We start from the raw sequence: 249,354 nt of genomic DNA on the forward strand, positions 1-249,354 counted from the left end.
AGTTTTCAATAACTTGATTATCTTCTACAAGAAGAGCAACAGGAACCACATGGGCTTTGCTGGTAATGATGGTCTATATATCTCTCCTCCGAAAGCAGCTCTGCTGCCTTTGAAAGTAATTTGCAGTTTCTTATCAACATAGAGTTAAAAAGTAATATTGTCTAATTTGTTATGTTCGGTGGCACAGAGTACTGTAGAATTCTATCACATACAAATAGCTTTGAAACCTATGTGACCACAATCAAGAGTACATAAATGAATTTCCAAATTTATGAAAGTGTTTATTATTAGCCAAGAAAAATCTCAAAGGATGAACTTGTCAATAGGTTTAATAATCGCTTAGCAAGATGTGTTATTTTGCACACTCAAACCTCAGTGCAGTTTACAAAATAGTAGTTTGTACTTTATAGCTGTATTGCAAATAACTGATCTGGACATTTCAGAGCAGGACAGGGCACAATTGTGTAAGTCTCAGAGTAAACCTGTACATTCAACATGATGAACTCCTTGCTTGCAGAAGTTATCTTCTACCTCCAAAAGGAACAAAAACTGATTACTGTTGATCACTTAGACATAACTGCTTGTAACAGTCAACAAGCCATCACAGTAAGGTAAAAAGACAGCCCTTAGGAGAAATGCTGCCTATCTGATGACATTTAAAGCTTTAAAGAATTCCTTCCAGATACTGCAGGAAACCATCACGAGCCAGCGCAGGCTGCCAACGTCACTGAGCGAGAACCAAGCGATTACCTAATGTATACTGGTAACACTGCCATCCAAACCATTAAATTAATTTATGGAGCTGGTCTTGCAAACAGTTCATCATGTCAACAATGCCAAGGTCTGCGGTAGGAGCTACCAGGGTGAGAAAAGCCTACCCACATGGGTACATGTGCATGATGCTGCCTTGCAAATGGATCAACCATCCTTTTTGTGTTGATTTTAGCAGTTCTAAGAAATAAAACACAGTTTAAATTATATCCTACTGCCTCTTGTCCCTCTACAATGTTTTGATAGGATATATAAGGCATGAAGTTCCTGTAGCTTTTTGATCTGACATTATCAGGTATGTATAAACAGATACTGATGTTTTAGCAGAGCAAATAAATTGTATGTCATTTTTTTATTAAACAAAGATTCTAATAACTGGACTATATTATCACAATGGAAGCATAGAAGACCACAGACTGCACAGCTGAAACCCTGTAGCAAAATTTGTTCCTCATAAAGAAATGTATCTTTATCAAGCTTTCACAATGGCTGCATCTTGCTAATGTAAAGAATCTTCACTCTTGTTAAGGCTAGATGATTATAATTAAAAGATAAGTGTACTGTTAGAAGGTTCTACGCCACACTCTATGAGAATTTAACTGAAAGACATACATTATACCTGTATGTGAATTATAATGGCTTCTCAGCAGGGAACGCAGAATCACTTACAGTACGTAAACATTTAAAGAGGAAAATGCTAACACACTGAAAGAGTTTAACATCAGTAGCGATTTATCAAATGAAGAAGTTTCATAAAGTCCACTCTGGGAGAACATTCACCATCAGACAAAAGCCTGGCATCCTTGATAGTCTGAAGTTCAATCAGTTTGAAAACCGAAACCATTCAATGAGATAAACAAGATTTTAAGAAAACCGTCATCTTCTTTCTCAGGTAAAAGCCAGAATTAAAGTAATGATTATTAAAATAATCCCACCAGGTTGCTTTACAGGCAAATTTACACACTGTCTCTTTAAAACACTGCATGCCCAAAAGCCTTTTGGGTTTGGAATGTAGCACTGCACCAAGTATTTCACAAAGCCTCTAAATATCACAAGAAGCTTTTTTTTTAGAGAGAGAGGAAAAAAAATAAAATTCCAGCTGACTGAGACTGTTCTAGCAGGAGTGCCTCAGCTTAGCTCCCAGACCTGGAATTCCAGATAAACAACAGAGGACAGCAAACAGATTTTTTTTTTTTTTCTAGATTTTTTTTTTTTTTTTTTAACACGTCCTTTTGTAATGCGGCTACAAGACGACTGATGAGCTCAGGGACAGAGAGAGTGAGAGTGCAAGTGCCATCAGGGTGAGCTGTGTGCTTAGATAGAAGCTGGCAGGAAGAGCCAGGGAATTCTCCGTGGATATGTGACTGGTGGAGACTCCCGCTGTGTTGTCCTTCCCGAGAGCGTTCTGCAAGACACAACACCTTCCTTGGTCACCACCACAACGTTTGCATTGCAAAGCATTTAAGCACACATTGTGAAATTCAGCTTTTGTTCGTCCATGCCCCGCCCTCCACTGATACCTATACATCCAATCTCATCAACAGAATGATTAAAAGGACATTAAAACAGACATCACAATGACAATATTTTCAAATTAGTTAACACCAGCACTGCGCACTTCAAAAAAGAGAAAAGTAATAAAAAATTCTTACTCTAGAAATGCTCATCTGTGTAAAAGTATGGTGCTTTTTTCTAGGGATCTGCGTTTCTTATGCCAGTTTATTTTATAACAGCAGAAGCACGACCCCCAGAGAAACTGCACCTTTTGGACAGCCAACACAACAAGTTTGTTTGACAAGTTATTTCTGGATAACAATAAATAAATTTTAATCCATGGGGACATATTATTAAATTGGTATCCTTGCTAGGTGCAATGGTGTTTACTATGAGATCTGCCTAAACATGTACCATACAGGGACTGAAATATAAAATCAGCAGAGGACACCTTGAGCCCAGCTCTGAACTTCTAAGTGAGCTCATTCTTTAATGCATTGTGATATCCAAACATAACAAAACTGGTAAGACAAATGTGAGGTATCCCATGATAATCTTGACCGACTTAGAAAAGCCTTGTCTTATGGGGAAGCACCTGTGCTGTGAAATATCCGATATCCACACTCACCTCATTAAGACAGAGCTCTGAATCTACAGATTCATTGGATTTTCGCTTCTTCTGTGCCTACGAACAAATACAAATTTTATTCCCTGCACAATTTATACTTCCAGCAGCACAAAGCACTTAGATAAATTTGCATCGGTGTTGTAATCCTGTAATTTTGACAGCGATTTGCACATGATTACCAAATAAACTCCAAATGTAACGCATGTTTTCCAATAACATTCACATTCTCATTTGAATTTACAGCAAAATTTCAAACAGCCAACTAAGGGTACTTAGTAATTACAATGATGAGTGCCATCAGCTGCAGAGAACATGTTATCTTCTATGGCCCCTTAAAAATGGTGCTGGATGTTCACGAGAAGAAATGAAATATGACAGTTAATAATTACCGCAATACCACTGCACATTAACAAATAATCTATTATTTACCCCAGTTTTAGGAAAATACACAACACAGGAGTATTTTATCCTTAATGATTCTTGCAATTTTCCCAAGTATTGTGATAAAAATATAAATACTATTTTAATATATTTCATGGCTGTCAGAGAATCTCTTCTACAAAGCTGGAAAAAGAACACTGACTCAAGCAAAAAGCACTTCACGTGACATCAACCAAAATGGAAGCAGCAGCCTGCACTCTGTCCAGCAGCAGGAGGTGCTTAGTATCTCCATTCCTTAAGTGAACAAGTCTGGGCTGGGTGTTTTCTGCTTTTCTACAAGAGCAGAATGGATTCTACTAATCCCCACGGTGTGGAGGGTGCTCTCAATAAAGAGTGCTGTGGCTGACTTGAGCACTTCAGTGATTCTCACTATCAGTTCTTTGTACATTCCAGAACGACACCAAGCACCCTTTTATAGGAGGGAACTGTGCTAAAGTAAATCAGTCCTCATAAGAGAAGACTCGGGTTTACAAAACTACAGACTGCACTGGGCACACCTGGGGCTTCCACCTGGGAGTTCTGCTGGACCCGCAACTTGTTTCCTGCAAAACCCAAAGAACTGAATCTCAGAGCGCTGTGTTTTACACTGCAGAATCTCACTGGTTTAGGCAGTGATGGCCTGGACTAAAGCTGATGTGAGCAAGTGCTGAGCAGTCTGATTTTATACCCTCAAAAATTTTTATACCCTCAGCTATTTTATTTCACATCTGAGAGCCACTGTTTCTGTCAACGGACACACAACAGTCTTTGACCTAATTACCGATTTTAGAATTCAAATGAAGGAACTGAACTTCTTATTAGGAAACACATTGTCTGCTTTTGATGATACATGAACACTTTACAGACAGCTGAAAAAGTGAAATAGATGGGATTTAATAGAAAGCTGTAGTAAGAATACACACTGAATACATGTTGATAGTTTTCATATATATGACAAAACAATAACTCAGCTTATTAATAAACGCCCCCAAAATTTCCTTCTTACATACCCTTTCTACTAATTAGTACCATTAAAGTTGTCATGGTAAGCATAAATTTAACTGTCTGAATGGAAAAAGAAATGCCTAGAAGTAAATCTGGAGCAAAAAAAAAGCATCACAGTGAAGCCTTCCTGCTGTGTTTGTAGTGGATGGGAAACTTCTTTCAAAGGCAACTAGGTAGCTTTCAACTCCTGAATGGCTGGCTCCAAGGAGACAGGTAAAGAAGGAAAAACTAATTTAAATCTCGATTTTTTTATGTCCGTAACACCCCTACTACCTTGAACTGGAATGTGAGGCTTTAGACAAAGCCTCTGGATCAGAGGTTCAGATCCTGACAGTGTAGGCTGTACTGTACAAGCCTCGTATTTCTTAGCCTGTCACCTGTTGCCAACTTTCCTATTCCCACAAGTGTTTGCTTAATTTGAAACACTGTGTTTTGCTGCTTACACCTGCTGTGGATTCACAGCACTGTGCTAACTACAGGTCTACACCTGCTAGTTGGTCTCAACACCAAAGTCAGGATTTTTATGCCTTTTGTACTGTGTTTATCAAATGAGTGAAGAGAAAATGTCATTATTTTGCCTCTATGCAGTAAAGTCTTCCTTTACTTCATTCAGCCTGAAAACAATGGAGTGCAGCAGCTCAAACATACTTACCTTTGAGAACACTATTTTAAGGGTAAAATTCACAGCTAGGAAAAAAATCACCATTAAAAAACCCCTTTTCAATCATTTTTATAAACGTTCTCTGGTTTTCATTCGGAAGGCGATACTTCTCTGCATCCATATACTTATTGTAGACATTCTAACATCAACAACACTTATTCACATGCATCCCCTATTATAATGTCCTCCTCTCTTAGCGCTGAAAAGCAATTTTAATAATCAGGCAGGCTTTTCCCTTATCAAAACAGAAAGGACAGTATCTTCTATTTAAAAATACAACAAAACTGAAACCTTTTATTGGGAGGAAGGCAAAGGGAAAGCAAAAACTGTCATTTTGAGGATGAGATGAGACATTATATGCCAAGTTTCAAATTGGAAGAGTAGGTTTTTAGTGTTGAGTTATAAACCTGTGAGAATGGGTTATGATGGAAACACTGGCATAGGCTGCACTACCGGAATACAACAGCACATCACTAAATCACAAATAATGGGATACAAACCCCAAACCTACATGTTGAAGAGAGAGCTTTAGTGAATGCCCTTTACTTAAAACTGAAGGGGAAAATTCTTCCTGCCCTGTTTTGGGCAGAAACAGCTCTATACCTAGCAGAACTCTTTGTTTGTGCTACAGTGAGTGAACATGTTATCAGAGATTTAAAAAAAAAAAAAAAAAAAAAAAATATATATATATATATATCAGGGTTTGAAGGTTCTTTTGATAATCCTGGTGGAAATAGACCCAGACTGGGAGACATGCATTTGAATGAAACAGGATACCCTCTGCTCTCAGATGTTTACTTTCTAGTATCTTCCATTATCCTAAAAATTTAAACAAGAGAAATGAGTGTCCATCACGTACAGCTGCAGACAATTCTGGAATAACTGCACCATCAGTTAATTTGGGAACTGAGAGCTGTTCATTATGCAAGATGCCAAAGATTCACTGCCAATCCTATCTCAGGTATCTGGCTCGCCTACCAAGCAGGCAAGAAGGTGTTTTCAAATGTTCTAGAAGTACCTGACTCCAGAGGAGTAAAAGAGCACACACAAATGGCTAAATTGTCTGTATTCAAATTTGTATTCTTTTAAAATTTTAATATAAAGCCTTTTATCTGGTGACAAAAAGATCTATGGGGAATCCACCATTAAATAAAAATAATAATAACAACAACAAACAAACAAACACTCAAAACCAAACAAAACCGACAAAACCCCAACAAAAACCACAAACAAACAAACAAACAAAACCAAAAAACCCACCAAACCCCAAGCAGGGCTGGGCTGATTAAAAAAATAATTTTAAAAAGCAGTGAAGAAAAATCTACTTAAATTAAGTGGCTAACAAAGACGTATGAGCTCTTTTCTACCGAGGAAAGATAGCATTTGCTAATGACTTAATGACAGTGACATATCTCTGTAAAACAAAGTTACATAAGATGGGCTGACACTTACTCCAGCTTCACAGGGAAATGTAATTCATTAACGAAGCTGCGTCCACACAGCCAACAGGCTTGACCTCACTTAAGCTTTTGTGTTTTCTAAAAGTGAATACCTCCTTTCCCAGAGAATCTTGTCACTGTAGCAGCACAAGCAATAGATGATATTTAGAGATAACTGTATTTAGGCACCTCCTGTGTCTGTTAGTCACATACAAGCCTTGTTCTGGTCTCAAAACCCTTAGCTTTCAATAATAGAACTAAAATACTGGACTTGATCAGGGGCTGGTGGAGAAACCAACAGCATTTACAGAAAAAAAAAAAAAACAACCAACCAAACAACAATCTCTTTATGAGAAGTAAAATTTTACTACTTTCTTTCCTAGAAAGAGAGTTAAGTCAGGACCAGCGGATGAGCGAGTGGTTTTCTGAAAAGAGAAAGGAATATTGCTTATAGAGATGTTTCTCCTTCAGAAGACTCTGTGGATGTCTATGTTTTCTGATCCCAATGCATCCTAGGTGAGTTAAACTGTATGCCCCTAATTAGTCTTCTCTTGCCCTGCACCTAATAATTATCATAAGATCCTCCTAAAATAACTTCCTGCTTTCCGTCCCCTAAATCCCTGTGGATCCATCCTCTGCAGACACTACAGCCCTGAATTTATGCCCAGAAATGCAATCTTGCAATCATGCATCCAGCTTTTGCAAATCACAGCGCTGCATGGTTAATAAATGCATTAAACACTGCAGCAGTGTCTCACCAGGAGTCAGTGCACAACTTTTGGCTTGTCACCAAGCAGTATTTTCATATGCTCACTACAGCATCAATTTCTGTTACTCAGAGCAAGGAAAAATTCTGACTGGGGCTGTCTCCAAATGCAGGTGAGCTTCACTGTGAGGGAGGGAAGGAGAAGGGTGCAAAGGGAGCTGAATGCACTGGTTCTGAATGCAAACAGGCACGGAGTGAGCACCCAAATTCAGAACCCAACCCCTTGCTTCAGCTGCACACTTTGGGCTTTATGAGCTTTATGGAGTGTATTGCTTGGACAGGGAGAGGCAACAGAAGCATCATTAGGACAGATATCAGCTAGGTAGGCTGTTTATACAGCTGATTTTAATGAGAGAGAGCCCTTGTCCTCTCCTGAGATCCTGGTTAGTTATGTCCATATTAACAAGCCTTTCTGAAGAAGAGGGACAAGTCTCCCAGAAAGCATCCTTCAAATGACCACACTTCTAAAGTAGCTGTAACAAATGAAGGTGTTTGTTCTTTTTGTTCTTCTCCTGTGTTGATTAGAGAGATTTACTATGCAACTAACCTGCTTTCCCCAACAGCAGGACACAAATATTAAGCAGAGAAATACACAGACTGTAAAAATGCAATCAGTTTAACTCTTCTGTGCTCACTAAGTGGATGGTGCATCTATCACAACTGACAATGATGTTTTCTTATTAGCACAGGAGTACTATGCCACACTGGAGTATAATTACTTTCAACAGGGAAGATAAGAAAAGTGTGGATCAGAGACACAGGCCCCTGAAACAAGGATCCAGTTCAGCAAGGGGTAATTCTGAAACCTGTACCATCCAGCCAGAGTGCAGAGCTATTTAAGCTCTAAAAACAATCAGCTCTGCACTGTCCTATAACAAAGCAGCCAGATCTTTTTTCTGCTTTGTTTGTTGTTGTTTATTTTTTCCCCTCTCTGCTGAACCAACCCTCAAGATACAAGCTCGGGGCATGAAATTATCAGTTGTCATTCTGCATAAAAGCACTACAGTTCTATCATGACACTTTGTGGAGAGAAGAAAGTATCTTCTAGAAACAAGTAGCATGAAGGCATTACTGGCACTGTGCTCCAGAGCTACACAGATAACACCCAGCACACAAGGAAGCAAATCACAAGAATTTCAGCTGAGAGACATTAAATAAAGTGAACCAAGCATTCCCTTGTGCCCAGATATGTACTGGGAAAACACACACTGAGGGGTTTTTAAACAGCAGTCCCCTTACCCCTCAACATTATTAAATTCTTGCTGGATTTGAGGACTTAAACATGAGAAACAAGACACAGAGAGCAACCTTAAAGCAGGGAATTTTGTTTTCTGGCCAGGAAAGACGAGATCTATAGGAATCCTCAGGAAGAGGGGCTGGAACAAAGGTAGGTCCTTGTGCCAGCTTTCCAGTTCTGCAGTCACCAAGGAAGGAGCACCTCCCAGTCCTTCTGGACCGGACCAGGTGGGCTGGGAACAGCATCTCCTTCCCAGAATCCAATCAGCTCCAGTCTCACAGACATTGCAGACACTTGAGGCTACTTACAGATGCAGATGGAAACACACACAGCAGCAGTCACCACTTCAGAAATCTAAGAAATGGGCAGAAAGTTGATAGTCTGATATGGATGGAAGAAAACCTCCCTTCAACTTCTTCGATTAGCAAATTGTTAGAAAATTTGATTGAAGGGGTAAGAACTGGAAGCAATCCTCCCAAAAGGAGCGGAAAAGAGTGTGGAAGGAAGGAGAGATGACCTATATGATATTAATTATTGCCGGACCATTCCCAGGTCCTTATGTTAATAAACATGAGACCTCATTAAGCTCCATCTCTCACTGCACTTATATGGCTGGGATAACATGGCACAAAAACTGCCTAAGAGCAATCTTAAAGGTTTTATAAAAAACAGATCCTATCAGAAACACCAAATCGATCAAATGGCTTACAAGGACCAGACATAGAGATCTTCAAATATTTATTTCAAGCAATTAGTTTCCCAGTGAGCACAGCACAAAATATGACACCCAGCCAAGACAACGGAGCTGACTTACCTTTCATGGCAGTACAGTAACTTGCTAACAATTTTGTTTTCGTGTTCAGTCATTCATTTAGCTGAGTAAAATGAATTTCTATAGTCCCAGATTCTTCCTTCCTATTTTTAGGGGACATTATGCAATTCTCCTAATACGGTCTTTTTATGGATTTGCCGCAAGCAAATATTTTTGCATTAAGAAGGGCAGAGGAGAAAACAGAATACTAAAAAGCAGAGACTGAATAAGTTTTATTAGGTTAATATCTCCACATCTTGGGCCGCCCAGGTCGTTGGGTTTTTTCTCTAGTTATAAAACTAAACATCCATGTAATCCAAGGCTGAGTTGTTTCGGATTTTATTAGTAAAATGCATTTCCCAAGTGATTCACCACAGAGATCAACCCAGAGCCACGGACAGCAGGTACAGGTAGCACCTGGCTGCTGCACCCGAAGAAAAACAGCAGGAACACAAAGCCATTGCAGTCCCAGCTAAAAGACATACTCAGCTTTTAATTTTGAGGAAAGGTAAGTAATTGAAGCACTAGAGATCCCACAACACCTCTCCAGGCTGGAGCGTGTGGCCTCCCGTGTCCGAACACACCGACAGAGCTGCTCAGCTTGGCGGCAGGTGAAGCTGCTGCCTCCTGGATCAGGCTGGGCTGGGATGCACTGGAGCGTGGTGGGAACGGCCCTGAGCAGCTGCCAGCCACGGCTACTGCGGGACCACGGCAGCTGAGCCACAACAGCACCGGCCTGCCCTGCGAAATCAGCCCTGGGAAGAGACACCGCACCCGCCGGGCTGCGGGGCTTCTCCAGGGCAGCAACACCTCCAGGGCAGGCAGAATTCCCTGTGTCCGCTCCTGGCTGGAGAGCATCCTCCCCTGCAGTCACACACCAGGACAGTGTGCAGCCAGGAGCCTGCAAAGGGAGCCAAAGCAGAGCTGCAGGAGCGCAGCTCGGCGAGGATGCTCGGCACATGGCTCGCCCTCCTGAGACTCCCGGTTCGGAGCCCTGGGAGGTGGAAGGGATGGAGCAAACAAGGTCAGACGCTGTGCTCCGGCAGCAGGGCCAGGGCTGCTGCTCTGTGGTTCTGCAGCTGGAAGGGAAGATCAGGCAAGCTTGCTTGAACACCAGTCTGCACAGGGCCCTGAGCCCCCAGCACGACAGGAAGCCTTCCGTCGTGCCATGCCAACCTTGAGCCATCGGTATTACTGCCGGTTCTCTGAGCGCTGCTCTCACTCATCCATTTTAAAAGGGAAGGCAAAGAAATGACCAGGAACATCTGCTTTTTGTTAGGTGCCTAAAAAGGTTCAGGACTTTCTAATAACAGTACGTGTATGCACGCATGCACTGTGAGTACAGGCATGGTTAAACAGAGGAAAAAAAACACAGAAAGCCTTAAAAGGGTGAAAGCACTTCAGGTAAGAAGTGACTCCTCCTGCAATTACAGAGAGGCAAAAGCAAAGGCTACAGTAAATTAACAATGAAATAACCTTACACAGAAAGGTAAAAGAAACCAGCTACCTTAGCACCCACCCCACAGCCATGCCCTTCCTGCCTCTGTTCAGTTTGCACATTTCAAGCCCAACATACTAATTTCCACAGTTATGTGGTGGTGTACCCAAGTCCCACTAAATCATGGCATGATGCAGAGGGCAGTGCTTTTCTTTTGAAATAATCCACTCTCGAACAGCTGTGATTTGGATTAATTAGTGAATTTTGCATTTTTGGCGCAATCTGCTCTCCAGAAGCGCCACCGAGATAAAAAAGTAAAGCATTCACCCCCCTCTCTAATCTTGTAGCTGAATTTTGCAGGTGCAGAGACGTATCCTCAGAACTGGCAGGGCTGCAATCATAGTGAAGTTGCTGCAGTACTTGTCTCAGTTCCTTTCTAGCACTGTCAGTGCCATTTAGAATAAAAATACAGAAAAAAAATTGATAGTGGAATCAAATCTAGCAATGTGAGTACTTAGAAAGAACACCCCATGTTATGGTGTATTGTGGCTTTGATAGGCAGCTATTCCTCAAGAATTCAGCTAGAACCACACACATAACGTGAAAATTTTCACCCTAATAATTAATGTTTTGTACCTTTTTTAATACAAAATCTAAGACAACTTCAACTCTAAGCATAGCTGCTAGCAACGTCTATGACAACCTATTTTTATTTTCATTAGAATAAAAGCCTTTAGAAGTCTGCAGAAAGGTGATCAAATTCACTACTAGCATTCCTGTTTAATAATTTCTAGTGGCATCTTAGTTTCTAAAAAAAAGTAAATTAGTATCATACAGTTTGGATTACTGGCATTTTATTTTCTAAGACAAGCATATTTTTCAATAGATTTAAGTCATGACTGAAAAAAAAAATCCAGTTGGTCTCATCTACAGATCTCCATCTGCTAAGCTAGACCTTGGTTTGTCCTGTCAGCTTCCTAAATGTTATTAAAAGGCCCCTGCAAAACGGATCTTAAAATTCAATACTTGTGAGAGACTTTGATGTAGCATCCAACTTTCATTCTCCCCCTGCTCAAGTGAGTGAAGGAAAGAAAAATCACCCCTTCTGAGAAATACTATCAGTGAAACCCTGACAGTAATTCTCTTTAATGGGCTATCCTACAGTGGACCATGCTTTAATGGATGGTGTTAGAGTGGCCTTCCTCATATCCCTGATTTACACATGAATGATGCTCTCACAAACAGCCACACTATAATTAATGAAGCTACTCAAGAAAGCACAGAAACTCGTCTAAGAGATCTCTGCAGAATCATGACATTATCTGAAAGGTGCCTTATTTTAACTGCCCTGATCCCACCACACCAACAGGAATTTCTCCACTTGCCAGGCAGTACCAACTGGAAATCAAAAGCAACTTCCTCATATCATCTGCATATGTGGCCTGAAATTTCAGAATTAACAAGTATGGAGGATTTTTTTCCCCACCACTGAAACAACTTCTTAGACACAAAAAACTACCGTGAATGTTAGATGTTTAACAATTATAACCCTACTAGAAGAAAACTGTGCCTATAATGACCGGATTATGAAAATAATTACCAGATTACGCAAAATTGTATTCACAGGATATAATCCTTCTTTGTTTCATCCCACAAGATCTTCACAGAAGGACAGAAGGCTCAAGTTTATGTTTACATTTAATAAGCCCGAAAATAAAAACAGATGAATGCTAATAATGTCAGTAATGCAGATCAACATCACTTTGGGTTTATTCTGAAATGTTTCCATACGAAACTGGAAGTAGCTTTAGAAGCTTAGCTGTGACTAGTTTGCCTACTTTTGGAAGAATTATATTGTGGTAGACTGGGTAGTTCAGGGGATTATTAATGGGACATACAGACTTAAATTCCAAGGTAGCCTGTTTAATCTAGCTGCGGTCAATACTGACAACTATTCTGTAGAGGTTTTGAAATGAGGAGGTGGTTCTGAAGCACTTCTTCTCTCAAGAGGACAGGTTCAATGTACAAAAGTGGCACTAATTTGCACCTCAGGCAGTGCACTTCATCAGAGACTGAGGAATTAATGGGGTATAGGTTTATAACATCAGAAAGCAGGCAGGTTTTCTTATGCCCTTCCCCTTCTGTGAGATGAGCTGCTGTGTTAAAAAGGGATACTCCTACTCTAGCCTCAGATTTTTCTAAATCTACTGCAAACCCTACAAGAAAAATCTTGAAGGTGCCCTGTACTACCAAATTTTAATATCCTTTGGTGGAACTCAAGAGAGAGAATGTAACGTTTCACCTAGAAAAACATCTTATGAGAGCTATCTGAAGAGAATCTTGATTGATGATGGTTGGCAGCTAATATTTCCCTGAGTGCATAATGGTTTTATTAGTAGTTCTGAAGCAAATAGAAAACAGACAAAGTGAGGGGTGTCTGTTTGTGATCTACCTACTCAGATGCATCTAATCCTTCACTAGCATTAGCATTGTCTTCCTAGCAAGTTTCAGTGTCAATACATTGCCATCAAGTATCTAGAGAGGAAGCATTAAAAAAAAAATAAAAAATACAGCTCTGTGTGTGCCAACCATAGCTGCAATTTGGCTTCTCGTCTTACTCCTGCCCACAGATCAGAAGGTGGAAAGTCACATGGATGACAGCAGTGCCAGAAATGAGGGATGGGTGTGAGGCAGACGGTCCCTACTGTACATTAACATATGCTATTGTATCTGGACACCAGTGCTGACACTGCTCTATTCAGTCAGAAGTGAATTAAATGGGCTTAAGAGATGCCTTGTTCAGTGGCCAACACAGGCTAAGCCTCTCTAGTGTTTGAGAGCAGCATCCTTAGAAGGGATCTGGGCTATCACTGTGCCGCTCCCATTCAGTGACTGCCCGAGACATCCCACTGCTGAGATGCTGTGCACAGCTGAATGGAACTGCACCCCAGCAGGCTCTGCACAGAACAAAGGGCAGCAGATGATGAACGAGGGCTTGCAGAGCACGTATGAGCAGATGTGTCTCGCTGGTCTGGAGATTATGTGGAGCTGAAGCTTTGCCAGTTGCTCTCTTTAAATGCCCGTGGAACACCAGAGTCCAGTCCCCTGCTGCAGGGACAGAAGCCAGCACAACTGGTATTTTAGGGGCTGTCCCTGTGACATGGACCCAGTTCATCCCCCAGAGATCTCTTACTGAGGGCACTTACCAAAGAGCTGCACGGATACTAAATATAACACCAGCCACCAGCCTGAAGGTGAAAAGCCTCTGCCTAATTAATTATCCCTAAGTATTCTCATTAAGCTGTTCTCTGGGAATAGACTGTGTTTTTTATCTAAACCTGTTTAGTTGTGCCTACAACAATCTGAATTTCCTCTCTGTATATCCCCATCACTGAGTCCTTAGGAATAATCAGGAAATCTTAATCAAAATTAACAGGGGCTGGGTGAACTCTTGATGAGAGCAGGATTCTGCTTGTAGTTACGAGAATTTCTCAGCGTTCAAAACCACTATGAAAAAAAGAGATAATTATTTTCTGCTGAATTTGCATTTGGATTCTGAAATCTGAAGTCTGCCCTGAGACCCAGACAATTGCAGTGCATATGTGCCTGAGGTGTGCAGAATGGAACTCCAACACAGAAATCATTACAGACCACTCAAGATACACGCAATTCTTAATGCACTCCTTTTCCTACAGAAGGTAAGCCCTTGTAAAAACCACACTGGACACTGTTCACCAGACCAGTTCTGATCAAAACCTCTTTTTTCACATTTGTGCAGGCACAAGTTTAGGAACGGGTTTTCACAGATTCTTGTAACCGCTTTGCTTTAGTCTGTTCACACCGGATTTATACCCATTTATCCAACTCTCTGCACAAATTAGGTGCTTAGGGCTGCATGCAGCTTTTTAGAGCCTGCCTATTACATGTCTTACCTGCCATGCACATAACAAATTCAAATGCACGCACTTCAAACTGGAGGATAAATGCAGAACATCCAAATGTTTAGGGTCATGTGGAAATGTGTAACTTGCCTTGAATCAGAGGTTTCTTGAGGCTTCTGAAAATGTCAATCTGGAAAACTGTAACACCATGTAATGCAGTATTTAATAAATTACTGCCTCAATACCTAATTCTGTTTTAAGAAAGACATGAGGGAGGATAAGCCTGTAATTCTTTAGGAAACATGCTGAGTGAACCTATGACAAATATTCTACGTTACGCACATCAGTCTGTTTACCCGTGACTCATAAAAAGAGCTAAACATGCAGGAGGGCTTAACCTGAGGTGGGATTATTAGGCCAGGTTCACTGATTTGGAACAGGATTTGGTGTGAAACAGTCAGGCTCTCCTCCAAAATACTGACTAAAACAAACATTTTGAACTCCTATTGATTTTGACGGCAAGGAACTGAAATGGGTGACACTGTCTCATGTTCTGGAACTCAACAGCAAATTGAAAAATGCTGTAGAGTAGATGGTTTGAGGCAACAAAGATCTATTATTCAGGTAAGACAGCTGATTAGGAGTCAGGGAGATAATAAGTAGGGATGTGATTTATTCCCAGTATTTGATAACTAATGTACAGTGAAGACTCTAAGTAAAATGGACAGGGTAGAAGTAGAACAAAAATTTTTCTTCAGCTGTTTTGTTATCATTAATTTTTTTATTAAGAGTATAGATTAGCCAATTTGGTTAAAAGATTGTGTTTCATTTTCTGTCCTATAAACTTGGTTTGATCACTTGAAAAATTAATGAATGCTATGGAAAAGGTTCCAGATTATAGCTCTCCAACATTGTACTATTTGTGCAGCTATGCTGCCTCGTCAGCAATGCATGGGTTAGAATGATTACTTATTATTGCATTCTAATTTCCACCGGGCTTTTCTATATTTCATTTGCTGGTGGTAACACAGAATACATTATTACTAAAAAGTGTTCTTTATTATTCCTGAAATGATCTTGATCATAGCTGCCACATGGCAACCAAGAGTCAGTAGTTTATTTTTTAAGAATGTTACGTCTCTGGGTTACACAGAAATATCCAAGAATGGTGTGCACACATATAAGGGGTAATGGATAATTACAATGTACAGTTAAGGATCATTCCAATACACACAACTGTGGAGTTATTCCCTTTTTGCAAGTGTATAAACAAAAGCAGAATTTGATTAGGTGGTGTGATTGCCTCTTTAAAATCAAATGACTTTATAGGCATAAACATACTTCAGGTACTTGGGTTTGCTGTTGGCAGAGGAAGGCACTGTATCCTCCTTAATCAAGGGTAAGGAAGCAGGGTTGATTCAGACATTTTACCCAAATCAAAATGCAGACTTACTCCAATCTCAGCTGCACCCAGTACAGCCACAACCCCCCTCTGCCCTTCCTCACTGTGCCTTTAAGGGCAGCCCAGCCAGTGATGGCACAGAGACTACTCCAGAACCATATGGGCTCAACATCCTTCCAGCTCAGTCTGGTAAGTTTTTGGTAGCTTTTTCCCCTGAATCTGCATTTAGCCATTAAATCATGAGACGAAATACAGAAAAATAACATAAGTAAGTTTCACAGCAGATTAAGTCCATGAAGCAGTTGAGTGTCCAAACATTACAGAATGGATCTGCAAGAAGAAAGGACAAAACCACCCAAACCAAAAGGAAGGAAAACAAGCCAAAACCACACAAAAAGGAAAAACAACGAAACAAGCAAACAAGCCAACCAAAAAAAACAGACAGGGAAAGGTTCTAATGAAGACTAATGGCTAACTGGAAGTGAGGTTTCAGATGTTTCAGGTGTAAATATGCCAGTGAGTATTAATACCATGAACTCTAATCAACACTTTTCTGTAGGATTAGACAAAGTATGATCAACCACTTGCCCCAAAAAAGAGCACAAGTTTGCTGTGCTCTAGGGAATAGATAGCTCATCCATGGAAATAACGTGCTGATCATTAAGATAGTGTCCAGTAGTGTCTGTGGGACTTCAAAAGCCAAGAGTGACAGTAAATGAGAAAATTATAGCACAATACGAATATAGTTCCCATCTGAGATCTCTTCTCTGCCCACTCATACACCAAAGGATTCACAGAAATCTCAGGGAACAACACTAGTGGGAAAAGACTCTGGGGCAGGCAGCCCCATACCCCTACTCCAGGATTTAATCCCATTTCAGGGAACATAACCAGAGACAAGGAAAACCCCTTGACCCTGCACCAGGACTGTGCACAACTCATCACTCTGTCAGTGAGCCCTCCCCTCCAGGGAATGAGGAGGTTGTGCAACAAATTGCTGCCCTGCTCCCCTAAACCCTCACCCCTTCTGTACCATCTCCCTCCAAGACACAGAAGGCAGGTAATTCATAAAACTCCATGAATCTGAGACTAAAATGCTCCACTATCAAGAATTATTCAGCCTCCACACTGTCAGTTGTCCTAAGCCATCATACTACAAAACAAAATTGTCGATACCACTTCAATATAAGTGTTTAAAAGTACGTTTCAATTATAGGAGTCTTGTGAAATCCTTCAGCTTACCTAGGAAAGAGCAATTCTTCGCAAAAATAGCAGAACTGATAAAGATTTTATTTGTTAAATTTTGATCTATTCTGGCAACTGCTGAGCTATTTTTATACCTTAGCAAGAAAAATCTCTTTATTGACAACTGTATTCATTATCTGATATAGCACCAGTCTTTTACTTTGGTATTCCTCATGAATCTCTGTGGATGTATTTTTTTGGAGGATAACCTAGTGCATTAACACAGTTTATAACAGTAAAGTATTTATTGTTTCTGAATCGCTCAAGTACATTATGTGGTTTTCTGAACAAATAGAGGCTATAAGGTGATAGCTGCACCCAAGTTAACAGCAATTAATTGGGTTTTTAAGGCCAAGAGTACCTTTTCATTATGAGATTCTGGAATAACTAGTATGATAGGATTTTGATGCATAATAAGGACTCCTTGAAAGCTATTCCTGCTTTTAAAAAAAAAAAAAAAAATCAAGATTTCAAGGCTTCTACTCTTGATTTCTTTTCCATTAGAAACCTGGTGGCACAGGTTTGTACTGCCTACAGGTGACTACTCTTGCTTGGTAACAGGGCCAGCCTGCTGGCATAACCAGAGCTTCTTTCACTGCAGCAAGTACAGATGGGAGCAGAGCCATGACTAAAACCTAATAATTGCTAATAGCAAACAATATGTCTTAAACAAAGCACTCTGTCAGGCCCCATAAAGGCACAATATATTCTGAGCCCTACTTCCAAAGACAATATGATTAAACATGTACCATCGCTATGCAATGACCTAGAATTTTTATTGGTAGTAGTTATGCCTTAAAATTAATTTATAATACTGTAGTCCTTTTTATAGGTGTTTTTTTGCAGACTATAGTCTATCTGTTTTAAAAGGGAAATACATGATGGACTAGGTATTTGAGAACTAAAGTTGGCTGACATTAGGAATACCTTCAATATGATGAAGAACCACATAAAGTAATAGCAAGGGCTATGAATAGTTTGATTTGGCTTATCTCATGTGATCCAATTTTCTGATTCTGGTTTATTCTAGCACTTTGTATTTCTGTGATACTCTTGTAAGAGGATACTCATGTGAAACATAGAAACAACTGTGGCTTAGGGGAACACTGCAAATGCAAATCTGCTTTTAGTAGCAATAATTTGCAAAATTCTTTCTGAGGATAGAAACTATAATCTGTCCATAGAAATTTCAATTTTCTGTAAAAGTGTGTAGTGCATTTTCATAAAGCTGTATTTTTGTAAGTCATTAAATTGGTTTTTAGTAACCTCATACTCATTTTCAATTGAACAATTATTAAACTATAAAACAAAATTGCACAATTCCTAAAACTGTAGTCTGGAGTTTTACAGTCTGCTATAAAGTGCAGTGTTATTATAATACACTAAAGATGCCCAGACTATTAAAACTTTTTTTTTTTTTTTTAAATGAACCATAAAATATTTTATCATTGATGAAATAATTCCTGAAGTGTTATGCTCTTCAGCAGTACCCATGCCCAGTATTTTGGTCTCATGAAAAGCACAGTAATCAAAAAACCCACAATTTGAACTGTGATTCTAATACACAACATAAACCATGTCACTGTCTTGCAGGAACAGGAGTTTCACCCAACTTCAAGCATTAAAAATCAGAGTATTGATCATTAAATATATAAGGTCCAGTCTTACAGAGAGATCTCCATGCCAAAGAGACTGAGTGTTAAGCACTGGTGATAATAACAGAGACGTGATCATTTTCCCTTTGTAAACTTTTCAGCCTGTATTTCACTCCACAAATCATGACAGATCTTGCGAGGGGGCCTGACGTTCAACTCAGAAGTTCAACTAACCCTGGTAAATGAGAACAATTTTTTTTTCCTGACTACTGATGGCTGATGTCTCATAGCAACACTGACAGTGACATGATGTGTCTGAGCTACTGGGTTTGATCCTTGGCTACATCCTCACACAGTTCCTCTACGTTCAAAAGAGAGGCAAAGGACTCCCTGTACTTAGAACAACCAGCTGTATGAATCACATCTTTAACTTCAGCAGGATTTCAACAAACTTGAAAACAACCTATCTTGTGTGGTCCTGAAATTCTTTGGCAAAGATGGTGAAAAGCTGTGAGTGTGAGCACCTCCACGACCACACACACGAGTACGTGTGTGCTCCCTGCAAAGCAGCCTGTGGCACCGGGATCCACTCCTGCACAACAGGACAGGTGGGCTGGGGCTGCTTTCCTGCCTGAGAACCCCAGGATTTCCACAAAGACTGAAAGACCCAACATGTCTCCATTACGGTCCCCTCACCCCCTCTGGATCTTGCAGGAGTCATGCAGTAAATGACCACAGTCTCAGGGAATTGTATATCCACCCTTTTTGAGGACCCACTCCAGCATGGTGCTGAAGAAAACAAGAATTAACCTCGTTGAAACCAGTGTCAATGAAATCAGTGGACAAAGCGAAGTATCTGTCGTGGCAGAACAGAATTTCATTTTGTGCTCCCCAAATTAGAAGTATAAGAATAAAGGTGAAACTTTTAAGTTAGCTCTGGCCATCAGATCTTAATCTGTATACACAAAGCACTCAAGACTTCTTTAGGTACAAGGGAATTGCCACTAAAGCAAATTAAAGACATTGCTTTTTTAGCAGAAAAGCTGCCAATAGGTGTTCTCTAAATCACTTTTACCAGCACGCTGACCCCATTATGTCAGCTAATCCTGGAAATACAGGAGGTAGATTTAAATCTTTTCATAGAAAACATAAAGTATTTTTTTCTTTTTTTTTTTTTTTTCCCCTTCACTTTTGGTTCTGGCACAGCATTGAGAGTTTTATATTGTTGTCCATCTTTTGCCCCAGAATGTAGCTTTCTGTGTAGTTGCAATGCCCAAAGGAAGAGGTCCAAGCAGGAATTTTCCAAGGGATGGAGCAGGCAGGGCATCTGAAAAATCAGTGCTTGTCTATCACAAAAAGTTCAAAGGCTGTGTGAAGGGATGGGGGAAAGAGGGTGCCAGGAGTATGGGTGAGTTATTACTGGTGCTCAGGGGATAAAACAAGCTTTGTCTCTACCCCAGTGCTCCATCTCAGCAGTTGTGCCATTCCCTCACCTACACACTGCCTGTGCTTCCTGCTCATGTTCACACACCACCCGATTTCCAGCCCATGGAAACCCTCACCTGCTGTGTCCTGATCCTCAGAATGCTACACTGGAGCTCTTAACCCTCTCCAAACATCTACAGAACGCTTTTGAATAATGGTATTTAGCACCTGGGAAGCAACATTAAGCAATTACAGAGGGTACTTAAGCCACCAGATTAGCAGCTCCCTGCACAGTGCTGAAGGTCTGCACAGACAGATCTACATAGGAAAAGTAGAATCATTTTCAGTCTGAGTCACGTTTAAGTCCTGCTCTTCTCAGAGTAATGTGAGCCCTCCCTCCTGTTTTTGTCCTAGGATTCACCAGTATAAATATTTTTTTATATCACAAGTATTACACGAATTTGTGGAAGAGCAGCTTGCATTACGATCCACACCTAAAAACACTCACTAATCTTACATCCAAATAGAAAGAATTGACATATTCTTTCGCATATTCATCCAGATTTCTCTTTTCCCTACAAAATGTTTGATATTTTCATTTTCTATCCCATTGTTTTTAAATTTTGCTGCTGAGCGCACAACAACATCTAGATACTGGACTTGTCTTCAGTCCAAAGGACCAGGACCAAATACCTGTCCATTGCTACATTCTTCAAAAGCACAAAAACCTTAATTTCTCTTTGCATGCTGAACATCCAAATCAAGAGGAAGATGTAATAAATATGGGAAAACAAAATATAGGGCTAGCTAGCAAGACTGACGCATATATCTACTTAAATGTCTTTAACCATCTTGACTTCTACAATTTTTGTCTTTTGCAAAACATCCTTTAAAATATTACAGAAAACCCAGTGAGAAAGTCTTAGTTTTTTTATTTATCTCTGCAATGACCCAGGAACAACTAGTCTATCACTTGAGATTCATTTCATTATCATCTTTCAGGTCTATCCATCCCTCCTAAATGCAAAGGCAGCCTTTTTTTGAAGAATACATGGTGTGAGTACACATCCAAACTCATTCTTTTGTGCCTTTCAAATAATCCACCACGACGGTTCAGACAGTGGGGGAAGAACATGAGACTGGAAGACCAGAATAATTTTTTGACTGGAATACTGAACGCAAGTTATGACTGAAAATGAAAGATTAACATGTATGTCAGTTAAACACAAAACATTAGAGTGAAGCTACCAAAAAAAAAAAAAAAAAAAAAGAAAAAAAAAGATATGGTTGGCAATTACTTAATAAAATCTGCCTGTATAAGGAACATGCTGTTGGGATTCATCTTCCTTTTCGTTCACAATATTTTATGTTATTTTTATGTGGTGCTCCTTTGCAAGATGTCAAGCACTTCAAATATACTTAATTTAGCATTGTGTATAAACCTAACTAGTATTTACTGTGTTAGAAATCAAGTCCGTAAAAAGAGTTTAGAGGATTCTTGACAAAAATTAAGCATCTCCCTGGCAAAGACAGAACACTGATTTAATACAGGGACAGAAAAAAAGAGTATCTTACACAATCCATGCCTATGTAAACATAAAGTTAGCAGATATCAGAAATAAACATTTTGCTGTATCAATTTGAAATAAGAAAACAACCCATGACAATAGGATTGTCATAGCAATATAAGTTCAAATGAAGAACAACTTCTGAACAGCATCACTAAAATAAACATTATTTAGAGTCCAAATCTTCAACAGGTTTTTGAAATAAATATCGAGTACAGGCGAACAAAGAGCATCTCCTATTTCCTTTAAACATTCACCACCTTCCCAATTCCCAGGCTTCCTTGTGCAGTAGAACATGGCACAGCCACAAAACCATCGATGCTCTCCTGCTCTTCATGTGACCATTCTGAACAAGTCAGAAAGAAAAGTATCAAAAATTGCTCAGCCAGTGGTGCTCTTTGGCAGATTGGCTTAGTGCCATGTATTTTACAGTCCTGGGAGGTTGGTATTTGCTAATTTCTGTGGCACATTATACTAATCAATCACTTCCTGCTCTCTCTTCCCTTGCTGTATTTACTTCAATGGCAATTTATATTAATCAATCACTTCCTGCTCTTTCTTCCTTCGCTGTAGTTTTTAGAATATGCAGCCTTGTTGCATCTCAATGACCACTTCCATAGCCCCTCTCTACCATTGTCTTTTTGTGCTGAGACTGATGCTTGTAATTTGACTTTTCACAGCGTTCAGGCTATATTGCCCTCTAGAAACCTTCCAGCTCAGCTGCTAGGCATAAAAAAATGCTTTTGGCTGCACTAGTTCATGTTTTGAAAATACTGCAAAGGCATATTTTCATGGGAGGAGAGGCTTGGAATGAATACCCTTCTCCAAGTGCACTATGAATACCAGTTCTTTTATAAAATTTGTATTAAGGTTTAAGTCTCACATGCAAAGTGGCACCATGCTGTCCAAAAAATATAGGTTTCTTTTTAAAAAACCGTGGGCTTGTTTTGGCTCTGTTCGTAAGTTTCTTTTTGAAAAATGCATTAAAATATTAGAGCTTTGTTCTTTGTGTTTCAGTTCTGACAGAAGGAAGTGGCATAGAATATTGTGCTTCACAGGAATAAAACCTGCTTGGTTCACATAACTTCAGCGACCCGTTAGTGCAGACTTTATCTACATTTTCTACCAAATAGCAGAGATCATTTATGTAAAGGAACCTATTTTCCCTACAAACCTTCTTTTCTTCTTGTGCCAAGGACATTGTGGGGTACACTTGAAGTTGTAGCAGAGCTTTAAACCAGAGCTGATAAACTCATGTGGGATGTGACTTCACAGTGCCAGAGTAACAGGAGGAAGGACGGGGAAGAATTCAAGTCATTTTCAAAACAAAGGAACATCTATTCAGGCTTAAGGAGCATTTGCAAACTGAAGAGAATCCAACGGGATTTGTGATCACTTGCCATTTCTTCAGCTCTTTATTTATTCTGTGTACTTTGGTAGCATCTGGAGGCCTTACTCTACAGGGGGCTGTACAAACACTGAAGGAAAATGTGATCTCTCCCATAGCACAACTTTTTAATATAGCATCTAGTGACTCAGTAATATCCCATCAAGGTCTTGCTCTAAGTGCAAGATATTCCAAGTTTAGGGTTTAAAAGGCTGAATTTCTTTCAGCATATTCTATTTGGTTAAATGACTATTGAAAATAGCAATATCTGCTTCCAACAATCCCTCTTATCAATAACTTACAAAGCTTAAATAATAATGAATGCACAGATGTGAAAAACAGAATTAAAACAGAAGGGCCTGAACTCAGCACCATCTATCATTAATCCCCTATATCTTGTGACCCTGTAATGTCCCTTATGTTGATGCAGACACAATTCTCCAATGCAAAATAAATGCAGGGACTGGAAAAGGATGAAGAGAGAACGGTGCAGGAAAAATTAAAGAAGCAAAACATATTTTTTAGAAATAAGCTATTTCTGGTTCAGTGCACACGGAACCATTTAATATTTAGAAAATAAAATAAAAATTTTTATAGAGAAGTGAAAAATCAATACTTTAAAAGTGAAATCTAGAAATTCAGAAAAATTCTTAATATCAGCTGAGATCTTAAAGCTTGGACACTTACATTTGTGTCATATAGCAATTTTCCTTCTGTAAAGACAAAAATAAATAGGGCGAGCTGATCTATCCCTGCCCGATCTAATTTTGCATTTAAACCACCAGAAATTTTTATAGCCCAATTCTAATCTGGCCTAAAGATGTTTTCATTTTACATTTCTTGCTAACTTTTTCTTGCCTCGATCGTGCTGTTGTCTCCTGCCCAAGTCCTTCAATCTATCAAAGAGCTGGAGAAACAGTCTTCAGCAAGTGGTGAGCCTCTAAATCCAGAATCACTATCAACAGCCTAATTTAAGTGTCAAAGAAAATCATTACAGCCATTGGCCAAAATCACATCATGACCTCGACCTCAGTTCAGGAGATTCAAAATAGTTTTATCTTTGTCCAGCTTCTTCAACATGCAGCTTGTAGCACCACACGTTCTCTAATCTTCCAGACCTACTCAGCCACAAAACCTTGAGTTTAATGCCAGTAACTTAAGAAAGAAGGCAGCAGCACATGTTAGCTCACATTAAGGGTTCCCTCTGAATTAGGAGTACTCAAGGGATTAATTTAATCTGACATATCCTGGCAGGATTCGGAGAGTGCCACATTTGTATTCAAACCTGTGATAAGAAATTAAATACCATCCCCTGTTTCTGAGTCAGCGAGGCAATAAAGTCCACTTGGAGATATGCAAGTTTCTGATTTAGAATAAGAGTGTCTGATAGCTCACAAAATATGCAGCTACACCATGGGAATAAACAGATATTCCAATTTAGGCAGGCATCTAGTTAGGCAGTGGGAGACTACTCGACTGGTATCTATGAAAAACTGCCATTTATGCACAACAACAACTACAAAACTCTCTTACCTGCAGGTTTGCACATGCTGGTGAATCATTGTGGGAGGGTATTTCGTTGTTGGTGGTCTCTGACCCTGTGTTTTTAAGTCTGGAAGCTGTCGTAGTTGTGGCTGTAGTGGTCTGTACTGGTACGATTGGCTGCCAGACGTTCACGTCAGTGCCATTGCCGAAGGCCTGAATTGCATTTTCTGTGAAAATAAATTACAGGCAATTTTCTATTTCTAAAAAAAAAAAAAAAAGGCAAAAAGCAGAACTGAGTTGTTTTTCCTTGCTATTATTATTATTAATATTATTACATTCAAAATGTGTATTTATAGAAACTCAATTTTATGCTGAAAAATGTGTCTTATTTTTGAACCTATCAGAAATATAAACTGAAAATCTGGGGCCATAAATAATTATTTGGTGCAGCCTCTTCTTTGTAATGTTTCCAGTAATTCTTGACAGAAGCTTTAGGACTTACCATAATCGTATTTGTTACCATCCAAAAGATTCAAAAATTTACTTTCAAGATTTAAAATACAGTTTGAATGTCATGTCCTAACGCAGACAGGTGAAGTTATAGAGCAAACTAAAAACAGAGAACAGGATAAATATTTATTTCTACAGCTTATTGTAGTAAAATGACTATGCCTATAACTACAAAATAGTTTAACTAAGGCAATCTTTTCCTTACCATTTTCAATCAAAATCTGCATAATTGGGTGAGGGAAACATGGTTAAACTAAAACTTCAGAATATAAAAGTTAAAAAGCTTATCACAGTTTCACAGGATTAAAGAGTGTGTTTATAGCAAGAGTAAATTGGTTGGAGTTTTTATAAACAAATAGAAAAACAGTTCTTAATCAGGTCTTTGGGGATTCAACAAGGATTTGGGGATTTCTTATTTCAAATTCTTTGTACAAGAAATCAAACAATTTCACTGGGGACTAATATGTGGAAGTTATTAACACTTCTTCTCAGTGGCACTCCTTGCCTTATAAAATAATTTACATGTAATTTTCTTTTGAAAAAGATGTATTTTATTCTGATATTAGTTCTCAGAACTTCAACAAGCAAAGAGAAGAACTTGTAAAAAGCACCAGAATGAGATGCATTAATGGAAACAAAGTGGGAAGAGGGGTGAGTTTTCTTGTGTTTCCCTGAATGGGGCAATATAAAAAGCAGTATTTCCCAAAATCACAGTAACTCTTTGTTTCCACTGTTGCAAGGATGGTCACAGAAATACCTTCAATCCTTCCAGTTTTCAAAGTAACAAGTGGCCTTTACAATTAGTCTTCTTCAATTGTTTTATACAATCATATTTGATCCTTATGAGTGTCTTCCAACTTGAGATATTCTATGATTCTATGACAGAATCACAGAATTGTTTGGGTTGAAGGAACCTTTCAAGGTCTTCTAGTCCAACACCCCTGCAATGGGCAACTTCAACTAGATCATTGTTGTGAATGCCCCAAATAACAGATTTATTTTCCATTTGGAAGGGGAAATATACAAAAAAAAAAAGAAAAAAGAAAAAAAAGTAAGAAATTCCTAGTTTCTTCCTACTGTGGAAAAGGAAGTTTTTTTTGTTGTATAAAATAAGTTGGATTTTAGCAACATTTTCTCCAGGCAGTGGAAGGCCCACTAATGAAAATAAACATTTTTAAAAATTCCTATTCTGAAAGACAAAACTTTGTAAAAAATCCAGAAACCCCTTTAATTTATTCCTGAAGAAGACATTATTTTGCAGCTAGGATGACATAATTTGTCTCACAGTAACCTCCAATGTCTTTGACTTATCTTCATTAATGCTTTTGTACTGATGGCAAAAGAAAGGACAAGGAATCCCTCTGTCTTTATGTTCTAAAAGAAACCTGCAACACTCTAGAAATTAATACATTCACAACTGAATAAAATCTGAGGTATTGCAATAGATATAAATGGCAACTGCCATTAGCCTTGAAGAAGGTCTGATGGCACATTGTTAAATTTTACCCTTCATAAAGTTTAAGCTCTTTTCTCTTTTTCTTTTGTTAAATGATCTTGAGTAATTGATTTGGTCTTCCAAAACTTAATAAATAGTACAATACAGAGCAACTCAGGTTTTTGTGCACAGAACTCCCTGTGCCTTCACTGCAATGTTGCCTCTTGAGAAGATACCAATGGAGATTTTCAGACCCTCTCCTTAAATACTGAACCCTGCACAAGCATCAGCTCGGGTCTGTAGGGCTGGACAGGCCATTCTGGATCAATGAGTTCATTTACTGTTTTTGAGAAAAGCAATGACGTCTGCTTCTTTGAATAAGCTGATGAAATATGACTGTGCATCCATGTTTACTCTCAAAACCTCTGCTGGAAGCCTGTTTCTTAACTTTAGTCTGGTGGTTTGAAATTTTCCAGTTTCAAGCCTAAATATGTATGGCCAATATCTGCCTTTTTGATCTTAGGCCAACATTGTCCTGCAGGTCAAGCAATCCCTTCCCCTCCCCGGGACTGCCCTGCTAATGCAATTTCAGAGGACAATCACGTAGCCTTTCAACTTCTGTTCTGCAAGACTAGGGAAGCCAAGCTCTTTTGGTCTCCTCATTTATCTGAAATTAAAACTCTGATGCACACTCCATATCATCCAATTATGCTGCTCCAGGCAGACAGGAAATTTGAAAAGAGAACCTGCCAAAATCGACTCCACTGAGCCATTCTGAAATTTAAAATAGTCCCTAATTTGGAACTGAGTCTGACAGGGGGGAAAAAAAAAAAAATCAATAATTTAACAAAATCTTTACAATAGTTACTACCCAGGCTTCTGTTAAAACCAGGCATCTGAGATCAGATATCCTTAAAAAAAATGAAGTTGGCTGTAAATTGCAAGCACAATCCAATTTATACTTATGGCAAATCCTTCATATCCTAAACTACATGTCTTTTTTTATATGAAGTTCTTAAATTATACAGAAACCCCTCAGGTGTTGCAATTTCATGGTAAAGATGCTGCCTGACTGTTAGGCTCCAAATATGACCTGTGATGTAAACATATTTCAATACCATAGAACTTTGGGTTTTGATTTTTTTTTTTTTTTCCCCCAACAGCTTCTCATGTTTGCAATCTTGGCCATAAACCACAGTTTTCGGGGGTATTTTCTCATTCTTTCAATTTTTACGCCTACAACAGAACCACGCACAACAAAGTGCAAAGCGACGGCCTCGATGCGTCATAACGCGCTTGAGCAGCAGAGAAATTCCAGGGAAAAAAAACCCTACAACACATTAAAAGACACCTAATTTTGTACTCACTAAGGCATATGTTGTCCTGGAAGAAATTCAGAAATTTCAGGCATTCATCTATGTCGTTGCCACTGTTGCTGCAGTCGCACCACGGGGCCACGCTGAGGCTGCTGGAGTCGATGTAGTTTGGCGTCATCACGGTGCCTGTCACCAGAGTGAAGCACAGCACTTTGGGCAACCTTTGAACTGAAACATTCCTTCCATCCCAAGATGGCAAACAGCCCGCGGGAAGTCGTGCACTGGGGGCTGGATTCCCAGCACAGCCCCACAGCAGGGCTCTGACCTGGAGACTGAACAGTTCCTGGCTCCTCTCAGCCTCTGACGCCCAGCCCTGCGCCGTATTTCACACCCTCTAGGTTTGAATGCAATCACTTTAGGGACTGTAACACCACTCGCACGTTGAAGACACGTTTCTTCCCTCCAAAAAGGATTCCCACAAAGAGCTGCATCAGCAGAATTGACAGATAGAAAACCATGGCAGAGAGAGGGATGGGTTGGGAAAAGTGAGCACCTCTTTGAAGGCCTCTGCTGCCAAATCAAACACATGTGGACTGTGCCCTTAGAGCTGCACTTAAAAATCTGGTTTTCTTTCCTCCCTTGTGTTTTTTTCTCATTTTAACCCTTGCTGCAAATAAATGGCTCAAACCAGGTGTGAGATGTGTGGTTCCTCCCCGAGTCTGCAGCCAGGCTGAAAAAACATTTCTGAAATGCACGAGCAAGGAGAATGCTGGTCCTGCTGAGGGGAGCCCTACTACATCCTGGAGCAGTGTTAACCCCAGGGTGCTCAGGAGGACCCTGCCAGCAGAGCGGGTTACGGTGATGAACACAGCAAAAACCAGCCTGCATGAAAAGGTACAACAGAATTCTTCGCAGGTAATAAATTATTATCAATCCTGCTGTCTCACTACTTCTTCAGCACAGTGATTATTTCCCAAACATTGTCAACAACTTTCCAAGCACAGGGTCATTCTGAGCTCTGCCACAAACTCTTGGGTAAATATGCTCCCATTTATATGCCAGCTCAAGGCAACCAAGAATGAAATGAGACCAAAGCAGGCGTTTTGTGTCCTAAAAGATGTACAGCAACTGTTCATCACTCATCTGGATCAGAAAACTGCCGTACGATGCGCACTTGCTCGAGCCAGTAGTCTCACTGAATGCATTACCCCAGCAGGCCAGGTATTTCAAACCTTCCTAAGGATTGAGAAGTTTGAATCTTTATTTTATTTGTCTGACCAAAAGGGAAAAATTAAATAGAAAGGGGAAGATATTCCAGACCTGAACAGCCGCCAGCTGCTTCAGGGAACATGTTCCTCACTTGATAATTTGCAATTCTAGGACAGGTCATATATCGTGAGGAAATGTGATCACATCTCCTCAAAACTGACATCAAAGCAGTCATTAAGAAGATGGAATAGATGAAGGACAAATGTTAGAGACCCAAAGTGTACACTAGGAGAGAAAATTTGGTCCATAGGTCCAGGGTCCAACAGTCTGCAATTAGAGACGGGAAAGGGCTATCAAACATCAAGCTAAAAAAAGGAACATTAGAAATAACACAAATCACAGAGTGATGGCTAATAGCCTTTCAGTCACCAGGCAGTGCTGGGAAATGAACAAATCAACATGCAAACTGCCTCATCTGTGACGTGAAAGACAAAGGACAGCAGGCACTGGGGCTGGCCTGAGAAAGACAGTAATGGATGTGAAAATGAACGTGGTCCCATCGTGAAATTCACAAAAAGCCTCTTTTATCTTGTTTTGGGATGTTCTTTAATTCGACTATAATCCCATACCTTTGGCTTCCTGCAGCTTTTAACAGATAGTTGCACTACTAATTGCTCAAATTCTACATGAGATTAGTAGATGAGTAAACAGCATGGTTCAAAATTCATTAAATGGAGATAGAGAATTTAGTAAAATAGGCAAATATAATTTGCATTGTTAATGAAAACTGGACAGTAGATAAATAATAAGAAGAATGATGTTAAATTAAAATAAAACACATTAAAATGTCTCTCCCTCATCCATGTGATGGTTCAGAACACTATTTCAGCCTTGCAACATGATCTGAAAAGAAGTGTGAGAAAGTGAAAATCAAGAGGATTTTGCAAATGGAAAGAAAATAGTAGGCTAAAAAAATCTAATTAGCAACAGCTTAGTGAAGGGTTAAAAAAACAGAAAGGTACTGAGGAAATTAAAAAGGTCACTGAGGTAAGACTTTCTTATCACAAAGAGGTAATAAGGTAATTAAAATGGGTTGAAACAGGTTAAAAGTGTAACAGATACCAAGGTACAATTAGGGTTGATGAATACAGGAAAGACAGGACAAGGAAAGTGTGTACACAGCACACAAACTGTGCATCCAGCAAAAACAGAGTGGCTGAAAGAGCAGCAAGTAGAAAATCAGTCTGTCATTTATACCTGGGGGCAGATGTGAACCCAAGCGGATTATATGCTCAGTTTCCTGGGGTGGATTCTCCTTTTTTCCCTGCCTTTCCCTTCTTCCCGCTCTCTTCTAGCTGGCATCTTGGAAATTCTGCTGATGGACACTAAAGGATCAGAGAAACCATGGCAGCTAGCAGTAAAGTAGGACATGCTTGGTTTTCTGAGCCCTGGGTATCAAACCGCTCTGAGATGGCCTCAAACGTCAGCAGCCAGACCTTCACATCGTAGACAAAAGCAGAGCTGGCCTGAACACAGCCAAGAGGTTTCTCAAATTAGGGTGAATTAATAAGGAGATGGATGGTGAGTCTAGGAGAAGGAACAGAAGTTTCTTTGGGCCAAGACAACTCCAGCTTATTCACACAAACCCTCATGGAATTCCCAGGAATACCAGGGAACTTGGATGGATTTTCCTCAAGACAGGGGAAAATGTGTCAGAAAGCGAATGCTAAAGCAGATCTTGAAGGCAGCACCTAGAGCAAAACTTAATTCACATGGGAGTGCAGAAGGTCCAGAGGGCTTAGCCAGGCTGTAACCAAAGCACTGACTCAAACGTGGCTATCCACAGTCTCCTTTTACATTAAATATTTTTTGTATTTTTCTGTTATTTAAAGAAAGTATTAATTTATCCCTATACCGCAACAAGGAGCCTAAAGGAATTGAAGTTTTCCAACTTCCTGTAAAGCGTACATATCTTTAAAATTATATACAGAACACCCCGATGCAAACATTAAAGCAGCCTCTACACACTGTTCTCCATTTTACTGATAAAGCACCTCATACAAAAACTGTGACTGGCTCTATTTCCATTGAAAGACATTAATTTTAGGTGGGATTCCACTAATTTCAGTGAAGTTAACTCTCATCTACATCCGTTTATTTGAGGACAGACTCACATCCACTGTACAATTTTTGCTACAAAAGAATAGTTTATTTTAATGAACAGTATTTTATCCTAAATAAATGGAGATCCCGAAGCTCTGATGAACATAAGGATCTATAGCAACTTCTTACCCACAGTCTAACTCTTCTTCTTGTGTTTTGTATCTATTAAGCAGAGATTTGAAAGATTATACTGCTGATTTCTGCCTTACTTCCCTTTCATATCAGATTGGTATCAGAAGCAGGAATTTACTGCTTCAGCACAAAAAGCGTTTTGGTAATTTCTTGATTTAACAGAATTACTACTAAGAAGAAAGAAGTCTTGTAACACCAGTCAGTTCTTCTTTTGCACATCTCTAGGGGTAGCAGGAAGGGAGAAAAATGTGTAGTTTTCCCTTTGAGAACTAGATCTTTTGATTTGAACTCCTTAGGCACCCATTCCTCATTTCTGATGTGTGACAGCGTTTTGCTGCATGGTCATCCTCAGTAACACAAGAACACCTCACAAGAGGAACTGGGTCATCTTTGGGGTTAAACTGAAAAATGAAACCAGCAAAACTGCCAATAAAATTCTCCAGGTCCAGCAAGAACTTGGCAGCTCTTACCCAGAAGTATCTATTAGTAACAGTTACTCCTTGCCAGCAGCCAGACTTCTTAATCTCATTGACAGGATCAGATTTCAAGGCTATTCCATTCTCTGTTTCAGAGTCAAATGACAGTCTGTCATAACTGCTCAGATGTTATACCCTTTGCATACTGTCCTAATCTCTTCAGTGGTAGAAGAATATCCTTTGAAGCCACCACATCTCATTTCACCCATTGCCACATGGACTTACCTCACTCGTTAGCTGCCAGAGTAGTAAGAATGGTAACAATGAGCCACTGAGTATAGGTCTTGGTCATTTTTCAGCAAACCCAACCTATTTTAGAAGTATTTTTCATTTCAATCTTATCTCCAGAGACATTTATTTAAAAGCAGGATCAGCTTCAGGGTCTCAGCTGGCACCTTCATGCCCAACAGAAGGGGATATTACTGCACTGCAGCAGGTGCAGGCTGTAAGCTCAAAAACATCTCATCTGGTGGCCTTTCAAATCTGTTTGTTTCAGAGTTTTGACATTCACTCATTATTTACTGCCCAACTATGATATTTCTACAACACATTCAGCTTCTTGACATGACCTCTCTCAGGAATCAAATACTGAGTGTGGCATGTGGAATCGGGCTTCCATAAAGGCATCCTTGTGCCTGCTGACACTCAGGAAGGTGACAACAAACAAAAATAACTACGCTGGGGAGGGAAGAGGATTTCAGATTTGGTCTCAGCTCATCTCACTGACAGGCATCTCTGAAAACATTGAGAGTGGACAGAAGGATATCATGGAAAGAATAGCAGCTGGAATTGATAAAAGGCTGGAGTGATCTATTGTATCATACCTCAGGTTCAGGTACCTTTCTCTGAAGGTGTTTACCCAAACTTGTGATGACAGCTGCAATATCAAGCAAGCTGCACTTCCACTTAAATTCCTACTCCTTGGTCCTGTCTACATTCACCCCTCTTAGTAAACTTTACTTTTTAAGCTTGCATTTATTTCAAATTCAAGCACCTTTCCCTCCTTATCTTCCATCCTTAATTTTCTTGTAATGTACAAGCCTACCCCAAGAATCCCTCTGAGACAAAGCAAGGCCATCACGTGTGGGTGGAGAAACTAGTATCGTATCATACAGTATTATATTCCACTTCTTCTTTCACACAGGCCTTCAAAATGCAGTCTGGGTTCTTTTCTCTCATGAGCAAGCCCGCACCCTTGCCTGCCCTCTTACCAATGAGCCCCGAGTAAGCGAGCAGGCAGTCAGCGTAGTTCTCCTTCAGACAGCTACTAACAGAGCGTGACTCAGGCTGGCAGTTTGTGAAGAAATCTGCAAGGCGAGATCTGCAACAGGAAGAAAAATGCGTACCTTTAAAAATCAAGCCTGAAGGCATTCTTACCTCTTACACTCTCTACTGCTGGACAAGGCTTAATATTCTTCAACTTAAATGCATATTGGACGCATTTCAGCCATTGAGAGTCTCTTTCTGAGACGCGCCTCTTTCCAGAATCTGTTTTTGAAGTCAGAACAAGAAAGTGTAAGAAAACAGTAAAAAGGAACAGAACAACAGGGAAATGCCTGCCTTTTACTAAAAGAAATGCCTGCATTTTCATGCCAAGAAAAAAAGACAAAGACTGATTTTATCATGAGAGGAGTCATTTTGCCTGGATCTGAACTCTAACTGGAGTCTTTTATTCAGAACACAGTTTCTGCTGTTTTACTGATTACACAGAACTGTACGTCTGTGCTCACAGAGCAAGCAAGGCTCCTACTGCAAGACTTGAAGCAGGACCTGCTTTGGTGGTGTCCCAGGTTTCAGAGAGGGAGCTCAGCCCTGCTCTGGCCGGCAGCAGCAGCTGGGGCAGCAGGCAGGACCAGCTGGCACAGCCTCCTTGCCCCACAGAGCCATGGCACTGAGAATCTGTTCTTGTAAAATGTGCATTTATCCAAACTCTGGAGTACTGAGTCCAGGGCTGAGATGAAAGCAAAGTGTGCTCTGCATCGAGTTCTGCTGCTGAGGGGCCACATTATCTTCACCTACCTCAGTCCAGCCCATGACCAAGGAGGGGAGAGCACTGATTACATGCAGGAGGTGCTTTGAGACCAGCAGTGATCAACCATGTTGGAAATCAAAAAGGACTAACAGACAGGATCTCTTCTGATTATCTTTGATTTAAAGGCCACATAATGCTCCCATTCAGGTCTGTAAAATTTGCAAGGCATTGATGAGGTCACACATCCTACAGTCATCCCCTTGCCCATCTTATAATCTTGGAGTAGTGACTTCTGTTTATTTAAAAAGTGTTATTTAGACCTTCATCTGTGGGGGGGAAAGAAAAAAAAAAAAATCACCTTCCAACTTCAATCTTCTCTTCTGTGAAATAGGTATAAAAATATTCTTTTGCCTCTGACAACCCACAGTAACATCTCAGGATCAGATGTTTAATCTTTGCAAAGCTCTCTCAAAATCAGAATAGTATAATCTATGAATTTTCATTACTGCTCCAGCATTATGCAGATTTACAATATAAATGCTCTTTTTCAGTTCTGCAACAACCTCACAAAACTTAGCAGAAACAAGTGATTTGCAAGTGATTTACTTTATTTGTTTACATGCTCCAGAGACTAATTATCTTTGTTTGCTTTATTGTTTTACCTTCCCCAGAATGGGACTAGATACACATCATTAACTGGCCTGAAAGTAACGATGGGCAAACATCAAAAGGTTCAGAGGCTTAGTTTGAGAAAGCATCCTATAAATAAACTCCATGCAGCCTATAGCTGAATTTATGAGAGCTGTTCTCAATCCCTTACTTTAGTTCCATCTCTCGCTGACTGTACTGGCACCAGCAAACCCATGGTTGCCTTCAAGCCACAGTCAACCCTAAGCTTTTCACTCCCTCTCTTGCCTTATTTAGCCACCTAACCTTGAGATGGAAATCTGTAGCCAGTTGCCTTTAACAGCTTTAAAAAGTCAACCTCTAACAATCCTTCATACATATATATACCTACACACACACACACACACACATATATATATATGTATACATGTATATCCAGATTTTCATAAAATCCCTACTTAGCTGGTGAATACATATTGTACCTACCAGGAGATAGGCTGAGAAGAATTGGGTCTCAAGGTATGGAAAGAGATAAATAGCAGCACCACAAAGAAAATCTGGGAAAGGAAACCCTCTGTCACTGCAGTGATTCCTCTCCCAGTCAGTAATTAAGACAGTGGCTCAAATCCAGCTTTTGGATCAACTGGGAACAAAGAGAGTTGACAGTTTGCAAGGATTTTTCTAATTCTACTAATACCTGGATGAAGTCAGGTTTAGAAGAGAATAGAGCCTATTACATCTATGTAGTATGAAAAAACCTCTGCCACAGTAGCAAGGGCAAGCCTTCTGCAGATACGTTATTCTTGTATTTCCAAAACAAAGTAGCTCTTCAGATCTAGATTGCGTTATCTATGTGACCACAAATAAATCTTTTCAGCAATGGATTATACAATCAGCACCTTGATAATCCTGAAAATACTTCTTGTAATCATTTCATCATTCTTAAATGTCCAGCTCTCCCTTAGGTTATTAGGTGCATCGGTCCAGAGATCATTTAATACATTCCTCTTCTCTAAATGTTTTTAAGGACTGATAACTATGGAATAAAACCAGTCATTTACTACACAGCCTGCTTAAAGAACTTACTTGTTGTAAACCCTAAAGGAGGCTAAAAATAGCTCAGCTGATCTCTTTTCCACACACCTCGATTTCCATGTGAATTTCTGAAGAATTTTTGTGCTCATAAAAAGTAATGATGTGACAACACTGCACATTTAAGTCTTCATAAGTCAAATACAGCTCAGATAGCTCTGGCCTGAGCATTGCTGGACATTCTCACACAACCTTTCCCTAGCCAGTCATCCAAACTTCACACAATCCAAGCTCCCACCCTCTCCTGAGCTGTTAACTACACCTGATGCTTAGGTGGATTCATTCGCACTGGAGGTAAAATCAAGGCAAGAAAATAAAAACAGAGACCTCCATCTGCCACAAAATACTCCAATACTGTCAGTGAGGATCTGCTGATTAACACTCACTGAAGATCTACCCCCAAACATTTCCAGTAGACTGGCAGTGATGAAAGCGTGCTCATCAGTGAGCAACAGAACAGTGGTACTGCTGTTTATCTAGAGAGAGAGACAAATTAGCCTAATGAGAACCATTAATCCAAAAGTGTTGCGCATGAATATTAAGAACTGTTTGGCTAAAAGAGACAATCCTTTTAGGGATGCAGAATCAGAGCAATCTGACAACAGCCGTCCTATCAAAAAATATGCACTGTGTTAACTTAGTGCTCCTTCAGCAGGAGACAACTTGTGGGTGGAAACTCGAGGGTTTCTGACCCATGGGTGAACAGTTTTGTTATCCAGAGAACAAACAGAGCCTGCCACCTGTACCTTCAAGTGCGCACAGTTTTACATGTGCAGTGTACCCAGATGTATCTCACTGCTGGAGACAGACAGACAGTTTTATATTGTTCATACCACGCAGCAGAACCATTTAGAAGGAACTGTTAGTTTGTTTTTCTGTCACAAAAGCGTCACTGTGCACAGCTACATTAAGATTTGTTCCTTTTTCCTTGCATAAATAAGGGGTACTATCCAGAAATCTTCTTCCCAGGAAGAGGAAAAAAGGGGAAAAAAAATCATCTCTTTGTAGGGCAAAGACCCCACAAATTAAATTAGCCCTGTCTTAGCTCTGGAAAACTTGTGTGTGCTCTGGAAAGCTAACTTTAAATATTTTGTATACCACTAGCTGGAAAAGTAAGAATAATCCATCAGCAAATTCAAAGAAAATCTGCTCAAACAACAAACAGCCTTTCTGAAAAGGAGAGAAAAAATAAATCCCAAACCTGCTATTCTCTAATGCTTTCTATCAGTACCAGTAAAATAATTTGTAACAGTTAAAAATACAAAGGAAGCAAAGTTAATTTGCTCTCCTTATGATAGTGGCTCTTCAAATACTCAGTTGAACAATTCAAAACTTTCACATTTTGCTTACAAATAAGCTTTTATAATAGCAGTATTGTATTGAATCTGCATATAATTTTTGAAGCAATTTAATTTTATATTAGCACAGCCCATCGCATAGGCAACACTGATTAGGTTTTCACTACTTTTTGTTCTCAAGGTTCTGTGAAAGTTCTTTGATGTCCTGAAGTTATCTTTGATATTTATCAGTTCTCTCTCTCTAAGGTTGGTCAATTCAACTTTAGCATTGGTGCAATATTTAAAAGTATGATAAAAACTGTGAAGCTGTCGAACATTTCTACAATTTTTAGTTTGGATCTGGTGCAAATCATGAGCTATCAGAAAGCAACACTCTGAACCAGATTCCTCCTCAAGAAGCACCCACATCACTGGGATGGCGGGGGTTGATTTATCTTTTTTTTCCTCTCTTGACTGTATTGTTGGTACACAAGGGCTGAGCCCTCGAGGAGAGAAACGTCTCTCATCCTTGCCTTGGCACTGGTGATGTTCACACCGAGCGAGACACTGACCTCAGGTCTCCTGCTGGCTGCCCACACATGGGCCGTGATGTCCAAGTGAGTGGTTGCAACCTGTTCGGAATGCAGGGAGCGACTGCTCCTGTGCCACACCTCAGGGATGTCAGGTGAGGTCTGGACGTGCTCACTGCCATCTCTCCCTGCATTGCTGCTTGTGTTTAGGCACCTATTTATAGCAGTAACATAAAGAGTACGTAAATGCCAGAGCTGAGAGACCGAGGTGACTACACTAATTAGTCAGAGCTGCTCCAGCGTCTAGACACCATTTGGCAGTGCAGTCACGTAAGGGAAGCGCCGCATCAATATTCAAAACAGAGAAGAGGTATAAATCCGACACTGAAAAAAGCCAGACTAAGTCAATGAATGTGTGTCATAGTGATAGATGGCACCATTACAGAAAAAAAACAAGTCAAAATACTTGTTCTTCTTTTGTGGGGGTCAACTGCAGCGTCCCGCTCTGGCTACGAACAGCTCCCGTACAGCTGGAGTGAGGCTGCTTCTGCTGGGGTGCAAGAGCTGGTTGCAAGGGTGGGTATGTGGCCAAACTAATGGCTTCATCGTTGGAGGAGCATTTCATTTTCTCTTTTCTTTCATGAACAGCGAGAAAACGAGGCAAAGGCCACATAAGCAACTCTATCAACCAGTGGGATGAAAAAAGCCTCAGAAGAACTCCGTAATGAGAGATGACTCCCTGCACGTAGTAAAGTAGCTTTGACCCGTCTTTTTTCATTAAAGGACACTAGAGCTGTGTAATATTACTAAATCTTACACTTCCTTGCCTATCTACACACACTGCTGAGCACCTGTGAGCAACTACAAACTTTGACACTTTTATTTAGGGGGTCACTTTCCCACGGATTTATTAAACAGCAACCCCACTAATTTTTTCCATTGAAAAGGCTGGATTGTGCTTGGTTGCTACTCTCCTTCTCAAACAATGGCGGTGTCCAGGCCCTGAGGTCACTGGTGTTCCTGCTCACCCCTGCCCTGCCCAGCCTTGGGCCCCAGCTCAGCCCAGGGGCTGATGTCCCATCCTGTTCCCAAGGAGATGCCCCATGCCCAGGACTGCCCTGCTCCCGAGCTGGGCTGGTGGGATGAGCCCAGCCTGGAAGGTTCTGTGCTGCCTGGAGCCCCAGGAAGCCCCCATCCCATGCTGCATCCTGACAGACAGATCAGCATTTGCACCTTTTGGCCAGTGGGAAGGGTTAAAAAGTAAATTTCTGATGACAAACCATTTGCCTCCCAACACCTAAATACTGAAGGCAGTTTCTCTCACGTGAGCTGATCCAAATCTTTTCCAACACTGGGAGAAACACTCACAGGATTTTAGACCCCAAATACCAGCTACTAACTGAAAGAAGCTGGTTTTTATCAGGTTTTGCTGCTGTTCTGTTATTTTAAATGTCTGGCTGCCTAAACCCAAGCAAATACTTGGTTCTGGATTCAACATGCCTCTCAAAACTGTGTTGTTATCTAGAAGCAAAATATGGACAATGCCCAATCACACAGAGGCAGCCTACTTGGACTGTGGGATAACTAGACACAGGAACAAACACCAGGGACCACAGAGGGTTCACTGAGATGCCTTCTAGCAGCAGGGGTGCTTGCTCAGAGCATCAGGCACAAAGCCCACCACGGCTGGTCCCTCCAGAGGAGCACCCACACTCGACCCAGCTCGCTGTCTGTACCACGTCCTCACCACATTTGCCAGTACTTATGTTACTACTCAGGCTTTTTTGTTTAGCAGGAGCCTCCTGGACATTTAATACCGCAGAAAATGGAGAGCTAAGTCTTTGAAATTCAGTTATGCAAAATGAAAAGCATTTCCACCTATGCACATCTCTATTTTAAAATTAAAAGTACAAACATTGTATTCCTTCTATTCTTCTATTAACAAATTAATACCCTACAGCCATGCTCTTTTACTGCACTTTGTGGAAAGCAAAGTAAGTTCTATAGCATTTTCTGTTAATATTATCCTTTCCCTTTGCTCATGTCATCTGCTGGAGACCAGTTAGATCTTCTTACACAGTATCTGCCACAGAAAATCAAAAGAACTTAACAAAACACTAATGTCATAGTTTACCAATGTTAATTAAATCCTCTAAGCGACTCGAGATCATGCATGAGAGTAATTTTAATTTAATATATTAGGTCTCCTTTGGGTTTAAGGGAAACTACTAGGCTCAAATGTGATTCTAAACAAGTATGATTTATCTGAAATTGGGTTATATAAATATTTATATACTACTGACCTTTTGTGTAATAAAACCAATTTTGAAAAATACAGTGAAAATTCTGAGTACAAGGTAATGCAGTAAAGAATTAGAATAGTGATTCTCAGATGCTGTGACACAAACCAGAATTTTTTGTTTAAAAAAAAAAAAAAAATTACCTCACATCATTTTTTAGAGGCCTGTTTGAGAGAACATCTGGAAAACATTCCACAGGAAATCAAACCTATATTAAATATGTTTTGCAGGGCTCTGTTTCCTTGCATCGACCTTAAGCATTCATAATGTGTTTCTGTCTTCTCAGCTGCAAAGAAAACACTTCTGTCAGAGTTCTCTACAAAATGACAGACTGAATTGTCAGCCTGTGATTTTATCAGGGGATGCTGCTAAGATTTCTATTTAGTCTACCTGTCTCTGTACCAAAGCTCTCCAATAACATGAACAAATCCACCAGCTGCTTTCCAACTATCATGAATTTGTGTAATTTTTTGTTTAATATCCTTTATGCCATTTAATCTGAAGCTTCTAATTAAATTGACCAGCATTTTTAAAGAATCCCAACTCTCCGTGTCTCCTGACAGGATGTTATTCAGGAAAGAACTACTGCATTATGGGGAGAGTTGTTCTCACTTCATTAGCTGGGCAAGCAGAACAGTCTTTGAATTACAGGCTGGTAACCTAAGAAAATCACTGTCACTCTCAAAAAGCAAGCCAAGGAAAAGCAGCGCCGCTGCAAATCCTTGAGCGTGCCACTGGACGCTTCAGTGTTTATTAATAACTACATTGTGCGTGCACACTGAAAGGATGCGGTTCCAAGTACCTGAGAAAGACATCCATGGCAATAACATTCCCTGGAACCACTTGAATAAACTATAATAGACTATTACTAGCTCAAGCATGAAACTGATGGGAGTTTGGAGATGGAAAAATAATCTAAAAAGTCCAATACAAGTTCTCTCTTTACCAGAAAAGTTTGTGTTGGTAGGTGTACTGGAACACCAAGTGTCCTGAGGTTATTCAGGGATGCTCTTTGCGTAAGAAAATCTCTCAGTGGTACGTGTGGTGACATTCCTGAAGGAAACAGCTCCGTGTCCTCTTGTCAGAGGGGTGGCTCAAGGGAAGGAAGCGTGTCCAGTGTGTCCTTGCACTCAACTAAGCAGGGTGTGTGGGCAACCAGCATGGCTGAAACCCATCCTGGAGCTACTCTAAATACTGCTCTGACCTTGGAACTAAACAACAAATATAAAAAAATCAGAAACACAGAAGATAAAAGCAGAGTAGAGTCTCTTTTATGTGAACCCATTTTTTCTATGCACAAGACAGCCCTACCAAACAGCAAGTTGAGAAGTTCCGGCAGCAGCAAGCCAAGAGAGCATTGATCTTATTCAGCATGTTTTACTTGCTTTTAGAAGTAATATGGATATATAATGATAGTACAGAAAGCACTCATTTGTAGTGTAAGATTGGAAAACAAAGCATTTTTACCAGTTAAGGATGATGTGCTGTCTGAAGAGCTTTTTTTTTCTGACTCCAGTCTCAGAAAAAACATGAACACGAAAAAAATGTGAGGCTGAGAGTTGACAGCCTGTGGCACACCCAGACATTTACAGAGGTGGTTCTGAAATGAACTGTCCATCCTGAAAAAATATTTTGCAATGCTGCATGATGGCCAGTTACTGAGATGCACCTCCAGCATTTCATCATGACTAACTGGCAAAGGGAGCATCGTACTGAGAGGACAACCACTGTGATTTATGCCTGAACTGGCACAATAGAAAGTGAACTAAACATTCAAATAATACAGCTTGAACTTAACAAAGTTCTTAGTCGTATGTGCTTTACAATAGAAAAGCTTTAATGGTTTACAGAACGTGCTTGACAAAATATAATGTAAGCACACACATTATAATTTGATCTAAGGTCATCTATTAATAATCTTAGGCAAGGGTGACACAGTCATCTCACACAGAAAATCTATCATCAACAGTAAACACACACCAGAAAACCCCTTGTTTTAAAGCCAGCAGATCATTAAAGCATGGGAAACAACCAACACCTCTGCTGAGAAGTTTTTGCAGACACTGCTACATTTACATCTGGCTTCCAATTAACAGGAGTTACTCCAGTAACATGGGAGTGTTTATTAACATAATTGAAGCAATGTGATTTCTATTCCACAAACATGAGAATGCTAAAATTTGAAAATATGCATGTGGCTGTCACTTGCTCTGTTGAGAAACAAAGTTTTATTTTTAGCTCCAGTGTTTACACTTTCTCGCAGCTATTTTAATAGATGAACTGCCACCAGAAATATTCTCTCACTGGGCCCTGATGTAGAATGATATAAATAACCTTTACAAAGTCCAGCATAATGGAATGGTAAAATCAGTTGACATTCTCCTAATCAGCACTGCCTGAAGATTTACCTACAGAGAACAGGAAGAGCCAAATTCACCCCTGGAATAAATCCACTGAAGTCACCGATGTCAGAGGGAGAACGCTGGGAATGGACTTGACAGAATAGATCTGTTATTTACATTAAACACAGAGCAGCCTCTTGCCTGTAGCAAATGCATGGCTTGAGGTAAACGAAAAAACCATTTTGATTTATTAAAGAAAATGCTATTGTGTGATATATACACCCTTTCTTTGTCCCAGAAAGAGCAAGTTAGCCAAATGTGACTGGGTGTACAGAACAGATCTTCTCTTCACTACACCTAATAGATCAGGGGTTGGAAACTACTCATCAAACCAGTGGATGCTAAACTCCTTTCTACAGAAATCTCTCAGCTAACAATTCGGTAAATCAGCAATAGCAGTACTCCTAGTGGAACCCCATCCAGCAAAGCAATTAAGTGCTTGCTTAACTCTAACGACATGAGTAGCTTCAAATTTAGATCTCTGTTAAAGTTTAATGCCAAATTCAACTGTCCCGGATTTCAATATTTTTGACTAAACATGTGTGAAACTGCTTAATTAACATATGGAAATGTTAACCTCTCTCCCTGCCCGCCCCCCCCCCCCCCCAAATAAATCAACAAAACAAAATGGGTCACATTAGCCCTGCTGTTACTCCCTCCTTGGCTCATGCTCCTAATCTGTAGTCTTCTTATTTCTTAAATTACACAGGCAGCTTTTCTTTTCCAATTAAATTAACAAAAAAAGGCTTCTCAGACAAAGTGAACACTCAGGGGAGACCTTATCACCCTCTACAGCTACTTGAGATGAGGTTCTGGCAAAGTCTTCTTCCAAGTAAGTGACAGGGTGAGAGGAAATGGCCTCAAGTTGTGCCAGAGAAGGTTTAGATTGGGTATTGGGAAAATTTTCTTCATGGAACGAGTTTTCAAGCACTGGAACAGCTGCCCAGGGAAGTGGTGGAGTCACCACGTCTGGAAGCAGCTAATGGTTCTGTAGATGTGGCACCTGGGGACATGGCTTAGTGGTGGGCTTGGCAGTGTTAGGTTTGCACTGGACTTGATGTTGTTAATGGTTTCCCCCAACCTAAAGGACTCTCAGAAAGATCACATTTAGACACAAGTGCCCCGAGTTTTCAGAGCTGGAATGTAGTGGTCACAAGTATCTCACTCAGCTAGCTGAGTCATTTTCCTAGAAAGAGACTTACATGGGAGCAGGGTATTTAAATACAACCTAGAAAACCTGAATCACTGGCATCCAAGTTTAGTTTGTGATTGCTGCATGCTCACAGATGCACTCTTTATTCCTGTTTCACTTCTTCAGCCCTGTAGACAGGTAATACAGAATATTCAGGGCCATAGGTTATTTTTAACCTGATCAGCAGAGGATCCACCTGACTGCAGGGATACTGCCTGGGGAGTTGGAGCTTGCCTGACAAGGGACCTCAGCGTGAAATCCTGTCTAGTCACTGCTTCTTGGAGCACAGACTCTCTTCACTGGTACAGCACAAAGCCATGGGAAAGTTGGGTGCAGGACTAAAGCTGAGCCACTTTTCTAATTCTTGTATCCTTGTGTCTCTCCTGCTTTCAGAGAAATGACAATCACGCAGCAAGCTTTCAATCTTCAAGCCCCTCCTTGGTTGATCAGAGAGTACAAATGAGTGCCAGCCAAGCAGATCTGGGCACCACAGAATGAGATCCATCCACACTTCAGGAGGGACAATGCAGTCCTGTTTTGCTGGATGTTTGGATTTTTTTGATTCCAAAGGGATTTATGGATATTGTATGAGGAGTAACTGATTCATTTTGAGTTTTATTCAGATGGAAGAAATTTAAAATTACCTTTGTTTCTGAGGGGAAGAGGAGAGCAATATTGTGTCTATTTACTCTGCTAACAGAAGACATCAAAGTAATGAATCATGCAAAGGACTGAAAGGGAAGAATATAATATTGCTGCATTTTCTATCTTTACTTTGCCTTTCTTGAAAGGTTTTTGCTTATTTTGCAGAGACTGCACTGATACTTTTTTCCAGGCTACCAGTTCCCCACACACATACTCCACTACACCATCAAGTTTCCTCTGCAGAGTACACCAGCTTCTTTCCCACCCACCCCCCAGACCCCATTTTTAAAATTTTCTCAGTTTTCACCATGCCTCACTATTATTTCATTAAAATGAATTAAAAACTGGTGGGGTGGGTTTTTTTTGTTTGTGGTTTTTTTTTGTTTTTTTTGTTTGTTTGTTTCCCCTTCACTTAAATAAATAAGCCTCTAGCAATATAGACATATATGCATACATCTACATGCTGGTATACACATGTATGTATAAAAATCACTCTTCAAATTCAGGCTGTGTGGGGTGAGCTTGTGGGCATGGGCTAAAAAGCAGACTTCCAATGTTTTCTGCCCCACTTGGTATTCTAGAGACACAGGAGCTCTCCTGAGTGCAGGCGCAGAGAGCTCAGGCTCACCCTACTACACTGCAAGCATCCTACACCGAGTGCAGGGTGAGAGGTTTTGCATTCACTCCCTCACTCGGTCTCCAAACACACAATGCAGGCACACACCCTGAATTTCTCCAGAAATCAAGAGTGTCCTTTTCTTCATGTCCTTAACAGCATCACAAAAACCACGCTGTTGTCCTGGCTCTGCATAACCACAGCAAACCCATCACCTCAGCTGCTCCAAGTGCCACATTGATACAAATGCCCTGGAGGGACTCAAACCCAGCTCTGTTATCCAGAATTATGAAATGTTCCTGTGTCCTTCACAGAAATACCCACCAAGTGCCCTTTTAACATGCAAAACTAGAGTCAGGCTGAGAGCAGCTCTCAGGCTTTTATCTGACCAACTGAATTGTCACCAATATCAGCTACAAGGCTCAGAAAGGGAGGCAGCACCTCTGTTTTCCCTCTCATGTGCTGAATTACAGATGATCACTGGACCGTGGCGGGATATCGAGGGAGGAAAAGCACAACATGCAGACAAGCAGGTGAGGAGGCACCGTAAGTGGCTGTAATAGAATTCAAAGTGTCAGAGAGGCGGTGAAAGTAATGTAATTGCAGGAAGATCTGGAAAGAGGAGATGAAAGGAGACTAAGCGAGGGGAAGAGGTAGAAGGGGAAAAAAAAAGTGAGAAAAATGAAAGAGAAGTCTAAGGAATAGAAAATGTGAAGAAAAGGGCAAATTTCTTTTCCCCTCTTCCATCTCCTCCAGCACATCCCTCCAGGGCACTGCTCCCTGTTAGTTCTGTACCTGAGGATTGCTTCCTCCTAGAAAATAGCTGGTGGGCTCCCCCCATCCTGGAGAAGGACAAAAACAGTTGCCTGCACATTTAGAGCATCTCACCAGACCTATCTCCAGGCTGAAGCACGAGGGTGCAGGGTTTGCAGGCAGCAGGGGCCTTTGCTGCAGGAACAGCCCACAAGACTCACACAGAGAAGCTGCTTTCACCAGCAGGTTCCAGGAGTAAAGCACCTGCAGATTTCCACATGCCTTACAGCAAAGGAGCGCAGACACACTGACTCCCTTCCCAAGGTAAACTGTCATTCAAAGTGTTCAACAGAGTACCAGGAAGGAAAGCTATTTCCTTGGCAAGTTTCTGATGCGTTCAGGAAATGCAGCAAGCGGCTGAGCTTCTGTTCCAACATTTCCAGGGGATGAATTCTTCTCTGCACTGAGAACAACGTTTGCATATCTTCACAGAGCGTTCCGATACCGGCAGAAGCAGACATCCTTCATGCAGAGCTGAATGGGCGGCTGCAACTAAATTAAGTTTGGATAGGACAGGTGACCAAAAACTGCTCAAGAGGTAAGAACACGCCAGTGAAAGCACATTTATAAAGATCTGGCTCTCTGAATACACAGTGCTGAAAACATTTTTCACTGTATTTTCAAGGAGATGACCCATGTACTGGAACCTAATGGGGTATTTCATTATTATCCTTCCGATATCCCACAAGAAGTTATTTAAATATGTTAAGCCTATTTTTGTAATTTTTTTCACTGTCAAACAGCTGTGTATCTTTTCCAGGTCTTAAGGAAAAAAATTAGGAAGACAACTGTCTTCTGAAATTAGTTAAGGACTACTTTCTGGCTATTTAAGCTTCAAAAATGAACGTCAATGATCTGACCAGTCATTTTGAGTATCATTATGGTGAAGGACAAGAAAGATGCTCCTACCAGTTTCTTTTATTAGCAAAAATGCTGCCGTTCTTTTTTGATCTTTGCAGCACATGAATGGATTGATAGCATTATTTCAATAACTAATGTGTCCGTATCATCATCATTCCGGTCCCTGTCTTCTGAACACATCCAGGAAAAAAGTCCAAGTATGCAAATCCAAGACACAGATTATTAAAAAGACCAAACTAATGACTCACACTTTCATTACTCAAGCAAAACAGTATTTGCAGTACTGTCAAATGTGACAGTGGCAAACATGAAGCACCCTGCCCTGCATTTACAGCAGGATGATATTCTTAAAACATGCCAGACAACTTTCTGAAGATTAAATGCTAGCTGAAGTGATCAGATCAAGAAGTTCTTTAGAGATTTGTGTTATTATTCCAGGACATCACTGGTGAAAGTTTTCAATGGTACACGGACTTTTCTTAGATTTGTTTATGCCCACAACAGAATCTTTTCTTTTCTTTTCTTTTCTTTTCTTTTCTTTTCTTTCTTTTCTTTCTTTTCTTTCTTTCTTCGTTCTTTTCTTTTCTTTTCTTTTCTTTTCTTTTCTCTTTTCGATTTTCTTTTTTTCGTTTCTTGTCTTTTCTTTCTTTTCTTTCTTTGCGTTTCTTTTCTTTTCTTTTCTTTTCTTTCTTTTCTTTTCTTTTCTTTTCTTTTCTTTTCTTTTCTTTCTGTTTTCTTTCTCTTTTTTTCTTTTTTTTCTTTTCTTTTATTTTTCTTTTCCACTTTCTTTCTTTTTTTCTTTTCTTTTCACTGAGCATTGACAGACATGCCTGGAAGACTACAATTGTTTCAAAGCTGGATATGGACTGGGATACAAGCAGAGGCAGCAGACAAATGATAATGAAAGCAAACCATGCAGCATTCTGGTGAAGTTCAAAATTAGGACTGTTTACATAAGTCAGAACTTATTTGCATTTCCTGACATTTCAGGTCTCTTTATCCTTCGATTGAGGATTTCTTATGTAACAGAGAGATTAATGAATTGAATTAAAAAAAGAAAAGGAAAAAAAAAAAAAAGAGGCAAAGCATCCTGCCATGTCTGTCAGTGGTACCTGAAGTCTGGCCAGATTGCTTGACTGTTCGTAACTCTCCTTCAGGAACAGATTTGGCGATCTATACACCAGGATAAAGTTTTTAAAGAGTGTCCAAAACTGAATGTTTAAAAACTTTACACAGGTCCAGCTGATACTTTACACAGAGTACACAGGCAGAGTCAAATCTTGCATTTCTGAAAATATGCTGCTTACTCAGCATTCATAAACCATTTTCTGAACATATTTTCAGAAAACCTTTAGAACCTGTACCCCTTGTCTAAACAAGCATTATGAAAAGGCTTTAATAGGTGCAATAGGCATGCAAATAGCAGTTTCTAAATTACCTGGTTTCACAGTAGGCAGACCCTATTTTCAAATTATTCTGCCATTTACTCTTTCTGATTTCAAAATGAAATAGAAGTTATCAGAGTTAGAATTACACACCTACTGACTACTGCTTTTAATTATTCTAAACATATCTGGAATTACTGTAAGGACTGATATTTATCAGTGCCAGTAGTTAAAACAGCAAGGAAATCTCCCATTTCTTTTCCTGCTCTGCCCAAGTCCCTGCAAGTTTTCCTGCAGGACCAGGGGAACAAATCTCACCAATATCCTTTATGTGCACAAGTCACAGAGACAAAATGTCTTTCACTATCGTATAGGCTGGGGTAGCTTTGGTGCCAATTCCTCCTCTCCATGACAGCAGTCTGGAGTGCCCAGGAGGGTGTAACACCAGTGAGAAGTGACTCTCAGCAACACACCAAGCTTGCTTTACCTCCACGGGACCTAAGTGCTGCTCACACTGAGTCTGCCCCAGACCCTGCAGGGGAATTTGCCCACCCATTCCAGTGTTGCCCCTCATAGCCAGGTCTCACTGAGCCTTGGAAGAGCCAAAAATTTCTCGTTTTTTCTAAAGCAAAAGAAGCCACTGTTCATTTACAAATAAATCCATTTTCATCTCAGTGCTGGCTGCAACTTCAGGCAGAGGTTTTACCGAGTTTTCAGCTCAAACACTGCGATGAAGAAAGCGCAACACCAGACTCATGAAGTTAAACTTAAAAACTGCCATTAAAAACTTAACTGCTGAGACAACATTAGATCAAAGCTGACCAAAGAAAAACAGAAATAATGGCGCTAATTTAGCAAGTTAATTCCAGAATACTACAACCCAAATCACAGGGAGAAGTCTCTCTATAAAATCCTCTCTCCAATTGCACTGACACTGTAACACACTGACAGTTTGACAAAAAGCACAGTAAAGATATTGTAACTCTACTAATTAACAGGATCTGAGATTAGGGAAGGCAATACATGGGAACAAAAATACTAATGGAACAACATGGAAGTAGAAAATGGATTGTCCTGAGGCTACACATACCCATCTTTCGTAAACTGCAACAGCATCAGCAATCACGGTGCTGAATGCAAGTCAGACTGCTCTGATTTAAATCTGCTCCTGTTGTGGCCAGCAGGAAATGTGTCTCCAGATTCCTCCAAAGCCATGGAGGGCAGGGCACTGCTCATCTCCTCACCTCTGAACAACACTCAGGCACAACTGAAGAGCGGCTGAAAAAAGCTTAAGACCAGCAGTGGAAATCTCATAAACAAACTTCAAAGTAAATATTTTACCAGGCGTAAGTAAGTACTTATTAAGATTTAGATCGTATCTTCAGTGTCCTTGACATTTTACAATAGTGTTTATCTCCCTTGTTTGCTAATTTGCAGAATTGGATAATCTACAAGAAATTTACACATTAGAAACGAGCAGGATTCTCAGGCACGACTTCATAAATATGACATTAGCACAACAATGCTCTAATATAAACATACACAGTGCTAAGTAGGAGCAAAGCATTTCCTGAGGGCAGAGGATGTTTGCCACCGAATAAGCTCTGTGTGACAACCTGCAGGGACCCCAGGAGGGGAAGGGATCCAGTTTGTCCCATGGAGCAGAGCCCTGCTCTGCCAGAACACTCAGGGAACGAGGCTGGGAAATAGGTCAGGGAATCAGGTCAGTGAATCAATGACCCCCCAGTAGCATCAGCCCAGCACTCCTCTCAGGGGAGGGAAGATGAGACAATTTCAAGGCTAAACCAGCTCTATGAAGATAGTGGGATTCTGTCTACAATGTGGACTCCTTTTCTTCCAATAAATTAAAAACACATGAGCTGTGCATACTTATGAAGTCCAACATGAAGCTTGTAGTCCCATTATTAATACTCACATATACAATGAAAACAAATCCCATTATAATGCAAAACTCTGTTTTTACCTGGTCACTAATGGGACATAAAAATCAGACTTGAGACATCATTTCATAAAGACACACAATGTTTCCAACAAAAATCTGCAAAAATTAAACTGGGGGTTTAAAGACTCCTCCGTAATGCGAGGGAGTAGCTGAGAACAGTTTTGGAGAAGACACACACTGTAAGCAAATGAAGGCTTTTGTTACTCTGTTAAGGATGTCAGAGGCATTTGCTTTTTTTCCCCTGACTCATCCTTTTCCTCAGCGAGCATTCTGACCCTTAGACCTGGCAAATCCATCAGCACCAAAAAGTTCTCTCTGGTACCTCATTAATCACTCCCCTGCCGTGTGCTATCTTACCTGCAGATGTAATTCTTCTTGCAGGACTCTTGTAAATTCAGGCAGTTTGGTTTCTCCCTGTCCTCATATGAGCACACAGGAACAATAGTCTGCCGCCTCCTCTCTGTACAGGCTACGTCTCGACAGGAGCAGAAGAGCATCCCGTAGCTGTGCTTTGGGGGGACCTTGTCAAAAAATAGCCGGAGGGCCTTATGACACTTCCGCTTGTTACAGATCTCATTAGACGTGCTGCTGGTGCAGGGGGTTATGTAAGCAGATCTGAACCTCTTGCAGGTATCATTTAGGTTACAAGCTTTGGCTGCATCCAAGCAATTGTTCCCCTTTGAAAGCACTGGCTCCACTAGAAAAAACAACACAACAGCAGTGAGAAACGCGTCACATTTACACTTCGCGCGTTGCGGTTATTTCACCGTTAACGAGATTCCTGGACACACACATTTGTTACACACAAAGCTTTCGGTGGCAGAAACTGGGAGCAGCCCTTCTGTTTCTGGGGGTAATGGTTTAACAAGTGAACGAGAGCACGGGCGTGAGGTGAGGGCAGAGGGCCGGCCAACAAATGGCACCCTGGGCAGGCTGTGCTTCATCTTCTCGGGAGCAGGGTGAGTGCTGGGAAAGACCTGGGCTCACTAAGCAGCTCTTTAAACCCCTGGTAAATTGGAAAGGATACATCTGGCATAAGAACACAGTGAGAACACGGGCTTCTAACTCTGGTGTTGCGAAGCTCTGACGTTTACCCCCCCTCCCTTTTTTTTTTTTTTTCCTTGAGCAAGTTAAATGACACGCCATGTCTACTCCAGGTGACAACATTTAAAAGTAATCTGTGTACTGTGTAGAAAGTAAAATAGACATGCCTATTACTACATTTTTTGAGGTCTGAGGACAGCCCACCCAGAGAGGAAGGAAATCAGGTGCAGGGAGCTCTCTAAGGCCACCTACAAATTCCATGCTTAGGTAAAAACACTGTTTGCCATCCAAAACCCTGGAAATTTTATGAACTTTACAAGCTTTGAAGAAGCTGATATAAAATTAAAAAGTGACTGCGAAAGAAACATTTTAAAACAAGGACGTCCCTTTCTCACACACACACACTACAAGGAATTATGGAAAAAATTAAACTCAGATATAAGTTAAGGCTATAATTACACATTTAATTTCTCAATACATTATCCAGATATTAAAGCTCAATAGATGCTTTGCTTGAGAACTAAGGCAACTGGCATTAGACTGCAAAATTCAATTAAGAATAATTGTAATGCTGCTTTGGATATTAGGAACGCCAACATTACAGATCCAAGAAAATACATTAATTTCCCACTGCTACAGAATTTGCAAGCTGAACAAAACATTTTGCAAATAACTAAAATCTGTTGCAACCTCTTGGGGGGGGCTGGCCAAAGATAAAACATTTAAAATGATCCAAAGCTCTAAATTACTCTTACAAAAAGCTTTTTTTCCCTAGATCTTGTCTTTAACCAGAGACTCAGTCCAAGGTCCCTCTACAACTCACTGCCACTCACCTCCATTCTCCTACCACACTGCCTGCCGTTCCCAGATCAGGACATCAACCTTTTCTCTTTCTCCACAGCAGGGAAACACGAAGCAGCTCGACTGAGATGCTGCCCTGAGGTGCTGCTTTTGCTGGAACACACTGTGCCCAAGATGGGCCTTGGCTGCTCACACACACTTCCCATTATTCAAACAGATCACCTGCAACTGTCCCATGCATCTTACCCACCCCAAAATAACACAAAGCCGAGGAGCATTCCATCTGTGTTTCGCTCTAGCAGAGGGCTGTAACTATGGTCAGCGCATTTGTGCATTTAACCTTTGTGATTTAATGATCACACTCAAAAGTCCTCCCCAGTCTCAGCTGCCTGCACAATAAAATGGCAACTTTCTGCATCTCATCTTCATAAACCACAAAACTGTAAACGTGCAACATTTGACTATAAATTAAGAGCCCAGCATTTCTTACAATAGCAGCCTACAACAGATTAAGCAACACCAGATGCAGAAGAGATGCCCAAAATACAACCCTCTCATAAAATAGTAACATTTTTAATATAAAATGTTATACTACATTAGCATACAAGTATATTATCAACTATGAACTCTCAAAGTTTTTTTTTTTTTATACAGTATATAGAATTATATGTTTAGTACAAATATAATTACTATGTAATCTGCAGGGCATATAATTATGCAATATATGAATAGTATATGCTAATTACTATGTGATTGCAGAGTAATTACATGGTTATTTGTGCCTGGGAGTCAAATGCTGAATTCCACTCTTTAAAACAAAATTCTGTGGAACAGCTCCGAATGGGGTATTGCAATATGAACAGACTTCAGCTTTCTGTATTGATATATGCTGCTACAGAATTAAAAAGCACTGTGAATACATGCACCTCAAAAATCAAAAGGGACAGGCTAATCAATCTTTCTTAAAAGCAGAACATAAGCCAAGTCACTGACAGTGCAAACAGGAGTGAAAGTTATCTTGGGTGGAAGTTGAGTTAGGTGCAAAGTGTTCACAAACGATAGTTATGCATATTCATACCTGTCATTCAATTCATATCTGCCCAACACTCACATTCCTCTGCATGTCAACCCTGAATACAGACTGTTTCTGGGGGGTTTTGTTTTTCAAACCAGCCCTGGCTGTAACGTGCCCCTTGCCCCTTCTGTTTCGATACATATGTCTCTAGCTGTTGCTTCTGGCTTGTCATAATATTATACAAATTATTTTCACCTTTTAAAAACCAAGACTAAATGTAGAAGAGGCGCATCAGCTGCACCTGAATTAAACCAGACTGTCTAAACCAACTCTTCTCATTAATACCAACTTCTCTTAAGCTTTTAAATCTTACTTAATGCAAAATTGACAATCTGCAACACATTTAATGCTTTATTTTTATTGCAAGAGTGCAGAATTATCCCTGAGCCCTGTGGTAACTACAAACAGTTAACAATACTGGGAGTGTTCCTGAGGATTACTTATGCAGCAGTAATTTATAAGGTCAAAATTTCACCCAGCTTCTGTTCCGCAAAGCTTAAATTATTAAGACAGGCAGGGGTTGGGCTCTTACCAGGTACCGACTACTTTAAAAGCAAATGGATCTTATCCAGAGCTACTTTTCATGCCAGAATCCTTTGGGGAAGGTTTGTGTAAGGTGATCCTTTTTCAGTTTTCTCCTCTCTCGGGGCATTAGGAGATGGACTGGGGGCAGTCAGGGCAGGAGCCTGGGACAAGTAGGGATTTCTTTGCACCACCATTTCCCAACCCAGAGCTTCTTCTCTCTCAAATCCTCTTTGCCTGGGCCCATTCTGGAAGTCTCTGCCGAACCACACAGCCCTCCCCTCTTGCCAAACCACCACAGAACCCGTGGGAAGGCACTTCCAGGCAGGTGCTAAGTGATGGCTGCGGGCGAGGCGCTGGGTCCTGTCTGCTGCACGGGGCCCAGGAGAGCTGAGCTGGAACCACCAGGATGCTGCTGCCTCCCAGCAGGAGCCTCTATCCAGCACCTGGGGATGCTGCCCTGATGGGGGGCAGGCAGAGGGATGGCAGAGCCCAGGCAGAGCCAGGAGCTGTGCCTTGGTGGGAAAGCAGCAGCATTGGGATGCCTAAATCCGCCCTCCCACCAGGCAGCTGCTGCACACCACACACAAAAACCCTGGGGCAAGACCGCTGGGTACTGACACTGACCTGCCTTTGCTTGCACCCCCAGCTCTTCTGCTGCACATGTAACACATGTGACATGTTTTCTGACCAATTTTATGGATGGAAATGCAGTCTCTGTAGTACAGTGCAACCACTTTGATGTCTGTTACCTCCTGCATCCCTCCACCCTGGCCCAGCACAGCTACAGCCACAGCAGTCCTGGACTCAATCTCCCACAGATCACAGAAAGAAGACAGCCAAAAGCTCCTGTTTTTTATCCAGAGGTGCTCCAAAAGTCTTAACAGGGCTTCCTCTACCCTGTTTGATCTTCCTCATGCTTCACCCTCTTTCACAGTCTCTCCACCTTAATCTTTCATTTTCCTTGCACCTCTCTTCGTATTTCATTTCTGTACCTACTGTGTCTCCTCAACTCCTGTTAACCCACCACATGGAACTCAAAAAAGGATTCTGAGTGGGTACTGGGAGCTTCTTATTTGTGAATAAATATCTGCTTTATTCTCTAGCTCTGTTCAGTCTCTGTTCCAGGTCAGCCTTCCCAAGGCATCTCTCCCACTAGACAGAAGGAGCACAAGGAATATGAGTTGTTCTCTAAGTTTCTTATTAAGCAGCAAAATGGACATTTAGTTTTCAATTTTCTTACAGCATATAAAAAGCAATTTACTGAGGTTGTCATTAAAATTACCATTACTATTTGCAAGTAATTAGCATTAGTAGGTTTTCTAGTGGATATAGTGAAGGGAATGCTGTAAAGAGAGCAATAAATGTTAATGTGATGGAAGGCAAAATTACAAAGTGATAGAGGTGACCACATGGGTATGGGCCTACTCCAACACAGGTGCAGAATATGGCATATAGGAACAAAAACTGACCAAAATTAAGGAGAGAGCCATGATCCCACTTAAACAAAAGTGCTGCTGTGGGGTTCACCAAAGTACTTTTCCTTCGTAAGAAGAGCAGATTAAAAAATAAGGAAAGCATGTCAAATATTGTCATCTTCACTTTAATGGATTAAAATAAACTACCATTTTCCTGGGCAAATTACTTCTAATCTCAAATGGCAGAGGAAAAAAATGATTCATCTCCAAAAATATCCTGAGACCGGTAGCGTTATTCTGAAGTTCTCTTCTGCTCAGCATTTACAGAACAGCTGGCATATTTCAAACCTCTTCCACAATCTTAATAAGCAGCTGACTTAGTTTTTAAATTAAAGCTAATATATTATCAGCTGCGACCAGAGCTTTCAGAATTCTACCACATACAACAAGATGCACGTTGAAATTACAGTTGATGGCACCAGGTGACAAAGATGATGCCTGTGAAAGGTACAGCCAAAGCTACAGCAACAAAAAGATCTAAACAAACATAACTGCCTAAAATGAGGCTTCAGCTTCCTAAAACAAAAGCTGGAACATTTTACATTCTAGGTTAGTCATTAAGTCTTTAATCACACAAATTGCCTAGGTCTCTAGAATTCTTTTCTGAATACCCCCACTGAATTCTGAAATTTAACTGAGGAGGTAAATACTGTCTCCTGTCCAAGCCATTTAGAGACTGGGAACAATCGCATTGCTTAGCATGAACCAACAAGCAAGATTTGGGAGTGTTCATCGACCATGTTATGTTTGGAAGTGTTCAGCTACTGTGTTATGCACAACTGCTGTGTCTCAAGTCTTTCCCAACACACCCTGGCCTTTGATTTTATGAGACTCTGCTGGTGAATCATCAGCTGGGATCTTGCAGACTTTGGTTCAATGCCTTCTGTGACATGAGAGACTCAGAAACACTGCTCTCATTTCCCAGAAGGGCTCTCAAACTATCTCACTGCAGAGTGTTCTCAACAAGGAAATGGTGCATATTGCAAAACAAAGAGGGAGCAAGATGCTTCAGAACAAGAATGAGAGCTCTCAGTGGGAGGCAGATTGCTGTGTCCTGGCCTGCACCCAGGAAAGAGTTACTTCTCTTACAAGAGCAACGACTGTAAACCTTCCCTGAAGAAGACTGTAAGCCTGCAGAGGCATGATCCTGCTTGTACTCCCTACTTCTAATCCCTTCCAAAAATACATAACCCTCTCTATTCCGCATCTCCTTCCCTTCCTTCCAGACCAAGGTACTGCCAAACCCACAGAGTACCCTCCCAGGTTTTCTGAAATCTCACAGAGACAAGCAGAGAGCAAAGACATCCCAGCTCCTCAAGGACTGCTCTGATCACTGCCTTAGTGACCGCAGCACCACGACCCCTTGTGCTGGGTGCCCGTGGAATTACTGGCTGTCTGCTCCCAGGAGCACACACTGACTGCACCTGCCTGAGGCTGGGAGCTGGCTCCTCAGGTCCAAAGTCATCCAACAAAGCTCAGCTTCTGTATTTCCAGACACCTTTCACTAGAGCAGGTTGCTCAAAATTCATCCAACCTGGCCTTGAACATTTCCAGGGATGGGGCACCCACAACCTGTTCCAGAGCCTCACCACCCTTGCAGTAAAGAGTTTCTTGTTCCTTTTTTGTTTGCTTGCTCTTAAAACTGTTTTCTCTGTGTTCTTTATAAAGATTCTGAGATTCTTGCTAAGGATTTTAGATATCACCTCGAAGCAGAGGCTTCTGAATCACAGGTGGATAGATTTATCTCTTGGTCTGTTCCTGGAAGTTTAATCCTACTAATGGGGTCACATTCTCTAAATGCTGCATTTTTTACTGCCCAAGTTCACCACTAGATCTGGGCTCTAATACTCGACAGGGCTCTTGTCTGTATTTACACTTGGATCCCGCTTTAGTTGACCATTACCTGGTGCATTTCACAGACACTGCAAATAAAGGTTAGAGTGAAATTGCAACTCCCGTGCTGCATATATGTATTGATTAAAAAGGGGGGGAATTGTATCTTACCATTTCCTTTAACACTTTAGTTCTTTACTGGGGAGGAATGGGGAAAAGCTGAGCAAAGAACTCCAAGAGGGCTGAGCCCTGTGGGTTGGCTAGGGACATCTGCTCAGCTTACAGGTTATGTAAGAGGAAACTCTCATAAACCTACAGTGATCTGGTTTAAATTTTAGTTCCACAAGGGCAGAGAGGGAGAGGAAACCCTGCTCCCCAGCGCTAACAACACCGCGGCATACACTGCTGAAATTCTGTCTTCATTCACAGACATCCTGATCTATCACCTTTCATTTCTATTACAAATCAAATGTCAGCTTATGCCAGGGTCCCTAATTTTCCACAGGTCACTGAGGACTGCAGTTGTACATTACATTCATGCCAGCACAGTTAAATCTATTTTGTTCACTGAAGCTATTCTGAATTTTTAATAATTTAAGTTATGAATTTGGCTCTTTAAAGCTACTGTTACTTCTGCCCAAAGTATCTCACTAAAGAGGAAGAAAGGCATTAATAAAGTCAGAGACCTGCTAAACAAAGAAACTACAGTTGTTGCAAACGGATCCAGTCGCTGTTTCTCACGTACCGCAATGATTTCAATTCTACCCTAAAGAGTTTTAGGGTGTAAAGATCATTTTAACCTATCTACACTACTCTGACACCAGGGATGCATTTTGCCTGACTGGGGCCATGTAGGGCATACAGTTTTTTCGTGAGGGATTCAGTCATTCCACACACAATTCATGCTCTGTACTGAGTGAGAGGCTGGGTTTGTGATGTGGAAGGCTATCACCGCAGTTTCAGCTGAGTTCTTCTAATTAATTTCCCCTTAAAAATAGAGTGCAAACGTGTTACTGCATATGCTCTCATATTCAGTATTTTATTATTAGCTAAATACTAAGTCAACAGAATTAGGAAAGGACCAGCAGACACGGAAATAGAGAATAAACCTGTGAAAACATTCGAACCTACACGGTTGCCATGAGAAGTGATTTACTGCACGCAAGTTCTCAAGACACAGTGAGGGACTGTTTTGCCAAAGTCACGCCAATTTACAGGGCAACTTTCAGCATTTCTTTTTATTACTGCAGAATTGAATTCACAACTTGTTTCCTCTTTTCCTCAGACTTGATTAATTACCATGTTAACATAACTACTATTCTTCTGCTTATAATGGGCTCCCTCTAAAGTGCTGCCCCAGCAAAATAAACCAGGGGAAAGCTTCTATCTCTTTGCTCTAGCACTGCAATCCTTTCTAATCTCACTATTTTTCAAATTTATGTTCCATTCCAATAACGCTTGTGTGAATATTACAGCAAATCAGATAATACAAGGTTATGACCCTTGTAATTGATCCTTCAAGGTTCTTTTTTTCTTTTTTTTCCAGTTGACCTGGTAAAAAATCACATTTAGCTGCGCTTGTTGACACTTGAGAATTCACTTTGTTGGTCATATACACTGTTTCAGAGATATCACATTACTTAATGATGTATTTCTAGTGCTTCATTTCTTCTATACCTACAAGCCCATTAAGCTGTAAGCAAACCTCCCGTGGGGCTGTAAGACTGCAAGTATCAAGGGGGCAATGCTCCCATCCTGTTCAGAAGGAGCATGGCTGGAGCAGTGTATTATGTGAGGACACAATGTTAAACATTAGCTACTACTTAAATAATTTCAAATAGATAAAAGCAGCTTAAAATAAAAAGTCAGATTTCCATTTGTGGAAAAATGCACATCTAAATGAACACGGGCCACGAATCCCAGCACTAGGAATCAGTTTTCTGGAGCAATGGTTTCTGTATCACATGACCACTGGAATAAAGTGATTAATTGAACTGTCTCAGTAAATGCGATCATTACACTTTTAATTAACCTTTTCAACCTCTTACACCTTTTCGTTTTGTTATGCATTAGATTTTTACAGTTTTCCAGTTATTATGCTTGACTACACTTAAAACAATGTGGAGCTCTGTTAGAAAGATAAGAAAAACAATTGAAACAGCTCTGACTGTTCTTAACAGGAAAATACCACTGACACTGTCATCCTCAGGGTAGTTATAAATCAGGTGCAGGACAGACATTCTGAACTCTGTGGCTGTGTTCCCACCTAATTTTTGTTTTGGCAGCACACTGATATTTAATGACTCTGGCTACCAGGAAACTAGCTTTTGGAAATTCTTTCTCAACCTAGTTATAATTACTCCCTATAAATCATACAATGATCAATTATAATAATCTTAGCTTCATCCATTATTTAAACTTAGAGTTTGAATCTACACAGCAGGAGTGCAGGAAATTCCAAAGTCCTTTCTCTGCTCGCTCACAACTGCTTTATTCCTGAAGCCATGCCAGCTACAGAAAAGAAGGGGCCATATATGCTCTTATCTATGACATCGAAACCTGAAATAACTACGGATTTCGGACAAGCAATGGTTTCTTGGCTTGGATTTTGGCTTGGATTTTTCTAACCACACTATCTTACAGTGGGTGAAACGAAATGCAACATGAGATTTTGCTTTCTTTACACTGGTGGACCAGAATCAGAGGAGTTCTGCAATTACATACACTGACAGCACGAAATATTCTTACTTTAAAATGGCCTAGGTTTTCCTCACATAGATGCACACAGACACACATACATATGTGTTTCAGTACTATTTGGCTTCAAGTGTCATTTGACAAGACCTTGAGAAAAAAAATACAAATGTTTTTGTCTAATTTAAGGCTGATGCTAAGATACTTGAGCTCTGTGTGATATGAACACTATGCCTGATGGAAAGAGGGGAAAAATAAGAAACAAACTTCCATGAAGGCTCAAGCAAAACATCCAAATCTTTTTCAAAAAACTTCAGAACTTTAACTGGATTTAGATATTATAACAAGGGCTTTTAGAACTATTTAATAAACCGACTGTATGTTTTCATGCAAAATATTAAGCTAATTGTTACTACTTTTCTGCATCTTGTCTTAGTTCTATCTCAGCCGCAATATTTGCTGTCTAATATAAAGACAGTGTCTGTTTTGAGGCTTAATATTTTTTAATTTCTAGCATGTTTTAATGTTTCAACTACATGCCAAGGATTGCTTTGTCAATAGAGCTATATTTTTTCTGTGCCTCTCAGCTAAATCTGCCCAAAGCCCCCCAAACTTTGCAGCATTCAGGCTGAAGCGGAGAAAAGAGATGACAAGGACGGAGACCTTGTCAGGGCAGGAAGGAAATTCTAGAAATACAAGGTCTTATATGTGATAAAGCAAGTGTTCATATCTGACACGAGAAGCACAAGGTTTTTCAGTAACTGCACAGCCTCTCCGAACAGTTATTCAATATTCCCAATGCATTCCATTAAAATTTTTTCATGGTATGTTATCTAGCAATTTCTATAACATAATCCCCTTTTCTTCCTAAATCTGCTCCTTTCCTCTCAACAATGGCTTTTTAATTTCTTGAGGACACTCCTTCTCCCATTTCTCTATTTGTCTTTTAAGTTATTCCCCCTCATATTCTTTCCTCACAACCTAAATCACGTTTTCTGGATATCTAAACTGGTGCTATTTATTCTCAGATTTGGGGAAAGAAAAAACAAAACAAGAAGTTACAAAAAAATCCCCAAATCACTGACCAAGAGTTTCTCTTTGAGTTGTACTCAGGAGATTGCCACAGTCAGACAAAACCTGTTAATTCAAGAGTTGCTGAAGCATAGCTTACTCCAGCCTCAAGCAATACCAGTGTAGGTGGGGATGGTTTACACGCACTGACTGCCTGCTGCAGGAGTATATATTAGCTTATCTTTGACAGCAGCTTGCTCTTGATGGCTATAAAAAAAAGTCAAAGTATATAAAACCTTAGAAGAAAAATTATCCTGCTTATTTTGCGGTATTGGTCTTTCAGAAGGAAACCGAGAGAGGACAGGGGGCCAGAGAAGTGATTGCGAATCCAGTCTGACAAGAGCAGCTGATGGGGTAACTCAGGGAACAGTTAAAAGCAGAGACAGGGAAAGATCCTCTCTCCAGAGTTAACAAGAGGAAAGCTCCACCACTTCTCAATGGGAGAATCACAGATGTCTCTGGTCATGACAAAAGTCCAGCAGCACAAGTGAGAGAAGAGGCTGGAACCACAGCGAACGCAGCAGCGACAGACACAGGGCAGATGCTCAATTAGTGACAGCAGCAGCAGGGGTGGGGCAGAGGGTGCCATCATGGCACTGGAGAGAGCAATAAAGACAGAGAACAGCAAAACCCACAGCAGCTGGGGAGGCACCAACTCGGCCCCCCTTTCCCTGCTGCCAGTGAAAACCATTCGGGGCAATTATCTGGCCTATCGACCAAACAGTATGAGCCTCATTCCATTAATCCACCACCAGCTGCTCTTCTTTTCCCCATCACTTGGTCCCAATGAAATCCTGTTGAATACAAATAAATTCACCACAATGTGAAGAGGGCAGCAGTGGGAACCCTTTGTCTGTTCATGGATTTGGTTATGTGAGCTTCAGGCACTGTGTTGCTGCTGACTCCACCTGAAGTCTCATTGCCAAGCCCCAGTGACCAAGGAGATGTGAGCACTGAGGCAGGTGGACTTAATGGATCAAAGGAAACAAGATACTTTGGAAATAAGTAACTTCAGTGATACTGCCCTGGAGAGTTAATAATGATTATGATGCTCTCCATCCTACTGTGTGCCCAGAAGATAAAGCAGTACAAAATGAACGAGTATGACATATGTCACTTACCCACAGTGCAACTGTAGGGGTTTGTTAACTTGAGATCATGATGATACTTAATAGATGACACCACACTAACAATTAGACTATTGCCTACTGTCTAATCTAAATTACCTGCTACTTTTATTTATGGCACATAGAATATGTGTCAATAGACAAAAATCTTCTTTCTGTTTTGTCTTCTGTGTTCTTGGCTTTCCCCTGTTCTCCACAGATCCCTCTCCTCAGCTAGTCTGGTTACCTTTCCTTAGCTCTTATAAATGGCAAATAATTCCCCCCCCCCGCCAATGTAAAAATGTGGCTCTTTGTGAAAAAAGACAAAGAGGAAATAAAAATATTTTGACTTGTTAGCAACATTTAACAGCATTTGTGCCTCTTTTTCTAGGTGCTGCCCCAATGCTTCTGCTGTGCTTCTGGGCACTACATGTGCCCAGTTTGAAGCTCACTGAAGACTGACTTCCATTTACTTGAAAAACTCTGAATCCAGGTTTTGTGCCCAAATTTATCTTGTCTTTGAAACCTATTTAAATCAACTAAGCATTTGATTAAGTGCTATAGTGAACAGGGCATCAGCTTACACTCTCCTTGGCTCCATTTTTGACTCTAAAATACATACAGAATATACTGGTTTTTATTTGGCATACATGTTTGCAAATATGGGAATGCACAGGTACACAGGAGAAAAGTAAACACAGTTGGAAGAGAAAAGCAGCGTTATAACAAAATTGATTATTTGGTGTTCAAATACTTAAGTCAAATGAATGTCTTCCTAATTAATGAGGAGTGAGGCTCACTAAGAAAAATGACAACACTATTTACATTTAAATAGTCTATTTTATTCAGAGTCACTTCACACACATGCACACTACTGAACTGCAGCCAATTCTGCAGTGGAGAATAATAATAACTATACAGCACCAGCAGCACTGTCCAAGAGGCATTGGAGGGACATGGATAAAAGATGAATCAAGAGTGTATAATGCTTCTGTAATTAAAACTATAACACTGACCCAAAGAATTTTTTTTCTTTTTTTTTCCCCCCTTTTTTTTCAACACTCATACTCCTGTCTGATCAGGTTAAAAAGTGTTAGTGCTGCCAGGAATTCAGATCTGGAGACTAACATCCCAACTCACATCCTGCTAGGATGCTTGTGCAGTATTGACTAAAATGGATGGGTTTGAAGTACTAATTGACTAGTGATGTATGGCTTCCAAACAGGCAAATTATGTTTAACACGTCACAGTAAGTGAAGAACCCATTCCAAGACAGCATTAGTATTAACACTATTAATGCATTAACACGTTCCCTTCCTGAGGGAAGTCAGTGCAGTGCTGCAGAGGCAGCAGCAGTGCAGCTCGCAGGAGTTGAACAGCGTCATTCCTCTGGCACGTGACACTGCCACTGGTCACTCTGTGATGGGGGGACACAGAGACTGCAGCTCCTGCCCCTCCTGCACAAACACAGCTCTGGTTCATGACTGTAGCTCTGACTGAGTCACTGAGGCCATGGGTGCAGAACCTCTGTATTGCTAACTTCGCCCTGCAAAGCTTGACGCTTAGCAAACCAAGCAGAAAAGTTTGGTAGCCTTCAGCTTCCCAGTCTTGTCCTACTCTTTCTCTTGAAGAATTGATTCAGTAACACTGCTAGGAAAATAATAAGAGGTGGCTGAAGTACTTAGAGTCAGTGTCCCCCACAAACAAGCTGATGAGGAATTTCTTAACCCTGCTGGAGACAGGAGATCAACATGATTCCACATATATTTCCTCTTTGTTTTTATTTATTTGTTTCTTCATCCCTCTCTAAAACATAAAAAGTTTGTTTATATACCTGATAAGTGTCAACAGCATTAATTTACTTTTGAATACACTCACAAATGCATATATTCAGTTAAAAACAGTATTCATGTTAAAGCCTGAGAGCTAAACTAAACCTGCATCTTGAAGCTAGTGATGTTCTAAGACTGTTGCCTTGTGTTAGAGAGACATAAAATAATAAGAGCCCCAATCCCAGAAAAGGCACTACATATGGAAGCACTGAGAACAGAATCTCAAAATTCGCTGCACACATTTCTCAATCAGCAGCTGCTGCCGCTCTCCAAGGCCCTCCTACCACTGGGAAAACTTTCACACGTCCAACACAATAACACAGTTCCCTCTGTAATTCAAGAGCATAAGAAAGAATGATTAAGAATGCTATTGAAATCAACACCGAAACTTCAAATAAAATGAATCATGATCAGCTGTTGAAACTAGAATGATGTAGAAAAGCGAGATACCCACAATACAGCAGCGCACCAGTAAATAAATAAAGCACAAAAGTCCCACATATTTGACATTTGAAGAACAAAACTATCCATCAATGTCTTGGCACAGATCGATCAAACAGAATGCTGCTGACGAAAATCTAATAGTATGATGGTAATAATGTAGCCATAAAGCCTCTACTCTGTAATTGACTGCTTCCACTTCAAGCTAACATGTCTAAAAGAGTGACTAATGTTCACCTAAAGATTTCACTTGCGTTGAATGACAATCAGCTACAACTCGTGCTATTCTCCATAGGTTGCTTGTGCTGGGTAATTGCTGAGGGAGAGGAGCCAGAGGGGAAATAGTCTTCTTAACTAAGGAAATGTATGTGAAGAATGGTACGATAATCTCAAAGGAAAATAGTTTCCCATCTGATTTTAAAACACAACACAATACTCCAGCCATAACATTCCTTTCCTAAAGCAGAAGTACCAGTAGTGACTCCATTATCAGGGCACAGTAGGGTTTTTTTTTTAATTTAAAATGGGTATTTAAACTTTCAACAAGATATAAAAAAAATAAATTTTTGTTTCCCAAAATTACAGCTGAAATTCTTTGAATAAAGAAAAATTTTCTGAGAGGCTACAGATAGATAGCATGCTTTGGTCAGAATTTCCATTTCACTGAAAGTCAATTAAGTTAATTAGCATTACAAACCTAACAGAACCATACCCTTGAATGACATGTCTTTATAACTTACTTTTATGATCTTACAGAGCAGACTGTTTTACAAATAATATGAATTAATACACAGATTATGTTGTTTTAATTCCGGAGACTAAGATGAACTTAACTATATTTTTGTACTTTCCTAAACAAAACCTGAAAAACTAAAGAAAGAGTTTGGTGGGTTTTTCTGATTTTTTTATGGCCAGAATGAGAAATTTAATTTTTTTTTTCTAAATATCACTGAAGATAAAAATATATTTATTATTAAAATGTTTGGAACTCTTTAATGGACCATGATTGTTACTCAGCTCTGTCGCCTTTGATATATACTTAAGGGTAATTGGCTAGTCTTAGTGATGTATTTTTAAAGAGCCACCTATTGATTAATAATGTTTCAGTATTAATATAGCCACTTTGTGTGGATCAAGAAACATCAATAGTAGAAACCCATATTTATCCACAAATTAACTGAATATAGATCTATTGCTTTAAGCAAAATGGGGTGCATTCACTCATTATTTTGCAAGAGTAATGAGATAACTGCAAGAGTGAAGATTAAAGCAAAAATTGGGTTTATATTTCAGCTGCATACAATAGATAAAGTTCATTTTTTTCTGCTCTTGCAGAATGAATGAAAAAAGGACATAAAAGCAGAACTCACAACTGCAGGAATTGGTGACACTGTAGTTTTGTACTTCTGGGCCTTCAGGTCAAATGCTGGACAAAATGAAATATGCAGTACTAACAGAGGTGGCTTTTTTTTGTTTGTTTGTTTTCTCCCCAATCCAGTTAAAAATGGATTAAACCAGTAAATGATCTTGTAATTGATCCCTATAACCAGGCCTCTTACAGTCCCACTCATCTCACTGTCACCCAACAGGTTCCGTAAGGACTCAGAGGTTTCCTGATTTATAGAGATTATTTGAAAAGGATGTCCTGGCCTGTGATGAAGACCCATCACAGAACTATAAAAAACTGTGTCAATTGATTTGCGTAAGAAATGGCAGAAAAAGAGAGCGCTGTGTACCACAAACAAGAATAAATAAATTAAGGACCGCCTCATTGTCAAGTATCTTACCAGGCAGTTCAAAACTTGCACATTGAAATTTTAGGAAGATCAGACAAATTCAAGCCTGATAGCTGTAATGGCTATCCAGTTCACCCTACTGTGGCAAGCCAAAATCAGTCCAACCTTTGCAAATCACCTCTTCCAGTCTCCCAGTGGATGCGATGCTACAGCCACCACAGTATTCCATACAGTGTCTAATTATCTTTAAAGTTAATTTCTTTTCCCTAATATCTAACCCAAACACCACATACTACAATTCAGAACAAATGACAATTACCCTGTCACAAAGGATATTACACAGCTTTGACATTTGTTCTTAATGAATCCACACTGACCCACCTTATCACCTCACATCCCCTAGATACTTTTAAATCAATTTTTTTTAATACCCCATTCTATCATGCTTCCAAAGCACTGTGTTTGGGAACTGGATCATAATTCCCTGGGATCATAATTCCTTGGGCTTTTTTTCAAGGTCTGTTTTATGGATGGGAGGGTGTGTGTGTGTACACACACACACACACACACACACATATATATATATATATATATATATATATTATTTTTTTTTTTTTTAAATCAAGTAGGTTCTGTGTTAGTTTTCCAGCAGCCCCCTTGGGCCTCTTTTTCCTTTCATGAATTCTCAAATTGCTAATGGCATAGTGACAGCTTCAGTTTATTAACTACAGTAAAAATACTTTAATCAGGCCATAAGAAGGAAAAACTCTTAACATTTCTTGAATATTTTTCTTCCTTTCTATTGAAGACACAATTTAACTAGAAATTAAAAAGTTGTTCTTTTTTTTTTTTTAATGCCACACTGTGTGATGACATACCACATGTTATAGGTCAAATAGCTTAAAACTACCTTCCTAAATTCCTTGCTGAGCTACGTTGAAGAGTTTTAGATGGTCTTTTATCAATACAGGAAGCAGTTCTCATAGTCAAAAATCTGTCTTTTTACCCCCAATACGCACAGGTCACCAAGGGAAGCACAGAGATGGGAGTGAGACCTAGAGGGGTTGGCAGACTCTGTCTGGGGTGGTTTTGTTACTCTGGAGAAGGAAAAAAACTTTCACCCCAACCACGAAGTTAGACCAGATTTCTGATAGCTTTGTCTCACTATGATGGCCCGGACAAGTAGAAGCATTCCGTTAAACCAGGCCTTTATTATCATAAAGTTGGTCAAAGCTTCATTACTGTTGTTTCCTTTATGAACAAACACATAAACGGAGAGCTTCTCTACTGATGCTAACAAAACCCCTTCGTGGCAAAACCAGGATCTTCAAACGAGCACTCGAAAGCCCCAAGCTCTGAGCAAAGTGTCCTTATTGAAAAGAGATCACAAAGGCACCATTTTAGGACAATCCATCCACCGCCAGTGTCCTGATCGCCCTCTTAAATGTGTACACGACCACCAGGAGCAGATCTTGAATCTCAAATGCATGAAACCGCTTGCTTTCTTCCCCATTTTCCTGAGCAGGAATCTCTCTTTATCTCCCTCCTGGTCTGAGCTGTGGCAGCCGTGGCTGAGGCCCCTGCTGTAGAGAACACAACACAGCCAAAGAAACGGCAAATCCAGGTGGAGACAAAACAATGGGAAGCAAAACAGCACAAAGCAGAGCCCTCACTGCCCACAGCAAAGAGGGTGCCTGGGTCAGGATGCCCAGAGATACCATGGCCCCATCCCAGCAAGGCAAAGACTTCTGAAATGCACATTTGAGAGTCAGATCAGAGAGGGGCTTTTTCACAGCATCTGTCCTCAGCAGTGACAGTTTGTCGAGCCCTACAAATAGGGGCTGTTTTATCTGTTCAGGAAAGCAGTGAAAACTGGACTAGAAGAGCTGGTCAGCTCCCCAAGCCCTTACCCCCACAGAGCTGTCAGTCAGCCAGAGCCTGGGGAGCTCCAAACCCACTCTCCTACCATTTCCCATTCATCCATAAAATTGCAAGAGGACAGTGAAGGGACAGTGCCAGGAGCATCAGCTTCCATTTCTGAAGGGCTCCTGGAAGAAATGTCAGTCTGCTCAGCCTTCACTCCCTGAGTTGTAGGGAGCTGAAAAGAGATGGAGCCAGGGAATACTGCACGAAATGTAATCCATGGCCTTCAGATGAGGGCCACAGCCACTAAATGATCCCCTGAGTGTGAAACTCTACAAAGCCTGGCTACAAACACAGCAGATCTAGTTCCTGGATGAAGCACTTTGTCCACCCCTAATCAGTAATTCTTTCCAAGGCAAATTAATGTAGAATAGAGCCAGTATGATAGGCTGGCTATTAGAAGAGTTTGCAGAGGCTTAGAATAAGCTCAGGACCAGGCTATCCACTCCACACCTGCCAGTCCCACTTCACAGCTGGATCCCTCAGGCTTCTGGAGCAGCAGGAGTAGGAATGGGAGAGTAAAGGAAGCACAGTTTATCACAAGCAACAATTTACCGAGAGTTTGAATGTCCTAAAGTTGCAGAGATTGCAGTAACGACACAAGAATTAGCTGCTTCAACAAACATACAAGTTGCATAAATATTCCTATTATTATTAGTTTCCTAAGAATAGTTCTATGGTAATTTTTTTTTTTTCTTTTCTTAGAAAAAATTAAATAATCAACTTTTCTAGTTTGTCTTTATCCAAAACTCATTAATGACTGGACTGCTTCTGAAAAAGTTCAATTTGTATGTAAAACTTGCTGCAAAGTAAGTTGTGAAGAAGTGATACAGCATTAAAACAAAGTTCAACATTTTTCTACCTTCTTTTCATCAGTCTCACATGGTGCTTTACATTTTGTTATGCATGGTGCTTTACATTTTGTTATGATGTGTTCATGCAGTGCTGAATCCCAAGTAACAACAATCCACCCAAATTCCCAACGAGTTAGGCAGATGCATAAGAAGCAATTGAGAAACAAGCAGCAACGCTAAGAAAAAAAGCCATTAAACTTGAAGAGAAAGCTTTTACTGGGGCATAGGAATAGGTCAAGTTGTGCAGAAAGGAAATATAAGGAGCACTTTAATGGCCTCAAATGCATCAGTAATTTTACAGCACTTGCTTTTTTTCCCTTTTTTTTTTTTTTTTTTTTTTTTTTTTTAAATAGGGAAAAGATGTACTCAGTTCCTAAAAGCTACTATATTTAACTGGAAAAATGAGTGACCACTGTTTACTACTACAAAATCCATCTATTGGCCCATGACAAAAAACCCCTAGTATTTACTTCTACTCAGTCAGACAAAAGGCTTTCCTATAATTCAAACAGATATTTTTCTGAAATTTCATCCAAGATTCCTCACTGTCATTTTTGAGAAATTACAGCAAATTACCAAGGATCTCTATCCATGGTTGAAAATATTTTTTGTATAACAATGAAGTCATTACTCTTTTTATTCCTGTAAATTCCATGAGAGCAAGAAACAGAAGCACAATAAAAAATCTCTTTCATAACAGTTGATTAGAAAATATGGCCTGCAGAAGTCTAGCTCTCTTTGCACTTTGCACATTAAGAATCCAAATACGTTACCAAAGCTGGGATTTTAACCCCCCACAGCTTTAGCACAAAGAAGCACATTAATAAGATACAATTCAGATTTGCATTTTTTAATAAGCAAGGGGATCAAAGAAAATATGAATGCTGAAGGGATGTTAAATCATGTGCAAATTCAAACATCAAGGTAGACTACAGAATGAAGACCCATTTGCGCTAAAGCGAATGTAGTAAGGCTTTCCAAAAGTTGTGGTGAACAAAATGAACTCCTTTTGAACTGTTTGCAGGCACTCAGTGAGACTAGGAAAGGAGATACATAGGAGGTGCACCAAATATTTTGTGTATTTGATTCTGAATACGTTAATGGTTAATGGCAAATTGGCTGGGACGGAGGAGGACCAGCAATGAAAGGATTCATCTAATACCCAGGACTGTTCTCATTAAAGACTCTGAGCTGTTTCTACATGAAGATGTGAGAATTTTAGCAGACATGTATTATCATTCAGACAGCACGATCTCCCCTCTCACTGAGGCGGCCACACTGCTGTAGTTTACTGAGTGTAGCCATCAGTCCGGGCAGCCTGAGCACCATGGACTGGTACAAAACTTTGCTGAGGCCCTGCCATGAAAAAGGGCTCTGTCTGCACCTCTTCACAGCCCAGCCAGCAGAATGCAAACCAGCACCAACATTTCAGCTGTTCCTACGCACCCAGGGCAGCTGACAGGTACATAAAGGGACACAGAGTTGTTGAAAAGGGCACCAAGGAAACAAGGGGGAAATAGCCTTGAGAGGCTAATGACAAACACTCTTTTCTGTAAAACTGTTTTACATTTTTTGAAGAATTGGGTTCATAAGCTGAAGCTGCCTCCAGGCATGACCAGCATTTACTCATCAGATCTCCACAGGCCTCAATGACCTTGGCTGTCTTACAAGGATCATATTTTTACACGGATGAGCTGTTCCTGAACAATTTCTCCAAACAGCATTTCTATCAAAGCCAGGCACACTTCTCTTTTCATTCTTCCCTTTCCTTGATTAAACATATTTATGGTGGACATTAAAGAGAAGAAAACAAGTGTTCACCAACATGCAGATTCAGTAAAATTAGATCAGTCAATCACAGAACTAAACCGGTGTCTGCAGTTATCACACCCTTCACTGCAGCTATCACACTCCTCACTGCTGCACACTTTGTCTCTGCCTATCCGAGTGATTTACTTTGGAAGTTCATCGGGACAGGGTTTACCTTGCAGCAGTGTCTGAGTACAGCCTGGCAGAATGGAGCCTTGCTCCCAAACAGCTCCTGGCATTATGTAATAAACATGATTCATACGTGGATCATCTCCATCGCTCTCACAGAGAGTGACACAAGATAATAACTTCTGAAGGAATCACTTTCAACACTTTAGTGTCAGCATGCAGCAATGGTCTTTGCTTATTTTAAGCTTCCAGCCTAGGAGTTTCCCGTGAATTTTGAGGGAAAAATGCTTGCTGTAACTGGTGTATGCAATGAACTATATTCTCTGCTTGCAATCAGACTCAAAAATTCAGAGTAACTCTGTTGTTCTAAGAGATGTCAAATTCTGTCTCATTTCATAGACTTTTCCTATCTTGAGAAAAGACCAATGCAGAACAAGGAATGTAATTTACAGCTCCTTAAGCATCACACTGAGAAAATGTGGATGGTGTTTACTGTCAGTATAAGCAATTCATAACAGAAATATATATATTAACTAGATAAAGAAGTCTGTTCTAGTGCCCGTGGAGAAGCCTCTACTCAAACAAAAATACTGAATTTATAAGCAGAATTCAAGATTTAGTTCTTAGTTAGCATTGTCTACACCTGTACTAACAGCAGATTAATTTGATCCCATGTCACATACACACTCATCTTGCTCCACTGAGTTCAATGGAGAGGAAGAAGTTAAAAAATGTCCTGGAAAGCAGCTTTTATTGGTTGTCAGACAAGGAGAGACAGCTGCTCTGATTCATTGAAGAAATCTTTCTGTTCTTAAGTTCCTAACACATGCATAAATCATAGGAGGCTGAACACAGCGATTACTCTTTATCTGAACATTTTTTTTTTCCTTTTCAGTGGAAAATAAACTTGGACAAAACCATCACCAGAAAAACTTGTAAAAACTTGCCCTAATGATTTCCAATAATGTATTTATTAGGTCATATTTTCAGTCATAAAAATCCACTAACAAATGGACAAATTTTCCACTTTGAAAGCGATAAATGAGTTAAATTTTTTAACTCAACAGTAAGTCAACTGGTGCCCTGTGAAAATTTTAAAGCTTGGCTGCCTGACTGTAAACTGTCACGGGTATCTCATCTCTGGTATCTCACAGAGCACAGCAATCATCTGGGTACAAACTTGTCTCACTCACTGGGACAGACCTATCAAGCTTTATGGACTTGGTAAAAACAAATGGCTATAATAATCAACTTGGGTTTATGAACTTGGCCCACAGAAAGTAAGAAATAAACATTTATGCAAATCAGTTTCCAGAACAATAGCTGAAAACAAGCAACAGACGATCAAAAAAATGGTGCTTGACCTAGTAGTATTCGATATATTTTAAGTATTTCGTAGTATGTACTGTTGTACGTCTAATTCAAGAATTGCTCCATTTAGCTGTTGAAACAATACTGTATATTAATGTCAAATCTTAACAGACGCTGGTTCAGCTCAGCCAAAGGGGAAAACAAAAAAATGCCATAAAATTCTAATTTTTTTTTTGTAAAGTACTATCACTAGATATAGAGCAGGAATACTGAATTGTAAACTAACTAGAATAACAGAAGCATCCTTTTAATGAATGTTAATTCATCATGACAATGTCAATGCGATTCATGTAATGGGGCCACATGTCAGAAAAAAGGAAATTACAGGTCATTAGGGTAAGTTAAAATTATGTAATGGATTTGAGTGATTTCCCTCATTTTGCTAAGAATTTCTCAGATTTTTCTTTTAATATCTTAAGTTGTCCTTTAAAATCTCACACCACTCGTCTAGACTCCAACCAGTTTTATCTTGGAAAGTGGCAAGCATGAGTTGTAAGGCTTTGTCTGATTATATAACATCTGTACCAATTAGAAAAGGAATGAAAACCCCTCACAAATCTACTATGAAAAACCCCTTCTTTTTGTTAATGTAACTATACAGACAAGTCCCTTTTTTTACCATACATTTTTAGTAAACATACAACTGGGTAAATTTTTTGCCTTGGAGATACAAACAAAAAATGACAAGCAAGACAAGGCACAAGAATTTAGAGGACAAAAAAATGAAGATTTTGTAGGCAGAGGAGGGAGCTTAGGGACAGTACAATATAAAAGAACAAAATCAGAACACCATACAAAAATGTGATTTATCCTAAGGTCTTTGTTAACATTGCAAATAAACAGACCTAGGAATTTTCCCAAGCTTTAAAACAATGTCCCAAATATTAGAAGAAATGTTTTTTTTTTTTTGTGGATCCCCAAATCCAAATGCTAATAAAGCTTTTAATGTAACTAACTTTACGCGTTCTTAAGAAAATGCTTTCATGCATTGTAGAGGAGCAATTCCAAATAGTCTTGAATGATGTCAGAATTAAGTTTGAAACATATTTTCATCCAGTTAGTAATCCATCAGTCAAAGCCATGCCCTGAGTCTGACAGAGCTCCCAGTAACATTTACAGAGGAAGCCATGGTTAATTTTTTTTCAAATGTGGACAGTTCAAACTCTTACCCCGTTTAAGTCTTTTCTTCTTAAAATGGCCGTGACAGTTTTTTGAGGAAAGAAACCAGAAAAAGCTGAACACTTCACGTACCTTGTGTGAAACAATGATCCACAAACCATAAACTAATACACAGCTTTATACAGCATGACAAAGACTACGTTTAAGTCTACTTTGCTGTAAGAGCTAAAATTCTAAATGGGTATAAATCAATGACCACTGTACAGTTTCTTTTTTTTAAATACATAAACTGTCTTAAAGCCACCGTACCTTTGGAAATTTCAGAGTGGTATGGACCACAAGGCATTTACTGATACACAGATTTATGCTACTCTTATGCCTACTGTTTTTAATTAGGTACTATTTTAACGTGTTCTCTTTGAAAGCAGAAAGGCGTAAGTCAGTAACAACTATGAATGATTAATTCTGTTACAGTATCCTAATTTACTAAGCAGGTAACACGGATTTGTCTAAGTTGAGTCCTAAAGATAATATGAATGTTAACAGACGGCCAGGTCACTGTCCGCTTTAATCTGATAAACATGGTGATGTTTTTCATTATTAAAATGTGCTTCCCTGAAGTATAGGTTTAAAAAGATGAAAGAATAAAGCGAACAGAGATTGATGAGATTCAGCTTTGCGCTGCACCGCATAGAAATAACCTCAATGGCACGTAATCCAGGACTGCTTCAGAGGAAGCAGATGAAATATTTGTGTAGAATAGGCTTCGGTAAGGTGACGTCCTTCCAGGTGTGCATTGTCGCGAGAGAACTCCAGGGAGCAAGGACTCGGGCGCAGGACATTTGCAGGCAAGGGCTGTGAAGCCAAACTGCAGCAACAGGTTAATCACAGAGACAGGCAGAGACCTGCCAAGAGGTCTGGAGGCATCAGGACTGCTCTGTGGGTCTTTAATTATTAGCTCCAGCACCTAGGGAACAACCAGGGCCCCAATCAACCAGAGACAGAGGGCGCATGCTAAGTGAAACACGGCCTCAATAGAACAAAGATATGTAAAATTCATTAGCATCTGGGAAAATTATTTCAGTCTTTGGATCCTGTAACCATTCATAAGGAGCTAATCAGATTCCTAGTTGCCATTAATATTCTTCTAGGGCAATACTATTTAAAAACTCTCTTTGTATGCTCTTCAGTATTCCAGCTTGGAATGACACGTTACTTTCAAGAATAGTCTTTCAAACAAACCTACTCTGAGAGCTAAGGCAAACTACTTTGTGGCTGAGATATGATGTAAGAGTTAAGCTATCCTTGTACTTGGAATGAAAAAACAAACAAACAAACAAACAAACAAACAAACAACCCCCAAAACTTTACTGGCCAAAATGGCACATTTTTACCAAAATGACATTTAACAGATCATGCTCTTGTGCATAAATGCATCAACATATGGAGACATCCACACAAACACACACAGGGTATCCAGTGGAATGTGAAACTCAACACACTGCAGTCCAGTAACATTTTGTAACCAGGATTAAGTGCGGCGAGACTTTACACTGTTCAGCTGCTACAGCACAAGTGAGCTGATAACTGTTCCTCCACTCCCTCATGAGAATGTAAGTACCAATGCACACAGTCTCTGCTGTAATGTGGAGTACAGAGGGAGACTGAGAGACAACTGGAGGGAGAGCATGAAAAATGGTAGAGGGCATTTAGTAATGAATAAAGGAAAAAAAAAAAAAAAAGGCAAAAACCCAACAAAAAAACCGCTGCTAATTTCCCAAGGGTTGAGTATATTTAACCGTCACATCTGGAACCCATGTTTAAGTGTCATTAAGGGAGCTGGTTTTCAAAGAAGGTTATAAACTGAAGTGTTCTGAAATCACTCTGCAGCACTGTTTACACAGCAGAGTGGCTGCAGGTTTTACAGCTGTGAGCTGGATACCGACAGCCACAGGAACCAGTGACCCCACAGGGATGCTCACACTGAGCTCTCCCGGCCACAAAAAGGGGATGCTCGCAAAAACAAAGCAGCTTAACACCAGCCAAGGAGTTTGAAAGTCTCAGGCACAGCTCTAGAGCTATTAGTACAACAGCCTCTCCGGGGCCAAAAAACCCCACCTCAAAGTACTGCTTTTCAGATTCTCATCATGCTAACTGCACTTCAGGCAAGGGAGGGGCTGAAAGAGCCGCAAAGGACAACAGGAGGAGTTTTAGCGATGTGACATTTCAAACACACTTCACATACAAAACAGTCTTTGTTTTCAGAGGTCTACCAAAATGTAGGTCTCAATTTATCTAAGAAAAATTTTACTCCAAAAAACATCTTCCAAAGGCATTCAAGGTTACTGGGAACTCTGAATTGGCAGAAGGCTTCAAGATTCAAACTTCATTCATCTGCGACTACGTGCACCTCACACTGAATTCAAAAGCCCCAAAAACAAACAAGCAAACCTCAGTAGGGTTTTTTTTGTTTTGTTTTGTCTTTTTGGAAAGGTCAAAAGCTCTTTGAAGACACACAGCATTGGTGAAGTGCTTTGGACTGATAGTGTAAACATCGTTAGCATTATCGTAAAGATGAAAAGATGGAGAGCGGCAGACAAGGTACAAACAAAGACACTGAATTTCTTTCGCAAATGCATATGTGAATTCTGCATGTGCTAGTTTGCTCTGAGCTATGTTAGGTCATGCTGTGTGACACACATTTGATTTGGGATTTAGAAGGACACACCTATCAAAGTATGTTTATAAACTGCATGCAGAATTAGTCAACTGAAATTTTGCCTACATTTGAAGTAGATGTGGGATGTTTATGTGTAGACCCAAAGGCTAACCTAAGTCAATGAATGTTGCTGGATTCATTTTTTTTCTAGGAGAAGCAACCAGTGCTCATTGTATTGCCATCATATTTATCACTATTTTGTCTCAAAATGGAACCCGGATATTAAGACTATTAGCATAATACAATGTGACGTATTTGCTTAATTACTGCTTTTAAGTTGTAACATGTTAGTGAAAACAAGATGAATAAAACCCCCAAATGAACTGATCTGTTTACATGTGTACGCAGGAATACTGGAACGAACGACATTGCCATTATAAAACAACATTTACGCTTGAGTAAATGAGGTGTTGCACTCTGTTGGAAGAATAACTTTGTCTTGGAGAGAGCACTGTTTAAAACAGCAGCACACACTGTTTTTGTTTACAGAAATTCATACGTTCATTTCCATCTAGTAGCGCACGGATCTCTACCAGCCAATTTTTACCTTTTACCTGAAAAGGTGTTCCCAATACCACCTAAGGGCTTTCATCTGCTTAGAGATTTCTTCTGTGTCAGTGTCTTCAGAAAGGGGACAAACAAACAAACAAAAAACAACAGTATAAGGATTTGAAGGGATTACTCCTGTATCAGGGCAGTTTAACACATACTCCCATCTTCCTTAGGTGTGCTATCCTAGTCTGGATTGTGTCCACGCACCCAAGGATCCACAAGCTCCTTTGCCTCTGGTATTTCTAGAATGAGATACCACACATGGCCGCGTTGGAGCTGAACTTCTTGGGCTGCAAGAAGAAAACATTCTCTGCAGGTGATGTCTGGTGGGTGAGGGTAATCTGTCCAGTTTTAATTTAGTTGACATATCAGGTTAGATTTTTAATTCTGTGTTTATCTGCAGACAAAAGACTACATTCTTAAAAACAAGCCTGAACTGCTCAAGTGAAACAGAGATCGAAATGCTAATTGAGTCTTCTCCCAGAAAGGTTTTGCTTAGATCTGTGAGAATACAAAAGGCCAGTTAATCGAAATATATGCAGTAAATTTTGTTTATTCAGTTCAAATCATATAGACAGGTTAATTAAAAATTCACAAAGGATTTGTTTTCTCTGTATCAAGCCTAAGGGTTCTTAGTGTTGTGTTTAAACAGGTGCATATAAGAGCAATGAATATGATATGTATCCTGAAACAGGAATTTTAAAAGAAAATCAATATCTCAGGCAAGAGAATAAATGGAATTTATCACTTGTGCATGCAAATGAGAGGGTAGCTGGGGTAAGAGCTAATGCAAATTTACTATTCTTTTTGTAGTGGAGTCCATTCTGAGGTTTCAGATTTCAGCAGCTCTAATGAGCTGATAAAGATCTGGATCATGATGTGCTGGGTTTGGCTCCAGAACACAGCCTGTGGGAGGTGGTGCACCCCTCCCAGAGTGCAGAGGCCACCTCGCCAGGGGGCAGGAGGCCAAGGGCCAAGCAGAGGTAGATTCCATCCTTCTCGAGCCCAGAGAACAAATAAGGCACTGCCAAGGAACAGGTAATTCTGGGCAAATTCCTCTTGTAATTCATCTGGGGTAACAGAACAGCCCAATTTGGAAGTGACCTTGAAGGACCACCTGGTCTAACCCTAAGCATTCAGGGGACTGGAGTGAGTGTCACAAAGGGACTGTATCTTCCAGAGGCACTGCAGGTCTGACACTGAGACCAGCTCCAGGGGAACCTGCTCTTTTCACACCCTGGAAATATCTTTGAAATGCAGGTAAGCATTCCTCTTATCTGAGATGCGTAGCTATCAGTAATTTCCTTTTCTTATGTCCAGATTCAAGGCATGCTGGCTCCCAAGAGGATGAAAGAGTGGGGCTGGAACTCAACTTGCAGGTACTTTGTTTGACTGAGGCCCTGGAGTTTAAGCTGACTCTCACCCAAGCCAAGAATATTACAGATTTTATCAGTAAAAACACTGATGTGCCATTGACTTGTATTTTCTATTTTCCCACAGCCGTAAAAAGCCATTTAATACTCAAATTGTTTAATCTAAGATGGGAAACTCTTCTAGCTGGCAAACTTGAAAGAACCAGCTCTGTCTTCCAGAGAGGAGAGAAAGATCAGCTTTAGCCAGCAGAAAGGCTGATGGTCAAAATAATTTTTTGGCTGAGAGATGACACGAAGTATTTCATTTCCATGAGGGGGAAATTTCCACTCCTGACAAGGGCCTCTGCAGAGGCAAATGCAGACAACAGGGCACAGCTCACCAAGAGAACATCGAGGAATTTTCTCCAGAGGTAACCACCCTAATCAAGGGGCACAACGTTAATATCCAACTGACCCTGTTAAAATAACACTTCCTGCATCCACGCTCTGGGATTCCGGATTCCTGACAAAGTAACTTTCGAGGATGGAAAAGGATGGCCTTAAATGCATTTACCAAGGAGATGAACTTTGAAGAACAAAGTTTTTTGGGATGGAGTACCAGAGGAGAGGTGATGAAAGCAGTAAATGTGTAAATATATGCTGACCTAGCATAGAAACAAATGGAAATGAATAGGTGACGAATCACACAATGTAATTTAGAAAAGTATTCATATAATGTGCAGAAGCACTGCCTAGAAGATATCTAAGAATATTACATGATGATTTTGTTCACATAGCATCCTGAGTATGAAAATAAGGTTATGAAAGATGTAAGAAGTTTTCAAATCATATCATTTTTTCCTCCCCTTTTTTTACAAGCACAAAAGTTTACTATATAGCACCCACTTTTTACCATTTCCCTGGACACCATAACAATATTAAAAAAACAAGCAAGAACAATTAATATGTCAGCAAGCACAGACAATTCTGCTCCTACAGGCTGAGCTGGAAGCTGTCTTTTGCAAGAGGGGAATTGCAACCATTAATTTTTTCACAACATAAACTTTAATGAAAATAAAAAGCACACTGAGAGCAAAATGGGATACCAGGTTACCTCATGTCATACTTCTCAGTAAAAGCAATGATTTTTCTAGAGATATTCAACAAACTAAACTCCTCTTGAGTTAGTGGTAGCTGGGGAAATATGACAACCCTGAAAACCACTTTGTTCTGAGTACCTCGAGGGGAACTGAAATGCGTATCTTCACAAACACAGGCTTGACAAACTTGTCCACTCTTTCCCAGCCCTTATAGTTACAACAGTAACCACCCAAAAGCAAAGTGCAGGTACTGCAAATCCAGAATTGCCTTGCTGAAGCAGCTGGGGTGGAGGTGTTTGACCCAAATCAGAACACCAACCCAAAATATAATTGAGGAAAGCACACAATCACCTCTCAGCTGCTGCTTACAGCTTTTAACATGGAAAAAAACCCTAAAATTGACACTACTCCTGCCACAACAGAGATGCTATTAAGAAGTAAGCAGGGCTGCTGCAAAGCTTTCAGAAGTCATGCCATTTTCATGCTGCTGTAAACTAGGGAATCTCAGAACTGAAGCACAGGTTAGCACCAGCTTCACTTTTTAAAGGAAAAAACCACTGCAGAATTGGAGCCAGAGGTGTCTGCAGTGGCTGGGACCCCTCCTTTCCAACCCCACAAAATAAAGCAAGATTGAATATTAAACAGTAGAGGGGTTGTGATCTTTACCCAGTCCAGAAGGGCTGAGGAAAAGGCAAAAGTGTGAAGGCAGAGAAATAACGCGAGGAGCACACTTCAGCTTCCATTTCAGGAGTGAATATACAAATCTGAGAACACAGAAGAAAGTGCAAAGAAGCAAAAGAGGTGCCGAAAGAGGTGTAATCTTTTAGAGATTAACACTTTAAAGTTTGTGTCAAATCTAGGCTTAGAAGGAGCTCATAAACAAAAGCTGCATAAGTTACAAACACAAAAAAAAAGGAAAATGACATCCCCTCTGAGGTGCTGTCAGGTCAAACTTTTGGCCCCTGGTTTCTTTTTCAATTTTAAATGCAGCTCTGTCCTAGCAGATACCTAGAACCAGCTTTCCAGCAATCTTTCAAATATATCTGTGCTGGCTTTTAACTGGAAACTAAGCACTTAATCCGGAATTACCAAATTCCAGACCCCTGCTCAGCGGCTACTAAAGAGAGCCATGAAGTCCATCAGCACTTTATTTACAGCTCCAAAGTTTTCCAGGGTTTGTGGTTAGATCGTGAGCTCTCGGTCATGGCCAGACTGCCTCTCTCGTTCCATTCCAAGTTCAGTCTCTGCACTCATCCATAACCTCACTGCTAATGAGCAAAGCAGCTTTCCATTTAGTTGATAACAATGTCCCTCAAGATCCACAAAGGAAATGTTCTCTCTCTCTCTCAGACCTAAGAAGCTTAAAGTCTACTGGAATTTATTTGAACTTGCTTAGTAAACTGTGCGCTGTTAAAATGTGGTCACCTTAACACGGCGCCGGGACAGGAAATGGGATAGTGACAATCATCCGATTCAATTATTTCTGTTAAATGCAAAAGCAGTTCCTGGAGCAGAACTGGAGCTGTATTCCACTTCCCCAGGAGAAGGCTGACCGCTACATTAGAGAACCATTATCACTCTTACATCCTCTCATCTTTTTTTTTGTCACAGGGTGTAAGTCCTTGCGTGGATGTAAGGCTTAATTAATTTTGCTGCCCTGACATGATGTAGGTGTCCAAATACATTTATGCAGTTTCCAAGTAGGGGGATAAAAAAAAAAAAAAAAAAAAAAAAAAAAAAAAAAAAAAAAAAAAAAAAAAAAAAAGAGGATACTTGAACCTAGCAAAACTACCTCCCCCCTCAAGTTCTTGAAATGTATCCATCACAGCACTGTCTCAACACTTGAGGGCACAAGAAAATCCTGATTTAATGGACAGGCTTGGAAGAAATCCCAAAAATCAAACCCCCAGCTTAGTTAAAAAGTACCTACTATTGTGTAGGACTTATTCTCAGTGCTATGCAGATCTTAAACTGAAATAAAGACAGAATTGTACACTGCTTGTTCAAAAGAAAAGACCTTATTTTTTGAGTACAAATTGTATGTGACTTTAATAGTATGAATTCTGTCAAGTTGTCCATAGAATAAATTTGCACACAGTTCAACATAACATGTGCACATTAAATAGGATTTGGCATTAAAAGACCCAACATTGAATGGAAATCGAAAATAAATGCCCACATTCTCCCCAGAAGACTATTCACCCCAAGGCCTTAGGCATTAATTTAAGTGAATGAGGAAGCCACTAGGGCAGCTGTCGGTAGCTTATTTGATTTGTGAATAAACAATGGCTTCATTTTAAATGCTATTTACTCCTACTACATACTAATGTCAGAATCGAAAACACAAAAAAGAACAGACTATTCAAAATCACACATTTTTAAGAAGTCTTTTATACTGCAAAGTTCTTCATTTCAACATGGCAGGAAAATAAAATTATAAGAACTTCTGCTGCATTACTGATTTTAACTGCTGCTAATGTTAAGAAGGCCCGAGATTGTATCTAATACTTAATTGATATTGTGCATTTGGCTGTATATTAATGAGAACTTAGGGTATCATAGGTCATTCCAATAAAATCTTTGGGCTTGTCAGCTTGAATTATGTATCTTTACATCTGCAGAAAACAGTGGCAACATGATAATTACAGTAGTTGATACATGTTGTTATAACTTGTTAGTACAATCAGGTACATCATGTCCAAAGTGCAGATGCCAATCCAGTCTGGCACTAATAATCCATCAAACAGATTATTAATTAAGAACAGTTTCTATGCAAAGAGGAGCATTTAGCTGCACAATGAATTTTCAGACTGGATCACAGCAATTTCTTCCTGATATTATGAAGACTTAATTACAACACAAAACCATCTCCCTGGCACTCCAAGATGAAATGAAGACCTTTACCCCATACATCCATATAAACAATGCTGAACGTTTTGTGTAGGTGTGCCTGTGGGTTTTCAGATAATTACACACAGAACCTCATTCAACTAGTTAGGTTTCATCTGAAACATCCTCATATTACCAGGATTCTTATTTATAAGTAGATTTTGCCCTGGGCAGGGTTCAGAAAGAAACTGCCTATAAAGATGCAGTTCTGTACAGCCCTTCTCGAGCAGAACATCCATGCTAAACACTGGTTTCCATCTAACTTTGTAATTTAAAAGACAACAAATCACAGCTGCCCCTTTCTACACTCAATTTCTATTTCACATATAGACATCTTGTCCAGTGATCAAACTCTTGCTTGACACGTAATAGAGGTATGGGAGTCTAAGAAAACATAAGGAATTTACATAAAAGGAAAGGAAGTGTTTCAAACAACAAGCAAATTGTTTCTGCTCATGAATGCAAAATCTGACTATAAAGCAAACTGAGTGCACAAGTTAAATATGCCTTGTGCACCTGGCACTTACCACAGCTGATAACCCAGGATGAAACTGTCATTGAAAGCATTGCACAGACAATCTATGGATAAACTGTTCTCCAACAATTTCTCCAATATACATTAAGCACTAAAAGGCTCATTTTTAACACACACACAACATTCAAGTTCAGCCTTCTTGGTTTTCTCGGTAAATATGAATATTCAGGCTAGCGGAGAAAAAGGAAGAAGTCCCATTGAGCAGTTCCCATGCTGATCTCTGCTTCTAAGATGCAAACTGAGAAAAACTGTACTGAGATCCAAAAGGTGCTCTGAATTTACAATCTGTAATAGCAGAAAAAAAGGTGATTGCCTCCAAAGGCCTGAGCCCCCAGATACTACACAGGAACAAATATTTTTTACATTATTCATTTAAATTCACCCAGGCTGTCCAGCACAAAATATCAGGGTCTAGAGAAAGAAAAAAAAACCCACAAAGATAAATTGCAGGTACTGGTGTCCATGTGCAATGAACCAGCCCAGCAGCTCAGGGTATTTCCATGCACAAGTCAGCTGTGCAGCACATGTGGAGGGAGGGAATCCAGCCCTTCCCAGGGTCTGCTGTGCGTGGCTATAGCAGACCTCATGTGCACACCAGTTCCAGCTGGGCTGCCAGGTGTCTGAGATTTATGGACATATGGCAGTCCACACGGTAGCATCTAAACTTTGAGGACTTCCACAAACCCCAGACTCATCTTTTAAACCCTTGAAATCTATATGAACAATACCTCTGTGTGCAAAACAGGGTATGTCCAGGAGCATGCAGATGACTGGTGCCTGACATGGATTAATGGCCCAAACTATCTGCAATCTTATATTCACTGAGAAGTCATGAACCCCACTGTTTTTTCTCTCTGAGTTATGAAGCAGAGCTCACCAGGCTGTAAAACGTTGTACTTGATATATTAATAGTGTATTTGGCTGTAAGCATGTTTTTTTCCTTAGGTATTGCTCCAGTGGTTCCACGTTACCTCCTACGTGGGCTGATCATTAGCAAAGGAGGTGCAAAGGAGCCCTATCTGAGCAGAGCTGGCGTATTATGGGCAGTAAGTTGTTGCATCTACAACAGAGGATGAAAACAAGGAAAAAAGGTGGAGTGAGCTGCTTGTTAAAATGTCTCTCATCTATGCCTCAGGCTTACCCTTGTGTTCACACTACACAACGTTTCAGCACGCTGCTGGTGAGCCCCAGTCGCTGTCTGGGGGCACCCTCTGGGGAGCAGCATCAGGGCAGGGCAAATTACATCTGTCCTTAACTTTTGAACCGCAGCTTTCTGCGCCAGGCTGCAGAGAAACACAGATCACAGCGGGGGGAGGAGTTTCTGGCCACTAATAGGACTTACCAGAATGATGCTTCTAAAGCATCTGTGTTTTCACTTCCTATTTTGGTTCGAGTGTGTACGAAAAAGAATTCTGCTTCTGGGTTCTTGGATTCCAAACATTAAGCACTGAGTCTGTATTTGAGTACCTAAACAGAGCTGGCCTGTTTCTCCGTATCATCAAAGCTGTACACTTTCAACCAGCGCTTTTCAAGTTCAACTCTTCTTTCCCAGTCTTCAAAAATTATTCATCATTTTCCTTGCATAAAGAATGCTCAGATTAATAAGACAAGGAAGAAATGCCCTTGTAAAAGAAAAAAGAGGGATGAACATACAGACACCACACTCACTCAGACCCTAACAACAGACCTTTTCATTAATTATCTTCCTAATGATGCATTCTCGAACAATACTGCAAAATTTCCTTCGAAAATTGAGCTACTCGCTGGGGAAAGAGTATATTTTATCTTGTTCCCTCAAGAACTCTGAAGCCATCTTCCTCATATTTATATTCTAATCTTTCTATGCTCACTTGTAAAAGCTGATAATTAGGAAAGCCTCTTTGATGGCCAGAAGCTGCACACTATTTCTGTGTGCATGGTAACAGCATGAATCACTGGCTGCGCTAATCCTGTAAGAGTGTTAAAGGTCCCATGTGACACTTACCCTGAATGCTAAACCTGTCCTATATTATGCTATTTCACACTAATCCTGAGAAAATTAATGTTAATTTATCATGAAAAAGGTTAATTATACATTTACTTCTGATTTAGCCACGTTACACCAGACTGACAAATAATACTGGGGGCTTTTTTTTTTTTTTTTTTTTTTTTAATGGAAGTTTTCTCTTTCAGCCTGCAATCAGGGACTATATCCCAAAATCATACCAGGCTGGGAGGTAGTGTTGCAGAGGCAGGACAATGTCAAGACACACTGGTAATTCTAATGATCCCTCTGATTCAGCTTGTAGAAACTTTAGCTTTTGTTCTTTAAGCAAAACTTGCAAACAGTATCTGATTCACTGTTTCTGCTCGTGGTTTTCAAGTATACATTGAATGCCAACTCTGATTCAGAAAACTGATTCAAGTTATTTAATTGCCTATTCATTGCTTATTAAAGTAATAACTTATAGAATAATTTGCTCCTTTAAGAAATACTTCACTGTAATTAAACCACAGCATTTACTTGAAAATCAAAAAAACCCAACAACGACATCCTACTTTTTGAATGATTTATTAATACGAGTAGACTCAATCCCTAAGTACAATCCTGGCATTTTACCCGAAGTTCTGCAAGAGCTGCATCACACAGTATGCAAACCAACTTTGAGAGATTGCCAGGAGACACTACCAGCGGCTACCCCATGGCTTCCAGACAGAAACCCACAAGAAAAGCAGTAATGTACATCACTAACATTTCTGTTACAGAAGTTAAAAATTAATTGCTCATAAATGGGAGAAGTCAAACAGACATAAAGTATGTAATTTACATATATCTCAGTGTTTTCTGTGAGAAACCTGAACTTCTCCTACATCACTATTTATAATTAAATGCATACTTTTACCAACAGGATGTGGATGGGGTCAAACCAATATTACTAAAACAGCATTTACATTTTTCCTTATTTTTATGTTAGACATGCCATCATAATGGGTGGTGAAAAACCATTCAGATTCAGCTGCTTTTCAGAAAATTTATAACAACCAATTAAAGACAGGGTCTATCCTATTTCCTGGATCTTCCAATAGCCTTTTGAAACCACTTCTCTGCTTAATATCCTATAAATTTTTCTTAGAAACATTATTCAGTGTCTGTGATAGAAAAATCGTGCTGAAAATCAATAGTTCTCCATACTTCTTTGCCTGCAATACGTTATATATCAAAATCCTGTTTTATAAAAGTCTAAAATGAGCTAAAACAGATTCAATTTTAAGATTCAGAATTCAAACTAATGGGTTTTAATTTAAGAAAATATCTGACACTGTGAATAGGCAAACAAATGGATTAGATTCTCTGGTTTTATTCCTTAGGCTGTGAGTGTTAATCTCTCAGCAGAACCAACATAACACACCACCATAGATTATCAAAAGTGACTACTTGCTGCCGTGAATTATTCATTTGAAAAGTTACGCACCAGTGATAATATGAATTATATTTGAAAAATATTCACATAACATTTTAATAAGCTTTAAAAATTATTTCTTTCCCAGTGTTTAAACTAAAAATAGTATTTAGTATCTCAAAAAGAATTATGGATTTACTAGATGTGTTCAGTAGTCCTCCCACAAGGTATCTAAGACTTAGGGGGAAATGATCATGTAAATGCTCTTTAAGATGTACTTGCTCCATAAATTAAATGTAATTTCTCTCATTGCGTATTTCTCTCAAAATTGTGTATTTCTTTCTCAAATGCCTTTATGCATGTAAATAGCTGGTCTTGTTGAAATGTATTCAGAAGACATTCTAAAATTGAAATCAGTAAGGTTTCCATTTCTGTATTTGACTTGTGGCTGAGCAATGCAACACGTCCTCTGTCCTACCTTAGATGTCCACTGTAGCAGTTGAAATGTCCAAATTTTCTTTTTCTTCCTTTTGCTTCCATTGATCTCCAGTGGAAAATCTCAGCCACTCCTCCTCCTCCCTACTCCTCTCTCAGCAGGTTCACCTGCCCTCAGCTTCCAGCACCATTCTGACACTGATGAATCACCAATCTTCGCTTGCATCTTTCATTTCCCCTACGTTGCAGGCTATCTCCCTTCTCTGCCTGCTTCTCAAACACACAATTTTGATGTCAAAGTCACCCTCTTGAAAATTGAACCTCTTATCTTTCCTTCCAATTCTCCTCCTCTTGCCACTGCCGCTGACAACATCACTATCTTTCTCGATTTTCAAGATTTCAAATTTCATGGCCCATTCAACTCTTTTCTCCATCCCCTGATCACAGCTCAAACTGCCACTGCACTTCTCTATGGTATCTCCAATATGCACCCTGTCCTCTCCAATCCTTCCTCTAAAATACTTGTCCAAGGTTTCGCATCACTCGCATCACTTACAGCAAATGCCTGTTTAAGGTCTTATTCCCAACACTTCAATACATCTAAAACACAGCTGCTAAAATAACGACCCTCTTTGCCTGTACTGACCATTGTAATTGGCTATTGACCATTGTAAGTGGCCATTGACCACGACTTTTAATGGTCACCCATTAAAAGAAAAGTTATATAAAGTTAACCATTACCTTCTTCATTAAGCCCAAGGTTCTGACTCTTCTAAGGTTTACTTCATCTCCACTCTTAATTAATTTTTCTACACTTTCTTTTTCTGCTCCTGTTTCCTGCACTTACTCTTCCTTCTTGTTTTTCCCAATGCCTCATGCACTCCACCACAACACTGAACATACAAAATATCTTTGTTTCTTCCCTTCCAAAACACAAGTCTTGTTATGTTTTCTCAGGTATCTCTTCTAAAAATGCTTCCTTCAACCTGAAGTTAGCCAGTGGAACATAATCCTTGCCTTTATTTGGAGAAAGGAAGTAGGCCAATTCTTATTCTGCCCAGAACAGTTTTTCCTTTACAATCATTCCACGAGAGCCACACCTTTTAAGATTTTTAAAAAATCCCACAACCAAACACAAAAAACTCAAGACCTGCCCCGCCTAAACAGAAATAATCAGTTTAATTCACTGTGTATCTCATTGAAAAATCAATGCTTACTAACAACTAGAAATCAATATTTCTTTAGATAAATCATGAGATGGCAACATGCAAAGCAAAATTTAAATCAATTATTCAAATAGAGGCTACTTTAAAGTAAAATGATTTAAATCAAGATTGAATAATTAAATTAATCCACTCCATCCCAGTATATTACCATAGCAGGTTACTTCACCTACATAGCACTGTACACATTCAAAGTCCTTTTCATGAACTTGCACATGCAGTTTATCCTGGAGGGAAGCTGAGTTTATTTTATTCCTGTCAAACAGACTGAAAAACTGAGACAGAGAGATCAGTCAGTGAATCAGTGGCACATCTAAAGCTTTGAACTCAGGTCTGCTGATCAGCCAGCTCTGCCTTCCCTGAAGAACAAGGCTGATGGTCACCAGTTGAGCCCCCTCAACGATTGTGTCTTTGGTCTGCACTTCTGGACATTGCTACTGAGCCAAAAATCAATGCTGTGACACCTGAACAAAGACTACAGGAACAGGCCAACTTCCCTATCATTTCAGTTCAGTTATTTGAGCATGGATATACAATAATTACAGAAACAGAGGTCCATGCAAAAAAGTCTCAAAATGAGATGCTTCTCTCCCCCAAAAAATTCAACTCAAGGATTTTGCAAGATGATAGAAAAAAAACATGAAAAGATAAATTTCAGTACACTGGTCAAAATCTCTTTTTACACCACAAATCAAGTAAGGCAATAAAACCTAAAGTGTATTGCCCTGCAATTAAGTCTTTTACTAGTTCATTATTTCATAGGTACAACCCGAAATTTTAATACTACAAACATTTAATTCAAAGGTTTTTCTGGCTATGAGGACTGTATTGGGCACTAAAGCAAGAAGAAAAACAGATCTAAACTAAAAGTGCAATGAAGTGATTATGATGGTTATGAATCAGCCTTCCATTATTGAGCCACTTTAGCAGCATGTAATAGATTCTGATTAAGCTCTTTAAGCTGAATTACATTGTACTATTAGAAGACTACTCAATTAGTATTTTTCAAGGCCCAGAAGCTAATTTTGCCAGCATCACTAATTTTTACCGAGGTCTGATCAGACCTTACCACAGTGCTCTCAGCAGGAGCAATGAGCCAGCTCCAGCTTTGCCAGACCTGCTATTAAAAACCTCAGGCTGACGTCAAAGCTCAGAGCTCTGGCACTGTGGGGAAGCTTCACCCCATGTCACAGGCAGGAATTCCAAGGTTCTCCATGGGGATACAGACATCACGTGCTTGTAAGAGACAATTCATGGCCATTTCAGAAGTCCTGTACTACTGTAAGGCTGTTAGATGCCACTACAAACATTTAATAGCTGAAACAAGAACAACTCAAGTTTTCTAAACAGTTTATAGGTGCTCCTGGCAATGCGAGGTGTAATCACAGCAAACTGTTGCTCCTTGACTGAACAATAGATTTTGAAACACAGCAATCATTCATGTTCCTGTTTTAAGACACAGCAGAACCTCCAGTTTTCACCACAAGAGTAGGACTACTCACATCTACTAAAAATGGCAAGTGCTGCAAAAAAGAAAAGGGGGGAAAAAAGAGAAAAACTAAACAAAAACACAATCACCACCCCCCCCCAAAAAAAAACAACAACAAAAAACCAAGACAAACCAACCAACCAACCAACAAAAAACAAACAAAAAAACCTCAAATAGCACTGCAAGCAGCTCCATCTAGAGAAATCCTGGGTAGGAAATGACTCTGCCTACCTCAGAGACAGCAAACAGCTCCCTCTGACCTATGGGTCCCGGGAGGAAAAGAGGTTCCTTTTATGAAACTCCTGAGGAAGATATCTTACTATAACATTGCAGCTTAATTTAAAACCCAACGATTTTCATCCTAGTAAACACTATGAATTCCTAGTGTAGGCATTTCATTAATAAAAACAAGCACATTTTCTCTGGAATGCTTCAAAAAGCTACTTTTTGTACTGAGAATCATGTAGTGGAAACAGCACAAGTTTAGCATTCAAAAAAGGTTTTGCTCCAAGTTCCCAGATGTACTTTTGCAGGCTGGAGTATTTTACATGCCAGTGAGGCTCCATGGCTCCAAATTCCAAATTTAATTCAAGTGTTTGCACACTGAATGCAGTGTAAACACAGGCAATCTAAACCAAGAGGTCTCTCAGACAAATGTATGAAGCAGTGCACAGTCGTATGCCAATTCATGTGAGACAGATCATAAAATCCCTTAGCCTTGTGATAAATGGGGCTCCTCAAGGAGGTCTCTCTACACAAATTACCCAGAATCATCTCTGCAAATGTACTGAGAAGAGTTTACTTTTCCAATCTACTTAATCATCACCTATTTCAGATAGTATTGTAGTTATTGTTTAGGAATTCTTCTAAGTAGACCCTTTGGAGCCAGGTTCTTCAGTTGGACGGTTTAACTTTGCTGCTATATTTTTTTTTCATCTTGTCTCTGAAAAAGTTCATTTTAGCTTCCAGTGCTTAATTGATAAAATATGTTTCAGCATCTCCTTTGGTTTATAGCATTTTCTTTCCTGGGCTTTTGTTTCCCATGGAGCAATAAGTAGCAGGTGCATTTTCTCACAGTTCATAAATATTTATGGATTGTGAATAACAAAGTGCACTGGTTTTAAAAAAATCCTCCATCACATTTTACATACAACAGGCGGAAAAGGAAATTTCCCCTCCAGAGCCCACACGTGGGAGTGAATGTCTTGGCACTGTGTGTGGAGGAACCACCTGAGACCAAGGGTTATGTCCATATTCTTACAGCCATCCAATTATTCATTTATATATGCATGCATGTAAGTCCATGACATCATGCACCTTTAATACATTTCCTATTAATTCAGGCAGCTGGTCTTTGAATCAAGTTAAGAAATCCCACCAGCCTGGAGACAGTAGGGATCTGGAGCAGAAGAGAATGCTGTCCTGGGAATTTCTGAAGTCCTACGCTATGATTTCAATATTTCGTATTTCCATTAAAAAAGAATTGGAATGAGTTAGTTTACATAATAAACCCCAATTTCAGTGTTGGTTTAGCACCAGATAAAATTTATAGAGTCCCCAGATATTCACAGCTAAACAGTGGCTGGGATACACCGCAGGTGATCTGCACTTCTGTAGCACTGAGGCTGCCTCTCTCTCTCTCAACCAGAGCTTTTTAAATGTGTATCATCAACTGTGGGGCAAACCAGGGAAAAGGGGGCCAGAGCTGCCTTTGGGAAGTAATGCAACCTACTCCCTGAAGGTGTTACCAGTAAGTAACCTGAAGTTAGCACTAAGCAATGTGCACACCTGCACTAAGGACTATCTGTGAGCATCCAAACAGCCCCTGGAGTTACCTCAGTACACCTTGGTGCACTGCAATATCCAAATGTGGGGTTCACGTGGGTATAAATCATCTGCTTCACAGAGAAATGGATACAGTGAGCACAATGAAAAAGGAGAGTCAACGAGATTTTTTTAAAGGCTGTTGTTTACAAATCTGATGTAAATATCCTCAATCAGCTCAGCATTGTCCTCTCCTCAGCATGGACAGTTTTATGTGCCTCCCAGAAACATGGGGTTATATTCATTTGCCAGAGTTATTGAATTGTCACTTGGTTTTTTGTCTTGTCTATACTTCACACAAGGAGAAGATCTGCACCACCACCACTTTTAGTGTAAAGAGCGGGCTCAGAGTCACCCACAAAATACTCAGCACTGTCTGCTTACAGATCTCTCTGAAGGGAAAAAGAAATTCTCCCACCTACTCCAACTGAAGACCACAGCTGGGTCACTAAAACCAGGATATCACTTTCACAGACTGCCGGAATGTTTATAATAGCTTTGATTTAAATGTGGCTATTTTAGTAATAATTTAGTCAAGATTCTGTTCTTTATATAAAAACTATTACAAGGAACAGGATAAGTTTCTAAGCACGATATAAAAATAGTCTCATGCAATGTGCCTGACCCTAAATCTGTCCATATGGATGTGCTGTCCTTCCTTTGACGCTCAGTGGAAATTCAACAACAGAGCCAGCAATGAGGGCCATGCACAAAGTGCTGCTGCACATAAAACACATCCTGCACAACAGAGGAGCTGTGTCCTCAGGAAAGGTGGTCTGCAACAGCACAGGTCTGCACAGACACTCTTTTGATCTGTGAAATAAAGGACACTAAAACACTGTCATCTCTCAGGATTGTCCACCTTGCCTGCAGTCCAGGCTTACAGTGCTTTAATGACTCCTGGTGACTGACAGACACAACTTCCCTTCGCTCATTCTGCCTAATGGATGAACAGCTACGAGCTTAGAGAAGCCTCTCTGTCAAAAAGTCACCAGAAAATGGCTTTCTACTGACCTTCTAAGCGGGTTTAAGTACAAACATTCCTTTCAAACAAGAAAATTTTTGTTTCTAAAATGCATGCTACCAAACTCTTTCAATACCAATTATAATAAACACTTAGAGGAGGCTGCTTTGCAAATGCATTATCTCAAGAGCAACCCCTCCTATCTCCCTACTGGATAAAAATGCATGTTTGCAATTTTAAGTATAAAAACCACCTCATTTGGCAATATTTTGGTAAATGGTAATATTTTAAAAATTCTACACAGACATCTTGAAGTGTCCAGCTATGTTTGTACTCCAGGACAGATGAAATGTGGTAGGTGATGATTCTCCCCCCCAATATCAAAATAGCAAGAGGGAGAAAAAGTGTTACTCATATACAGACAGTGACAGTTTCTAATTATCGATGCATCACTAAGCAAAGTTTTGCTAACAGCTAAATGAGCTATTGCACTTACAAAATGAGGGCACGTGGCATATCTGATTAATTTTACTTATGTCTGTGATATTATGTAATTCTAGAAGGTTGGGATGTCTTTATCTTTTGGAAAAATGTGCCACTTAAATGCATTAAATACCATATTGTTTTCAACCCAATTACCTTTTGTTTTCAACATGCAAATGGAAAAATGCTGAGTGGTCATTTTAAGTCCTATCTATCATCATAATTAATTGAGAGGTAGCTTCTGCTAGTGCTTGTCATACACAGAGCATAAAAGAAATTAAAAATTCTTGGCAAAAGAAGGTAGGGTATTCCAAGAAATCTGCTTTTTGCAAACCGATGAAACAATTTTTAACAATTTTTATTACAAGCATCTGTGCGCTCCCACCAGGCAGGAGCACCAGAATTGTTTCTGCTTATATTGCTCAGTTCCAAGCTAATGTCCCCTAAAGCTGTTAGGCTGAAAGCCAGGAGAAGATATATCCACAGAGAGACCTGACCCTTACCCCTGCAACTAATAATGTCTCCTGGAAGTTTTAACTTAATAGTCTGTCTGAGATTCTTAGTAGTGAAACTTTGCCTTTTTTCCCACCCATATTTAGTGAATTATACTCTCCAGGCAGTAGAAATCATAGAATCATTTAGGCAGGAGAAAACCTCTAAGATTGAGTCCAACCACTAAACCAGCACTGCCAAGTCCACCACTAAACCACATCCCCAAATGCCACATCCACATGGCTTTCAAATCCTTCCAGTGCTTACAACCCAGCAGGTGAAGAAATTTTCTCTAATATCTGAGCTAAACCTCCCCTAGTGCAACTTGATGCTGTTTCCTCTTGTCCTGTCACTGGTTTTTGGGAGAAGAGGCTGAACCCCACCTGGCCACAACCTCCTGCCAGGCAGTTGTGCAGAGGGACAAGGTTCTCCTGAGCCTCCTCTTCTCCAGGATAAACACCCCCAGCTCCCTCAGCCACTCCTCATCAGACTCACTGTGTGCAGGAACCAAACCCTGGCATGAAAGAGACAGACTGATGGAAAATTCTCTAACTACAGAACACCTGAAGTCTCTTATATAAAGGACATCAATATCCACATTTCTCTTTTCATTTCAGTTCTTACTAAGCACGCTTCCACTTCTCTGTTTACCAAATCTCAGGTCATCTCTTGAGTATCTGTGTGCCTGTGAACACTGCTCTTAATTTTTTTCCTCCCGCACTTCAGATACATGACAGAATCTTTCTGGAAACTGTTAGATAACATAAGGTCTCAGTCACTGGAATACCCTAGTTTTTCACGTGTTGTGATTTTGGTTGGGTTGTTTTGTGGGTTTTTTTGTTGTTTGTTTGTTTGTTTTGGTTTTTTACCTGATTGCTTGAAAGATTCTAGCTTCAGAGGCCAGTGCTTCGACCCTTGTAAATGCCCCTTTTCTTGAGACAATTTTGTATTTCCACTACTCCAATCACAAAAAATGCTGGACAAAACGGCATCTGTACCTTTAGTAAGTGAACCAAATGACTGAAAATATTTGACTTTCCAGTGGGTAACTCACGTGCAGTTGAGTCTCCGAAAGCTGGAAACTAAAGAGGAAATGAAGCCAAAGAAACCACAGAGGTCAAGACTTCTAGAGAAATCCATATTTAAACACTTAAGCAAATAGTTGGTTCTTCTACAACAACTCTGACCTATACTTAAAATGAAGGTAATTACAAGTTTCTGGTTGCCCAGTTAAGAGATGAATTCAGAACAGAATCTAGACTGGTGACTGAGGCCAACATCCCATCTGTGGAAAAGCACTTCCTAACCAGGAATCATTTAATGCTGGACTGACAGTTCGTCTCACAGAAAGAGAGAGGTTTCAAAAGAAAAAAGAAAAGGTAAAAAAAACCCAGTAGGAAAAGGAGCTGAAAGTATCACCTGCCTGAGCCAATGTGATATGACAACAATTTCAAGGAGTGGATCATTTTCTAACATAAAGCATTATTTGTAGGCAAGATTCTCCCTCTGAATACTGACTCCAAGAAGGTCTGCAAGAAAAAACTCCTTGTCCCAGTTTGCAATGAAAGGATGGAGCAGCACAGCCCTCTCTAAAGCTCTCTTTGTACCATGCTGTAGTGCAGAATACCTTGCACAGGACAAGGATATTTGTCAAGAGTTTGAAATGATGGTTTTCAGAGCTGGGGGATAACTCAAAACTGCATATTCAGTACATGAAAATTAGTGCAAAGTCAATCACTGCAGATTTCATATGTATGGGATAATATCATGTTGTGCAAATACCTGCTCGCCTCCACCTCTAAGTCATTACTGTGCTTATTGATAGAGAAATGCAGATCACATGGGAAGATATAATTGATGGGATTTTAGGAATTTAATGCAAAACATATCTTCCAACTAGTTAAACAGGGCAAGAATACTTCTAGAGATTAAATAAAATGTGCACCTGCAGCTCTAAATTAATTTGTTGGCTGGAATTTTAGGTGTGCAAGGTCTAGGAAAGAGGGTATAGACAATCTGTGAGGCTCTACGCTGCCAGAGCTGAACAGCAGCTTATTCATGACTTGATCCTGAATAAAATCTAAATTCAGGCTTAATTTAAGGGATTGTTTATGTTCTGTGTTTCTTTTTGAAGAAAAGCTCTTAGCCCACACTAAAAGATTAACAGATATGCATAAAATAACTACAAAAATGGTTTTACAGAAGGCAGTAACATTACCACCTGAGTCTCTGCACAAGGCTGCATATGAGTTTTAAAACAAACCAAACTACTAAAGAGGAAACAGCTTGGATATAATAAAGTAAAATTTATTTCTGTAATGATCTGATTCCAACACCTAAGTCATCTGTGAGTTTTCAAATTCTCACTCCCATAATTAAACTGAGATCATCCCAAGAAAACAAAGGAAGACATGGCTTTTTCACTTTTGGTACATCCTCATGAACACAGATGATAAAGATCTGATAGAACAATGGGAATATTAAGATTTAAAGTTTGTTCTCTTCCCATACTTTGCTCTCTCTGTAAGAGAGCAAGTGCTCTGTGCAGAACAGCTTGGCATAAATGAAATAATTTCTGGATAGTCGCCAATGCTATGGTTAAAATGCAGGATTACAACCTACAGGGAGACATTTGTTGAAAATTGCTTTACCTATCATTCAGTCAGTGGAAAGAAGGGGAAAAAAAAAAAAAAAAGCTTTGCAGTACTAGTTACATTAGGGGTATATTGAGTCTTTATCTATAAATGATAGAAATTGTAAGCTTATAAAGCCCCCATACAGGTGCAATCAACATAAAAGCCTAGCATTTCTCCTGGTTTCTTTTGTATCACGAAGCTCTATGTATTTTCACCATATGCAGTTCCATTAAGTGTGTGTAATTATAAAGGAAGCATGACCTAAGATTTAGATTCGAGTTTCAAAAATTAAATTGATTTTTTTTTTTTTTTGACAACAGGCAATAAAGTTTTCACCAGTTACAGTGAGAACAAGCAGAAGTCTTAAATCTTGCAGCATCATGTAGAACAACATGCTTTAACCATACTCTTTTACTCTGCAGGAAATGACAACTTAGGCAGTGCAATACTACTAAATTGTAGTATTTTAACTGCACTATACATGTCTACCTTTGAAAGTCCACTGAATACATGAAAGTCTTCTACAATAGTTTGAAAGAAATAAGAATAAAGAACTAACTCTCAGATTTTCAAAGAGGTCCATACAGACTGTCATTTGGCTCTCATTTAAATTAATAGGATTCAGTCAGCTGCTTCCTAGAATACTGCTTCAAAAACACAGGCCTATGTATTCAGAAGGTTTTTTCCCAATATGGTTAAAAAATTAACATTCATATTCTACAACAGCTTTTATCTTTATGTTATCTGCTACCGACAAAGAGAAATTAGAATTCTCATCTGTGTTTGAGTATCACTAAGTGATTCAAGAAAATATCATTTGTAGTTTCCGTTTTTAAGAATCAGCCAGATTTGCAAGTGAAACTAGATTTAAAGTGATTCTAACCTGTTATCAATGGGCAAAAGTTTATGCATATGCTGCATCAAAATATGGTTCATTTCGCAACTTTTCATATTCTGCTGGACCAATTCTAAGGCAAAATCATGTGATTCTGCAACAATTTCCAACTGTCCAATAATCCAGTTGTTTACTTGTATCCATAACTTGCAGAAAGCCTCTGCAGTTGAGTCTTATCACTGGGGACGATAGTGTGTGTCGATTTTTTTGTTTTCTTTTTTTTTTTAAATTTACTCCCTACCTCCTTCTCAAGAAATTACTATTTTTCCTAGAAAAATGAGTGTAGACAGTCTAATGACGAATTCCCAAGTCCACAGAGAATTCATAGCTCTGTCACCAGCTCCCCTCTCTCGAAGGAGTACTTAGAAAGATTCTCTCCAAGACTTGACTACAGTAAAGCAGTAAAAAGTGTTATTTGGTATGAATAAAGGATTACTTTATATTAGATGGATTCATCCTTGTGACAACTGGTTAAGTGTTCAGTGTAACTCATAAAAAGCCAACAGAAAAACTATTTAGCGCTTCAAGCATAAATTGGTCTCTTAAGCCAAATTATACTTGTGCATGTCATATTTCAAATAAAGGGAAAGACAAAAATGGTTGTCTGATGCTGGTCTCAAGTTAATATCTGCTCACATGGTGTAAGAGAGAGTCTGGCTCTGCGGTAGCACACAATATAAATTTCCCTGTAAGAAACAGCAATCTCTAATATTCTTGGGGTTTTTTTACACCACTGATACAAACAACACTTGGATGGTAAAGCAGTGAGTTTTCTTATTACATACGTATGAAAAACAAATGGCAAGGAACTTGGTAGAATTATTGCAATTTGAAAGTAATTCTTTTTCACAAGACTTTTGGGTCCTAAGGGGACCTCCCATCGTTATGAATCCATATTTTCTGCACTTATAATTATGAAAAAAAAAAAACCCCAAAATCCTGCTTCTGCAATTCAAAAAATATTGGTATGGGTTATATTTGAGTTCAATTAATAATCTTTATCAAGTGTTTCTATCCCTAATTAATTTGTATACTTAAGTCCAAATTCAGCATACAATAAATAGATAAAAATATAGTGGTGTTTTATTTACATTTACACAAAGTGATGTTGATCCTAAATTTGACCTCTCCTTTCATCCCAATCAGCCAGTGACTGTCAACCTTTTTTACATCCCTAAAAGCCATGAAAAAACCCCAAATGTCAAATCAGTGCCACCATCCACAAACTGACTAGAAATGGATACAGAGATAGAGGCAGAAATGCTGCATGATACTGACAAATTAAATCAAAGGGAATAAAACAGCCCTAACATTTTATGTAGAAGAGAAAAGTCTAAAATTAGTTTTTTACAAATAAACCCTGACTTGACAAGACGTAAGGCAAATCTAGCTATAGTGGGTGACATGCACTCATGACGAAATTCCAGCAAAGAAGTTTATTTAAATGAGAAGTGAAGACATTTCCTTTTTTTATCTTTTTTATTTTTTTTTTTTTTTTTTTTTTTCAGTTGAGCATCATACAAATACAAGTGAGAACAACATTTTGGGCCTTTGGGAGAATCATTCCTACTGCTCTGTATGGCTGTTAACTCCTTTGCGTGGAAATCATCATCTCCTTCCACTCAGAAATGTCTTTTTCCTTAATGTATTTTCCAGTTGGCTAACCTGATTTGGATAACACCACTAATACAAAAACCCAAAGAAAGTTGTCATATGTCCAGCTTTTCAGTTAGTTTGGGTATGTAAGCTTTTATTTTAGAAGGAGTGCTGGGAAAGAAAAATGTTATGCAAGGAGGAAGGTAAGTAATGGGCAAAAACAGGACTGTGGTGTCAGGGAGGCGCACAAACAAAGGAGGAAAACAACTGGTGTCACTCAGCTTTTAGTACAGAGTGGCAGAATTATCAAATGTGACATCAGGCTATTGTTGATATTAACCAAGAAATTTTATATAGAGAGGCTGTTAGGTCACAGTCCAGTGCTCCTTCCCTGAGGAAGCAAAGCACAGTGCAGGGATTGAGTGGGCTTCACTCAGGATATGTAATGTCACAGAGGGGCTGGAACAGCTGGGGAGCCATGACATAGCTATGCCTGCTATGTAGAGGCTGTGCTGGGCCCCTGGCCAGGGATCTGTAATGTTTGTGGGCTCCCCCAGTGCTACTGCCAACCTTCTCAGCATCTTCAGTCCACCACGGGGAGAAGAGCTCCCGTGGAAATTACCAGCTCTCTACTGCTTGCACCTGTCCCCTGCACCCAAACGCTGCAGCTGTGATGTTTTCCATACTTTCAACACTTGCACTCCAAGGGGAAGAGGGACTGGATTTGGTCCAAAGGATGTTACATCTGTATGCTTTTAGAAGGATGAAGTACACATCAGTTTCCCTCTGACCCCCAATGTCGTAAAAGCTGTCAACAAAAGACATTAAAACCAGCTACACATAGGGCAACTGGAAATGAAAAAACTGAAAATGAAAAACCCCAAATCCACTGATTACTGCACACATATTTAATCCTTTTCTTGATTTTCTGTGGTTGTCGTGCTGCTGTAGTGCAGAAAGCACCTCTGGATGGATACAAGCTTTGCTCATGAAATATATGTACAGGGCCGAGCAGCCTCCTAATCTAGACTATTACATACCTATTATTAGAATTCAGAAAACACACCTTGAATATAGTATTTCACACTGGTCTAAAACCAGAGAAGGGTAACAGGGAATGGTGTCAAAACCCAACACCCGTACCTCAGTGAATGCAAAATGGCATCTCTAATAAATGCAACTCTAAAACTTACGGTCCACTGGCCCCAGCATTTAAAATCCAATCGTGGGCAGTTTGAGAAGGATATGGATCATGAAAGGATCTCTGTGACAGCCTGGCAGAATTTCTAAACTGAAGAGACACGGGGATGTTATTTATATTCAAGAGTAAAACACACACAAACACACAATTACAAGCAAATAGTCTACAGGCACCACACTTATTATAAAAATGAAGGCAAATCACTGGTAGGATAAAAATAGGCAGCAGGAAAAAAAGGGAATTCACTACAGTTTACTACTAAAATAAATACCCATCAAATAAAGTGGGTTGAGTGAAAAAAAGAAGACTACTTTTTCCAGATCCTTCAGGCCTCGTCTCAGCAAGTGTTTCCACCTCTTTTACAGGGCACTGAGCATACACAGGCTCCACTCTCATAATGGCAGTAGTAGTATGAGACAACCCCAAGCTTGGGGTCTCCCAGGGAGAAAATGAGGGATCAGCTGTATTGAAAAAAAAAGAAAAAAAACCCAAAGTAATCACTGATATTTTCCACGCAGGCTAAGAGATACAGCTACAGCTGTAATAAGCAGAATTTCAGCGAAGAAAGAACAACAAATACCATTCAACATCTTGCTTCTCCAGCAGCGCGAAGCACGGACCCGCCAAACCCGTCCTTTTCCAGGGCAGCGCGGCAGAGGCTGCTCCGGGGACGCTTTTGGCGCAGGCAGGGTTTCTTTGCAGAGCGCTCAGCACCGAGCCCAGCAGCAGAGTCTGGAGCAGAGGGTACCAGGTGGTACCAGGCTGCCCGACAGCGAGGGGAGCGCAGATGCCAAGCGTGCGTCCTGCCTAGCGGCCGACGGAGAGGCATTAGCAGCAGCCTCGCAGCCTGCTCAGCCCAAACGCTGGCCAGAGGGCGAGGGCTGCTTACGGCAGCTGCGAAGGAGTGTGTGGAAAGGGGAAATAAAAATGGGGAAACGTGCAAGGCCTCGCCAGCCAAAAGAGATAAACGCACACACGCGCGACACACAAATAATCGCTGCGGCTTCACAGCCCGCTGGAAAGAGGCACCAGGGCTGGGATTTCTGGATCTTTCTGTCATATTTGTAATGCTCAGAAACGGGCATAATGGAAAAGATTAATTTCAGAGGATTTCTTAAGTTTGCAATATTAACTGGGGCGAGAAGAACGAAAAAGCCCTCACAAAGGACTACTGTAGGACTTATGCAAATATTTCCATCTGGGTTTAGAATAAAAATCAAAGCCCTGAACCAACCAGCAGACAGTTTCATGCACTGCTAATGAAGAGAGAATTCAATTCTCCTGTTTGCTGAAATGAATATTGAACTTGTATCTTAATGTTTTACGAGAATACGGTATGTGTGTCAAAACAGGAGTTTCACAGACAATTGCAGGAGCACTGGCAGCTTCTTTCAACATTTAAGAGCTGGATCACAGCTTCAGACTGAGATAAGGAGTAAAGGACATTGAGCAGCCATGCCTTTACCTTGTAATATTTGAAATTCATGCAGTAGCAGATGAGCTGTTTGGGTCCTAGTCTGTCCTTGGCAGGGTCCCCTTCCCTACTAAATGGATGATGCACACACACACAGAATGGGATACATTTCACAGCAGCACAAGTTAACCTAGATGCTAACACATGCTCTGGCACCTGAACCTGCCAGTTATTTTCCTCAGAAAAAGGATGGGGAAGAAGCTGAGCTGCATGGAGCCCATCCAGCACCTAGGGAGAGTGAAAAAGGGCCAAGTTCCCATCATTGGATGGCAATGGATGAGCGGGAACATGTTGCTCCTATAGCAGCCTGGAAGCAGACAGCAAGGGCAGGGTTAGAAAAGGAGGGGAAAAATCTGTTGTTCCATAATGGTTATAGAACAACCGGGAAAGAAAAAAAGGTGGGATGATAGATGACTCACGGAAGTGTTAGACTGGTGCCAAAAGCAGCAGATTTGGCAGCGATGCAGGACACGCTGCCTCAGGAGAGTTGAGCTCCAGTCCTTCCTGCAGCGGGGGGCGAGATGCATGAGCTCCCATCCAGGGCAGGCTCCTTCCCCTGCCACGGGCTCTGCCCCACCACCAGGCCCGCTCCCTGCAGCACCAGAGGGATGTCACCAGCCTGCCTTCCCCCCCCTGCTCCCAGTGCTGAGGCAACACTTCCAGTAACAACCTGACAGTAAATTAATAAATGTATTCCTACCCCCGCTAAGCCTGAAATGGTTTATAAATTCCATTTTTTACCCCCCTTGTCAGATAATTAAAACTCTGCTTTCCTTCCACCCTCCTTCACTAAAATCTTTTGTCATAAATTTTGTCATTTGCGGCATGTGGAATTGGGAATATTCCCCCCCCCCCCCCAAAACTGTTCAATATAAATCAGAAGGCAGACAGACATTTGGGAAATAAAGGAGATCTGAAAAATGAGGGGAGTCAAACTCTTGGAGATATGCCAAAAAAAGCCCCTCAAGACAAAATTAAGGCCGTAAATACGTATTGATTACTCAAGGGAAACTTTTTACGATGTTTTATCAAAGGTTACCTGCTCCCAGTCCTTTCTGTTCTAGACTCTGATACTGCCAAACCACAAAGTGCCTCAGCATCTGTCCTCTCTTTAAATAAAAGGCTACAAACTGACTCACCCACCACAGGCAGGCAAGCAACTCAAGATATTGCTTTGCTTCAGATGCACATATGTTAACTGCAAGAGTCACTCACAACTTTCTCAAGCCTTCCTTCACCAATACATGCAGGTTACTGAAGCAGTGATACATTAGGAGACCCTGGAATATCAGATCCCGTATCTGTTAGGTGTTTGGAACAGGCTAATAACAAAAATGTTCATTCATATCAAAACACATTTACTATCTTTTCGTAACAGGCACTGCTTTGGCTACAGAGCTGCAGAAAACACAGCAAAAGTAATATTTCCTGCTGGCATTTGAGAGCATAACTTTCATCAAAGAGCCTCTTGGAACACAGAAAGCAAATGGTGTCCTCCTGGTATTTTGAAGAGTGTTTTAAGGTAAAAATAGGCACCCAAGTGGGTTGGTTCTTCTGTACGGGTCTAGGGGTATGAGGAAGAGACCTCCAGACAAGAGAAGCTTCACACAGCTTCCAGATTCAGGGAAAGCACAAGCCCACTTGGACTCCTTCATCCACTTGATGGCTGATGTATAAAAGGATATTAACAAAAAGTTGAGTTTACAGATGTGTTTATGGGATGTTCCACAGCCTTCTGGCAACAGTGTCTAACTGAATATTCCTTACTGGCATTAGGAACAGCCTCCTCTTTAGATGGATTCCTGTTTCACACTCACATTAAAGCAGAAACCAAGTCACCAGCCCAGCGAGTTTCGACTTTGGCAGCTGCAGTTATGAAGGCTCAGCCACTACCTTGCCTCTGAAGTAAGAATGAAGCAGCTATTGCAGCTGAAAGTGGCAAATGTTCACTTTTAGGCAACATGAACAATTAATATTGCTATTCTGCAGGCTAAAGTCACCTTTTGTGTTGTTTAATTTTTGGTACTTCCATTTTAAGTCAAAGAAAACTCTTCAAAGTGTCCTTCAAGCTCTGGGCTTTCTAGCTCTGAAAAGCTCCAGTGCAGGCGATGCAGCAAAACAAACACCCTACAGGCCCAAGTAAAGCAATACATAGCTTCAGCAATTATGCACATGTTGACAAATACAGGCAATTTTTCAAGTTTTCAAAGAGCAGTATTCAGGGGCCTGGCTATGGCCCTTCCATTAAAACACAACCCCACTGCTCTTTCTTGCTGATATTTCTTCCCAGAATTAGGCTCTCACTACATAAAAAATTTAGATTTTATGTGATACTGCCAAACATCCGTCACACAACTGTGCAATGTGTCATTCAGAAAGCAATTGTATTTATAACTTTTCAATTACACTTGCTGAACCTGACACCAACTTTATTTGGGTTGTTTTTTCAATGTTCTAAGCAAAGATTGAATTAATATAGTGAGAGCAATAAACCGTATATCAAGCCCAACAACTCTAACTGCCTTGCATCCAAAACAGAAGAAAACCATGACAGAATTTCTATGCTTTTATATAGCACTGCCTTGCACAGAGTAAAAATTTTTAGAATGTTTTTCTTAGTTTAGTATTTGTAATGTTCCTTCCAATAGGAAAACTGCTGTCAGACAATCATGTGAGAAAGTAACAGTATAACAACAACTGTTCCAGTGCTTAAAAAAAATGATACTGACTTTCCAATTATGAAAAATTTTCAGAAGATTATGCTTAGCAGCATATCATGTTACTGACTGGCAAATCCGACCAACAGAATGGCTAATTTTACAAAGTATGGCAAACTATTTAGTAATAAACCTAAATTTATTCTTTGCACTTCAATGGTGCTCACAAATTATGCACTTAAGATTTTATCATCCCAAGTGATAAATCTGTCTTGTGTTCTGCACACAGAAAGACTTTCACAGTACAAATAGATACTGTGATAGCATAAAAAGTACAGACTACTCTCCTGGTTGTGGTTATTTTTAATTTATGAAACATATAATAACCAAAGGTGTCTAGGTGGCTCAAGCCAATTAGAAATAATCCCAATAGATATGCATTTCCACAACAGATATTTCATTAAAAACAAGCCTCATCCCCTTTTCAGTTTTGTTTGTTCACTCTCAACCAACCATAACCTCTAATACAATTCACAGGATGCTGGGTTATATACATCACACAGAAAGTCTCTTTTGGTAAAAAAAGAGACTTGTGGTCTACTACACAGCCTCTGGAAATAGAGAATGTACAGCCTACAAACAGTAAGCACCTTCTTTCCCATGCCATATGCCCCCAGTAATCATTGATACATCCTGACTTTCAAGAGACAGACAGACAACTGTGCAAATAAACAGACTCTTACAGACTGCATTTTGATAGCCACATAAATGAAGAGTGCATTCACTGTTTAATTAATCTAATTAATGTACCAGCTTCCCAAATCTTTGGGAAAACATCAAACATGCCTACAGCTATCCAGTCCCAAAATCTGGTATTTCATTTATTAAACTTAAAAGGATGTCAGAAGGGGATGTGATGGATCTGCAATCTTCACCGCTTGCTTGGTGGATCAGTCCTTGCCACCACAGCACACCCCCTTCTTTGAGGGGTCTCTAAATGCAACAAATCAGCAGGAAGAGGAGAACCATGAGCCACCCTTCTCTGTGCCTCTTGCCTGCAACGTCCTTGGAAGGCACAATGAAAAACACCCAGGCCCGATCTGATTTGATAAAATGTTTTCTGCCCATTGTGCACAGGGACAGTGACTCCATAAAGCAGAAGGCAGCAGAGACTATGACTCATAAATTGTGAATGAGAATTCTGAACCTCCCCTCTGCGGATGGCAGGACTTGCAGTGACTTTGAGCCATGAAGATCTGGCCTTCTATTACAATCTGTTATTCATACACGGAGTGAAGCCATATTACAGCATAATGAGATCTGTATATTACACCCAGATTCCATTTAGGAAAAGCAGTTTTGCCTTATTTAACAAATGCAGCATACACATATTCTCAAATGTTGTTGATTGTTTGTTCATAAAAATCCTAGAGTAACTCAGCTTGGAAGGACTCTTGAGGTCTGGATACAAAACACTGCAAAAAGCAGGATCAGCTGCAGCATCAAACAAAGCGGCCCAGGGCTTATCCAAATGTTTCGAAACTTCCAAGGATGGAGTGTGGACTTCAATGTGTACATTTTATAATCAGTTTGCAGGGATATAAATCAATGCAGATTAGTTTATATCCCTGCATCTGGCTGTTTATGTATTTATACCTACACACCTGGCTTAGCAAACACTCTGCCAGAGGGCAGCCAGGAGGTGACACTGGGGAGGACAGCCAAGGAGACAAATTCAGTCCTTTGTCCATAGGGCCTGTTTCCTTCTTAATGGCCAAGTGCACCTTCCATCTCTGGGAGATGCTGCCTCGCCTGCTCTGTGAGCACCAAAGGTTGTCTCAATCTTCTGTGTAAAGCAAGGTGACAACTGCTATAAATTGACATGGCCCACTCCTGAGAACCCAAAAATGCCTTTAAAAACATCAGAGGAACCATTCATGCTAGAAAAGCACATTTCTCTTTTTACAAAAATATCCCCCCGTTTACAAGAATATCCCAAAATGTTAACTGTGACCAAATAAGAGGAGTATTGGACAAGAATAATCCAGAGCAGTTTTTCTCTCAGGATCTCCCTTTAAATGGACACTGAAATAACTCCAATCCATAAAACTTTCTACTATGTTCTCATGCAATAATAATATCAATGGAACTAATAAATCAGGATTCATTTGTCCAAAGATCCATTACTGTATCAATAAAGCTACTGGTCCCAAACAAAGAAGACGGTATGAAAGCATGAGCACAAGCTTTTTGCATGTTGAATAAAGCTTCTGAAAATGGTTTTCTCTAAAACAAATGCTAGCAATGTGAAATTTGATGACCTTAGAGGCAAGCAATCATAGGTAACTCTATATGGAACATGAACTCTAGGCCTAGGGATATGCGTCTTTTGAAGACAAAATATCCATTCTTTTCCAAGTTACTGCAGAGAAATTGTTTCAAGAATTCTATCTTTATATATGTCCAGTGAACCACAGACAGCTGTACAAAACACAGGTAAAGGATTTTTTAGGTTTTGTGGCACTTTTCTGTTTTGTTTTGTTTTGTTTTTTTAAATATCTGTTTTCTTTTAAATTTACTTTGTCTGTTTCAGACACGCTTTGTCTGCATAAGTTTACAAGTTCTTCTTATCACGCGTCTCTTCTTTTCAGGAAGTTCACCCTTGCACCTAGTAATTAATTTTCACTCCCACCCAAGATCTATTAATTTCTGCAATGACCAAGAGTATATCCAAACACTGCAAACTGCTTTATCTAAGAAAATTGAGATTTACCATGACAAAATCTCAGAGGTCATTCATGTTTGGGAACAGAGATGCAGCTCTCAATGAATTACACTTCCTCTGTCCAACTACAATGTTTAAAAGGCCAGCCTAGATCTGGTTTTCTCTGTCCTATATATGAATCCTCTCAGTGCAGCTCAGAAGAGAGGGCACACATGATTTCAACCATTTTGATCAAAGAGAAAAGGCTCCTCTCCAATTTTAAAAATATTCCAGTAAATTAAGTTGTACATTTTGATACTAAACTCTCTGTCTTAAGCCACATGAGCCAAGAAGCTGGAGTAGCAAGGCAAGGAGTTCTGCTGGACAGGAACACAAAGCCAGTTCATTTTACCAGATGATCAGTCTTTTTAGGAGACTTCCTTGCTGAAGGACTATCTCCTCCTTCCATACTGCAACCAAGCAAAGCTTCAACTTCTACCCTGTAAAGAGGTGTATATAAAACAAACCAGGGGAAGAACACTTCACTTTTTCCAAACTAATGTTAATCCCAGGCCAAGCTTCCCCCTTGCCCTTAATCATTTCCAAGAACTGCCCTATTTTGAGTTTGCACAGATTACACAGTTCTACATGCTCTTTTACAGGATCTGCATGCTTCATACCATGCCTTGTTGCCTCTACCACACAATAATTCTCATTCTCCTTTTATCTAAATCAGAGTTTAATCACATTTGCCAAGTAAGCAAGCATTAAGCTGTATCCCTGGGTGAGTTTCTAATGCTAACAGCAAGCAACAAAAGGAGAATCCTATCACTTTATTGATTGTCTCCACACAAAAGCCAAAACCTGATTTAGCGTGAGTGGAACCATTCCTTATGTTTAAAGGCTATATCAGAATGAATGCTTGTACTGCTTCTGTACAGGATCTGGAGAAAAGAAGATCACATTGTTCAAATAATAAAGTTAAACACAATACATGTCAAACCTATTTCAGAAGTTCCCCAAACCTGGCTAATTATTTGACTGCAATGTCCGAAATCAAGTAAAAAGATACAAAATGGGATGACAATCCATCTTCCAAAGTCAACTACCCTCATTAGAATGTTAATTTGGTTAGTCCACTTATGTTGTATCATAGAGTGCAGAGCTATAAAAGCTGTAACTTCAGATAAAAAAGCCCAGGTAAACCACTTTTCTTAGAATAAACCAAAAGGTATTTCTAAAATAATAACATAAGAGCATCAGCCTCATGCTTATTTTACACTTGGATGCTTTCTAATATCCAGACAACCTCAGTACACAAATTGGTATAGTTTGCAAAACTAATTAAGAAGATGGGATAGAAAATCTAGACATTATAGACATTTTAGGCAACTGATCAAGCTCCTTCATCTTTTCTTAATAGGTCTCTTCAACTATTTTTCCACCCACACAATCATTCTGAAGAAAGATTATGGAACAGGATGCATTTAGAAACAAAATAAAATAAAAATATGAACCCCAAAAGACAACCACATTTTCAGCTCATTTTAGAAAACAAGATTCAGAGGGAAATAATACAAGTTGACACAACAGAGGAAAGATCACCCTTTTGCTGATCATTACACTATGATTTTGTGGGGATCCTGACAGAAATTAGTTGTATTAAATGGAATTCATCAGTGATGTAATTTAGGAATAAGAGATAAGGGGCTGTGAACAAGGGGGAGAAATTGTTTCACACAGGGGCATGGGTGATTACAACACTTAACACTATCTCACAAAAAGTGATCAACACACATTATCTGTGATGCAGACACCTGATTCCTGCCTGTCCTGACCCCTCCTACTGCCGCGAGAAGCAGCAAACCAGGCAGCGTGGCTGCAGAGGTGCTCAGCTCACACAGATGTGCTCAGGCAGGGCTGGGCAGTGTGGCTGCAGAGATGCTCAGCTCAGACAGATGTGCTCAGGCAGGGCTGGGCAGTGTGGCTGTAGAGGCGCTCAGCTCAGACAGATGTGCTCAGCTCAGACAGATGTGCTCAGGCAGGGCTGGGCAGTGTGGCTGTAGAGGCGCTCAGCTCAGACAGATGTGCTCAGCTCAGACAGATGTGCTCAGGCAGTGCTGGGCAGTGTGGCTGCAGAGGTGCTCAGCTCAGACAGATGTGCTCAGGCAGTGCTGGGCAGTGTGGCTGCAGAGGTGCTCAGCTCAGACAGATGTGCTCTAAGAGCCTTGCCTGTCACACCCCCTGCCTGCACCCTGCTCCGCTGGCGAGGCGCCGTTGCCCGTGGCAGCTGTTTATAGATCTGCAGACGGATATAGATGAGGTGTATGTACAAATATACACACACACACAACGGGGGGGAAGGAGGGACAGAGAGACTGAGAAGCTCTGTGTGCTGCATTACTGAAAACAGCACTCCACAGAGTCAGAACAAGCTCTTCCCATACACACAGAGCGTGCTGTAAAACACATCCCAGCTTCGCTGCAACTGGCAGCGAGGAGAAGAATCTCTTGTGCCCACTGTATCCTACAGTGGGGAGACAAAACTCTGCGAGCCTTCAAAGAAGGCCTAAGTGCACTTTAAAATATTGCTCAGGACATGTCATCTGTACAAAAAGAAATCATTAAGTAAGCTTATTCCTTTTCATATTTCATTTGGGGGAAATCACAGAAATTTTTATGTGCTGTTCTTTTTACACAAGATCTGTCTGAATGAAGAAAGGACGAAGCTGGATGCAAAAGAAAAGAGCATCAGCGCTCAGTATCACCTTACAGCCCAACTACTGTCCCTCTGCACAGCATTTAAAGCCCTGACTGAGGGCTTTTCCTGTGGGTATTCAACCACTGGAGCAGTGTGATTTCCTCACAAGGACACAAAGAAGCAAATTAGGACTTTTTACAAGGCCGTGTAGTGATAGCACAAAAGGGAATGGCTTCAAACTGACAGAGGGCAGGTTCAGATGGGATATTAGGAAGAAATTCTTTACTGTGAGGAGGGGGAGGCCCTGACACAGGTGAAGCTGTGCCTGCCCCACCCCTGGAACTGTTCAAGGCAAGGCTGGATGGGGCTTTGAGGTTGGAGCAAGATGAGCTTTAAGGTCCAACCATTCTGTGATTCTTCCTCTGGGTATTCATGTCTCCCTTTGTTCTGCCTCATGGAAACCAATTACAACGGACAGCACTGTTCTATTTTTTCCCTGCTGAGTTATCATGTGTTTTGATACATGTTGTTAACACATTTATCTTTTTTGTTACTTTTGAACTCCTTTCATTTTTTATGATTAGGAACAAGCCTCTACCTGCCATTTGCTTTGCTTTGGCACCTATTCTGTCTCCAAGTATCCTGTACAACTGAAGATGTTTTCCAGTATCTCAGCCCAGTGCTGTCAAGACTCATTTTCTAGACATTTTGCTAGCATTCCTTGCAATTCACAAGTTTCAGAATATCAGACCCAGATCACTTCCCATTTTCAATATGATGCAATATACAATACATACATAGTTTCATCTTTTTCCTTCCTCAAATCTTTAAAGTATGATTCGCTATTGCAAGAGCTATAAAAGCTAGTTGTGCTCTCAAAGAATCATGGAGAAAATGTATGACCAAAAAGACATTCCACATACACTTGCTTTTTGTGGAAATGCTTTATAGCTTTGGTCTTTTAACAGATTATATATATGTAAAAAACAGAGTAATAAAAATAGCAGTGAACTAGTAACACATTTACAAACTTTTATGGAAGGCTTTCATTGTTATGGATCATACAAAATTTACAAGACAGACCTATTTAGTGCTGGTACTTTTAAATGAATACATTCAAGTGCAATGCTCTTTTCTGTTCATAAACTATAAGCCAAATTCAGAACTAGGCATATGATTATTAGAAGTATGAGTATACCACAATTTATATCTATTTAGAATTTCTGAAATTGAATTACTTTTTAATTACAATACATGCAATTCAGGCATAAGGAATTCAAGTATTATTAAACTCTCTGGGCTATAAAAATATATTAAATTCCATCCCTCTAGCAGCTACTGATGACTTATCTGAGTCTAGAAAAGCAATATAGATTACTTTTCTTCCCAAATACCTTGGCAAGGTCACTTGTTTGAGAGTTGAAATGTAAATTACTTGTATTACAGCAGTATCCTCAAAATTTTTTCATTTTGTGCATTAGCTCTCCCTCATTCCATCTGTGCTATTTTAGGACTGTGAAGTCTGAACTGGTTGTTTTCATAAAAAGACATGTTAGGGCAGCACTGAGACAACAATCAGGGAAGTGAGTTTCCCTTAGTACTACCAATACTAATCCTCCCTCACCGTTCCTCACCCTTGCCCTTGAAAACTCTGTATTTATGAAGTTAATCTTCCTTTGCTCCCCATGGCCTCTGTTCCTCTAATTTCTCAAGGTCATTACATTTCAGGCTTGGCCACATGTCCATTCTTGACCCTTCTGGTTTTGTGCCACCAACAAATTTGATCATGGTTGAAACCGCATCAAAGGAATACCCAACAAAGAAGATGTGAAGCAGCTGCAGATCAGACAGAAAGGCAATAGTTTGCAGTTTCCTTCCTGAAAAGAGTTTCTGTAAATGCAGCTCTCCAGAAAGAGCCAAACACTCTTGAGAACCAGTACAAATTTCACATGTATAACAGATGCAGCACACCAGCATGGCCTGTCATGAAATTTGTCTCCAAAAAGGCATGTATTGTGAGGGAGATCTTTCCCAAAGTCACGTCACCAAACAAGAAACCGAGTGTTTCATTAAATGATAAACAATGTGAAATCCCCCATGAAGATAAAAACACGTGCAAAAAAGGCCAAACCAATACAAATATGCATTTATAATAAGACCATCTTCTTTAAGCACTTTGTTCTTTAAGACAAACACTCCATTTATTTCTCCAAAACCACAGACCAGAGGCAAATACTTCTGCAGCACAACTGATATGTCCCAAACCAACAATGGATTCAAGTTGCTAAACTTCACAGATGCTTTTTTCCTAATTCTCTTTCAGCTATATTTACAAGACAGCTGGTAATTAAATCACATCTAAATATTCCCTATGGAGAATACCTGAGTTCTTTCACAGGTCCTGGTTGGTGTTTGCAGCAAGTTAGCTCTAAAATCAAATGGGATGGCGATGGAAACTGCAGGAACTGTCTAACCCAGTATTTACCTCAACACACTATTTTAAAAATAAATCTAGAAGACAGCAATCATTATCATACCAAATTGGCATCAAAATATTGCATAATCAGAATCTCTGGATGTGAAATGCAATAAATCCTTAGATAGTGATTCAGTTCCTACTACTGAGTCCTTACTGTCACGCTCCGGCCCTGATCAATATCCGGGAAATTTTACTGGTGTAAATGGCAACAGTGTTGATAATGATTTTATACTTAGCATATTTCCTTCAGAAAAATTCTCAGCATTTTAAAACACACACACATTTAATGGGAGAATCAGTTTATACATCAGATACCCAAGCATTATTTAAGCGGATGCAGGTGGTATAGTCCTGCTACACAGCAACAGGCTAAAAATTCAGACAGCTGCATGAAATAGAGGTGGAAGATTCCAAAAGACAGAATAAAACCCACAAAACTTAATCTGGAGGAGACACCACATCAAAGATTTCAGAGAGTAGGGAAATACAAACTGATGGTCACTTTAGGAAGTTTAGCAGAACCAGTAAATAGTTTATTTTTTTTTTTTTTTTCTGTTGAATAAATCCTCTTCCCAATCCTACTACAAGATGCAGATGGTTTCAGCAAGTCAGTGGGAAGATGATCCCCACAACGTTTAATGAGATCAGGTTTGTTTTTCACACATACACTATTACAGCCCTTCCTGAGCAAGCAAATACCAAAGACAGCAGTAGCCGCTAAACCTAAATACTAAAAAATAACCCCTTTGTCCCTCATCTGTCCCAACCACTGGCACATAAGCCAATAGTTAGGATTCAGTTCGTTTTCCTTGCCTCTTTCCCATTCTTACATGTTTACATCTCAGAACAGACTCTCTTTCTAAAAATGGAAACTTAAGGATTTGTTAGTAACAGTAATAATAGCATTAAACTCATAATATGGCCAGTCAAGTCCCTTGGGCATTTTAATGCAATTCTCATAAGCCTCCAAACACAAACACCAAAATGTGCTGGCCCTGGAAACAAAACAGAAGGAAAGAAAAGGAATGCATATTATCCATGTATCCTTCCTTTGTTTCATCTGTTTTCCAGTCTATGCAAAAGAAATACTTTTTGTGTTAAAGTCTTTCAAAAATAACACAGAGAAATTTTTTTAAACTCGAAAACATTTTTATGTTTGTCTAGCCCAGTCAGAAGTAAATACTAAACGCTGCCATTTTGCACATCTTTAAAAGCTGCTCTTTATTCCTGAAAGCAGTATGTTTTCCAAATCTTAGTCACTATAACATGCTCAATTTGTCCACATCAGTTACATTTCATGGCTTTATGTGGCAAGGCGTGAGACAATGTGCTCAACTACACAGCAAGCAAAATAAATGCTTGAGAGAAATGGAACTTCCCCAAAAAGTAGAGATGAGAAAGTAAAAGCCTACAAAATTATTTCTATAGATTTTTTGGTTATAAGCCAAGAGAACTCTGAAAGTCACCAGACAATGACTGAGGAGATCTGGGACTTGGAAAGGAGAAGGGTTGGTGAGTATCATAAATCTGATACAGTCTATAGCAGTGATTGCACACAGTAATGAGAGCATTGAGCACACGATTGACGAGTTTTATTTAGCTTAATGTGGAAGCAAACCTCCCTTGAAACAATGCAAAATACTTGAAAGCTCAACAGTACTGGCAAAAATATAATAATAATTAAAAGTCAACGGAGGAAGGAAATGCAATTGCCAGGTGCCTCAGAGAAAAAAACACTGTGGTCCTTCTGCTTGGGGAGTTTCATCTGTGTCAAGCCCAGGCACAACCAGAGGTGTTGGGGACTGTGCAGTGACAGGCAGAGGTTCACTGCAGTCTGTGAACTACAGACTACAGAGGGAACACTGACAGCACTGCTCAGACCAGGGCTTCATGAAGAATCCTTATTCTACCTGCGGCACCTTCTCTTGGCCAATGGGCTGATCACTGCAACCAGGTGCCCACTGCTCGAGGGGAATTCCTACACTCTGCACACACAACACGCTGTGGCATACACAGCAAATACACACACTGGAGCAGTGCTGTACACACTGGAGCAGTGCTGTACACACTGGAGCAGCGCTGTGCACACTGCTCACTGCCCTGCTTCAAACAATTCTTAAACAGCCATGGCTCTTCTTTTCAATTAGATCCTGTAAGTGGCTACATTTAATTGCTCTCAGCCCCTTTATCAAGTGTAAGGCCTTGGCATCATAGGGTGTGTCTATACACTTCAAATATACATTGAATAACTCATGTTTCAGCTAGCTGCATTAGCTCTTTGTTCTACTCAAACTAACTAGCCCTACTGAGAAGATGCATTTTTTTCCCCACAGCTTGTGATTCAAGTGTGACTTCTGACTACAATTTCAGTTAGAGTTGAATAAACAATAATAGGATGCTGTAGGCCTGTAAACTTTTTTCTAACCGAGAATTATTTTATTTAGACTCTAAATGGTAATTAACTTAGGAGTACACACAGCAGGTGTAAATTTCATGCTGTTCTGCACTTGTAGAGGTACAAAAGGTCCCTTGTTTGCAGTTCTATGCTGGTCAATTCCTGTGGTAGAGCTGTTGGTTCTCTGCATGAGTTTTCTCAGATAATACATAGCCTTTTAAATACTGGTGCACAGGGTGTTTATACAGCATGTATTTTCCAACGCTGGGCAAAGAAAGCTTATTGACTTTGATAATTTTCAATGTTTGATTTAAACTTTGTAATTTAAATCAAACGTTGAAAAAATAATCAAAGTTTTACACAATGTATTTTTCAATTTTGAAGGTGGTTTTTATAATTACAAGAATGAGCACTATCAGAGAGAAATATATTACAAATTGCATTTATAAACCAGAAATTTGAGGTACTTAAAAAAGCATATTTGGGATAAATACACTCAGATTTGCTTTAGCACATGAAAAATAATATTGTACTTCAGCTGACTAAAGCATCTTGAACTGAAGCAGTCATAGGAGAGCTGTCTTAATTTTCCTTTGGGTGTGTGCCAGCATAAAGCCAGGCAAGAGTGACTTCTAAGCCGCAGCGTTTTCAGAGCGGTGGCATGAAAAGTGCCAACACTATCAATTAAACAAAGATGGGAATTCTGCTCTCCCAGAGCATCAGCTCTGGATCCAGCAGCTGCTTACTTTACAAATATGAGCAGCTTGTTCTGTTTCAGAGCCTTCTAACTTTCATAAACTAGATGGTTTTACAAACAGGACAAGATGTTTCTGAGGTTCTGGTAATGAAGGAAAATACATCTGCTATCTGACTGCTGAGCTATAAAGTGAGTTTTCCACATAAATAATCCTCTCCATCTGTAGCATGAAGTGTAGGTGAAAACCATAAGGCTACCAATTCTGCTCTGTAAAATTCAGGCATCACCTTCATGAATGAATTTCATACCAGGACTCAGTTCTATTTGTTCCTGACAGAGCAAGGCATACAGCATTTATAGCAGAACTGTCTAAAGCTTTCTTGCTGTCCTGAAATAAATACCAGTTTTAAGAGTCAGACAATGATCACAGCAGCGCTTAAAATACACACAAGATGCATGACGAGCATCACAAACAGGGCACCAAAGAGCTCCATAAAAACCTGCCTTGTGTCTAAAATGGTCTTTGAGATTTGACCAATGAGAGACAGATCATGAAGTGAAGTATTGAGCAGCAGCACACACGTGTTACTATCAGATGAACTTTTATCAGAGTAGGAGAGAGCACGGAGCATCCTACGCATTTTAAATAACTACAGAGCTTTCGAGTTCAAGAGCTGCCCACATAGAAAATCTCCTCTACTTGGAAGGAATTTGCTTGCCTCTTCATGATATAGTCTCCTTATCAGGTTGCTCAAAGCAAAGAAGCAGTAGTCATAATGATGAGAATAATTATCAAGAACAAGTCCTGTTTTGTGGAAGAGACCTCCAAAGATTATCTGTCAGAGACATCAGACTACTGCATAAAAGCCTACGTGAGAGCTTTTAATCCGTATTTTTCATGACTGCTGAAAAATAACATTTGGAATTAAACCAAAGGCTGAAAAAGTATGTATTTTTAAATGTTACAGGGCTTATATATAGATCATAGAAGGCAAACACAACCCTCTTTCCTCACATCACTTAAGGGAAGGTAGTAGCTGTGCCCCTTTTATGTGTGAATAAAGCCGGAACAGCACACAGAATTCCAAAAGATGCAATTAATCAAAACATCTCAAGGTCACACAGACAAGGCATATTTGCAACCCAGAGTACACAAAGCTACATCATTCTTGAGAGTGGTTATATCCTGCAGCCTGCTTGGGAAAGCTCCATGTGATCTTAGCAAAAAATTTTGCCCAAGGAGGGACTAAAAATCTGATCCAGTGAAGCTGATTTTGGTTCAACTCTGATGGAAAACAACTGGAGACTCAATGGTAGCAGAGGGCCTACAGTACTCATAATGAGACCCTGATAATAGAATGTAAATGGTATCCTGTGACTAAAAGCAAGAGAAAACACTGCTGCAGTTAACTATAAAACATCATTGTCATAATTCAATGCTATGAATATGGGTTCTCCAGCTTAAAACAAATTCTTTCCAGATGAAGCGGCAAAATAATACAAAATGTATTTTGCTCCAGTGTTCCACCATACATGAACAGAAAAACAATGAGAAGCCAATTTCACAGTGGCTGATACTATCCTCACAAATAAAATATAATCTGTAATTAAAAGGAGCAATTGGCACACTACTTAATTACTGCAAAATACATTCTTCAAATAACAGTGTGACCTGATGAAATAAACAGGTTTTAACGTGCAAACATCACTATTCTCCCTCTGCCAAGCGTCTTTAAGAACTACAATTTGACTGGTGTTGGTAGAACCTGATTTCTCCATAATGCAACTCCAAGTTTCCCATTAGCAGCCAACTGACAACAAGTGAAAGCAACAAAGAGAAAACCATTTATATTCCATTACTATCAGAAGTGATTGCATAAGAATATAGCATGATACCAGAGTCTGTGGAATTCTGCCACGTGGGAAAGCAAACTGGTCATTTCCTTCTCTCCAACACCCAAGAGAGGCACTGCACATCCTCCTCCAGGAACACATTGCCTGCTTTCAAGTTTTGGTACTCAGTGGAATAGCTTTTTGATACACATGAAAGGAGAGTGAAAACAGAGGATTTTCTGTTTAAAGACGTATTTTACACTACCTGGAGCTCTCCAGTTTAGAGTTTGACACATTATAGTTTTATTCACATGCAAGATGTTGTCTTCCTCCCTTCGACTTGTCTGCCTTATTCCAGATGCTACATCTCTAAAATTATATTTCAATTGATTATTCAACATTTAGTTGTCACCAGCGCAGAGAAGAAACTGCCAAAAATGCAGGTATTTAAATTCTAAGTACAGCATAAAAATTAATGCTGTATGACAGTCATCACAGGATACATTCTCTAAACAACAAAAGACAGATTTTCCTTATGAAGCAAATCCAACTTGGTTCTTCCATGTTTGTTTTATTAAATAAAACTGTACCACGGTTGTCTGTCTGAAGTACAATTCACTTTGTTAACTCTAATAAAAAAAATGGCCTCTTGAATGCCAGATGTGAGACGGAACTTGCGCATCCTTGTTTCTTACCAGTTCATGTCCTTGAGCCGATTTTACTGTGAGGCAACAGATACAGACAGAAGAACTGGTAGCAGGAAATAAACTGTGATACGGGTTAAAAGAGCAACACTCCGCTTTGAGAATATTTCGCCTCATGATGGTAGTGCCTTTAGCCATGTGCTGACCTAAAATCCTACGGTTTAAGGGTACCACGTTGTATTACAAACAGAAAGGTTTGGCTCCTCACAAACTGCGCACTGCTGGCCAGCTCTGGGAACAGAAATGTTCACACATCTCCTGTACAGTATAAATTGCCACCAGTGAAGGTTTTGAAAACTCCTAACAGGAATTAAAACACAGTCTCACAGAAAAGCTAACCCAGAGTACACTCAGCAAATTAGGATAACTGCATTTTTTCCAATGGAAAAGAGCTATTTCTGGGGAAATGTCTGGAAGTTTACACAAATGAGCCTCCTAACCTTTCTTTCAGTAAACCTGCTGTTGAATGATTTGTGAGAAGAAACTTTCCAGTCAGCGAGGCCCAGAATTAGAGATGTGTTTCTACCTTAACTTTCCCTGTCATGCACATTTTAGTCAGATTTTAACTACATCAGTAAAGGTGATCTTAGTCACTGGCACAGCATTTCACAGAATATTCTGAGCTGGAAGGGACCCAAGAGCATCAAGTGTGATTCTTAAGTGAATGGCCCATACAGAGATCAAACCCACACCACCTTAGGTGTTGTTAACACCATGCTCTGACCAGCTGAGCTAATCTCAGGGTCACTGGTTCATGGGAATGGCCTGAAGTTGTGTCATGGGAGGTTAAGTTGGGTATTAGAAAAAGGTTCTTGCCCCAGAGGGTGGCTGGGCACTGGAACAGGCTCGCCAGGGCAATGGTCACAGCACCAAGCCTGACAGAGCAAGAATTATCTGGACAGCTCTCTTGGGCACATGGTGGATTCTTGGGCTTGTCCTGTGCAGGGTCAGGAGTTGGACTCAATGATCCCTTTGGGTCCCTTCCAACTCAGCAGGTTCTGTGATACCACATCCTGGAAAAGGAATGTTTGAATTCAATTTCAAGCCAGTGTCAGAAAGGACCTGTTCAGGAGAGAAAAAGCTGAAGTCTTAAGCTTCCTGACCTCTAAGTTCTTGTGTCTGCCAAATACACATTAGCTCTGCTTTTACATTTAATATGAAAAAAGCTGGAGTCCTGTCAGCACCTATTCACTCAAGTCTTAAAACAACTAAAGATAAAAGAGTCAAGAGAGTGAACTCAGCTGCATCCTTTGCAAACCTCACAGCTCCTCATGCTGGTGCTGGATGCAAAGAGAAACAAACCTGGGTGTTGCAATGGGAAACAGATAAAACACTCCAACTGACAATGAAAATGAACGTGATCTTCCACAGCAAATACCAGCACATCCCCCATCTTTGAGGTGAACTCAGTCATTTCAAACAAATCGGGGATGCTTCAAACCACACAGAAGAAATGTTAACAGCAGGAGTCCCCCAGTGGTAAAAATACCTCAAAGAAGCTTTTTCTTCCTCTCAAATATCCACTGTACAGCACTTCAGGCAGCTAGCCAAAACCTTGCCTCTAAGTAGCTGTAGAGTGATTTAGAGATGTATTTTAATACTTTTACCACTCTTTAAAAATCAACAAAATAACACATTTATTGCACCTTAATAATACACATCTGAGAAGTTAACACCATTTAAAAAAACCTTTCTAGCTTTCCTGTTGTAGCATAATAAATCACTCCAAATATGCACTGTAATTTCTAGAATTTTATTAAAATACTTTGCTGCTATTGGATCATTTCACACAACAGAAAGTCATTACCCAGAATTAGACCACTGCACTCAGCTACAATCTGAGGGAAAGCTGCTTTGTAAAGTAATACTCTGAAATACCAAGGTTTTCTGAGTCTGAACATTTTTCAAATATCAGAAATACCTTCAAAATTCTGAAAGTCACGAGGAAGGGTAAGTGCTAAACCTTAATTCTCTCTGACACACTCCTTGACAGTGAGATCTTGTTCAACATGGAGCATTTGCGCTTAGGAACATTAAGAATTGTCACACTAATCTATTGGCAGCACTGCCACAGAAGACCAGCCTGCTCAGGAGACACAGGAGCCATCTATCTGTTACGAGCACTTTGCACATCTCCCACTCTGACAGCTGCAGCGGGCAGCAGCTCTTCCTACCACGCTCCAGGTCCAGAATTATTTATTGTACTTCTCAGGCTGGCTAAAGACAGGAACTAGTCACTTTGAGTACTCTACAAGGCTGAATATTGACTCTTACAATGCAGTCCTTCAATCAGCAGTCACCACCGCTCAAGGGGAGCTAACTATTGGCTCTATTTTATTCTTTTTACAACAGAATAATTCATCCTGTAACTTGTAAATCACACTTCTCCTCACAGCCTACACTAGATATTGCATACTGCCTGCATTACAGAAATCTGTGATTTTTTTTTCTGAAGATCTTAATAGAAACAGCTCTATAGAAAACACTGCCATTTGAGATAAATGACTTCTGCCTCCTGTTAGTGTCCTAGCTACAGTCACTTATTGACTATCTTTAAAGTATGATTTTAATTTTATTATGCCTGTGTAGGATTAAATACATATTTAAAACACTGAGTTAACCAAATATAATTCTTAGAATCAGTATCTACAGTTGCAATGCTACTTTGAAAGGCAAAATAGGTTAAGGTTTTCTGCTTTCTTAGCCTGACGAAGTGTTGATATTGAGAAGATCCTTACGGTGACATTTTCCTCTTTAAGGTAGAACCAAAAGTTTGCAACATCCCTGACTTAACGCAACAGGAAGGAGTTAACTCTCTTTTTTAATAATCTTAGGGGTTTATAAGCTTACTTGCAATTAGCATAAATGAAAGCCGCTATCAGACTGTGTAATTATTGCCCAGCAATGCAGTACCTAAGCCCAAAAAATGACAGCTCCAGAAGTGCACCCATTTCTCTGCCCTGTTAAGTGAGTGATTTAAAGCAGGTAAGAGCAGGGCAGAGTGGCTGCCTGCAGTGGTGTCACAGACTTTCAGAAATATCCCTGTGATATCTGGGATACCCAAATACCAACTCATTTTTAACAAATAAATAAAAACATAAAGCTCAAGCACCACGGTTATTCACTGTTTGTGGTTATGGCATTAAGGATGTCTTTAATGTATCGACAACGTCACCTTTGAGTCAGCAGTTCAGACACAGCCCAAGGGGGTAATGACAGAGTACTTCCACAGCTGCATGGGGAACTACAAACAGGCAGCTGGGGAGAAAGGGAAAGGCTCAGGGATAGGGAACTGAGCTACAGGAATCGCTTTTCTAGCTGACACCTTTGTTGGCACCTCCTGCAAGGAGGGTAAGGACTGAGCAGGGAACGAAAAAGGCACCACTTTCCCTTTTCCATGGCTACCTGAGCCTGTCTCCAGCAGCAGGGTTCCCTGCTCTGCTCTGCCAGAAGGACTGACAACTCCAGTTTGCAGAGAGCTAAGGCATGTGGTACTGCTTTTCCTCAAACAGGGTAATTCTAAATTTATTCTCATTTATGCTTTTGAATCTTCCCACAGCTCTTAGAGAAAGGTCAAGGGCATGCAGATAAGGTATTTTTAGCTATACAGCAGAAACTTATTAAAACTAAATGCAGCCCCAAGTCAGATTCAAATAGTTCTTTGTTTACCAAGTTCGAAAACACTCTACGTCTTTCTCACTAAACATTAACACAGCTAGAGTTTAATAAATTTACTTTCTAACCAACCCAAAAAGAGCTGTCTATGTATTTTTAAAATGTGCAAAATAAATTTAAAAAAACAAACAAACAAACAAAAAACCACCCAAACACATCACCAAACCCCATGTTCAACAATTCTCACAGCAATTTATAGGCAGGATTTATACACTTACACACCACATTTGTTTGCAAGTCTTCTTTAATTTTCTGTTGCAAAGGTGGGATGTTTGGCAAGGGGAAGAGACATCTCACACATCAGCAGCCGTGGGGAATGTTAGCTTAGAAACACACACAGTTTGACCTCTCAGAGGATCAAATCAGTTTACTTGGTCAGGTCATGAGTGTTATCAACCACTGCAAGTTTGTGTCTCTATTTCACTGTTTAGGAGACTAAAATTAAGTAACAGATTACAAGAGGGAGAACTGACACCATTTCTCAGTCTACACGGGTTGGTTTTAAAGCTGTAATTTTCACGACATTTTTTTACGAGAACACTATAGGCAGTTCTTACCCATGCAAACCTTTAAAGAAATCTGACAAGCAAATTCATCAATTTCTAATAGAATTTCAAATACAGCCGACACCTCGCTGTCTTCAATCATGTCTTGTTTCAGAACTGTGTATGTGGAGAAAAGACACGTCTGTCTGTGGCCCAATGGATAACATGACGTACATTCCCGTAGCAATAGAAAATGAGCAACAATAAAAATCATAATTTACTTTGCTGTCAGGTGCTGATCCTGTAGGTGTGAAGGAAAGCAAGTAAAGCTGCAGGGACTGGGTTTTGATCTGGTATTGTATTTAAATATTCTGTAGTTGAGATTTAATTGCACCTAATCTGCTCAATAAAATCATCTTCACTGTTATTAATATCCCAGACTTGTGTTATTATATAATCCTAACCTATTTTTTTATACAGACATTTTAATCTGCTGCTTAAACTTTGATTAATGCAAAGCCACTGCTGTGGAGAATACATTCCACTCTATTTGCAAGAGGCAAGAATTCTCTGGAACTACTACCAAATGCTAATTACTTAACTTTGTTTACGGTCTTATGACAAAAAACATCAGCAAAACTTAACCATTAATCCTAAAAATGTTCCATCTGGAAAAGAAGGTGACTCTACGAAGTGCAGTGTCATTTGTAAACACAACGTGTTATCATCCACACAGTCAAATGCAATATGTGTGTTCATATATAACAGCTTTTGGATGGCTCCTTTCTTTCCTGTTTCATTTCTGAATCTGAATAAATAATCTGCATGTCAACTAACCTAAACGATGAGTTATTTCCCATTTCGAGGATCCTGAGGTGCTCAATTATCTCACACAACTGCTAGCCATCAACTGCACTTAACTGCCTGTACGTTTCAAGTCCACTGCATGTTTATTTACATAACTTGCATGACACACTAGATGTTTTATGAGACCAGAATGAGATATGTCACAGTCTAAAGCTTAGGGATATGACAGGAACTGCATTTGCTTTTTTTAATCATAATTTTTCAAGGAAATCTAAGTAAATTAAATACTAATCTCTATCTTCTCCACACCCTGCAGCTCCCAGTGATTTCTTTGGACACACTTGAACAAATCCGGCAGAGGAATGAATATGAAGACGTTCCTACAAATCCTATGAAAAAACACAGTTTTAGACCTGAGGAGACCTGACAAGGCAGGTGTGCCTCTGGCTCTGAGCCATTCCAAGAGGGAGTGGGGACCCCCAGTCCTTCAGCACAGGGGTCACACCCCGTCACCTGCAGCACCCGCTGCCCTGCAAGCAGAGATGTGGGACTAAGGACCAGGGAAAGGACAGAGGAACACGTGGAGAGGGCACTGCACAGGGAGAGGAAACAGGAACTCTACACAAAGAGTGGGGGCATCCACGGGATGGAGGACTCTGCTAGGAAATCAGGCTTTGTCAGTTCCATCACTCAGGAACAACTCCTTTTATCAAACAAACCACGTCTCAAACTCCTTACAGGGAGGGCAAGAGAACCATTCGGAGAATCGGAGAAAAGCTGAGTTTAATGTAAGTCTGCAGCAACAGAGAAGGTGTTGCTTCACCAGCAGTCCTGGATGAGGGAGGACAGGGAGGCATTGGGGGAATGAAGAACGGAGAGCAGGGAGCAAAGCAAAGACATCAGAGAGGAGAGCGGAGACAAGCAAGTCACAAAAGGAACGGGAAGAAGTGCAGCCAGATTTCTGAGAAGCAGCAGAGATGGAAAGCAGAGCCACTCCATGCTGCAGTAACAGAGAAAAGAAACCCCTGGAACCCCTGCAGCTGGAGGGGATTTGGTGTGGGAGTTGCACAAAGAGAGAGGAAAGTCAACAACCAAAGAAGGGAAGGCAGTATATGGACAAGGTACTTCAGGGCAGGAATGAGCCGGGATTCTCAGCTCAGGGGAGCAGCAGTGCTTAACATGAGCCTAACTGCCAGGGCTAAACCCAAGAAACACCAGCAGTGGGACTGGGGAACAGGAAGAATCCTTGTGCTGCCTCCAGTGGAGGAGGAAAAAGGAGACAGCCATTTCTGGGTGCACTGAACTGAGCTTTAGTAATGAATTTAGGGTGCAGAATTTAAAAGGAAGAGCATGGAAGTTTTTAACACTTCTGAACCTCATCAGCTGCATGACAAAACATTAATGGGAAGATGCATTTTATGGACATCAGAAAGTGATAAAATCATCTAACCACTGAATGCAGAAATTCATCTTTATTTATGGGTTTCTACTCAAATTGTTTGATACATTCAAGTCTCTTTACAACCTATCATTTCTGCAAATTTCTATGCAGCAAGAGCTATCTCTATGCCATTACACTTTGTGTCATGCCTCTCTCATGTTAAGTTTCAAGCTGAGTGCAGATTGTACAGGACAATAGCCTGACACTTAGAAAAACTGTCAAAGCATCATGGTAGCTAAAGAACTGCTCCAAAAATAACTTAATTGTGGTAATGCTCTAACTATACTGACAGCATTATTGCTGCATTAGTTTCATCCATGGAAATTGCGAGAATATAAAAATACTACCAAAAATAATATAAATTACAGAATTACACTTCATGAAAAAAACCAGTCACATTTCTAAAAATCAAAGCTGTAAACAGATTCTTTTCTAAGGTTAAAACAATATAATGTGCATCTTAAAATAAAAAATGTTAGATACTTATCATAAATAAGCATCTGCCTTGCAATCCAGAAATCATTATTTCATCACACAGAAGCATTTTACTCTTAGCATTTTTAACATACTGTCAACTTCTGGCAGAGCACTGGCTTCTCCAAGACTGTCAAAGATATCCCTGAGAGTCAAATACAAATATGGTTATTAAAAAAAAAAAAGTTTAAAAATATCTTAAAATGTAAAGAGCCAGCATGCAGAACACCTGCCATAAACTGCCCCTTGCTGTGCCATCAAGAGACAGAAAGCTGCAGGATGCTGTTCTTTTGGTTTCACCAGGGAAAACTGCTTTCACACGAGGCATTTTGGAAGCTCTGCAAGGAAGGCTGCCATAGAAATCTGCCTACTCAAGGCAGTCCTCTCTGCCAGCCTCACACCACCTTCACCACTGAACCAGTGACAACACCGTGGTCGCCACATGAACCAAGCAGCTTTTGCTCGCTGTCACCAGGACACACCTGCAGCTGCTCCATCAGCAGGCTCAGCGTGTCCCACCACTCACCCCTGAGACACAGCAGTGTCTGTAGACACCTGACGAAACAGGTAATCCTGACAAAGCCAGTTCTGTGTGTCTGAGGTCCCCAGCAGCCCATGCCTGCTCCTGCTCACCACACGCCTGGAATGGTGCTGCCTCTCCCAAGAGATAACCTCATTCTGCTCCCCGCCTCAGTGACCTGATCTCTCCTCATAATCCCACCAACACCACTGGCAGTTCCCCTGTCCCCTGCTCCTCTTTCAGAGAAACTCAGGTGCCACTTAAGCAAACCATAAAGCCGGCCTGTAATGGGAAGCAAGAATACACATTTTGCTGCCCAAAAATGTCTATACATATTTGTTCATTTAATATCTGACCCACCATAACTGAGGCTTTCCTACAAAGACACAGATTAGGGGATGGCAGTTCCATCCTCCAAGGATGTTACTCTAGAAAAGATGCGGTTCACTGCATATATTATATTTGGTAACAAAGTACCTGGTCATGCTTGTTCAACCAGCAGCATCCCAACACTTTGAGGCTTCAGGAAAATACTGCCCAACACTGAGTTTCCTTCAAGACTCCTAATTGTTGTCTCTTACTACTCTTGGCATTAAAGGAGAGGCTGAATATTCTTGCAGAAATGCTTTGTGCTGCATCATCAGGTGCTTGCTTCTTCCACGGAATGGATTTCATCTTGTGTCCCACGCTGAAACAGGTTGACAAAGCCTGTCTACACTACCAGGACAAGCAGAAACACTCCATTTGCACAAAGCCGTGCATTTTAAATACCAGAGGAACAAAGAGCTTATCTTCGGTTTTACAGCTCTTCAAAGAAATTAGCGAAGAGGTTCCAGTAATCTTACCAAGGAAAGCAACATGGACTAAACAGAGTATTTACATATTCCCGTTTTCAAGGCCTGCTGAAGGTAAAGAGCATAGGCACTGCCTTTATAGGCCAGTCAATCAGCTACTTCAGCAAGGTACTTAAATCCCCTCTCATAATCAGATCTAGCTTCAAGAAATGCAGAAAACAGGATATTCAAAGAGCTCCTGCAAGTCAACAGTCACCAAAGTGATCTTCCTTTGTGCGAAGTCCAATCTGATTATAAAAATGCAGAAGTGGAAATCAGGAACTGGTATCTATGCACCCTCGATAACTTGTTATCTGCCTGGAACCCAGCCTAGTTGTCTCTGCAAAGAAAATCTGCACTCAGAAATGTCAAAGAACACAAACGTTGTACATGCTTTGATTTATTTTTGTGAAACTATTTTCGTTTAGTTAAATGCAGCTAAAACAGGCGACCAGTTTGTGTTTGTCTTCTTGAAACAGGACACAAATTCTCATTGGGGAAAGATAGAGTTAGCCTGGATTTGTGTAAAACCAGTACTAAATTCTGGTTCAAGGGCTATTATTTTAATGTATCACCTTATAAAGAAAAATACAGTTGTGTGTGTGACAATCTAACGTAGACTAAATACAAAAAGTTTTTACTTTTCTCTTATCAAGAGGCTCGACCTCACATCAGAAAACCAGAACTAAGGAAAAAAAAAAAAAAAAATTACAACAGGAAACAGAATACATTATAATGAAATAAGAAAATTTTGATATATTATGCTTACTTCAGTGGGAACAGAATCAGATTGCAAGACTCCTATTAACCTAATAAGATCTGGTTTATTGTTTTGGGTGTATGTACAAGGTAACATGTATCTTTTTCAACTAAGAAGCAATGATATGAGGGTATCAGCTAATAAAAGCATTGCAGGGAGCTGACAGAAATCAACATTTAAAATATTTTTTTTTTATTTCAGATATTTAAAAACTGCCTTTGTAGAAAAGTGGCATCCCAAATAATCTTACAGAAATTTCATAAAAAGACATAGTGTTGAATTAGAAAAATATGTGGCATTTGAAATGCATGCAGATTTAGGAACAGAAATAGGATTAAAGGCCTCAGGCAATAGGAATTGGAGATGTCACACAGTATTAATTCATGGGAGAAACCACTAATTCACATGCCACAAACTCCAAAAGGAAAAAAGCAGTGAATCCCTTGGCCAGAAGAGAGATTCTAACTCATCTTTTTGATAAACAATCTAAAAAAGCCCATACATGGACTCTACAAAAGAAAAGTCATTAACCAGGTGGGGAAAAAAATAAGTAAATAATAAAATGTCAGGGACTTGTTACCGAGAACACAGCTCTTACATCAGATCAAGAATTACAAAAATGATTAGGGGAACACTTCATTCTTGATTAAAGGAATTTTGGGGATAATGAAAGCTTTGGGGAAATCAATTCACTATGACACAGCTTCCTAATTCCACAGAATAGCAGGAAGAGAAGGTACGAGTAGAAGCACACAGACAAGGAAGGTCTGCATCTCTGAATCCTGGGAATTTGGACTGAAAAGCCTAAACCTTCCTCCCCCATCTTTGCTAATGGCAACTTTTCCAAGGAAACGCCAGCTGTTCATTCTCAGTGATGTCTCTATCCTACCCCTGAGAAGAAAAATGTAACAGGTAGGGTGCAAATAGATGCCATCAATACTCAGAGCAGGTTTTATCCTGGGGAGAGGGAATTCCTCCCTTATAAAAGTCTGTCCCATCATCAAGAAAGTGTTTTGCATGCTGGAATCATTCTTTCCCCACAACTGACTTAGTGATTTGTGAATAAATTATACAAGATGCCTACAAAATTTTTAAAAACTCAAAGGAAGTTTGGAAAACTATTGATCAACCTACTCTCTTTCTGAGCAAGGCAGAGATCCTAGAGGGAGACCCAGAGCCATCCTCATACACCCGACAGAAAGAGTGCAATAGCCACCAGCACAGAGACTCTCACTCCTGGGACTCCAGCACTGCCAAGTTCTTAGTCTCAACTTTTTACATACAATAAAAAGCCACCTTACTGACCATAACTGTTCCTGTTTGCACTTACAGCTTATTCAGTGGGCAAATCAAACTTGATGACTTCAGGTGCTGTGTTCTAACATGGGATGATAAACTCCAGTAAGAACCCCGACGCCCTGTCTACTGAATTCTTGGGTTTAATTTAGAAGTTTACTACAATGAATATAAAATACACCCTTTTCTAAATGTAATCTTCCAGATACCCTCTACAACAAAAGATTCCCAGAGGTTTTAGATCAGGCAGCCTCTCATGAGAACAGCGGAATAGGGAACACTCCATTTGACACAATCATATGGGCCATTTTCTTTCTCTGATTTGTTAATGATGCAAAAGGCACTTTGCAAACAAACAAACAAACAGTTTACTACACTAACAAGAAATACTGGCAAAACAATTTCTACCAGTCCTGTGCTTTAGCAGCTAGAAATAAGGCCTAACTAGCAGCATGCAACCAACCAATTATCCACAGATTAACAGCAAACCCTCTACGTTTTAACAAATGTTCTGATTTATGTAGCCTGCTCTTTTAAGATTATTTCTGAACACAATGAATGTGAAAGAAAGAAGATTCACAAAGCTGAACAATGGGATAATAAGCCTATGAACAACTAGGCAACTTAGAAATGAATCCATGGGAGGAAAGCATTTTGTCACCCTAAATGCATTGATCTAAATAGCCAACTCTTTTTAACACTGAATATTCTATTTACACTGCTTCACAGACATGGCTTAAGGCATTCTATTCAGATGTAGTGGCTCACCCTTTTCTGTTGAAATGAATGAGACATTTCAGAAATATTATTTTGTTAAGTATTTCTACAGGTATGTAGCTGTAGAAATGCAGCTACATCTTTCTATGCAGGTATTTTCTTACAGTGCCCGAGATGACCACTACACTGTATCACCCAATACCAAAATAATAACATATCTTCCAGTTGCAAAGCTCAATGTCAACTACAATACAAATTTAAGAGGCAAAACGTTCTCCAGGTAGTAAAAAGCCACAGATAGCTTTAAGAAGTTACTAATTCGAGCGTCTTTCCTTAATGTAGTGTGAAACTCGTTCTGAAATCAAATCAACAGATTTTGCATTTACTGTAGTTGTGACAGAAGCCAATGACCTTGTATGTTTTCACCTCTCAAAAGTTGTAAAGGTTCAAGCAAAAATGTCTGTTTAAGCAAAATCTTTACATCATAATAACTAACCCAAATCTGTTACCCTCCAAAACAAACACACAAGTCTTCACCAATTTGAAGAGCTGCCTAACAGGAAGAAATTCACACCCTTGAGGCAGAAGCACCACATCTGACACAGTAGTTATAAAACCAAATTCAAACCTAGATATGCCCAAAACAAAAAACAAGACAGCCCAGTCTTTCAACTGGGAAGACTCAAACTTAGTAATAGGTTTAGCCATATATTCCTGATTTTTGTTCTAAATCAACGTATTGATGCTTGAATTAAAGAGAACGTGGCATCCTGTCTCCATAGGGGAAGCAATTTTGAACATCTATCAGAAGAGAATTACATCAACTTTAACTGGTTTTAAAAACTGTCCTTCATTTGTCAGGCTTATGTGCACTACAAAAGACTAATCTGACACAAAACAGTCATCCCAGCCAATGATCTCCCCTTTTACATACCACAGAAAAAAAACTACTGTGATTTTCTGTACTACCACAAAAATAAATACAAACGGGGCAAAAGCAGTAACCTTGATACATACCAAGTTACACAGTACCACCGAATGGGCACTGTGATATGAAAGAGTTAATTGCTGTTTTTAATTACAAACAACTAACTTTAATGGGAGTGAACACTGCAGCAACATCTATAAACTCAAGGTCCACATTAGCAGAACACCAGTTATGAAACCCCTGCCAACACCTTGTACTACTTGTACAGGGATTGTTTTGTTTTTGTTTGTTTGAATCAAATTTTACCAAGTTCTGTTATATTTGCAGAGCTCTGCAAAAACTCTGTAAGACTGAGGAGCTTTAAAGAATATAACATGCAATAGTAACCATGACAATAAGAAAAATGCTTTTGCTAATCTTTTTCTTTCAGCTGACAATACTTTCAAATACTGGTGTTTTTCCACTGGATTACTTTTGTCAAACTTTTGTTTGTTGTTGCTCACTATGAATTCTAGGCCTCCCATTCTTGTGAATCTGAAACTTACTGACCAAGGGAGCAGCAGTTTGGGGTGTATTGATAACACATGGGATGAGTCCAAACTGCTGTAGGGTGGGCATCACCTGTTGGCAACTGTCTTACTTCATTGCTGCACTGAATATATGCATGAAAATTACATTTTAAGGTGATTATTCTGCAAGTAAATGGGGAATAAAAAGAAGAAAATATATATATGTATATATATATATATATATAAAGGCAGCATGCAGATGGGGTATTCCTCTGGAGATCACAAAACTGCTGAGGTAAGTTAGAATTTGGCCCCAGGCAGGCTGATCATTAAACTTTATCAAAAAAGCCTGGAACTCCTCTGCACTGATTTTGTCTTGGTTTCATATTAAGTTGGAGTTTTACCCAATAAGAATGAAAAGAAATGATTCTTCAGAGGTTTATCTTTGCTCTCTACTATTTCTCCAACAGGCTTGCTCACCAAATAGGACAATGCTTTCAAAAGATGTATGGGGTAAGGATCTGAAGTCACATATTGAAAAGTGACTAAAGGGACGATTTTCAAAGGCATTAAGATACCTAAAGATGCATTAAGCACTTAAAATTTTCAAGAACTGCCTGGGCATCTAACGCCTATTTAAATCACTTAGTCCTTTTTGAAAATCCCAATGGACAGTTATCTACATTTTATGTGTCTATATACCTTTGAAAATCTGTGCCATTAAATACTTAACAACCTAAGTCCCCCTGGCTTTTAATGGGACTTTGAGTCCTAAAAAGTTTAAGTACGTCTGAAAATTGGTCAAGCCACTCTCTCTGGTCTTTTTTTCCTTCCTTTCTAAAGAGGCCTCTCCTAATGCTTATCCATAGCATGTCAGTTATGTAGAACTTCAGCACTGTCCAACTTACACACTGTACTGTGCACATTTGATTTGTTTTATGGAGCTAACCAAATAAAAATCCAGAGTACAGACGACATCCTCAAAAAAGACTTTCTGGAGCTCCCCCCAAAAAATGAAATTCCAATCTTTAACCCCAGTGAATGCCCCACCCCCCCAAAACCCGTGTTTTCAATAAAAATGACCCTAAATGAATATCACTTAGGCTGATAAAGAACCAATATAATTGTCAAATACCCACACAACGCATTCAAAATACACAAAAAGTTCTGAAAGACAGCCACACAGCAACAAGGGAAAAAAAAAAAACAGAAAAATGAGGAAGTTGTGAAGAGGCTTTTTAAAAAAGCAGCAATTCCAGAAAAGAAGACAAACATTACTTCTGAATTTTCTCTTCTAAAAAACTGTATGAATCTATAAAGCATTCCCTTATGCAAACATTTGAAAGATGTATCTTCTGATCTTCCATAATGCCAATAGGAGGCAACTTGCACTGACCAAATTCCCAAAAAGGAACTGATTTGTAAATTGGGAACGCAGGGAATCAGATTGCCACCTACAGGAAAATTTAGCATTTATTGTCAAGAATGACTCAAGAAGAATACAAATCGCCATCCTGCCAAGCATTCTTTCTTTTCAAAACCAATTAGTCTTTTCTTTTGTGCAACTATATCATGAGCTTCCTAAATCCAGGAAGCCATTATCATTTCTTTTTATTTATGAGTACTGCTTGAAAGTTCCATAATTCAATTACAAAACCATGTGTCAGTTCAAGAATTTTAAGTCTGCTTACCTGATACAATTGGTGCTAGCCTGAATATGTCTGATAGTCTGCTGTTAACTGGCTCATAAGGGGAATCTTCGAGCAAGTCATTTCCTAAGGACAAAAAACATTTGGATTGGTTTCTTACACAAGAAATCAGGGTAAGATTCTTTTTTGTTTGTTTACTTTTACTCCATAACAGTGAAATGCACTCCCCTTTAATCCCTTTAAAAAGTTTATATGGCTACTTCTCAAAAAATTACCTATAAAAACACCTGAAAAAAGCTAATCGTTTATCCCTGTCACTAGATCTCTCCTTCCTCCTTGGGTAAGGTCACAATTCGCAGAGACAGCCTGTGACATCACAGGAACTGCCCCATCTCCTGCCAGCAGGAGAGAAGCTGCAGCAAGGATGCTCCTCTTCACTCACCGTAACAGTGGAGCTCTTCCAGAGAAGCTCAGCTAACAGCCACAAACCAGCATCTTTGGTATGAAACACTCCTACCAAGGTGCTGTTGGGAAGAGAAACTTTTCATGATGCAGAAAATGTCCCTTATTACAGCTACCAAAAAACCACGTATGGACTCGTTAAAACACAAGGCTAAATGAACAAAAAGGGGTTATTTCCCTTTTTGAAGCAACTTAAGGAAAAAAAACGTTAAATGGGGAGCACAGAGAAGCGAAAGATTGCACCTTCAACTCCAGGGCCACAGTAAAACAGGACTGAAAATGATGTCTCTCATATGAGGGCCTGACTGTTCTCAATAGACTAAGAGAAATTTGCCTTATGAATATGAATAACAGAGGAGTCCTGAGTCAATCACTGCCACAGCTCTTCTAACTAGCACATCTACATGCTGCCAAGAACCATAAACTTTAGGGTCTTTTTCCTGCCTTAGCGTGCCCAGGGAATACCGCTAGTAAATGCCGGAAGGGTAAAAATAAAATTTTACTTAAAACAATCTCGTCTTCATGTTATATTTAACTTTCAGCAAAAAGGCTTTAAGAAACTAGCCTCCAGTGTCCTGCGGTCTTGTTAGGTGAGTCCTAATGACGGAGTTTTAATATTATCAGGAGAACGTCTCCCGCTGAGTGTTTCAGGGGCTCCTGCACATGCCCGTCTCTCTGGAGGGTGCCGTGTAAAGCCAGCGCGTTCCGCGGAGGGAGCTCCGGCTGCGGCAGCGAGAGCCCGCCCGGCCCCAGGGGCACCGCCCGGCCCCAGGGGCACCGCGCACCCGCACCCTGCGCTGGGGCTCTGCGCTCCGCCACGTACCCTGCAAGCTCTGGTACATGCTCCAGTAAATGCGCAGGCAGTTCTTCTCCTTCTTCATGCCCCTCCTGCAGCGGCAGTTGTACAGGGATTTCTGCTTGAGAGCTTCCATGGCGCTTCTGCATTCGTCCTTCGCCTCCAGGCCCGTGGCCCGGCTGAAGTTGCTCTCTTTGCCGGCTACACACTGCCTCAGTGTCCTGAATTTAGTACTACAGCTCTGCTCCTTCAGACACTGATCGCTGGCTTTCACGCAGTCCAGGCGGTCCCCTCCAGGCAGCCCGCTCACTTCTGCAGACAAAAGTACATCTATGGAGAGGAGACACAAAAAACCAACACGCGCCCTTTGAGGGAGGAGGGTGGCTTTAACCCCGGCTCCAGAGAAGCAGCTGGGGAGCACGGGGCACCTCCCCACGCCGCACATGCAGCCAACCCCAGGGGCAGCACCTTGCAAACCTCCCGGCCTCATGCTGCGCCTTAGGAAAAAGCACGCAGGGTTTCCGTGGGCTTAGATCCGCTTTCGGGGGAGTCCAAGGAAACAGTATTTTTTAACCCTGATGGCTGATTTATGATTAAACACAAAAAGGAAAGACAACCCAGAGGGGTTAATGTGCCTGATAAAACAAGCATTTGTTATTCCATAGATCCACTCTGGTGAAACAAATCAGCTTTCCATTCCAGGGCATAACTGAGGGGTTAAATATTCAGCCTCACTTTCCACAAGAGCTTTGCTGTAATTTCACTTACATCCCGCTCAGAGAGATAAGTATCCTCGCTGATTGATATTAGCCTGTCTTTGCGTCAGTCACTTTTTTAAAGGCTGTACACATTTTTGCTTATGCTGTATGTATGAAGGTAGAATTTGTTACTTGCCCCCCCCCCCTCCCCCCCACGTATGATGCTTTTGGAGGAGAACAAAGCAAATTTCATTAACTCTCTCCTCTCCATCGTGCCCCCGTCGTGCTCCCTCAGACACATGCGGGTGGAAACGCAAACCTCTCCCGTGGAAAGGAAACCAGGGCTGCAAACCACTACCAGTCGGGCACGCTGCCAGGTTCAGGTGAAGATGTAATCCTTCAGCTGGTCTTGTCATCCCCCACCCTCCCCAGGCAGCCTTATTTTATTTAAATGAAAAGTTTCCCTGTAACTTCCCAATTTAACAAGACGCTAGACAGGCAAGTACCGAAGTCTGTAACCTCACAGAGCTTTAAACGTAGACCGGGCTAACTGATGTGAGGCAGAGCCATAAAAACTACTGGAAACTTCACTGTTCTGCTTAAACAATAGACTGACGAGCATCAGGCTCCCGGTCCCATAAACCCTATGCTTTGCTTTATGAAGCGATGTGCAGACCGAAATCGGGCACCAGCAACTTACCCACTAAGGGCAAAGCGAAGTACAAGAGAACGAGAAACATCTTGCTGTCTTCGGATGGTTTCCCCAAACGACTTGATGTGTCACAACAAAGATGATCAGCATGTAGATATTCCAATACCGCCGAGGTCTAAAGGCTCCAAGTTCAGATCCATTGAATTCAAGGAGGGGAAAAAAAAAAAACAACCCAACAAGCAAAAAAACCCCACGCAACCCCCTCTCCTCTTCACCGCTACCACCACGGGCGGCAGGAGCGGCGACGCAAACGCTGAGCTTTTCCCTTAGATTTCAGGTCTGAGCAACCTGCAGGCACAAGCACTGACTCCAGTGCGGGAGCGAGAGGCGCACGCACGGGTATATGTGTGTGTGTGTGTCTGTGGCGTGTGCGAGCGAGCCAGCGGCAGCGGGGCAGGAGCGCCGATCGCCTCCTTGGGTGGGCAGCGCCTGTTCCCAGGGAGGGACCCAGAGCGCACGGGGGGCGGGAGGGGGGTGCACACACGAGACCCGCAGCGCCCGCCCGCCCCCGGCCCTCAGCCGGGGCCAGCCGCTGGCAGCCCCGCTGGCAGCCCCGAGCCGCGGCTTGCCCAGCCCCCCCCCGGGGCAATTCACCTCTTCCACCCTCCCCCCGACCGCAACTTTATTGACGTGCCGGGGCCGGGGCGGTGCGCGGGGCTGCGCGGGGCTGGCCGGGCGTGCGGCGCTGCCGCCGGCCAAACTTTGCCAGGGCAAACTGGCACGGGCGGCAGGCGCGGCCGCTCCGGCTCCGCAGGGCGCAGCGGAGCCCCCGCGGCCCCGGGAGCGGCGGGAGCGGATCCGAGCGGGCGCCGCCGGCCCCTGGGGATGCCCCGCTCTCCGCGGGGCTCGGCGGCCGCCGCTTCCCCCTGCCGGCCCCGAAGCCCCGGGCGTCCCGCAGCGGCCCCGGGAGCACCGCCCGTCCTTCCCCGCAGCCTCCGCGGGGCGGGCGCGCCCCGCATCCCTGCAGTGGATCCCGCATCCCAGCCCGGGGCCGGGGCCGAGCGCGGTGTATCGGCTTCTGCTGGGCTCCTGAATAAACAAAGCGAACATATGTCCCGTATTCGTGACAGATGGTTCAAACAGAGAACTATTTAGTGGTTTTCCCACAGTTGCTACTATGCGCCGCTCCCCCGAAACCCGACGAAATGCAATTAGCCTAAAATAGCGTCAGCTTCCAGATTTCCTTGTTTTCATATGTGGAAAATTTGATTCAGGTGTTTCTGTGTTCTGGCTGCAACCAAATGTGCTAAGTTGTTTTTGCCTTTTTTTTTTTTTTTTTTTTTTTTTTCTATTTTTAAAAGAAGCGTATGTTCCTTGGCAGTTTTGTCAACAAGCTATTTGGCCCATTTGAGTCAAGGAATTTGCTTTTCCTTACAATAAATTTTGCTTAAAGGAATTTGAGTTGCCTCATGAGATGGGAGATGATCAGGCTGGCCACTTTTACAGCAAAAACTGGATGGCAGATGGACCTAAACTGTTGTAAGGTACTTCAAAACACTTATTTAAAAGCTCAGCATATGCCAGGATATACAGAGTACAACATTCATAGAACCCAAATGGAAAGGGCCTATTTTTGCTTGCTTTGAGGGTGGGCTTTTTTTTCCCCCCTCTCTTGCCACTTCTTCATAGCAGATGGATTTGCATTTCTTTCAAAAAAAAAAAAAAAAAAAAAAAAGAACTCGAAAACCCAGGACTCACAACAAAAACAAAACAAAATCCAACAGAACCCAGAAAAACCTGTGTAAAGTAGTGGTTCTCTCAGTGAAATTGCAATAGCGATATCAAGTTGCAACTGATTAAATCGCAAGTTTTGTGGTTTGGTTGTTTAATGTGAAGAGGCATATAGCATTATATGGTCTCAAAGTCTATTATCTCCTGCACGTACAAGGATGTAATTGGAGGAACAAAGACAATGACCAGATTTCTGGAGTATTTCGGGATAATTAGAAGGTGCTAAGTTGGTGATGGTATTGATGATTCAAGACAGCTTTAGCTTTTCAAATAGCTGGTATTTAATGAAACAAGTTGGTCTTCCAAACACTTCAATAGAAATTGAGCTGGGTAATACAGAGATGATTTCTTCTCCACTGGTAATTTTGACATCATTATGGCGCGCAATAAGCTCTGTATAGAAGTTATCTGTGTATCTAACACAAAGGTAGCGTCATTCTCCTGTCATTTAGAAGCCTAAGTCAAGAATAGCTACAACATTCAAAGCAGAGGATAGCAACTGAAAATCAGCCTGAAATCCAGACCACTTTTTACCAAACCATTCATGCATTAATGTCCTGAATACACACACACACACATATATATACACAAGTTATTTGGCATTTTAAAAAGCAACACATTGTAAATCTCTGCATTAATAACTACTTTCGCTGTTACCGAACACATATTTTGTGAGGTGTTTAGTGTTACAGTAAAACTGAAATTGCATTTTAAGTGTTAAAAGTTGAATAAAGTGTTGCTGACAGTTCAGAAATAACAAAACAGCTGGAAAACATGCATCAAAAAGTTCTGAATGCTATCTAAACACTCCTCTTGCCAATATTTTGACTCATCTCTGGAAAACTACCACCCAAAGCGAAAAAAGGTTAAAAGGTTTTAATCGAGGAAAAAAAAAAAAAGAAAGTTTAAAATACAACCATGTTTGAAAGTCAAGATCCAAGAAGAAAGTCCATGCTACATACAGAATATCCAACTGCTACACACTCTTTACCCGGACAGTAGGTGGGAGACAGCTCCTTAGGAACCACAAGGGCATTTTTCCATAGCAGAAATTACTTTTTTTTTTTTTTCTTTTTTCATAGATGGAATTACTTAAAAATTTCTGTTGCAGACAAAACCGCATAAGCCACTCTGTCCCTGGAGTCATAATCCTTTGGATCTTTGCACAGTGTTTTCCAACTGCCTTTTACTTGCCTTGAGGGTAAAATTAAGTCATTGAATGTTTTGCTGTTGATTTCAGTCAAACCAAGGTCTGCCTTACAATTTGTATTTGTCAATCACTCAACTCATGAGTCTCTTCAGATAAAAGAAAAATGAAAGAATAAGCCACAATGAAGTACTTAATGTAAGTACTTTAAAGATATTTAAGCTTTTTAAAATACTCTGCTGGTCAAGTTTTATTAAAAAGTTTCAGAATAATTAATATAACATAACATATATAAGGTGCAGCTGGTAAGGACAAACACTTCATTATAGGAAGGATGACAACACAATCACCACTGGATCATTGTTTAAAGGCCTCTACACAATAAATAATGTGGAAAGCAGAACCAACTACTTCAAGCTGCTTGCTGCCAGCATTAACTGCCAGTACTTCAGGGTTTAGGTGGTTTCTAGTTGGAAGCTGTTACACAATAGCTGGTTTTCTTTCACTGGAATCTTTTCACAAAGGATAGACAAAGTAATGTGCATAGTGGGGTTATTGACACTAAAACTTCAGTAAAATTAGTGCTTCAACACCCCCCCCCCCCCTTTTTTTTTTTTTTTTCTGGTAAGTTAAGGTAATTGTAACCCCTAACACTGGGCAGTTTTCAGCTTCCTGTTGCCTTGCAGCCTGGGCCCAAATGCTCTGAATGCAGCAACAGCATCAAGCGGCAGCAGCCTGTATCCATCCAGGCCATCTGCTCCTTGAGGCCAGGCATGCAGAGCCAGCAGAATCACAACTTTGCTGCAGTCAGTCCTACTGATGTCCTTCTGCCTCCTCCTCTGCGTGTAAACTACTGACAGCGAACTCCTAGGAGATGTCAGGTGCAGAGATGCCTCCCTCAAAGGCAGTGGATGTTGTTTTGCAGGCAGTGTTTGGGGCACTGCCTTGGGTCGGTCTGGCTGGCAGCGGCTCAGATGACAGTGTACCCCCGAGCTGACAACGAGGCTGAATTAATCCACTGCGAGGCCCAGGGTTAGCCTGCAGATTCCCTTTGCCATTTCTGCCAACAGATCTCCTTTTAAAGACTGAACCCTGCAAGAAAATATTGAAGTTGGAGCCACTGAGCCCGGGGAACATTTCACAGTATTATCTGCAGTGCCGCTAGGGATGTGAAGAGAAAGTATGCTGAGAATAAGAACGGTGCCATGAACTTTAAATACAATTCTTAGGGGAGTGAAGAGGTGAAGCAAAGCTAAAGCTGAACTAATGAGTCAGAGCTAGCAGGTGGGGGAGAGCGAGCAAGTGATGGGAAAAAGTCTGTGTGCCATGTGAGCACAAAAAGTAGTGTTTACACAGGAGGCTTTCTTCAATAATGAGAAAGGGAGAATAGAGAAGTTAGAGAATTACTAGGGACTGGGGGAACAGTCTGAACTGCATTTTTTTGTCTTACATTTATCTGCTTACCATGAAGTCAAAGTGCCTTTTGGTGGGAATAAGGCAAGAAGGATTTGCTCAAGGCATTAAAGTTTTGTAAAGGGCAGATTAAATAACGGCGCTCCAAAAATCAATTTTGAGGGGCTTATGAAGCCTTGAATGGGCTTTTGCAGCACAAAAGCAAGATTGAGTTTTTACTGAACCTGTCATTTATTTGGGTTTAGAGCTTTCAGTAAGTATCAGAAAAAACATAAAACAAAAGCAAAGTAAGCAATGAGCATTCACACAGCAATCAAATAAAAACCGTGGAGGTGCAATCCAGATTACTAAGTGACTTAATTGATGTGAAAGTATAAGAAAAGAAAGTCACCGTTTCACATCTGCCACCCCCACTCCCTCTCCCTCTCCTTTCATCAGATCTGGTAGTCAATTCGCACAGCTCTTCTTGGCCAGGAAGTTTTTCCTAAACTCTTTTGTCCCTGTCCTCATCAGAAGTTGTGCTGATGTGCTATCAAGCCATCTGGAAGGAGGGGGAAAAAAAAAAAAAAAGGAAAAATAAAAAAAAAAAAGGAAAAAAATTAAAGCTACAAAATTCAGTGGAATAGGTACAGAAACACCAAAAGAGTGCAATGCACATCAGAGTTTGTAGTTAAGAAACACAACATCCTGGTTACCCCTAAAAATATGAAAACGCTGATGGAACTGCAGCTCCTTGTGAAGCTCTGTGCCTTACAGAAATGATTCCGTTTAACTTTAAGTAGTGCTAAAAAGGCAGAGACGCTGATATTTGCCCAAAGTGAAAGAAAAGGGTCCTCGGGAGAGGCCAACCCCTGGAATCCCGGATTTAGGGCTGTTGGCGTTAAAAATGGGCCAACACCGCCCCCTAGCCGCAGGCACGGACAGTGCAGCCACCGTGGGAAGGGGATCCTGCCTCCGCAGGAACCCGCGGCACAACGGGATCCAGCGGCGCAGGGACTCCATGGGCGCGGTTAAGGATAAAAGATGACCTGAAAGTGAAATATCATCTGTTTAGCAGTAGTAATTCAGGTGCCCAGGGAATCTAGAGCAGTACAGTTCAGATGCTACAGCAGCGTCATTTGAAACCTCAGCTTTCGGATCAGTTGGTCTGAGCTTGTAAGGCCAAGGGTTGTGGGTTTGACCTCTATGTGGTGTCTTTTAGGAGCTAACTCAGTGATCGTTCTGCGTCCCTTCCAACTCAGAACATTCTGTGTTTCTGTTAAATATGCCAGCAGCATCAACCTCTAGTATCCCCTGAGCATTGACAACCAATGTGATTCAACCAAGGCCACAGTTTGGTTTGATAACTTGAAACCTTCCTGTTATCTTTAAAATTTCACTGATTACCAGCGGCTTGGTCTTGTATATTCCTGAACCACAGGACAGGAAACCCAACCTTACACTACCTAAAATATATTGACATTAATGAACCTCATCTTTTCTGCAGAAAAACTAGAGCTAGGAAATTACTTATTCTAATTGTCTATTGTTGTGAGAATGGAGCATCCACACTGCTTTAAAAACATAGCTGCATGAACATTTTGAACCATTGAAATCAGATTCTTGATCTGAGGAAATACATGTTAAAATGAGATTGTTGGTATCTTGCGTTTGCATACTGCTTCACTTACACAAAGATTCGTTTCCCTCCCATTTTTAATTGAATGTGATGAAAATTCTGTGTATAGGATGCTGTGTAAGGGTGGTGAGATTTTCTGTTCAAACATGCACAGCTTTAATGATGGCTATTCAGCTTTCCCTGTTCATGCTGTACAGGATACAGACGCACACAGAGCAAAGCATGTTACATCAGAGAGGAACATTTTGCTTTCACTTTCTGTACATATCTTCTTCTAAATTGTGGGACTAAATCTGCCGTGACACCTGCCCTGTGTAGGGAAGTCAAAAAGATGTATGGAGGTTAAAGCCATTTTAGAATTTAGTGACCAAAGGCAAAATTATCATCTTGGATTTTCAAAGCCGCATTTTCTGTACATTTGCTAGAAAAGCCCTGACGAGTGAAATAAATTTTTCTCCTGATGGTATCACCAAAATTGTAATTTTATTGGAAGTTTCTCAAAAGGTTAGTGACTCAGTCAGTGTTAATTTCTGCAGTCTCTGTTTCATCAGTCTTCCTCTGAGGTAAGAAATTCTGGGGACAAAAAGTCACAAGGTATTTATTTTGGAGGTGAAAGGATATCAAAGAAAAATGGAAGTGGAAGAAACTAGTGTTGTGAATGCCTTGAGAATTTTACTGAGAAACCAAAACTGACTATTCTCAGATACCTGTAATCAGCTGCATGTCACAGTATCTCTACTACAGGTGCAGCAATACAGGGGGGTTTATTTGCTTTGTGGGGGTTTTTTTTGGTTTTTTTGGGTTTGTGGGGTTTTTTGTTTGTTTGTTTGTTTTGGTGGTGGTTTTTGTTGGTTTGGTTTTTTTTTTTGTGGAGAAGGTGAGGGGTTTTGTGCCTTGTTGGGATTTAATGAGTGATTGTGTGTTTTTATAAGTTGCTTTTTTTGTTTAGCTTGTGGTGGATTTTTTTTTTTTGCGGGGGGGAGTGGTTGGGGAGAGGTATTTGTTGGCTTATTTGCACAATTTTAAGAATAGTTGCAGAAACTTCATAAAAAATGAAAAAAACACATCAGAATTTGAACTCAGAGGTTTAGTCATAAAAGGTATTCAATAAGTAAGGAATGAAAAGGCAATATTTCTTGAATCAGCAATGTCTCCTTAATTAACACTAATATAGTTTAGGAGGAACCTTATGATGAGATAATTCTCCTTTAATCCAGTTGATTACCATATGGAAACAGTGTTGAAAATCAAGACCTGTTTGTTCTATTAAAATACCCCATAATCCCATTACTTGGCTTCTCTGCTACTGCTGCAGAATTCTGAGGGAGCAGTGCACACACCAAAGCAGAGAACATGACAGGCCACTCTGAAAGCCAGAGTCCCAGCTGATGGTGTTTGCAGTTTCTTCCCTTTTCTGTGAGCATTCATTGCATCAGCTACAGCTCTGTGTGTCTGGGAAGTTTCCCTCATTTAATCCTGTGATGCACAGTTAAATCTACAGGGTTTGTTTTAGATGGATGGAGTTACCTGCTGGTAAAACCAGTAAAGGAAGCATTTTGCGTGTCTGCATCTGTCCTGCAGTTTCAATGGCAGGCGTAATTCATGTGAAAAACAACAATGCAGACTTTTAAACTTGATCCTGAAAGTTTGGAGTTTTTTAAGTCGCATTTACATGTAACTGTATTCTGAATATCCCAGAATAAAGTGTGTCCAAAGTCAGCAGTAAAAGTAACCACGTGTGAAGGGCTCCACACTCATCTGTCCCTCTGTGAGGGATATGGATATGGAATTATGGTTTTCAAATCCATCCCTGAGAAACATTTCCAAAGGCCATACTTCTGAACTCAGCAATGGCTGTAGACGTGAGCAGTTGAGCTGTATAACTTACTTTATAAGTGGCAAAAAGACTAGGAATCTTCAGCCCCACGTAAGGAAAAGAAGTAAGTTTCTGGTGAACTTATTTTCATAGGAATTTCTGAGTTATTAATTTATGAAAGAATAGAAAACTGCAGACAAAATGTTAAGATAAAATGTAAATACTTTATAGTAAATTTAAAGCTGTAACAAATTACCTATACACTCACAGTGTGACCCCTCCAAGTTTCTGACTTGTTTAATTATCCAGTAGAACACTATTTATAACAAAATAATGCAAACTTGTTTAAACATGTACAATGATGGCACCTTGCCAGTATGAAATGTGACCATGATGTTCACAGAATTGCAAAAATCCAAAGCAATTGAGATTAATAGCATGGTTTCTGAATTTGATTATATTATAATAATGACTGGAGCTAGTCAGAGGTTGTTTGTTTTATTTTCTTAAATTCTTCTAATTCTTAAAATATTTCCAATATGGAAAAGAAAAAAAGGCGATAGTCATCCCCAAAGCAATGCTATTTCCTGTGATTTTTTAATTTGCCCTTTTTTTGCACAGCTTCAATAAAGATCCAGTTAATATTGCAGCTATCAAAATTATATTCTTTCCATAATTTAAAATAATATTATTCAACACATTTATGTGCTTTGTGACACTTGTCCATGCCCACTTTTAATCTACTGTAAACAGACTGAATTAAAGTGATATGCCAACCCTAAAGTACAAATTGCACAAATTTCAAAATTATTGATTTCTGACAGTGCTTGCAGGCATTAAGCAGACATTTAAAATAGCTCACTTTGGCACAGAGACACTGTATTGAAGAAAAGCTGAAAATGTACTGACTGCCCAGTCAATATTAATTTAAAATTGAGCTTTCGATCTTTGATAAAAGTGGAAAAAATATCAATTTTTAAAACTCCTTTTATCCCATGGGACACCCTCTTCCTCAACCCAAGTCACCATATTCTTACCATGTTTCAAGGTCTCAATCCAGCACTTTTGCAGAGAAACCCAGTGTCTTGGTAATTACAATGAGCAGTGAAATACTGTACTGACTCCTTGGAGTTAGATGTGGTAGAGTTTGCTTTCCATCTTGTGGGTGGGCTTATAAATGCAGCCCTACTCAAGTTTCCAACAGGGACCTTGAAAGGGTGACCGAACACTTTGCTGCTCCATCTGAGGTGATCTGGGACATGGGTACAGCACACAAGTAAAATCACACAAAGGTAAGCGACTTCCTGCCAACCAAGGCTGGTGTCTGCTTAGCAGCAGGACTTTTTTTGATATCAGGAAACTAAAGCTGGAAAGCACTGATGTTTGTATCACAGTTTCCCTGTGGAATGAAAGGAGAATAAATGTTTGATGACAATAACTTAGACAAGAACAATGAAGAGGCTTGGGAATGTAGGAGAGGAATATTAGAGTATCTAAAATGCTTAAAATGAAATTGCCTTCAAAAATCCTGTGTTTCTGACCAAAATTTAAAGCAAGCCAACTTAAAATGACTAGCCTGGTTTTGGCCATGTAGAGTTAGTAGCTGTTACAGTGCTGAGTTTGGATTTAGGACGAGAATAACATTTATAACACACTGATGTTTAGTTGTTGCTGAGCAGTGCTTACACCATACAAGGACTTTTTTTCTCCACCCCATCAACGAGGAGGCTGGGGGTGCACAAGAAGTTGGCAGGGGTCACAGCCAGGACAGCTGTCCCCAGCTGACCACAGGGATATTCTGTATCATGGATCATCATGCCCATCATATAAATTTGGGGGATAGCTGGCTCGGGACTGCTGCTCAGGAACAAGCTGGGCAGCATTCTGTCTGTGGCTAGCAAATGTTTTTCATTTGCATCACTTGTTTTTTTTTGGCAGGATTATTTCTCCCTTTTTGTTAAATTTTCTTTTTCATTTCAATTTATTAATCTGATTTTAGTTATTAGACTGTTCCTTTCTCAACCCACACTTTTCTTACTTTTACCTTTCCAATTATTTCATCCCACTGAGGCAGGAGGGCTGAGGAAGCAGCTGTGTGATGCTCAGTTGCTGGCCGGGGTTAAACCACAACAATGACTCAGGAAAAGTTTTCAGCTTAAGTTTAATCACACAATTTATTGGGGAGAGAAAAGAGAGAGAGGAAAAAAAAAAAAAAAAAAAAAAAAAAAGCAGCTAATTTCAACTGGATTTATGTATCAAAGTTGATAATGAAAGGAGTTTAGCTTTATTTTACTGCTGCTCCAGTTGGTACTCAAAAGGGACTGAGAAGCATGGGAGAAACCATTCTGTCTTTGAGAGCTTTGCATTTGGAAAGTTCTGTATTCCAGGCAATTGCCAACTATTTCTTACAAGGTTCTGTGGCTTGTATCTCTGGACTCCTCAGAGACAACTGTATGAAGAACAAAGGAAAACTGTTTTGGTGATTTTGGTGTTTGCATCACTAGCAGGCAACTAAACATTTGCTTAATTAACAGAAAATTGCACAAGAAGATTTTGAAGGACTGGCAGCTTTAGAGACATGAATTCTCTTATCTGAAAGATAACTTACCTTTCAGTGAAGATTTTTATATAATAGTGATATTTATAATAACTTTATGAGATTTTTTTAATAATTTGTCTTAAAAGATAATTTATCAAAACAAGACACAAAAAACAGATATAGACTTGATTTGACCTGACTTCTGAATCTGCTATTTTCTCTGACAAGAAACATAAGGAGAGGGATAGACTGAGTAGCAGTAGATTAAACTGTCATTTAGTAACCTGTGCTTTAAAAAAAAAAAAAAAAAAAGGCAAAAAAAAAAAGCCTCAGACTTCTACTTCCTAGTTTGCAAGAGATAAGCCTCATCTCAGATCTGACACCACTGTAGAGCTTATGGAAAATAAACCATATTAAAGTGTAAAATAATAAACCAAAATAAAAAGTGTATTTCAAAATACACTTATGCAGAATCCAAGAAGCAGTATGGAGATAAACCAAGTATCTTGCTTTTATTAGTAGCAAGAAAGAGTCAACCAACCCAACTACTACAAGCATAGATATGGATGTCAATAATTCACACTGAATTACTCAGTAGATTTTTTTATACAATTATGTCCTATGTGGCCTACAGTTTGAGGATCCATATTTGTATAAAAAAGCAATCTTTAGAATTACATATTATAAATAAAGTACATTTGATTGTATCCACTTAACTGTGACAGGTGAGTTAGGAGCCTAATTGCCGTAGGGCCCCTATACATTTAATGAGATAAAGCACTACCTCTTTCCAAGCATTTCTTTCCAGGCAGCAGTTGTCAAGAACCAAAACAGGAAGAAAAACAGTGTTTAAATGGATTTTACAAAGTCTGAAGAATCTCAATCATTTAATAAGATGAGGCATCTCTAAGTGTATTAGTGCAATACCTGAGATAGAAAGGCCTTAGAATCCAGGTTAACAAAGTTTGATACCCTTTGAAATGCTTTCTGGGTCCTTTGGGCTAGAATCACCAATTAAAGGACTTTTCCTGCTGTGAGGTCTCATGAATTTCTGGTTCACAAAAATTAGCAATCTTTTAGTTCTCACACTTACTAATACTTATGAAGTATCCTTAACTTCCTCTTATTCAGCCTCATGCTACCTCAACAAAAGTAACTTTTTCTTATTCAGAGGAAACTCCTAAAAAATCTGAAAAAGCAAACATTGATCAAGCATGCTATGTACTGAAATAATCTCCTACATTATAGTCACACCCCCTCATACTTCAGGAGAATAAGTTTGAAAAACACTGGAGGACAGTAGAAGATACTAAAGTCATGAGATTTCTTGATCAGTCACATCTTAGAAGTCTGCAAGAGCAGGTGCTTCATGAAGAAAAAACTCATGCCTTTTTAGACAATGTATGTCAGAGAGGAATACAGTACCTGCCATAACCCCAACCACTATGATTAGAAGAAATACTTCCTAATCTCAGTCAGGTGATCAGTTTAACCCTGAGCATATAGGTAGGTTAAATCCAGTCAACACCTGTCATCCTAAAAAATTATTCCATTTTTGCCTGCTTCTAATCTTACCATTTAAGAAAGGGCAGTCCCCTTCTCCCATACTTTGCACCAAGAAGAAACGTAAGAGTCCCGGGGAATGCAGAATAGAAGGGCTGACATGTGGACTAGTTGGAAACATTTCATTTTAGGGACTGTATAAAGTAAGTACACAAACAAGTTTCCAATTAAGCTTCCCTGGCAATGTCAGTAGGTATCCAAAGCTTTATATCCCAAACTTTATATTCTGACACATGATCTCTTCACCATGTCACGCATGCCCTTTATTAATTTATAAATTTCCATCTGGAAGTAGTTCAGGTCCCTGCCTCCGTGACCTTGTCTGTAAGCAGTTCCAGAGCTTTGCACAGATTGCCAAGAGCCTTCTTTTAAATTTCTCATTTATTCATAATTGTTTGTAAGTATCTGATCTTGAAATAGTGTTATCCGTTAACATAAAAGTTGCCTTCCCTCACATCTCCCCCCACATGTACTTATAAAGAAAACCATATGCCCTTTCAAGCTTTGTTTTGCCAGATAAGCTATTTTCATCTCAGCTGCAAAAACAGGTACTCCTTTTCCCTAACCAGCCCACTCTGCACCTGCTGTGCATCAATGTGGGTCAGGAGAACTGTAAACAATATTCTGAGAGTTGTCTTACCAGCACCTTGTAAAGCAAAATTAACGCTTTGTTAGCGGTCTTCACTGAAGAGTCTTCGTGCAGTATACCCTGAAACTGATGCATGGTCATGACACAATGATGGCTCATGGTCCACCACAGCTGATTAATGCATTAAACTGCTTCCCCTCACTATTGACACCAATTATCAAGACACCGGGTTATGCTAAAAGAACATGATATTAATTCCCAAGCACCACCCTCTAGTTTCTGTACTAGTAGATTTCCATTTTATCAGTCCATGAGGTCATTTATTTTTTCTGATATTCTAGTCATTCCAATTTAGTGTCATTTCTTAGTGCCATACCCCTTCTCCTTCCTTCACCAAGTTCAAGAATACTATTTAAATCAGTGCCAAGATCAGTCCTAGAGGAGTTCTACTAGCAAACTCCTTTCATTTTGATATTCTCATTTTTTACAGGACCACATTTTAATATAACCCTTTACTAAGTTCCTCTTCCACCTTCAGTGCTTGCATTAAAGCTCATCCTTTCCACCCTCAGTAATAAAGCTCATCCTTTCCACCCTCAGTAACTTCCTACAACAAACAATATAATGCCTTATTTTGATCAAGGTGGATTAGGTCTACTGCATTACTCTTCTCTGGGACAATTATCTTATCAAATAAAGATATTAAGTTAGTCTGATACAATCCTTCCTTGATAAAATCATGTTGTAGTTTTTCCCACTTTCCATTTACTTCTAGGTTCTTGATAATTTTTTGTTCATCCAAAATCTACTCAACGACCTTGCTTGCTGTTGAGGTTAAACCATCACACCTGCATTTTATTTGACCACCTCTTTTCCTTTTCATGAGTATGGGGAATAACATTATTAGTCTTTAGTTGTATTGAGATAGCTCTGAATTGAACATATACACGTACAGTCCCTACAAAATTTATGCAATGCAAATCAGCATTGCAGGATTCTTCTGGTGCTCTAAAATGGGCATTGTTTAACCCTCTCTATTTTTTGGCAGTACATAGGCTCTGTTTAGGTACATTTATTTATTTTAGCAGTGGAAGAGCAGAGTTAAAAACAACATCAAGAGTAGCCTAAATATGATATATATTTTAAAAGAATAAGGAATAGGCCAAAACATGCATGAAAGCATGTATGAAAGCACTGTGTGTTATTCACTTTTATAAACTCTGCTGTCTCAACTATGGGTATTAATTTTGTATTCAAAGAACTGACTTAGTGCAGATATTTTAAATATTCTGATTTATTTTTCAACATGAGAAAAAAGTAATTATTTTTAAAAGAGCAACATTTTTGCCTCTTATTCTAATTCACTTTCCTTCTGTTATCTTCTTTCTCAAAAGACAAGCTGTAAAAAGACAAACCCAGCAGAATTATTTATATACTTTTCACACAATCTGTGAATAGACATGTTTAATGCTTCTGGAAAGAAGTGACTGCAATACAATGCAAATTATCAATTTATGAATGTGGCACAATTGATAATACATGCTTACTGCAGCTGTGACTTTCTACTCAAATGGAATGCTTTATGCTTTATTATCCTGCCTATGCTCTGAGTCCTGGCAGATGTGTGCCGATGTGTGCCATGAAGCCTTTGAAAATTTCAGGATTAAAGGTAGCTTGTCTTCCAGAAGCATCAATGGGAAGGAATATGGAAGGGATAGAAACCTAACTCTAGGTTTTCTTTTTTTTATGCCACCTTTAAAAAAGATGAAATTACAGCATAACACCAGAATCAATAGGCAGTAAAGTTTATGTAGTGTTATTTATCATTGTTAAGTCTTTATTAAATATGTACCTCTGCCTGCAAAGGGCTCTGAAGAATGAAGAGGGTCCAGTTTTACAGAGATATATTTATAAGGCTGGATTTTACAAAGCAGCTTGTAAAACCTGCAGGTAGAACATACCTTTTCCACAATATCCTCAAGGAAAGAAGTATTCTGAAAACTTCAGGATATTTTGAGGGAGTGGGGACAGTAGCTTGTTTGTTTGTTTATTTTTCAGAATAAATTATTAGAATTGAAACTTCCTTAGAAAACAGTTTGTCACTAAAAAATACCATCTGGCCCTATTTTAATAAGAGGTTTTATGAGACCATGAAGTTTCAATGCAGCAAGTTTTCAGATTCAAGGTCTGTGTTTTAGTCAAACTGAGACAGCCCTTCCTCAAACCTTCTTGGTCTGGGAATTTGCATGGAATCTGGAATAATTGCTGCTGCTGCCTTGTTTAGCCCATGGGCATGTATCCAGTGCTTCTGAATGTAGCTTCCATTGGGTACCAGCTTAGGGGTAACCAGTATTGATGTAAAGCAAGCTAAAATTTCCCATACAAATAATTAAGAAAATTTACTATGAAAATGCAAATCCAAGGCTGTGTTTTGTACTGCGATATGCACTCCAAATCTGAAAAAAAATTCTTCATTAAGCAAGTTACTACCCTTATGCCAAGATAAATAAGAGCTCTGATATATATTTCAAAATGAGAGCCTCATTTGTTGCTTATCCAAATAGTACAGAATAGCAGAGTATAAAAGTTTTAGGATAGACTCTCTGACCCAGTAAAAGAAACAACTGAAACATATTCAAGACTCTAAACCACTGCAGAGGAACAATGTGTATACCTGTATAACAGCACAGTTACCAATCAGCAAAGAGAGCAGGTGGTGTGTTCTCTGACCAAAGAAAATAGAAAACTTAGATTTAAACCCACAAAAGAATAATCTTTGCTTTAGTAAGCTAAAGGGATCCAGTGAAGCCTTTCCAGATGGAATTAAACAAAATCTTGGATATAAGACTCAAACAGAGATATCATCATGCAAATAGCAGGCTTTGTCCTTATAAAGAACATCTGTTGTGAAGTTGTTTACATTCCTACCAAAGTGGAAAAGGGTATCACTAATTCTCCATTGCAGCCAGGCATGTAATGGGGGAGTACAAAGTTACTGCTTAATATTTTTTAATAAACACAGAGAGCTTTTCACTAACTCGCAGTTTTTTCACCTGAAAAAACAAATAGGGATTTCAGGCAAAGCAAAACATTCTGAATTCTCATGATACTCATTTCCATATAACTTTCCAGGGATTTATTTCTCTATTTCCCATTATTTTATATTTTATTACATGAATTTTGTAGTCTATTTCCCTCCGGTTACAAGGAGAAAACAGGGCGTCGATTCACGACTGCCTTGATGAGCACTCTACTAGAAATGGAGAGCTTCCAGCCTGTGGGTCAGCAGTTTGCTCTCACTCTTCCAGAGGTAAAAACTAGACTGTTCTTAGCCTGACTTCCTCAGGAAATTTGAGATAGGCCATAAATTACAGGTTATTACTGCATTTTAGTATTTCCCTTCTCTGTTGTCCTGCTCTAGGTTTTCAGAAGTAGTTGAGGTAGTTAAGTGGCCAGCAAGAGCGGGAGAAGCAGCACACAAAATGTTCTTGATTTACATTGAAAACACTTTATTTCATGTCACCAAGCTACATTGCTTGCTGAATTTTAACAATTTCAACAAAGTTTTAAATAACAGAGTTAAAGCCCTGCTGTTTAGAAGTGGCATTATAAAATTAATTTTTAATAAGTCTGTGGGGTTTTTTTAATGCTGATTTATGATAAATAATTACTGGGTTTCTCACTGTTTGTGGTTTCTCTCCAATAAAATTGCTGCTCAGCTTTAGATTCCAAGTGGCTAGAGCACTCTCATACATATTTTTGTTTTTAACATATACATATACACGTATATGTAGGCTATTTCCTGTAAAGGAAATAACACTTCAGCACTGAATGCAAAATGACAGCTGTGAATTTATGCCACAGAACTATTTGACTTTATTCCTTCATGTGAGGTAGACAAAAGTAGTTGTCGAATACAAAGACCACCAAGAGCAAAGGAAGACCAGAGAGATGTAGGTTGGTAAGGTTTGCTGTAAATAAAACTGTTCAAAAGTAAGCAGTTTAGTTTGTATATGGAAAAAGTAATACTAACAGTGCTTAAGACCAAAAGACAAAATTTATTTATAACTATAATCCTACAATTTCTAGTTCTTATCGTGCATTTTTTATGGTGACTTCTTTTGAAGACCATATTGCATCAAACTTTTACCCTACCACTTCTTTATTTTCGCCTCTATTTTTTGGCTTTTAGAAAAACAATTTCTGAAACAATCTGAGTGTATATGATTTAGAAAAAAAGTTACAGTAATTATTTCTTACAGCATCTTGAAATTACAAGCAAAATCTTTTTTCTTCTTCCTACACAAACCAGAACAGAAACTTGTAGAAGAAACTTTACTATTAGCACAGCAGCCTGATTACAAAGGGCAATTAGTAATTTTGAAGAACACTAAAAAGACATGACCTGATTACAGCACAGTGATTAAGATACAGATATAGATTAAGATTAGGATGTACTGATATGACCGACAGAATGAAATTAAAGTCACCTTTCTAGCAGCTAGTGATCTACCAAAGATCTTATGCTTTGCAAAATTTCGAGTCAAGCGAAGGTAATGCAGGTTTTATCTTGAAACATTCAGGTTCTTGCCATCTCATCCCCTTCCATGAGAGCCAGCAACTGCACACCTTTGATCTGATGGACTTGATCCTGATTCTGAAACCATTGGTATATGTTTCACATGTGTCATTACATTTACATAATCCTGAGTTGTTATTGTGAGTAATTTGCCATATGAAAAATCAAGCACATGCCAAATGTCTGCAGGAGTCAAAAGCTGTGAAGCTTAATGTCAAATACTTGTCCCACTGAATTTTTTTCTGAAGGAAACTCTTAGAGAACTGTTAATCATGCTGAATGGTCATTCTCAGACAGTGAGAAGTGCAGTTGGAGTCAGACTCCTCTTTCTGGGGAGAACAGCTCCTTTGCCATAATTAGAGGCGATGAAGCACCCTCCACAAAACACAGTCATTCCTTTAATAAGTGACACTGAACTCTATCCCAGCCTACAGCAGCCTTCTCAGCTTCAAACACAAAAGCAGTCAAGTCTCAAAAACTTCAAAGAAAGCTTTTCATTTTATTTTCTCCTTGATCCACTGATAGAGCAGTTAATTTTCTTGAATTTTGTAAAATGACTTTTTGACTCATCAGACCTGTGTAACAAATCACAGCCACAATCACCCAATGTTCCCATTTGACTCATCTGCTTTTCCTTTGGCCTTTGGGTAGGAAGCTTCACTTCTGAAACATTTTCTAAATTCACTTTTGTGAACTCTTCCCCCTCAGTTACACTTTGTGCCATTAAAAAAAAAGAAAAAGGGGAGAAAAAAAATTGCATTTCCTGCAACATAATGTGCTAGTTTCTGAGTTTTAAATTTCATCAGAACCCACATTTTCTTTCTTAGAGCAATGTCTTTCCTTTAAAAAACTTCATTTTCTAACACACCAACAGCTGTAAGATGGTGCTACAACATAAGATTTTTCCAGAATTCTGTTTCATTCTGCTAACTTAGAATAGTTTTTCCATTAATGATACATTTGTACTCTCATGTTTATGGTTTTGGTTTTTGATGGTCAAAGACTAATTTCTGAACTTTGCTGCTGCAGTCTATGCTAAGACAGTAGCTCCTCTGAGGAAAACTATAACATAGGACTGTCAATAATCCTAATATTCTTCAGTGTTAAAAAGACTGGAGATCTATGAAGTTCCATTCCTCCAGGCTTTTTGTGCCTCAAAGCAAATAGGCAAACTTCACACAGTTATTGTCCACAGGGAATGCAGTCAGTCCTTCCCAAAATGTAAAAGCAAACCTGTAATGTGAATTATACTTTCAACCAGGTGCTTCCATTTCCAGGTGTACCATCCAGTAATGTACAAACCAGAACTCTGCAGGGACTCAGAGCATTGTAAATTTTTAGACAATTATGCTCTAGAAGAGCATAAAATGGGCTGTGTTGTGATCTTTGCTTACTGGCACTAACAGGAACAGAAACACTGCCCATTTTACCCTCATGGTGAAATGCAACCAAGCTGAGTCTGATTGCTCTAAAGTTCCATAGAGTCAATGTTACAACGTTCTCCTCCTGTGTGATAGCAGACTTTAGCCTATTTCCTTAACTTCTCAGGTTAGACATCAGTCTTCAAAAGATCAGTAAACCTGAGCAGATGTAACATTTAGAAAGGATGATGGTCACTCCATAGAAAAAGGAAGCAGTAGAGAAAAACAGCTTCTGAATTACAGAAAACCAGTATGGAGCCCATGGTCCTGAGACTAAAACCCCCCAGATCCTCAGTTAGAACCAGTTTGAGAGGTGTGCCCAAGTTTGATATGATTCAGTGTCATTGGCTCTTTCCTTCCCCAGTATCTCCTCCTCCTGCTGTGCCGCTTCCGTGCCTGCCTGTTCCCGGTCGCTGTTTTCCATGCAGGCTCCCCTAGCCAGTTCCCCACATTTCCCTCTGCCTGAGGTCTGCTCTCACTGCCATTTCTGCAGCCCTCTTCCCTCCGTATCCCCGTGTCCCCTCAGCCGTGCCCCCGTGCCTCTGTCCCAGGCGCAGGGAGGCCGAGGCCTGAGGGCAGGGCTGTGGGGACCCTCCGGGAGCCCTCACAAAGCGCGCGGCCCACACAGCCCAGGGCCTCCACGAGAAGCCAGGAATGAACCTGAACGCTCTGTTCCAGCAAATCCAGTTCACAGAGAAGCAGGCGAGGGAGAAGAGGAACTTCATCCAGCAAGGTCGGCCCCATGGGCACCATCCTGAGGGGCCTCCCCGTTCCCAGAGGATGAGGCCCACAGGGTGTCCTGAGGGGACTTGGCAGAGCCAGCATGGCTGGTTCTTGCCACCAGCACATTTCTATAAGAATGTAACATTTACAAACTGAGCACACGCTCTTACAGGTTTGTGTTGTCTTGCAGCTAAATGCGACATAAATAGAAGTTACGAAAGAATTAACCAAATAAAAGAAGAGCTGAGCACTGCAAAAATTAACTTAGAAACCAAGGTGAGCAGGCATATTTATAGTGCACATAATAATGAAATACGTTATGTTTACAAATACACAATCTATTCTTTCAGGGATAGATCCAGAAGCACTTTTGAGGAGTGTGCTTCACCTGCTGAGTACCGCAGCATGGAGGGAACCTGCACTGTGCCTTTCTGTAGTAAAAAATGTGTCTCTGAATATCCTTCCTCCCACAGACCTCACCCTTGGGGCTGGCCCCTGGCTGTGTTCAGGGCAGGCAGTTTTGGGGCATGGTGTGAGATATTCTATTTCAACAGTCCTGCACCTTGTTACAGCACTTCCCCCCAGTGTACAGAAGCCATCCCTTGGTTACCCAATGCCATTTATTAATGGTCTTTCACAGAAAATCTATGGAAACATTCCCTGTGGTTATTTCACCGGAAATAAAGTCATATACTGAAGATCTTTCTGTGAGCTTACAGTTAAGGCTTGTAAGCTTTAAGTGTTTTTCTAGGGAGACTCACAACAGAGGAGAGTTTCTGAATCTGTTTAGTGATTTTATTACTCTTTCCATTTAATCAAACTGCAGATGTATTTTCAGATTAAGCCACCGGTTTTGCAGAGTTTTTCACCAATAACACCTGCGGTTGCTAATTATTTAAAAATCCATTTGCTTGTGTCTGAAAATTAAGTCTAAATACCCTCCCCTGTGCTCTTAAGTGTCTGTGCTGACAGAATGTGTGTTCACAACAGGAAAGCATGTGGAGCCTCCTTTGAAGTCAGAGCTGTTGGATCCTATCATTTAAATAAACAACTTCAAGAACATTTGGGAGATTGCCTCATCTAGTTGTAAAAATAAATGTTTGGGGGATGGCTTTCATCCTTCCTAAAACAGTATCTTCTGCCTTTTGTGAAGGACTATATATATATATATATATATATATATATATATATATATATATAAAATAACATTGCAGAGAAGGGATCAGACTAGAACTCATTTACAAATATTTACTGGTTGCAAATTGAGACTATAATCATGCAGGCAGTAATTTAGATGCTCCCATTTATGCCTGCCACAATTTCAGAGCCCAAAGGTGCTTTAAAATAGTAACTTATTTATCCAACACAGATTATATCTTGATGTTGCTCGCTAGTTGAAATCCTCAGTAGTCTTACTCTTAAGTTTGTTTACAAACATCACAATTTTATGTTTCTACTGCTAACTTGTTATTGATGCAATGTGATTTACAATCAAGGGTTATGTGGTAGGTACAGAAACTCCCAAGAGTAGAGCCATTATTGTAAATTACTAATGGGAAGAGCTGAAGAACTATTCCTAATTAAATTTTATGTGATTTACTGACCAGTATTAATAATATTCTCACTGATGTCCACAAAAATACATTTTCCTTGCTTGCCTAGTCTGACATTGATTCACTTATAGGTAGGGAATGATACAGAGAAGTAAGTAGTGGAATAGAAAAATGCATTTCAATCAGACTGTATATTTAGGTTTAAAGATTATATAGTTATTGACATTATTTAAAGTAATTTATTTTTCAGTACAGGAATTAGGCTTACATATGTCTGCAATAGTTCATTTAATTCAAATAATATTAAATAATGCTGTTCAGCTGATGCTGTTCAATTTATCCCACACCAAATAATTGCACTTCTTTATAAGCAACATATCCAACCACACGCATGCACAGCAGCTGATGTCTGACCAAGATGATGAGTTCAGAAGTTTTTTGACATCTATTTCACAGACACTGCCTGTGGTCAATCAAAGAGTCCTAGGAAAAGCAATTTTCCCCTCTCTTCTGTAAAATCAGGTAGCATGTAATTAGAACCCAAATTACAGCATTTTTCTGTTTGTAGCTCAATGACTTCTTTAAAAAAATTGATTGCAAATGCATAGATGAATTTGGCATCTCACAGATGGAGAAACTACACTGAAGCTAGTTATGAACAGTATTACAAATACAGTGGTGTAAGATCACCTACTCTCTTTGAATTAATATGTAAAATAAATTCTGAGCCAAGCATGACCTGCACACTTAGCATGCTAGACAGACATATCAGGGATGAGGAAAAAAATCTAGTCCTTTGCTTTCCAACTCTCACACATTCTAGTCTTTGGGCGTTTCATTCCACTCTCCTCCTATTTTGAACAGATGCACTTCATCCGTGCCCTCTCCACAATCATGCACATTATTTAACTTTAAAATATTTTCATTTTTACCACTACTACTACTCCTATTTGGTCTTTTCTGCTTCTACACACACAAACACTAGTGTATCAGTCTGACTGTTCCGTTTCATTCCTGATACTTACCCTGGCCTTTACTCTCTGTGGGAAAATCTAACTTTGCTTTCCCTATTCATTGCTCTGAGTCAAGAGAACTTGACACTCCATCAAATAAATTATTTCCCTCCTTTAAGTCTCTACAACACGTAGCTGTTTCCTATTTGTTTTTTGTTATAGTTCATCCCACCATATATCTGCACTTAGGTTAGATGATACAGTAGAAGGGCCAGAAAAATGAGAAGTCTTCAGCAAATTTTGAAAATAAAGTGGTTGAACAGCACACCCTCCTATCAGATAAACTAATGGTTAAAATTAATAAAATTCTAAATAAATCTATGTCCAAAATCAAAATTTAGGGCTTGGGGGTTTTATGATCAAACAGTCAATAACCAGTGAGCTAATTCCCATTACCCTTTCTCAACTAAAAATTCCAGAAACTGTGCTCAGAAAAGTATCCCACTCTCCTTTGTGTATTCCATAGCAGCATGACAGAGTGGATGACCTGTACAGCCATTCAGTCAAAACCAGGATGCTTGGATCTCTGTCCCATATTATTGTGATATTACTGTCTCGTTTAGTTCCTGATGAGCTTTGCACAATGAGATGGAGGACAGTGGATTATGTTGGCTGAAGGATCACATATGGTCAATATTTTTCCTGGAAAAAAAAAATTTCTCCTAAACCTAGAAGATTGTAAAATGCCATTTTACATAGACAGAACACCACTAAAAAAGTCTTTTAAAGAAAAAAGACTTTTCAAAATCTTAGCAGAACTGAAAGGTTATTGAGAGGAAAAAAGATGCTTTTGTCAGTCCAGCAGCTGTGCCAGCTCTTTTTAAATGGGACCAAGGTCTTTGTGTACAATTTCAGAGTATATAAAACAATAACCTTTTTATATATATATATATATATATAAAATTTTTTTCCCCTTTTGGAAGGTTCAGCAACTGTCTGCAAAGCAGTTCAATGCAGAAATTTTGAAGAAACATGAAGACAGCTTAGAAAAGCAAAAAGCTGAACTTATTAATCAAAGATCCAGTCTTCTTAAAATCATGGTATGTTTCCAGCTGTGATATTCACACATCTCTTTTCTATTGTACAAGAGCAATCAGCTTTAAAATTTGAAAATCTGGAAAAACTAATGTTTTAAATCAGGAATTTTTAAATTATTATTTTACTATATGTAACAATGTAAACTTAGATAATTTCTTGCTTTTAATTTAAACCATGATCCAAGGTAGCTTATGCTGCATTTTACCTCCAAAGCTGATTTTATATTCTTGACTTCATTTTCTAATGTTTGCTGTTGTATGACTGAACCCCAATTCCGACAGATTATTTCCTTTGTAAAAGTAAGCTAGGGAGGCCTCACCTTAAATTGGATTGCCTCATCCACAGTAAAAAATATTGAAAAGGATCAAAGGAAAACCCCAGGGAGGCCCACACCACATTTTAGCAAATGTGGACAGTTTAGCAATCCTGACATAGAACACAATCTCTTTGATGTCAGACACACCTCACCACCTCTTCAAAGGTAGCTACTTACAACAAGTTTTCCAGTTCTCTCAGATGCTAACCTGAATTTTGCCTTCCTTTTGTTTGAGGCTCCTTGGATCTGTATATATGAAGAAAAGCCACAGAGGAATCTTTTCTGCACATGTATTTGCCCTTAAATCAGCAGAGCTAAGTTTTAAACATTCAGTACAAACCAGTATTAAACCTAAATCTTTAGGCAGATATCTTTAACTAAGTCATATTTCTGCATCACCCAAAGTATTCCCAGTATATGTACACATATACTGATGTTTGATATACAAGTTATCTTTTCTTTTTTCCCCTGCATGTAGGGATCATTAAATTTTAATTAATTTAGCAATCAATAAAGATTTTTTAGAAGGAATTTAATATAACCTTACTTTTTTGAATTTTTTTTTTCCTAGAAAATTAAACTGATTTTCTATCAACAATAGCATTCTTGGTAATTCTAAAAGGAGTTAAAGTAAGTCTGCATTCTGCAGAGGGTTAAGTAACACTTTTTAATTTAAGAACAAGCTATAAAAAAGAACTGCCATCCTATGCTAGTGACTTTAAGCAGAATTTTCTAATATCAGTACAAGAGTTGATCTGAAAATCTGCTGGTTCAAGTCTATAACAATGTATTGATTATTTAAATGCTCTGCTGTCAAGAATAGATCTTTCATCTTTACAGGAAAAAAATGTTTAAAACAATAGGCATAATGACAGAGCTGTAGACTATTTTTCATGTTCTTATAAGAAAAAGTAAATATTTTCTTTACTTTTACATTTATTTTTTATTTATTTAGTTTCTGACTACAGATTTAAGTATAAAAAAACCAGTGTGTCTCAGTCTGCCTAGCTTAACAAAGAATTTTGGGTTTTTTCACCTGAACATTCAGTCTTCCCTTTCTTTTTGTCAGGCAGATGCAAAGAGAAAAATTACTGAGGAGGAAGATAATTTTACCAGAGAAGTAACAGAGTTTAACAGTGAATATGGACTAACAAGTAATAGAGATCTTCTTCTTAAAAAGAAAGTCAAGACTGAAATAAATGATTTAGAGAATGAGGCAGCTCTGTTGAAAAATGGTAAGTCTTATATTAAAACAGTTTATCTTGGATTTACACAAATTGATAAAGTATAGCTGTGCAAACCAGTCATTTTATTTCATTCCTCCACTGTCTGGAGCTTCCTTTTAGCACTGCTCTGACATACCAAGCATAATTAAAGGCTCTTTTGTTCCCCATCCTCTTCAAGCTTTCTGATGTGAGCGCTGTGAGGAGAAGAAGCCAACCTGAAGAGGCAGCTCCCGCTGTCTAGTTCAGCCAGCACAGAGCTCACAGCCATACACAGCGACTGAATTAGGTTTAAAATCACCTGTGGTTGAGCTCTGTACATTTCCTTAGCTTCAAAAGAATTGCATACACAGATGTCCTGTAGGATTGGGCCTTTAGTGGCACAGTGTAGCTTGATTTTCAGTTTAGGTACAGAGTATGAGATCCCTCAGCACAGGGTCACACTGCAGGGCAGTCCCTCTGCAAGGAAATCAGGGTCGTCATGGTTCACGGGCTGAACGTGAGTCAACGACATCAGAATGCCAACACCACACTGAGACACAAACAAAATTCTGACCTCTTACACATGAAAATAATTCCTCACTCTATTTGGGGCAGTTAGCTCTGAGCTGGACTGCTGTGCATCTTGTTTTGATCTTAAACTTTAAAAAAAAAAAAAAAAAAAAAAAAAGTCTGGAGAGAATCCTACACAGGACCAGTAAGAGAGAGTGATCAGAGTCCTGGAGCACATGAGAAGGAAGAAAATGAAAGAATTGTGACTATTTGAGCTATTAAGGAAAAGACTGATGAAAGATGGATATCAGTCTTCAAATTGTTTAAGTGTCCTGTAGAAAGGAAATAAATGTATTCTCTATACCTATAGTGAACTAAAAAGTATTCTCTATACCTATAGTGAATAAAAAGTAACAAGTGTAGAGCACAATAAGGGAGAGTCTGTCTGACATCTTAGGAATCTTTCTAAGGACAGTGGACAACTGAAGCTCTCTGCCTTAGAAGATTCCATTACCAAAGGAATTAGGAGTGCTCATTACCAGCTGTCTTCAAAAAAAGATCAAACCAGCATTTTTCAGAAACAAGAGTTAGAGCTGATCCTGCTTTCAGGAGAGGAATGCGGTAGATGAACCCTCAAAGTCCATTCCAGCCTCATGATCTGTCAAATGACAGCGCTTTCAATTCCCTATATGTGCTGTAAAGTTACTGAAAAAGGACTGTCCACTGGAGTTTGCACTAGGTAACACCTTTCTTATTTCCTGTGGCTATGATACTAATCTACAACTGAAAAGCCTGTATTTGGCATCAAGTGATGCTTTTAACATTTAATTTTTATATATTCAGGCAGAGCTGGGCAGTTAAATGATAAGTAATACCTGAAGGGTGACCAAAATTCTTCTCTAAGTTCAGTTGCCATCTCAGTTCCATCCTTTAATTGCACCTTTTTTGAGGCACAGCTTGTATTTGTTTGGTACACTCCTGGGCACACTGACAACTCTGAAGTGAAAAGTTTAAGCAACTCATAATAAGGAAATTACGTGAGGACCCCCAGTTGGTAGAAAAACAATCACAATTAATTCCAGATGCTGTCTAATAGTAAGGTTCAAATATATATAACACCAAGAATACTAAGAAAGGTGTTTATTTTTCAGTCCTGCTGAGAGGTGTCTGTTCTCCACCTATTCAATCAGTCATCTTCCTTTCTTTATGGCTGAATTAACTCTAAAGCAAAACATTCTTTTTATGCCCAGACAGCAAAATATGTTGAACAGCTCAATAACATTAAAAAAAATCATTTTCTTTCATAGCTGTGAATACATTATACAACATATAATTTCCTGTGAACTGTACTATATATGACTTATTTTATTTTGGTTTTATATTTAAGGTTCTTTTGACTAGCTGAAGATTGGTAGAAGTAGTTAAGAATATTTAATATTGTATCATGAATGCTAAATCTGCAATGCATTTTATTTTAAAATGTATTTTTTCTTAGAAATGGAGTCAATGGAACATAAAAATGTTCAGTTAAATGCACTCCAGCTGCAGAAGAATGAATTAAAGCAGGATTTATTTACTCTCCAAAGTGAGCTCAAAGGTGTGCCTGATAACTATTTCTTGTGATAATTATTTCTGGCTTGACAAATGGTTTTGAAAAATGTTTTCTGTCAGTTTTCTTTTCTCAAGCAAAAGAAATCATAACAATATTTTAATTTATTTTTACAATATGTAATGCATCATTTTAAAACATGATTATTACACATATTATGGATTTCAATGAGATTTAATTGAAGTGTCATTGATACTGAGGTCCAATGACTGCTGAATCATGAGCTGTAAATATGAAAGAAAGTTTTGCTTTTACTGGTAAGGCATATATTTAAATGTAGAATTGAATGTTTCAAAGAACTTAAAGTCAACATAAATATTGTTTAAAATCTGTGTCAAAGGTGATCACAGCAATAGGGAACATTTTGAAATCTGAATTAAAATAATATGAGTGCTTTAGTATTGTTTTTTACCAATATCTAAGTAAGGTGTCACAGTAAGAGGTAAGAAAAGCAGTAAATATGGTCCTAAATTGTTTGTGAAAAGGAGCAAAATTTTCTAGATTGCAGTATGTGATTACAATAATAATAAAATATTTAGTTTTCTTTATTTAGATGCCTTTACCCTTGAAAGAGCTTCATGAAGAAGTATTAGAAAATATAAATTTAGAATAGGTAGAAGGTATTTGAATATGGATGATTAATATATATTTATAGGGTAATTCTGATTTCATGTTTAGACCTTGAGAAACTCATCAGGGAGGCTGAAAGAATGACGAAAGTCTTAGAAGCAGAAAAAGTTCAAGTCACTGAAAAACCTCAGACTGATCCTGAATGTTTAAGGTAAAAGCCTCATGTTGATTAGTTCCTAATTTAATTTTAGGGCTATAACTGCAATCTAGTCCTGGTAACAATGACTATTTTACCTTTCATGTACAATATTCCTTCCGAGATCAGAAGAACCATTCGTTTTTTATTAGGCAACCCCAAGTCCTGTTGCTGATTACAGCATTTCACCCTCACATCCATACTCCAATGAACTCAAAACCACAAGTGCTTGCAGGGATGGCAGTCAAACTCAGAGCAAGAACAAACTGCTTGGGTGGAAGGTCAGTTCCTGAGGTCTTGAGAAAAGGGTGGTGGTGCACAAAGTACTGATGAATTACCCAGTGCTAAACTTATTTCTGCTGCCTGGCTGTGCAGAGTCCATTGCAATGGACGGGACTGGCCACAGTAACCTCCTTGGCTAGATGGGGCCTCTGTTCAAACAACTAAATGTGGATTTATTTTCTCTGTGATCTCTGCTATGAGTTCTAGTTTGCCTTTTAATTTAAAAAAAAAAAGTTTTGAAGACTTAACCAAGACAGAAGAGACCTTGCACAGTCTCCCTTGACAGTGAAGTTTTCTTCCCAGGAACTGAGTGGTAACCATTCATTTCTTGTCAGTTTGCTGAAGTGAAACATTAGGTTTTCACAACACCGAAAATAATGTAATTTTAAAAATATATATATAAAGTCTTCAAATGCAGAAAGCCTAATATCAGAATTGACCATCTTTTTCCTATTTTATGATGGTCCAGATGAAAGTGCCTGGGAATATTTAAAAATATTTAATAGACAATGCAAAAGAACTCCTCCTTATAAAGCTAATCCAAAAGGTTCTCTAAGAGAAATTAAGGAAAACACAACTTACATTACCATCACAGGGGTTTTTTTCCTATATATCCCTAAGCTTTTGACAAAAATACATAAATATAGTGGGGGGTTTTTATCTGAAAACTTTCAATGGAAAGTTATAACTTTGTAGAGAATCCTGAGCAATTTTTTGAACGACGATTTGGTAATGACCCATTTTTTGCTGAATATCAGTTTTTGAAAGAAAATGATATATCAGCCCTATTACTAACTCTTCAGCCTCTTGCATGGTGTTGAGACATGGCCAAAATCCCCTCAGCATAAAAATTAATTAGCTCACAATCCTGCATACTGTAGCAAAAAATTTGCATTCAACATATACATAGAAGACCCAGTGTAAATAATAACAACAGTAATGATTCTCCAGGACAGCACGCTGTAATTCACTCCTTTACATTATTCATTCAATCATGATATATCGGGGCTGGTGATACATGAGGCTGCCAGCTCCCTTCCAACTAACGTACTTCCCTTGGAATAGTTTACTGCCATGATGCCACTGAGTGTCCAAATTTGTGTAATTAGTTCCTGTAATAGGTTTCCTGTGTGAAAATACGGAAGTTGCCAACATTATCATACTTTTAATCCCCAGCTCTGCCACTGAGATCCTAGGGATCAATCAAATCCGTGTCTGTCTTTCCATGCAGTGAAATTAAGGCACAGCTCTGCAGAACAACACTGGTTTTCTCTGGGTGAAAAACTGGATAAAACATATTAAATTCTATTAACTGCAAAATCAGCAAGTGTCATTTACAACCAAAGCAAGAAGGATGATGAGATTTTCTTATTTCAAGAAATGCCTCCTTTTATGGTCAAGATAAGCTAACATTATTTGATAATTGCATGTAGTGCAAAATAGAAAGTGTTCCTATGCTATTACCACTATCACAGAATACAAGTCCTTCTTGAAGTCTAGTAATATACTGAACACATTTTCTTAAAATTGAAACTTTTTTTTTAATTTCAGATACGGGAAAAAATTTAGGACAGATTTGCCTAAATCATATTTTTATCTTGCACTTGCTTTTGATCAGAAAATACTTCATAGAGAGCCCTGAAAAAGTTAACTGAGATGCCAGAAGCAACAGAGCTGTGTTGCTGTATTTCCATGTCAGCACTAATAGATTCTGCTTTTCAGTGGAGCCAAGCAGGCAATCCTCATTTGTCTACACCTCCCTATGTCACTGCTGGGCTCTTTAGAGCCACCCCAAACTTTATCAGACTCATACAACTCTAGCAGTTGTGTGGGTTGTTTTTTTTTTGTTTTTTTTTATTTAACAAAGCCTACTTATCACTTCTTGGTTTGGACTACTGAATGAAGAGAATGAAAGGGGGTTTAAAGTATTGGACACTAAATAGTGCAGCATAGGAGTAGTCTCCTGGAAGGTATCTGATCACTCTCTTATAGCTCTGTATCATCACGAGCACAGAGCAGCATCTGCACAGTGCTGCCCAGTAAGAGAACAAAAGGCAAAAAGCAGAACTTGAAACAAGAGTGAATTTAAGGAAAAAACATTTTTATCATGATGAGGTACAGCTTGCTCAGAGAGGTTGCATAGTTTTCATCCTTGAAAGTTCTCCTTCCCAAGACACATTCATATACTTGTGTATATCTTAACAGTAGTCAATTTTGGTCATGTTAAAATCAATGTGATTGAACCTCTTTTGTCTGAGAAACAATCCTTTTTAGCCTAACAAGAGCAGGTTTTTTTATCCTCATACAGAGTTTATTGCAAAAATAGAATTCTAGTTTTCACTGAAAATCATTTTTATTACACAGAAAGATGATCATATTTTGACACACATAATGTGAGCCAGAAATACATATTTTTTTCCTATGAATTAAGCACAAAATCTGATTTTATTTTTTATAGAGATGGAAACCACACCACTCTTTAAGTGGTAAAAATACTTTTTTTGATGTCTCCTTAGAACAAACATGAGAGACAGTCAGCATCAATAACCTGATATATGTAGCTCCCAGATCACCCTGCAAGTCTGTTACTGTATCACATCCCTAGTCCTAGCTTAAAAATCAATATCAAAAGTAGCTGGCAAGGCAAGAATCTTCATTGCAATTAAGTATATATCTAAAAGTAAATTGCGTTTCAGCTGAAGAGCGTAGCCAGCTAATTCAAATTACAGCAATTCATCTTTGATCTGAGAAAAATGCCCCATACCATGTCTGCAGTTTCATAAAATTTCTCTCAGATCCATCAAAGAATTGCAAAGGGTCATGAGAGGCACACATGGGTAATTCCAGCAGCTGTTGGGGCTGCTTTAGAGGCTTGTCCTGATACACACTGAATGAAGAAAGAAAGCAAAAAAAGCCAACCAGAACTGGAATGTTAAGCACAGATATAGTTAGCAGGCACCTTGGAAAATGCAAGTCTCATGATACAGGTTCATAATTCAGAGAAATTTTTGAGAAAAGAGAGGGGTTTTTGGTGGGTGGTGGTGGGTTTTTTTGTTTGTTTGTTGGTTTTTTTTGTTTGTTTGTTTTTTGTTTTTTTGGGGTTTTTTTTGTTTTTTTGGTTGTTGGGGTTTTTTTGGGGTTTTTTTTTGTTTTGTTTGTTTGTTTGTTTTTCCCTAAAGAGCTGCAATTAAGATCAAAAGCCTTGTTTTAATCATCTGTTCTGCCAATGCCATCCTCAAACACAAAACAGCAGGAAAGAACTTTGGCATCAGCTCTCTGGAGTCCCATTTCCCTGGCAGGTAGCGAGAGTAACATCACTTAAGTGGAACAATGCAGGAGTCAAACAGAGACTAACTGATACCAGTAAATTCCTAACTATGGCGTTTCACTGTTATATTCATTGTAATTACTGTATTAATTATTTATCCCCTTTCACATTTTAATTTTAAATTTTTGTGTTGCCTTAAGTAAAACAATCTAGAAATAATTTTAGTTGAAGTTCATTTAGACTAAAACCAGAGCATTTCTACCAAAAATAGATCTCTTTCAACCTATTTAAAAGTTAGAATAAGGATAAAATGCTGCTTTGAAACCTGAATTTCTCTTCTACTTAGAAAAGAAGTAGCAGAAAGGAAATGCATGAAATCTGCTTACTTTGTAAATAGTTCACAGCTTTGTATACATGTCTAAATCCTAAAAATCTAGTATTCCTTCTTATTCTTCATAATCCAGGAAAAAAAAATCCATTACCAAAATTAGGAAGGAAAAAGTAATTTTTTTCTTTCATACAAATCATACAGGAAATGTATTCCTTAGAGCTCAACAAATTGTTCATGCATACAGCAGGCTGCCTAAGCCTCGTGCATGCTTCTGGTGGGTTAGTTTTTTTTTTTTCTTTTTTTTTTGCAAGTTAATTTGATGTTAAATTTTATAATCAGAAAATATCAGTCTCTGGAGTAATATATGTGGTTCAAAATGAGTTTTTCAATGGCAATCTCCTCATTGATTTTTTGAGCTTTTCTTTTTAATAGCAGTGCCTAGTGGAACTATTATATCTTGAATTATGTTAAAAGAGCTTTCCATTATGAATTGCAATATGGATTTACAAAAAGTAGATCAAATCTGACTAACGATGCCTTTTCTTTGGTAATACAACTGATAGGTTAGACAAAGAAAATTCCAATGCCATCCATCTAGACATTAATAAAGTATTTGATGTTATCCCACATAGAAAAATACTAGTTAACCTAGGGAAGATATATTAAGTAAAGAAGTGAGTAATGGTAACAACAGTCAGAGGTCTGCAGTTTAAAATTCTGGGACTCAAAGGTAACAACATTCACAGTTGGTCTTGCTTATTGTTTTAATTAATGACTTTAGAATAGAAAGCATTTTAAGACAACATTATCTTAAACAATCAAACTTTACACCTTGCAGAAGAGTCACTAAAAAGAGGAGTAATATAATTATATACTGTAAGTTTATCTACTTGTTCACAATTACAGTACTTCAATAACAGGTACCTGGAAGCAGAGAGATCTGAACATACTATGTGTGCAAAATATAACTATTAACATCAAAAGAAAACATAGCTGTGGACATGATAAAAGGAAGAGTTCTTTCCAAAAGAATACCAGGAGGGTGTAAGAATACTTCGTACACATCTCTCATCTACTTGTCAAAAAAATTCATTCAACCTGGAAGATGAGCAGCACATGGAGAGCCCATAAAGCAGAATGAAACAAGGACAATTCTAAATCCTTTTTAGCTGAGTGTATTATACATATGAAGGAAGAAGTACATAATAGAGATAATAATTTCAGCAATAGAGTAGTCATATTAATATACCCAGATTAAGATCTAATTTTGTCTGTCCAACAGAAAATTGAGATAATTGAACTAGAAGAACCATTGACCCCTATTTACTTTCCCTATCTTTCAATAGGAGTCCTATTGACCCCTAGAAACACATTTCATTTCACATACATGCTTGTATATTTTTTCTTTCCTATGTAGCTCATTTTTACAGATCCAATGAAAAATAGTCCACACAACTTTGGTTTGCTGTCTGCACAATAAGCAAATCTCATCCTAGGTGTGCAATTTAATTTAGTGCACCTTAACCTTTCCATGTTTATCCACTTATTATTATAATTTCCTTAAATACGTCTTGGGATGTTTTGTGTATTTGGAAAATACCACCATACTTTTCAAGACCCCTAACTACTCTTACCAAAGCAAAAGCATAAAACTTCTTATTTTGCTTAAGGTAGATCAATTTCTTTTAATTTACATTTAATTTCCATTGTTATGTTGTCTAGTACCTTCTTTGGGTTCATGTTTCATCTTCTTGCTAGACTTTATTATTACTATTAGATCACTTGCTTAGTTTTATTATCCTTCTGCTCCATCAAGCACAGACTTTTATACTTAATTGTGTAACTCAAGTATTTGACTTTATATTTTGGGATACTGAGTTCCATGCAGGGCTTGTTTTCCCTCTTCCTCAATCAATTGATAATAGTTTGAAATTTATTGACTTCTTCAACTGTATCAATATCATATTCTGTTTAGTAGTGTCAGCAAATTGTAAATACCAGCAAAATCTTGCTCTCACTGTAGAAACATGCACATTAATTTCATCCCTGTGTTGAACTTGACAGTTACCTCTGTCTTACCTCTACTTCAGCTTGAGACAATAAACTAAAGTCTTCAATACTTTTCCTCAGTCCCAATAAAGTCTTAAAACATTGATAAATGTATCTTCTGATGTCCATGATGAAACACCAGAAAAATCAAGAAATGTACTCTCAAGTTATATACAACGTCTAAAGGAATTTCATTTTGTACCATGAATTCTGTGCCCTGTATATCAGTGTAAAGCAATTCTGTTTTATAATACACTACAATGTTTTCCCTCAAATTTATGATTAAAAAATAAAATGGTGGTCATAAACAAGGCAAAGACAAAAAGAATACAGAAAAAATTCGTACTTGTGTCAGCAAAACATAGCTAACAGACAGTCTGCTCCTCCTGCAACTTCAACAACAATTAGGTAGGATCTTTCAGCCCCACTAGATTAAAAAAAGACTAAAATTACATATTAACCCTACTTTCTACAGAATTTATTTCTCCTTTAAGACTTCTTTATGTAAAATTATTCTTGAAATGCAAGTTTTGGGTACTAAAGTCTTGATCCAGTAATTTGAATCTATGGATGATTTGCAGAGAGACCTCTTTGACAATAACATTATTTTCTTCATCGTTCAATTTATAATACCAGCATGTATTGATTTCAAATTATTTTTCCTCTTTGCCCTGTGCATATAGAGCTGAAATTCAAGAAGAATGTGTATCAACCACAAATGCCAATGACATTTAATAGCTGGGCTCATTTCAGAGCTGCAAAAATCGATCATCTTCAGTGATCTCCTCCTTCTTCATCTCTGTCACTTCTAGCATTCAAGACTAATGGAAAATGGGCCATTGATAGCAGAGCTCGGTCTAGGACAAGATGGCATCCAAAAAATGCTGATGTTGTTGTGCCGCCTACTTGATTTAAGGCTAGGTTTAGCTATTGCAAGTATGGCATTTCAGCTCCAGCTGTTCATTAGAGCCTGTGATACTGTAACTTGCCAAAACACTGCTATTCCAGTGCAATGACTTATTTTAAAGCTATATTTTATTGTCAGCAAGGAGAACAAAATGCTAAAAATAAAACAAAACAAAAGGACATGGGGAGCCAAATGGTAATGTGATTTTTCAGATTCTTTTTCCTAAGAAATCTGCATTTTTTCATAGTCATAAAAAGGCTATAATTGTCAAATTAATCCTTGTTCTAGCAAAAGTTACATCTTCTTCCATTTTCAAAGGTGACAGAAAACCTGCCTTCCATCTAGACAGTATAGTTTCATGAATAATTGGTTTGCACATTCAATCTGATAGTGGAAAGATGAATATGAATACCCTGCTTATCTTAAATGTAAAATGAAAAAACAAAATCTGCTTTCAGTTTAAACATTTTTTTTTTAGTAGTTCCATTGTCTCTCATTCCTTCTGGTAAAACTTCATCATTTATTCAGTAACTCAGGCGTCTCCAATGCATTAATTTTGTAGACTGTAACCTAACAGACAGCTCTTATTTTGTGAGTATAATATTCCTGGCACATACTGTAATTATCTAGCTTCTAAATAAGAAAGAAGGAAGACCTGAAAGCAGAATCAATTGATTAATGTAAGAATTAAATGCCACATTTGAATGAATGTCTTGTATCACCACTACCTGATGCTGTGTAAGGAATTGTGCTGTCACTACATTTAAAAGTTTTATAAAATATTTGAAATAAAATCTTAAAATCTGTATGCAAAATGTTAGTTTCAAAGCACATCATCAAAAGAAATTAAATCACAATCCCAAGACACAGATAAGCAACTCCTACTGCTTATCTTCTGCTTGTTCTATCCCTAATGTAGGCCTAGCATGGACTGGTATCATTCTTAGCTAACAAGTAGCAAGGAGTTTTACAGTGCGAAAGACAATGGGAGAGCATTTTCTCTGAGACCAACAGACTCTGTCTTTTTGTAAAGTAAATTAAACAAAGTAGGGCTTTTGTTTGTCTCAAGCAAATCAGTGTTCTAATATCACACTAGCAGAGAACACAGTGAGAAAACATGCAGAGACAAGGCAATGAAGTTAAGCAGATTTAATCAAGATCACAAGCTGATCTTAGACCTTGAAGTGAACTTCTCCCAACCAAATGTACTGAAAACTAAGTGTACTACAGTACAGTGAAAATTTCACTTCTTAACGCGTCATTCAAAATTCCCTTTTTGATTCTTGTGCTATGAGAAATGTTTCTGAAAGAAGGGACATTTACTCCTTTATCATGCAAGCACATAGAGCTCATGCTTTTTCCATATTGATGGTAAGATATTTGTGTTTTCCACAGGAGCAGCAAAATTAACTTCCAGTCTTAGTCTATTATTCCAAAGCTGCTGCACAGTGACTAAGCTATTCCTCTATTTAAAGATATACCTTTAAATAAAGCCATTTTCTGTGTAGAAAACCAATTCTCTTTGCACTAGGACAGCTAAAGAGGTACATAATTTCTATAATAAGGTCAAATAAATTGTTGTCTATTATATTATATAAAAGCAAAAAAAGTTGCTACCTTCTGTTTCAAGAAGAAACAAGTTCCTGCTTCAATACATTGGTTTAGCTATTTAATGACAAGCAGAATATTTTCAGTCTACTTGTATGTTCTAGAATATTCAGATTGTTTCCTGAAACTGTATTAAAGGTAAACAACCTTATCTTTGTGATTATGCATTTCTTCTGACAGCCATGAAAAGACTCAGTATAATCTCATCACCTTGTATTTATCAGGCTACTGAAAGCTCTGCCGTAGATTTCTCTGGGCCTACCAAGTATTAATTTAAATGACTACAGTCACTGATGTGCAGAGTTGAAGTACCTCCTTTTAGCAGGACTAAACAATCTTTTGAATGAAGAAATATCTATATTAAAAGTAATCCTTATTGCAGAATAGTTGGAGAACTCCTGGTTGAGAGTATTGGGAAGCAGTAAGTGCTGAGGAATAGTGGGAGCAGTGAGGAGAGAAGAGGAGCAGAAGCTGTGGAGTCTGTGGAGGGGTATGGAGCAATGCTGGCACAGGGGCAGGCAGAGCACCCATCTAATCCAGCATTCTGTCCCCAGGAGAGTCTACAAGAAGATACCCAGGAAAGATAAGAGTGGTAACATACAGGGCTTTCTAAGCGTCACCATTCCAATCCACGTGTTTAAATAAGGAAAATGATGACTAATGAGGCCATACATCTTCCACAGTTTATGGAAACAACACAGCCCAGAAATCTGTCTAACTAGCAAACTTAAATCCTAACCTAGGAAAATAGATCAATGAGGCTTTTCTCACTCAAGTCCAGTTGAGAATTGTGACCAAAGCTGAAAAAAATAGTTACCCAGCAACAGATCTCTGACCTGAAATTCTATTTGTTTTTTGACACAGACTTAAGAAAGAGTTGGAAAAATGCAAAGATGATAGTTGGGAAAGTGTCTGTGAGACTCTTCAAACAGAAATTGAAATTCTGCAAATGGTATGTAATTTTCATTATATATTTTAAGTGTTTGATAATTTAAAAGATGTCCTTTAGGATGATTAACAGTGGTTTTAGATAAGCAGTCTTTTATAATATGCATATCCCTAAACAGCCTCTTGTTGCAGACACACTCTGATATTCATTTTTTTCAGCTTATTTCCAAATGTCCAGGAATATAATTTCCGCAGAAAAGGAAAGTACAAAGAAGAATTTAAATATATGCTTTTAGCACAAGAAAGATGTACTGGGGGGACTTATATAAATTGCTAGTTTATTGAAAGCTGCAAAAGATTATGCATTTAGGAGCTAAATTAACCTTTACCTCCAGCTGCCAGTTTAATGGAGGATGGGAGTATGGAGAAATAGGATGTAATAACATCCTTTCATCTAGTATTTTATTTTGTCCACTCAAAAGTTCCTTCCAAACACTTACTAAAACATGTTTTTCTCCAAATGTCAATCTTAACTTCAAATTTCTTGATTGTCAGTCTGTGCCACAATACAAAGAGAAAAAATATTTTGAAGTCCCTTTTGGGAAACAAAGAGGTTTTAAAGGTTCATTTCTGAGCCCTGATTGAGCTGTATGAAGACACAGCTGCCACTACCATCAAGCAGAATGACAGTCTTGGGAAATTTGCATTACTCACTCTTATAATCAGTTGCAAGTTTCTTTTGAAGTAATGTGACTTACTTGGACTTGGTTATTTTTTTTTTTTTCTGATAGTTAAACAGCTCAATGTTTAAGACTTTCTCTGTAAGAGACATACTAAATTCATAAGATTACATTTTCTACAATTCCATTCTTTCTCTTTTCCAGAATTTGTCACAAAAGAAGTCTTCAGGGAAGTGAATAATATGTGGCATATAATTTGGAGTGTCATAGGAGCAAGTCTGGGAGTTTTTAAACTGTTTTACTCAGGTTCTATCAGATTTGCTTCTATTTTGTTTGTTTAATTCACAGTTTTTATCTGCCTTTACTTTTCATTAAAATAAAATTTTATTCATTTAAAAGTGAGAGGAGATTTGTGTTTTATCTTCATGTTCAACAGCTGTCCCTCTATAGGTTCCTCTTTGTGGCCCATGGATCACAGTACCTGGTACTGTACACATAAGGCTGAGTTCCTGCATTGCAAGCTCTATTCTTTATGCACTATTTTTCAAATGAATGGTCTCCTATATATAAAGGTAGTGACGTGGTCTTATTTGAGAGGAAGACTGCTATTACCATCAATAACTCTTAACAGGAGCTGTGACTATCTCATTTATTCCTCAACAATGCAATTCTGCAATCAACTCCCAGAAATAGCTCAGCTCCAGCAACACAGCTCGACAGTCCAGAAAAGTCTGCAAATTTGCCGAGCTCTAGGTGCCTCCAGTGGTGGAAAGCCAGTCTGTCACTTAGAACTTGCCTTCTGATAACACACACAAAAAAAATCTTTTCTCCCTCTCCCACAACCCCCAAAATACTGGCTGCTAACTTCAGCACTCGAAGACTAAGATAAAACCTTATGCTAAATGAAAAGGCTGCATCTCTAGAGGATTGGTGCAGAATTTTGGTTGAATCAGAATCCCTATTCACTCCAGCATGTAGGATGCGTAACTGTAACAGCAGTTCCCAGTCCTACAGAGGGAACAGACTTTATTATTCAGGTGCCTACAGCAAAACCACATAAGAGAATTCACTCTGCTCAGCCTCAGTCCACTCTGTGGCCATTGTCTCATCACATCCCACTGAGTGTGCAAATATTTTTCAATGCTTTCCACCTGAGGGTGGGATGGATAATTGCTCTTCACTAGTTTTTCTACACCCTGAGCCCTCCAAGCTACAGTGAGTGTCAGTCACACATAAAACAGGAAAAAAATGTTTTATTACGAAGAGAGGAATAAATCACTTTTGGAAGCTGACCAAATTCTGCCTTAGATGGAGAAAGTTTTTCCTCTTGGAACACAGCTGCAGTTTGAAGTTTGGCAAGGTTTGATCGGCAGCACTGGTATCAAAGAGCCTTCTGATCCACTGGGTTGGCTAGCATAATTCCAAGTGGTTGGAATTATCATTGTTAATAACCAGAGCTGTTGGAGCTAACATCCTTATAAGACTTTTTTTTTTTTTTTTTTCTCTTCCCTAAGATAGATCCTTTTAGGATTGCTTGATTTTAAATTAAGTCCCACAGACTTTGGTGGGACCATCTGATTTTTAAAGCTAAGCAACTGCTGTTTCTGGGTTTTGATCAAATCTGAAATAATACAGTTACATATCAAAACATCTTCAGGCAGCTAAGGCTGTGCTATTTCTGAGTTAATTTGATAGAACATAAATCTGGGATTTTCTAGAATGGCCACATTTATCTTGGTAATTTTATTAGTTTAAGAGAACTTGCTTATGTTAAGTGTATTTGGCAGTCAGCCAGGAAAACCTATTTATACTTTGTGTTTGTCTACTTATTTACAAGAATCCTTGAATTTCTTTTAAAATGGTCTCATATTTATACAACTCTTTGGTCCATATTGATTAAATATTCAGATAGGACGTAAACAGAGCTCACTGGTTTACCTCAAATGTATATTTGAAATTTTGGTCTAAGTGGATTGAACAGTAGCATTAAACAGCTACCAATTGATACTATACATTAATGTCCCTGTATCACCTGAAAAATCATCTGGGGAAAAAAAATATATAGTAAGCACTTTTCAGAGACTTCAGATTCCAGCAAACCAGTTGAAAACTCAGTTTTGTGTGTGTGCATCTTTTTATGTTGGGGGTGTGTGCATGAAAGTCTGACTTTGTGATTTTTGTAGCAGAATTACAGCATAAATATAGCAACATTTTTAATAACCCAAATGGCAGAAGCTTTCAGAATCAATATAAGAAAAACCCCCAAGAATAAAGATGACAAAAAAAAAAAAAAAAAAAAAAAAGAGAAATCAATACAAATCCTATTGGGCTAAACAAATCCCTCAACAGCTCTGGAAAAAAGTATGCCAGACTAACCCAGTCGTTGCAGGGTGAATGTAAGACATACTAATTTTTCCAACTATAAAAATACATTTGTCACCACTGTCTCAGGAGCAGTGTAATTTTGGACAAATACAGTACTTCTATTTTTAAGACTCAAATTAAAAATTAAGCAAAAATGTTTGTTCTGTGGATTTTTTTTTTTAATTCTCAAACTGAGTATGAGTAATCTTTTAAATAATGAATGCAAAAGAAGCAAATCTTCTATGCTTAATAAATACAAAAAAATAAGAACTGCCAGGTTGCCATGAAAACACACAGACTTATTATGATTTAAGTGAATTCTTTCAGAGATTACATAATGAAAACTGCATTTTTAACTGCAGGTTGCATATTCTATGAAGATAGTTGTCCCTTTTTATAACAAAAAAAAAAAAAAAAAAAAAAAAAAAAAAAAAAAAAAAAAAAGAAGAAAAAACTGAATTACAGACAAAGAAAGACTTGAAAAAGTTAATGAGAAAGAGGAAGATAGTAGAACCAAAATATTATTCTAGAGGCGGGAAAGGGCTTTGGAAGAACTAGCCATGCTTCTATGTTGGACTTGGGAACAGTTGTTTCTTAAGATCAACAGATGAAAAGCCTCCCATTTGTGAAAAGAGACAGAGAAATACTTTAGATTATGGCATTTTCCTATTAAGAACTGTCAAGCATCCAGCGCTACTCCTTCACAAAAGGGTGTCAAGTGCAGTTTCACCTCAGGCTGCCAGTGGCACCACGGTGCCCCTCTGCTCCTGTGACCAGGTACAGAGACACAGCTGGGCAGCGTGATCTTAGCAAATCACAGCTCCCAGCCATGCTCTGTCAAAGGCCCTTCCCAGCCTAATGCAAACAGGTGACTGCAAAGGAAGATCCAGGATCCATTTGAAATAATGGAGCAGGATACTAATCAGGCTGGGCCATGGATATGAGATGGCTCATGAAAAAATCATTGGATTTTCCGAAAGAGTTTTCCAGCCAGGATGAGTAAGGACCGAGTACAGAGCCCTAAAGAGACATCTGTTGAACCCTGAATTTACAAGATCACAGCTTTAAGACTATGGAAGCATAGCAAGGACAAGTCAGGAGCCAAAGAAACTGAGATACACAATGACAAAGTCGTGGTCAGAGGCCACACTGAGGAGCAGAAGACCCGAGGACCCACACTCCCAACTGGCCAGGACACAGAGCACAAACCATATGGTAACTGTGCAAAAACTGCCCCCATGACCTAATGTTATTTGTCCAGAGCTGTAGCTATTCTTAAAGCAAGGAACAGCTACAACAAGGGAAGAAAAAACCATGCAAATAAAAGGAATTAAAATGCAATTATTTTGTATCTTATAAGAATGATTTAAGCTACCACATTTTCATGTTATTTTATTCATTATTATGAACAGATTATTATGAACATTTCAAAGACTAACAAGAAAACCACTACAATACCTGACCACTGAATGAAATTACAGTTAGCTAATGCAACACTGCCCACACAAATTATCACTAATTGGTTGACATTAATATGATTGAGCTGCTGATAGTGCCAAAATAATGTCATAAGATGAAGAATAGCAAGAAAAAAACTCATTTAAAAATAGTATCTGTAACCAAATGAGAGAATGAATTAATGAGGAAAATTTCCTTTGTATGACACGGGGAAAATACATCAACTGAGGTCCCATACCCTTGTTCAGCTGACCCAGTTTATGAGGTCCTCAGTCACAGAGGGAGCTGACAGTCCCCAGCTACAGGGCTGGTTGCCTGCTTTGAGCTTCACAGTTGAGTAATCTAAAAAAAAAATTAGCCACCAAGATCTGTGTGGACCTGTTCAGGTGCTTTCTGCTCTGATATCACAGCATTCAGCCTGAGTGAATTTGGATGAGCCTGTGGGTATCTCTCTATTATAGTCATGCTAGTCCATGTTTAAGCTCATCCTGACTCAGCTCAGGTGTAGAGCAAGTCAGCTGGCTGAGCACAAGTCATCTTCAGTTTGATAGTGGCTTGTAAAACAAGAAAGGATTTCACCGCTGACTGAGCTGAACCAAGAGATAGGGACCTCATAAAAAAGCCTCCAGGTGACTTCCATGAAAAAGATAACACGCTCAGCAGCTATGCTACACACCTATTCTCAAGGATGACAATGCAAGAAACAGATAGTGGCCAAAGAGAATCAACAAAATAGTTCCAGCTCTCTGAAGTGAAATGTGACACTACGGTGTGGTAACTGGGTAACAGATCAGATTCAGTGTCTAATGACCTACATCTTGCTTGTCAATAGGTTATTTAAGCAAGTAGTAGCTCTGCTTCTTTTATTGATTGCTGCTGATGTGTAGTGCTTACATATTGTAGTGATAGCCCCACCATCCAAATTCTCATCATTCTTATTTTTCTGCTTAGGATTTGTTAGCCCCTTGTCCAAATGGCTTTTGCAATTATTTGCTTGTTCAGTTGGTGAATTTTTGGGGCTGAGTTTATCAAGTTTCATGCTTTTTTTAAAAAAATATTCTACATCAAGCTGCTGTTACTAGCACTTTGTGTAGCAAAGAGTCTGTATTCTGGGCTGAAAGACAATTGTATTTACTAATACCTTCTTCTACAGAAGGTTAGTTTTCACATGGCTCACAAGTAAAGCTCCTAAATCCCAAACTGTAGAAAGCACTTACAGACTCTGAGTCCCAAGGAGGGGACATGCCAGCTCCCATTATCTGAAGGGCCAAAAATCAGGCACATCCAGACATTTGCAGCCTCCTCGAGTCAACCTGCTGACACGTGCGGGGTTTGAATGTGTTTTCAGCATGAGACTGCCATTAGTTAAACATTTCTTTTATTTTTTGACTAAAATGTTATCAGAGAGCCTAATACTCTATCACTTTGAATTTTAAAACACCAGATGTGTTACACTCTTTGTATATGCCCTCTATATTTCTTCAACCAGATCTATAATTAATTCCCTTTTTTTTTTATCAGTTTCACCTTTCCTGTGATCATCCCCACAATCTGAATAGCTGAGGATCTTAAAAATTTCTGGGAAAAATATGAAATGGGAGCTGATTCCTTTCTTCCCACTAAATGCCTTGAGTATTTAAAGGCAACATCTATTTGTTTGGAAGGAAAAGCTTCAAAGTGATAAATTTTACCTGTAAATAATTTATTATATAGATGAAAACCCAGAAAAGCGTCTTTCTAAATACACAGCATATTTCTTGCATCTTACTGGAACAGTAATGCCTGTTATTGAGTATTAATAGAATTCAAGGCAGTTTTGATGCCATGTCCTAGTGAGAAAGGAACACATAGCCTCTTTTTCACTTTCAAATAGAGAATTGCTGTTATTAATTCAACTAAATTTACTCTAGCAGGAAGACAACAATGCCTAGCCAAAATCCACGTTCTAAGGAGGATTTAATACAATTTGGTAGTGATTAAGTTCACTTAAACAAAGCCTCCAAACATTTAAGCGCATAAAGATAATGCAGATAATCATAAAATAAACTGTGAACAGTATATTATGTACAGTAGAGAGAAAGAAAGTGTAATAACTTGTGTAATATCAGAATTTTGTGTCTCTTAGATTCTTCATACTCTGGTTCATAAATTCCTTTTGGCCTTGATTAAAATATTTGGATAATGAGGATGTTGGTCAAAGGGAGAATTGTAAAGGGATGTTTCAGTGCCATCTAGTGGGTTTATCAGGTTACTAAAAAAAATTCCCGCTTGTGTGACAATTTTATAATCATAATCAGAAAACAATTTTTGCTACTGTTCTATGCGTCCTTTTTCTTCAGTTTTGTATATAACGATGTTGGACACACTGCCATTAAAATGTTTGTGTTATTTCTAAGGCCATTTCTGTGCAAAAATAAATCCCATGCAGAGTGGGAGTACACTGAGATATACTGTGTGCAGGGAGGAGGCATCATACTCTGAGTCCAAGACCAATGACCTAGTGAGGCAACCCTCCATCCTTTGGCAAGAAGCAGCTTCAGCTTGAAGATTCCAAGAGTGGGGATGTATCAGACCTGTCCTGCTGACTAATTGGCATCTTGATCTTCATCTAACTGAGAGTTTGAATGTGTTAGCTGTGGCATCTCACCCTCATTTTTCCTTATATTTTCTTCTTCGAGGTAAAAAAGCCTTTTAATATATTTTCCACGTGTTAGTGCTTCTGTGCTACAATCAAGAGTTCCCTTTCAGAATCCTTTTTGATATGCTTAACAAATTGCATTCTTTCTGTCCTTCACAGTAAGGCTTTTTTCCCCCAGCATTCGGAAAAATCTTTGTGGCTTTCTTTTCACACCTTCTCCATTTCTTCCACTGTCAGAAACACTTGACACCTGACTTGTAAGCAATATTCTAGTACTGGCTTCATCAGTGCTTATATAAACAAAAAATTGCCTCCCTACTCCTACACACTGCCTGCTTGAATAGATTGACAAATTCACATTAATCTGTTTACCTCACACATCACATTAGAAGTGTGTGTTGACTCAGTTGTTCAAGAAGATTTATAAGCACTTTTCAAAGTTGCTGTTTTCAAGGATACCATCCTCCCCTCCATAGTTATAAATTTGATTTTTTTTTTCAGACATACAACTCAGTATGCAAATATATTAGAACAGAACTAATTGCATGGGTTCATTCTGTTGACCAAACTATCCATGTTACTCTGTGCAACTTCATCATCAATATCTGTCATGCTGCCGACCTCTGTCACCTGCATATTTTATCTGTGGTCATTTTTATATCTAAATCAGGTTATGCATTAAACTAGCATCGCTTTCCTTTGAGCACTCATCTTTGGATGAGTTTGAACAGTTTTAAACAGCCTCACTGGAGGTATATTTCTCACTGGCATTGTCTTCCTAACCCACCAGTTTCAGACTGTAGGTGCTACAGTCTGAAAGCTACTTTAAATGAGCAATAGCGCATCATGCTTGCTCAATGTCCCCTAGCAGCTGAATCATGTGCTATCAGCACAGTATGATTACATCTGTAATCTCTCAAAAACCTAAATCAAGCCTATTAACTGTATTCCTATAGTTTAAACCTTCGTCGCTGAAATCCTCTGCCCTTCTCCACTATTTTAGCTGGATCATATCAGGTTAGCTCCCAGTCCTTTTTAAATGCTCATAAGTTATTCACAGCTTTCACGCCTCTGCAATTTCCTCAGCACTCCAAAATTCATCTCAGAAGCTGTTGTTGTACATGAAGAGCCTCAGCCAAATGTGTTTTCTTTATGGACTTTCAAATTTGATAATTTAAAAAAACCCATTCCAAGCAGATGCTAAACTTCCTCCTTACATATTAATGAATTCAGTGGAATTTATGCATTAGCACATTTTGTTCCAAACACAAGAGAGGAAAAATATACCAAAGCTCTTTGCCCCTTTTTGCATCCTTCTAAAAAGCTGTTATGCAGATCTCTCTGAGGAGTCCACTTGAAAAGTGTATTTGGGAGCACAGCCCAACATCTCAAAATTCACCTGGAGCTCTGTGGCCATCAATCACAAACTGCCACTCCTTTAAAGCTCCCACAGTTCATCCCTAGGCACAGCTGCCTGCCATGGAAGCAGAACAGAGAAAGCAAAACCAGAGATAGCACACTACAGAAAGAGCCACTGCTGGTATGGTGGGCAAACTGACACCACAGCTGATGTTTCTCTTAGAAGCATTCACTCTGCCAGAAAAAGGTAGATACAGCTTCTAGTGATATACTTGCAATACTGCTGACTGTAATTATTAAATAAACTGATTTATATTCTGCTCCCATTTGAGCCCCTTCCAGTCTTGCTAAAGCCCAAGGAATTATCCATCAAGCACCAATCTGTCCCTTTAAGCCTGAAGCCTAAGCTTTGAACACTTAGCTTTACATGTGGGCAAGATCCCTTTGCCCAGATCAAACTGGAATTCCAAATTACTGACTTTTCTCAGCTATTTATGAGGAGATATCCACTGCTTATCGGGAGATTGATCCTTCTGGGCTCTATAGAGGAGAACAGAAATGAAAGGGACAAAAAAAAAAAAAAAAAAAAAAAAAAAGAAGAGGTCTGAGAAAAAATACTTGCTAATTGAAATAAAGTGTATGTAGTTCCCTCAGAGTTTAGTTACTCCATAACCAGAACTGCTATGAATAGAATTTTTTTATTTCTTTAAACAAAGTAAGTATATATTCTATATTTTTGAACAAGGACCAATACAGCTAGTATTAGAGAAAACATGTCTTAGAAAGCTGTGCTGAGCACCAAGTTAATTTTCTATATATTTTTCCTATTGAGAGAGCATTAAAGTAAAGCCAGGTAATTAAACAAAAATTAAAAATATCAACTTTTGTATCTTCTTTTTTAAAAAGGATAATATCCAGTTCTGAGTAAAATACTTCATTGAGACAAATGAGGATTCCTATATAAAGAAAACTCAAACACCAAAGTCCCTTGTAAATGGACAATGGGTTTGTGTGTTCTTTTTATATTATTATTATTTTATGTATTATTACACAGCCATAGCAAAGAACAACATTACATTTCGCCCTTAAGAATTTTATTTAAATAATTCCTATATCATTTGAGAATGTCTATTGGACATACCTTTTTAAAAAATATACATTGTTTCATGAAAGAAGCAGAATAGCACCAAAGTAATAGCTACACACTAGGAATTAGCAACATTAGCTGGGTAATCCATATTGTTCTTTGTTAAAACCAGAACACTAATTCTTGTGAACTTAAAGATTTACTGGTGGTTTACATACCACAGCACATGAGATCAAGACAATCTACCCTCCTCTTCCAAATCACATTTCAAACAAAGGTGTTTGTACAGAGCAACCACCGTTCATTCATATAAACCCACAGCTGCATAATTCAGCAGGGGTGTAGGCGTGTACTGTTGTGCAAAAGCATGATTGCTATCTTAAAATTGCTATATACATGAGAGGAAATAGGCAGATAAAGCAGGGAAGACGGGGCACTATTTACAGAGGACTTGCAGGAAGAAATCCCGTTGTGTTCTGTGTTTCTTTCATTAATATAGAGTTAATGTTGCAGACAATAAATGCCTCAGGTAGACTAATTATTCCAAGGAGTTTATAAATAAGAAAGACCAGGCAGAATAATGCTGTTGCATTGGAACAGGAATTGCACTAGGTGGTAGTGTGAACTTGCTCCTCACGAGAAATTTGTTAAGGATTAACAGTAATAGTTGTGATGCTCATTAAAAAAACCTGCCGCTTTCTACAACCAGATATACTTTATCTAGAAGATGTTACTGTGCTGAACAGGGTAGCAAGTACCAAGAAATTGAGAGATTCTGCAGAATCAGCTTTCAAAAAACCCCACAACTTCACCTTGTCTCATATTCATGCCTGTACCTCTATAACCAAACACTTATCATATATCTTGTTGCTTCCTTAATACTTACAAGTACTCAAAAAGGAGATCAAAACAACGGTTCTATTCTTTTTTTCAAACCCCTAATAATTTTTTCTCTCCTTCAGAAAAACCTTTTCAATTGGAATTTTCTTATTCTGGTCACTTATTTGAGGGATTTTTTTTTCCCCAGTTTGTTTGCTTTATCTACCTGTACCCTCAGCACCATCTTTCAGGTGCTCATGCTAGCAGATTTTTCCAACTTGTCTGCTAGAGAGCATCACCAAGTTCAGAAGAACACACTAGATTTAGGAAAATCTACATGATCTCCAAAACAGCTCAAATTTACCTCAGTGATGGTGGCTCAGTTCCAGCACCCCCTTGCAGCCTTTCCCTTGGAGGCTCAGGGACTTCACAGCTAAAATGTTCCATTAGAGCTCACTGCAAGCATTCCTATTTATTTATGGGACCTGCAAGTGAGCAGGTGCCTCATGGCACAAATTACAAAGCATCACACAAGAGCTAAAAATCCCATTTCAGCCCCAGCAGGAAGAGCAGGAGCCTGATGAGGGCAGGACCAAGGATCACCTGCAGGGAGGCTGCAGCTGCCCTGGGAAGAGCTGGGGGCATTGTTGTGATGCTCAACACAGGAACCCTAGCTCAGGAATGTTTTGCAGGTGATGTGCAGGAAGGAGAGAGGAGATGAGAGCATGCTGGGCTCAAGTTCTAGGACTGGCAGTGGCTTAGGAGGAGCATGTACATCCACCACAGGACAGGTGAACGAACAACCCAGGCTGGCATTATTGGCTCAGCAGGGATTGGGGCGGTGCAAAGTGCACCATTAAGTTGTGAAACTAAGTAAAGAATTCTGTTAATTCACTTCCCTGAGGTAACCAGCCATTAAAAAATAATAAAAAGGCATCAATTAAAAAAACCAAATCACTGGAGTTTCACTGAAGGATATTTAGGAGTGTCAGCTGTTATCCGTCTCTCTGTAACACTCGGAAATTGTAACTCTGGCTCTAACTATGCCATGACCAGTGAAAACACTCATTTAATCAGTGTATATTCCTTCTATTTTATAGCACAAAATAGCACAAATAAAGAAATAATAATAAAGTGTAGTGTGTATAATCATCCTCAAGTCTCCAGAGAAACTACCTCAACTACCAGACTACTTAAAAATGTAACAAATTTAAATTTCTGTTAAATCCTTTTAACACAGTTGTCTCCAGCTGTATCTTCAATGCAATGATTTGAACTAAATGGTCAACTTTATGTCTCTCAGAAGATATTCAAGCAAATATGATCTAAGACATCAGACATATTCAAATATCTTATTACTCCATGTCTGGTTTATTCCTGTGGAATTGAATGTACATAAATAGAACTTTTTACACCATTTGAGAATTCAAATAACATAAATTGTAACTCTCTACCTGACATAAGATACTGGAATATGCCAACTGTGTGGATATACTTTAAGATCTCAAATGATATACCCTTATATCCTAAACTCTAATAACAGCATGCAGCTGACATTGTAGATACATGATTGCATGCAAATACTGCCATCCACTTGCCAAAACTCCCAGATTTTATCTTATTTCATTCATGGTGCTTCAGTAGAATGTGAATTTCACTGAACAGCACCAAGATGTTTCCAAGCAGTATCTGATTCATTACTGGAAATGTAGTTTCTCACTGTGATTTCTGAAAGGAATTAAGATGTCATGTTTTTATTCACTCATGGAGAGTAGGAAGTTGCAGATCATCTAATAGAAGGAAATTCAACTAGCTCTAACATTTCATTTATAAAACACAGGTATAAACTAGAATAAATTGCACAGAAGGAGTGTCATGAAGCAGTAAATATGAAAGGACAAAAATATCAGAATCATTGGCATCTCTGCTTCCTTTAAATCCTTTTAAGGGATGCTGCAGCATGGTCTTACCTAGAAGATCCCATTAACTCCTGTCAGTGATGGGGAGGCAGCAATGACTGCTGTCAGCTGTCTCAGTCTTTGCTTGGTCCATCACTGTCGGGCTCTGCTTCCTCCAGCCCTCCTGCTCATTTCAGCTGCTGCCTGATCGGGATCAGGATTGTCCCCTTTTGTCTCTGAGTCTCTGGCCTCTGGGTGTTGCTTGATGCAACAGGCAGTAAGGATGATGGAAATGACTCTGAAGTGGAGTTAAAAGGTGCATGCAGAACTGCCCTCAATGTCATGACCCTTTCTATTAATTTCTGAGCTTTTTTCTTCTGCATAAAATTTCTACAGATGGTTGCTGATCCTGTCCTGAGTAATAAAATGCTTGCACTGTTCAGGTGTTTCTGCAACTGTAATCATACTTATTAGCTTCATAGGAAATTCCAAGCACATTTTGAGACACAGATCCTAAAGTTCAATTCACAAGAGTTTCTTTCCCTGATTTATACATGTCTTTTAAAATCTTTTATAATTTCTAAACCATCATGGAGTGTTGCAGTACTTCAAGCCCTTAGATACTGTTTTGAAATTAATATCTGATAATAAAAACTACTTGGAATTTATTTTAAGTAGACATTTTAAAGTCTTTGCCCTTTAGGCTGGTGGTGAATTGATCTGAGAATGCCAGGGTTAGTAAAATGATACTTCTGTGGCAGTCGCAGCATCTCACAGACTGAGCCCCATGGAGCCCCGTTGTGTCCCAGGTGTGGATCTCCGAGGTAACGCAAACTCCAGAGGGAAGACTTGCTCACTGAGTTGTTCTTGCTCTAATTTAAGATTAGCTGCAAGTATCTTGACATGACTCCTGTGCAGTGCCTGGCATTTTGCAGTCCTGGTTCATGCCAGGCTCCCTAGGAACACCGGTAATGCAAATCGGTTGTAAAAGTAGAACATTCTCTTTGTGCTACCATCTTACTTCATTTATCCTACCCTGAAACATCATCAGATGCCCTTTGACCTGAACACAAGAAATGAGACCAAGTTTGCCCTACACCAAAGCAAGAGTGTTTTCAAGTCCTCTTGATCTACTGTATGACAGGAAATGCAACCAGAAAAGTGATGTTCGTAGGAATTTACTTTCAATTCTACTGATAAAATGCCTGCTTATACCAGTCTAATGGGATTAACTAATGAGACAAGCTGATAATTAATGTGTTGTTTAGAGGCTATGCTATTTTAAGGCAGTAATGAACTGGCCAGCAATGAAATACAGCCTGGGTTTTTTTTAGTTTGGGTTTAAGGATTGGGGAGGGGTGGTGCCCCACACAGCTCCCTATTCCTAGCTGACTGCAGTGTGAAGGGGGATGGTGGAGGTTGGGATGAGCATTGAGCATTGAGAGCATTGTCAGGGCACAGACCCCAGCCTGAGAACGAGAAAATGTTCCTTCCTGAGGCTGATGGAGTAGATGAATCACCAGACATAATTAAGGACCGGAGTGTCTCTGCAAATCAACTGAAAATAGGGGTAGACAGAGATTCTGGTATTTACACATCCACCTGGCTGATTGTGTGGAGGACACTTCAGCTATTCAGAGAACCCTCTAGTAAAATGAGACCTTGATTTTTCTTACAAAGTAATCATTTTTTTGAGATATGTTATCATTCCTTATCCATTCTCTAGATGTATGTATTGCGTCAGTTTGAGACATATGAACATTTATGGCACTGAAAGGCAGAACTCAGGGTTTGTTCCTTCTCCCAGTTCAGTGACTGAGATTGTCACTCCTCTGCTGTTCACTGTCCTGAAGTTGTTCATTGCTATACTTTTTCTTTATGGACAGGGTAGGGGGGATGAATCATTAATGAAAGAATTAAGTTTATCTTATAATGGGATACCAATCATGCCATGACTTTTCGGCCTTTGTGAATGACAATCTTGCAAGCGCTCCTTGCAGATGGGGAGGGCTGTAATTGCTTCTATTTGAGACCCAGAGCTCCCTGTAATCAGCATTTACACAACGGAGATTGTGCAAATCTTGAAAACACGTACCTAACTCACCCTCTGTCTATGGATTCTGTGCTCGTCTGAAGATAATTCTCTCCTCTGTCACTTGAATGACTTAATTTCAATGGCATTAAAAGATATGCCCAGTAAATATCTTGCTTGTGTATCATAGAGAGTGCAGCAAGCGTGTTAAAAGTCGCCCATGTACACAGTGCATAAGAAGTAATAATTTAGATTATTAAATTTCTGCTCCCTGTAGAGTATTGCTGCAGGACAAGAGAAAAACTTCAATATTAAATCTTTCTGGGATAAACAGAGAAAAGCAGAGAAAAATTCTAAGGGAAAAACCAAGAAATCCTGAAGTGACATTTTTACTGTATTTAAGATTGCATGCCAGTGAATGCACTTTGTTATTTTAAAAGCTATGTTACACTAAAAAACTATAAAGGCGTTTACCTTTATCTTCCATATTGCTTTAATTCTGTGTTATAAATTGAAAACTACATAAAGAAAGAGTATTAGCTTATGCCACCTGGTAAATTTTCTACTTTAAAGCAGATAGAGAATTATTACTTAAAGAAGAGACATCAGGTACATGAAGAACAATCCCTCTGATGTGTGTTTTCAAGGTTGTCAGGAAGTTTACAGAAGAAAAAAAAAAAAAAAAAGAGGTGGTTTTCTCAGAACCCACAAAACTGCCATCAATGAAGCTGGACTTTGATTTCTTGTCCAAATGCTGCATCTGCTTGGGTCAGGTTCTGACGTCCAGGCTCAGATCTGAGGCAGTGGAGCAAGCTGTCTGCAGATCTCTTACTTTTTATTATTTCTGATGCAGGATCTGACTGCTTTTCATATAACCAGTAGCCCCCAGGATTTTGGCAACCCCTAGCTCCCAACATCTGGCTAACAGCATGTTCTCATCCCAAGTCTGTGTTCGAGGCTCCCCTTGCCATTTGACAGCCCAGGTGTCATTTGACTCTCACCTCTGGTTCAATTCTAGCTTTGATCAATAGGTGTTTTTCATTAATCTCAACAAAATTAAACTGTAGTCTAGCTGGTGATAACAGAAAGCTGGTGATAGTTGCTTAAAACACTTATATACAATGTGCAAAACTAGCACTGCAAATTCCCAGAACAGTCAGTACTTCCTCCTTTGCACATTCCAGCATTGCTCAAATCACTTCACGGTTAGCAACTCTGCAGCACATCACATTGTTGTTATAATGCACTTTAGGAGGATGATGAAATAGCCATTTCTTTTCATAAGATATAAGTGTTGAATAATCCCAAAACAGGCACAGCTCCTTGAAAAACCAAGGTCTGGATGCTGCAATCACCTACAAGTGATGTGTTTGCAAACCACCCAACTGGTTTTCAGAAGCAGGAAGTCCACACAGAAACCAACCCCGATGCTTTTCACTCTCCAGTTCACCCTTAGCACTGAGTGCCTGTCCAGTTACAGATCACTGAAGTATCACTGCAATCTGACAGCTTTTTCAGACATTTGCATGTGCTCAGATTCAGCTATATACACCTTGAAACAGCTATGTAACCCTGAAATCAATACTGCAGTGCAGCCTTGTACCCTTGCTTGTTGAAAACAATGATAATCACTTCAGATCACTTAAAAAAAGGCTGGGTTGGAATCACATTGTGAAATACTCCAGTTAAACTTATTAAGTCTAATTGGTGTGGTAATATTGAGTGCTGTGCTGGTTACAACATCCCACTCCCACATTCCTTAGGCTTAAATGATTTCATACTTTGTAGCCCTGCCTCATAACTCTCATTTAGGGAAGCCCTTTAAAAAGATTTCCCTGTTCCTCATGATTGTTTTTTTTTTTTTTTTTTTTTTTTTTTTTTTTTTTTTTTTTAAGCTATATCTTTTAACTTCAAAACCAAATGGCTTAAAATCAAAATTATGATGCTCAATTTTTTCTGAAGTCATTTTGAATGTGATACTGATTTAACTGGCTTGCAAAATAAGTGGATGCTTTTTCATTACTTTATTTCCAGAAAGATGCTATTAACTAGATGCTTTCCATTAGTCTACCCTGTATTAGCTGGCCTCTCTCAAGGGAGTTTTGCAAGACCTTCCAAAAATAGCAGAGGGCGAAGGTAGTGCGTCATTGAAACAAACCTACTGGATTTAATTCCAGTAGTGGCCAACAAATTCATAAAAATCTGATAGTATTCTCCAAGTATACTAAAACCCCAAGTTGTCTGAAGAAACAACAGTGCTCAAAAGCAAAATAAAGAAGCCCTCCTGTTTACAGTCAGCCTTGTTACTCTTATCAGCAAATATGATAAAAGAGTATTCCATATGCAAGCCATCCTTTTGTTCAGGGAGTGGCAAAGCCAGTGAGAGGCACCAAAGCAGACTTTGGGAGCCATCCATGTGCTGCTTCTCCTTCTGCCAGTGTTTCCAGGAGTTCTTCTGAGGAAGAAATCTCTAAATCACAGCTCCAAACTGACACCTCCTTGCTGGACACGACACGAATGAGGCACAAACACAAACCTGTGACCACAAAACACAAAATTTTATGAAAGCATTACAGGTGTTGCCATAGCCCATAAGAACATATTTACAGTGGCACAAACATACCAGTGCCCTGTTGGAAAATTCCTGTGCTAGACTGAATTTAAAGGGAGTGTGATGGAACAGAACCAGCACCTGCAAAATGACAATTAAACCCAGAAACACCAGGTCCCATATCACGTCACAGGTCTGACATGGAGCCATCTGGGGGTTTTGTTATGTGTTTCCATTTAATAATGGATAAAGGCTTGTATAAATTCATATAATTTTTTGTTTTCATTTTTTTGCACTGTAATTTACTAATTTACATCCCAAAAAATTAGTTCAATGCACATAGTGCCCATAGGCCTTAAAATACGTTGCTGCAGATTTAAAATTTTCTGTTTATATCATATTCCTTGGGCCCCTATTTTGTACTTTTTAATTCAATATTGTCCTCAGAATATGCACTGAGCACCAGAGTGTTTTATCACAGAAAATGATGACCAGCTAATTCACCTGGAATTCTCTTTCATGAAAATTAAGGCATAACTGCAGGAATAAATATATTTTCTGTATTAAGATACAAACTTCAGATCTTACCCCGTGCAAGTCAGAAGAAGACTTGGGCTTACATGAAAGTTACAAATAAGTCATGCAACAACAGTTAGTTTAGATGGTATTAATATTAACATTAAATTACAAAGTAAATGGAACTTAACATTTGGTACTCTTTCTTTAGCTAAGAAGTATTTTATTCTATGAGTCATCCCATTGGGATTGGCATCAATAAAAGTATTAGATGCTGGATCATAATAAAGGCAGAGCAGATATAAAGAATAACAACCCCTTCATATCTTTTTCAGCAGCCAAGCAGACTGAAATGAATAAAAAAATACTTGGTGGTATTTAAGATTTTAATAATTTTTATTATTATTATTCAAATATGTTACAACTGATATGTTGGAAAAGGTGACCTTTATGTTACTGTTACTCTCTATAATATCCAAACATTATTAATACACCCAAAACTGAATTATACACCCAGCAATGTGCATAGATAGGCAGGTCCCTGCCCTGAAAATTTATTCTCTAGATAAAGACTTGACAGTGGTATAATTAAAATTAAGAGAAAAGGGGAAAAAAATTATCATAAACAATCCTAAACAATAACTTGCCCGAATTATCCCTATTAGGCCATTTTTTAATTGTAGATTATTATATGCACTGTACCTCATCATGTAAGATGCTTACAGATGTTGCTAAAGAAGAGAGATTTTAGGAGAGAATGAACAAAGCTGTGTTTTAGCTGCAGAAAGGACCTTCCTCTGCATTTGGCCACTTCATCCCTCACAAAAACAAATTTCCCTTGCTGGATTTGGTAATGGAGAGCAAAATACTGATGGAATAAGCAATCATTTTCCCATGTTGGCGTATAAGAGAAAAACAGAAGTCAGCCAAGAACAGAGATGAAGGTATGAATGTCATCTGTGAAAAGAAGAGGATCATGGAGAAGGCAAACACAAAATGCCTGGTTCATTTCTTCCACCCTAGTAATAGGGGGCATGAAATGAAGCTGGCACTGTGTCGCAGTGCCTTTCTAGGAGTGAGCGCTGACCAGCGCTACTGCAGGCTAGCTCAGTTCCTGTGACACTGCAGCAACGTCAGAGGTCGGGGCGGCAAGCCACGCAAGCCACCTCCTCCCAGTGGGGTCTTTTCCCCCACACAGCGACAGGCGGTAGATGTCAGACGCGACCACGGCAGCGAAAGGAAGGGCCGACTCTTCTGTGCAGGGTATAAGCTGGTTTATTGTAGGGGGAGCTCAGAGCTCTGCACCTCTGCACCTGCTGCCCAGAAGAGCGCAGAGAGCAGCTGTGCAAGAGCTTATAAGGGAGGGTGTAAACGGGTGGCGACAACCGGTCAGCCAATTACATAAAAGATGGGCCCAACTGGGGGTGTAAACTTCGCAACAGGGAACCAGCCACAAAATGGAGGGAGGGGATTTCCAGGGCCCCAGCCTATCACTCGACACCCTCCCTGGAGCTTTCCAGAAGCCAGGGAAGGGTCCTGGAGTGATAGATAGGGCGACCAAGGGGAGAGAGGGGATTGACAACTCGGGACAAGGGGGAAGGGATGATTGACAGAAAACGAACTGGGAGCACTTTGTGATAAACAAGTTGAAACCATTAAAGAAATAGGGGGCTACAAGGAACGAACCATTACATAAAAAGCATATAAACTCATATAAAACAAATAGAACAAATTGCACACCACCACAGCACTACACACCTGAGGAGAAAGGAAAGGAGATGATTCTCCTCACAGTTGCACAATTACAGTGCTTGATATGGGATGCTGGGTGTGCTAGAGCTGTGCATGAGTTCAGGGACAGCTTGGACAAGCTCATGGATAAGAAATTCTCAGGCATCTCTAAGGGATGGAGAATCAGCATTTTGTTGCTCGCTGCTTCCTACCCAGGTCCCAGATAATACTGAAGCAGTTAAGCCCATTAAAGTGCAAAGATTTCTAGAAGCCAGCACAGAAGTGCTGACATCTGACAATGCTGCTGAGCTGTGGGCTTTCCTGGTATTAGTAAACTAGCATAAAAAACCCATTTCATGCCTGTCAGCTGGAGTAAATCCTCTGACTAATTTGTTACAAATATGAGGATACCTTGCTCTCCCAGTGAGCTTGTCTTAAACACTGGAGATCTGTGGTGTCTCAGTGGCTGCTGAAAGGCAGCAGGAAAGTCACTAAATAATCACTTCATGTGTTCTGAGAAAAGCCTGGCTAAGTTAAGCTTCACTTGATGCTCAATATTGGCTGGAATTGATCTATAAAAATTGCATAACACACGTTTACACCTAGGATGTGAGACAGCAATGTCCTCACCTTAAATCAAAACCCCTTTAATATTTTGTTGTTTTAATTTTAACTTGGCAAAGTCACTGAGTTTTGTAAGGCATCTGAAATCTGCACCAGCAGATTGCAGTTGAGTCTATGTTGCAGCAGAGGGTTCAGGTAGGGTTTGGGTCTATAATACCAGGTTTGAGAAAGGCTTCTTAATGAAGGAGTTATTCACATTTCTTGAGCTCCTGTGAGAACACAGGCACCAAAATACACTGTATAGGTAAAATCTATGAATTCAAATTATTTGAGAATAATTTATTGAATCAACTAGATTAATTTAAATTTTGAGTGACCTGTTTGTGCAGTGAACGTTCCTTCTAAGTGTGAAGAAATGGTGAGGATAGAATGAAATTAGGGTTTGGTCCAATATTATATATTATAGAATTAAATCAGAGGGTAAGATTACATACTGATTTTCTGTGGGGCACTTAAATTCTAATAAATCAGCCCTTCTTTGTTTATGAATTCTTAATAATACAGAAAACAAACATTAATACTTTCAAATGTGATGCTTTATCAGAGACCTATCAGACATCACTGTTCTGTTAACTATCACTGAACCCAGATTTGCCCAGGATGACCTAGGATAACTTGAAAGCAGATTTTTTTGTGTGTGCCTCTTTTAAACATTTCTTAATTTTCGTTTACTTAACTTCTCTGGGCAACTGGTTAATTGATCAATTTGCAACCCAAAAACAGACTTTAATTATGTGAGCAGAGGACAATTCAATTTTAATGTGGCTAGTTCAACACTTTACTGGACTAACTTAGTCTTGAAGAGATGAATAGGAACTCCCTGAACTCCGTACTAACCTTGATTCTTAATTTTCTATTAGGGACATAGAGTTGTAACATATATTTGCTTCGGCAATATTCAGCTGAAGAAATCAACCTTTCAAGGCTAGCTTTGTAAAAAAAAAAAGTGTGTGCGGGGGAAACCTTGAAAATGCTTTTGTACCTAGCATTTGTAAGAATCACTTTAACCCAGTTCATATCTGTGTGTGCTAGATATGGAATAACTCATCAGTCAGTGGAAAGGATTATACCAAAAAGGGAGTCTCCCTTTCCTGTACACCCTTGTTTTAGGAGGTGTCAATAGTCACCCTTATACTTAAAGGGTTTAACATTAAAATGTGGGCATGCAGGTTTGTCATGTGTGTCTACACAGAATTATAGAATCATTTAGGTTGGAGAAGCCCCACATACACCTACAGGAACAAAGATTTCTAGGAAAGTCTGATCAGAAATGTGAACATAATAGTATAGCAACAATATAGTACCATGTGAAATGACATCATTATCAAAACACTAAAAAATAAAATTACTGCAATTAATGCAATCTAATTATGAAGATTCATGGTGATTGAATGTGGTGACAATCTGCCCCGGGAACTATTCTCCTCTCTTTAAAATATTTCTGTCACCTTTTCAAAGAAAAGTCAGGTAACTCATCCAGTAGCAAAATGAGAGATAAGAGATCTACAAGATGAACAAATAAAACATGACAGACTAAGCCATTTCATTTTTTATCATTTTTCACACTTCTTTCTGATTTTCTCAAGTGACAGTTTGAACCTTGCAAACACATGCTAGCTCATCCCAAAACACTTTGTGTCTTCATGTTGCAACACAGATTTAAATATCAAGCACAAATTTGAAATTTTTTCCTGCCTAAGACTGTAAGTTGTTCAAGGCAGGGATCAGTTCCAAGTAGGATAGTTTTGCTGTTAAAACTGTGGAGTGGAATGCAAAGGATGGGGGCTCTGCCTCTGCCATTGGTGTGATGTTAACTCGCAATCTCAACTCAGCATCGCACCAAGATGAGCGGCCCCTCTGCTCCTGAAAGGCCCTGTGTTTGCTCAGTGTTTACATCACGCTTCCCAGCAATTTTTAGCTTAAAAAATAATAACCAATGGAGGACAATAACAGGCTGTTTGAAACTTTGCATTAAGTGGGTGGAGTCACGCAGCAACTGGTCGGACCTGGTTGGTGTTACCTCGGATGAAGGCTGACAGAAGGACATCTCTTTTGGCATTACCCAACTCCAGATGCAGCTGAGAATCCAAGCACTGTGCAGCAGCAGACGGTGAGCATCCTTCTGCCACGTGCCCTTGGAGGGCAGGCACAGAGCTGTCCTGCTTCTCTCCACGCTCCTCAAAGGACTTCTGCAAGGTTTGCCACAAGCAGCTGAGAGGTTGACCCCGAGAACTTGCTCTGAGCCTTGCCGAGGTAAAATGGGATGCACTGGAGGCAAGAACATCTAAGGAACTGAAATAAGGATCATGATGATGAGGGGTAGGGTGTTTGGTGAGTGGCTGGAGGAGAGATGGAAGCAGGACATGCTTGAACCTGCACTTGGCTTCACAGGGATGAGCTCTTTGCTCCTAACAGTGTACTGTGGACTTCAGGGGACTGGGAAGACTGGTCAGGAAGGGGATGCAGGGCTCTGCTTGTGCAGCAGTGTTTGGATGATCCGGGCATGACGTTAGATTTTTTGAGAATTATCTATTTTCCTTCGAAGATAAGTTGTTCGTGGTAGTAGTGAGACTGTACCTAAAAGACTTTCCCTGCTTCACCTTTGAGTAAATGATGGGTTCCATTTACCCCAATGCTTACCTATCAGCTGGTGATTAAGTGATCAGGCAGATGAGGGCTGATAAGCATGCATGGCTGATATCAATGACCAAAATGAGTTTTCAAGACCATCTGTATGATTTATAAACACAAATTAGGTTTGTTCTTGGGTTTGGTTTGTTTTTTTTTTTTTTTAATGCAATCATTGATGGCAGTTCTGTGAGTAACTTTTCTATGAAATCCTAGTACAAACTTCAGACTGTAATATGTTGTTTCAAATCCTGTAAGAATTTAATTTGCATGCCCATAAACTTTTTCTCCACAGTGAAAAAAGGGTTCTGTTTGTCAAGGACAGGAAGATTATCTTTAAGGATTCCTAAAGGATACCCTGATTATGAAAATTCTCCATGGCAAACAGAAATAATCCCAATGCTGTTTTCTTGAAACCTTACCATTTTTGAGGAAGAGCTGCACTTTTTTGGATCTAAGTCTGTAAATGACTGAAGTACTGAGTTTTGAGGGGTTTTAATGGGTTAAGGGAACACTTAGGTGAATTCCTGATTCTAATTTTAATTATGTTTGAATTTTGTTCTTTTTCACTTCAGATGCTTACAGTATGGATCACTACTCTTTTTCTTCTCAGTGCAGCCAGAGGTGAGACAAATAAGGAATAAAGTCTACAAGGAGTAAAAATAATGTGCAGCTTACACCAGGAATATCTATATTCTAGAAAAAGCCTGTTCATTGGAATGGGTTTAACATAATTCTTCGTTAGGACCACTGAGTTGTCTCATGTCATGTCATGTCATTCCCACATTTAACTCATTATTTTTAATTCTGGAAGGGTTTTTGCAAGTAACAAACAGAGTGGGAATCAGAAAGATATTTTTACATCCAAATTGATACTGAAATTCTTCCAGAACGTTTTGCCCCTACCCACCTTCAACTCACTCATGGTAGCTGCAACCATGGCAAAGAGAGCCTGGGCACCTACTCTTCACTGTGCTAAGAGAGAACAAGAAAAGAGTCTTGGTCCAAAATACCTCTTTAATGACAGGAAAGAATAGATTTTTTTTAATAGCAATAAAAATTACTTGGGATTTCACAACTGTTGTGCTATACCAGTGTGGAAGGATGTCAATTAATGGCAACACCCGCGTGTCTTATTGGCACCATTACTGTAGGCACAGTAGAAATTGTGGAACCGGTCCTTCAGGCACAGACCATACTTCCTGAGGCTGTGCTTTGCTCTAAGCTTCCACTCAAATTCCACTTTATTGCTTCCAATAAAATCTTACGGTGATAAAAAATAAGGGAGATATTTAATGTTCATTGTGGAGCAAACAGAAGTATCTATTTTAATGTTTTGGTTTCTTTTTGCTCCTTCATGAACTATTGTGCAAGAAATAACAATTTAGATAATCCCTGGATTTTAGGACTGATTTAAAGGACTGCTCTGTGCTGACTGCCAAAGCTGGTTTCTTCCCTGGATCAGGATTTTATTGTCTTTTTCCAAGGGCCGTGTTAACAATATGTTCGACCAAACACATCCTGAGTTCACCAGGCTGAGCTCCTGGCTCTGTCTGAAGCAGAAAGCATTCCTGAGGTTGAAATCCTTGCTACAGCCACCCAAGCGCCATGGAGCCCCTTAATCAAAAATGCTCAGAAGTGCCATTCTAATTCAACTGAGGCTTGTTTGGCTTTCCTGGTGTAAACCCTCTCCTGCCAGTTTCATGTACAGAACCTGTGACATTCCCAGAACATGAATATCTTTTTCTTTTTGCACCCCAGGAAGGGAAGTTTGCTACAAAAGGCTTGGATGCTTTTCGGACAGCCCGCCATGGGCTGGGATCCCAGGGAGACAACTGGCAGGGTTGCCCAGCTCTCCAGATGCTGTGAACACAAATTTCCTTCTTTACACCAGAGATAACATGGTGAAATACCAAGTAAGAAGATGCCTTGTTTTTAAATAATGGCGGTGTACAATACATTTAGTAAATTGTAGGGACAGTTTCTTTTCTCACATATTTTTGCTCATAAGACTCCTGGGAGAACCCCCAATTCCATATTAGACACGTGATAATTTTCTTCCATCTTTTTTCCTTTTTCCTCATTTCATCTCTCTGAGGAGCCAGGTATATTTACAACATGTTAATCACAGCCCTCTAACACAAGTCATTACAGGTAAAAGGCTCCAGAATTAAGGGGTTTTATATAAATGGCAGTCACAATCAGCAGGCGTGTTTATTAAGTCACTTCAGAGCAAGTCCAACTCCTTCAGCTGAGAGGGCCTATTGAGACTTAAACAAATCAGTCTTTTGCTGAAGGTGAGATGTCTGGTAATTAGTGCATGACATCCACCTTTTAAGTCAACAAAACCATAACAAAAAATATGTAAGAGCTAGTACACAGAGTTCCTCTAAAAGAAAATAATGTCTTCTTTCTCAGTTCACACCAAAATACCTACAGCCTCTGATTTTGTAAGCCTGGTGGGCTTTCACATAAAATATAAATGAAGCAATGCGGGTCTTATCTTCAAAGGAAAAAAGAAAGAAAAATAGGCAATTTCAAAGTCAACGACATAATACCTTTCAGGAGATGTTATCTTTGCATTTCTATGGCCAAGTTTGATAAAATCTTGTACTTACATAGCATATTGTACCAGTATATCACAAAGCATTGTGCAAAAGATGCCAGTATCTTCAGTTCAATTAACCTGAGGAAGTGAAGCGTTTGTTGAAGTGATTAATTGATTTCCCCTCGAAAGGCAGTTTAGGAATGAGAAATAAGACCCATCTCTTCCAGGTCTAGAACTATGCCTTAACCTTTGGGGTACTCCGGCCTTTATCAAAATGTACAGTGGGATGGAACAGTCACATCCTTGTTGTTCTGGTTGTTTGACTTTCTTGGCACAGAAAATTTCAGCTACAAATCCTTCAACTATAAAAGCTTCGAATTTCCGAGCACACAGGAAAACTCGTTTCATTATACACGGCCACCTTGCCGGAGCAGATCTCCCCTGGATAACAAGCATGTGCAGGGTAGGTACAACTATTGTTTGACAGTCATTTTGCTGGTATTTGAAAGTCTAAATATCCACATCTGGCTTAAAATTCCCATGTAAAATTTACACCTCTGTTCTCTTGTTAGTTCAGGGGATACATAAGGAACACAAAAGTCAGAATGAAGCCCAGTTCCACATGGCCACTGTCTTGTTACTGGCTGTGAGCATAGTGCACTTCAGCCTTCTGCTGAATGCCCTTTTTGCTGCATTCACCTTCTCATGGAAAGCTATAATAAATTGATTTTTCAATTCCTTGCCAATAATAAAGGGGGAAAAAAGAGCGAGTTTTCTCACCTCAGCAAAAGGTCACAATAAACGTGTCAGTTTGAGTGACACATTTGATTGAATAAAGCCAAAAGGCTTTGTTCAGCAGATTGGTTTCATTCTACTCTGGCACATTTAAAAAATGAAATTGTTTCAGAATAAAAAACTGAATCAGAAAGTTCTATTGGCAGAAGAGTCAAAATAGAATATTTTGGTTATAATGTATGAACTTCAGGCCTGAACAATACAAGCTGTAAGAGCTGAGGGTTTAAAAGCAGAAACCCTTCTGAATTCAAGAAGGAGCTACAAAGAAAACATACTTGGGAAGCTTTGATGATGCAGATTATTTTCAAGAAAAACAGACAAGTACTTTTCAGAGAGATTTTAGTGTGGCATTTCTTTTGAGAGTACTTTTAGATGATCCAAGCATAAAAAATTTGAAGAATAAAGCTTGGATCTATTTTGGTAACAGGGGTACTGTCATTACAAAAAGTTGGTTCCTTAGAGGCAACCAAGGCATCTGGAATGGAGAAAGGAGCTGAAGGAAACTTGGAAGTGCCCTCTGATCACTGGTTCCACTCTGCCTCCTTGTGTTGATCTTCAGCACCAGGAATTACTGAAGATACGTCGTCACCAGTCACACAAACAAAACAAAATATAGTTTGCCTATGCCCTGCTACAATTGTAATTAATGCCTGTTTCCCTCTTCTCTGTTGTTTTCGTGTTCTCCACCAGTTCATGTTTCACTCTGAAGACGTGAACTGCATTTTGACGGACTGGAGGGGCGGCTCCAGCGGTCTGTACACGGACGCCGTCAACAACGTGCGCATTGTGGGGGCCGAGCTGGAGTACCTGGTGGACTTCCTCGAGGTAAAGAAAATACCCCTGGAATGTGCACAGTCCACGTGGTAAAGGTCGTGCTCAGAGTGGCACTTTAGACCTGATTCAATAGAGCCAGGAAGAGCAAGAAGTAGCCAGTAAAGCAGGTGCAAAGGGCTCTAATCCCATACAGATGAGAATACCTGCTTCAGTGTTGTAATTCATTTTGAAAAACTGACACGACTTTTCAGCAGTTCAAAATGTTCGAAAATCTGAAATGAAAAATTAAATCCCCTAGACTTAGTGTATTGGGATAAGATGGTAGATAGTCATGAACACCCTAAAAATGAAGAGGGGTGGGATGAATGGAGAATTGCTTCTCTTTTGGGAGAGATCCCACCACACAGAACTGTAACTTTCCACCAGGACACTAGTCTCTGTTTCCCAGTGACCTGGCCATGTCCTGGCACTGCATGGGGACATGCTGCAGTGTCACTGGAGTATAACCACACCATTTTTTTCTCTTTTCCATAAACCCTCACAGAAGGAGTATGGCTACTCTCCTGTCAATATCCATTTCATTGGCCATAGCCTTGGAGCACACGTTGCAGGGGAGGCAGGGAGGAGGAAACCTGGCATTGGAAGAATAACAGGTACTGCAACTACTTCAGCTGATAAAACTTTATATTTCCATGCAACTTAAGAGAACCGAAGAATCACTGCTGCTTTATAAACATGCAATACAGAATGCAATGTGCTGGTTTGTCACAAACAACAAATTTATGTGTTATTTGTGTCCAGGCAGCATGGTGGCATACAAGTCGTGACACAAGACAGACACCACTTTCTTTTAAAAAGTCACTACTTTCTGCTTTTCTCTGCACAGACATTGCTTTGTCTAAGCCATGCACACAATGAGCAGTCACACAAGCAATTCAGGGAAGCCTGGATCAGAGTTGTGTTTCTTTATCTCCAAAGAGACCTCTCTGACATTGAAGAGAGGGGTTACCATTTTCAACCAAGATATTCTGGAAATAAAAATAGACTTCTTGCCAAATAAAAATTCATAAATAAATCTGCATGCTCAGAGTAACATATGAAGATTTCATATTTTTCAATGAAAAAAAAGGGGAAAAAAAAAAATCACCAAAAAACCCCAACCAAACAACAACAAAAAAACCCCCACACACAAAAACCCAAAACAAACAAACAAACAAACAAAACCCCAAAACAACAACAACAAAAAAACCCAAACCAAATCTCTTCTTATATTATAATTCCCAAAAGTAAGCCAAGCATACATCAGCATTTTACTGTGCTACAATGCCTTCAGTCAGCTTTCTATTAATTCCCTGCCTGTTTTTCTAGCTGTGGACCAAAAAATGGATTTTAATATGTGGAGTAAAAGCAGAAGTGTAATCACACATATAGCATACATAACCTGTATGTGATGATATACAGATAATATTATTTACTCAATCAGATGTATCTCCATCCATTTAGGTTTGGATCCAGCTGGGCCCCTTTTCCAGTACACTCCCACAATGGTTAGGCTGGATCCTTCAGATGCAAAGTTTGTTGATATAATTCATACTCATGCTGGTCATCTTTTCTTTGACTTTGGTAAGTTTTCATTTAAAGGCTGCCGTTGGCACATAGGCTGGCTATAGAACACCCGAGAGTGATCTGCCAGGATCCATTGTGCATTTCAGCTCCAGGGATTCTTCAGACTTGTGGCCACCTGGATTTTTACCCAAATGGTGGGAAGAAGATGCCAGGATGCAGCCAGCTTCGTGTACCTCCTGCAACCCGGGATATCAATGATCTGATGAGAGGTAAATATATTTTAAAGTACTACCTCATTATAGGTTACAGTTAGAAACAAAGGCTAGGATAAGGTAAGACTTCTATATAGCTCAGATTTGGAAAAGGGAGACAATGCTCAAAAATGGAATGTTTAAAGCTGCCTCTAAAATACTCTCCAATTTTCTTTTGTACTAACCAGGCAAACTCTAGATGAAAACTTCAGTTAAAGCATGCAAAATTGAGCATCACAAGCTAAGAGCCTCCCACTGTGCTGACAGGGTGACCTCAGTGGGAATTCCTCACATGAAGGACTTGTAAAATTTTGTTCATGGATAATCCAGAAATGAGTACTTCAAAATCTGAGCTCTCCTTCTCCCTAGGAAGATATCATTCCCAATATTACTTGGATTCATCCATGCCATCAAGCTTTAGTCTCTTCAAAGAGAACAGCTCAAGGTTAGAAATATAAAAGATGATGAAATGACTGCTCCATTAGTAGTTCTTCAAAGAAAGCTGGGCAGTTAATCAGAATTACCCAGGGATCCAGTACAATAGATCCACAAAATCCTGTCTTCTGATCCTAACCTACAGAAATGAGAACAACTGTTATTCGCAGCTAAATGTTTTGAAATCCCTACCACTAGTTAAATAATTTGCTTTCAAAAATGCTCTCCCTTGGAACAGGTCAAGAACTTAGTAACAAAGAGAACTGAAAGATGGCTGTGCTCAAAGTCACTTGGAACAAAAACACTTTCCAACTGGAATGCATTAAAATGTCTGCATTTAAATCAAGAAATTTCAATATTTTCCAGAGACATTTCAAAAGGCTCTTTGCAATGCTTTGTCATGAAGGAGGAGCTCAGCTCTATTGAACGTGGGCAGATGGAGTTGCTTGTTCATGCAGCTCCTAAAAATAGAGACGGCCTTAACTCCCTCCTCTTGGTTAAACCTTACTTTGTTTGGTAACCTCTCTTTTGTTTGCTAATGCTTACATTTAGGTAGTGGTTTTATACATGAAGTGCTTTAGAAATAATATTTAGTGACATTTTCCCTACAGCTTTTGATGCAGTAGAAAGGCTTTAGGTGTTAAGTGAATTTGCCACTAACATAAATTGAGCCAGCTGTAAGAGCTGAGGGTTTAAAAGCACAAACCCTTCTGAATTAAAGAAGGAGCTGCAAAGAAAACATACTCAGGAAGCTTCAATGATGCAGATTATTTTCAAGAAAAACAGACAAGTACTTTTCAGAGAGATTTTAGTGTGGTGTTTCTTTTCTTTCCTTCTGGAAAGAACAATGTGTCAACTGGTCAACCCTTAAGATGCATAAATATTGCCATTAAGGGAAATTTTGATTTCACTACAAACTGTGCTAGCTTGCAACTGCTTCAGTGCCTCCCAGATTTCTCCCTGTGGTTTGGTGAGCCCCCACCACATGCTGAAGCAGAACAGAGCTCATTTTAATACAAACAACCTAACTTTCGTATATTGTGTTTTGATACAGGAGAGACCTCAGAATCAAGGAAGACAACATTTGTTATAAGGGATGTGTAAATATAACCCAAGTAGCACTTTCTTCTTTCCTTACTGGCTGCTTATAGATTTCACTCTGATGGGCAAAAGTACTTGTTCCAGAGTTCTGACAAAATCAAGAGCACGCTGACAAATATCCTGCTTTTCAGAGGATTTCACACAATTGTTATCAAATGACTGAAGATTTTCTAGCACTTAAAAACGCCAAAAGGCACTGGATTTAAAATAATTGCTAAAATTACCTTTAATTCTAGAAATTAGTGGAAACTGTGATTTTACAGAATACCATGTTGGGATAACTGTGAGAAATGGAAAACTACTTCATGGTAACTACTGTATGCTTTACAAAAACTGTAGCTATGAAAAACTCCATTGAAATATCAAAGGGGAATACTCCCAAATGCTTCTTGGTTCACCTTGGTGCATCTCCACCTCTGTTAAAAATTAACTCTTTCTGACAGAAAAAAAAAAAAAAGTATGTAGGTGTAATCTTACTACAAAACCAAATACTTCACACTTTAATGTCTTTTAATCATTGCTATTTCTTTTACCTGAGACATCACTATGTGTGCAAGTGCTTTTTGAGGAAAAGAGACCCCAGAATGTTTCTTTGGCATGGACTTTATGTGAATGTATTGCTTTAGTCGCTTTTTACCTGTTGGGTTTTTGTTGTTGTTGGTTTGTTTTGTTTGTTTTTGTTTGTTTGTTTTTTCCCCAGCATACGGATCTTTTGGATGTGGACATAAAAGAAGTCTCAGGTATTATGCTGAGAGCATCATCACTCCAAATGGATTTGTTGGGTATCAGTGTGACACATACCGTGAGTTTGTGTTGGTAAGTACCAGGTCTGGATTTATCTGAGGGCCTATAGCCCTGCCCTTCTTCTTTTAATAATTTCTGGAGCAACTTCTGGACTTGGGATCATGGGATATAGGCACAGGGGACATTCAGAACTTCATTCACTCCATACCCAAACCCAAGCAATTTCACAATAGAGAAGTGATGATGAACTTTTAGCCTTTTTTTCATCAAATGCACAAATAGCCAAAGGTCTAATACCAGTTTGAACAGAACCTCACATGTATCAAAACTGAACTGCTACCTAAATATAGCAATGCTGTTTTTTGTGACTGCAATTAATCTGCTTTCAAGCTTATCTTTTTCAACCTTTTTATAATGGATGTAAAGGTTTTGATCTGATTGTCTAATCTATGTAAGTAGATTAAATTCATTAAGGCTCTGCATGGGGATAAAGGAAAAAGAGCTGACAGAACAAATCCCAAATCGAAAGCCCAGCCTTCAGTACCCTTAAACATAAATATTTTTACCATATGAGTGAAATATACAGCCAGACCCCCTTGGAAAAATGGCTATCCATCCAATAACCAGCACAAAACCTTCCAGTGGACCCTATGAAAGATGAATATATTACCTGGATTTTACAAATCAGGCAGCAAGGCATGACATTCTTTAAGGTATTTACTTAGGGTCTCTGCAAGACCACAAGGAATTAGGCCAGATTTTCAATCTCTTTTCCCTCTGATTTTCAACAAGATGAAATAAGCTGACTGACCACCTCAAATCCTTTTTCAACCGCAATGATAAATACTGAAGATATAATCTGAGAAGCAGGAACCTAAAAAAATCCCAACCAACCAAAAAAAAAACCTGGGAAAAAGCTGAAACACTCTAATTTCCTAAAATTTGAGAAGCGAGATTAAAATAGATAACATTAACTATAACCTGCCCTTATAACACACATTTTTATTTTCCCCCCAGGGAGACTGCTTTCCGTGTCCAGAGGAAGGATGCCCACTGATGGGTCATTATGCTGATAAGTTTTTACATAAAACTAAAAAAGAACAGCAGAAGGTTTATTTAAACACAGGGCCCTCCCCTCCATATGCTCGTAAGTGCTCATTTTGTGGTGTATTCTAAAGTGGCAATGAATTACGTGTGAAAAAGGACCTTACATTTCTGCAGAGCTGCTGCAGTTAATGAGTTGCACTCCATAAAATATCTAGAATTTCAGGTGTTCGGAACAAGCAGTACCAGCATCATTTGGGAAAACGGAGTTAATTGTAAAAAGAGATCAAATGATGTTCCCCTTTGGGTTAGACTTGGTTATTACATGATGGCTTCAAAAATTCTATAAAGCTGAAATTGGGAGGATATTGATGCTGGAAGTGCATAATTTCAAATTTTAAAATGTTCAACTGATTTTATTGGCAAAATTTATAAACTTGGGAGCATCTCAGGATTTTTTTGCCAAGCTCATCAAGTCAAAATGGTAGGGAGCACTAAGAAATACAATTTTAGTTGTAATTAATGTAGAAACAGCCACAGGACTGGAAAACAGGAAAATTAATAAACAAACTACAATTTATCACAAGAGGCTTTTGTTTATAAATGCACTTGTGCAATCTTTTTCTGTCTCTTAGAGACACTGAAACATATAAGAAATTCCACCCTTAGGAGAGAAATCTCCTTACAATAATAATCCATTTGCTTTTGCTTTCCGAGGCTGGCGAAAAGAGATACACGTCAAAGTATGCGCAACAGAAACCATGAAGGGAAACATAGATGTAGCCTTGACTGGAACGAATGGGTTCAGAAAAAAATATACCATTGACAAGTAAGTTTCATGTGGCTGTTGAAAACGTGGCTCTATCACTGTTATCACATGGAATGTGATAACACAGCTATTTTTACGTGCGTCACCCTGTTCTGTGTGGCCTGTGGTTTACACTGGTAATGAAAGCAGCTGAGAAGCAATTGAAGTTTCCTGTGCTGCAGATTGTGGTAAAAATCTGTTTGCTGGTCCCTCTTGCTCTGTATTTTCCTTTGTTTTCTGAGGTTGGTGTTAGCATAGCAAAGTGGGCAAGAGCTCTGTGGCTGCTGCTGGACTCAAACACAGTGTGGTGATCTCTGAGAAGACAAAGAGCTCAGTGATGTACAGTTATCTAATGATCCCCTCCTCTGGGGAATATGTGAATATGAAAGTTGCAGCTTGCCCATGAACTGTGCTGGAATATAGGAGTCCTGTCCACTCAGCCTGGCCTTTTCCAGTAAATGTGAATTTAAACCTCAATAAACAGATGCTGCTCAGCAACCCAGCTTCAATATTCCCAAACCAACCTCCCCTGTGTTTGAACACAGCCCTGGTCTATGCCAGGAGTACCTTTGGTTATAAATACACCACTGCAGCCATAAACCCACAGATAATTTCAAAGTCAATGTCACATTGCAATGTGTATTCTGTTAGAGTGAATAGTGATAGCACAGAAGGCACAAATATAAACTATAATTTTCAGTTTCTTTCATGGTTGAGAGCAACCAGAAACACTGGGAGAACTTTTTGACTGGGATTTATTTGAAGATAAATCTTATTTTTCAAAAGTAACGTATAGAATAAATCATGGCAATACTGACAAAGGCTGTGCTAACTGATGTGTGTTTTCATCCCGAAAGGCACAAGAATTTCAGCAAATCTATTTAAAAAGTTCATAAAATTCTAACAGCAGTATTCAAAGCCCCAACTCTCATGACATCCCACAGCTCATCTCCCTTACTGCCTGTAGTAAAGTTTTCTTTTCCCCCTCACTTGTGTAGAAGACCGAGCATCAGTGCTATGCTTTTCTTTTGGCAGGGGAACTTTCAAACCAGGCAACACCTACTTGAACTACATTGATACAGAAATTGCTGGGAATATTTCAAAAGTTGAGTTTCTCTGGAAAAAGCATCTAGGTCATGTAGACAGAGGCTGCATGGGAGCTGAAGAAGTCAGAATAATATCTGGGGAAAATGGAAATATGTAAGTACGTAATCTAATAATGTAAAGGTAGAAGTTTTTCTCCTAAACTGCAGTTTCATGTGCCCAGCTCTCCATGAGCACACAGCACAGCACACAGGAACAGCTCTGCAGAGTTCAACTTTGTACCTGCCTGCACAGGGTATTTCATGCTGACTCCAACCTGACCCGATGGGCCTGGCACCAACTGGCACCTGCAGGACATTAGATACACTTTTGGAACATACCTCTTATTTATTTTTAACCAAAATTAGTGCAGTTTACGCCTCTACCCCACTCAGTCATGTAAACTAAAGTGTGGTAAGTAGGGAAAATGGAGGGAGCAATTCCCTTCAAAAGCATGCTCCTGTCCCAAATGAAAATGCTAAAGGAGCCTGATCAAAAAGGCAAACACATCCTAAAAGTTAGTCTATTGAACTGATCTAATGAACTAATGAATTAGTCTGTTGAATTAGTCTAATGAACTAGTAAGTAAAAAAACAAACAAACAAACAAAAAAACACCCACACACTCTATGTTCTCGTAGAGCACTCACTCACACTCTATACTTTGACCCAACATGAAATAAAAACAGGGTTGATATTGATTGTGTTGGCTAGCATATGAAAATGTCCCATTTTATTGACAAATATTTCCCTAAACTCTTCCTCCCCTTCCCAGGTCTGTGTTCTGTGGGTGTGGAACTGTGCAGCCCAGCATGTGGCAAGCCCTGGCTCTTTGCTGAGGGTCAGGAATGCCTGGAACACTGCAGCCACCGTCACCGCCTGGAAGAGGACACTGCAGTCAGCAGCAAAGGGTTAAGGAAGCTCCCTCAACAGACTTTGAGAAATTTGCCCAGCCCCATATACATGCTCAACTTCCAAGTTAGTGCTGTCACCTTTTCTCCATGCAAGGCAGTTAGACTCCAGTGAGCTACGGTTATGATGACAGAAAACATGTTACTAATAACCAGCTGGGACTCTTTTCTATACCTGGAACAAGCATCTTCTTTATCAAAACTGTATTGTACTACTGAGAAACTTGAATTTTCTGGCAGCCTTCAATAAGAAACTCTTTTCTCTTTGCCAGTGAAACTGAATTTTCCACCTCTACGTTGCCTTTGTGACAATGCTGAAGTCAGACTTGAGCTACATCATTTGGGTTAGCATTGCCACTCCAAGTTTGTCAGCATTTTGATTGTACTGGTTAGCAAAAGCAGACCACTAAGAGTTATCAGCATCAGCCAAGATAAGCTAAGGTTCTTTTGTTTCAACACAACCTACCCACAAAAATTCTTCCATTTTTTAATTATCATCTTTTGTCTAAGGCATGCACCTGATTCTTTGCATCTGATGTGAGGATTATCATTTGGGTGCAGAAATTATGCGTATCAATCACGTTGGGCAATTCTGATGTGCCCCATCCTGACAACCAGATATTCCAGAATGCTTCCAGTGAGGTTCACCAAAAGGTGTTGATGTGTTACACAAGCCTGAATGTGGCTGATGATGAACAGGTGTGTTTCAAATTATGCAGCAAGACTTTGGAAATGTCAGAACCCCGTCACCTCCTGTGAAGTTTGCTGAAGGAGCTTGCTCAGGATATTTGATAAATTAGGTGTCTGCCTTCTCAGAGTCACTCCTCAGTACCCTTAATTTATCATCTCCCCACGAGCAGGGTGGGACCAGAAACCCTCTTGAGCAGGAAATTCATCCTTCTTTACCCCTTAAGAAAACTTCTTGGCAAGATGCCCTTCTTGAGTAAGAAGGGGCTCCCTTCTCCTGTGCTTCCCTGAAGATATGAAAAAATCCCCAAAACCCAGGTACTACTACACAGTTTGGAAATATCTGTAACTGGTAATTACAACATCTTGAACATCCTCCACAAACCATGCATGGCTCTCTGCCCTAGAGTTGCACAAATTAAGGCGCCTCTATTATTTTGCCTTTCTTACAGTCAGGAACTAAAGCAAAATAAATGTAAATATTTTTCTCAGGATCTGTGCAGCAGGGGCAGGGAACTGGTTTTTATGGCATGAACAGGCATCACTCCTCACAGGAATGGAACAAAGTCCTATTGGATTCAAGATTTTTTTTGAAGCCCATCCTCTCTTGCCTCCATACTTGACTGTGCCACTCTTGCAATTCTAAAAACTAATTTGATGTTATTTATGAATAATAAATAATATTCTTTCAAAAATACAAATTTCATTTTGCTTAATTTTAAGCTATAGATTTCGACAGCTTTCTGACAGAACATGACAGTTCATTTAGGTTGCTGACTGATGCTAAAAATGTGGTACAGCTGATTAGACCACTTAAAAATATGCATTTTCTCACCCAGCTTTTTCATCTAAAACTAGAACTTTGAATTTATTTCTTCTCCTTGTGTTGTTCTGTTTTCATTCTTGTTATATGCTATTTTGTGAGTTGATTTTTATTCTTTGGTATAGTAGACACCGACACTTCCCTTCTTTGCTAATATATTTTTAGACAGAACAAGAGAGATTTATTTTTATGGGATAAAGGTGAAAAAGACACACACTGACAGCAGCTGTGTGTTGCTGGTGGCAAATAATCTTCCCTGCTTCCTTCTGTATGTAAAATTTAAAACTCTTCCTAGTATGAAATCTTTGGATACTATCACTTCATATTAATGGTACTAGTCCAAATAATGCAAGCGTTTGATATTTCATGAGACAATCTGCCTTGGACAAAGCTCTGGACAGGCAATTCTTTCATATCTTTAAAAAAGGTAAACCATCTTTTCAGAACAATTTAAATTGAATCTTTAAAATGTCAAGTGAGACAGGCTGTCCTGTGTAAAGGTAGTGCTTTTAAAAATCAGATGTTCCTCATTTCTCCAGAGATTTAAAGGACATATTATGATTTGCATTCTGTCTTTTACATTATTTTAAAATTGTGCCAAAATGTAAGTGCTTCCAAATGACAATACAAATTGAATTTTATACTCCTTGAGCATGTGTTCACAACAGAAATTACGCCAAAGGTTAACTGATAAGAAAGCCATTATGAAGCTTTCAGCCACAGTCACTTTGCTCTCTTCTGGCACTCTTTTGACAACAGGGCAAGGTAAAACAACTACACAAACAAACCTCTTAGGCCTTTTATGGAAAAAGGGACAGCAATAACTAGCAATCCAAAAAATGAATTATTTGGGCCATTTACATTATTTTATGTACTTTATATGTGACAGAAAAATAATTTTAGAAGAAAACACATTTATCATAAAGGCATATGTTCAGGTGTGCTAAAGAGAAGCCAAGAGCCATTTTTGTTAGAATTCTCTGATAACAAAAATAAAATACTGCATAGCACAGCAGTTTCTATTCTTCCCAAAACTACAGCCTATAAAATGCCACTCATGAATGTTTGTGAGCCCCCCCCAAAAAATAACAATAATTAAAATTACCTAAATAGGACTAGCAGACAGAGCCTCAGCATTCAGATTGTGCAATTGTCTCTTTCCCTACTTTTGATGCTATCTTAATCTATGGCTTTTCAGATTTTTTTCATGCTACTGTAATCCACTACAATACCTTGATAAAATCCTTGCAAAATAACCAGAAATTTGCAGGCACAAGCCTTCCAAGATATTCTGGCCTTTCATCTTTGGTTTTGGTGGTGTTTTTCTTCCTACAACAGGTTCCAATTCTCAAATTGAATCCAATTCTGTCTGTAACACAGAAGGCTAAAAACAAAACAAAACAAAAAACAAACAAACACACACACACACAAACACCCCCCAACCTTTGGAAGGTAATTTTGCTGAGACTTTAATGCAGTCAAGGTATTTTGTGAGGCCCCTGGGTCTAACAGTTGTTTCACAAACGGCTGGGACAGAAGCAAACCCAAAAATCTTTCCACACTCCCAACATTTATTTGAGTTATTCTTCCATAACCAAAGCTGACTGGAGTTGGAGTTGCCGCTCAACAACTGACCTATCACTGACCTATCAGTAAATCTATCTGCATGGAGTCTCTACAAAACTTGGGGCTCTCTTATTCTCCTTTTGTCATTACACTGTGTCAGGGACTTTGTAATTTCAAGTCGTCTCCAGGCTGCTTTAAAGTTGCTCTGTTTTCAGTAATTAGGGAGAAGAAGTCGATAGCCTGCCCAAATCTATTTCTGTGGCACATTTCCAGGACAAAACAGAGCCAATAATCTTTATCTGTCTAAAATATCAAGGATATAAAAACTTCCAGAAAGAACACGCCTCATCAGCAGCCCTTGCACAAACAGAGCACGCCCATGTTGCTGCGCTGCGGAACACAAACCTCTCCCAGCTGCCACAAAAGCCTTGCAACACCGGAAACATAAGCAATATGTGAAAATACAGGGCTGGCAGTGGTGTCATCCCAGAGTTTTTTTCCTTTTTTTGTGGCACTGGGCAAGCCTGGGGCCAAATTATGCTGTCCAGAGCTGTAGAAGCTTTGTTCTGGTAGGTGAGCATCTTGCAGCCATGCTTTTATCGAAATACATATTCAAGATTTGCATCTGCCTTTCAATTTCCAAGGCAAATCTATAGTTATTCTCTTTTATCTCACCTGATTCGTTCAAATAAGTTCAATACTCTAGCATTAATAGGAGATAAAGCATTCAGCTTAATGAACTTCACTCTCTTCCCTTTAATTCTGCCCATTACTTGTAAAGAAAATCTGTCTGTCCCTAAGGATTCCCTTCTGCCTTGTGTTATTTTCATCATCTGCTCTAAAACTCCCTTTTCTAGTGCTGTTTGCTTCAAGTACTATACTCCCTAAATCTCCAGCTCACAAAACCAGTAGTTAATATTATCTTTGTTTGCTTTGAGTGATTTAATTAACAGCCAGCGTGTATTATGGAAAACATAATGGAAGATATATGGAAATCATATATATTTATAACTTCCAAACCATTACTTTAATTGCTGCTGTGTGAGACTGTAAAGGATGTACTAAGCTTAATTGGGTTTGTCTCTATTCAATTTAAAATTGGCTCACTTGACCAAAAAGAAGACACTGGAGTTAAACAATAGAAATATGAAGCAATCTCTTATTCTTGGCTCTGCCACTCAGGTACTGCAGGTAAGAGTCTCCAATGAGCTGAGTGGTCTTTGTCTATACATATTAGCAATTCTCTAGAGGAGGGAATACACAAAGCTACTTCCAGATGACCTCCACCCAAGCTAAGAAATTCATTAACCGTCTTGAATCTAAAATTGAAATGAGAGCAGGAAAAACTTTGCTTTTGCAGTTTTATACACTTATCTTTCTATGAAAGCCTCAGTAATTTATCTATTGTTGCACTTGAAACACAGTTTCTGAAATTCCTTTGGAGAACATGATTCTCTGTGTTTTGATCCTCTTTTTCCTACCTATGATAATGCCACTGCTACTAAAAAGGATTTATATCCTTGATAATTCTCAGGCTGACATTTTTAAAACCACTGGATGTGTTCACTTGCACATTGTCAGAGGCAGCTGCAGAAGCCAGACTTTTCTTCCTGCCCACTTAAATGTTTTCCCCTTAAGACATGGAACCAGGTCCAGAAAAACTGACTATTCCTAAAAGGAGTTACACCTCAAAAGCCTACAAGTTGGGTTATAAATTACTTTTGCTAATTATTCTGGTTCATTTTACTGGCCTACATTAATTTAATCCCACCACTGTGTATTTGCTCTGAAATACAGGGACAGTGAAACTCAGTGGCACCGTTTCAGCGCTCACACACGAAGACTAACTCTGTGGAAAGAACAGCAAATTATTTGAGCATAACCAGAAATCCTGGTCCCCTAAAAAAATGTTTCAAAGGCGTCTGATCGCCACACAAAGATGTCCATCAGATTCTGAAGGTGTCTCGTCATAAACAGAGGCAGCAGTTTCAGTGGCTGCTTTGCATTTAACTTACATGCCAGAATTTTGACACGAGGCACGTGAGGGCACATGACATTCCCGGTCTCTTTTCCTTGGCTCCCCAAACTTGTTCCTCCCCAGGCCTATCTAATGAGCTGCATTGTTCTGAGGAAATACACGTCCCAAAACTGCTGCCAAATCTCCATCTTCCAGTTAATGAAGGTAGACTTGAGTGTCAAGAATTTCTAATGAGCTGGATCTCTTCTGTCTTATCTGAAATTACCCACACACTGTCAGTGTAAGCAGAAATTAAATATGAGATGGACTGACTTATTGGCCAGCGCTTCTTCCACATTCCTCTCAGACTTCTTTCTAATGATTAATTTCACATCTGGCGCTGCCTTACACCACTCCAGCAAGAACCAGACCCAGACTCAAACATTCCTGTAGGTGCCATGTGCCACAGGGAGTGACAGACACTCTTGACTCAGTTTTTACAATGCCTTGCAGGCTGATTGCCTTGCATACAATTCAGTGTATGGAGAAACATTTTTCTGGTGTAATTTCTGAAATATCTTCTTTCAGGCAATGCACATATCTCAGGACCACAAATTGGCTCCTTATGTGAACCACAGGTCCAGCCCAAGTTACTTCCTGCCCTCAGGCACTTGCACCACTCTCTGATTAAGGTGACAGTCGCTCCTCCAGAGTTGCCAGAGCAGGTGATTATGGCAGCACCCATCCTGCAGACAGCACTGTAGGGACTTGAGGCCGTGCTCAGGAACTGAAAGAACAGGATTCTGACATGGCTGTGACTCACAGTCTCCAGAGCACAGAAGAGAATCTGGGATTTACATGATGGACAAGTCGTGAAAGGATGAATGATTCCTTCTCCTGGAACCATTTTGAATGAAAGTGCCTGTGGTTTTTCTGATCTAAGTGGATCACAATAATGTCAGTTTACATTCAGAGCATGTCAGCTGATATGTACCAGCTTGGTACAGAGATACCGAATGTGTAAATCCCACATGGCCTAAGAGGACATCGATTAGACAAAATGGTAGTGGGTAGACAGAGATTGAATAACTTCACTAGTGAAAACTCAGGTACTTGTATTGCCCCCTAGTTGTAAGACTATTTTTCCTATTCCTTTCTTTTAAAAGAAGCTAGTCTTCCCTTGATTAAATATATATGTATATATATATAAAAAAGGTTTATATATATATAAAAGGTTTGATTGTATGAAAATGTGCGAGGGTTTGCTTTGACAAGGCACCTTCACTAGACAGCCAACAAAAAGACAGCTGGTGACTGCTAATGGGAGGACACAGAGCAAGGAAATAAAGCTCTGCTCTGAACTCCCCCGCAGTGCAGGGTCAGTCACTGCCTGTAACACGAGCTCACAATAACCAGTTAACTCAGGAGAGCGTTCCATGTTGGCTGGCGTGGATGTTACACACAACAACCCCTCCGGGGGGGCTCAAACGGCCTCGTCTTGCTTTTCTTCAAAATAAAAAAACTTCAGGAGGGGAAAATGTTGATGAATTACGTACGACGAGAGAAGAGAAAAGACAACATCTGTTATATCCAGCATGGAGGGCATCAATCTTACAAAGGTTCTCACTCACCCACACCAAGCCTATAATTAGACGCCGTGTGGGCAGGTCTGCACCTACTGCTGAGGGACTGATTCCAAGTGAAAAAGGCCAGCAGCGGCCAGGATTTGACAGAGAGCTGTCTGAACAGAGCCTGAAAAGCACCAACCCCTTCTGCATTCAGAGTGGTAAGTGCTGAAAAATCGGTGGGGTTTGGGATGAGTGTCTGTACAAGCTGCAGGTCGGGACTCCAAGGACTCCTTAGCTTAAAAATAGCCAGGCTGAGTGGTACGGTGTGAGTGAAGATGCAAAAAGCAAACAGCAGCACTCAGAGAGGGATCCTGGGCAGCAGCTACGAGGCTTAAAACTTTTCAATTGGAGGAAATCCCAGTAGGGGATGAGAATTTCTGGGCTGTGACAATGCAAGGCAGCTAGGAAAACAGGGTGGATTCACTGGGGCTAAGGTAATTTGAGACTGAATATATCCCTGTTTTTAAAGGAAGAACCAAATGACAGTATTTGCAGATGGTACCTGGACTTCTTTCATTTTTAAGGGAAAATGCATTAAAACACAAATAACAGCAGAAATTAAAGAAGAGGATAAAATAATATTTAAACACTATTAGGAGCACTGAAAATTTAAAGAGAGAATGGAAATGGGGGAGAATTACAGAGCTGTTTTGTGGAAGAATGTGAAAAATGAAACTTTTTTTGGTAGACTACTGTGTACAGGGGAAACTTGAACTTGTTGTTGACAAGGGCTATTCTACACTTCAGAAATGGCAAAAGGCCAGTGTTGGTCTTGGAGCCGACCAAGTTTAAAATCAGTCTAACCATGGAGATGAACAGTGGAGTTCACCCGGGGAAGACACACAAGTGGCCAGGTGGGGGCTGCAAGACAGCTGAAGGCTCCCTGGTTACTCAGAATTGGCACAGTCACTTCCCAAAACTGAATCACTTTTGTTGTTGGTTTGTTTTGTTTTTGTTTTTTTATGATGCTTGTAGTCAGATGAAATTATCATAATCGTCTCTGTAAACCTGAATGTATGAATATCATGTAAGGTCAAGGTGAGAACCCTATTATTTAGGAAATTGGAGCAAATACTGCACATTAGGAAGCCAAAGACATGTTATTAAATATGTTTTCTTCACTGTTATCCTACAAATTCTTTAGGTTGTTCACCAGTTCTAAGTGACTGACCTAAACACCTTAAAAGCCTAAATCTTACTGCACCCTCCAACATACCTTCTAACCTTTTATTGGGACACTTCCCACATTAAATACCTCAAGAAAATAATCTGCATCACTATTCTGAGTCATTCAGGTCAATGTCTTAGTCCACTGTTTCAGATTCAGTTTTAAGAGGTCAATTGGCACCCAGAAAAATCAACTACCCAAACCAGACAATGTGTGTGAGCCCTGCCTTGCCATGGTTATCACTTTATATTGGGTGCTTTGGAGGAAGAACATTTGCAAAAGGTTCTGCATATCCTTGCTCTGCTACAAAATTGATTTCTCTGATATTAAATTTGTGGGATTCAGAGCTAAGTTAAGGCCAGTTTTCTCCTGCAGAACTTCCCTGTGCCTAAAAGCTGGTGAGCAAGCAGGAAAGGAGGCTGACCAAGGCCAAGATTATTTTTTGTTGTTGTTGTTTTCTTTTTTGTTATTGCTCATTTGTATTGGAGCAGTGTCAAAGAACCTTCACCCAGAGTCAGGACCCTGCATTGGGCTGTTCATATGCAGGAGCTGGAGATGAAATTAAGTCTTTAACAATTCTGCCAATTACCCTGCTACCTGAGTTATCACACCATATCACCAGCATTTTCCTCAGTATTCTGCACGCCAGTTTTGAATATTTGATAGCTATTTGATAGTTATTTGATAGTCTGCTCAAGAATTGTGCCTGAGCCACTGATTGTGGGCTGTGCCTAGGAAAAATGGCATCCTTTATGAGATTGTATAGAGTGGGCTGAACAAGAAAATTACATTCAAATAAACAACTAAAAATCATACTGTACTTTCAGGTATTCGCATAAATAATAAAGGATAAGTATGTACATGATCCCCATTATAAATCCTAAAGATACTATTGGAATATTTTTTCATTTTATTTCTTTTACCATTAAAGTAGTGTTCAATACTTAGGTGTGCAATTAGATCTCTAAATGCCTCACACTTAAAGCCATGCAAGAATTTGCTGGGAAAACAAGAAATTTAACCTACAATTCCTATATCCTATATGTTAAACTCTGGATGGGTTCTCCTCCTTTGTATTGAATTACAATTTTAACTGAGCACTGAGCCAGACTGCCGAAAAATAAGAGAGACTTGAATAAAACAGTGGAAAGAGAACTTAAAAAATATTCTCTGTTTAAGGACAGTGCTAGTGCAGGGAATATAGGAAGTATGGCTGGAGTGGTAAGGCAAGGAAAAAAAAATCAAAAATACCTGAAAGAAGGTAGAGAACTTAAACTTAAGTATTGAAGGGGATAAAGCAGACCTGAAAATTGGAAAGTAGTATTCTCCCAGCTGTGCAATTCCTCCTATAAAGAATAAAAAGTTCCTTGGCAATCCAAAAGTCACTACTAATGCATTAGCAAGACTTTAAAGGTCTTTTCAGTAACAAATTCCTCAAACGTTCACCTCAGATCTACAAACATGATATACAATGTGACAGCATTTAATTCCCCAAACACCAAAAAGACATCCTACATTCAAAAACTGTACTTTTTTTCACTATACTTTAGCCTAGATGTCAGTATTTTTTCAGTCTGAGCTCATGTCCAGCAATATCCGTGTTGAAAGCTGGCATTCAGTGTAAGGCCAGCAACTGATTCCTCTAAAACCTTCGTCAGTGATGATCCATCATGAGCAGTGAGTAAAAAAAAACCCTGAAGCTAAAAAGCTAAAAAACATAACCACACCTTGATCGTGGTAAGATATGATATATGATATATGATATGATATACAATAAGATGTTAGATGTTATATGGTATGATGGTTCACAGTAGCAAGAACTGTATTTGTAAATCCAGGAGCTGCCTTCTAGTTCTTGCAACTAAAGCCTGAAATGCAATAATTACTCAATTTTTAATCTACTTAATCCATGCGTTTAATTTTAATCTACTTAACTGTTGTAGTACTGCATGTATATCATTTTACTTTCTTAATCAAAATATCAAGTGGCAGAGATCTTCCTAAAATCCGAGTATCATGGGACTTAAAATGTTGATCTTATAAGACTGTCAGTTAGTTTGTCATGTCATGTAACTTAATTCAATTACACAACTTAATCTTTTAACAGTTTTTCACAATTTTTCTTTCATGAGTGAGTGGAGAACTCTCCTGTGGAGAGTTTAATTATTCTGCCTCAGGCTGTTATTAGACTGAAATTCCACAGGTCTGAGATTCCTCAGGTCATTCATCCTATTTTTTTACTTAGTATAATATTAATTTTCTTCAAATTATCTATCTGGACTTTTCTTACAAATCAGTAACTTAAAAAAAAATTGCAATACTTTTTTTGATGGTTTCCTTTTTTTTTTTTAAGAATCTCAATTATGAGTCACTAAAGTCCAGTGATTTTTGAATTTCCAGTTCCAACATCTATTCCACATCAGATCTAAAATTATTGTCTGAACAGAGAATCACCATGAATTCTTTTTTTTCCCCGCTGTGAATTTCACCTGTTTTTGGTAAAGAAAGCAAAAAAAAATTGTGCCTTTCTAATACTTTTATGCATCAAACAGTTGTCCTTAATTCCAATGCCCATAGATCATACATGTTGACGTTATTTTCCCTATGAAATCTGTGTAACTTTTAGCCATTAATTCCCAGTTACCAATATTGCCCTTTATTGCCCCATTTTCTTCCAATTTCTTGCACTTGACCAAGTTACCCATAGGTTTTTAATTTATTTCCTATTATTTTTTTCAGCATAAAGCTCTCCAATTTTCATTAAAGAAAACAACATCAATTTTTGTACCCTGGTACCGCTCACCAGAAAGAGAGATAACAAGGGTTATAAGAGAATGGTGAGTAAAATTCTCAGCAATCCAATACATAACAAATGTTTAAAATGTTAAAAATATCTCTTCATGGCAGTGAAATTATTGGGTTAAAATGCTGGTAATGAGAACTGCTGAGATTTGGCCTTGCTTCTCATTAAGGCTCTGTGTGCCCGTCCTAAGGAAGGTGTGTGGGTACATGTGTAGGACTTAAAAATACGCTGCAGTCATTATGCAGACTTTCTCATATCTCCCCAGCCCTCCACTGTGGCCCATGAGTCACTGATTGAGCAATGGTGTCCTCAAGGTGACTTGATGTCCTGTTGTGACGAACAACCACTGCTCCAGTGCAGCTTTTATACCTTACGACGGCAGTCTGGGAATATTTGCAATTTTTTTTTTTGAGTTGAACATCAATTCAAGAATATTTAGTGCAGGTTTAGCGTGTCTTCTGTGCACTGAGATGTTACCTGAGCTCAGCGTTGAGCAGCCTCTTGCCAGCAGCACTGGGTAGGCTGAGATCACATCCACAAACAAGTCCTTCCAGTTCCTCTTGTTCAGCACTACGCCTCCTAAATGCCCAGTGAAAGAATTTTCAAACTGCATGCAGCCTGAACTCTTTTTACACAGTTTTTTAACCTCTTTGCAACCTTTTTGTCATTAACATAGACGGGTACAGAAAGGCTTCCCACTAAAAAATTATCCTCGACCCAAACTGCAACTCTGTTAATTACAGAATGTATCAAAATTCCACAAATGATAACATTCCTGCTACTCCTTTCATTTCCCTGGCCACATGTTCATTTCTATTTTCTCCCTTCAAAGGAAGATCTTTTGAAGGAAATTACCGATCACTTTTATTTGGCAACGATCTCCCACATTTCCTCAAATCATTACTTGCCTTTCAGGTTTTGGGTCTGAAAAGAAATCCTATTCTCCTTCCTGCTGTAGTGTTCCTGACATGGACTGTTCCTCTCCCGGGTGTGAGGGCTGTCCATTAGTATTAAGAAATCCTGTGGAGCTCTCCACTTCGTTTGACGAGCCACAGCAGCTGTGATTTTCCTGCACTGTTGTCAGGTTCTCATCGTGGTGATGGGCACCTTGGCAGACATTCCAGCTGAATGGAGCTGCTCCTTTTGGCTAACAGTTGGGACCTCTGTTCCTGCCCTTCACCAGCTGCTTAGAGCAACTCCTGAGCCGTTTCTCTCCTATTTTACTGCCAGACCTCCTCTCTGCTTTCCACTCTCCTCCAGCAGATAGTTTTCCTCTCTGGTAACTACATCAATGGATAAATTAGGCTTAAGATCATAACTGAGGAAATTTCACGATTCCTCTCAGCTCTGCACCCTGCAGCTCCTGCTCACTGCTGAGATATTCATCCTCACTCCTCTGCCCTAACACACAAACAAAACAAGCTATTACCAAACAGGGACTTCAGAGTTTATTAGAGAGTGCTCTGACCTATCCCGTTTGGCTTTGTTAGGAAACCATGTCATTACAGGCAAGTAATCCCACTTCCATCAAAAACAAGCACAGAGGTGGATCACACATTCCTCCTGTCTGACACGTGTCACACCAGCCTGAAGGACAAATTCTGTAAAGTTTCTGATTGTTTCTTCTTTGTTTCTGAAAGTATTTTGTAGTGTCAAGGACCTTTGGAGTGTTGTGTTTCTGGCTTTCTCACATCTGTAAAAATATCCCTTGGAGAGTGCTATGCACATAGTGAGATTGTAACTACTGAATTTACCAGTTTTTCTTAATATTTCCATTGAGCTGTCCCAGTGGCCAGGGGTGACAACCCAAATTTTTGGTTTAGAAGAAAAGCAGTATGTTGGCAATGGGAGGTGGGTGCCATAGGAAATACCTAAAAGAAGAGGAAGTTGAGAACAGCTGAATGAGGCAAACGGGAAGGGAGGAGCTGAGATTAATGAAACTCCTGCCATGGAAAAGAGCAGTAAGGAAAGTGTAGAGGAAAGAAACCTGATCAAAGTTTTTCTTGCAGTGAGAGGTCTAGGCTTCCAAGACTTCAACAAGTTACATGTACCACTGTGATTGTTGTACCACACTTCCCACCTATCCCACCACAGCTGGAAAAAAAAAAATCCTGTGGTCTGATTGACTCCAGCATCAATCTGCATGCAGTATTGTCGGTGCAAGAAATGCAATGAACAGCAAAACTGAGTGGTGGGGAAGGATCCCTTCCCACATCCTCCTGGGAACACTCCCCCTCAAGCCGCCCAGGATGCTGCTGGTTGTGGAGAACATTTTTTTATGGTCAATTGGCATCTGCCAGGACCCCCAGGCCTCTTTCTGGCTGATGGGTCCCCTCTGTGCACAGACCAATGTGTGAGGTTATTCCTCTTCAAGTGAAGGTCTTTGCATTTCTCTTTGTACTGAACTCTTCTGAAAAGGACAAACCACTCGAAATGAAATGCTTAACCTGTGTATTCAATTTGCTTTAGGTGGTTGGAATGTGGATTGTTGCATTTTACCTCCTTGGCAGAGTAGCAGGTGAGAAAATGTATCTTTAAACGCTGCCAACTAGAAAATGAATTCAGATGAAGTGGTACACAGCAGATGATGACTGTTATTTTCCTTTACATTGAAATTGTAGCATGATTTGTGGGTCATTGTAGGTCAATGTCTATTACAGTGCATGGAACTAATGCTAAAAGGCTCTGCTGTGTTTAAAATTTATTCTTAAGACCACAAGAAACATAACTCTGTGCTGAAAATCCACAGAGAAATTCAGAGTTGTATGTCCTACTTCTGCATGTCTTGCCTTCCAAGGCAATGCAAGATCTGTATAGAACAGCAATGTAAAGACAAAAACTGGCCAGCAACAGAGTGCTCAGCACAACAACACTATAAAACATAAAAGCTGAGTGAAAGTGAGCACGAGACCCATTTGATCTAGAAAAAACATTACACTGAAGGAAATATTCACATCATTCTTTGTACAAGGTTACCTTCATTCCCATGACAGAGACACAATGCTTTGGAGTAGAAGGAGCAATTCTAACAAGCCTTTCTCACTAGGCTGTTTTTTAAAAAGGAACTGAACTAATCCTTTACAAGCCTAGAAAGTGGTGTCAAAACACCGTGCGAGTCTTTACTTGGTTTATCCTCCATTAATTGATTTATTTAGCTCTGCTTGTGTTCCCACTTCAGGCAATACATATAAAGGGCAAATAAACCATCTTCAAAAAATTAATTTCAAAACCAGTCATAAAATCAAATAGGTTTTTGCTCTTCAAGCTGCTTTAGTCTTAAATTACATCATCAAGCAAGAGAATCATACATACAAACAAGTTGTTTCCTCTACTCTAGGTAAAGAAGTTTGCTACCCCAGGCTTGGCTGTTTTACAGATGACCCACCCTGGTCTGGGATACCAGGGAGGCTTCTGACAGGTTTGCCTGATTCTCCAGAAGAGATGAACATCAGCTTCTCTCTCTACACCAGAGAAACAGGAAACAACTCACAGGTGACATTCATTTTTAACATCAAAAGCTGGCTGAACCTAAAAATGTTTGTTAGTCTGTGTCAGTCACTTTAGGCAAACAAGCCAGAATCGGAAGATAGTTTGAAGGTACAGTGATGAATATACTTTGGGGTAAAACATAAACAAAAATTGTTACGACTGAACTGTAGGGCACAAGAAGTTTCCTGGTATTTTCCTGAAGGTTTAGGATATAGGTTATGGCACGTATATGCATGTATTATATATTATATATGGCACCTTTTGCATGTATTTAAGGTTGAAGGTTGAATCACATAGGATACACTCAGCAGCAGGTTGCCCAGCACTTCTGTTGTTGATTAAATAAATAAAAATACAGCTTCCACTACTTCCCATTAAACTTCAGCATATCTATGATCTAGGACACAGCCCTTCCACACCCAAATCCCCTGAGCTCACATCACAGCCCCTGTATTTGTCTGTAAACAATACAGACAGATAACATTCTCAAGGAAAAATAGATAATTAAGTAGCTTGCAGCAATGTGTGAAGATCAGCTTCACCCCTGCTGCATGCAGTCCTTGCATGAAGTTCTTCCAGCCTTTCTGGAGCGGCTAATGAGGAAAACAGGCTGCAGCTCAGAAGCAGAGCAACACACTGGAGCCAAAGGTCAGGTCAGAAAAAGGACAAGCTGGAGCAGGAATTGTGGAACTGGTGAGCTGCTCGCTGGAGAAATGCATCACCTCAGGCCAAGAGACACCCTGTGACAATGTGGCACTTTTAGGTTGCTTCATATTCTGCAAAAGGGGGTTCTTCATGCAGAATAGATGGGAGCAGCAAAAACCACAAGGGCACAATTTCTGTGGAAACCACAGTGGAACTGAGAAAGATGAGATTTTTGGTGCCCAAGTTCCAAAAACCACAGATTTTGTCCTGTCAAAGTAGAGTTCCTTTAGTCCTGGGGGTATGACCTAGATGACTTTTAATGTTTGAAAGCAGGAACAGATAAAACCCTTTTTTTTTTTTTTTAACCTATAGGTGATCTCGGCAATAAACTCCTCGACCATCCAGAAGTCACATTTTTCCTCACATAGGAAAACCTCCTTCATCATTCATGGATTTGGCAGCACTGGGAAAACAGGCTGGGTGGTAGAAATGTGCTTGGTATGAAACAGTATCCTCTGATTCCTGTCAGCTCTGCTGGCATCCTTTAGGCACTAATGTCCATTTTACAGTTCATCAGGGAGTAGAAGATACAAACCAAGAATTAAATTTCACACAGGCCAGAGTGTTCCCACTCAGGAAGCTGCAGCAGAGTCAAGGCCCCTTGGTCCTCCCTGACATGGATTTTCTCTAGTTTCCTTTCACAAACCCTTCAGATCAGATCAGAGCAATAACTGAACAGAGCTGTCCCCAGGCTCTGCACCCATATCCACACATGGGGTTAGACACCAGCTCACAGCTGCTCCCAGCAGCAGCAACTGAACCTCCCTTCAGTCCAGGGGCCCTCCTGACTGGTAAAGCTCAAGTTTCAGTCTATAAATACTACCCTGGTTCACCACTATTCAATGCTTAGAGACAAACAAAAACCAACCCGAACAACAACAAAACCCAAACAACCAACCAAACATAAGAACACCACCAAACTTTTTTTTGCTTTTTGTTTGGTTAGAGAGTTCAGTGGAAAAAAAAATTCAAATATGGAATGTAGAAACTCCCACAAAACCAGCAGAGCCCACCTTGATGGCGGCAGACAAAGAAGATCTGCTCTGCTTGCTGCTGCTTCTGTGCTGGCAGGGAAAAGGCCAAGATGGGAAAAGACACCACTGGGTACTAAATCACAAATCTGCAGCACTACTTCTGTTCACAAATCTATGAAAACTTTTAATCTGAAACTTTTTTTTTTTTTTTTAATTGAAAAGAAACAGCAATTCTTTCTGGCTCTCTACACCACAAACTTATGGTCTCCACAGGAGAGGAGTGAGTCCAGGATGCATTATTTTTTCACTTCTGTTTTCCTTGTCACTCACCTTTAGCTGTTTTTCATGGATTAATTTTGGTCACCACCCCTTGTTCTACCTCAAACCTTAAGTAACCTGAAGTAAACCTCCTTATTCACAGAAAGCTGTAACTGCAGAGTAACACATGATTATCCCATTGGAAAAATCACTGTCTCTGCAGGACTGTGCCCAGTACCAAAGTGACCAATGCTTTCTTTGCTGAAATAGAACCTTTCTTCTCTCCTCCAAATTTCTTTAAGTCTGACATGACTTTGACAGTTTTAAACCCAGTTGGTAAATAAGACTACTTCTTATAAAATTCAGTTGAACTACCAACATCCCTCAAAGAAAGTCACAATATTGTACATAGAATCTACTGTGCAGTCACATGGCATTTCAGAAGTGTTTCAGATGTAGAAATGGTGTAAAAGTAAGTAAAATATTTTTATTACAGTTTCCATAAGTGAGGGGTTTGGGGTTTTTTTGAGGAATGGCTTGTTACATGCTGTCTTGTAAGAAGAAGTGTTTCAGCGTGGTACAGGCTACAGTGAAGAGTCCCGTTTAGTAAAGAATGAGAAACTTCGTTATTATGTTACACTTTAATCCTTATTCCAGTTTAGGTTGACTCTCCGATTGTCATTTTGTTTCTCTAAGAACTTTGCTTTGTGTGTTCCCACGCCAGCTGTTACTGGAAGTGGAAAACATCAACTGCATTGCTGTGGATTGGAAAGAGGGAGCAAAAGGCACCTACGTCAGTGCAGTGAACAACATCCGCGTGCTGGGGGCTGAGGTCGCTTATTTCATAACAACTCTGCAGGTAAAAGACCCTGCTCTACCGCCTGCGAGTCCTCGGTGCACCTCGTGGGGTTGTGACACCGCTGCTTTGGGGTTCAGCCTTGCCCACCACGGTCAGGCAGGGCTGGACAGTTGAGAGCCGGCTTAATGATGCTAATTATCGGCCCGGTGAGGACTTCTCACGGCCGCAAAGGACGCGAACGGAGCCGGGGCTGAGGCGATGTGCCCATTAATTAGACACCAGCAGGTGGCAACGTCTCCATGCGCTGCTGCGGGCGAGCCGGCATTCCATGGAAATGAGGCGAGTGCGGCGCTTGCGAGCTCCCCGGCATTCTGTACACGTGCCAGAAGTGCGGTAATATCCCAGCTTAGCGCCACCAAAGCGAGCAGTAGCTGCCTTACTCGGTATGTCCATCTTCGCTGTCTGTAGGCAGGATGAACTCTCCTCAAAGGGGGGCGTTCACGTTTACACGCAGAGCAGAACTGCTCACTCGCAGGGTTTGTGCAGCAGCCTTTCCCACGGATTTGAGAAAGACTCGCGAGTGCTTGGAGCAGCTGAAAATCAGAGTCTTGCCTGGCACTGGACTTGATCCTGGCCAGGAGTTGTTCATCTTAAAGTGCAGCAGGAGGAAGTTCAGAGCCCATGAGGCAGAGTGCCAACCTTGCGAGGACCTGAGGCTCAAAGAGCACTTTACCAAATTCTGCTGGGGTACTACCTCCCGCTCCTTCCAAGAAAAATCATGTGTAGCCTCACACATTTGGCTTCTGGATCTTTCTCCTCTATGTATAAATATCAGGTCATCTGAAGATGTGTTCACTTTCTTATTTACTGCCTCTGTTACTGCATCATGCGCAGTCTAGCACGCCCTTTCTTGTTACAAAAATGCATAAATGATGCTTAGACTTCCTTTTCTTTTCCCTAATTTAAAAATTTCTGGAGTTGCATTGCCGGAAAGGTCGAGCTGCATTGTAAATGGAAGCACTGCAGTAAAGTGTTTTCAGAGGAATCTACCATCTAACAATACAGGCAGACAGGGCCTTTCTCCAGATCTGCTTTAATTTTGCTACACACATCACAGAACTGAATGTGAAAAACTCAAGCAATCAGCAATCTTGTTGGTTTTGGTTGCTACAAAACCCAATGAATGCGTCCCCTCTGTCTCCCTTTCCACCTTCAATGCAAATGTAATATCTCAGCAGTGCAGGCCTTGCACAGGTGAGACCTGGTAAAGAGGAGCACAGACATCACCCCACCTGAGCTTGGCAGTGAAAATCCTATTCATTATAGGATCACATATTCTAAATGGACATGGAAAATAGATACGTGACCAAGAAAAGGGCAACAAAGTGGAAAAATTATAGAAAAAAGTGAGATAAATTTTATGGGAGATGACATTGATCCAAATGGGAAAGATGGTCCATATTTTGTCACGCAGGATAATGAAATACAGCAAGCATATGCCACCACTATAACAGTGAACCCTGCATCACTGTGCATGTAAAATTCCAGATGGGATCATTTTTCTGTCAATTCTTAGCGTAATTTAAACAGCAATTATCTCAAGGAACTCCCCCTCTGTTTGCTATGCAGAAAGTCAGCCTAGATGTTCCCAGAGGCCCATAATGTCAGAGCTTCTCTTTGCTTGTTATTCAAAGCCTGTGTTCTTATCTCCTACCACCACGACCATTTTAATGATCAGAAAATGCTCGGGTACTCCCCTTACGAAATCCATTTAATTGGCCACAGTCTGGGAGCGCACACTGCAGGAGAAGCGGGAAGAAGGATCCGAGGCATCAGACGGATAACAGGTAGGCTGCTCACCAAGATGCAGAGCTAACAGCATGTGTTTAAAGGGAAAAAAAACCTTGCTACACACTGGTCTGCAGGCTGGAATTAAATTATTGGCAGTGTTGGAGATGCCTGTCATGAGAGCAAACCAATTTTATGCTTCTCAGAAACAGGGTAATTATTACATTTTTCTCTCTTTAGGTGAAGTACTCTTTAGTGGAAAGACAAGCGTAGCTAAGATGTTTGCAACATTACCATCACTCACCGGGTTACATCAAGCCCCATGCAAAGCAACCAAGAACCCGTAGTTATCCCTATTTACAGCTTTAGAGTACAGTAGTAAGTCCATGGATAATAAATACCTCCTACCTAGCAATATAATATGCCATCGTATCATCTCTTGAAAAAATATTTTACTTCTCATTGAATAAGTTTTCAGAAAGAATCACAAAACCACGCTATTTGCCTATTTTTTTATAGTTTAGCTTGGAATTCACATCATTATTTGGCTTGCCTTTTGCAAAACTAAACATCTGATTTCACGAGTTGAAAAAAAAAGATATATTAACCTGTGCAACACTTCTTTCGGTTCCTCAACCAATAAATGTGGGGTTTTCTTTTTAGGTCTAGACCCTGCTGGGCCCTATTTTGAAGGTACTCCTCCCGAGGTGAGACTGGATCCTACAGATGCGAGCTTTGTGGATGTTATACACAGCAACGCTGCTCACTTCCCTGCGGCAGGTAAGTGCTCCCGTGCCCGCGGGTACCTGCAGGGACGGCCACGGCACCGAGACCCTGACGCCTTCCCCTGCATGTCTCAGGGTTTGGAATGTACAACACCACTGGGCACCTGGACTTCTACCCAAATGGAGGAACTGTGATGCCTGGGTGCGCCGATTTAATCCCAGAGATGAAGCAAAGTGATTTTGAAGCCATCATTGCAGGTAAACGTACAATTCCAATGTGCAGCGTGCTCTGTTTTTGTTCTGCTCTGAAACATGAACTGTGAAAACTGCCCACTGTTTGGGAGAAAACAGGAAAACAAAATTGCTTTTTGCCTGTTTACTCCCAAGTTAAAAAGGAAGTTAGGAACAACAAAGGCTGGAACAGAACAGCGCTCCATAGAGAACTCCGCAGGGAAAGGAGGTGTCATACATGCCTAAGCTTTGCTTCTGTAACTTGAAATTGGATGCAAACCCCAAAAAGGCAGGAAACAGGGAGTCTGCAGGTCCAACAACCCCAGGAGGAGACATTCCAGGCTGAGAAAGGTGAAATCAGCAACATGACAGCACCACTGCTGTTTTCTTGCAGATGCTGTAAAGGGCATCCAACACTTCTAAGGCATGAATTAGGTAAGATCACTGAGTGCTTCCAGGGACTGTACATGCCTCACCTCTGAACCTGAGACTTTCTCTCTTTTCAGAGATTTTGGACAGTTTGGTGGGTTCTCCGTGCTCTTTTAAGCCCTTAGAACTGTAACAAATGTTCTTGCTATGACATCTCATATACATATATATATGTGCATATGTATATATTACTGTCTTCTTAAAAGGGACTATTACATCACACTAGACCAATGCATCCTGCTTGAAATCTTAGGGTAATAGCACACCACTCTTCGGAAAAAGACCACAAAAATCCAGCAATATCTCCTGGAACTAGAAATCCAGACCAAAAAGAAACAATTCCAGCCCATGCTGCTGTTCTGTTCTGTGCCTGAGCTGCTTCCACAAGTGCAACTCTGGCAGAGGATAATGGGTGGTCATTTCACCAGAGCTCATAAAGTTTTTCCCAGCAGACACTACACTCTTCGGGGGGTGCCACCACTCACGCAGCCACGAGTTTTATTTCTCAAGTATCCTCTACCCCACCGGATACCTCGCTTATCCCTGTGACTCATATGAAGACTTTAAGAAAGTAAGTATTTCAGCCCAGGAAGAGGGGAGGTGGAAAGAAAATATTCCAGGTTTCTGGAGCAGTTGTATAGAGGTGGTTGGGGTCCTGTGGTGTGGCTGGGTAAGAGGAAGCACAGCACACAGCAGTTCGACTCTTCCACTCTGGAAAAGGAATCCTGAAGCATAAATGATGTCACCAAAATATTGGGGACAAAAAAAACACGAAAGCTCGTGGAATTCTCAACCCAAATATTTATGCAAAGGGAGCATAAGTTAGGGAGATCTATCCTACAGATTCCTACATTTAGAGCCTCCAGAATCCTTGACCGCTCTCAAATTTACAATGGACAATGATTAGTGCACCTAAATGCATGCACTTATCAATGATGCTCCTTTCATTTCCCCCCATTTGTGAATGCAGACAAGTTCCCCTTGACTAGGAGGGTAAAACTGGCCTATACTTTGCACTAGAATCTAACTGAAAAATATTTGAATGAACAAGTTGCGGGCTGTTATCACACACAGGCATCAAACCTGCTCATTCTGCACCCTCTTGGGTGCAGGAGCCATTATCTAAATCAAGTTTATAGGGTTTTGGTGTTAAGTTATAATAACACAGTACTGCCACAGCTTTTCAAGATCAGAATAGCATCAGTAGCCTTAATTTCTTAAGGGCTAGCATGAAAAATAATATTCCTCATTAACAATGATGCTCTTATTTTTCCCAGGGAATCTGTTTCCCATGTCCACAGGATGGATGTCCAATGATGGGCCACTATGCTGACAGATTCCCAGAAAAACTGAAGAGGGTAGACCAAAAGTATTTTTTAAATACTGCAGCAGATGAGCCTTTTGCTAGTAAGTGGAGAAGGTTTGTTGCAGTTCTTCACCAGTTTGAGAAGTGCCTTGATGTGATTTACAGCCACGCACCTCTGCTGCTTCTATAAATAACTGCTAATAGCTCTGACAGAAAATGCTACATGACTTATGTAATGTAGCATTCAAGCTCACTAATGATAATCTGGATTTATTTTTGGTTTTATTTATGCAGCTTGGAGACAGAAAGTATTTATCAAATTGTCTGGTGTAAAGAAAACAAGGGGAGACATAAACCTGGTTTACTATGACACAAAGGGGAACTCAAAAGAATATGAAGTTGCCAGGTAAGTTAAATTAATATTCTTCTACAGTATTTAATGCTGCTAACATTAGTCTACATACTATCCACATATTTAAGCAGTGTTAACACTCATTCTGCATTGCAAATATTCTGCTTAACATCAGATAGGAAAGAAGTTATTACTTAAGTAAGAATCATGAGGGCAGATGGATGGTTGTAAAAAGGAAATGGAAGGCATTTCCACTTCCATGAGTTCATGAGTTCTGTGTTTCTGAAGCCCAGGTGAATGATCCCTGCAAACTCACCACACAAGGGCTCTGCTCTGGGGACAGCCCCAGACTCACTCTTGTCATCTCCCCATGGCCTCCTGCCAAAAAACAGATTTAAAGTGGTCTGTGCTGGTTTTCATCCTCTCCTCGTTCAGAGCCCTGATCCACTGCCCTGGTGCTCTTACAAAGAACAGCAAAAAGGCAAATTTCTGTTGTAGAAAAGGGAAGACCTGAAAATACGTGGAGAATGTGATTTGTTTCAGTGATCTCTGAAATGATAAACTTAATGATACAGTTTTTTCCTCCTATTCACAGTGGAGACCTCTCTCAAGATGATGTTTACACAGAGTACCTTGATGTCGAAATCAACCCCAAAAATACGAAAAAAATTGAATTTCTCTGGAATAAAGCCATATTCTCTCTGCTCTGGGCAAGACTGGGAGCAGAAACAGTCAATATAATATATGGAGCAGATGGACATAGGTAAGTGTATCCCATTTAGAGGTCTGAAGGCAAGTGGAAAAAAGCCTGAGAGAAATGAAGCAGAAATGGTCTTAAATTGGACACGTGGTTTGTAATCAACAATGTGAATTTCAATAAGGAAAAGGACAAGGTACTCCACTTTAGACAAAAAAAAAAAAAAAAAAAAAAAAAAAAAATCAGTATGCACCAGGGAGTAACTGTCTGGAAAAGAATACAGCAATGAATAATTTGAAATGTTTAGCTTTTCCATAACAAAAAATTATGAACTGAGATAAAGCATATTAAACCTCAAATTTTACAGCTGATCCCCAAAAAAGGAAATTCACCTTGATACTGTTAATAGCAGATATTAATAACGTCTGCAGAAGGCTTTTAGGAGGCCTTCAGTAGGATTATGGGTTGGACTAACAACACTCAAGGGGACAGCTGATAACCTTTCATTTTTCATTGGGCAAAAAGAGATAAATCTTGATTCAAGGGGTTTTTTTTCTTCCCAGATCAACTTTTTGTGGCCATGGAACTGTGGCATATGGAGATCCTCAGTTACTTGCACCTTGCTAGACGTCCCCAAGGTCTGTACACCGCAGCTGAGTAAACCCTCAGTCTTGTGCATGGAAATCTTGGCAAAAAAAAAAAAAAAAACAAACAAAAACACATAATTAAAGCAAATTAAAAAAAAAAAAAAAAAATGTTTCTCCCTTTGTTTTTTTTCCAGTTCCTTGAAAACACACGTGTCAGTGCTTTTTGTGTTTGAGCCACGTTTATTGTGCTTGTAACTATGGAGCAACCAGAAATCACACCTGCTAAAATCCATTTGAAACACTGCACAGTCTCACTCTACCCATTCCTCAAGGCATAAAACTGAGTCCCACCACACTGATAGACAGAAAATCAGGGTTATTATCAAACACTCTCCAGGCAACACGCATCCTCGGAACACCCCTGCAGGTCTGAAACACTTCCTGTTCAGAATTTTCCAGCCCCACACAAGAGCATTGCCCTCAGAAGACACTCTGGAATGAGGCAGGAGCAGCACGAGGCCAGGTCATTCCTGCAGCAGGTGAGCCCTTTGTACCTGCACCTGCTCGGAAAATGCAGATAAGGCAAACCTCAAGTGCTGGAAGGAACTAAACACTGACCAGCTCCTGGATACTGTTTAATTTCAGACACGAACATTTGCAGTGGCCAGTGACAAACCTGAAGGGAAACTCTGAGTAACCAGGCTTTGCAAAACCTGGGACTGACCATTTCACATTAAAAATTACTGTTACTGCTCTGCAAAGCATGGCATGAGTGAGCCTCCTGCAGCTGTAAGAGACCAAGGCAGTCAATATTTTTCCTAGTAAAAAGCCAGACTCCGAGTACAAACTCTTCCTCTGAATAGGAAAAAGGAGTTAATAATTTATTTACCCCCATTTCCCCATGTTTGATGAATGGCTTGCAAGCATTTGGGCAGATAAACTTCTAAGAAATAGGGGTAGAAATACCATGAGAACACATTTATGAGACTTGTGAATGAATTTTTTTTAAGAAAAACCCCAATCCTTTTTATCCTTGACTAAACACAAGCCTGTAGAAGATTAAAAGCATAATAAACACAAGTCTGAGGTTCAGCCAGAGAGACCTGCAGTTCTGAGTCCTGCAAGTCTCCTGAGGAATTAACACATGGTGATGAAAACGTGAACAATGCTGGGAAGCTCCACAGAGTCCCAAGAGAGAGCCACAGCATCCTGCAGCACCATAAATCCAGTCCTCTACTCTGCCTGCTTCCTATTCCTATGCCTACATCTTCTTCAGAATTGGAGAAACATAGCTGTGTCTTCATTTATCACTTTTTTTTTTTTTTTAATCAAAACCCCATCCTTCTTCCAAAGCCCCCAGCTGCAAGGCCACAAGGACCAGAGCATCTCCTCCAGGCACAGAGCAGCATGCATTGATTGTACTGAGGGACCTGCATCCCAGCCCTGCCCAGCCTTCCCCAAGGAGAAGCAAGCAGCTGAAATCCAGCCGACCACAGCCTGAGGAATTGTCCATTTATTCTGTCTGACATGTATTATTACAGTACTGAGTAAGAGCAGCAGACTAACAGATAAAATCCTAACTCAAACATTTTCCACCAGCTCTTAAATTAAATGGGAAAAACTGTTCCCCCTTCATTTTGAACAAGTGTTAAATCTTGTCAGCTCGCTGGGGCATGAACTGATTCCACTGACACAAACCTATTTACAAAGCAAAATCCCACTTCAGCTGAAGGCAGGAGCACTGAGCTCTCCATCAGTATCAAAGGTGGTGTCTTAATAAAGACTAGAATTCAGCTGCTTAAAGAAATAGCTGTTTAAGCTCCATTAGCCCCGCTGATAGCAGTGGAACACCTGGTGTCCATTTGGTCATTCCCAGAGGTAGAGATCAGGGAAAATCAACTCTGCAAACGTTTAAGGTCATAAAGTATAACCAAGCTGACAAAGCTCTCTAAGGGGAGTCAGCTCAGGTCTCATTTCTTCTTGAGTTCACTTAAAGCCTTCTTCTAGAGATAAACAGGTCCAAGGGGTTGCCAGACCTAGCCTTTGCATTTTCAGAGGCTGCTTTTCACCTTTTAGTTGATGTTTCTACTAGAGCAATCTACAGAACATTGTAGCATTCCAGCCGTATCTCAACGTCTGGGGGAATTTTGTATATTATTTGTATATATTTCCAGTGTGTTTGCTCTCAATTCGTCACTCAGAACTTTTCTCAAAGCTTGGGTTACATGGGTAGTACAGAAAGTATCCCAGGGGTTACTCAACTGTCCTTCTACACCTACTTATTTCAGCAAGGAAATCAAAGGGATGCCAGGAGAAGGTCAAACTCTTTCACTATGAAAAGAATATAACAAGCCCACTAAGAGTTTTCCAAGAGGGATAAGCCTTCATCAAAAGACCCAGAAAACACAGGAGCATTTCACATCTGAAGTCACTTGATACAGGTCAAGGAATGGGACTTAAAAATTATGTGGGGTTCCCTACTAACTCCCCCAGGAGGTCTCCTACACCCCAACTACACAACACCAAACATAAAAGCCTTCCCAGCCAAGACACACAGATCCATATAATTATCTTTCATGGGCCACTTTTGATGAGTTGCTGCCTGGGAATTACCAACTTCTGGAGCTCCAATCATGTTGTGGGGTCCAGCTCAAGAAATCTAAGTCCATGGATTTTGGAGCTACCAGAGAAACCAGCCATTATCTCTAAACTATAATCTGAACTAAACAAATACTCCTATCTTTCTAGAAACATTTCCAAGGATATAGCAGACTATAAAAATCCATGCAAAGTTCACACATTAATGCCAGGAGCTTCAAGGCTTCAAAGTAAGTAGCTCGGGTCTGGGGGTTTTTCCTTGTGCATTCTCGGATTTGTGGCTTCTCGCAGCACAGGAGTGTGAAGGGGAATGGCAGCTCACGTTCTGCTAGTCCTAATGCGAATTCCAAAGTAGCTCCTATGCATCTGATTAGAAGGGAAAAAAATCACCTCAGGTTTAAGCTGTGCTTTTGTGTATTTATGGCCCCCCAGTCTCTCCCGGAGCAAGCAAATACGAAGCTGACTCACACCGGTCTGGCACACAGCAGTCAGGGATATATCCTGCAGAAACAACACTCTGCTCACCTTGAGAAAATTCAGCACCAGGGGGCTGAGTGTGCTTGCTAAACGAGTGAGTTAGCAAATCCTAGCTGCTTCTTTTTCTACTGTTCCAGATGCTTGGAGTTTGGATTCTGGCGCTGTTTCTTCTCAGCGCAGCAGAAGGTAAGCATATGGGGTTAGTGTTTGTATTGCCTTCCTATGCTGCTTTATTTTCCATCTATTTTCTAGGTATTATTCTACACCCTGGTGCATTAAAACTAACTGATTGAGGTTAATGTTGTTCACTTTTCCATACAGGAACGGTGAGATGAGAGTATGCATGTTGTCTTTCTTCTTCACTCTGGGAATTCTGCCCCAGGAGTGAGCAAGAAAAGTCGATTTTCCTATCTCAGAACAAAGCTACTGCTCTGCTAAACACAGAGAATTATTTCTTGCACTCTTATTAGTGATGGAAATGGAAAAGAAGCCAGGGCCAGGGGCCAGAGGCAGTCTAATGAGGATATAGCTTTGTATTCAGCAGAAGACACTGGCTTGTGTAGTGTAAGTCTTCTCATGTAAGCTGTTCAGCATAGTCTCAATTCATTGCTGATTATCTGCAATATTTTGGCTTGGCATTAGGAGAAATTCACCAGCTGTCTCTGCCTTGGGCAAAGCAACTGCTGGGAGAGGACACCACAGAGGAACTCCTCTGAAGGCTTTGTTGAGGAGCAATAGGGTGGCTTCTCTCCTTGGGGCAAACTGCAGCCTCTCAAGATCTGGGAAAGGGCAACTGCTGGTCCTGGCTTTCTGTAAACTGTGGGATTTTCAAGAGGGGAAAAAAAAAAAGACCCCCAGAGAAGCCATGCTATGAGTTCTGACTGCTCTATTTCTCTGCTCATTCACACATTATTGTTTTGGTCTTCATGCTACAGGCGATGAGGTTTGCTTTGACAGGCTCGGGTGCTTCACGGATGATATACCATGGTCCGGGACTACGGAAAGGCCAGTCTACAAATTACCCTGGAAACCAGAGAAAATAGACACTCACTTCTACCTGTACACTAGAGAAAACATGGATGACTCTCAGGTAAGAACTGTTGTGGTTTAAACCTTAGTGAATCACATGCAAAAATTGTTAGTAAACACAGACTCCAGCTGTGTTCCAGAAAAGTGTTAAGAATGGCCAAACCTACACTTTATTCAAAAGATCACCTCTTCCAGCTCCTTGGCAGGATTCCCCACTGGGAAACTGAGTATTTTGGGGTGATTTTTTTCCACAGATAAAATCAAAGCATGCTGAAATCTTGTCTGCTCTAAGATAGGTGTCAAAACTGGCTTCGAATGGAGATACACATAAACCTTTATGTGCACTCTTGCAGATGAGTTCAATAATGCAAAACTTTTAAACACCTGCACAGATAAGCACAGTTCAGGTCTTTGCAATTTTGAAAACTTATTTACAGAAAGCAGGTTTAAAGATTTATCAAGATCTTATCTTTGCTAATTTTCTTATTTTAAAATCTATATTAATATAGGACGTGTCTGCTGCTGATAAGTCGACAATCGAGGTCTCAAATTTTAATGCAAGCAGAAAGACCAAATTCATTGTGCATGGATTTATAGACAGTGGAGAAGAAAACTGGCTGTCAGACATGTGCAAGGTAGGTACCACAGGGAGACCCTTAGTTTGCATTTATAAACACATTTATAGAAATTGTCTGTTTTCTCTATTTCGAATCAATTTTTCTCATGGTATTTGTAGTGATAAGAAAGGGACAAATAGTTCACCTTCTCAGATTGTTACCAAATTGAATATGTAGCTTTGCACCTTGAGGAAAGGCATGAGATAAAATGCATTCAGCTTTTCTCCTGGGTGAAGTGAGTGAGAAGAAGATTTGACTCAGTAAGAGCCTTTTTTCTTGGTAAAAAGAACACAAACCCTGGAGCAAGATACTGGCTAGGGTGGGGGTGATTCCCGAAATAACTGCAGCCTCATAGCTCCTGTATCCTATTCCCCCAGCCAAGAGAAGGTTTCTAGATGTGGAAGGTCTATCAGGAAGGTTTGGGCTGCCTTATGGATGCTGGAGGCTGAGCACAGGGGCTGACCATTACCAAAAGCAGTAAGAAATGTACATCCAAAGGGGACCTCAAGGGGGGCATTTCGAACAAAGCCTTCAATCTAGGACTTGATATGAGCACTGAATGTAGTAAAGCACTCTGCTTTATTGATTTTTGTGCTCATTCCACAAATTATTTCTTAACCCTGTCCCTATGCAAAGTGCTGTTACAGCTTGTGGTTTTCTCAAGTCCTCCAAACATGCTTTTAATTGCAGCTGGAGCTAATAAAAGCCCGTAGTCACGCAGCTCAGAGCAAAATACCTCTTGATGGCACTTTGAGGATAAGGCTTTTCAACCATTCAACAGAACTACAATTTTTTTAAATAATGTATTCCTATTTTGCTTATGAGAACACTATGAGGAACAATGTGAAACTAAAACCAAGGTATTCTGCATTTATTGCATCCCCTTTGCCTGCTTCTTTTTGATGCTAGACCAAAAGAAAGGAAAAATGATGGGTGATTGTTGTATTTGTCAGTTAACAATTTGTTTAAAGTATCAGAAGCCGATTGATGTTTTTATAGTTTTCTGTCTTATATTTTGCACTCTTAAAACAGAGCTTTATTTCCTGGAACTTCACAATCAATGAGGTAGCTCACAATTTTTTTCAGCTATTCCCTTAAACCAAATTGATCAATTTTCCAGGAGGCAGAGGCATGCAATAAATCCTTAAATTCTTCATCTATTACAGTAGCCTGTGTTTCATCACAATACTCTAGTTCATATTTAGAAACAAATTGGTGTCAGTGAATCTTTTCAATGAAGAGTGGAGCAAAGGGGTTGGTGAATACATCGATCCTCCTATGTGTATCTGTTACTTGCTTTCCTTCCCATTAAGCAATATCCTATCTGCATATTGATTTTTACCACTTCTAGTACGCTCACAGACATTTTTATTGCCTTTTTTGTTGTTTGTCAGTTGCTGCCATATACTTAAGCTGCTAAAACAAAATACTTTTAGCCAAACAATCCAGCTCAGTGGATAACAGTAAACCTTTTGATTCTGTGGCAAAGTCTCTGCCTGCACATGCATATTTCCAAATAAAGCCATAAATCCAAAATGAACGCCCAGCAGTTTATATGCCATCTTATAAAAACACATTCTCTTCATTACCAATCTGGATCAGAAAACCACTCTTGACTTTTACTATCAAAAATATTCTAATTGAATTTGGGTTAAAGTAGCACTTTTAAATCACTGAAGTGGATAGGTGCATAAGTAAAGCTCTTATTCAGTGTTACATACCAAGCCTGAAAATAAAAATTGAAACTTTCATTATTGACACTGTTTTCCTTTCTGTAAAAAATACTGCTCTGGGTATTTGAAATGATTACTACATTACATATCAGGCTCTTTCAGCATTGTGTGATCACACAAACCCCTCTGAGCACACATCCATGCTACAGCTTTGGTTTTAAAACATTCTCATACGAGTTCACCCAACATTTAGTAGCTGAGCCACAATGACCAACATGAACTGATCCCATACCGTATTTACCATGGTTTTTACTTTGCTTTACAAAACAGAGGATGCTTACTGTGGAAGATGTGAACTGCATCTGTGTGGACTGGAAGAAAGGTGGAAGGTGTCAGTACACCCAGGCATCGAACAACGTCCGTGTCGTGGGCGCTGAAATCGCTTATTTTATAAATGTTCTCATGGTAAGAGTCTGCTGTTTCTAAAGCTATAGCTAAAATACTGAACTCAAAGAAAAACAGCTCTGGAACTTTCACAAATGTGGATGTAACCAGCAGAAAAAATATTGTTCTCTACTCCATGATCAGCTGTGCTGAAAACTTTTTTTTTTTAAAGGAGGGTACTGTGTGATAGCAGCAGGGCCTGACAAAATAAGGAGAGGAAATACATTTGTAGAAATAATTTCTATAAGAAATCCTCATAGTACAGCCAAAGAATTACTCTGTAGATGTTAACAAATGCAGTGTAAATCTTTTAAATATGCAGAAATAATGGATGTGGTAAACTTCTTTTGCATGGAGACAGAACCAGAGAGCTCACAAAGACACCAGAAAATGTTGGCTGGTGGCAAGCAGGACCCACCAGCTGCCCCAGGGAAAGCTGTGGAGGACAGTGCCCAAACCCACAGGAGATGCCCCCTTTTGCAGCCAGTGTCACATGGGAAGAGAAACTTGGTCTGAAGCCTTCTCTCAACCCAATTGCTTTCAACACAAATTTCCCATAAAAGAACTATAAACAGCTAAAACCAGAGAGCGTGCTGCATCTAGCCGTGCTCTGACCCGCCTCTCACTCCCCACATCTGCATTGCAGCTACTGAATTCCTGCCCAAAAAGGCTGAAGGCATCTCCCCTCTCATGCCCCCCCCCCCCCCCAGCTGTGCACGGTGCTGCCAGGTGTAACCAAGGGTTCCTGCCTGGCCACCCCTTGCAAGCCAGACGAGCATTCTGTGAATCCCAAGGGGACCTCTGGAAAGATACAGAGCCTCTCAGGACTCTTGGCAGAGCTGTCTGGAGCTATAACAACCTCCAAACCAGGGCAGCAGCTGAGTAAGGAGGTTTGGAAAATCTGTGTGTTGGACAGAAGTAACCGGCAAAAGAGACGCTGAAATCCTATAGGAGTTCCTGAGTCAGCAGGCAAACTAAAAATCACTTTCCAGCCCTTTTGAAGTCCTCCCCGTTGGTGATGAGCAGGGACGTAGCGATGTCTGTTTGTTGCTGTTTTGTCAGGATGACTATGGCTACTCTCCAGCTGACGTTCACATCATCGGGCACAGCCTGGGAGCGCACGTGGCGGGCGAGGCCGGCCGGAGGCGCCCGGGCATCGGCAGGATAACGGGTGAGTGACCGCAGCCAGGCTCACAGCACAGCCACCAAACCAAGCCAAACCCAACCCTGCTGCTCACCCGCCCTTGTCATCGCACCTGCGGGCTGCGGCGTAGCCAGGGGTAATGAAATATGGCAGAACTCAGCCCTTTCTCACCCTGCCCCGAGGAGCAGTGGGGGGAAAGAGTGTGATAATTATTTTGCTTGCAAGCGTGTTACGCAGCAAATGGGATTTTTTTTTTTTTTTTTAAAAACGTGTTCAGCACTTCCAGAGTTTAAAGCTGTGGGTTTGATCTCCTTAATCATCATGTAGGCAATGCCAAGGGCGTTGTGCATTAGGCAGAGTGGCCTTTCGTGCATAAAAGATAATTTTGGGCATTATTAACAAAACGCTTTTCAACTGTTATTTTTCCTCGGGGATTTCAGGCTTGGTGAAACTCGGACTAATAGTCTACAAAATTCGGTTTAAAAGCAAGCCCAAAATATGCTGCCTAGGGACAAGAAGAGATGCAAGTATAAGGCAGCAAAAAAACTGTACTATTTGCAAGACTTTACAAGCACCTGAAAATGCTGCAGCACTTTGGGAAGCAAATTGATTGAATTTTCTGCTAAGCTCAAAGCTCATTGCTTCAAAACTAGATAAATTTCCCAGAATCTTACTGGAGCCTCATGCAGGCAACATCTCCAAGTAGGTGGTAAGCTATCAGAACAAATTCCTCTGAGTACTCTCAAGCAAGGGACTCTAGAAATCACGCAGATGGATCAGTTACTTGGGATGTAGACACAGTAACCTCAGTTTGAACAATGTTATTAAAGAGAAGTTCAATTAAAAAAAAAATATATATATATATATTCCAAGTGCTGGCATTCAGTATTGCCCTAAGCTTGAAAAGGAATAGAATTTGATATGCTTCCCACAGGTGACTTCCTGGGAGAAAAACCACTTGGCAAGAGAGAGCACATATCCTCATTTTATTAATGCCTGTATTACTTATATATGAGGAACCATATGCAACAACATTTGTGATATTAATCATATACAATCAATTACTGATGTGTAAGATGATCCTACATCTCTTTATTTATACATAACACGTCTCTTTTCCTCTCAGGACTGGACCCTGCACAACCTTATTTTCAAGGCACTCCAGCTGAAGTCAGACTGGACAAATCTGATGCAGACTTTGTTGACGTTATCCACACAGACTCGGCTCCCACAATCCCCAACTTAGGTGAGCATGCAGCTCTACTGTGCTGATTATTCATTATTTACTGTGCTGAATTATTTATGCCCTGTGGCACTTAAGTGTTCTGATTGTTCACCGAGGCTCTTGTGCTGTGGCAGAACAGAGCAAATTCACCACTTCAGTCACTAACAGCTCCTCTCCTAAAACACCACGCACAGGCAAACTCGAAGCCAGCAGCTGCAGGTATGAGATAACATTAACCCAAAACATGCTTACCCCTGTTTCAAACACTGCAGGTTTTGGCATGAGACCAGCTGTTGGACACATTGACTTTTATCCAAATGGAGGAGAGGAGATGCCGGGGTGTGAGAAGAACCCTGTCTCCCAGATTGTAGATCTTGATGGCATCTGGGAAGGTAAGGGTGTTGTTTGCTTTATAAATTCAGGGGAAGGCCACCCCCTCAAAGTGTAGCCACTTATACTTTCCTTAATTCAGGTGTTTTGCATTAGCTTTTGGTGCATCCACCAGCAATAGCAGCTGCAGACTGCAGTGAAACTGTTAAAAATGTTCAAACCACACCGCTTTTCCAGAGCTTATTAAAAAATAAACAAGACAAAGGGTTTGCCCCTGGACAATGTGTTTCCTCTAAAGGATTTAATATCAGAAACAAAAGTTGCTGGAGCTGTGCCAAAAAATTTTGAAGGGTCTTTAACAACACGTTGCATTTTGTGTCTAATTGCCCAGCAGCAGCACTGGTGGAATTGGGCAAAGATGTTCACAGCTACTCCAGAGAAAGTGTCTGCAGCTGAAATCTTCGGAAACAGAGCAATTAATTCGATTCCTTGTTAAATTGCAGATTACAATCTGAGTTGCATTGAAGTGATGTCATTGTGTCTATTTTTAGGCAGCTAAAAAAAGATTGGCACGTAGTCTCTCAAATACAGAGTTCTTTGTTGTTTTAGGTGGTTATAATAAAATCCCTAAGTATCAGATGATTCCTGTGTATCTTTCTTAAATGAAATTGCACATAAGATTAAAAAAAAAACGAAAAACAAACAAACAAAAAAACCCGAAGATTTTCTGCTGTGGAGATTTTTCAATACATTATCTGAGCTCTTTCTTACACTACTGCAAACACCTTAAACTGTGGAAATGCATTATTAACTGGTTTGTGATAGCTAGCCTTTTACTCCAGGTTTTATTCAATGCAGCTGAAGGCATTACTTTTTCATTCTTCACCCCCCCCCCCCTTTTTTTTTTTTTTTTTTTTTTTTTTGATAGAGCAAACTTGTTATCAATAATGGGGAATTAAAGCACAAAGAAATAACTGCATAGTGTATGGTCTTCTTTTTAACTTAAAGTCAGGAAAATACAGGCAACACAAAGGAAAATAATATATTCATTATTTTAATTTTAAGAGTCTCCCTTTCTTAAGCACCCCCCAAATAATAATAATTTTGTTTTGAAGCCCTCAGCTGGAGCAAATCAGCACTGCCCTAGGAAGTTCGCTGTTAAATACTTTTCATTCGGTTTTCTTTTGTTATGGTAATGAAACTGTTGCCTACAAAAGACCTGCTTCAGGCAGCTCTCGTTTCTATTGTTAAACTCGGTCAGATTTCGTGAATGAGTGTTTTTTGAGGGGCAGGGGTGGGCTGAGCTGCACAGGGGGTCCGCACAAAGCATTTCGAGTTTGCGTTTTGTACCTGTTGAGCCAGTGACATTCCTTGGGGCGTGAGTGCGCCAGAAGCCAGTGAGGTTCAGCCCGATGATGTTCGATAACCCCGAGAACCGTGACGAGGCTTTTGAGGAGGAACGATGCATGCCAGTGACATGGGTTTCTCTTTCCTCGAGTGGTGAGAGAAAAGGAGAATAATCTGGTGGCATCTTCTCACAGGGACTCGGGACTTCGTGGCTTGCAATCACTTGCGGAGTTACAAGTACTACTCGGACAGTATCATCTACCCCGACGGATTTTTAGGCTACGCTTGCGCTTCATATGATCTTTTCCAATCAGTAAGTATTTCTCAGAGCTTCGGGATGGAGCCGATTGAAAGCATCGTTCAAAATAAATGCTTTGACTAATTTTATTTTTTTTTTCTTTTCCTTGGCTGGCTGGATAATGTTATTAATGGATATGTTTGTTTTTACTAGGGGAGCTGTTTCCCGTGCCCAAAAGAGGGATGCCCAAATATGGGTCACTATGCAGACAAATTCAAGGGCAAATTTCAAAGTGACTTCGTGAAACTTTACCTGAATACTAAAGAAAACAAGGATTTTCCTCGTGAGTTTTGAGTGCTTCCACTGCTACATACCCTTTGTAAAAATTTTATTTTCCTGTTGGACAGTTAGCTCTAGCAGATGAACAGATCTTATCACAGTGCAAAGTCTCTTCTGTTCTTCATGCCTTTTCCTCTTTTGGTCCACCATCAATGCAGGTTTGGAGCCCTAAAGTACAAGAAAACTGCTGACAAACTCTAGAGTGGAGGTTAGTGGAGGTTACTGAGATGTTTGGTGGATTACAAAGTTCAAGGAGAAAGGAGGAGAGACAATGCACAGAAGCTGCAGAAAGGGAAATTCTTATTAAATAGTATGAAAACTGCAGTCACGGTGGCAGTGGTTAAATGCAGGAAGAGGGGCCCAGGGAAGGTGGGAAATCTCCGTCATTGGAAATGCCAAAAACTCCATTGGACGAAGGCCAGGAACAAGCTGATCACAGCTGGTGTCAGAACTGGATGGACAAGATGACCTCCTTTACAAGCTCAGTTATCCTAAATGCCAGCTCCCACAACACACTGCTTAGTTTGCCCCTGTAAGCACAAATCAGAATCTTTCTGAGCTCCTTTTGCTAATTACACACTGAAAGGAAGTTCCCACCCACAAAAATTATTTTCCTGGAGCTTCAGAATTTTTTCCTGCTGCTTAGATTCTGTATCTGTATCTACCCCCAAAACCCCTTTATTTCCAGCTTCACTCTGTATGAAAACCTTCATGGTCAAAATGCTGAGATCTGTGTCGTATTTACGATGATATAGGCTAGTTTTCTCTTTTTTTCTCTTCCAGAAAGTTACACAAAAGTCTTCCATTTTTCATGTTGATCCCATTAGGACATAATGACAGATTTTACTCACTGGTGTCTTTTATCTTCTGGTCTCAACTATAGTGTACTCACAGGAAAACAAAACAAAACACCCTAGAATTTGATATTTTGGGGGCTGTTTCTCACTGGGTGCAGTCTAAATCACTGGTTTTTTTCTGTGTAGTTTGGAGGTACAAGGTAACCGTGACCCTCTCTGGAAGGAGGAAAGTAAATGGATATGTAAATGTTGCCCTGTATGGCAATGATGGGAACACAAAGCAGTACCAGATCACCAAGTAAGTTAAAAATTCAACAGAAAAGAAAGTTTTCTTCTAGAACACTTAATTTATATTTGTAATTAATAATTCTGTTTAAACTTATCTTATGAAGAGAGAGAAAAAAAAAAAAAAGGCAGCGTATCAGGCCCACCTGCCTTTGCTGCCTCTGAAAAATAGTGATTTGGGATGAATTACATCAGAAATCTGGCAATAATGTTGCTACCAGATAATAGGATAAACATTGTCTCTCTGCTAAATTTCTACCCTCTTGCCACCACAGCAGAGCCTTTGACAAGACTGGTAATTAACAGTAAACGTTGCTGTGCCTCACATCCATAAAATGCTGTTTTTCACAGGGGTGCCCTCAAACCAGACAACACTTACACAGCCTATATTGATGCAGAAGTTGATGTAGGAGAAATTACCAAGGTTAAATTTCTTTGGAACAACAACTGGATTAACCCAACTCTTCCGAAACTGGGAGCTGCAACTATCACAGTACAAGTTGGAAAAACTGGAAAGGAGTAAGTATATCCCTTGTGAAAATCTTGAAAGTTACTGGAGAAGATAGGTGACAAAATTATAAGTGGAGTAGAAGCCTTTTCACAAGAAAAGCTATTTAAGGCATTAAAATGAAAAGATTCTCCAGCAAACCTTTTATTCCCTTCCTTTCAAGATGCTGTTCATCCATAATTCTATTCACTACTACTTCAACCCTTTGCCTTAAATAACCTCAGACAAAACTGAAAATTTCTCCAGGCTTTAGAAAAGCAAACTTTCTGTATAACCCTTTAGGTGAGAAAAATTAACGCTGGCTTGGATTGTCAGCATCATTCTTGCCAAGCTCCTACTGTCCACACAACCAGATTATTTTGGGGTCTGATTCACTGTCAGCTGGAACCAGCCAAGAATTCCATTGGTGTTGATGACCCCTAAGGTCATGACTGACTGAAGAGGATGGTGATAATAAACCCACCCTTCCCATGAGGAAGGCTAACACTTGGAGCCTGCACTGAAGGGCCATATATAAACCTGAGGGAAAGAGAATAAAATTGATTTCTCTAGACTTTGTGAAATATGGCTTGGATGTTCAGATTATAGAAGGGTGATTCACTGATCCAGTTTTACTGATTTTTCTGGATTTATATACATGAATGCCTTCATTTTCTTGATCAGTTACTTTATTTCATCCACATCTAAGTTGGTATCTAGAACAGAAGGTGCAGTTTAATTGTTAGACCTATTTTCAAGCACACAGTTTAAATTCCACCATTTAAAAGGCAACAATGGATGGTGGAAACAGTTTCAAGCAAAGTGGAATTATTACAGCCAAGCAGAACTTGAACTCACCTTAAAGCAGAGGTCCTAAGTGTGGTTGTAGTTTCCAGTCACCAATCACATTGCTGAATAGACAAAGTGTATTTCTGTGGATAGGAACTCAGCCTTCTACTGGCTTGTGGCCTTTGCACAATTAGTTGTGGCCATCTCTATAGAGATGATAGCATAAAATCTGGGGAAAAAAAGCCCAAACTGAAACATTAAAGTAAGGCAGGCAATAAAGCAGAATGAATACAGTCCATCAATGCTTTCCCCAGCAGAAATATTTCAAATTTAGAAGCTCGGAGTTATTTCTGTTCAGCTGTCTCAAATGATGGGTCAGGTTGTGTTAACATCAAAATAAATCCACTCGTATAATTACAACAACTGCAGACATCTCAAGGTGCTCTCATTTACTTTACCCTCAGGTACCGTTTCTGCGGCTCTGGCACCGTGAGGGAGGACATTCTGCAGACTCTGACTACTTGCTGATTGCATGTTCAGATCCCCAGATCCTTGCTACCAATAAAATACTAGCATTTGCATCAGTAATGCTGGTGGTGTGTGTTGTTTGGGGTGGGTTTCTGTTGGTTTGGGAAGCAGAGGATAGGTCTGTGGATACCTCTCGATAGACAGAATTTTTAGAGTAGCTTTAGGAGTGAATGTGCTGAAACCCATTGAAGAATTCCCCTGCTTTCAGTCTGTTTCAAAATAATTGCAAGTAAGAGGAAAGGGGGCAGGTAACAAAACCAAATTCATTTCTGTCCACATGTAATCCTGCCTCATGTCCCTCAGCGTTCTGCTGGACAAAGGGGCTGTGCCTCCTCTGCGGCCAGAGGAAGCTCATCCTCACTGATAAAACCTCAAAAACTGTGAGGAACCTCATCCTCACTGATAAAAACTCACAGAACTGATGGGGATCTACTGCTACACTGACCTACTGCAACTGGGCACCTTCTCAGTTCCTCCTGAGGTTCCCCAGACTGGGACACTCTGCTCCTTCTGTCTGTCTTTCCTCACCCCAAACACCCTGTCCTGAAGGACATCAACCCCCCCAGCAAGGCTTTAGATTCTGTGCAGTTGTGGAGGTGGAAACGAATTTATTTTGTGTTGGAGTACTGCTTTTCTGCTATAGAAATAAAAAAAGCAGTGGGGATTTTTTGGTGTTGTTGGTGGGGTGTTTTTGTGTTGTGGGTTTTTTTGGTTGGTTTTTTTTGGTGGTGGTTTTTTTTTTTTTTTTTTTTTTTTTTTTTTTTTTTTTTTTTTTTGAGTGTATTCTTCCAGCTCTCACAGGGTGATGGGAAGGAGATAGGGGATGTAAATAATAGACAAAGAAACATCAGCACTGAAGATTAGCAACCTATGGGCATGCTCTGGGCTGAAGTAAGTTCTTTATATAAAAGCCAAAGTGTTCCTTGCTTTAACACAACTGAAGAGAATATCCTCCAGCAATTTCAGTTTTAGTCAGAGACATGCAGGCTTGCTTTTATGTTTAAAAACCTTCTAAAATGGATGTTTGCTTCTTGCCCAGATTAAAAGATACTGTTTGATTTAGATTAGATGTACAGAAGAAGTTCTGTATTATTAGGAGTGTTCAAACTGGCTCAGGTTGCCCTGAGAAGTGGTAGGGTCCATCTCGGGAAAGATTCGACACCAGGCTGGTTGAACTTGCTGAATTCCTGGGGTATTCCCACTGTTACATTCCTTCTCTCCCTGTGCAGCTTCTCAGGCAGCAGCAAGTGCAGCAAGCACACAGCAGAGTTCTCTTTGTGTGTTTTCCTCCCAGACTACGCTGTCCAGAAGGACACTTGATAGCTGACATTTATTTTGTCTCCGTTTTTTCCCAAGTGTAGTCAGAATTACAGTGGTAGAAAATAGAGTCAGGCCTAAAAAATGCAAGGATTTTGAGTTCTTTGTCCTGCGTCAGGCTCTGCTAAGTCCAGCTCTGGGTAGCTCCTGCAAAGCTTTCCTTGGCTTTCCACGGCTGGGCAGGAGGAAGAGGATCCAGCCACAGGAACAGAGGCTTTCACACTTCATCCAGCCCTTGGAGGAACACACAAACCCTCTCCAGGAAGATTAATGGTTGTGGGATTATGAATAACCAGAGACAGGGGACCTGGTGTCTGATGCTGGGGTTTCAGGTACCCCCCATCCATTTGGCATCCCCTGCTCCCTTCTGCCTTCTCTGTTTGTCTCTCCTAGGGTTTGGTGTCCTGATCTCGGTGCCTCCTGCTGAGGAGACCTCAACGGGGTTATTAACTTCCTAACACTGCAGAAGAGTTTCTCCTTTGTCTTTTGTTCCATTACCTTGGAATGAGCAGATTCTTGCCTACACAATTGTTTTGACAGTTATGATATTCTCAGCATTATCCTTTGCCATAGCCACTTCAGCAGCCCGTGTAATTTTAACAAACACCTAACAGAATCAAGACGTTAAAGTTGACAATAGCATAATAAAAAATCTCCTTTTAATAATGAACTGGAGCTGCCGTCATCCTGTTTTAGCAGAGTAAAATCTCTCCCCCACCCCCCCGAACACTTTACAAAGCTATTACATAAAATGCAATGTTAAATGAACAACAAATTACTTTCCCTTTAGCTAGCTTTTAATGCTAATGGTGCTATTTATTCCTGACCTTTTGAAATATTAGATTTTTTTAAATGGCAACATAAAAAGAATTCTTGTTTGAAAACGCGAGCGACTTTGAACCACATGTTATTACTTGTAAGTATAGCGTGCACATGCATCGTTCATTTCAGTGTCCCATTTAGGGCTAATTGGTATATATTTCAGTTGACATATATTGTTCTCCTGCAAACGTGTCAAATTCCTTAACGATGGCGGTGACAAAAGCAGAACGCTTGAGATATATAAATTACGCTCTTTACCATATAATCATTCTTATCTATTGGGAATGGTATTTGTGACAAACCACGTTCGACAATACACAGCAAATTGATTATTTTCTCTTTTTTTTTTTTTTTTTTTGACTTTAATATCACACCATTCACGGCGAGTCTTTGATTGCATCCTTAAATGTAGAAATGTTTTGATTTTTTTATCTGCATCATTTTTTGGCTTTTGAAAAGCTCACTTTATTTATTAAAGGAAGAGTAGCACAGCGAGGATCTTAAAATGTATCTTTTGTTATCAGCATAAGGAAAAAAAAAATGGGCTGTAATTGTCGATATAGAGTGAGCAATTTGGTGAAAAACATTTTGTGCTATAGTTTAGGTTTTATAATTCCTGCCAGAAATTACTATTATTTTGTTGGTGGGCAGCATTGCAAGAAGAATTTTAAATATTTTAAATATTTTAAATATGGGAACAACTTGGGCCACGTACTTCCATTACATTTTAGATTACTGTCTGAGACACATTTCCCCCCTTTATTACAAATCATCTTAGAATTAGAGAAAAAAATAAAAATTGAAGATTTCATGTGACTCTAATTATTACTGTGATATAGCAGTGCTCATTGTTGTCTTTAGACAATGCTGTCCACAGTCATTACTTTGTTACATAAATCAGTAGCATAATGAGGTTCTATCTTTCGAGAAATATTTGCGCATCTCTTAATTTGGCATTGATGAATTCTCCTTCCCGAATCTCTGGAGGGTTTTTTTTTAATCTAGTTTGTCACGTTAGAGCTTTCATCACCCAGCCCCAGCTGACAGCGTTATGGCTGCATATTTATTTCCATACCTTCCTGGGATGTGTCCTCAGAGGTTGCAAATAGGAATTTTATGATGTTTTGCCCTGAAGGCTGTTTTTTCTTGATTGGAGTGTAATTCCCAAACTGTTTTGCTCCACCCTCACCCTTCAGAATTATATTCTATGTGTGGTTGTACTAAAGCGTGGAAGAACAAGGTTAAATTTGTTAACATCTTGTTGCTGATATAATCTGGGAGCAGTTTCTTTGACAAAAGAGATATTCACTGGAAAAAAATTACCATATTTTTGCCAAAAAAATTACATAATAAGTTCAGATACCTTTTTTTTTTTTTTTTTTCTAAAATTTGAAGATTAAAAAAAGGTAAGATGTATCCCCATTCTTAACTGGTCATAAAAGGTCAGCAGGGGACAGAGGAAGAAAGGAGAGGGTTGATGTGATGCTCCACAGCTCTAAATAAAAAAACAAAACAAACCAAAACAACCTAATAGTGCCCTACCTGACACTTACTTCTAAACTGTGCTTGCAGAAAAACAGAAACAAGAAGCAAGGTACTCTTTAAATTAGTCTAAATGTCGTGTTCAATTACACAGTGATAACTGGGTGGCTACTGCACTTGCTATCACTTTGATGACCTGTACTTTTTGAGACCCAAAGACAAAAGTTGCATTCAAGTCCCCCTGTTCTCTGGCCCATGGAATTATTGTTGTCTGTTTATCCTAGGAAAAATATTACCTTTAATCACATTAAGTAGATAATGGCTTCCCATCCAACCAATTAAGGAGGTGAAGGGGGAAAAAAGGGGATCTAAACCTCCACAGTAATGCATTTGTTCAGATAATAATTCACATTATTGTAATTTAGCATGTAATTTATATAACCTACGTCTCAATTCCACATGAAAAATAAGAGCAATGAACATTACTGGTGGCTTGGGTGCCTGAGCTTGGGGTGTGCAGCTTCACTGGGAGTCCTGATTATCCTCTTTGGAAAGAGAGTGCAGTCCTGAGTGCATTTCTCACTCAGAAGAGGTTCTTCATGGAGGAGGAATATATACAGCCATCACCTTAATTATATAGGATGCAAAGCATAGGATAAGCTTGTCCTTCCTGAGGTGATGGAAGAGCAGGAGCCACCCCGTCCTTCTCCTGACACTTCTCTCTGTCTTCTGGCTACAGCCCAGGTCACACTACAGAATCTGCCACAGGAGCTGCTCTAATGTAAATCAAACAAACTCTCCGTCTGGACCAACCTTTTCTGTACAGTCTTTTATTCTTTACCCAAACACCAGCCTTCTCGCTTTTGAGGAGGGGAAAAAAACCATCAGGAGGGAAGTGTGCAAGGGTTCTCCACCAGCCCCAGCTGGAAGACTCGGCAAAGGAGGCTTCTCCCCTTCACTAAGGACAGAATGTAGATCCTCAAGCCTTTGCTTTAATTCCAAAAGGAGCCAAAATATCTTTGCTGGGTCATGAAAATCAGCCTCTCATTCCCTCCCACAGAACCTGAGTTAGGAAGCCTCTCCTGGTGGCTGTGACAGAGGGGACATTGCTCGTGTGCCATCCCTCGCTGGGTCTGAAGGGATGGCAACCCAGCAGCTGAAAGCAGCATGTTTTCATTGCATAGGACCCTTGTAAGGTAATACAAACTTCTTTTTAACCAGGGAAAAATGTTAAAAGTGGAGAGCAGAGTGACTGCACCGAAGAATAATTCTCCTTTTGACCCACAGAGAAAGAGGTGCCTAATGAAAGTATATGATCACGGACAGTGTGAAGATAACTGTCTGATCAGATAATGGAATTGTTTTCAGTGATAAGAATGAATCCATTACTAATGCAAATAACTATAATAATTATAATTTGCAATACAGTAAAAATCACCTAGTCTACCTCCTCCTCTGACAGGAGACTGTATAATAAATTATAGGCTGAGGAAAAAAAAAAAAACCAAAGGGATAAAGGTTAAAAGATTAAAAAAAAATCTGAAACTTAAATGCTTAACAGGGAAGTCAAGCCCTGAAAGCAGAAATTGGTGCTATTAAATAAAGCAATTGTGAAGAATGAGATATTATGGAATTGATTAGCAAACCAGAAACCAAGCATTTCCTCATATCACTACCTCTTGTCACGGATTTCAATAATTCTGAAAGAACAAAAAAGTAAGAGTTGGCGTATAACAAGGAAATTAATTATTTAAATGTAGGTGAATATGCTAATAGTACTCTGGGAAGATGAATATAACTTCACACACAAAAAGCCCCCAGAAGGTTCAATAAATTTGAAGAGTTTCTCTGGTTGCTTTTGCTTTGCTTTAGTATCCAAAACTGGTCCAGATGTTCAGGTGTTCCCAGCTAGGACTGCTCATCTACAGGGTAGATCTTTTAGGGTTTTCCAAGTTGCTCATACCAATTCCATAATCTTCTTTGTTCCTGTGAGGTATTTTGGGCATTGAGACTGTAAAAATTCTTTATTTCCGTTTTGGAGGAGTGGAATAGAGCAGATGAAACAAAACCTGTGCAGGATTCACTGTTGGCATCAAACTTCATAGTTTTATCGGACAGAGCATTGGGAATCTCCCAAGAGATCACATGATTCTTCCCCAGCCATCAATTTGAGTAAAATAGCTATTAAATAATCAAGTCTAAAGCATTGTCTTCCAAAACTCTCCATTTAGATCTTCATTTCCCAAAGGTCACAATGTCCCATAACAGCCACAGAGGAAATCCAGAGATTTCAGTGACATGGGTGCATAAGGGAGGCTTAGACGACCAGAGGCGCTGACATCTAGTCTAAAGTAGGGGTGACTTCCAGATTAAATGAATCTTTAACTCAGAGTGGAACCCGATCTTCTGTGGCTGGAGTATTTTCCTGCATTTTAAATTCGGAGTAAAAAGCTCAGTGTACCCTGCCAATCTCCGAAGTCAGAGATTTCTCACCCTTTTCGAAGTTTTTCATTGCAGCACTTTTCATGCAGCTGAAAAGCTCAGCACACTTCAGGCCAGCAAAGCACAAGCAGTTTATCAGAACTTCCACAGCACAGGAGTTCAAGGAAAATGCTTTAACGATGCAAATTCCAAAAGCAAAGTGAGTGGAAAACTCACAGTCTGCTTCACAACCATGACCTGTGGTTACCTCGTAAGTGCCATTTGCCCAGAGCACACCCAGCCAATATAACATTGACTCCTGTAACAAGCTCCTGAGGTATAAACACATACCTTTGAGCTTAAAAACAAGAATGCCTTTAATCAAGGTCTGCAAAAGACAAAACCACAACGTGCCTCAAATCCCCACATCCCATTTCATTGTCTGTTGGTGCTTCACCAGGGCTGTTTTGGAGAGGGATGCTCCCAACACGAGTCCTTCACATGTGTTCACACAGAACAACTTCAGCATCAGTTTCCAAATCTCCTCCCAGCAATAAGATGTTTATCTGCCAGAAACCAGCATCCACTGCCTAATCCTCAAAGCTCCCAACAGAGCCATAAAAAAGATCACAGGTCTAGAAAATGTGATTGAAGCACCTGGGATTTAATTAAATAATTAGGTTCAGGGCATGCATGAAACTGGTCCTCGGATATGTCAAAAGCTGTCAGGGCAGGAATGAAATTAATTGTTCTCGTGTTCTCTAGGGGTAGGACAACCACAGAGTCAAAGCTGACATTATGTAAGACTTCAGAGAGATGAGGACAGTGAAGCAAACAAACTGCCCAAGCAGGTGACATCATTTCAGCATCTGAAGTTTTAAAACCAGATTAAACAAAAGCTGAGAGTAGTTTAGGCAGAACTAATATTGTTTTGCAGCAGAAGGTAATATATGATTGATGCCTGAGGTCCTTTCCAGCTACATAAAACTCCTGTGATGCTCTGATGGAGCTGCAGTTGCAGCAAAATGTACTGTATGCATCTCAACAGAGAAGAGAAAAAACCCTGAATTATTATATGGTACTTGACTCTGAAAGGGAGAAATAAAAATTCCTTTGGTGGGAGAGGATCAGCGTAGTTTGTACATCCCCTCAGTCCTGTAACATCCTTGATAAGTGCGTGGCACTTTCTGATCTCCAGTCTCATGTTTCACCCATAGGACAAAACAAAAGAACTACAACATTAATTTTAAAGTGTTTTGGAACATCCTCAGTGACGTTACCTGATTCTTCAGCTGCCTTACATTTATTAAGCTGAAACGCTGACCTTGTTTCCCGAGTAGACAAATCTGTTCTCCTGCCCACCGTGCAAGGAATTTTTCATGGACAAGGCTATGTGTTCACAACACCCTGCAGACAATACTGCTATCCAGACCAACACACATAACACAGGGAGAAAATCACCTGAACAAAGATGCTGGAACGCTCTTTGTAGAAAAAAACCCCCACATTTAGATACAACTCCTGCATACATCATGCAAAACCAGCACCTTCTCTGCTGGATTCTGCTCTACTTAAGGCTAATTTCCTTCAGCTCCACTCCTTTTGAGGAGTCAATACTCACCTAGGCAAAGTCTTGTGGGGGTACACAAGATGGGAAAACAGATGCGTTACAATTGTCAGAAGATGAAAAGTAAACCTTCTGAGCAATCCATTCCCCCAGTGCTTCAGCCGCAGCCCGTGTGTGTTACCAAGTGCTGCAGGGTGCTGGGGTGTGAGGAGCACCAGGGCAGCACCCAGGCTGCTCTTTGGACTACAAAGGAAGAGGATGTGTTCAGTCTGGTGTCTGCTCTTATCAGCTGATGGCAGACGGAAGTTCCTACTAGAGGTGCAGGGATTACTCCTCAAAGGGAAGGAAATACTCCTTGTTGCCCTTAGGAAAGGGAGAGTCACCTTTCTAACTCCTTAGATCGCTGCAGTTTAACAAACCCTGGCAGTCACAGCTCTATCTCACCACTCTCTGCTTTGAAACCATCCCTGACCTTGTGACAGCTGCAGCACTCCCGTGCCTCTGTTCTAGCACATCCAGGTCCTGGTTACACATCTCTCCTGCCAATTCCTTTGTCTCCTTACACTCCTCCTCTGATGTCTTGTCTCTGCTGCAGCACACAATATTCCCAGAGTAAGCTTAGATTTATTTTTCATTTCCCCATGTCTGTGTCAGCTCACCTGAGGACACTGACAGAAGGATCATAGTGGCTGCAATCTATCAATTTGCCATCACATGGTAATGAACACCATGACCTCATTCAGTGACTTCTGCACTGGGCACAAAGCCAGAGCTCCTGGGATATGGCACCTAGTAAACTTTTCCCTACTATTACAGTCCCTGAAAAATGAGAAAATAGGTACTGCCTTCAAATCACAGCCAGTACCTCATCAATTGTACGTTGGCTAAAGACAATACAGAATTTCCTGGTTTGCAGA

At 39.7% G+C, this 249,354-nt stretch overlaps 5 protein-coding genes and 1 long non-coding RNA gene across 9 annotated transcripts; 4 read left to right on the forward strand and 2 right to left on the reverse strand.

The window, feature by feature from the left end:
- Positions 1 to 256: 256 nt before the first annotated feature.
- On the reverse strand, positions 257 to 132,992 carry GFRA1 (GDNF family receptor alpha 1). Of its 2 annotated transcripts, none has more exons than XM_040071871.2 (9): positions 132,572 to 132,992; positions 131,201 to 131,485; positions 129,958 to 130,041; positions 49,932 to 50,271; positions 33,111 to 33,220; positions 27,971 to 28,105; positions 24,707 to 24,885; positions 2,894 to 2,950; positions 257 to 2,176 (listed from the first exon to the last, which is right to left on the reverse strand). In XM_040071871.2, the coding sequence occupies exons 1-9, from the start codon at positions 132,609 to 132,611 to the stop codon at positions 2,015 to 2,017; spliced, it is 1,392 nt and encodes a 463-aa protein (XP_039927805.1). In that variant the 5' UTR covers positions 132,612 to 132,992; the 3' UTR covers positions 257 to 2,014. The 2 variants fall into 2 exon arrangements, with proteins under 2 accessions (XP_039927805.1, XP_039927803.1); XM_040071869.1 differs by having other exon boundaries at positions 131,201 to 131,503; positions 132,572 to 132,986.
- Positions 132,993 to 151,653: 18,661 nt separating this feature from the next.
- On the forward strand, positions 151,654 to 169,982 carry CCDC172 (coiled-coil domain containing 172). Its single transcript, XM_040071790.1, has 8 exons — positions 151,654 to 151,732; positions 151,913 to 151,998; positions 155,212 to 155,328; positions 156,712 to 156,877; positions 158,853 to 158,954; positions 159,645 to 159,747; positions 169,042 to 169,129; positions 169,950 to 169,982. The coding sequence occupies exons 1-8, from the start codon at positions 151,654 to 151,656 to the stop codon at positions 169,980 to 169,982; spliced, it is 774 nt and encodes a 257-aa protein (XP_039927724.1).
- LOC120756078 (uncharacterized) lies at positions 154,824 to 179,917 on the reverse strand. The gene is made up of 3 exons (XR_005702009.2): positions 179,835 to 179,917; positions 155,851 to 155,888; positions 154,824 to 154,930 (listed from the first exon to the last, which is right to left on the reverse strand). It is a non-coding gene; the product is annotated as an uncharacterized LOC120756078 (long non-coding RNA).
- Positions 179,918 to 192,025: 12,108 nt separating this feature from the next.
- LOC120756010 (pancreatic lipase-related protein 2-like) lies at positions 192,026 to 203,514 on the forward strand. Its single transcript, XM_058421562.1, is given in 12 exon segments — positions 192,026 to 192,074; positions 193,212 to 193,366; positions 194,336 to 194,461; positions 195,484 to 195,618; positions 196,112 to 196,220; positions 197,071 to 197,190; positions 197,280 to 197,402; positions 199,621 to 199,736; positions 200,682 to 200,811; positions 201,426 to 201,537; positions 202,552 to 202,720; positions 203,374 to 203,514. Coding segments are annotated over 12 exon segments (1,485 nt in total).
- Positions 203,515 to 209,980: 6,466 nt separating this feature from the next.
- Positions 209,981 to 226,592, forward strand: LOC120755670 (pancreatic lipase-related protein 2-like). Of its 3 annotated transcripts, none has more exons than XM_040070994.2 (14): positions 209,981 to 210,328; positions 214,078 to 214,175; positions 216,611 to 216,659; positions 217,479 to 217,633; positions 218,648 to 218,773; positions 220,292 to 220,426; positions 222,105 to 222,213; positions 222,818 to 222,934; positions 223,015 to 223,137; positions 223,989 to 224,110; positions 224,817 to 224,946; positions 225,140 to 225,251; positions 225,793 to 225,960; positions 226,458 to 226,592. In XM_040070994.2, exons 2-14 carry the CDS (start codon positions 214,173 to 214,175, stop codon positions 226,519 to 226,521), a joined length of 1,413 nt encoding a protein of 470 aa, XP_039926928.1. In that variant the 5' UTR covers positions 209,981 to 210,328; positions 214,078 to 214,172; the 3' UTR covers positions 226,522 to 226,592. The 3 variants fall into 3 exon arrangements, with proteins under 3 accessions (XP_039926928.1, XP_039926929.1, XP_058277493.1); XM_040070995.2 differs by having other exon boundaries at positions 223,992 to 224,110; XM_058421510.1 differs by lacking the exon at positions 216,611 to 216,659.
- Positions 226,593 to 230,420: 3,828 nt separating this feature from the next.
- Positions 230,421 to 240,868, forward strand: LOC120755671 (pancreatic lipase-related protein 2-like). The gene is made up of 11 exons (XM_040070996.2): positions 230,421 to 230,646; positions 231,095 to 231,220; positions 233,206 to 233,340; positions 234,382 to 234,490; positions 235,590 to 235,709; positions 235,961 to 236,080; positions 237,560 to 237,678; positions 237,817 to 237,946; positions 238,926 to 239,037; positions 239,376 to 239,543; positions 240,765 to 240,868. Exons 1-11 carry the CDS (start codon positions 230,632 to 230,634, stop codon positions 240,826 to 240,828), a joined length of 1,218 nt encoding a protein of 405 aa, XP_039926930.1. The 5' UTR covers positions 230,421 to 230,631; the 3' UTR covers positions 240,829 to 240,868.
- Positions 240,869 to 249,354: the final 8,486 nt, after the last annotated feature.

Source organism: Hirundo rustica, chromosome 8 (assembly GCF_015227805.2).
Source record: "Hirundo rustica isolate bHirRus1 chromosome 8, bHirRus1.pri.v3, whole genome shotgun sequence".
Lineage (NCBI taxonomy): Eukaryota > Metazoa > Chordata > Aves > Passeriformes > Hirundinidae > Hirundo > Hirundo rustica.

Bases quoted from the DNA above. Each gene is read 5' to 3' on its own strand.
- GFRA1 (XM_040071869.1), bottom strand. From the start codon at position 132,611: ATGTTTCTCGTTCTCTTGTACTTCGCTTTGCCCTTAGTGG. The intron at 33,221-49,931 runs GTAAGATAGCAC...TTCCTGTTGCAG, and splicing joins AAGAAGAATTACATCTGCAG to ATCTCGCCTTGCAGATTTCT. The intron at 2,951-24,706 runs GTAAGAGAGTTT...ATTTGTTCGTAG, and splicing joins CAGCATGTGCAAACCTGCAG to GCACAGAAGAAGCGAAAATC.
- CCDC172 (XM_040071790.1), top strand. From the start codon at position 151,654: ATGAACCTGAACGCTCTGTTCCAGCAAATCCAGTTCACAGAGAAGCAG. The intron at 151,733-151,912 runs GTCGGCCCCATG...GTTGTCTTGCAG, and splicing joins GAGGAACTTCATCCAGCAAG to CTAAATGCGACATAAATAGA. The intron at 156,878-158,852 runs GTAAGTCTTATA...ATTTTTTCTTAG, and splicing joins GGCAGCTCTGTTGAAAAATG to AAATGGAGTCAATGGAACAT.
- LOC120755670 (XM_040070994.2), top strand. The intron at 224,111-224,816 runs GTAAGTATTTCA...TATTTTTCCCAG, and splicing joins CATATGAAGACTTTAAGAAA to GGAATCTGTTTCCCATGTCC. The intron at 224,947-225,139 runs GTAAGTGGAGAA...TTATTTATGCAG, and splicing joins AGCAGATGAGCCTTTTGCTA to CTTGGAGACAGAAAGTATTT.
- LOC120755671 (XM_040070996.2), top strand. The intron at 236,081-237,559 runs GTAAGGGTGTTG...ATCTTCTCACAG, and splicing joins TCTTGATGGCATCTGGGAAG to GGACTCGGGACTTCGTGGCT. The intron at 237,947-238,925 runs GTGAGTTTTGAG...TTTTCTGTGTAG, and splicing joins AGAAAACAAGGATTTTCCTC to TTTGGAGGTACAAGGTAACC.